The following is a 285,491-nucleotide window of genomic DNA, read 5'->3' as shown; positions in this document are numbered from 1 at the left end:
TACAATTTCAAGCATTTTCAAGTACTTTGGCCTAAATTCCAGCACTTTTCAAACCTTTATTACTTTATTCATTTAATGTACAGGACATGTTTTCTTTGAAGGAAGTTTGTTTTTATCTGTTTGCTTGTTGAAAATTTTTTTCACTTGAAATTACTGACAGATCCATAAGAAAGTATTGCTTTATTCATTTAAGCATTAAATAATAAACACTGTGTTAGGTCTTGGTTCAATAGGCTATGTGCAATCATTTCAATGTTTTAATAAACATTGAACCAGTCCGGCCCTCGGCTTGTAGCAAATTTGGTTTTTTGGCCCTCGGTGCATTTGACTTTGACATCCCTGCCCTACACCCACAATCCTCTCCCTTTAAACCCTACAACCACAACCCTCTCCATTTATACCCTACACCCACAACCCTCTTCCTTTATACCCTACACCCACAATCCTCTCCCTTTATACCCTACACCCACAACCCTCTCCATTTATACCCTACACCCACAACCCTCTTCCTTTATACCCTACACCCACAATCCTCTCCCTTTATACCCTACACCCTCAATCCTCTCCCTTTATACCCTACACCCACAACCCTCTCCCTTTATACCCTGCACTCACAATCCTCTCCCTTTATACCCTACACCCACAATCCTCTCCCTTTATACCCTACACCCACAACCCTCTCCCTTTATACCCTGCACTCACAATCCTCTCCCTTTATACCCTACACCCACAATCCTCTCCCTTTATACCCTACACCCACAATCCTCTCCCTTTATACCCTACACCCACAACCCTCTCCCTTTATACCCTGCACTCACAATCCTCTCCCTTTATACCCTACACCCACAATCCTCTCCCTTTATACCCTACACCCACAATCCTCTCCCTTTATACCCTACACCCACAACCCTCTCCCTTTATACCCTGCACCCACAACCCTCTCCCTTTATACCCTGCACTTACAATCCTCTCCCTTTATACCCTACACCCACAATCCTCTCCCTTTATACCCTACACCCACAACCCTCTCCATTTATACCCTACACCCAGAACCCTCTTCCTTTATACCCTACACCCACAATCCTCTCCCTTTATACCCTACACCCTCAATCCTCTCCCTTTATACCCTACACCCACAACCCTCTCCCTTTATACCCTGCACTCACAATCCTCTCCCTTTATACCCTACACCCACAACCCTCTCCCTTTATACCCTACACCCACAATCCTCTCCCTTTATACCCTACACCCACAACCCTCTCCCTTTATACCCTGCACTCACAACCCTCTCCATTTATACCCTGCACTCACAACCCTCTCCCTTTATACTCTACACCCACAATCCTCTCCCTTTGAAACCACTGGCATATCAAAAGGACAGGAGTTACAAAAACCAGGTTAACAAATGGGAATCAGGTTGATGGGATAAACAACAGAGCACAGTTTGCATAGAGTGCATTTCCACAAAGGACTCTTACCCTGTTAGCATAACCTTTCCCACTACACCACATGCTGCAAAATGAGACTAAACAAACTCACATAACCAAAATACACATGGTCAGTTTCATCCCAATGCTATTGGAACTTCTTGGGGAATAAAAAAAAATGCTGTAATTTACAACATGACCTTTGATACCTCAGCTTCCACTGACCTTTGGTCCGCCTCTGTGCCAGCGTCAGGTCGAAGGAGGTTTTTGGGTGGAGTGCCACAAGACTCATTCTCTTCCTTGTCTGTGCCCTTTGGGTCTGTACTAGCTGAGCCCTGCGGTGCCTCGGGGCCAGCAGAGACGGAAAGGCCAGGAACGTCAGGCAGAGCCAGTGGGGCAAAGCTCAATTCAATAATCTGCGTGGTACTCTCACGGATCTGGCTCTGGATCTCAGGGGTCAAGGTGGGAAGGTCAAAGGTGAAGACCGCTGGGCCAGAGGGTGTCATGTCCTCACTGTCCAGGCTACTGTAAGAGGTGCCCTTTGCCCGGTGCGACTCCATAATGTTCTCAAAGTGCCGGCTGAAGGAGTCCAGGCCATCCATGGAGGTCCTGGAAGGGCTTCCCATAGAAACAGGGGACTTAAGAGCTGTGGAGCTACTTGGGGAACTGGAGGAAGAGTAAAAAAAGAGTGGATACAGGAAACAAAAAGACAATAGAGCAAATAGAGCAAACAGAGCAGACATGATTTGAGATCATGCATTGGTTTGACAGAGTAAATAAATCAAAAGGTACTTTTTCCAGACAGGCCCGGCTCCAGGGACACAGGACACAAGGGAACTTTCAGGGTTGTTTAACTACAGCTGTTCTGAAGTTAATGGTAGCGGTCTACACACATGACCATTCATGATTCTGCACAAAAGAATTTCAGATTTAAATAAAGTTGATTTTCTAAATTGCTGTAACAGTGCAGTGTTTGCTTGTATTTGAGTACTTCAGTACATGTCCAGATTTTGTTTATAGGTCATAAACAAAGGAGCTTGTCGTTAAAGGAGCTGAGACAATACATGACACTTTGAGACAGTACATGACAAAAACAGCATCACCGTTGTCAAATCTTGTGTCAGCACTGAAAAATCCCATGTTCGTGGTACACAAAGCTATTAGCATTCAAACAGCATATCATCTTACAGTCACAAATTGCTAGGGAATGAAGTAGAGGACCCAAAGTGCAGTCTGGTAAGAACATAACGCACGGTGCATATTTTAAGCCCTTAAATGAAAGCAGGCTACATGTTCCATGCTGATGCTGTTGCAGTGAGGTAGCGGTTCATTCAGTCAGAACCATTAAGGTGGAGGAGAAAGTAAAAGATTATAGGGTAATATTTTTAAAATGCATCGATAATCTAATTACTGCCCTTTCTCTCCGACTATGACAGAATACAGGTGCTTCTTTGATTATGTAAGGCTGTTGCATGTACTCCATTACTACCCAACCCTGATGTCACACAAGGAAATGCAATGTGGTTTGTGCTCATCTTGTCTAGAACATAATAGAACATAATTATAATAGAACATACAGTATAAAATAGAACATGATTTGTTAAGTTATCCAAACTTGTCAGATATTAGACATATAGTATTTAGCATGTATTTAGCATAGTATTTAGTATGATATCACTGTATCTGGCTCACAATTTCAGCACCCATATTTAAAACACGCCCCATGTCTCTGCCTTGTTCTCACCGTCTGAGCAACTGGGTGAACACCTCATCTCCGTCATGAAGAGCATGCTGCTTCTTCCTGTCACATTGCATCCTCACACTGGCCCAGCTCGCCACATCTTCATCCTGGAGCAGCTCCTCATCCTCCTCCACCCCATCCCCCTGCGACCACCACGTTGCCTCTGGAGGACTGCTTCCACTGGTGCCGGAGGTCCCTGGCATGCTGTGGTTACTGCTAAATGCCGAGTCTTCCTCTTGCTCGGCCAGCAAGACCTCGTCTATGTCCGTTTCTCTGTAGCATCGCAGGGGCACGGCGTCCAGGTCGGTTTCCGAGTACCTGATGGTGCGTCTGATGATGCCGGTCGTAGGAGATGAACCCAGCACTGAGGGAGGAGCTGGGCCGACCAGTTCTACCTCCACTTCCTGGACGTCATGATTAGATGACTTCTGGGACTCGGATAGCGGCCTGTGGCTGGAGTAAGCTGCAGCTGACCTCGGAGGCAATGAGGATGAAGGAGATGGTGTTGGGAACTCACTGGAGTAGCCACTAGAGGGCGCAGTGGAGGAGCCTGGAACGTCTTTAGGCATTAAGGGAGAAAAGGCAAACGCAGAGTCTTAGTTTGGTGTGTAATGCAGAATTGTTAGCAATTATTTTAGCCATAAAACGTAAAAGCAACAAAGAAGAACTTATATACAATAAGTTAAACAAATACTAGGGAATAAACAGAACCTGAGTAACAAGTATTTGAACAAACTACTAAACAATCCTAGTTCACTATATCTGTCTTCAGTGAGTAATAAATACCTTGATAGAGAATGAATCTGAATGACTGAATGTTAAACATTCTAGACTATGAAACAATGAAAAATGTCTGTACATTACAGATAGATGTTCAAGTAGCCAGAGCAGAAAGAATTGATTTAATTAAAATATGTAAAAGTTACCATAACTCAGTGACAGGGGAAAAAACAATTAAATGACAGGAAGCCAAAAAAAAAGGGTCCAAGTGGAGGGAGGAGGAGAAAGAGTGAGCAAACAATGTTCACCAACGTTTCACACAGTGACAGAAGATCCTGATGTCATCCATGGTGGCTTAGCCACTTCAGATAATTGGATTAGACGAAACCTAAAGCTTGCTTTCAAGAAGAGGCAGATGAAGTGATAAACAAGTGAAGGAGGGGGAGGCTTTTGTGGAATATTTCACTTTTTGCAGACCAGCAGTGAATGTATACGTGAGTTTTCATGGATGTTCATGGGAGGTCTTTGTGGATGTTCTCACCTTTTATGACATGATGGTCTTCTGAAGGCTTCCCAAATAGGAATTCCCATTTGGCACGAGCAATTTTTTGGGAGTGCAAGGAAGCACGTAGCAATGGTGATCCACTGTCCAACTAGAGAGCACAATTAAATTAGCATTGTCAACACAAATGTTAAAATACAAATACCAGCAAAAAGATGTCCTGCCCTATAACCAATTCCAGGCAGACGGATTGTCACCTGTGTTCCTGTGGTCCCTGTGTCACTGCTCCTCTGACTGGTCTGGCTGGATGTCTCGGGGGAAATACAGTCTGTTTCGGGTTGAATGCTCTCCCGTAGGCTGCCTGTAACTCCACTAGAACTCTGGGACAAAACAGCGCTGTGCTCTACATCAGCCACGCCCTCACCTCTCATCTCCCTGTCGTCTGGAACCCTACAATGGTTCCTCTGAGGGCCCAGCACAGCTGCACTACTTCTTCCCTGGTTGCTGAACTCCCAAGGTGACGTGCCTGATGGAGATCCCGCGCTGTACAAGTGCTCCTTATTGACGTCCGTAGCTCTGAAGGAACGCTCCTCATGCCAGGACTGGTGCTGGAAGGATGAGCTCAATGGTGTATCGGTGAGAAGTTCTGGGAAGACCCTTCTGCTGCTTTCTGGACTGTCTCCGAGGACGGTGCTATACTGTGCATCACAGTGTCTGTGCTCAGCCCTTGGTGAATGGTGGTTCCCTGTGTATTGAGGAGTTCGGTGCTGGTACAAAACAGGGCTTTCCTTCCCTGGCAGCTCAGATCTCTCTTGTTGTAGATCCGGAATGGGAGATGTGGACACGTGGTGCAATTTACCAGCATGTGCAGGGGAGAGACTCCCTCTGTGAAATGAAATAGGGGATGCTTGACCTGAAAGGTGGCCTTTCTGGACAGGCTGCTCTTCACTGTGATACACTTCTGCAGGAAAATTACTGTCTGTTTTTGCTGAAGGACCTTGAAAACTGGCATAAAACTGTGACTCTCTGGGCCAGCAGTCTGTCCGCACAGTGTCTGGTAGTGATGGGGTAGGGGAACTAGTCCTTCTAGCCTCCATAAGTCTGGAAAGCTTTGCAGCCTCTTCTGCTAACTTGTGGGCCATTTCAGGTGTAATGTCAGGAAGCCTGCTCTTACAAGAACTCTGTTTACCAACTACACCATCTGATGCACTTGAAGAGTTAGCAAGGTTGAAATTGACCTTGTGAGTTTGGTATGGGCTTTTACTTGTTCTCTGATCAACACTCTGGTCACAGCTGGGCTGTCTTGTATGAGAAGAAAGCTGATCACTTACTTGGCTCCTGGGTATACCATATGAAGTCTTGTACTGATTTTGATCTGTTAACTGCGCATTGATAGGCAATGTTCTAGCACTGTGTGGTACCACAGGAGACCCAGACCATGAGTTACAACAAGGCTGATCTTTGCGTATCGGATCATGGCCTCTACCAGCAATATTGGCTGCCCATCTGCGCTTTAGCTGCGGTGAGCCAAACTCGTCTAAAGCACGATTAGTGGCCTCTCTTGCAATTGACTTTACCGTGGCCCGTTGGAGAATGGGGATATCCCTCTGTGTTCTTACTAAGCCTGGTATGGTATGCTTTATGTTGATGGTATCACTTGACCCCCAGCTGTTGAAACCCACAGGGTCACTGACAATGTTGCTCAGGTGGAGAGGAATGTCTTTATCATTCATAGGCCTTCTGAAGGGGTTCCCTGGCTCACTTTGGCACAAACCACTGTGCTGACCTTGCACAAATTTGATATTAGCTTTCTCAATGTAATGGTAGGTGACTGCTGATCGCTTCCCTTCCTCCTCACATCCATAAGTCCTACGAGAACCGCTTGGTGTAGGTGGGGCGGTAAAATGTCCAGGAATCCTGCAGTCTCTCTTTTGGAATGGCTCACTTTCGGACGACTGTCTTCGCACCAGGGTGCCAACACCTGGCCCTGACTTTAGGGCAGAGAGCAACTGGCTTATCTCATCGTAAGGCAAGCTCTGTCTGCTTTGAGCTGGCAGCTGCACAATTGCCTCCTCTGGATTTGGCTGAAAGCTAACAGAGTGTCTGGGTGGAGATTTACTGGAGGGAAAGGTGTGAGTGTTGCTAGCTTCTTTATGGACATCCCCGGGCAGGTGCACAAGGCCCAGTGGAGCATTAAGTGTGGCACTCTGGGACTGTGAAAGGATGTCTGGCCTTGGTAACATGAGGGAGTTTGTACCTTCTGTATTTTCCAGTGTTTTCCCTTGATCAGCAAGAGATCTCACCTCCACATACAGGTGGAGGACTTTACTTGACTGAGCCATGAGTCTGGGCACACCTACTGTGCTGTCTGTAACTGATCAATACACAATATAATCTCTGCTTGGGAATGAGGTGGGTGCCCACAGTGGGGAAACATCTTCAACTCATCTGTCAGAGACAAACATAATACAGATAAGCATGCTCACATTTAAGTGTTCATTAATACAGAAAAGCATTTTGAATCCACATCTTCTATTTTCATAATAATAATAATAATAATCATCATCATCATCATCATCAACAACAATATTTTGAGGCCACAACAAGCAGCTAATCATTCCAAGATAAGTGCTCTCAAACCTCAACATGTGTGGTAGCAGTTTCCCTCAGATGATGTTCCTACATTAAGGCTAGTTTATGGTGCTCCGAGCTTTTAAGGGAAAATTGGTTCTGCCATCTACTGTAATCCGTAACCATGGAAAGTGACCTATCTCCACCATATGGATTGGAATAACATACTTAAAACAGTAAGGTAAGATAAGTGGATTAGTTTGAAGCTTAAACAAATGTATAAATGTCATTAAGTGAAGAAATAATAGAACATATTTTGAATTAATAAAACACATCTGTCCACACAAGTCTAAAGGATATGATAACAAACCTTAAAAAAACTTTCTCAAATACATGCAATTGCTTAATCCCAGGGGAATCCCTACTTTAATAGTTCCTACAATCAGATAATCCAATGTGTCCCATCACTGTTTCTAGTCATTGATAATGGAACTCTGCATCTAAATTGGCAAGAGATGTTATTTCAGTGCATTTATTTCTATATTACATGAACAACCGAAGGAGGATAAGTATAAGTTTAATCAGCTCTTATAACTAATTAATAACACAGTATAGTTTAAAATAATTTACAAATTCTGCACACATGGTGTAATGCCTGTGTGAGTTTTGGCCAGCAAAGCCTTATGCAGCATTTGCCTTAGCAGCACAAGGGAGGTGAGGGTGATATGGGGTGTGTCCTTTCCACGCATGCACACACACATTCCCTCTCACGTCCTCTCACACTCCCTCTCACGCACACACACACACACACACACACACACACACACACCACGTCCTTTAATATTTCCCTTTCAAAGTGATTGGCGTCTCTGAAATAATAATTTGAAGCACAAATCCGAAACCTCCTACTTTTACTGAAACTGAACTGCTTTGGTCACATCAACTTAATGGAACAGAAAGGTAGGACATGTAATGCCTAAAATAACCGAACTGCATCTTGATTACAATGTCCCACAGCTCTCTGCTTCTGGGTTTGTCTTCTGCCTGTTGACACCCATTGCTCAGAGCATCTGCCCTGTTTTTGTCATACAGCTGAAGACATCAGTTCCCTCCTGGTTACTATAGAGGGTGCAGTACTTTAAAGTCCTAGTTGCAACCCTACCTGCACCAAGGTAACCAATAACAACCTGAAATGGATGCCTGCTTAATTAAAGTCTCTGGATCAGATTTCTAAGGGGAGAGTGTGTCAGAAATGAAACTGCAGCTTTTCTCATGGTTGAATATGAATGCAGCCTCTGAAAATTGCAGTATTTGTCTGGCAGCTACAGTGTTGGGTTTGAAACTGCACACCTGCTAGGGTGGAAGAGCATGATACCATCAGAACTGCATTAGAATTGACATTGACCAACATAACAAAACAATGACTTTTTACCAGAAATGTAACTTAGACTATATTTGAAAATGCTAAGATAACTTTCTTGTATGTTTGCCAAACCTCTGTCTCTAAGACTCTTTTTCCTAAACCATTAAGACAAATGTACCAACAATATTGTGACTGCCATGTATATAAAAATATGCGTAACAATAAAATAAACCATAATGCCACGGATTATCATGAATAAATTGACAATATATTTTATCTGATTGCAGGAGATGGTAAATTTATATTTAAAAGACTTTCTTCTATTTCTTCTTTCTATCTTCTGTATCAAGTAAACAAAGTACAAGTAAACAAAAACAGAAAATTGCCTCCATAATTCAGATGTCATGTAAAGAATAGACAATGGAGAGCTAATTCTGCAACACATACACCTTATTAAGCAAGGCATTTCGGCCTGCCTTTGTAGAGCTCTAATAGGATTGCCCCACCCCCTCACATCCTCTCTGCTGTAAATGTTGTATAGTACTACCTCTTTTGCAACACTTCAAAATAATACTTTTTCCTACCATCCTCTGAAGAACAGTGGACATGAGACTTCAGGAATTCTGCATCTGTGTTCTTGCGTTCTGGTCCTCTCTTCTCAGACAAACAGCTCCTGCCTGTTTTGTTGTATCATCCGAACTGGATTTATGCCTCCCACACGACTTAGTGTGAGTCCTCTTCCTGCTGCCCCCTGCAAACCTTACGTCCAGCACAGCTCTTTCCTTATCTCGCTTGTCACTCAAGCCCTTAAGCCCCACCCCCAGTCAAATAATTAAGTGAATCTGGAGAGGAGCCTATCTGTGTGAGGTGCTAGCCAGCATACTTTGCAGTGTCAAAGTGACGGACAGTGAAGGGCTCAGCTTACTGGGTACAAGGAGAGGTGGGGAGGACCATGTCCCTCATATGGATTAACACAGGGGGTTGAAGAGGAAATAAGGAAACAACAGGCAGTGATCATACATGAATGAATCTGAGCTTCCGCAGAGACACTGTTGTATCCCAGGAGATACAAGCTCAATGTGTAGGCTTTAACACACCAGCCTACACACTTCATCAATAATGCTAAAGTAGAGTATATGTATATATTGCACTCACTCACACAAAGCTTTACAAAGCTCAGGAAAACAATGATAACATATTGCATATGTTAGTGAAGGACAGGACTATTAAAAAGCAGTTAAAGGGTTACAGTGTGGTTCACAGCATCATCAAAAACCTGAGAGATTTATAAATACTGTAAGTAAGCTGAGCTAAAGCCATTTGGAGCTGGGAGGGGTGAAGACATCACAAATTATTTTATGCTAAATATATAATTATATAATATTATTATATAATATAATTATTCATTATACTATATAATTATAATCTTACCATGTTAATTATATCTTAACTACTAATTACCAATGTAGATGCTGGTATTTTATTATTTATTAGTGTATTTCTGCCATACAGTTTTCTGAAGAATTCATTCATTTCACTCCTAATGCTGGAAGGGTGGGGGTTATAAAATACCCATATAACTCATCCACAAAATATGTGGTGATAAAACTGTATGATGCTAAAACTAGACATAGAGTTGGGGAAACAGTTCATAACTTTAGTGTAGCTCAGGGTGGTACAAACAAACATAATGCACGCACTTCTGAGCCTTCCTGCTGAGTCAGTGGTGCATTATGAATCAGCTGCAGTATTAAAATCACACATAAAGTAAAGGCATCATCCTAACTTCACTGCACTCTGCACCTTTAGGACAATAAATCTAAGTGTGCCTCATTTATGGACTTGTCTGCTGCACAGTGCAGCGGATTGTGTGTCTGTATATTTGTGTGAATTTCTTGATACAGGTTAAACTGCAGTATGATAAACAAAGCAGCCACACCAGATCAAACATTTCTTTTTTACTACTGCCTAATTTTATAGATAACAAACACAGTTTAGCCAGATGAAATACTGTTCTCTTAAGCAGTCCCTGGCAGGGTGAAACTTGAGCAATATGATGTAGGCTGTTTGTGAGAGACCTTAGGTGCACGCTTATATTTTATGAAGTCAGCACAGAATGTGCATTTTGAGCTGCTGGCACTGTGCCTGTCACCTCAAAGAAGACTCTCATATTCAAAATGCAGCAACAACATAAATCAACAAAACATTTGAGCAAAAAGGGGCTGTGAAATTAAAAAGGGGCATTCAACACTACTATTCAGGAAAAGAATCCCACGTGAGGCACTTACACTCTGCACTATAACTTCAGGATGCATTTCAAGGCTCAGTATAAGTTATAGGCCTATAACTCTAAGAGCTTGGCATCAGCTGCAGACCTTTGCTGCACTAATCAATACATTAAAAAAGTAATTTTGTTCACAGATCTCAAAATATTTAGGTGGACAGATTATATCTTTATAATTTTTAACTTACATTATGTAGGTACGTTTTGACTTATAAAGCTTTCAAGAAAAATAAGATAAAAAAACTAGGTTCAGAAAACAAAGTATCTAACCATACAGCAGTGGTTGCATCAGTAAGTATGTTATGTACCTACTTCTGTATAGTACCCCTGTAAAGCACGGGGTCAAATTACAGTTTTAATCTTCAATACAACCAAAGGGACAACAACGTCATTACAAGCAGCTTTCATACTAACCTATTAATGTAGCCACTCGGGGTAGACCATGAGTTGGTTTCCAATGCAGGCAGTCGGTAGAGTGTCTGACCGTACAATATTTGTTGGAAAACTTGCAGACACTTAATTTAACAGACTCCATTATCAAGTAAAATCGGTTTCCAATTAAAAAAAAAATACTGCGGATGAGGTGGAAAAAAGAAAACAATGTCGATCGCCGTAAACAACGAAGACGGGTTGAATGCGCAGTACTGAAACGGACAGCTCCGCGATCTTATCGCATATTCACCCCTCCAAACGCCTCAGCGCTGCAACGGTCAACTACGGCATCTGAGCTACAGTATCTTCACGCACGCTTGTATGTTCCGTGTCTTTGCCGTAGGAGACGAAGCCAGTCGCAGCGCTGGCGGGCAGTCCGGCCGAGTTGAGGGTATACCGTCATTGAGCGTGGTGTCGCTTGTCCAAGCATTTCATCAAAATTGAAAAAGATAAAAGGAGATCAGGAAAAGGGCTTCTAAAAGGCAGTGCGATTTTGCCTCGGGTCTATTTCAGCCCCTGCATGACACATGCTTATCCAACCACAAAACCTCCAGTGGCTACAAAGAGAACAGTAATTACAAAACATGCTTCAAGACCTGAGTCATGGATGAAACTAAGTGATGATACTGAATCGACAGCATAAGACCATCGCAGATACAGTTGGATTTTGCCATCTTTATAAAGAGCCAGCTATGAAAAGCAGGCTAAATGTGGACACCTCTTTACATAGATGTGCACTCTATAATCATCTGTAATCCATAACACGTTTACAAACTAATTATTCTGTTTTGACCTTGAGTACTGCAAGGAATTTGGATAAGATCCATAAAGCCACAGACATGAGCAATCAATAAAATACACTGCAGTCTTGAGTGCAGGCAATTTGCCTCAGGATTTTGTGCATTTACCAAAACAGATGCACTTAAGGGTTTCTATCCACATCTGTTGGCGACGAAAGCATGGGTTAGATGTCCAAGTAAAATAAAGTTTATTATGGATCGGTCCAGAGATCTCTTGTTACATACACTAGATTATAGAGATCTAACCCCTCTATAATCACGAACATTTATAATATCTGCTACTGGTTACATAACTGCTCGCAGACATAGACGAACACAAGGTTGAGAGAGAAAACAGCCTTAACATTAATGGAGGCGTTATGTGCGTACAGAATACGTGTATAACTAAGTAACGTACGTTTCCTATTACACAGCCCAGGAATTTACATTAGCGACATGAAATGGCCCAGATTCGGGATCCAGTTCACTCGTTAACAGGATTTGGCAGACACCCCTGAGTACACTTTGTGATCTGATGGGAGAACGCACCTTGTCCCTGCACACGTGTCCCTGCTCGCGTTTACGAGTGTTGTTTGAACTGAACACGAGGTAACTCGATATTTTATTAGTGTTAGTGGTAGATGGACTTTGCCCTGTACTTAGACACGTTTATTCTTGACTCTGTCTCCGTGTCCTCGGGACAGGCGCGTTAGATCTAGAGGTCTTCTTTAAAGTGATGGACAGAGCACAGGGTTTATTTTGTACTGCTTCGAAGTGAAATCTTAACTTCTTAATCCAAACCATTTGTCAGAATAAGACAGGCGGTTGTGTACTACTAAAACACACAAACACAGACACAAACCGTGAATAGACCAGTAAAATACTTTAAGATAAGCTATAATGTAAGTGTTTGACTCCGGATTAAAGTGCCAGCGGTAAATTATCCGTTCACACCTCCCTGCGAGATCCGGCGCAGATCAGTCCGGTGGGGAAGGACGTGATCTGGTCAGTTCGGTTTTGAGGTGAGTTTTAAGGTTGGAGTATTTTGTACGGATCATGATCAAAAGTGTAGATTAACGTCTGTATAGTTTTTAAAATGATGTATAGTGTAGTTAAAATTGACCTTGCTCGATTTAAAATCCATTTTGTGCAGGGAGGTAGTTGGATCTAGCTGCAAAGAAAGACAGATATTTGCTGCACAAAGTAATGGTACATTCCTAATAATGACGAACCGTTTGCTCAGACCATGTGCAGCTGATTTCACTGGCGATGCGTTTTGGTTTCGAAACAATGTCGGTTTTTAAAACTAATCAGTTCAGTTCCGGTGTGATTTTCGCTGTTAAAATACAAGCCGAAACAAATGGTGTACAGTTTGCCACCCGTTTTGTTTTCAACAAGTTCGCTTCACAGATCTTAATTCACTTTATCAGTATGCACAGTTGTTTCGATGATCTAATCCAATTTCAGCGTTGATGGCTTCATCCTGGGACAGGATCGCATCCCTGCACCGGTGGATTGTGCAGAACGGCGGTATGAGACATCGCTGAGCTTTATTCTGATCTTCTGAGATGCTTTCTTCAAATTGTCCGTTCCTGAAACCTGTAAAGAAGTTACAGACCTGGTTGTTGGGTCTTAGAGGAGCTCTGTTCTCCTTGGTTGCAGATAAGAGGACAGATCCATGGCTGCTCGTGCACAGCCCCGTGCCCGTCTCGTGCATTTTCCTCTGCTATCTTGGCATCATCTGGATCGGACCAAAGCTCATGAGAAACAGGCCACCGATGGAGCTCAAACCTGTGCTTACTCTGTATAACTTTGCAATGGTTGGCCTATCTGTTTACATGTTTCATGAGGTAAAGTCAACTATTGTATTTATTGTATTGTATTTAACTGACAGTAGAAATACAGACGATTTGTATCTATATTTCAAGACTCATACAGTATGGCCTAACCTAAAAATGGCCTAACATAAAATGTGCACATGTTGCGGTTACAGATATACATATAGATTTGATGTTTACTGATTCGATATTTACAGATGTGATGTTTTCTGATATGATGTTTACAGATGTGATGTTTACTGATGTCTGTCATCTGTGCATTTCCTCTTGTTTAGTTTTTGATGTCATCCTGGTTAGCAAATTACAGCTACCTGTGTCAACCTGTGGACTACAGTAACAGTCCGCTGGCTATGAGGGTAATTCTGTGTGTGTGTGTGTGTGTGTGTGTGTGTGTGTGTGTGTGTGTGTGAGAGAGAGAGAGAGAGAGAGAGAGAGAGAGAGAGTGCGTGAGTATGTTCTGTTTTTCGTTTGGATCATGTGAAGTATAGTATAGTATATATTGCATTTTCACAGAGCACTTTGGTTAAAGTGTTACTGATCCAAAAACATAATTATGTTATTTTTCATCAATTATTTTAATATTATGCTTTATTGTTATACTCAAGGAATTCCGTTGTGTAAATAAGTGTGGCGGTGTGCACAGATATAGGACTAGATATAGGACTAGCTACTCTTGTTGTGGTTGGTACTTAACTGAAAAGTACAGCTGTAAAATCAATTTGGGAATCAAGAACGTTTCTCAACAAGTGACCAGTATAAAAGACCAAAATGTCTTACTGTTTGTTTTCTAAGCACAAAGCACCGTATCACAGTTGTGTCTGCGGTTCCTCCTGCTCTAGATGGCCAGTGTGTGTTGGTGGTTCTTCTTCTCCAAGGTCATAGAACTTAGTGACACAGTAAGTTCACACCCGTGTGTGTGTGTGTGTGTGTGTGTGTGTGTGTGTGTGTGTGGGGGGGGGGGGGGGGGGTCTGCGCTTTAACACTGTGATAACACAATATCATAACACACACCTGCAAACTGAAATGTACGTTTATAAAATGGCAGACACACTTGAGCATAGGGACTCAGTGGTTTGCAGTCTAAACTGATATATTAGGTATCATCATGTGTCAGGTTACTAGAACACTAAAATTAGAGTAGAACAGGAGAGAGTTGAGGACTAGAGGAGAGAGTTGAGGACTAGAGGAGAGAGTTGAGGACTAGAGGAGAGAGTTGATGACTAGAGGAGAGAGTTGAGGACTAGAGGAGAGAGATGAGGACTAGAGGAGAGAGTTGAGGACTAGAGGAGAGAGTTGAGGACTAGAGGAGAGAGTTGAGGACTAGAGGAGAGAGTTGAGGTCTAGAGGAGAGAGTTGAGGACTAGAGGAGAGAGATGAGGACTAGAGGAGAGAGTTGAGGACTAGAGGAGAGAGTTCTACTAGTAGCTCAGTGTGGAGGCGAGTCTTCACTCGTCATGTGCAGACAGCCAGTGTCTCAGCAGTATGGAAGTTGAGCCCACCACCTGGGGGCAGGACAGAGAGTAGTCTCAAGGCATTGTGGGATTGAGATTCATGTCGAGCAGTACAGGATGCCCAAAGATAGCGTGGGGCACAAGGGGTGTGGAAGTATTGGGTGACGTTTTGGGCCTGTATGTGATTGTTGGGGATTGTGTGCTGTCTGATACTTTCAGACTGAATTGGCTGTTTAATTACCCACACGTTCATACATTCATTGGAGAGTATCGGTGTTTGATGGCCAGTGGTGGTGTTTGATGGACAATAGTGATTATAGAATTTCATTATTCATTGTGTTGATTATTGATACTAATTGTAGAATGGTAGTGTTTGTTGCTGAGAAGCAGATATGGGGACTTGACTTGCATCTTGACAACTTGCATTAAGTTACTTTTAACAGTCGATTTGACACAAAAGACTCCTGAGCGCTGAACACATGTGCTCAACCACTGTACCATCACCATGACTACCTGCTCTGTCCTTGCCACCAGGTGTTTTTCATCCTGCGTAAGAAGACCAGTCAGCTCACCTTCCTGCACGTTTACCACCACAGCACAATGATCTTCAACTGGTGGGCAGGGGTCAAATATGTCGCCGGCGGACAGTGTATGACCTCATTCACCTGCGGCAAATACATTTACTGCACTCTGGTGAATGAGAAATATGCCCATTATGTATGTGTGTATGTGTGTGTGTGTGTGTGTGTGTGTGTGTAGCTTTCTTCATAGGCCTGCTGAACACGTTTGTGCACATTGTGATGTACTCCTACTATGGACTGGCCTCCCTGGGTCCTCACATGCAGCAGTATCTGTGGTGGAAGCGATACCTCACCTCTCTGCAGCTGGTAGGTGCACATCTCCTCCTCCCTGGAGACACCTGGGCATGGGCAAACTTCAGGGGCATGTGCAGTGGGCGTAGTTCTGGGATTAGACCCTGTTCTCCATGAACCCTCTAGGCAAATTTTTGCACTATGCCCATTGCAGTATGTCCTTTGTCATTTTTCAGTCAAATTATCTCAGTAATTTATCATTAATGATCTTTATTACATGGATGATATATAGTGAAAGGCTTGATGAAAGTGCGAGCTAGAATGATCTCCCTCACGCATTGAGATATAGCTCACCTGCAAGAGCAGTTAGAGCAGGTTGGGCGGGGTGCCTATGACACCATGCTCACCTGGAAATCACACAGTCCTACTGATACATGTGTAAGTTATCCTGGAGGAGATCAAATGCTTTAGATGCAAATGATGTGATCAGTCAGGGAGGTTTTATTTCTTTATCTGATTCAGTTCGTCACTTTAAATGTTTCTTTCATCATTTGTTTGTTTTGTTTAAAGCTCCAGTTTGTCCTGTTGACCGTACACACTGGCTACAACTTGTTTGCAGAGTGCGACTTCCCCGACGTCATGAACGCAGTTGTGTTCGCCTACTGCATTAGCCTCATCCTTCTCTTCAGTAACTTCTACTTCCAGTCCTACGTCCGCAAACAGAGCAAACGATCCTGATTCATTCAGACATTACACATGGATGACAGAAACATGAAGCCTGTGATGGATTAACATTTTGAGTATTACTAAGGGGTTATTATATAAACTGGCATACCAAAGATATCTGGACATTAAGTTGTTATAAGAGACTTAAAACACAAAGGTGTGCAAGCTCAGTAACAGTAATGCTTTTCCTCTATTCACTGAGAATATGTTGCCAGTAAAAAAGTAATAATGCTGCATAAAAATAAAATAAGCAAGACCAACAAAAACAATGATTTATTACTGAACAAAACCTGTTGGAAAGGGAAAGTAAGAAATATGATGAAACAACCTAACTTTTATTTATCCAAATGCTTGTTGTAGAGTTTTAGGTGCAACTGACCAACTGGAAAAAACTGATCAAGTTAACTTGCCCTATAAAAACAATAAAAAACAGAAATAAAGTTAAAATTATTCACTGCAATAAAATGAACTTTAATGTATCATCTGGAAGACTAATTAATGGACTGAGACAGAAAATTAGTTAACCGTTTGGTTAGATACTTGAAACGAATACCGCACACACACACACACACACACACACACACACACATACTCACACAATATGGAAAAGTGACCTTGTGGATCAACCTACCAGTGATCCACATCATCCTACCAGTGAAAGACATCATAAGACAATGGGGAAAATAACAGATCCAAAACAGAACAATGTATGAAGCAAAAAAGGAACATCAATAAGACTGTGTATTCCAGTGCCACCAAGAGTGAATTAAAAGAACTGCAGGTATTTGGAAAACACAAAACTCAAACATGCAAAACCTCCATGCAAATGTAGACAAAAATCTATATACATATAGATTTTATATACATTATATAAAATGTAGTTTTATATAATCACACAGCATTTTCACATTTTTGTCTAATATCCACAGACTTTTCAATGAATACTGCCCATTAATTTTATGTCATAAGAACGTACTGAGTCAACAGCTCAGAATCGTTGAGGCTTGCTCGACTAAAAAAAAAATCTGTTTACTTTGGCGTTTGATTAATCTGTTACATATTTACCACATCACGTATCTTTTCTCCGAGGTTCACCTGGGGAGTAACACTGCACTCGAAGCCTACAATACCAGCATCACTGCTCCGACACGGAATGAAAGCCTGGCGTTCATCAACAGGCATTTACAGTGACAATATCAAAACCCAGAACTTTCATTTTTACATTTTACTTAGTCTGATTGTGTGATTTGTGTGTGACTTGTGTATTTGTCTGTATTTTGTGTAATTTGTGTGTTACCGGGCCGCCCAATGGAGGATGGGTTCCCTTTTGAGTCTTGGTTCTCCCAAGGTTTATTCCTGTTTCCTACCATCATAGGGAGTTTTTCCTCGCCACTGTCGCCTTTGGCTTGGTCATTAGGGTTCTGGACCCATAGTATTGTTAGCCTTGTAAATCCTGTAAAGCTGCTTTGTGACAATATGTGTTGTGAAAAGCGGTATACAAATAAACTTTGATTTGATTTGATTTGATTTGCTACATGTTTAAGACAGGTCTGGGTTCTTAGTTCTTCTGTAGCTGGTACGGCATTAACATTTGTTTTTTAGTTTAATTATAAAAGCAATAAAGGAAGAAATTCAGCTGTCAAACAAAGGCTGTCAAACAAAAACAATATCTGTCTACATTATAGCTCACATGAATTTGAAAGAACACACAAAGTTAAACCTGCAGGAAGCAGTGTAATTGTTTTTACTTCCACCCATCTTAACCACCAAAGCTTCATTATCTCCTTTTAATCCCATCCAAATTTTTATCCCATGTCATAGACTTGATAGTCCACACAGAAAACAAGGTTATATGCTTTTTTGTGTGTTGTGATACATATGCAGGGGTGGAAAGTAACTAATTACATTTACTCACATTACTGTAATTGAGTACTTTTTATGAGTAATTTGTAATTTTCTGAGTAGTTTTTGAAATATGTAATTTTTACTTTTACTTGAGTACATTTTGACCCAAGTAGTTTTACTTCACTACATTTGAACGGCCTCAAATTACTGAGTAAAAAAATATTGATGGTGAAAAATTAAATGCGGGCAGAAATTTAAACTTCGAATCCCAGAACTGAAGGCCAATTGCATGGCCTTGCCTTGCGCGCGCCCTTTTCATTGTCTCATAATCAGGTCGTAATCTGGTGCACTTATTTTCCAAAAGGATGAGATTGTTCTATCTTTAAATCTTCTATCTATCAGGTTCTGTGGGATCCTGTGGACATTTTATTGTGAAAAGTGGATTCCTGTGGGCACTGTATTTTGAATAGTTGGATCCTGTGAGCGTTTTAAATAGTGGAATCCTGTGTGTGTATTTTGTTTTATTTTGAGATGTGGGATCTTGTGGTCATTTTATATTTTATGTTGAGTTGTGGCAACCTGTGGGCATTTTATTGTGAATAGTGGGATCCGGTGGGCACTGTATTTTGAATAGTTGGATCCTGTGAGCACTTACTTTTAAATTGTGGGATCCTATGAGCATTTTTAAATTTTTGATGTGGGATCCTGTGGGCATTTTATTGTGAGTAGTGGAATCCTGTTGCATTTTAGTTTGATTTGTGGCATCTTGTGGGCACTTAATTTGGTGTGCATTTTGTTTTTTGAATAATTTGTAATTTAAATTTGTTTATTCTTATCATAGTGTTGTCCATTGGACAATAGGACTGAAAATTGTTTGCACTTTATGGTACAGGTTGTGACTGTCCTTGTGCTGTGAGGAAGTATGTTCCTGAGCCCAGCTGACCTTTTTGCAAGCGTGGATGTGCACTTAAATACACTTTGAAATCGATTAAAACAACTTGTGTTGAATTTGGTTCATGATTCATCCATGCATTAAATAGCTGAAAGTAACTAAGTAACATTTACTCAAATTACATTTTAAATGAAGTAATTTTGTACTTTTACTCGAGTAAATTTTGAGATGGGTAATTTTACTTTTACTCTGAGTAGATTTTAGGTAAAGTAATGATACTTTTACTCAATTACAATTTTTCAGTACTCTTTCCACCTCTGTACATATGTTCAGTCTATACACATAAATACTTACTAGACAGACCTTATGTTATTAAAAAGTGACATATAACCTTAGAGTCAGAATCTTTTGACTTGCAAAAAGATCTTACAGTGAGTAAGAAATTAGCGTATGTATAAAGCATGTAGAACAATAGTTGCTACCAACCATAAAAATAACTTTCAGGAATAACTACAAGATCAAAAGGGGAAGACATTTCAACAAGACATTAACAAAGGGAACTGTGGCACTGAATTCAGCATTCAACCCACAATAGAAAAATGATGGAGAGTGAATAGTCAAGACTAACAAAAGAACAGTTTTCTTTAATCAAACCACTTTTATCTAGGAACTATCTATTTAATTTATGTAGATAATATCTATTTATTTCTCTTCCGGTTTTACAAAACGTGATCATAGAAAGGGTGGCATAAACATTTCCAATAAGCTTCCGTTAACGCGTGACACAACTACTCAGAAAAAGTCACTTTTTCAGGGAATCAGCTCAGCTCTGCGCGATCCAATCAGAAATAAACTGCTGTCCCGTAGCGACGACAGTTGACCCCTCGCGAGATTACAAATTAACAGTGTTGCCATGTTTTCTTGAAAGCCCGTATTTAAGTGACAGCTCAGTTTGTCACCTGTGGGCTGGGAAACACGTCGTGGGGCACATACCCTGCATTTTCATCAAAATGACAACTCGCTGAATTTCTAAGACGCTATACAAAACCAGAAAAAAGTTTAATCAGAATGACAGCGCCTGCGCTACATTTTGGAAATGAGTTGCAAATTCAGAAATCGCATACAACTTCAGAAATGCTGCAAATATAGTTACAAAACAAGTTTCCAGAGGACACTGGGAAGGGACCTCATGCGACACGCGGGAAATGTGTTGGAAGCAGCTACAACCAAGTGAGAAACAAGGTTTGCGATAAACATGGGTAAGAGGGCAAAACCCTGTTAAGAGATTAAAGGCATAATACTGATTGTAGATATTTAGCCAGATATATTTAGGTATATATAGAGTTGTATCTCATTAGTTTGAATGGGACTGTTCATTAGTAACGCAGGAAATATCTAGCTAGGTCTTTGGACAGAAACTGAGCTAAATGGGATTTTATTAGTATTTTGAGGCTGGGTTATGTACAACCTAGCAAAATTAATAAGCAAGAATGCTCAGAACGAATAGTCATTCCATCTGTATCAGATAGCTAACATTCCAAATGGGATTATTTGTGGACCTACTATATTATATGTAATGGGATTATTTATTGACCTACTTCATGATGCATAATGGGATTATAAACATACCCGTGTTATTCTCAAAGATACCCCTATATTGTGTATATATTAGTATGTATGAAATCTTAAGAAATGTGTGAAATCGCTGTTTGTTGATTTATATTTAGTCTTTTTTACTTTAGTGAATGACATTTCGAATTTGGGGAGTTTCTTGGGAGACTCTGGCAACCTTCGTAATAAGCTAGCATCGACGGCTAACTGGCTAGCTAGCCAGCCAGCTAACTACCTGTAGGGAAAAGCCAGGCAGCTGACGGTGAGAAATCTTTCAGGTAAACATAGTGTTGTTAATAGGTGCGCGACGATATTTTAAGGTCCATTTATCAAGTTGTGGAGGGGTCGTAAAATGGCATAAGCGAATTCACCTATGCTTGGTGGTGTGAGTACCTGACATGCAAGATTATTGTTTAGTTTGATATAAAATCTATTTCGCTAGCTAGCTAACTACTACTCGCTACCAAGCTAGCTGGCTAGTTAGCCTTTCAGGTCATTTGCATCAGGCTAACAACTTTAGCTTGCTAGTTTAGCTAGCTGCATGTTTATAAACACTAAGTAATTAGTCGGTTCCTTGAGGATGTATAGCGGGGCAGTCTACATGGAACTTCCAAGCTGGCTAGTTTGTCATCTCACGGTAGCTAGAAGTTTTAATGTGTCAGTGACAGGCCAATATGACAACTGCATATTCAAGTCTAGATCAATAGTGCGAATGACACCAGTGATACTGAACGTACCATTAAAGTTGTATACATGTTTATTTGTAACTGTCCTGAAGTCACAGATAAAGATGTCTCACAACGACGAGGGATATGTGGTACGCATCCGTGGTTTACCTTGGTCGTGCACACAGGAGGAAGTGGCCTCTTTTTTCTCTGGTAAACTCAGATTGAGGCTAAATGCTTTCTTATGTAGTCTGTTATCAAAGTGTGATGCCTTGTAATCTTATTCTAGACAAGAATCTAGCTAGTAAGTAAAGCAAAGGCCAAGTCTGAATGTCTCTTCCCCCATCTTTCAGACTGTGATATTGTAGGGAAACTGAATGGGGTGTGTTTCACCTTCTCCAAGGAGGGAAGGCCCAGTGGAGAGGCATTTGTCGAGCTAAAAACAGCAGAGGACTTTAAAAATGCTCTCGCAAAAGATCGCAAATACATGGGTCATCGTTATATTGAAGGTATTAGAAACACCATTACAAATGTTTTATCTGGTTTTAAGGTTTAAGTTTTTAATACAAATGCCATTGATTTAGTATGCATGAAATATGTTCTGGTAACGAGTTATGACTTGATATGTAGTGTTCAAGTCAAATCGCAGTGAGATGGACTGGGTCCTCAAGCGCTGTGGCCCCACAGACTACGACAGCTGCAGTGGCTGTACACTAAGGCTAAGAGGACTACCATTTGGCTGCAGTAAAGAAGAGATTGTGCAGTTCTTTGCAGGTATATTATGCAACGAATACAATAATTTCAGATTTTTTATTTGTTCCTTTTATGTTGCTGAGATGCACGTTTTTAATTGTGGTTAAGTCTGGAGTTTTTTTATTTGATGTGGTAACTACTCTCCAAGAAAGTCAAAACATTTTCAGATTAAGCTCGTCAAATATGCTTTATTAGCTGAACATGAATACCTTTACATGGACGGTTTTCCAGAAGCTGATGTTTAACTTTTCACTAACCATAGATTCACTCAACCAGTGATTCAGTGCCAAGTACAACTGACTCGTAGTTTAAAAATTGTATCTTTCTTTAAAAAAATAGGAGAAACATGCCCTGATACATTAATTTCATATATGTTTAGTTTATACCTTTTTAATTATTGCCTATTGTCCAGAATTGTCAGTGGAAATATGTGATATAGTGGTATTCTCTAGGGATTTTATTTTATAAAGGGGTGATATAAGCAACTAAATTAGAGGGTCTTTCTTTGCTACATATGAGAATGTTGCTATTTAACATGTCCCCCTCTGTGGGGTTATTTGTCCTTGGGTTAAAGGGTTGAAAATCGTGCCAAATGGGATTACATTGCCGATGGACTACCAGGGGAGGAGCACAGGGGAAGCCTTCGTGCAGTTTGCCTCAAAGGAGATAGCAGAAAAGGCTCTGGGCAAACACAAGGAAAGAATAGGGCACAGGTGGGGCCGGCAAGACTGGGCTGGGTGATAATGCTATCTTTAATGTGGGTTTGGGGGTCATGCATCTTTCTGCTTTAGAAAAAGATGGTATGATCACATTGTTAAACTTGGCATGTATCTCACATCATGTTGTGTCATGGGGGGATAAAGAGTTGCTCATGATATGGAACTGCAGTGAGGCACTGCAGACCCTCCCCCCCCCTCCCTCCCTCCCTCCCTCCCTCCCTCCGGATTCTAAAAATGCAGCCATTAGTGTTTGCTGCGATAATTAAATCATGGGCTTCCAACCTTGACCCTCTAAGCTCTCCCCTTTGCTGTGAAACAAACACAGCAGTTGTTGTTGCTTTTGTAAAATGTATTTGTTGCTAACACAATTCCATTTTGAACAAACTCAGGTACATAGAAATATTTAAAAGCAGCCGAAATGAAATCCGTGCGTACTACGAGGTGCCCCGAAGGATGATGGGACAGCGGCCTAGCCCGTATGACAGGCCGATGATGGGGCGTGGGGGCTTCTTTGGTCCTGGACCTGGAAGGGGAGGAGCTGTTCTGGACCAGATGCGCAGTGGAGGTGGTTACAGTGGTGGTATGTGTGCGCTAGCCTCTTTGAGATGGAAAAGACTGAACAGACACTTGAACTTCTAGCAGACTGTGTACTTGGTGCATTATTCTAAAGGTGTGTCTTCGTTCCACAGGTTATGGGGGATTTGATAACTACAATGGCTTTAACAACTACTGTTTTGGTAACGGAATGTTTGATGAGAGAGCAAGAGGTGACCGAGGTCGAGGTGCTATGGGAGGTCATGGTTACAGCACAGGGGACGTTGGCTCGGGCTTCCATGGAGGACACTATGTACACATGAGAGGTCTTCCCTTTCGTGCCACAGAGGCGGACATAGCCAACGTAAGTCGCACGTCAGGGCTCCGTCTCCTTCGCCGTTTGGTGCCTGAGCAGCTTGATGGTACAAGCGTTTGGCTTATGTGCGGCGTTTGTTCCAGTTCTTCGCTCCGCTAAATCCCATTCGAGTGCACATCGATGTGGGACCTAACGGGAAGTCCACGGGGGAGGCAGATGTGGAGTTTGCGTCTCACGAAGATGCGGTGTCGGCCATGTCGAAAGACAAGAATCACATGCGTATGTAATTATTTCCTGTTTTTTACTTATACCATATAGCAAGTGTTTCAGAGCCCAAACATTTAATTTTAAATGAGAGGGTCTAGTACTGTTTTTGCTTATTTCGTTCTTTCCATATTGCCCCATCAACTCCCTCACTGTGTCCCCCACAGAGCACCGTTATATAGAACTTTTCCTGAACTCAACTGCAAGTGGAGCATCTGAAATGGGTTCGTATCTCTTTATTCAGACACTGCTGACACTTTCTCAGTTCAAATCCATTGTCAAGATTTTACTTCAGACCATCATTTGCATGTAATCACTGTTTTTAATCCAAAAAACCTGTAATGTGTAATTATAAATAGGTCGTGGTGGTGGTTTCTATGGCAACTCTGGAGGCGTGGGCTCTCGAGGAAGTGGAATGAGGGGCATGTTCTGATCTTATTTTACATGAAAAATATCAGCTGGGAGTTGGAACATCCTTTTGTACTGAGATGTTTGCAGATGTTCATATAAAATGTAACCAGAATATTTTCCAGTCTCAAAGAACGGAATCAAAAAGTATAAAGATTATAAATAAGTATATATAGGTTGACCAGCTACTGTACATTTTGCTTATTAAATTTTATATTAAATTCTTCTGTGTTTTAAGTTTTACTAGTGTTGCTTTTTTGTCTGTCATCTATGTATATCTGCAACCTTAAAAGTCACTGTGACTGGCTGCCAACTTTAGTGAGAGGCAGATTTCAAAGTAATGTTTTGGCTGTTAACTTTTTTCGTATCTAATCACTTTAATTAATGACATGATGTTTAAATTGTCTATTTAATTGTTTTATTATTTAATTTTGTTAACCACACCCTCCCAAAATTAATATTATTGCTTACAAAATAAACTTTTTTTGTTTTCAGAAGTCATTACAAAATATGTATTTGAGTATAACATTTGATATAACTACACAGACTGGGATTCCTTCTAGTTTTTTTTCTCATTTATGTTGCAAGATGAAGTTCACAATGTCAGTTCTTGCCACCCGTGTTGGTGGACACAATGTCAGTTCTTGCCACCCGTGTTGGTGGAAATGCCTGAGAAACTTAAAACCAGGGCATGTTTCTTTAGATCATTCAGTGAAATTCTGGTTCTCTCTAAAATGGTACGAGTTGGAGCTGTGCTTCACGCAGGCCTTTCAGAACACGTACCTGTCCCGGACGGAGATGGCTGCACTAGTCTATTATTGTCGCATAATCGCATAGGTGTCTAATTTGGAGCAGGTCTTTCATTCATGAGGGCTATCATTCAACAAATATATTTGCAAAACAGTATAAACATTTAAATTTGTATGTGGTTTAAATGTATTTTAATTGATATTCTAATATTTATGCAGCTAGTATAATGCTCTATAGCTATTTTTTTGTGCGTTTTAAATATAGTGACAGGTGAGATATGTAGCTCTGTTGTATATACAACTGAAGCTTCAAATATACAATTTTGAGAAAAAAACACCTGTTTTATTAACTAATAGCCAAATATCTCAGTACAGTTTAGCTAACATGGAAAAATGCCAGTTCTAAACTGATGAGTGTACCTGAGGTCAACCTACAGATGAGTATATGCCTGCAATAACACAACAAAATGAATACAGAGAGAACATGAAATGGAAGTATGGACTTTAGTGGTTAAAGACATATTTACAATTCCATACAATACTTTTACATTTGAAACTTGATGTGACTTAGCAACCATTTTTATAAGCTTACACTTGAATGCATTGAGATGAAGGTAACCATAAATATTCAAGGCGAGTAGCATTCCAGTTTTGCACTTTACAAACAGCACAAGTCTTGGTTTAGCTTTTTACGGCCTGTAACATAGTGTGAAGTAATACAATTTCAGAATGGAAAAAAACTTCTTCTACTGTATTGATTCTACTGCAATCAGATTTGAGCAGCACTGAAAACTGGATGTTTTTGTGGAATTTTGTGAAAAAGATCCATCCCTTCAGACACACTGGACATCTTTAAAGATCCCGTCTGTATGAGTGACTTTTCACATAGGCACACATTAATTTGTATACAAAATCCCCCCCATATATTTGTTAATTCTTGACACAATAAAATGATATGTTCACCCTACATTCCAGACATGTTCTTATATCAGAGCATGTAATATCCTGATAGAGTAACCTGTTTAGTATGCTGTCTGTAGAGTATGCTTTAGTGCTACTTAGTTGTAGTGCTGAAGACATTTAATGGCTATGTTGTAATTCTTTGTAAGTCTTTATAAAATGCTACAAGCCACTGAACAAGTATGCTCCCCATACTCAATTCCTTCTTTGGGTGCTTCACATAACGAACAGCTGCTTGCGTGCTGTTGTGACACTGTGCTGAGGAGCTCCCAGTAGAAATGTAAACTTCTAACATTGAATAACAGGTGCAGAAAATTTGGTCACTTTTGTTATAGTTTGTCATGATGCAGGAAAACATAGTAGTCAGAGTTAAAGCCAACCCTGGCTAGTTTGGCAGCACATGGTTTGTGTGTGTGTGTGTGTGTGTGTGTGTGTGTGTGTGTGTGTGTTATGTGGCGTTGGAAGAGCAGCGCTGGAGCAGAAGAGCATGGCATGTGTCACATACTCGGACAGGCTTCGGAGAAGCCGGGAGAGGTAACTCGTTATCTGAGCAGGCATTGCAGAAGATCTCGCCACAGTTCCTACAGTGGTGCTGCAAGAAAAGAAACCAGATGCCCAGATGAACATCAGAAATAGTGCTGTCCTCTCACTTAAGAGAATGTCACAGGCTTCTCCATCAGGTACACTATCCCTCATCTACTCAAAAGCATTCAGGAAAGATGCCAATTTTAAAACATGCAAAATGCATAAAACACATTTTTTTGTGAAATATGGGACCCAATTTGTCTTTTCACAATAAAACACCGTTTTGTGTGTGCAAAAACATTATTTAATAAATTTTTACAGTGCTGTTACTTTTTACATTGTCAACAATTGCCAGATGCTCTTATCCAGAGCAACTCTCGTATCTTACACTTCACAACCTTTTATGTGTTCCCCTTTTTAACTGAACCCATCAAGTTTATGTTACTAGCACCTCCCTCTCTCTACTCTACCAGGTGAGCTACTGGAACACACACTATGCCAAGATGTACTGAATTTCAGGCAAGGCACTTTTATTTGTATTGTACGTTTTGTACAATGGCAATTCAAAGTGTTTTGCATAGAAGAATAAAAAATAACGCGTGTTAGATCCCACAACCTAACAGTTTTTTTTCACACAACAAAAAAAGAAAAATGTAACATAAAACAATTTATTTTGTCACATTACAGACCCAGGCCCCTCCCCTTGGGTGTGTGTAGGTGTATTCTATTCTGGTTATGTCCATATGTGGGTGTGGTTCTGTGTGCGTGTTTATCCATCTCACCTGTGGCTCATTTCGTCATCACTTGAGTCTTGTTTAGTTTACTGATATAATGTGTGTTTAGTTTACTGATATAATGTGCGTTCACAGTGTCTTGTGCTCGTCTTTGTCTTGCGTCTGCACAGTTGTATGTTCGCTTTTCATTGTGCGCTATCCACGCTCCTAAACTCATTAAACATTCTACGTATTCAATGCACACTCATCCATACATCCTGCCTCCCTCACGTTACATATTTAAATACACAATTGACAGAAAAGAAAAATAAATAATGGAATAATACAAATTAAGTAAAAGTGGGGGAAAATACAGTGAAAAATAGGGATTCAAAAACTACATTAGGGGCACAGACATTTCATCAGGAGTTGGGTCCTACCTTGGGTAGCATAAGAGCGAAACTTTGAAATGCTTGGTTTGATTTCAAGGCTCTACAAGCAATCTTGTGGTCATGGATCCAAGAATCTAAGCTGGGTTTATACTTTTTGAACCTATCACAAAATAATTCTGGGCCTAATTTGGAATGTATACTGTACTAATGCTGCAAAATCAAATCTGTAACTAACTAGAAACGTGTAGAGATTTTAGAATTAGAGTAATGTACTCAGTTCTCTCTGTCCTGGTTAATACGCAAGTTGTAGCTCTTGAGTGGCCTCTAGGTCTCACTGGTACTTTAAACATTTTATTCCTGCTGTATTCCCAAGAAGATTAAGAAAATTGGTGATTAATTTGATGTGGCAAATAAAGCTGAAATCTCTTTTAGAACATTGACTGTCCTAATTTGTATCCCTAGATGCAAGATGTATATTAATTTTATGACTCATCAATATAAAAAAATTTGTTCTAATGTAATGGACAAGATTTGCATTTAAATGCAAATGATGAAGTGCAAACTGGAGCTCACCTTTCTCCTGGAGATGGAGAACTCTTTCTCACAAAGCTTGCAGTGTGTGGCATCCTTGTCCTTAAGCCACACTTGGCCTCCCTAAAATTAATAATCAACTTACAAGTTAGCTAGCTTACGCTAGTTATAGCCAAATCGTAATAGCCTGAAGCATAAGATCAGATATATCAAAACATCAGACACAGCACATACCTGCAGTGCTTTATTGGCTTCTTTAATGTCCTCAATTTTCAGTTTTGACCTGTTATGAAATACAATATGGATTTGGTCAGAGCTGTGAAGCTCTAAAGACAAATCTTTGAATATGGAACAGCACAAAAGAGGCCCGAAAGAGGCAGGCTGAACTGAACCCAACGGACCAACAAGTCTTGAATAAAGCTGATCGGTAAATGAATAACAGCTGATTGGAGCCAGTGAACAACTCACTCGCTGAGTTTGCAGCCTAGCTCCTCCAGCGCCTGCTCCTGCTCCTCACAAATCCCTTTCAGCTGATTGTTCTCATCCTGCAGCCTGTGAAACTCCTGACGGGCAGCAGCAAGACATCAAACTTCATTATCATCAATTAGAGGACGCGTGCTTCCAGAAGCCAATGTTTACATCACCAAACAATTGACAAATAGTAAGAACTATTCATGGAGGTGCACATAAACAGCCCGTAAAGCTTCTAGGTCAAATCAGAGTTTGATGTGTCCTTCCATCAGCTGAGACTTCCCAGTGTCTACTAGTCATTAGGACATCATGGAAGACAAGAATTCTGGGTTTTACTTTTTTGAGTGCATTGATTTGCTGAGCCTCAGCTGTCAGCTGGATGACCATCTCCCGTTCTCTCTCCAGGTCATTCTGTAATGTCTGACGCCACTCCCTCTCAATTTTCAAGTCTGTTTCCAACTGTAATCTAAAGAAAACAGACAGTTTATGCTCAGCCATGTAATTTAAAGGGTTTTACAACTCCTCATTAATTTACTGAATAATATTTTTGATAATGGAAAAAATTATAATAATCAAATTATTATTATTTCATGTAGTGTATACTTTATTAGGGCCAAGCTCTGCACACTTCACTCAGAAGGAGAAGTAGAATGCATTAACATTAGACTTCAACAGAATGTTGTAAACTTACATTTGCTTCTCTCTCTGGCATATCTGCTTTTGAAGGCTGTCTGCTTTGTTGGTGAAGTCTTGTTTGAAGCGACGCATTCCGTCCTCGGCGCTCAGACGGTCCCTCTCCGTGTCCTGCAATCTGGCGTAATTCAAACCAACCGGGTAAAACCGAGGCTCCGATCACAAGGGTAAGAAGGATGGGGGGGTAATGGAACGGAGAGATGGGCAAAAGAAAACGAGGGCCAAACGTTGACAGGCACGCTACCTCACGATAGACCAGCAGTACACGCATCAACAGCCAGCCGAAAGAAAAGAGCTGAACTGAAAAGTTGGGGGCCTGGGATAGGCTGACGGAAACAGTCAATATCCTTTCTCATTAGAGGATTAATATTCAGAATCTTATTAAGAATAAGCTTATTAAAGCTAATATTAAATGTGTTACTTTAAATGAATTTGAAATAATGAACTAAAAATGTTTAGGAATAGTTTAAAACAATTTATTGATGATCTGGATTAAAGACACACCAAAATCATTGTTTGCTCTTATTGTTACAGTATGGTTTTGTGTACGCCATGTTACAGTTCCACGAGAAAGAACTTCGCTGGACTTACTAAATGATACGTGGAAAAAACAAATTCCACCATATCCAACAAACCACATCTAAAAAGACACTAATATAGAGCATTCAAACCCTTTATTTTCACGATACTACATATTGCCAAACACGTTGTGTCACACATCGTGAAAGTATTTTAAAGTCAGAAGGAAATATCCTTGACAAGTTTGTACTGATGTTCTGTATCTGTACTGGCACATTTTACGAATGACATGGCGAGCGTTCGTGTCTGGCTGAGCAGGTCTTTATCACTACTCCCATTTAATGAGAGATTAAACATAATAGTGAGGGGAGATATAAATATTGATGTAACATGAAGGTGTTAAAACAGGGTAGAGGATGTGGAAAAGAAAAGGGAGGAACAAAAAGGGAAAGAGGATGTAAACATCAGTGAATTCCCACGTCATTCAAAGCTTTGAAGAGTTTGTTAAGCAATGCGTCTGTTAAACTCATCACAAATAAGATGGCTGTAAATCAATGGCAAAGGGGTGGGGGGTGTGGCCTGTGTAGGCAGAGGCATGAGCGAACTCTGAAAGCACCGCGGCACACGACCGAACACCAAACACACGCGAGTGCCCAGGTGCGAGGATTCTGCGTGTTGTTGCAAGAAGCAGCGCATGCAGGATACGGTGTGTGCTAGCTGGCCCGGAGAACGCATGCATGGTACATATCCGGAGATGCATTCAGACCAGCAGGACTACATCTGTGTGCAACCCACATGCCCCTTTTACTGTGTTTCGAATAAAATTCAATATGGGAAATATAAACCTCTAAGCAAACGTATGACTGGAAAATCAATACTGAGAACATGAAATGGGGTGTCAGTAGTTGTGGTTTGTTCAGTAGTTGTGGTTTAGGAATAATCAACTCTCAAGTGCTCACATGAAACTGTACTTATCTGAATGCATCTTAGGAACGTGACTTAGTATTATGCCAAATAGCTCTTAGGAACGTGACTTAGTATTATGCCAAATAGCTCTTAGGAACATGACTTAGTATTATGCCAAATAGCTCTTAGGAAAGTGACTTAGTATTATGCCAAATAGCATCCAACATGATTTCCTCTTCACTCACCTTTGCTCTAGCTGTCTCATAGTAGCCGTTATCTGATTGGTCTTCTCCTCCAACCGTGTAATCATGTCGTTTTTCTGTTTCATGCCCTCATCAGAAGACTGTATAGTTATGAAATTAATCAAAGGCAGTTATTGTACAGTGCGGTCCTTAACCTCACCTGTTTAACCACAACACTGGTAGTCGGACTGGTAGTGAACTTACCTGCATTTTCTGATACATCTCTACATTGATGGCCTTAACCTCGTCCAGCTGCTGTCGAAGTCCAATCAAAGTGTCCTGCTTCTCATGGATGTCCTTCTCCAGCAGCTTCATGGCCAGCTCCATCTCTTGCTTCATGCTGACCTGCACCACCAACTCATTCTCCACGTCCTACCATACAAGCACATTGCCCTGATTAGGTTTCAAATAGAAATCTGTTCCAACTCTGTTGCATTCTTTTGGGGTTTGTTATGGTTACAAATGAAAATAAACCACACTGTGGACATGGGTGAAAAGTTTGCAAGTTTTGTACCTTTTTAATAAAAAAAAAACAAGTGAAATTTAAAAAGGAAAGGGACAAAATACAAAGGCTCTTTCATTTGCCTGTCCCTGCCTGGTGTGGGTGTGTACAGACCTGTCCCTGCATGGTGTGGGTGTGTACAGACCTGTCCCGCGTGGTGTGGGTGTGTACATGCCTGTCCCTTTGTGCTGTGGGTGTGTACAGACCTGTCCCTGCATGGTGTGGGTGTGTACAGACCTGTCCCTGCATGGTGTGGGTGTGTACAGACCTGTCCCTGCATGGTGTGGGTGGGTACAGACCTGCCCCGCGTGGTGTGGGTGTGTACAGACCTGTCCCTGCGTGGTGTGGGTGTGTACAGACCTGTCCCTGCGTGGTGTGGGTGTGTACAGACCTGTCCCTGCGTGGTGTGGGTGGGTACAGACCTGCCCCTGTGCACTGTGGGTGGGTACAGACCTGCCGGAGTTGACACTCCTCTTTCAGCTGCCTCCGTGCCTCGTTGTACATCTCGTCCAGGCCCTGCCGGGACTGCTTATATGTGTCCAGCTCACAGTTCACATCACCTTGTGTAACCTGTGCACAGCACAGTGACATTTTTGCCACAGACTAAATTAAAATAAAACCATAGTAAAATCACAGAAACACATTTACCTGCCCCATTCTTAGTTTACTACATTCCTAGTTTTGTTTACTTAACTATTCTTAAAGAAATTACAAGAATGAAGAGTACTTTTGTTTGTAGTAAATAAAATCAACAAACATGACAACACCTCAAGACGTTGCTGAGCCTTCATGAGAATTAAGGAGTTCTCAGTCCTGAGTTGGTGGTTCTCTTCCTGTAGTTTGATGATGTTGTTTTTGGCTATTGCCAGCTAGAGGGAAAAAGAGACCAGCTGATACCACATTCACCTGCACGTCTGACATGTTCATTCTACGTCCTTCTGGGAGACAACGTTACCTCCTCGATGAGTTTGGAGTTCGATTTCTCTAATGAGTCCACGCGTCCCTGAAGACCCTGAACAGTGGAACTAAGGCAGAGGAATGATGCGTACAGTTTTACTGGCACCGAGACATATTGCGAGGTGCAAAACAGCTTCTAAATTGGAAGCCACTCTACACACCTTGGATGCATGTTAAAGAGAAATAAAATCTGTACTCACTTGAGCTGCCTGTTTAGTTCTTCAACATAGTTCTTCTGATCCAATATTGCTGCAATTTGTCCATTTCTATTTAGTGAACAACGAAATAAAATGTTATTAGGCCTGTGTGTGTTTGTGTGTGTATGTATATAAATAAACATAAAGGAGCAGGAATATACAGATACAGGATACTCCATGTACACAAAAAATACACCATTTTAATATATCAATCAGTAAATACACCTTTAGTTTTTTTCCAACCTCGAGATGTAATATTACCTTTCTTCACTTCTGTAGTCATCAATGTCATTTTTCAAGTACATGGAAAAATCGATCACTCCAACCTGAGTAATAAGAAAAAACATAATTGCAATTCATTTACTGATTAGATTTAATGTTACAGACAAAAGTGCAGTTAAATACACAAGGTTTGCAAAGAAATGAGGACTTTTGAAGTTTTAGGACGTGAAACCAACGTGTGTTCCAAAGAGTAGAGGTTTAAATCATAACGTTAACTCCATGGGGTTCTGAGAGCGTGGACCAGTTCATTTTCCTAACTTCATTGCTGCTATAGCTACAACTGCCAATGCAAATAGATATGCTATTAATGTGACGGCCATTAGCATTAAGATGCTTTGTCACCGCAAACGACAAATGTTTATTTCTGATATTCCACAGGTGTGAACTACAATACACAGCAGTACTTTTCTGGAATCTTCTTGAGATAGTATATACAGAGAGACCAGTATGTTCATGTCCTGTGCTGAAAGCCAGTTCATGCTACACTGCTGCTGAAATATTTCCCTGTGAAACAGTTCCTGCAAAAAGTACTCCACTATTTGATAAGTACATGACAGTTAATTATTCTTTATTAACATCCAAATAGCATAATCAGGAACTCTGTTGTATAAATCAGGTATAGGCACCAGCTTAGTAGATGAAACAGTGTGAAAAAGGGACCAGCTTTAGTTTATCAGCCTGCATTCACAGGACATAACTAGCCAAATGCATAGAGGCCCATTCGTGTTAGATTACTAAACGATGTAGCATCTCAGTGTAAACTCAACTCAAATCAAATCAAATCAATGTTTTTGTACTTGTGTGTCCAGGTCTTCGCCCTTCACACACAGATTGGCATCAATGACGTTGAGTCCCACCAGGAGACCCACGATGACTGCTCCCTCCTCCTCCAGCATAACCGCAGAGCTTTCATAGAAATCACTGCACCACACACACACACACACACACACACACACACACACACACACACACACACACAATTTTGAACACTGAAATTGACATATTGTGTAAGATAGTGAAGAGTATTGCAATACTATGACCTGAAAGATATTATTGGACCAGGATATACAAATCAATATCTGTATTGACACTGCATCTATACATATTCTGCCTAGCAAACCAACTAATAATTCAATGAAGGCAAACTATAATTTAGTTCCTGCAGATTGACAGTAGACGGTCCCTTTAATGCCACCTTATAGCAAAACTAATACTAATACACTTATCAGTATCAGATCCTAGCAGTACCGGTACTGGCCAGCAAAAATCTATAACGGTCGGAAGTGAAATCAAATATGAGGACAGATCAGATTATGCTGCTACCTCTGCCAGTACACTCATTACATCCACTGTGAGGTGAAATATTGAATCCCTGTCTCAGTCCCTAGGGCCCCTGCTCCACACTTCACTGGACTTTCACTGAACCAGCACATCAAGCTCAGCCCTTAAACATCTTGATTACTATAACATTTATTCCTTTGTTTTAATGCAGCAACAAATTTGAACATGTACAGTACAATTATTAGAGTTTAAGGGCACAGGATGGCACGTGTCCCCAGCATGATTAAGGTAAAGGTTAAAAGGTTGCTCACCTCAGTATGTCTTTCCTGGTGATGAGGACACGCAGGTAATCTGCTAATCTCTTCTGCATCAATGCCAATCTCAGCCATGCCCTAGCTCTTCCCAGCGGTGTCCTAACACACACACGAACATATGCATGCACACACAGACACACAAAACACATAGTGTGGGCAAGCCCTGTTCAGTGGTGAAATGAAACATAAAGCCATATCGATTTTCATCTTGCTAATACATGAGTTACATCTCCACTACACAATCTTGGTGCTCACTTTCATATGGGTTCTTGCTGTACATACTTGTATATCAAAAATACATATTCTACTCCCTTTGTGCTATATAAGTAATATTTACTTAATAAAGTAGATATTATTAGCTATATCTACTTAATACATTTACAAGTACATCAGTTGATAGGCATGATATACATATTTTTAACAGTACTATACTTTCAACACAAATATATGCAAATGTCTAAGCTTTTGTTGTCTGACTGGAAATGTATCTGCCTTACACCGAACTGTTTCAGAAAGATTCTGTGGGTTTCTGGTTCTCCACTGCTAACCAGTACTTGCTTTTTAACCTTTTTGGCTCAGTTGCAGGTTTCGTTTGTGTCTGGCAAGTTGAACTGAAATTTCCACTTCCCCCTTCAGTCAAAGTGCCTATAAAGAGCAACCCTGCAAAGCAGACACGGGCTACGGAATGGAGGGTGTTTTCCGCGTTTCACTAACCCATTCGTGAATCAATGTCTCTGCCCTAATGAATTTACACAGAGACATTTGGAGAACAGGAAACCCAGATAAGATCACTGAGGAGTCCATGTGAATTATTTCTGGCTATACTGAGATTATAAAAACCAAAACTAAAGCCATTGCTCGCAACCAATGGTGTTTAGAGCAACAATGTAATCTTAAAGAAAAAACACAACGTATGAGCACAATGGTGAGAACAGGTGTGCATGCTGGTGTCCGTACTTGAGGCCTGGTAAGTCCCGTACACTGGCTGCGATCTCCCCTGCCTCAGGACACAGCTTCTCCACCATCTCCAGAGGTCCCCACAACGACTTGTTGTAGCCAAGAAAGGTCTTCTTCACTAAAGCCAGAGACAAACGCGTTTACTACAGAGCACATAATGAAGTCCTCATTCACAGTTAGTGCATACGAGTCACAAGTAAGCACATTCCAAGGTATCCAGCCATTACACACTCACAATGTGTCAGCGCTCTCTTTCTAAAACAGGGTTTCCACATATCTGTGTATGTGCTTGTATTTAGAGAGCCGACAAACTCTTTCCCACTGTCTACTGTGCATTTCTTACCAGGATCATCTGCCTACTGCCAAAGTAACAGTCATGCACATATTTGTCATTTCTGACAATATTTCACATGATTCAGGGACTGCACATTACAAACAGTGACTACTCATAGGACCTCAGTGATGATGAGGTCCTTTCCAAATATTTCACCTTCTTATCATTGGCCCATTAGGCGTAAACACCAATCCACAATGAGGCTTTTAATCCGTCTCTGGAAAACTGTTACACAAACTATGTTACACAGTGTCAGCTGGCATCAGATGTTTGTACCTTTGAGGCCATGTTTCAGACAGTGCTCCATAACCACAAAGAACTGCTGTAGAGGGGGGTAGTCGGAGTCCAGGGTTCGTCCAAAACTGAGGGCCGACTCGATCAGGCCTTTAATGCTGAGCTTGGCCATGTTCAGTAAGTTGGCCCGTTCCATTGCCATTGGGTCCCGGAACGCTGGAAGACAAGAACAGAATGTGGCGTCATAACCTCGCACAGTTCTGTATCTACCCTGAAGGTCCACAACAACTATAAAAACCCTAAAAAGACACTGCATAAGTTCATTTAGTAACACAGCCTAACACAGGCGAAGCGCTCCGTATCAGGATATCAATCAGTGGCATGGCCCACTGCGTTAGCAACAACGCAAGCTAAACTTTAACCTGCAAGTAACTGCCAGTATTTGTTCACTGATGTAAGCAGCCTTGAAACGTACCAAGGTGCTGTTAGGTGCCACATTTAATGCTTAAACAGCAGGCAGATGTTAGAGATAGTGAAACACAGAACCAACTACCTGAAACGTAAATGTGGTGTGCATGTCTGACCTGAATATAACATGTAAATCTTTCTGCTCTACACAAGCCTTGCTTGCCAGTCATTTAGGATTCTACTCCATTAGACCTTAGGAGCCGTCATGAAAATAGGTTTCATTCTGTATGACCAAATAACTAATAATTACACAACCCAGTACAACTGCTGTTGACATACACAAATCCACTGTGTATTTTTAGCTTCACTCATAAAATAAATGTAAGAGTGACGCTTTGATATGTTATAATACCACAGGTGGAGATAAGGGAGTTCATGGTGCATCTGCATAACGTCATGCGACCAGGTGTCCACAAACGGTTACTAGACACAACTCTGTACGTGTGTGTTATGACACAGTCATGCAGTGTATCATTTTAGGCCGGGATGTTACAGTAAATGTAGTCTTTCTCACACACGACGTGAAGATGCCTTGTTGCACATTCATCGTCGAACGATTTATTGTTCTCCTACAAGCAATGACATCATCCCAACCGTGGGGGGGACAACCATCGGCGCAACGTACACGCCGATCAATACCAACCGCACCTGCGCCTTTGCAAAATCACAAACTTACCCTTGACACTCCATTCCTCTGCAAATGGAGATACTTTAGGCTCGGCGACCTTAGGGAGAACGTGAATGCCGCCTGAGAAGGTTTCCGATGCTTTCCTAGCTAGGGCGAATATGGGCGCCTGCCACCTCCCGTCTCCAGACCTGATGGAAGTGCTGCTCGGTTTATCACCGCCAGATTTATCTTCCTGCAGCCTAAGAATTCCGAAGACTTGCGTTTTCTCTTTATTGCTGTCTGCTTCGGCCAGGGTAAAATCTTGCTCCGCAGGTGTGGCCATGGTGAAAGTAAATCTCCTATGGATTGGTGTAATATTTCACCTCGCAACCACCGTGGACATCTTGAACGACCCTCATGGACAACACAGTCGCAGATTTCCGAAACTGGACAACGCCCCTCAGCAACTACGACGTGCGTTCAGATAATTCCCAGCACCAGAACGTAAACCCGAATAAAGGGCCACATCGTCCATTTGTTTACACCCAAGCTGTCCTGCACGACTCCGCCTGCACTACCACAGAAGGGCTGGCTCACGTCCTTCCACTGAAAGCGCTACGTAATTCCGTGGAAATCAAATGGAGATATACTGCCCCCTGCTGCCTATCTTAAAAATCGCCATACATTCGATGAATACAAGAAGTTGTAATCTCGTATATGCCATCTATCCATTTAATAAAAAGTATTCATGAGCCTGAAATATCCCAGATCTGAATTGACCAGCAAACAAACGCAAAACAAAGTAAAAATATATATTTTTCCATGTTTACCTGTATTTTCTAAGTCCCCAGTGTTTGCTCAATGGTCCAATTCTTACATCATGAAACAAATATGCATTGCTTTGCTGCATATCGGAGAATAAACGCCGATAAGACCACCTAGCCTTAATTCTAACGTACAACCTGCGTATCCAAACTGGGATGCACTCATCAACTTTAATGTTTTGTCTTTCAACATTTGATTAAAACTTAACCAACTAATCCAGTCCGACAGTACTCTTCGTACTTTACCTTGACAGTAGGCTAGGCGCTCCATGCTCTCGCTGTGGGAGATTCCCCATCGGTGCAGACTCTGAGGGGAATACATGAGTGGTCCACACCTGGGTGTCTCCTGCTTCCACAGCTCAGATGATGCTGAATGAGACCTCACCCAGTCCACTCAGACTGCACTGACCTAACACAAAGAACACAGGTTGCTCTCTTCACACTTGTTCTGTTGGAGCCTTCCAAAGTTTTACAAGACCGTCATCAAGTTGAGGTTTATTAATATATTATGGATTATTCAATTTAGGAGTCAAATAGGAACTGGTTGTTCATATATTGAACATGCCCAGTCTGAGGAGTTTTATGGAAACAGCCACACACTGATAATGATACAGCCGTCAACACCGTCTTGTTTTCATGCTGCCCTGCCCTGCCCTTTGTATCAGCCTGTCTCATGATCGTTATTTCCTGCAGTTCTGACTCTGCCTGTATGCCAATCCCATACGTGGATAAAGATTAACACAGATTTGAACTAAGGATAGGGAGTCAGTCTCAGAGGATTCATAACCAAAGCACTATTCATCAACCAATCGCAGAGGTTCACAACATGTATACACTGAGCTGGAAACACTACCTGCTGTGCCACTGACCTCAGCTATAAGAAGAACGTGACTTTATAAGAACCAGAGATGCACACCTTATTTCAGGAAAATAGCACTCACACTTACCCGTGTACAGCTGCCCACTGACCGGACCCAGCTGTCTGGGACTGGGACTATTGCACTGGGCGTGCGGGGCACTGCTGATGAGACGAGGGAGCCTCATTTGCTGCAGCAGATGCTGGGGAGGGGATGTCTCCTGCTGGAACGCAGAGTGCGCTGGGTGCGGGAGAGACGGGCCAGCGCGAGTGGGGAGGAGCCTCGCTCACACGCGAACAGGGCCAGGCAGTCCGAGGGGGTGGGACAACGACGCAATCTTTTCAGCCAATCATCAGCGAGCTTGACCATCGAGGAAGTGGGGTTGAGAGTGACATTGCATTATAGGGTGTTTTTGTTTAGCTAAGCAGAACGAGAAGTAAATCACCAAGCATTAAAATGAAAAGTAAATACACGAACTATTTTTAAACACTATGGTATAAAACAACTGGCTTATTTTATATTACATTAAAATGTTAACAAATATACATTAACATTTTCTACATTTGGCAGACGCTCTTATCCAGATTTTCACAATTAGAATTTTACACAAACAAGGATCTTACTGAGTCAATATAAGCATGATTAGAAAGAAACAGAGCTTTAAAAATGTTCATGAAGGACAATCCAGACTGGTACAGTTTCCTTCCACTTCTGATATTTAATGCAGTCTGCAGAGACTGGAAAGAAACCCACTTTGTGGAGAGGCTGGACCCAACTGGAGAGGTACTGTTCCAGATAATATAGACACAATCACAGGAAGATTAGTTAATCCAGTGTTTTAGCACTGGACAGGCAGACAATATAAAACACAAATGTAAATATATGTGAAGCATAAAGGAATTATTTAAAGTTTAGCAAAAATGTAAATATTTGACATCACTAAATCTTTAATTTGATCTTTGAAGATATTACTAAATTCACACATGCTCATAAAATGTGTCAGGATTGTATTGTTTCTGTCCAAGGCTGAACTCATTCAGTTCTGTAGCATTTTTATCCATAAGATGGCAGTGTTTACTAGCGAGAAAATTTGAAACAAGGCTGGGATATCACCAATTACTGTATTTCAAATCTATAGTATAGTATCTGATTTTTGTCTTTTAAAAACAAAACTCATTTTCTAAAATCTTGTGTGTGACCAGATGAAGGATTAAATGTATGATTGATTAAATATTTCATAATAAGTGAGCTATGGACAGTTATGGTCTGGTGGTAGGGAACTGGTCTTGTGACCGGAGGGTCGTGGGTTCGATTCCCAGGCCTGAGGCCATGACTTGCCCTTGAGCAAGGCACCTAACCCCAACTGCTCTGTCCACTGCTCTGGGCACGTGTGCACCACAGCTCCTTAGTAATCACTAGTGTGTGTGTGTGTGTGTGTGTGTGTGTGTGTGTGTGTGTTCTAACTGCACAGATGGGTAAAAAGCGGAGGACAAATTTCGATTGCGGTGAAAAAATCATAATTGACAAATATGGCACATTTACATAATCTGATGTGCCCATAGGCCTTACAGATGGTGGTCACTCTCAAACTCATTGGTGGGTGCACTTGCTCCATCAGCTTTTGTCCACTTGACCTCTGACCTGAGGCTCTGATTCAACGATGAATAGACATAAACAAGCACTAGCATACGGTAATACAAAACCAACGCTAAAGCAAATCATGTTATTTAAAACATTTGGATCTTGATAAAGCCTGCTTTGGCTGTGGTATTGACAGAACATTGTGTGTGTGTGTGTGTGTGTGTGTGTGTGTGTGTGGTGTTTTGGGATCCTTCTGGTTGTTTGTTTCTTTTACTTTTTCAATAAACAAATCTAAAAGAACTCATTACATTTTTTTTAAATAAATGGCTTGTTTTTTGGCAAGCAATGTGTTAAAAGTTGGCACTGTGCGTCTGGCTTTTACAGAGCCAATCTGGGTGATGTTGCAGATAAACAGAGCTAGCAAACTATGCCTGTGGGTTTGCATCCTCTGTGTCACTCGATACCAACTCAAATCTGTTTTAATTCAGACTCTGGAGCAAGGGATCTGGGTTCCTCATGCCTCATTACTTTTCCTTGCCACTGTCGCCCTTGGCTTGCTCACTGGGGGCTAGGACTTGGCACTTGTAAAGCTGCTTTGTGACAACAACTGTTGTAAAAAGCGCTATATAAATAAAATTTGATTGATTGATTGATTGATGCCTGAAATTAGAGGCCCACCTCTGATTACCTCCTCTATTCTTGCATCCTTCCTCAAACAACTCCCTCCCAATGAGATTTAGGATGAATCATATAAAAAATCATATTAAAAAAGAATTCATAAAAAAATAGTATGAATATAATAAGTGATTTTTGTCCTTAACAAATTGCATTACTTGGCATTACCAATGGTCTTGGAGCTAAATTGTGTTGCTGTGCACACAGTCACTAAGAAGAGCTAAGGTGCAGTGTTCAGAAGTAGTGTTCAGAGGTGCAGTGTTCAGATGTAGTGTTCAGAAACAGTGTTCAGAGGTGCAGTGTTCAGAAGTAGTGTTCAGAGGTGCAGTGTTCAGAAGTAGTGTTCAGAGATGCAGTGTTCAGAGGTGCAGTGTTCAGAGATGCAGTGATCAGAGGTGCAGTGTTCAGAAGTAGTGTTCATTTCAACACTTTAACATATCCATGGCTTGGTGAGTGTGGATGGGAAGGGGTCAGTGACTGCCACCGTGAAGCTCCTTGTGAATACTCTGAAGCCTTTTGTAGCACACTCCCAAGGGTTCACTTATGAGCCTCCTATTGTGTTTTGTCTATGGCCAGACTCCATCTTTGATGAGCGTACCCTTCTGGAGGTTTGTCAGTTTACTGGCTTCCTTCCGTATTGTCTTGGTTTCCAGCCTTTGTTCCCAATGAGGACTTTGGGGTTGCCTGGGACTTGTATATTGTTGTCTAGGGTCTCAGGTGGGACACTGCACATACCAGTGCGTTGGTTTCAGTTATACTGGTTGTTGTGATTGTGCTTATTGCTGTGCTGATATCCACTAGCATGCTGTCTCACGATAGGGAACTGGTTGGTCATGTGTCCACCACTGGGGGAGTGTACACCTCAGGCTGCAAGAACGAGAGAGGATCTACAACTGATTCAACAAGGCTGAGCATCCAACTATCTTCTTCTTTATTATCTATGTTATGGCATCAGGGATGGATTCCAATCACTTTTTACACTCCCTAATTAAGTTACATCAAATAAATTAAAATAAACTGAACAGTTTTGTAAGTAATTGCTACTAGCAAGTGTTTGCTGTAATAATCACTTTATATATATGAGTCTTAGGTTAAAGAAACTATTGCAACTACAGAAGTGAACTGCATCTGACAGACAGACATATAATTTGTGATTAAGTAGTAGTGAAATACTGAATTCCTGAATCCAAGTATATATGTTTTTTTTAGCATTTCACAACTTTTTCCATTCTATCAGTGAAATAATGTTGCTCAAATGGTGCAAGAGGAACAAGAATCATTGGACATCTGCTGCAAAATGGCCCTTGGACAAGTTTGATTCCACCGAGCTTCTGTGACATACATTGGCAAAATCTCGGTCTACTTTTTAGCTCCAAGTATTTTCCACTGAATCTACTCAGCTTATCTATGCTAAACATATTTGGCTTCCATCCCATAACATCCCAAAATACTACAAATAGCCAGACTGCAGTGCCATCATTCTTTGAAACTTTAAAATATCTCTGAAACTGGCACTTAGACATTGTTTGTGAATTTAAAATATGGATTTTCTATGTGTCCTCTTCCTTAAGTGGTCAAATCCCCAAATCCTTGTCACACTCACTCTGCACACAAATCTTTGTCATCACCAGCCACGCCCCTGCACCTGTTCTCCATTTCCCCAAATCCCATAATCCCCATCACCCATTGTGAAGCATGCTACGCCACTGCGAGTCCGAGCCTTCATGCCCATTGTGGTTGTCCTTTCTGCGTATTGATCTGTGTCTTATATGATCCACTACCGCCTTTGGATTGCCCTTCGGATATTGTTTGCCAATCGCCTGACTGCCTGCCTGTTCTCAACTACAAATTTGCCTCATTGGGCTATTTGATTAAAAACATTAGTCTGTAATTGATCCTGTCTCCCTGGTTGGTCCTGACAACCAGTTGTCTTCGGGCCATATGTAAAAGCACCAGCACTGCTCAGATAGCACTATGTATTTTGTCCTATGACAAACCTCCATGTTAAAGATGAGAGTAAAGTAGGAATTTGCATTTGTATTAATTTGTTTTCAATTTCACAGCATTTGAACAAACAAAACAGTAAATCCTAAAAATATGGTAGATATAGTGGAAGCATTGCAGTGTGACTTGGATAAACCCAAGTGTTACATGTTCCTGCCATTCATACCTGCTGGATAGAACCCAACACACAATAACTCAAGTAATGAACTAATCCAGACCTACACACGCTTTCCTAAAACTGTCAATTTTTCTGATTTTTCTGTCCTTTAGTGCACCAATTGCCAAATACGTGACAGGAGAGTCTTTTTAGAACTGATTGTCTTACACACAATACCTCAGTACCTATGTCTTCACTTTATGAGGACCCATGTTTCATGCTTGTCCAAAATGAATGCATGTCCAAAACATTTGTCATAGAACTCAAGAAACAAACTGATTACTGGTTATTTTCTTTCAATAACAAATCCTTGTGTTTAGTTAGGAATGCACTGAGCAGAAAAACATCAGATTGCAAGGAGGGGTATGATTATTCTGTGCTCCTGTTGGTTTGGTATAATGCAACCTGTCTACGGTGCAATGTTCATTCTTTAATTCTAAAACGTAGTTATCACCTAAGTAGTACAAACCTTATCACAAAGAACTAGAGGACCCATTTCTTTTCAAAGTCAGTAGCACACGTGATCACATGATTTCATTTGATAAGGTTTGTCCTATGTTTTAATCTAAATGCTCAAACACCCTGGCATTTGTGCGTCAGACAGAAAGCAAATATGCGACGCTTGCCTGCTGCTTGACCGCGTGGAGCTGCACATGAGGAGGAGAGCCCGTTTCTCTGGTTTCCTGAAAACCGCGAAACGGCTGGAGCGGCGCCGATGCCCGCTGGGCTTAGGCTGTTTCCTGCAGGGCTGAGCCCTTTCAGGCACAACACTGTCAAGGGCCCTTGAGGCCCGCAAGCCCCCAGGGTGCCGCAGGTGTGTCATTTTCCTGGGCTCCTCGGGACTGACTGGGAGAAGCCCGGTTGATGAGCAACCGCACAGGGAGCACCATTAAAGTCAGAGGGGGTTGATTCCCGTTTCCTGACACCTGGAGATGCAGATTTGTTATGTGCTGTTTGACAACGGGGGTGAAGTGCGAAAAGAAGGTTGGGTTAATAGGCAGCAGAGGAACAGCTATAAAGGAATGTGAGTGTTGGGTCAGGATTTATCACTGACTATTGTTTATGGTGCCAAACACCAAGCATCAAATGTAAATGTGCCATATTTGTCAATTGTGATTTTCACCTCAATCAAAATTAGTCCTTTTTTTTACCCAACTGTGCAGGTAATACACACACACACACACACACACACACTAAAGGGCTGTGGTGCACATGTGCCCAGGGCAGTGGGCAGCCCTAGCCCAGGGAGCAGTTGGGTTTAGGTGCCTTGCTCAAGGGCACCTCAGTCATGGCCTCAGGCCTGGGAATCGAAGCCACGACTCTCCGGTCACAAGACCGGTTCCCTAACCACCAGACCGTGACCACCAGACTATGCCACCAAAGCACATCACATAAGTCAATGGTCGAACAAGAACATTTATGGCATTTGGCTGACGCCCTTATCCAGAGCGACTTACATTTTTATCTAATTTTTTATACAAGTGAGCAATTGAGGGTTAAGGGCCTTGCTCAGGGGCACCTCAGTCATGGCCTCAGGTCTGGGAATCGAACCCGCGACCCTCCGGTCACAAGACCAGTTCCCTACCACCAGGCCAAGACTGCCCCCACAAGAACTACATTTTGTTCTCTCAAAATATCATCCTTTCATAGATGTACATATCTCCACTGTATGGACAAATCCACAGTACAGCACAATGTTGTTCATGTTATTTATAATAATCAGAATTTTAATTTAGCAGGTTTGAAGGCACACAAGGGTGTAATAAAACACTTCATTACAGCCTGGTAGTGTGATTATCTCTTGCTGAGCTTCTAAAAGATTAGAGCTGTGTTGTTTGGCCGATAGACTCTTGTAGGCTGGAGATGATTTGCTGCTTACTTAATCAGCAAATCCTGTGTCACTTATCTGGTTAACACTGCATTTAAATTAATAAAATCATGGAAAAATGGTATCTAGAATAATCATCACCCCTTAATTAGCTTGAAATAGCCTCTGATTGGCTCTGGAGAGTTCTTCGTGCATTAACCTGGTACCCACCTATGATTTTGGGCAGGGTCTTTGTTGTCTCCTTCAAACATCTCTCACAGTAGATGGTTCTGATTCACTTCCATGTGCTGACCATAGGCATGGTTTGTGTTATATTTACTAGGATTTGCCATTGCTCCATTATAACAATAAAGAATAGACACCTTCATATTGCTGTTCACGCCTCTTTATCCCACCCCACATACTCCTGTCACGTACAATGTATTGCGATTATTATTACAGCGAGAAATCCTCCCATAAGCATGGCCCCTGCAGACACACACCCTCAGCTTTCCACGTTCGTCATGTGCACAGACGATTCTGTATTTATGTGTTGGAGAACGGTGCACTGCTGTTTGAAATGAAGGTAAAAAGAGATGATTTAGACACAAACCATTCCATTAAATCTGGCCGCTGAAGACATTTCACAGGACACGGAAAAGTATTTTTCTTTTTATGGGTGAAATTGTTCTGTAAGAATATTGATCACCGTATGAAGACAATTGTGAGCCGTGCACAAAAACCGCATATTGCTGAAAGAGCCCCAGCAGTGGTGTCTGAAAGTCACATAAGCCACAGAGCAAACTAGCAGGTATTATTAGCCTTATTAAAATAATAGTGCTCCCAAGTGCTTCTCTTGCTGGTCCATAAAAATGTCATTTAAATACAATACACTCTCATGCTTTCTTATCGCTCAATCAATAAACATGTTTACTTTGCACTAAATGGTAAACTTCCTAATCTACTTGTTTTCATTTTATAGCATTTACATCATTTAGGGATAATTGTGCTCTTATTGTTTTTTCTGTTCTTATTTGTAATGCTTTCATAATTTCAATGGAAAAATGTTTAGAGTTTTTGTTATTACTGCTTAATGTACTATGCAGTACCACAAAGTTCTCCTTGTGGGATAATAACAATGTGAACTGAAGTGCAAATCAATTAAAGGTAAAGTCAGTGCATGCACCAGCGTGTGCAGCCTTCATCCAGGACTAGAACTGCTCAGTGCCTGTGTCACCGCTCCTCAAACCTGCTGTCCCTGGGGGTCATGTCACAGGAAGAACAAAATGACAAACCATTCCTACCAGTGACCACAGCAGTGTCTCAGATCCCTGCAGAATATATATATATACACAATATATACACAAACTTTGAGGACGTGTTATTCTATTAAAACATCCTCCACTGGAAACAGGGACAGATGGTCCATCAGGCATATCTCGATGGAACATCACACACTGCAATAGACAGTTGAATGATTGCTCCTTCAGTACATTGTACAATTGCTAAGTGTGGGCTGTATTAAGTTGTATGGTCTTAGAGCATAGGCTGTGCAAATTCTTAGAATACATTTTTTTTCAACTTGACCTTGAGAAAATGTGTAGAAAATGACTGCTTTTCCACTGCTTGCATCTGGAGTCAGTATAGCTGTAAAACAAACACTATACTGTGTATTCACTCACCTTCCTATGAGCTTAAGTAACATCCCATTTCTAATCCATAGGGTTCAACATGACATTGGTCCACCCTTTGCAGCTAGAACAGCTTCAACTCTTCTGGGAAGGCTGTTCACAAGGTTTAGAAGTGTGTTTATTTTGACCATTCATCCAGAAGTGCATTTGTGAGGTTAGACGAGAAGGCCTGGCTCTCAGTCTCCGCTCTAATTAATCCTAAAGGTGTTCTATTGGGTTGAGGTCAGGCCAGTCAAGTTCATCCACACCAGACTCTGCCATCCATGTCTTTATGGACCTTGCTTTGTGCACTGGTGTTGTGCACTTTGTGCACTGGTCATGTTGGAAGAGGAAGGGGCCAGCGCCAAATCGTTCCCACAAAATTGGGAGCATGGAATTGTCCAAAATGTCTTGGTATGCTGAAGCATTCAGAGTTCCTTTCACTGGAACTAAGGGGCCAGTTCCTGGAATCAACCCCACACCATAATCCTCCCTCCACCAAACTTTACACTTGGCACAATAAAGTCAGACAAGTACCATTCTCCTGGCAACCGTCAAACCCAGACTCGTCAGCTTGCCAGATGGAGAAGTGTGATTCATCACTCCAGAGAACGCGCCTCCACTGCTCTAGAGTCCAGTGGCAGTGTGCTTTACCCCACAGCATCTGATACTTTGCATTGCACTTTGTGATGTATGGCTTGGATGCAGCTGCTCGACCATGGAGACCCATTCCATGAAGCTTTCTGCGCACTGTCCTTGAGCTAATCTGAAGGCCACATGAAGTTTGGATGTCTGTAGTGATCAACTCTGCTGATAGTTGGCGACCTCTTCACACTATGCGCACCAGCATCCCCTGACCCTCCTCTGTCATTTTGTGTAGCCTACCACTTTGTGGCGGAGTTGCTGTCATTTCCAAACACTTCGATTTTCTTATAATACAGCTGACAGTTGACTGTGGAATATTTAGGAAAGAGGAAATTTCATGACTGGATTTGTTGCACAGGTTGTTGGCATCCTATCACACGTCCACGGTGGAATTCACTGATCTCCTGAGAGTGACCCATTCTTTCAAAAATGTTTGTAAAAACAAACTGCATGTCTAGGTGCTTCATTTTATACACCTGTGGCCATACCTGTTTCTGATCATCTGGATGGGTGAGTGAATACTTTTGGCAATATAGTGTGGCTCCATGCAGAACAGCACCCAGACAGCAAACAGAGCTGCAGAATAAGCTTTTATTCACTCATTCTGTACAGGGCTTTTCATACTGAGGACATTATGCACCATGTAGTCCTCTCAGCTATACATACACCACAGATTAAAAGGTCCAAAAAAATTATAATCACCCAAAAGAGAGAGGGAGTCCACAATTCATTACAACTCTACACACACACAGTAGGATAATTAAACGCTTAAAAAAAACTTAAAACTCAGCATACCGCTTTACATATTTCCATTAGAAAGTATTACACTTGATAAACCTTACTGAATTACATTTACAAGTATTCAACAAATCAAAAAAGTTCACTTGTGCATCCTTTATAAAAGTCCCTGCCACAGATGTGAAACACTATGGTTGATGGTAAGGTAAGCAGTGAAATACAGGCACTATCTCAGGGGAATACATGGCCATTCATTTTGGCATATTTTCATATTGACCCTACATTTTGCCTGATGTGAAGCACTGAAGCATTACTGTGTACAGTACATGAGTAGATGTAATAGGATTTAATAGTGCAGGCACCTAAAGTGTGAAAAACAACCTTCTTCCTGAGTGGGGGGTTTAATGTGAGTGCGAGTCAAACTGTTGCAAACAAGTCACTAAACATGCCACATCCACTAGTTTTTTTCATAAAAACATCTTTTATAATAAATCTTCAAAATTCCTACCCAGTGTAGCTCTTCAGTGAAATTAATCTAAATGCACGCACTACAGTGTCTGGTACTCCATCCTAACGGCAGACGTCATGCATGTTCAAAGATTTGCTGGCATGATGTCTACAGCATCATGAATGCAGATTCTGAAAAATGAGTGTGAAAATATTGCATTGTTCAGTATAATTCCAATGTAACGGTTGTCGCTATACTGTGATATTACATTTTGGAAATAAACCTCACTTAGATTTGAATTAATTCCTCTTCCACACTGAACAATGCATGGCACCTAAACACAACAAAGCTGAACACAGAGATGTAGCATGTACAGCGCAGTGGATTGGGCTGCTGGGTCCTCTAGTCCTTCAGAAGCCGGGGCAGCTTTATCAGACTAAATGGGTTATGGATAAAGGACCCAAAGCCATTACTTCTGGCACAATACCGATGGGATGTCAGTGCATCAGTGCAACAGATTTCTTGGAAATGCAACCCGTAAAATATATATTTTTTAAATAAATGGCACAACTGCATCTGTACTGAAATTTACTAAATAAATATTTACTGGTACAAACAGCATTAGCAATAGTAGTAAACTATTAAACAGTGAATGTGTTCTTTCAACCAGCACCTATGATGGCATTAAAATAAGTAAAACCCCACCCATCATAATATTGGCAGATGTAGATCATTTACATGTATTTTTCATGATTTTACCACACCGCAGGCCTCAGGAAGGAGATCGTGAGACACTTTCTTGTGGTGTCAAGTGCAGTCTTCCATGGCCTAAAGAACCCTGAGCATCGGTGATCAATACAAAACTACAAAAGCACATGTGAAGAATAGAGCACGTGGGGCTCGTGTGGTGGAGCGGCCTTGGGTGTGTTGTGGCCCCTGGGATCTCTGGGGTCTTTGGAGTCTTTGGAGTCTCTGGGGCCGGGCCGGATCAGTCGTACAGAGGCATGCACTTGCAGCACTTTGCGATCTTGCTCTGGTGTTTGGGGTCACGCTGCTCTCCGCTGTCCAGTAGGCTGGCCTCGTAGTTCCCGTACTCCGTGATGGCATCCTCTACACGCGTGATGTACAGCCATGTCACGAGCACTCCAAAGAACTGCAGAAGGAACGCGCGGTTAGACACAGCGTCTAGACGTGGTCTGCAGAATGTCTGCGGTAAAAGGCAGTTCATTAATTGTCTGTCAATTGAACTAAACCGGATTCTAAAAATCTGCTAAAATACCACATTTGTGTTCTTGTTCCCTTAAAAAGACAAAAAAAGATAACAGAAGAGAAACAGAAAGATAAAAGTTGCAGGTAATCTTACCTGCCCAAGTAGTATGCTTACAAAACCTTTTGAAGCGGAAATTTTTTTTAGATGACTACGCTTAAAAATAACATTACGCAAGTAAATGAAAACTGATGTGGTAGCCATTTCAGTTTTTGCATTTCAAGCAAACTACAGTTGCAGGGTAACTGACCCTGTTCAGAGTGACCATAAGGCACCAGGGCCTTAGTCAGCGTCCTGCGCTGAAACATGGATTCATGTTTGATTTCAGACAGCAGTCCCCCACGACAAAGTGCTTGTTGACTAAAAGGAAATGTTTCACCACTGGTATATATTTATCGAATATACTTAAAAATCTGAAATGCTGCAGGGTTGCCAACTCTCACGCAATGAGCGTGAGACACACGCATTTGACTGTCTTCACACGCTTTCACGCCACACTTCTGATTTCTCACACCAACATTTTTTTTTTGTTTATTTATCTCTGATCCACATCTATGATTCAATGAGTTACTAGTTCGCTGTGGCGCCAACCACTGGCGATCGATCGATCACGATATAATACTTAATTTGTGTCCAATTTATGCTCACCCCCCCCCCCCCCCCCCCTCGGTTCAAATCTCACTCCAAGTGATCTTGAAAAGTTGGCAACCCTGAATGCTGTAAGAGCTGTAAATATACCTTAGTTGCATTTGCCCAAGATGCTCAACAGCATGGGGACAGTATGGACAGAAAACTCATTTCTAGATCAATACTGTGACTTCTGTGGGCTGTGTACGTGACAGTACGTCAGCAGCAATACATCAACCAGTCTGCACATCAGCTCCACCAACAAGCAAAACACGTAGCAGACACTGTATATAACATATACCTCCACTCAGGCTGGATTTTGCTTTTTATTGATCAAAAAAAAAAATATCTTAAAATTAAACCTTCTCAAACATATTCGATCATGTAATGCTCAGTGTAATTCTACAATTTACTACATGCCCTAAACCAACACATCTGGTGGGGGTTGGATATGGATATATTATTTGAACTATTTGTCAACATTATTAAATAAAAAAAATAAAACAACAAAAGTACCATAAATATCCTACTGGAATGTTATGCTGGAAAAACATCAAAAGCAAATCGTTGGTTATTATTAAGTTCGCTTTTATGGTGGTGTACTTCTCTTTGTTTAACTGCATCCCAGACCAGAAGTACTTACTCCACTCCAGCCACAGACAGAAAAAACCCTACTTGAAATGTTGGAGGTGTTCCATGCGCTACCCCATGCTTATCGCTAATCTCCCTCCGTGTGCTCATTTCCTGTGGACCGACTGCCTAGCGGACGGAGAGTGGCTACACTCATGCAAACTCTGCTGTGTGTGTGCGCTGCAGAGTTTGCCGCTTTGAAATCCCATTAACGGAGACGGGAAACAGAGAGGGCGGCGTGCACACAGTCACCACGCAGCTCAGCAGGCAGACTGGTGAGCGTATGATAATACACATCTGTGGCAGGATTCAGCAGGGCGATCAGCAGTTCATCAGGTCTCTTTGGAAATCAGTGCTACACCGATGCGCAACAGACAGCTGCGTTTCACAACAGGTCCAGGTCTCGGAGAGGTGCTTTTACAAAACGCTAATCTGACGGTAGCCGGTTCACAAATTGCACCATTTTAAGCAAAAGCACTACCTCGTTCAAATCGGTGCTCTCACTAAACTGGGGTTTGCTTAGTGAGCCTGTACTTTCAAACACAGTTTGCAGTGCAAGCAGGATTAAAGCACACGGAAATGCACAAGGCTTAAACTTTTCAACAATTAAACTGCCTTCGAGAAGCTACACCCAGCTGAGAGACACTGAGGTTTCACAGCCATATACTGTGGTAATCATTATGTAAGAGTATACAGGCACATAACCAAGCAATGCTTGAGCACCAGGCCCAAGCTATTTGATATCAGTCTTTAGCTTACAGGTAAGGGGCTGGGTCTAAAGTTATAGTCACATCTGAAGCCTGCACAACACACGTACTCACCACCCACATTATCATAGCCAGCCCTGTAGCTAGTAATCTTACAGTGATCCATTTGAGGTCATCATCTACACACAGCTTATCCAACTGCAGAATGGTTCATCATCCAGAAATGTCCATCCAACAACAGCTGACCACTGATGGTAAGTAATGGAAAGCTAACAAATCATGAATACTAACAGAAGGCCTTTAGATTCCAAGCGTACACCATGACGACTTCTCTAATGAAGTGACTAGCGAGTTTGCATATCTGCCCGGGTTCACTTTAATGCTGTTGCAGTAGAGCTTATAACTATGCATTTTTTTGGATGATGCAAGCACAAAGAGTCAAAACAAACAACAATCTCTTCTAAGCTCCCTCTTTTCATGAATAAACAGCCTCTGGCTGTCTTTTAAAGCCCTCTGGGTTGTTTTCATGAAGTATTTTCACAGCAGGTAAAACAATGAACCATGAAGACACTAGGTCTAGGAGAGTCTGGGGAAATTTTTTAGTGTGAGCGTTTTTTATCAGACAGTCCTACTGTGCGGGAGCCAAAGTGACTGAACAAAGACAACACTGCTGTGAACCGACAGAGCAGGGCTGCATTCAGCCCAACTCAGGACTGAAAGGGCTGGCAGAAAAACTCAGAGTTGGCAGGTCAATTTAGTCAATTATGTTAAATATTTCTTTGTGCATGTGACTGTATATACACAAGGTTCTTACAAAGCACACATCTTTGCAGTTAATCAAGGTCTGGAGGGGGTTCATCATTCAAAGCAAGATGATATTCAAGAGATTAAATGCTGCTGGTGCCTCATATGCAAAATAACAGTTTGTTTTCCACATTACAGTGATCATTGCTGAATGAAGCTCATGGGAGTGACTGCATACAAAACAGCAGCGCTCCAGTTTACAAAGCCTTAGTTCTGTCCCTGTGCATTGGATTCATCTCTAAAACGTTAAAGAACGGAATCATGATGTTCCTAACTTATAATACAGTATCTATATTCACACACATCTTTGTTCCTATATATACGGTAGGAACAAAGACTAGCTGTCTTAAAAAAAAAAAACCTAATGATACTTAAGTTTTTAGACAAAACATTTCTATGTTGCAGAAATGAGCAAGGGTAAGAAGCCAATGGGTAAGAAGGCATATCAAAATCAAGATAAGACAGCAGCACATGTATAAAGGAGCACCTTTAGAAAACACAGGTGTGGGTTATCTACAGCAGGGATCTCCAGTGTTCTCTCCTGCAGAGCACAACTCACATCCAACACACCGGATTAAAGATCTATGAAGCCATTAATGAGCAGGACCAGGTGTGTCGAGCAAGGCTCCTCTACAGGGGACAGGCCTGGATCTCAGCATCAACATCAGCAGCAGACAGGTGTGAATGACTGATGGTCTTGCCACGGGCAACACGGTTAGACGCAATAAAGGGAGCTGTGGCGAAGTTGCAAGGAGGAGTCCAAGAGCTGCTACAAATGGTGGGTTAGGTGGCTGGAACAATTTCCTGCCTGCCATTTCTGAGAGGATGTGTTTGGTGAAAAATGAAACCCGAAGAATTAGATGGGAGCAAGAAAATAGAACCGCTACATTATTTTTCAGGGTTTGGATCCCGCATGCAGTGTCATGTATATCACTACACTGGGGTTTAGGCAACAGTGCGGGAACGGTGGTGAAATACGATGTGCTAGCAGCCCTCCATTAGCAGTGGTGCAGGTGCAGGGAGAGACAGGACACGTGTGTTCTGAGCTAGGAGGCTTCAGAGTGGAAGACAAACCTGTGAGAGCCCAAGGATGAGCAGAGGCACACAGGCCCGGTCCTAAACCACGCTGGGAGCGGACATCACACATTCACACACTTTCCCTCACCCAAAAAGAGCATGACTAGTTTTGGAAACACTATCTGCTCAAAATGGTGCTACTGATAGCGGTCCCTTTATTTTAAAGCATCAGGTGCCAAGTAAGAAGAATGTGGTGGACACAGAAGCACCTCCTGCGCTCCTCAGTGCAAAGCACAACATTTTACATTCAGATATTTAGCAAATGCTTTTATTCAAAGCAACTTACACTTGTGAGTAGAGTTCAAGCACTTGCTCAGGGGCTCAACACGGGTAACTTGGCAATGGTGTGGCTGACGAGCTTCCACTAGTCCTCTACCCTTACCGCTGAACGACTTGGCTCTGTAGCCCAAGGACATCATTTCATCATTTGAACATGTATACTGTAGAACTGTAAAAGGATCTTAGTCTTGATTTACTGAAGGGGTGGACAGCAGTTTATTCTGTCACTCCTACTGCTGGCAACCACATAAATAAATAAATAAATGTAAATGTGCGATATTTTGTCAATTGTGACTTTTCACCGCAATCGAAATTTGTCCTCCGCTTTTTACCCATCTGTGCAGTTAGAACACACACACACACACACACACACACACACACACACGTGATTACTAGGGGGCTGTGGTGCACACGTGCCCAGGGCGGTGGGCAGCCCTAGCCCGGCGCCCAGGGAGCATTTGGGGTAAGGTGCCTTGCTCAAGGGCACCTCAGTAATGGCCTCAGGTCTGGGAATCGAACCCACGACCCTCCTGTCACAAGACCAGTTCCCTAACACCAGGCCATGACTGCCCCTATTTGTATGCAAGTAGAAAGGAAAATATTAAAATTGTAATTTCCTTGCTGTTGTAAACCTGGGTTTCAGAGCTGTTCATGGACTAAATGATTCTCAAAGCCAAGGATTTTATATTTTCAAGTTAGATTTTGATTGCTCAACAATATTTGACTAAAGATTTTGTCGCAACTACAGTGCCTTTGTTGAGAACACAGAAATTTTAAATAATATATATCACATGACAAAATGCATTCAAAAAAGATATAACAACATTTATACAATTTATCAACAATCAATAATCCATTTTTTAGTGCCTTTCAAAATTTTTTGGGATTGTAACATGTTTTCACTTTGAATGTCCTGAACTTGCAATAACTCCTACCTGAGGAAGCAAGATGCCCAGAAGTAGCCCCGCCATGGTTTTGTAGTTATCCAGAAACCAGATGAACACGGCGTCTGTGCAGCCACGCACATGGATGGTGTCCAAGAGCTCAAGTCTCTAAAGACAATTACAGAGGAACACAAACAGAAGTCATATTCACTGTGTCATTCATACATGACGCATTGGTGAATGACTAGTTTTCACTAGATCACTAGTTGTTACATAGTAAGGCAACAAAAAAAACACAATAAAAGTCTTGGTGGTCTGATATTTTCAGGATATGCACTTATCTAGTGGTTGGGATAAATGTTTTTCCAGACTGACTCATTATAGTCTGGAACCTTCCTCAACGTTTCCACCAGGAATTAAACTTTTTGTAAAATTTCACAGTACAAATTAATTATCCTATATATTTTCATATATATAGGATAATTAATAAAAAAAACTAATACTCTAAACATAAGAAGACTTAAATTTCATCACTATACAGATACTACTAAAACATGTCTTTCATTGTTACATCAGCATAAGTAATCGAACTTGATGTCTGTTTTCTATTATCAGTGTATGGCAAAAATATTCATCATTGGTAATAAATTCCAATATTGTCTGAAAAGAAGTTTGACCCCGTTACCTTACATACACAAAAAAGACAAATACTTATCACGAATTCAAGCACCAGATTGTGTCAAAAGACAAAATTGGAAAACTGTCAAACCAAATCTTGTGGCTTTATCTGCATGGTGGTTAGAAATAAGATGGAGAGGGTGTGTCCTGTTGAAAGTGAGAGTCACATGGTCTGGCTATGTGTAAAGTGATGTACCATATTCTATATTCTAAAGAGCTGTATTTTAGTAACCAATAACTAATAACAAATACTGTCAAAATCAATGACCTCTGAACTCTTGGAATTTACTTCAGTATTAAAGCCAGGCCTGACTTATTATCAGCAGTGCAGCAGCAAAATCCCCAAGTCCAAACAAACTACATGGACATGAGAAAATCATGAAACAGCAACAATGCAGCGTAAACGATCAAGTATGAAGAAACATGAGGATGAGCAGAGTTTTTATTAGAGCCAAAGAGAACATACTGTTTCTCTACCAGAATAAAAAAAACTTGTTCTCTTAAGCCAATCTTACCTCTTTTTCAAGAACTTTGTATCCACACATTGTGTTGGGAACCCCACTGGGCTGAAAGACAAGGGGGGACATATCATTAACACCAAGACCAGCACTCAAACAACACTCAATTCATGGCAGCACAATGTGATGTGCCAATTTAGCAGCCCAAAACTGTCAGCCCAGTTCACCATGTTCACTGTGTATTGTACTAATGGTGCATGTAATGGGGGGAGCCTCTCTGGTTCCTAGCATGGAGCCTTCCCTGTGACTGCCATACCAGCTAGACAATTATCCCCCCCCCGCTTTAAAGAAAAATTATTGCCTGCTGATCAAGATTAAACCACATATTTAAATAATTTCAAATGACTTTAAAGAATTTCCAGAGAAAGAAAGGGGAAAAAATTCCTCCCACACCGTATCAGCACATCAGTGCTAATCATACAGACTGAGTGCTACAAGGGTAAAATGAGAAAGCCAGATACTGATGTGCGAAGCTCCTTTCATGAATTCAGAATAACAGGCAGCTCAGGACAAGAGGAGCTCAGAGTGTCTGCTTGGAAACCTCACTGTTCCATGTATCTTCAGACTACATACAGACGTCTGTGAGAAGTCGCATTAATAGTAAAACCCTCTGATGCCAGTCTCACACGGCTATAGAAGCTTGGACCATTTCTGGAGATAAATCAAAAGAGGCAACTTCGAGAAATGTCTCCTGGCACAACTCTAAAGAGAAACAACTGAGAGAACTCTCTCACTTAACACTTTTCAGTGAGGTGGCATGTTTTTTAAATGCATTTAAAATAAAGCACATGAATCCTCCTGAGTGATGGTCTCCATGGAAGTATGACCACCGACCTTCCATATAGAAATCTCATGTATTTACAAACTCTACTGATAGCAGCCCTGCTGATACCATTATTTAATTATTTTATATAAAAGTAAGGAATGAATGCTTGATGCATGTGCTAAAGGTACTGTGCAGAATAAAACTACTTGAAATGGACCACACCACAATCACTGCCAGGCCCGTTGACAGTCTTGCTGGGGCCCGGGACAAGAAAGTTTCATGTTTCAGTTTTTAAATAACATCTTTGATATTGTGACGCTAAAGTGGACTTACGTTGATGGGACAGCAGGTGTAGGGCACTCCACAGGCCAGGGGACCCGGCGCCGAGCAGTTATGGTACATGTTGACCTCCCAGTCCTTATACTCCAGGCCTCCACAGCATTGGAACTAGGGTGATATATAGAAAAGGAGGAAAATAAAACACATTAGAGATCTTCTGACAGGGTGTGTCAGGATAAAACCTGTAGTAATATATACGGGTGTGACTGGCTGACTGTCCATAACTTTGAGACCAATCTTGTGCAGAAAATAGCTTCAGTTGATAAGACATGATATATAAATGTGAAACTGAATTTGTGCTACTTTGTATTCTTTTGTTTAGCCAACAGCTTTCAGGGGGAAATGCATGAATTTGCATGAATCAGGTCTCTCCTTTCAGAGAACATTGCAATTCATCTCAGTCTCACTCTCTCAGGTTTTCTAAATATTATTTGTGACAATTACTTAAGGCAAACAGCAGATCTTGTTTAACTAAATGCTACATAAACTCTGCTAAAGCTCAGTAGCATAAAAATGAGTTCAAGATAAACATAAGAAATAAATATGTGTCATTTGGGAAAACACCACTGATTATTGCTAAAAGCAACATATCATATTTTAAAGGATCCTTTGTATGACAGTTTAACAAAACAAGCTCAAAGTGCATTGGTACACCACCAGTACCAAACACTCTGGGTTAGAACACAACTGGCCAGCCACTGTTGCCCACACCTGCCGGTGACGGGCGGAGGCAGTGGTCCCACACGTGCCCTCCAGAGCTACATGAAGCCCAGGATTAGTGTCCTACCTCACTGATGGATGCAGGTCAGTTTGTTCCCACTCAAAAATTGAACACGGGCTATTTCAGAGGTGCAGAGACTGTCTCTGTCTGGGGCACAGTGGTTCCAAAAGTCTAATGTGTAATCCACTCCATTATATGGTCTTTATACACAGCACTCCCTGGAGCCATGAAACCCCAAAAGGTTAGTAACACCCTGGTGAGTGTCTTTACTTTTAGAATTAGAATACAGAACAAAGAGGAAGTATGGAGTGACATTCAGATTATTATTTGAATGAATGAATGAATATGATAATGATAATAAAAATTATGAAAGCCATTATGAAATGTAAAACAATGTAAAGACAAAAACAAGGCAGTGGAAATCTTTAGAAGAATGTAATGAGCTAGGCTAGAAAAGTGGAAGTGATTTCCACATGTTAAAAGCAACAAAACAAAGGGAGGAATCTTCTCTTTTTTCTGTTATTTACACCAGGTATTAGATGGCCAGTGTCTGAGGACATCAGATCACATCCAGGAATTGTCACTGAGGGCTACAACTAAAATTTATCAAATTTAGTTGTTAAGCAACTAAAATCTGTCCTGGAGAATATCACCGGTGTAATGTGAACAGACAGAGTTGGGAGGGTCACTTTTAAAATTAATTGTTAGATTACCTATTAAGATATTTAGCTGTAAGCCAACCCAAAGGGTACCTATATTAAAGTAACAATTATGGTAACTTAATTACTTTCATTACATTGGGATTATTTTTTAACCCATTAACTGTCAAGGATTTCTAGAACACTGGTGCCCTGCAGCTCCAGCAAGTATGGCTACCAGCAAAGTTCCACTATCTCCAGTGTTCTGGTATCGGTATTAATAAAGTTCAAATCAAACCTGTGGTTGTGGAATCTTTTGGTTAAAACCAACCTTAAGTGATAGAAGATTACAGACTTGTCTTAACACTTGGTCGGGGCATTTCTTGAGAAGCGGAATGTAATCCTAGTTTTTCCATTCTCACCAAATTATAACTAGAGTGGAACAGGTTTGTATTAGCTGATAATTGTGGATCATAATGCAAGAACAATTTGATGCCAGTGCCTAGCCCTGAACTTCAGCAATCCATGATTTATTGTAAACTAAACAAAATTTAATTAAACAGAAAGCTTTTACTTAGCACATGGTACAAAGTCATATACAACGAATACTGTATTCAACAAATATTGTAAAAATTCCAAATCTATTAATGCTCAAATTGCAGGACACGAATCGCACCTGAACAATCTCACAGCTGCAAGCTTATTACAAAGAAAGGGCACACAACAAAAATAATTTAACCCTTTAAACTAAAGCAGACTATGTCTGGTGCTGGTTCTGTTGCAGTATCACAACATTCACTGTTGACTCAATTAGCGCCATTAACAAAGGTGGAGGAAAGAAGACGAAAGAGTAAATTATCCTTGTTAAGTTGTAATATAATCCTCCTATAGTAAGCACCATCGTATTTTAATGTATGATGCAATTACTGATTTTTTTCCTGTAACAACAGATTTACATTTTTATTTCATGATTAGGCAATACAGTTGCACATATTCCATTACTGCCCAACCCTTGGATCAGAGGTAATATTTTCCAGAAGTTGAAGGGGGTATATTGTTTTGTTGGAGAGCCAACCGACCATAGTCAGTTCTTCATCCTGCGGTCTTAAATCTTAAACTACTCTCACTTTCTGTACGTTGGATTCATGCAGGAAGCCAAATTACCATAAAGGAATTACCACTACCAAGAATTTGTTTTGAATTAACTGTATAAAATTCCAACCAGAAATGTCTCACACAGCTGATTAACCTGTCAAGAGTCTCAGTTTTCAGGTGGAACGTACAATTTTGTGTCACTGACTTAGTATTAATCATTAGATTGAATTTCCTTTCAACAGCCATCAGAGATTTTATCTCAGACAGCCTCAGCAGAAGCAGATTTATCAAGAGATTTATTAACCTCTCTGACAGATACTTCAGAAGCCATTTGTTGAATTCTCTATATCAGTGGTTCTTAATCCAGTCTCAAGTAAGTCCAGTTGTTGTTCCAAATGACTCTGTTAGTCAGACAATAGTCAAATGTAAGAAAAGTGTAAAGTAACCAGTCCGAAAAACATTTGGGCAAGTTAGGTCTTACCTTTCTTTGAACAAAGTCCATGATGTTTTTGAAATCTAGGTCATCATAGTAATTCACCATTCCCTTACGAACATTTTTGTTAAGAAGATCCACAGTCTGCAAAACGAAGCAAAAATCAAACTGAACTATGATACACACAATAGCTAAGCTAGTATTATTAAGAAAGTTTTAATCATTAAAAGGATACATTTTTGCATTAACATTGTGTGTTGTGGCATGTATATGACTTTATTCATACATTTGCTTATTTTTGTTTTCTCAAAGTTGTGTTGGTATTTAACAATGTTAGTATGTAAACTGTCACTTAAAGGAAATCTATACCTTTTTAATTTTAAGTACTCTGAACAAAATTGTATGTTGTGGAAAAATCCAATAAACAAATTATTGTTCAATTATTTGCTGCATTCAAAGTTTAATGCTACTTTTTGAAGAATTGTGAAACTTAAATCAAAATCCGCTAAACAACAAGAGTAATGCGATGATATCAATGCCATTTGTAAACAGTTTCAGGAGACATATCCACTGTCGCTGTTCATAGGTTGAGGGTTTTCCCTCCCCGACACACTTAGCCCAGTGAGTGGGCTGTCAGCAAAGAGTAATTCACTCAGACATCAGCAACCTCTCACTGAGAACTCATCATTCAGCGAGTTTGTGCGGTCATCAGCTATACAGACATGGCTCGAGAGGATCAATTACACTGGGAATCAGGACTCATCAATATTTTAGTGTTGCAGTCTGTGATGAGGCATTTGACATTATGATGTTTACATATAGTACTGTGATATCAGTGAAACAAATTTTTATTTGATACCATTTGAAAATGAAAGATTATTTGTAAATATTTAGTTTTACCGAACTTACAACAGAAAACATGAAGAAATGTAATTTTTATTTTACGAGATATCCAGGCCAATGAAAATACATGCCTAAAACATAATGCTTTAAAACATATCATCGACTAAGAGCTCTAGGCTGAAATATTTTACATGTTCTAAGTGGTCATGCCAGTGAGCAAAATCTGCACTGGTGCATATGTAATTTCAAACTTGGTATGGCAAGGGATCTTGATAAGGGACAGAGAGACTGAAATGTACCTGGTTCCTGAACCCCAGAGCAAGAAGTCCACCCAGGAGCTCCATGATTAGACAAACAGCCAGCATGTAGAGGAACTGCAATGCCAAACATCAGAATGTGAGGACAAAATCCAGCCATCTACACTGTTTACATCACAAGCTCCTTCAAGGCCCCTTGTGTGGGACGAGGTATGGAGAAGCAGCATAGCACTGGAACACGGGCCCAGATGAGGTAGCCCGAGAAACCCAGAACGACCATGCTGTCCTGCACTGATGCCTTACATTCATTGTGGGGGCAGTAAGGCAGTAAATGTCTACCATGGCACTAAACAGAGAACAATTAAAAAGGATTTTAAACAAAGCAGAGACTTAAGACAAAAGCATGCTGTCTGGGGCCGCCTGGGACGCTGTGATTACCAAGAGATTTTACATTATTGGTAGTTGACAAGTCTAAAGCAAAATGATACATTTTTACTTAATTGCACTTTTAGTAAATAAGCCAAATATTATATTATTAACATAATTTCTAATTAAATGTTTTGGTTTGTTTATTTTTGTTCCTTCTTTGTTATCATTGCTGATTTTCTATTGAGTGTCTATTATTGCATGTTCTCGCTCTATGGAGTGCCCTCATGGAGCTGGAACAAAATTTTTTAGTCCTCCAAAAGGGGGTGTCATAGGGGGAAAAATATTGAATACTCCCACCCTAAATGTCTGGATAGAACTGCGAAACAGCCTTGGTGTGTGTGTGTGTGTGTGTGTGTGTCTGTGTGTGTGGTCCACTTGAAGTCTAGCTCAGCCACGCTTCAAGGTGCTAATGGCAACTCCTGGTATGTAGAAAAAAACAGCCCTTGTGTCACCTCCATCCTGAAGGTCTCTACGCCACTATAAAAGGACTTGAATGGAATGTATGGCTACACTACAGCCTCAAACCGCCCTCAGCGCAGGCAGACTCGGGTCTCTGTGGATGAATGAATCAAGCTAATTGGTGCAAATGGGTGGAGTCGGAGGTGGTCAGGTGGAAGCTCACCACTTTGAGAAGGACCAGGTTGTCTCGGAGAGAAGCCAACACCCCGATGAAGGAAACAAAGAACATGATCAGCCCCAGTACGATGAGGATGATTGCTGGGGCGAGGAAGACGCCCTCGAGGGTCTTGTAATGCTGCCGTTCCACCTCAGCATAGACGCCAATGGCCAAAATAAACCCACCAATAAGCTGAGGCAAGCAAACAAATAGAGTCATTCGTTATTAATTGCACTGGCGCACTATTAATGTAATGTAATGTAATGTAATGTATATTCCATGAGAGTAAAATTAATATTGTGGATTCAGTTATTTACATTCCTTTGCCCCATAATGCAAATCACTGGTAAAACACTCAAGATGGGCAAATTTAGATCTTTAAAGGACAACATGAAAGCCAAGTACTTTGGGTCCTAATAACCATCCTGGAAATAACAGATCATGGCAACAGTATAATAGTACAACACCTTATTATATGCAATTTTGCCCTCATGAATACATCTACTTCAGCCTCAGCAAATGGACCCAGCCTCTCAGCAAATTGACCGAGCCCATAGCTAAACAAGAAACATTTTTTCCAGTCACAATTCTATGCGCTTACCTGGAGCTCATTTATGAGCTCGAAATGAAATATTGATCCAATAAAACTACCAAATGTGCTTGAGCATACTCTGCATCAGAACTTAACATGGTATTTGAAATCAGTCCTTTTCAGTTCAAACTGTTACTCTCATGTCTACGTACAGCCTGTGTCCAAAAAGCAAACGTGAACTCCAGGAAAGCACCAAGTGCTACTAACAATGCTAAATGGTGTAATCAAGCAATTAGCAATGTAATGGCAGGAGGACAATGGCACCAGTTCCCCCATGTAATGGACCCTGGGTGTGTGCGTTTGATTTGATCACTTTGATCATTTGACTAATGTGATTTACCTTTAATCTACCTGTGACCTTCGCTGTCTCACTTAAGTAACCATTGACTAGATAGCCATATGTGTAAATAACATATACAGATACATATAAGTTAGCCACACATACAGTCAGTACATTTGCATTGCTAGCTCATCACTTTTGCAATCAATTTAAAGTTTCCATTATGCAAAACAAAAGGAACCCCAAAATAAAACGATCTATAATAAAAACTTTTCTTTCAATCAAGCTACATGGTCAGTATTATGTTGCTTTTCTAAAATACAATAAAGGCAGTCCACAAATGAGGTAGACACATTAGAGACTGGTCCTTAAATCGCCAAAAAGTCCATTTGAAAACTTGTCAGGAAAGTGTCAAATAGAGTAATGCCCTTGCTGGATGCCTGTGATGTTTCAAAAAGAAACAAATCAGTTATGATTTATTGCTTATTTCTGTTATTTTTCAAACAGTAAATTGGATAAACAGTCCTGAATGACTAGCATCTTCCCTTTCAGTAAGGATGGGAAGAGGTCTACTACTCACCATGGAGTATTCTTCTTTTATCTCGTGTATGTGCGTATGTGAGAGGGAGTGAACAAGTGGGAGAGGCACGAACACATTAGGGTGGGGGCAGTTCCCTTAGCGTGGCATTGCCCCTGGGTGGTAAATGTTGTGATCACATCCAGTAATGTTTAATGAAAACTGAAGTAACAGATTATAAACATTTGCATAACCTGAAAGGCCGATGTTTTCATACAACATACTGATAACCATTTCCAGCTCTGAAGACCGCTCATGACCAGGTCCATTAACACTTGGCATAACAACCAGTGCCCTTGAAAATGCTTTCAGTGCCTTTTGGGCTATCAGATAAGTGACTTCTTCAAAGCCACCTTATATAGGACACAAGGAGCTGGCATGACCATCAGTGATGGCTTTTCACTATATCCCAAAGGAGCATCCATTCATCACCAGCCAGAGTGAAATGTCAGCATTTTGCCTTTATTAGTGGAACAGCAAGATGAAACCACCCAGACCCAATAAATCAGGTCTGCTCTAAGATAAGACATTGTGTGTCTCCACGATAGAGTAAAGCAAAACTGAGCAGTTCCAGGAATTAGGAAGCTTTCTGGATGGCACAAAGAGCAGCAATCTGACTACACACAGCCAATATGGCCACATAGAAAAAGGTATTCACCTTTCGGTAGCTATTAGTGAATATAAACTAGAAGAGATTGTCTTGCAACACATGGGTGCCATATCAACAGATTCAACTGACATATAAATGACATGGGATGCAAAAGTGAAACCATGCTAAAGATATTTTGGTGAGCTTTATTCTGCCAAAATAGTAAATCCATTTGAACAAAACCTGAAAAAGAAATATGTCATACCCACTGAATTGTTAAATAAATGTCTTAATAGCTTCTCAAAGACACTCTGCTAAGGACTGTAATTTTAACAATTTTTTAAGAACATTGCTTTCTATTTTTATTGTTCTATTAATCATTACACCATTACATCATAATTCTAGACCTTTTTGTTTAGAATTTGTTCATTAGTTCATTCAAAAAGCCTGACAGCTCTACACTTTCACATAGTTTGTACATACATATTTTAAAGGACAAATGTTTTTGCCAAATGTATTAAAAATTCCAACTTAAGACTTGATTACAACTTGTATGTGGAGCATTTTTTATGCTGAAGTGGTGATCTAGTTAAACAGGAGGATGTGAAAATGCTCTCCCTAGCATATACTGACCTTAAGATGATGGGAACAGCACTGAGCTGACAAACAAACAAACAAACAAACACATGCTTCTGAAAAGACTCTTAAAATCATACACACTATGCCATCCTGTATAAATTTCATGCAGAGAACAAGCAAACAAGGTATACGTATTGCATGTTTTGGAATAACACCATTTTGCACCTCAGCAATAGAAACGACTCTGGACTTTAGCAAGTGAAATGCACTGCTTGATTGGCAGCCCAAGCTGTCTAACCCACAGCATGTCACACTGCTGGCCATCTGGCCTGCCTGGGTCGCATGATTAGGGCCCTTGTTTTTCTGCACTGTGAAGCGCCGCCCAAGGAGTCGAAAGGCATTTCCTTTTATAGGAAATATCTTTTGTCTAAACCTTGCAACTTGTGTCTTAAGTTACTGTAGCTGTTTAGTTACAAAGTGCCATGCATAGCAAGCCATCATACTACTTTTAAACGTTTCACAGATGAGGCGTTTTAAACTATCTAATGCTGTCACAGTGTGTGAGTGTTTAGCACTCACCAACCTTGTGCAGAGGACAAAATTGAAAAAGCTGCTCTAGGTTTCTTCATATTCTATTCTTTTTGTTTTGTTTACTTTTACATATAAAGTTTGGCCCCGTGACCTTCTTTTCATATTTAAGCCTCATCCAAACGTACAGTGACATAATAATGCTTAACTGACTTTAGAGTAAACAACTGGTGTGAGTTTGAACTGTTCACATTCCTGCTCACTAAACACAAGACTAATCACAAAGTGGAAAAGACCTGGTGCTGTTTAATCAAACCCTTTGCTAACCCCCAGCAGAAGCGCCTTGGCCTGATTCATATTCACAGACAATTCATGCGCATTCAAAACCTCAATTATGCAGCTAAATCCTTAAAGTATCTTTCAGAGCAAAATGTGCACTTTATTGTGGTTACTGTTGTTTTCATTTTCAATTATGCAATTATTTCTCTGTAATCTTATGCTTTAACACAAAACAACACGTAATAGTACAAGGCTCGCTCTAAATCAGGCAACATGTCCCTCGGGACGTGGTAGTTGCACGAGCTCAGCTAGACTATTGAGATTTGACACGCAGCCTGCCAACTGTGGGTTATTATAACCAACGCCAGGACTGTAAACGACCCTGATAAGGTCCGTTCAGCATAAACTAAAGGAAGCATTAGTACCTAAATATCTGCAAGATTCTTTATTTCTCGAATAAATTGTGTCGAGTTGTTATTGCATCCTTCTACAAATATTAAGGCTTTCGTTAAGCGCCAACAGCCTAATCGTTTTAACAATCGCACTTACTCAAACTTACCATCATAAAATAATGTCCGTCTGCCGCACAAGAGCGTGTTATACCGGTGTAGAGTCACACGCTATACATATGCTCCCTCAGCTCGATATTCAACGATAAAACCAATTTTTGGATAAGAATCGGTTATCATTCTAAAATACGTTGGCATATCTAGTATTAATACAGTTTCTAAAGCTTGTGAACTACAGCAAATTTTCTCTTATTCTAGAAGAAGCATCACAGGACTCGCATCTTATTTAATCGAGTCGATGTGATTTGCTTTCCCTCACATTTTCAATTGTAACTGAAAGTGGACAAAATGCGATTCTTAGCATACAGGTGTCACTTTGGCCCACCTGGTAGAATGGAGCAGTAAAAACAGCACCATAAAGGGTGTGGTCAACGACGCCATTGCAGGTAAACACTGACGTTTCAATAAACAGGAAAAATAAATTCACCACAATATCTTAAAAACATCGGTGTACACCACATAGGACCACCTATATTGCATTATTTACACATTTAAATTGTTTATCTAGCCCATACCTACAGCACAACAAGAAGCAACCACAATGTCCCAAAGAAGTTTTCTATAAACGCTTGACGTGATGGCTATTAAAATGAAATTGATAGTACAACTCACCCAGAAAACTGTAGCATATACAATTAAAGTAAACTTGAGAAAGAGGTACGAGCACCTCGCGCAGTATCGAACATCATCCGACATGTTTGGTGCGTTTGTAACTTAGCATAAGCATAGTTCTTCTGGGCTCTTCTGGGTTCTTCCGGGTTCCTGTTGTGTACCTGTAAGTCAATGGAAGAGCCATTATCTCGCAGGATGTCCACCACGTAAAGAGCAGCTGATGATGGGTAACTGATCCAGTGGGCGTGCGGTACTGCGTCCAAGATCTCCAAAACCATTGGGAGTTAGCAAGATTTCGGACTTTGAGTTTGTGTGAAATGGGTAATGTGATGTGGATGTGTGTTCGATAAAATCGACTTTGTCTGCTCAGACTTTGCATATGATTTTTTTTCCTCGATGCAATTACTGTTTACATTGCAGTCCCTGAAATGTTTTGCAATCAAGTGATTTTTAAAATATGCATGTGGTTTCTCATTTACGCACCATCAGCATTTCGTATTTCACGAGACGTCCGTGCAATGAACCCGACACACCCCCAGGTGACTGGTGCATTCCTTCACTATCTCAAGACCCACCAGATGTTAAGCAATCTCGCACAAGTAGCTGTTGACAGGCTTTGGATGTGAGACAAGTCTGCCGTTGTTATGCCCTTTTATTCCCACTCTGTGGTCTGATATATTGTAGTTTGAACTATTCGGTCAGTATGCATGTCAGTTACATTTGGCTTCATGAAACACACTCCAGCGCATAACCACCAACAGTGAGCCGCTCTTCTGCACAGGTTTGCTTCGTATTTGGATTGTGGGGTGAGTGTCGGCTGATATGGATACAACTTTGGACCCGCTATTATCCTCATCTATCCTTTACGACGAAGACGATGTAAACGAAACCTCCATCAATCTTTTTGAACAACCGAACTGGCAAGTGGCGCTATGGGCGATCGCGTACTCTCTGATCGTGATTGTCTCCATCATTGGCAATGTCACAGTGATCTGGATCATCCTGGCGCACAAACGGATGAGGACAGTAACTAACTACTTTATTGTGAATCTAGCCTTCTCTGATGCGTCTATGGCCACATTTAACACTGTCTTCAATTTTGTTTATGCCATACATAACGACTGGTACTTTGGTTTGGGATACTGTAAATTTCAAAACTTTTTCCCCATAACAGCCGTGTTTTCAAGCATATATTCCATGGCAGCTATTGCAGTTGACAGGTAAGAAAACTTATCTCCTCTTAAGTCCTCTCAACTACGGTAAAGTAACGGCTACATCATTTGTGCGTGCATCCCCTGTAAATTCAACATTCGGCGCTTAAAGAATAAATCGCCATATAACACCAAAATGCGTCAAAGTATTGTCTTTCTTTAGGATATGAATGACAACGTAATATGTTATAACTGACTATAGCAGTTATATCGAGCGCGTGTTTCCATGGCGACGAAAGTAGCGATTCTCTCACTTTATTATAGTATTTCATTGAGCTTTATTATAAAAACGTGCGCACGACCCTGAGACTCTTCCACTTGTCCTCAAGTTATTCATGCACACGTTGGTTTCGGTAATTGCGCGCTGTTTACCACGCGCGTATGACGAATTGGTGATTCAATTCTTGACAAACGTCTTGCATGAAATGTTCAGAAGTTGTTATCCGTGCATTAAAGATACTGCAGTTCAGTTGGATCAGCTATGGTGAGGGTGCACTCTCTGTTCTGCACAGATTTACCAAACATATCAAATCTCTTTCATAGGGTTTTCTTTAAATGTCTGTCTGTGTAAGAAGGAGAAAGGGAGGTTGTGTGTGTATATATATTTTCTTTTGATTTATTGTTCATTACTTCTGAAAATGTAATTTGTGACTTTCCATGAGACAGCACAATTATGATATTTTTTAACAGTGAACAATTCCTGTAAGCAATAGACCATAAGGAGTTTTTGTTTGGGATGGTTTGCAGAAATGCAAAATCTGCATTGTAGCATTCACCAACACCCATACATGAATGGAAATGAAGGTAGACATTAATGTTCATGCCAAGGACCTATAAACACAGTTGTTAATGCTTGGCACTTTTGCAAAAAATATATTTCGTTAGGTGTAAATTGTTTGCAGGGATTTGTTGTGCTTTATGGAAGCGTTTTTCCATTCCAGACTATCACAGATGTATTTACTGGCTTGTGTGACATCGAGGCCATTTGACAAAATTCATATTCACCTAATGACACAAAACGATTAGCCGACAATTATCTCCAGTGAGGCTATGCAAAATGCCTAGAATCCTATCTATCCTTGAAATGAGAAGAAGTAATTTCATAGAGCGTCATAGGAAGCGTGCTGTTTAGCAAAATCCACCCAAGAAAAATATCTTTGGCATGGCCTGTTCATTTGTTGATTGAGCAGGGTGTGGTATCTTCATCCCTCAGGTACATGGCTATTCTCCATCCTTTGAAATCAAGGCTGTCCTCAACCACCACTAAGGTAGTGATTGGCGTCATCTGGGCAGTGGCGCTCACTCTGGCCTTCCCCCAGTGTTTCTACTCCAGCACCAGCGTCTACTCCCACCGCACAGTCTGCATGGTGGAGTGGCCAGATGACTACGGTGGAACACATCAGCTCTCGTGAGAAAAGCCCAGAAGCACTCCCTGTGTTATTGACATCCCTGATGGACGATGTGTTTTCAAATCAGATTAAACGCATTTTTATTCTTAAATAGAAAAAGAAAACTGAATTAACATTTGCTTCCAAAAGGTTGAATGAGAACTAGGCCCCATTTCCTCTGCCTCTCCGTTTTGAGAAGCTTTTCTCAGTGTCTAATGCCATGCAGGTGTGCATACGCCAGGATCTAAACACATTCTTAATGTTTAAATTCTCTAGGTATCAGATAGCTGTCATTATCCTGATCTACGTGCTCCCTCTGCTGGTGATGCTGGTGACATACAGTCTGGTGGGCCAGCGTTTATGGGGAAGCAAGATCCCTGGTGAAGCATCAGACTACTACCAGAACCAGATCCAGGCAAAGCGAAAGGTCAGCTTGAGTACCTTTGCTCATTCTACTGTGTAGGCATGGTTATGTTTACACTAATACACATACACAGTCCAGTGGTAGACGAAGTACACAAACCACATACAGGTATAGGTAAAACATTACTCCATAACAAGTAGAAGTCCCCCATTTAGACCTCCCCTTGAGTAAAACTACAAAATTACTGGCCTTCGAATGTACTTAAGTTGGGTGACCATATTTTCATTTAGGAAAACCAGGACACCAATGCTGTCTACATTGTGATTAAGAACAGGGCTAAGGTTAGGTATAGGGTTAGATAAAAGTAAAATATTTGACTTTGAAATGTAGTGGAGTTACAGTACAAAGTTACAAAAATGGAAATAGTGAAGAAACACAAAAAATTACTTAATACAGTAATAAATTACATTTACTTCATTACAGCCCACCACTGACACAGACATACAGCATACCCTAAGCTAATGCTAACATATGTGAGTGAGCTCACGTTGTTACAATGACTTTTTCAACAGCCTTAGCTACTGAAGTTGCATTAAAAGCTAACCATGTAAGGATTATGATGAACGGTACTTTTTTTGTAGTTGTATGTGTTATACATTGGTGTATGTCTTATGCTTTTTCAATGTTCATTTAAGGTGGTGAAGATGATGATAGTTGTGGTGATGACCTTTGCTATATGCTGGCTTCCTTACCATATCTACTTCATACTGGGCAGCTTTAAGAAGGATATATACAATCAGCAGTACATCCAGCAGGTCTACTTGGGCATCTTCTGGTTGGCCATGAGTTCCAACATGTACAACCCCATTATTTACTGCTGTCTGAATCAAAGGTAAAAACTTACTGTTCAAATGGAGAAAAATGAGGATAGCATAAATCTGATTGTTAAGGGGTACATTGTACGCTTACAGAATGAAAGCGCCCTCTCAAGATGTTATGTTTCTGTCAGATTGCTAGATTTATTGAGCTCATGTGGCACAGTTATTACATCATTCATCTCATGGTGATTATTCATTCTTAAGAGAGGTTAGTCTTATCTTTGTCAGGAACGTACTGTTGATTATATCATTTGGGGATCATATGCCAAGAAGAGACTTACAGTCTACAGACACCTGCTATATGTCCTCAGATTCCGGTCAGGTTTCCGCAGAGCGTTCCGCTGGTGTCCGTTCGTCAAGGTCTCTGAGGAGGACTATGTGGAGCTGCAGCACATGAGAACCTTCCGGACAACCCGCAGCTGTCGGACGGAGACTGCCAGTGTGCTGGTCCGCAACCACTCGAACATACCGGAGGTGGCCATGTTTGAGCTGATCAAATCACTGAAGGATTGATGGAGTTTGGAGAGAGAGAGGTGGGGGGGGGGGGGGGGGGGGGGGGGGGGGGGGGGGGGCGTCCATCAAACACTCCATAAAAGAGTCTCCCACTGTTGATTTTACTAGCGCCAGGATTCAGGAGCACTGAACACTGCTAGGGCGTGTAGAAGTCTCTTTTGATGCCATACTACTGATGGCATTTGGTTGGTTATGTTGTGCGTACCACATAATTTGTCAATTTTGTGAAACGATGTACATTGTCCACATGTAAAAAATATGCTGAACCATATGTTGTAAATACAGCCTAAATGTGAAGTGGCAGATCTTATTTATAAAAAGTGAGAGGAGTAGAGTTTGGCCTGCAGTAGATGTTAGTGTTAGCTAGGCACCTCTGCCTCTGGCCTGGGGTTGCTACAATGAAGGATGAGACATTTACTCTTGTGGCATTTAGCAGATGCTCTTATGCAGAGGAGCATATTAAAGTGTTTACGTATCTACTCAGTACAGTATCCTTAGCTAGAATAAATAAAATCCACAAACACCCATAACTCATATCCTTAAACACGGGCACTACTGAAGACACACTTACAGCATTAGCAAACCTCTAAATAAAAGTAAAAGAGAGCTATAAGTGACTCAGTCTTAATGAAGTGTGTTCCTGATGAACTTTTCATTAAAGCTAAAGCTTAGTGTAAATATACAGTACAGCTTGTATGTTTGTAATGAGGCTTATACTGTTTTGGTTCTTTACTTCAGCACTTTGGATTTGAAATGAAACACTGAGTTAAAGTGCAAGTTAAAGTGCAGTCTGAAAGCTTTAATGTGAATACCTGTGTAGGACTTACAGCTGTTTATATCTGGTCTTTGTTTTTTTCTGGTACCAAAAGTAATGTGACATTTGTTGGTTCGGCTGCTTCTTTGCCATTCGTGTCTGTAGTCATGCAGAATTTGCCATTTACATGTGGAGTTCAGTGATGTGATAACATGAGCACCAAAGGGGTGTGAAAACAAAATGTCAGTGAAACAGACCGACATGAGGCTGGAAAATACGACTACATCCACCAGCAGCACAGCCTTAACATTAGGCATGTCAGGGTCAACCGTTTGGTATGTTGCAAAGAAGCAAGATCCCAAAACAGCTTAAACACTTTGTTATTTTGGTTCAGTATTTTGTTTTGTTTTACATAATTGTTCTTTATACATTGATAGCTTCTAAAACAATAAAATATTGATTCTATAAAGGCCAGAAAGCAGTGGAGATCCTATTAGTAAAACAACCTGTTAGGCCAGAGTAATAGGGAAACAAAGAATGCCATAAATTTATGGAGAAAATAGAAAAGCAAAATAGAAAAGATGAACACCAGAACTATGACATCAGAGAGTACAAAGTGGCTCATGAAAGCCCAGAAAGTTCTGGGACAAAGACCTATGTAGAGATGCCGTGAAGATGAACCTGTAGCAAAACGATGAAGAGGAAACTTGGAAGAAAAAGGGGAATTGTTCATGATCCAAAGTTGATTTAAGTTTGTGAAATGTTGGACTGCTGACAAGACCAGCAGGATAAGTTCTGAAGTGTGCAGAAGTATCCTAAACTGCTCAGATCCAACCCAATTCTTCAAAACCTGTTGGACCGAGCGTTGCCCTGTAACAGGACCCTGAAACATACCGCTAAAGCAAGCATGAAGTCCAAACAACTGTCCAAACCCAACAGCAGTTGAACACAACTCCCATTACGCATGCTTGCCTTTAACTTACTGAGGAAAAGACTGGAGAGAGCAGCACCCAGAAGAGTGGGCAGCTTTTAAACGCTTGTGTGACTGGTGGAGCAACATGGGGGCAGATAACCCATCTGTCCAATTGCTTTTGAAGCCCCGGGGACTGAGATTCCTATTTATTACTCATTATAGATATAAATAATGGGAATATAAATATATGATCTATAAAACATGAGATATAAATACCCTCAAACTAAAACAGACATTCTGCAGTTTCATAGTAATTTAATGTTAAAATTGAATGCTGGAATACAATACAGACAAAGCAAAAATAACTAAAGGAGATACGAGAAATTCATTTGAGCTGCACTTAGTTTTACTAGGAGTTTTTGGTTATTGTGCGCATGTGCATCAAATCTTGTGTTGTGAAAGTAAATTGACTAATTGTTAAATTGTATCTCAGAGTATTTACTGGTGAGCTGTTTAACTGAACAATCTTTGTTATTCTATGGGAAAAAGAAAAAAGGTTTTCTCAAGGTGACACAAAGCAAGCTCAAATGAAATATTGGTGCCTACGGTGAATTTACTTTGAATAGATGTACAGGATGATATCAACAATAGATGTTTTCCACTATAAGTTGGATGAACCAATAAACTCCCCAAAACACAATTCCACATTGTTCATACACACAGTTCTAAAAATGTTTTGCAATTAATTTTGTGCTGCACATTAATCTTGTACATCCTGTATTGTGATACAATAAATAACGTTTCATTCTATTGCATGTTTTACTTCATGGTAATACGTGTTAAACCAAATCATAAACATTAAGAAAACCAAATCACAGAAGACATAGTATGGTCATAACTCATCAAAATATTTTAATAATTTTCGTCTATTGAACATCTAAAGACTGTGCACCTAGAGAATTGTACAAAATGAGTGGGTTCTAGACCTGTGTTACCAAATAAAGCATGCAGTCCTCAGACGATCTTGGAGCCACTGCACAGGTTTCAATCACATTAAATATAGGATCACACACAAACAGCCAACCTGAACACACACGAGGACATTTACTTGAGATTTGCACCGTTATCTGTAGGGCCAGTGACATATCTGCGTATATACACAGCACACAGCAAGGCTCACAATTCTCATCTACTTCGACAAAAGCAATATGTATGGTACAGTCTGCTGCAACTGCTCAGAACTCTGGGCACTAAAATAGCCCCATTTTTTTCCAAGGGTTTGGACAACGAAGGCAATAGGTCCCTTTGTTGATCTCTTCTTTGACTTGATAGGTCTTGGGGAGCTGGAGTTTGAGGGGGCCTATAGAGGCTGAGATCACAGGGTGTAAGACAGCAGTGCATGGCGTGGCAGCCTTGAATGGAGCTGAACTCACAGGACTTCCCTCTCTGGACTCACCAGCCTCAGAGAGGAGTGGGCGTGGCTACAGGATCCAGCCCACCCCTCGGTAACCTAACAGTCAGAGAAATGCCAGCACGCAACAGATCTGAAATGAACATGGCATAAACACAACCAAACTCAGAACCTTCTTTTCCTAAAGTATCATTACTCATCAAACACATCTCTTGCAATGCACCCTTCAAATACAAAAATAAAATAAATAATATATTTTTATACGTATATATAATTGGTCTTGCCATTTTGCCTTGAAATTTTAACCTTTTTGCTAATATACATCCAAAAAAATGTTTACAGCAGAGTTATATCTTCTTAGTATAGACTTAGTATTGTGGGATAACCCATCCTTAACACGTACATATAATTTAGACATGGACACTAAATTTAGACGCAGTGAATGGTCAACAATGTTACAATTAATTCAAATGGATTGAAATGCAAAATATGGAGGATGCCATGCCCTGGTTTCTGGAACATGGGCAAGAAGATGTGTTGCACCACGGATGGAGGAGCAGAGTCAGGGTTGCTGGGTGGAGGCTCTCTGGCCCTGGGGGGTCTGGGGCAGAGGGCACCTGGGTGGAGGGTGGTGCCTCAGCTCTTCTGCTCTTGCTCGCGCTGACGGCAGCCTACGGCCGTGATCAGAGCAGCTCCCTTCCCACTGCCATCTTCAGAGAGCAGGAAGTTCACGTTACACTTGGGGGCGAGATCCTTCACAGTCTGGTGCATTATCCGTGAGAAACTAAGAAGAGAGAGAGAGACAGAAAGAGAGAAAGGGAGAGAGAGACAAATAATCATTGTGAGTCCATTGTGGAAGGGGGGGGGGGGGGGGGGGGGGGGGGGCAGCGGTGGGCCCAATTGGAGAACATGGATAATGGAGCCAGATAGATATGTGGATAATGGTGAAACCGACACTAAAACAAAACTCAAACATGCTTGTATGTAATTATGATTTCTCCCTAAGCAGGACTTCAATGGGTGAAACGACATGGTGGCCGGTGTTCTATCACTGTGCTACCAAGAGACACACCCCTACAGGGCAGACAAAACCAAACAGAGGTGAAGCCAAATTAGTGTGCTCAACGGATGGAGGAGAAAAGCAAAATGTGGGATAAATGAAACAAAGGCAAAACCAAAACGGTGTTCTCTAACTGTGCCTAATAAATAGCTAAATAAAATAAGTGAATACAAAATGGCCTCCTCCTTCAAAAGAGTATTGCTCTTTGACTTTTGTTGTGAGATATGTTCTTTTTTCCTTTTTACTTTGAGTTGTTCTTGAATACCACACTTTTGTGACCCGAGATACAGAGCCCAGCAGGTGTGCACAGTTTGCACTGAATCACTGATTAGACCAAAGGATCCTGGGAAGTGGAGTTCCCAAGCCTTTGAGCTCCTCTGCTCTCCTAGCACACAACGAAGGCCCTTCCACTGCCAGTATATAGAAAGGGAATATATGGAATATATATACACAGAATATATACGGGATATATGTATGTATGTGTGTGTGTGTTTGTGTGTAATAGATGCATCTTGAACAGGCTACTCACTGAGGATGGAGCTTGTAGAGTGTGCCGTCCACCCCCACAGTGATGTCCAGATGGTCCAGTCCTCGGTTCTCCCGGATCTTGTCCACAACAGCAGCCATTCCCGCTCCACAGATCTGCGCGGCTCGGCGTGACACGGTCCCACACACTTCCTTAACGATGATACTGTCATCGCATGTGCTGTCCAGACCCAAGTGCTGCAGGATGGACCTCACCTGCAGTAGTGCCAGACGGTCACTAGGGGGAACCAAAAACAAAAGGTTAGAACCAGCCAACTAACAAATGGTAAGTATGCATCCAAAATTTTATGTCAGGGGATGTTTATGTTTTTCCATTTCAGTTATGGAAATATAAAATACCTCTCAATTTGGGAAAGGAATTTGGTTTCAAAGATGCCCCTAGTCTTGAGAGTCTCAGAGATCTGACCTCTGAAGAGGAAACCGCGCTTTGTCAAGTCAATGAGGATGTTTCTCACAATCTCACCAAGGTACATCCCACTACACATCTTTTCATATCTGACAACAAAAGACAGAAGGAAAAGAAATGTTGCAGTGAAGGGTGTGTTACCACTACAAACATGACAGAAAAACAATCCCGTATGGAGCAGAGACGTCATGCATAAAACACATTTGCCATATTCCTAAATCATGATCCCAACCAGTGGAGAGTTCTGCCAAAAGGTCATCACAAAATGGCCATGGATCCAAATCACTTTGGACAATTTGTCTAAAAGTTGGTAAAGTAGAATGGTAAGTGTGATACAGCACTTTTACCAATAAAGAGCCACCTGAAATCTGAGTTACTGGAATACACAAGGCCAAATCTCTTAGCATAGCTACAGGTTACACAGCAGTGCTTAATCAGCATGTAATCTATGAAGGCCTGTGTGTAGCACCTGCTCCATGCAGTCGTGCAACCAGCAGACAATCCACTCCGCACTGCTGCATTATGGGCAAGATCTACGGAGGGCCACGCGTACCTCTGCTTGCCAGGGTTGAGGGATAAATCGTCCACAGCTGTGTCATACTGGGTCCTTATGTCATCCAGGCAACCGTTGTCGCCGAACGCTCCCCACTCCATGTTGACACACATCCTTCCCTCATTCCCCGGTACCGTCTCAATGTTCCTCAACTCCTCCATGTAGCACGCGTTGCTGCCTGTTCCTGTAACCAGAACCACACGCACACACGCTCTGCTGAGTCAACGTGCGCTTTTGATGTGATAGTTACGTGCCTATTAACACCATTCAGGTTGTGAATCTGAATAAATATTTCATTAGACATTCGCTATTGAGACTTCCCGAAGGAGGACTTGGAACCGAGTTACTGCCTTTCTGAACTGTCCAGTACCTGCGATCAGGCCGACCTCACACGTTGGTTCCTCGTACGCACAAGTCATCATGGTGCCCACTGTGTCATTGACCACTGCCACAACATCCAGGTCAAACTCCTGTAGATACCAACACACACACACACACACACACACACACACACACACACACACACACACACACACACACACACACACACACACACACACACAAATTTAGAGTGTCTGTAAACACTCACTGACATGCTCCAATTGAGACATTTGGTGTTTAAGATGCATAACTGGAACATCTTGGAAAATTGTTTTGATTTATGACAGCACCAAAACAATGTTAAAACGGTAAACATTAGTCAGAGTCACAGTACCACATGAATGCATGTAGACAAAGAACAAACATCTGGTGCGGACCATACCTCTCTCCTTTTAATCCCTTCCCTCAGCAGGTTGACTACATCCTCGCCCTCGCAGTCCGTGGCCTTAAACCCCTTTGTCCAGTTTACGAGGATGCCCTGCATTGTAAGCACACCACAAACAACTCAGAGTTGCTGAAATGCACCTTCACAAACACTAAAATTCACTGCGGAGTATAAGAACCAACACTCCTGGAGCTCCTGACAAAAAAGTTCAACGCTGCAAAATAAATGACCAAAGACCACAAAGCAACAAAACTGCTAATAGGCTAGTTTTCCAGGCAACAAATTCTGGGTTGTCTAGGGCCATATCGGTGGCGCATCTCAGCCCGTGTTTGGTGCTGGTTCTGGGCCGTGGCAGTCTGAGGAGCAAACAGGCTGAACTGGGTCACGTGTGGGTCTACTCACGGCATCCAGGCTGGTCTGCCTGCAGGGGAAGGAGAAGGTGAAGCCCAGGGGCAGACGTGCATTCTTCATGCCCATGTAGTCCAGGAAGTCTGATATGCAGGCCACGATGTGATCAAAGAGCTGCCCAGACAGAAATAAACCAGTTAGCTGCTGGTTAATGTGCATTGTATTGGCTGAATGCAAATGTAGCCGGCCGGTGCCGCCCGGTTCCGCCCACCTCTTCTCCCGTCCCCTGCATCACTTCGCCGGGGATGGCGTAGATTTTATTGTGCATCTCCACCGAGCGCTTCTTCCCACTGCGGATCTTCACTAGAAGAACCCTGAAGTTAGTTCCTCCGAGATCCAGAGCCAAGAAGTCACCGTTTTCTATAAAAGACAAGATGCTTTAAGTAAACACCTCCTGTGACACACTGCCATAATTAAGATTGAATGATCACAAATATAGGATTATTTAAGTATTCTTTGCTCTCTGTGTGAAATGGGTACTATGATCTTAGGACTTCTTGTTTGCTTACGTAGCCCACAACCCATCTAGCTGCGGGGTTGCTTTACCACGCCATTAACAACACCAAGCTGGGCTGGTGTTTAAAAAACCTTTGCCTTTAATTAACAGCAAAGTACAGAGCCTTTAACATGTTAGGCCCCTGTACAATAGCATGACCCTGTACTGCGTAAGCCCGGGATTACAGGCCAGAGCAGTGGGTATAAAGTGTGTTCACAGGCACCGCATGGGCCATGGCACTGGACTAGTCTGTGTTTCAGCAGTACCGGGATGAGCCATCACACTTTTGTGTGGAACAGGATGATCCAGTGTAGTGAACAGCTACTGCAGGTACACTGTGAACACCACAGAAGCATGGATCTCCACAAAAACAAAGACACATAACACCACCATCCTGAATAGTCCTGAACTTTATCTGGAATAGTTACCTCTTTCCTCTAGGCCACAGGTGTCAAACTCAAGGCCCGCGGGCGAAATGTGGCCCACCACGTCATTTTATGTGGCCCGCGAGAGCTTCAAAAGCCTAATTATCCTAATTAATAATTTAATGAAAAAGGTCAAATACGTGCAGTGACCAAGAACTACATTTCCCACAATTATATTACCCGCGACATGACGGCATCTCAACACTGCAGTGTTTCCATATCGATGCGATTTTCCCAATAAATGTAATTGAGAAATACAAAAAATGATCCCAAATTGTCCAGGAAAAGAAAAATCAATGCAGATGGAAGGATGTTTCAAGAAGGATAGGAAAGCAAATACATGTTTGTGCTTCAAGGAGAAAAACCGGTATGTCGTTTGTGTTATGAAGTCGGTGGCGGTTGTCAAAAAGTACAATCTACGTTGGCATTTTCAGACCAAACACGGACTAAAAAAGGCCTATGTAATATTTGTAACTTGAATAAGTAATCAATTCAGAGTTATTTAACATTAAGAAGTAGTTACGTTTATGAGTTACACATGGCCCTCTGTGGGCAACGATTACACTGATGTGGCCTGCAGTGAAAATGAGTTTGACACCCCTGCTCTAAGCCATCCTCAGTGGCCTAGCTCCCATGTATATAAACTGAATGTAAGTGCATATTCCTATTACCTGAGACTGACCTCATGTTTTATAAATACCGTGTGTTAAATACAAAAAATGCAAAGATGCCTCTTTTGTTTTAGTGTGTCCAAAATGTCAAACACGGTTCTGCCATGTACAGCCCAGCCCAGCGGAGCTGAGTCCATACCTGTTCCGTCTGGGGTGCTGCGCACGTAGGTGGGCAGCATCTTCACCGTGGCTATGTTCTGGGTGTTCTTGCTCAGGCCGTTTTGAATCTCCGTCAGCATCCTCTTCTTCACCTCCATCAGCTGATCCTGGGTGAGGCGGAACTCCGCCAGCGTCTCGGCAATCTGGCGTGTCTGATCAGCCAATCGGTAGGCCCAGGCCGTCACCAAGGCGGCTCCTTTGCCACTCCCACTTTCTGAGAGCAGGAAGCGCACGTCACATTCAGGCACCAGGCGGCGCACGGTCTTGTGCAGGCGGCGGGAATACCTGAAGAGGTCACAAAGAAAGTCACAGGGAAGAGTGTCAGTGAAAGGCAGATGGCTTATGGATAAGTGCATGTGAATTTCTGGGCAAAACTGCCTGGTGCCACTTCTCTAAGGTTTTCATAATGTATTCTATGCAACATAATTCCTACAATGACTGCAGTTTTATACTTCACAATAGTTAAAGGCTTAACTATTGTGTTAATAGTTTACATTTATTTTACATTTTAACATTTAATTATAGCTTTCCTGTATAATTAAACTTGATTTAGAAAGAATCCCAATTTTGATGGAAATCCACACAGTCCCAAATTCAGCTGATCTTAATAATATTAATCTTTCATTTCATATTTAAAGTCTGCAGTCAGCAGGACTAGAGTCTAATGACAAGTCCACCTTTAACTCATGTCCTATATATAGCCAAACCGAACCACTGAGGGACAACCACTGAGGCAGTCTGGACTAACAGGAAGTGAGGAAGAAGGCTTTGCTCAGCTACACAGTAACACAAGCAGCTTTATACAACTGCTCTTCTCTAAAGTGTTCAAAAAAAGTTGCACCTTCGTGCCTAAATCATAAGAGAGCAAGAGTCACAAAGCTTGCTAGACACACGACCGACGATACATCTGCGCCTGCTCACCTCGCCCAGTCTTTTAATGTAAACCAGTGCTACGGTGAATCGATTCTACAGTCCTATGATTGTATGACAGCTTAGCCGAGGCAAAATAAAGACTGGATTGGCGATAGGGTTAAGTTTTACAGAGCGAGTCATTACTGTGGGTGCATCTTGTAGAGGGATCCGTCGATGCCCACGGTGGTGCGGAGACGCGGGACGTTCTTGTTGTCCTTGAGCCGGTTGAGGATCCCGCCTAGCGTAGCGGCGATGAGGTTGGCCGAGCGGAACGACACGATGGCGCATACGTGCTGCACGGCGATACAGTCGTCCATCGACGGCTCCACGCCCAGACGGGTCAGAATGTCCTTGGCTTTGGTCAAGCCTTCCTTAGTCCTGGCCAACAACAGCAGCATCAGTGTGGGTGAGATAGAAAGCGTGAAATAATAAGCAGTGGCTCAAAACAACACAAATAATATATTGTAGTTTTTCTCCAGAGAACTGGTGATAGAGGAGCGTGTGCTTACTTCTCAATGGCAGAAATATGCTTCGTTTCAATTTTGCCTCTAGTTAGCAGCTCTGGAGTGATACGGCCTTCGAACAGTAATCCTTCTTTGGCCATCTTCACCAGGATCAGTCGTACGAGCTCCCCCATATACATCCCACTCACCATCTTCTCGAACCTGAAAGAGGACGGAAAAGCATTACTCTTACATGTTTTTTTATGTGCAATCATCATATCTCTTGAGTGCCCTAAAATGGCCTCGTCGTTCTGTGGACTTACAGTTGCCTGCCAGGGTTGAGGGACCCACGGTCAATCTCTCTGTCGAATTCAGTTCGGATGTCTTCCAGTGAGCCGTCGTCGCCGAACGCTCCCCACTCAGTGTTGATACACATCCTACCCTCGTCTCCCTCCACCAGGTCGATATGCCTCAGCTCCTCCATGTAGCACGCGTTGGTGCCCGTACCTGACAGAGCACAGCATCATACAGGTTGCAGCACAGAGAACTGGGCCAGTACTAATGAATCTTTCAAGAAATATTTGAGCACTTTGTGAAAGATGCTGTGGAAGACCTTTGAAGTCACAGTATAATGGTCTCTTACCAATGATGATCCCAACTTCACAGCGCTGGTCATCAAAACCACAGGTCATCATGGTTCCCACAGTATCATTGACCACTGCCATAATGTCTGCTTCATAGTCCTGGAGACAGTACATTGACCATTAAATCCACAACATTGCTTCCACATAATGTTCTGATTCGAGTTGAGATTTGTGTTGAGATTTGAGTTGAGTTTTGTGTTGAGATTTCTGTTGAAACTCACCCCTCGCTTTTTGATGGCTTTGTTAAGAAGCTTTACCACATCCATCCCCTCCACTCCACTAGTTTTAAAACGCTTTGTCCAAGTCAACAGAACAGCCTATAAATGAGAACATATGTTATGCTTTGTTGAACTCCATTGATCTGCTGCAGTACATAGATCTGCTGCAGTACATTGAAAAAAATAGACATTCTCAAAAAAATTTGTTTTTATTGTTTTGGTTCTTATTTGAATCGTAACAATGACTATAAGGTTAAAATTCAGCTTTAATTCAGTTACAAGAGGCAATTGTTTTTATGCTTATACAAGTTAAATGCATGCTTAGTGGGATTCTGTTCATGACACTTAATGACATTGCACTTTCTGAAAACTCCATCAGTTGCTTTAGCAAGTTGTTTGGGTCAATGTTCTGCTAAAAGGTTGAGCACTATTCTTTCCAAGTTATTTAGCTGGATCTGATTTGTCAATAACTCATTTTGAAGAATTTCACTCTGTTAGAGGTTAATCTCAATTTCATCTGCTTATCGCTTTTAGCTCCGGCCTCCGCCCCAGTTCTGTGTCGTCTGCCCTAGTCCTGCCTTGTTTCCTGGTTTCCATGGTTTCCCTTCTGTCTGTCACACCCCTGACCTTGTATTCCTGCCCCTCCACATATAAGTACATTTTAAGCAGGCTTTTTCTGTCCTTAAGGCTTGTCAGTATTTTGTATATTAAAGCCACCCAGGACATGCTTATGCATGCTTCTCTGTATGGTCTTTCTATGCCTACATCCTCATTGATACTTCATTATATAATTCGTCATTCATTCAGTAGGCTTCAGTAGTGCCTAGTGTTTTTATTGGTTGATTTTAAAATGGTTGATTTAACAATTATCAATTTTTTTCTATATCAAAATTTTTACAAGGCAAAAAAAAACAAAAACATGATCAAAATCATGTACTAGATTAGTAATAACTGCTCCAACTAGATGAATTATGGATTGATTGAATGAATCAAGAGATGACTTACACCATCATTTTTCAAATGGGTCTTACTAGCCATGGGCAAATGTAGCTGTGCCCTCAAACCAGTTCACTCTGGAGTTTGAACATTGAAAGCAGAAGTGAGACTTCAGGTCCCTCTTACCTCGTCCAGTTTAGTGTGAGCACAGGGGAACGAGAAGGTGAATCCTACAGGCAGCTTCTTGTCTTTGATTTTCTGCTTCTCCATGAAGTCCCCTAGACATTCTGCAACATGGTCAAACAGCTGCAAGAGACACAAAGATCTCCGTTAGAAAAACAGTGACAAATGCAGCTGGAGTTTGAAACAAGTTCCTTAATCTGAAATTTGATGTCATTAAAAAGAGTTTAGGAAAAAATGTGAAGACGCTGTGAGAAGATGGTAGTTTACCCGTGTCCCACTGCCATGAATGATGTCATCAGGGGTTTCGTAGTTCTGACTTTCCATTTGCACTGTCTGCCTCTTCTCGTGAGAGACCTTTACTCTCAGGATACGGAAATTAGAGCCTCCCAGATCCAAGGCGATGAAATCCCCCTTCTCTGTGGCATTAAAGGAAAAAATTATTATTGTCAGCAAGTAAGATCATTTCAATCTTTGTAATATGCTGAATAAGCAGATTTTAACAATGTTATTGGTTAGATAGGCATTCATTTCAGTAGAAAATAATCATTTTTTGGAGATGATGCATAATTAATACAAAGCCACACAAATCACACAAAAATGAAAATAATGTTTATAGATGAAAATCAGATCAGGTGGTCATAATATTACTTTTTAAAACTTTCTGACCTGATCAAATCTGGTAGTCTCCAGGGAGACCTAATTAAAGTATACTTTGTTTCTGTGAGGTGTTTGGCATATGGGTTAAAAGTGACAACACTCTTTGACAATAAGGAGAAAACCTTTATCTTCAGCAAGCATCCCTGGTAAAACTGAATAATTCCTGTCTGAACCCAAAAGAATGGCTAATAGTGGTATTAGCCCAAGAAAATTAATATTCTCATTATAGCTGTCCCCACTCACAGCCCGTACGTTCTTGGTCAGTGTGATGTGTCCAGATTGTCAATAGCATCTGTGCTAGTACTTGTTGCCAGGCAACAACAAAAATCCAGTGTACAAAAATCCAAATGACCAAGCTTCTTTGGAACTAGCATTTTTTAGAAAATAAAGGCAAGGCTGTGTTTGATCTGTTTGATGTGTTTGAATATCTCAGATATCAGAATAGCAGCTTTGGAACACCAATTTAATAAAGGCCATGCTCTTCCTAGTTCAGCAGTGTAGCGTTACATGGCCCTGGGGAATTAGGAGGCAGGCTTTGCTAACATGCCTGGATGCTTCCGTGGACTTTTATGTATGTCCAAAGAATGAACAAGCTCATTTTCAAACTGAGACTGAGTCGTCGACACACAGGCCGTTTCAGAAAGGTGCTAAATGCATTATCCTGCATTAAAAGTCCTAAACTTGTAATGTTCAGGCCATGTAATGTTACAGCAGCAGATCCAGGGAACCCTCAGTCCTGGCCAAGCTGTCATCCTGCCTTCGTAGAAAGAAACATTCATGTTCAACAGATAAACAAAGAAATCCAGCAGCCATTAGCACTCTCCTCACGTTCCTGTGGTGAATGCCAGCTCTGTGCGGTGTGAATAACTCTGCACTGGCGTGTCTGGACAAGACCTGCGTGCGGAGGAGGCAGCATAAGGGAGACATGTGCTTAAGGCGCTGGTGGTCTGTGAGAGCTGGACACTGCCCTTCCCTCCCCGACAGGTCTGCACACCTTCCCTCCCCGACAGGTCTGCACACCTACCTTTGATACTAGTTTTCTAACTCTAACTCTTACCTGTGTGTATTCATTTCTATTGTTTTTACTACCTGGGCTTTTCATAATAGCTTTTTGGATGATTTGGAGTCAAATGGGACACCTAGTGCAGAGTAAAAGTGAGAAGGATTTGCTCCGGTCTGTGCTACAGATATAACGCTGTGAAAATTGAGCCTAAGGAACAGCTTGGCCAGATAAACAAGGCCTGTCTCAGACAGGTGTGGCGGCCATGACTTTACAATGCCCTTTCAGGACAGCTCACTGCTATCTGATCTACAAGAGGCCAGCTAGGACTATAAAAAGCAAGGGAATGGCTAACATTCCTACTCTTCCACACTCTGAGGAATATCCTTATAGAGTGTTAGAAGTTGCACTGTAAACCCTCCGGCATTTTATCTGTGCAGCTTCACTAGGTCAAATTCTATATATAGGGCTGTTAGTGGTTTGCTGTCCCTCAGGATTAGGGGCCCTCTTAGCCTCTTCCGTGGGTATTAATAGTTTTCTCTACATACTAACACCTCATATAGCTTTGTAGATCTAAATGCTGTCTAGTTTTATATTGTTATTTTTGTTATATACGTTTATGGAAGGGAATAATTTATGTTTAAAGCATTCACAAATTCATGTGCAGATATTGTAGGTTTTAAAAGGATTGCTAATTTGTATATGTATATTTGTCTACAGACATTTCTTTTGGATGAATTACCACTCGTGAATCTACTCGTGAACAGAAGAGTTTGGAAACTAAACTCTTGTTTAGTGTGTCTGAGTGAGAGAGTGGTGCACACAGCGCTGTGCTGTGGCACGTGTGAGCTCAGGAATGCACGTCAGTCTGCAGGCGGGGCGTGTGGTTAATCAATGATGTAACTTCCCGCAGCTGGATGCGTGCGCTAGGGAATGTGTACAGGCATGACAGGGCGGAGCCAAGAAATCCTAGCAGTTTAGAAACTGAACGTTTGTTTTAATAGGGAACATAGAATAATTTATTACCTGGCATATTCACAGCCATCTGAGCGATTTGCATGTCAAGATCAATTTGGGGTGAAGCCGTTTCTAGGAATTGGAAGCTGACCAAGAATTTGAAAGTCGATACTAAATGGTCAGACATACTCTGTAAGTCACTATTGTGCCACTGTATCATGCTTTTAATATTTCAAGACTTAGATAGCGACTGCCAACCAATAAGCATGCACTGCCAGCAGTACATTACACACTATCTCTTCGTCAGTCTGGCAGCAAGTATGAGGTCAGTATTTTGTCCTCTTTTGCTAGCCTTAGTCAGCTGTCTTGCCTTTCAGCAGTGAAATAAGGTCAGCCACCAGCTCTCTGTGTTTTTGGCAACTTTACGATGGCGGCTACGCTTGCTCAACTGGTTTGCTCAATCCCCCCCCCCCCGGGTTGTAGTCTCACAGAACCATCTCACCAAGTGTAAAGAAAAGCCTGAGTGTCCGTTTGTCTTACCCTGCCCTTGTCCTGTCCTTGTATTAAGGTGTATGTACTGACATCTTATCGCACATGTCTCACATACACCCACTTATAAACTTACACACCCACACATACAAATTCACAGTTGTGTAATATGACACCAATTTTGCTTTCCAACTGAATCTGGATCCTGAGAGGGAATTTGGTTGTAACTGTACTGCCCAGAGTTCTCTGGTCTCACCTGAGCCGTCAGGGATGGACCTGACAAAGGTGGGCAGCATCTTGACGGTGGCGGTGGCGTTGGTGTCCCGGCCCAGTCCCTTCTCCAGCTCCATACGGAAGCGGCTCTTGATATCTCGCAGCGTCTCATCGGAGAAACGCATGGAGTATAGGTACTTATCGATCTGGAACGCAAAGAAGGGAGAGAAAGAGAAACCAGGGCTTTAGTACGACAGTGGAGAGGCACACAGGTGATGGAGGCCTTCTGGTCCGATCACATGTTCAAGTGCCTCTTGTAGTATTTCACCCTCACAGTTTTACATAATGGCATATAACACAAGGCTTTGTGTCACTGAAAAGAACCCTTGACATGTGAATGAACTATCTGGGCTTGGCGGTATTAAATGAAAGCCTAATGCTCCTGCCCTTGCTGTGTGATAGACTGACGTCCAGGGTCCTGTGCTGCCCTGATAGGCTCCGCCCCTGTCACCTTGAATTGGATTAATTGGTTTAGAAGATGAATGAATGAATGAATGCTCCATTGGGCAGTATACCATAGCCCATGCCCAATCCCGTTTAGGGTGGTGAGCTGGCAAAAGCTTTGTTCCAGGTAAGTGGGCTCACATTTCACAGACAGATGGCACGTAGACACAGATATAAGGGGATACACCCTCAGCCTGCCCAGGGACACTAATGAAGCTCAAATTACATTTTAGAATAATAAATACAAACCCATTCCACGTTCTGTACTAAAACAGTTAGAAATGAATTTTTGGCCATATTTTAGAAGATGATTTATGTCTAGAAAGAAAGGCAATGTGTGCTGTTTCATGTTGTCTTAGCCTAGCATAGAAATGGGAATTTCTCAGATCTAGTTGCTATGGGAGATTCAGACTAGAGTCAGCATGTAATGTTGTTCCTGAGGAGAATTTGATTGGCTGTCTGACACACTTGAAGGCTTCACACTACTGACTTACTAATTTGTCAGTATGTTTTTTTCCTGCATCTTGATTTTACTATGATGACATAAACCATACAGTTTTAAACTGCTGATTTCTAAAGTTGTGAAATGTGTCCTTGCCTAAGTTAGGAGGAGAGTGCACATGGTATAACTGGAGGCAGTCAGATTGGGTTGCCTTCTTAGTATGATGAAGCATGAGTAAATGACAATGCAGTGATAAGGAATTGTAATCGAGGTAAGGTCAGTATGTTTTCAGGCTGGAATGTTAGATGCAGTCTCTGTTTAGTTCTGCATGGAGAGTGTTTCAGGAAATCTGCTTCAAGTTTGACCTGTTCTAAAGTAATGAGGAAAATACAAATCTGCATGTCAGATGTGAAGTGGGTTGGGATGTTTAGCTCTCGTTCCCCTTTAGGACGTGGCCGGCCTGTTTCGAGCCCTCTGTGCTGATCGGCTCTGTGATTTTCAGTTTGTTCAAAACATTTCCACTGGGTGTGGTAAAAGCTATTGTGCAATCAGCCTCAGTACAGCACTCTTGCTCAGGAGGAAATTAACCAGCTGAATGAAGAATTGATTGATCGGTTGTAAACCACTAGCCAGGACAGTTGCACACTAGCAAACTCAGTCTGCTCAGTTCTGTGTGCGAAAATTAGAAATGTAAAATAAGTAGGTTTTAAAATAATGAAGGTTTTTCTGATTAAAAAACTGATCTGATAAGCACTCAAGACGAAGACAACTACTTGCTCAGTCAGCCATTGTGTATTGTTCTACATGCACAATTAACTAGGAGAAGAGAACAAACATGGCAGCCTCCTGGTGGTCAGAAACTAAGGGTAGACTTCTCCGCAGTGAGTCACATCTAGCCTGCGCGTTGTCATGGTAACTACAGAGCCTTTCAACTGTTACCTCTGACATCTGTAAGCAGCGATATGCTACCTGCTATATAGTATCGAGTCTCATAAAATATGTAAGATTGCTGAGTTTACAACACTTACTCATAATGAGTCAAGTACAGCGCTGATGAACATTACTCATTGGAGGAAATGATGATGTTGTCGCAAAAATACAAGATAAAGACTCACTAGTCTCTTTGGGTCCTTATTTCTTTTCAGCCAATATATAAAATAATTTATTTGTTTGCCCAAAAATGACCATGTAGTAGAAAATGACTTGAAATAAAAATGAAGATTTTGGGTACCAAAGGGAGTATCTGTTGAATTGAAGACAGTTAGCTGTTAGCATTTTAAAATGTTACTGTATCACCTAGCAACTGACTGTTACCAGGCTGGTATATTTGCATCAACAATTTCCCAATGAAGCTCCAGACATTTGGCTTGTCCCATCTGATCACAGGGGATAACAGAACGGAAATATTCACTGAAAGACCAAAGAGGTTTTCACACTACATCACACCTGCTGTAACCACACGAAAGCCCCATTTCCACATCTGAATTCTTTCTCTTGCTACATGACCTGGGCTGAGCGGCCACGGCACGTTTCTGACATTTTCGGGGGAGGGAGCACTGCTACAGAAACTCAACACTGCTTGGCGGGGGAGGGGACAGGCACGACGACCTCCCCCGACGCCTATACTCGGCTACGCACTCTCACGTACAGAGGCGGAACCCCCCCCCCCCCCCCCCCCCCCCACCAGCCCTCTCCACACAGCCATTCCCTGACATCTACATCCTGCTTTCAAGGACATTGCAGCAGTAGTGATGCCCTCCGCCCGTCGTCAGCGGCGTAACCGCTAGGTCGTGTCTGCCGGGCCCGGCGTCACACACCGCGTGACGCATCACCGGTGAGGTAGAGGCTGCGAGGCCGGGAGGAAAGGATGAGGCATGTATGTCACGACTCCATGGCTACCGATGAGCCCCAAAATGCATTCGGGTGTCACCTGTTGTGCCGTGGGCCTCAGGGGGCACAACGATGGCGCAGCTGACCAGTCTGAGTCTGGGGGGGGCATGCCGGCTCGCTCGGCGGGGAAGACTCACCTTTTTGACCTGGTCATCCTTCAGCTCGGTGAAGTAGTAGGCCAAAAGCTGTGCGGCTATCATCCTGCTCCGCCACTGTAGGGTAACTGAAATGGAGAAGGAGGAGGCTTATCCAGCAAAAGGCAGAGGAGATGTCTCGCAGCTCACAGGAGATGAATGTGTGAATGAATAATGAAAGCAGACGCCGGCATGTAGGGTGTTCCCGCCTTAGCACGACAGCCACACGTTCAGTTTCTCTCGACCTGGCCTAGGAAGTCAGCCCGCATGTAATGCGCTTGCCTGAGATGCAGCAGCAGCCTGGATGGCGACTGGCTTAAGCCCTGCCCACTCCCTGCTTCGCGATTGGCTGAGCTTGAAGAGCAGTCTGGAGTGGTACAGCCCAGCTGACACCACAACCCCCTACAGACTCCCCCCCCTTCTTCCTCTTTCTGTTTCATGGTTTGCTCCTCCCTCTGTCCCTCACCCTCCTTCTCCCTCCCCAGGTTTCTCTCCTTCCTCCTTCTCGCCTTCTCTTTCTCTCTGTCACTGAGGGGAGGGCTGAAAGGAAAGGCAAGGGCTTCCGTGTTTTCTTATGTGGAGGGGAGAGGCACGTATGGCACGTCCCCCTGCCGCGTCACGGCTCTGGGAAGGGGGGAGTGACAGGCCCTCCCTTCCCCCACCACTCCTGCTGTCTCCTCTACACACTGAAGGGCAATCCTGATAAACACGCCTCTAAAGGCTACAGAGGAGGCACCTCATGAGCAAATTCTGCCAAAGTAATGCTATTCACATGGCAACACAAGCCACATGAGTAAGCACTGTCCAGTTCACGGCGAGTGTGGTACTGAGCATGTCATAGTGCAAAGCAAGAGGCAGCCAAGAGAACCCATAGAGACAAACCCACAGAGCCAAGAGAAGCAATAGAGGCAAACCCATAGAGACATCTTCTCAAAGAGCCAAATAGGGGGATCAAAAGGTTAAGCTGAGAGTAAATAACAGCTGTGGTCCAAAGAGAAGCAAATGATGTTTGCTTGAGATTCAAACACACAACGTTCCTTAGGAAGGTGCAAGGAAACTGAAGCAAGAACACACACTGCTAGATGTTGCATCAAACACCTTTAAATAGCAAAAGGAAATTAACCCTTTAAATGAATTTTCATTCCATCCAGAAACAAGAGATCTGTAGAAAACTTTATGAATCAAAGAGACATCTGCACCAAATCAATTAGATTATGCAGCGATCCACTTAATATCTGACTGAATTGGCCAGGAGCAAAAGCAAGGATTGAAATGTTTTCAAAACACACTAGTACTGGTACTGGTACTTTCTCAGTACGAAAGACTAATTCAGCAAGTCAATATATCTTGCACTGAAACCTGCAAATAAAAAAACACAACTTACACAAGTCCCAACTTGACCATAATAATCAAGTTGACAAGAGCAATAGTAGAAGTAGACACAAACAGAAAGCAGCTGACAAGCCTACCCATATTTGTGTGTGTGTGTGTGTGTGTGTGTGTGTGTGTGTGTGTGTGTGTGTGCTCACTCCTAGGTCTGTAACCATCCCAATCTCTCTTGCCAACACATAAATGTGAAAAGATTGTTACATCATTCATACAATTGTACTTTTATTTAAGACACATTAATTCGATTTTTATCATTATTTTGTTGTGGCTTGTTTCAATTCAGTGAACCAAAAGCTAAAGCAAATTGGAAACCAAGGAGGCTAAAAGCATGCACCTATGAATGTACAGGCCCTATGTTTTATATAGGTAATCGTATTTCATTCCCCTTAAGAAGGTGTCCACAGGATACTTGTGGTTGTAATTCCTGAGAGCAGTGCTGGGATACTGTCCTGTGATACCTCTCATTGTTTCACTGACCTACCCTGCTGCTCTCTGATCTGGGTCCTAGTGCCCCAAACGCTGTTATATAATGCAGAGAGAGTGTTTGATCTGATACTTGTTCATTTACAAACTCCCACAGTGTTAAACTTTACCATAACTCATCTACCCCAACACGTGAAACATTCTTGTAAATACGAGTCATTGTGATTTCTCAAGAATTCCTCCTACTCATTTCCTCCATGCCTACTGGACTCTAACCAGAAAACCCCAACCTGAATGGTGACATGGTTTCCTGTTACTATGTAATATTCAGACCCCAGAGAGCTTTTGGAGGCTTACAGGTCTCTAAATAAGTGGAGTTAGACTCACAGTCACATCTCACAGTTCCAGTGTCATTTGGATTAAAATGTGACTTGCATGGTATGAAGGCTACTTGTTTGGGGTAAAATGCTCATTCAAGCTTACTGAAAGGCTTGACTTGGTATGGAAAGCACTTAAAGTACCTAAAGAAACAACTTAAAAGTATTCACAACGGGTGATGGTTAATTTAATTTTGTCTGCTAATTATCTGCATCTTATGTGATATAGGCTAGAGTGTTTCACAACATTCGGGCAAAATCGCAGCTCAGGGGATCATTAGAGGTAACAGTGCAGAAAAAAAACTACTTCTAAAAGTGCCTTTTTACGACTAGAATTTGTATTTAATGATGAAAGGTCAAAATGTCACTCAAACCATACAGTCACCTTACATTTACAAACATACATGCACACGCTTCATTGTGTATTAGCTCTCTTGACATTCCTTTTACAGACAGTGATATGTAAATAAATATATTACAGTCAAACTTGTCTGTATATCCTTTGCACACAGTAACTACATTCAGCGTATGACTGCATGATATCAAATGATCATTCATAACCAGACATTAGAGTCATTTATGAAAGAAACTAATTCCAATAAGGCTCATAAAACTAAGTGTGGGTATAGAATAATCATTATAAGTTGTGTTGTTATAATAATAATAATTAGTAGTAGTTGTAGTAGTAGTAGTAGTGTAGTAGTAATATAGTATTAGTAACTAGGAACCCTGCAACCCAGGCAGGAAGCTTGTTAATTATTCAGAGAGTAAGGAACATGCCCAGAAATGTCCTGTGATAACTTTCTCTGTTTTTCTCTCTTTTCTTTATGTTTGCATCTAAACTTTAAATCACAGGTAATTCAGCTCTCAGCAAAACAAGTTTAATGTCTCTCAGGCCTCTTGGTTGGCGCTATATTTATTAATTATGATTTTGTTTTAAAAGCAGCACTTACCTTAACTGTAATGTACTGAAATGTAGAATGAAAATGGGAAAGGAAAAAAACATATTTGTAATGATTACATGACCTTAACTTCATTGATGACCCCAACTAATATTTATCAGTACCTTTATCAGATGATAAAAATATCATGAATTCAATTAATCTTTATTTATAATAAAAATATAACGAAAATTCAGAGTAGCACAAATCTCCAGAGCACTGTCAACTGTCTTAAAATTAACAAATGATGCAATGGAAAAAAAGATGATTTCTGTCTGCCTCACATTTCTGCACACACAGAAGCTCACAGTTCTGCTGTAGCGTCTAGACTGACCTGCTGACTGACATGGACGTGTTCTACTCCGAATGCTCTATTCTGTATGTGCATTGTGCTGTCCAAATGTACACAAGTAAGCAAATATTAGGCGTAAACCAATTCACTAAACAAGGTGTAAATACCAACAGACACACAGAGCAGTTATGTACCTACATATGGTAAAATGTCTGTCTCTTCATCGCTCTCCATAGCTGATGGCTGGTAGTCCGACAAGTAGATTAGGTAATCACAAAGACAGATGAACCCACTGACCCCTTAGGATGGATCTCAGGCAGGTTTAGGCAGGCACACTTACATAATAAACCATAACCGTGTCACTGCTCACAGAGCTGCTGTCTAGCATCTACAGAGTTACAACCTCACAGTGAGATTTCTGAATGAAAGCTGTTATTGTTGATCAAATCAATAACACAGCTTGCACAATGCTAAGTATTCTTTCTCAGCAGCAGCCTAGAACAGTGAAAATGCTGATATGCAAAAGGCTTGAAATCATGCAGGCAGTATTTACCTGCTGATGAATACAAAAACTGATTACAAATGTGTAATAAGGTAGGGATTATAAAGGGCCCCTCTCCTCTGATAAATGAAAATGCTAATGAATTTCCAGTGAAGACTATGGAATCTATAAAATGCAAAAAAATATTTTAAAACAGATAAGCTTTTTTTTTAACATAACAGACATTCAATGAATAGTCTAGACTGTCAATAATAAAATTTAACAACATCGATATGATAAGTCAAAATCTCTTTTTTTTAATAATTAATTTAGTTGGATGTGTGTGCGGCATATTGAGGTAAAGTTCATGAAAAAACCTGGAGAAAGAAGCTAACTAGCGTTAGCAGAACAGAAGAGAACCTGAGAGAGAAGCTAGCTAGTATTAGCAGGACAGAAGAGAACCTGAGAGAAGCTAGCTAGCATTAGCAGGACAAAAGAGAACCTGAGAGAAGCTAGCTAGCATTAGCAAGACAGAAGAGAACTTGAGAGAGAAGCTAGCAAGCATTAGCAGGACAGAATTAGCATGAGCACTTTTTTCCCCCTGCACTATTTTGTTTTTATCTTGAAGATGGGCTGATTTTGTATGTATGTATGTATGCATGTATGCATGTATGTGCGTATGTAAAGAAATTATGAAAACTAATAATAAAAAAAGTTTATGCATGATTAATAGAGCAATAAACAAACAGAGTTGTTAACATCTGATTGCATTACCAGCTCATAGCTGTGATTTGCTGCTGTCAACATAGTGGTCTCCTTGGTGTTCAGATATAGCCTGGTGTGTGGCCCGTGCGAACACACTCGTGACATTCCAGGGCACAAGGCCACCTCTCCCTCAGGCTCGGCCTGGCCACGCCATTCTTTCTGCCTACCCAGGCAGACCTGTGTGCTCAATGGAGACAAAGGAGAGGGGGAGGAGACCTGTAAAGATGGCCAATCACGTGCCAAGCCACTGAGTGACCTTCGACAGTGGAATTAGCTCGGCCGATGACCTGACCCGAAATGGGGTAAAGTCAGGCAGCCTCAAGCAGATAATTACAGTCTTATGGAGCTTGAATGGGGAATGGACAAAAAGACTCTTTGTCCAAATACTCATTAATAATCAAAAACTCCCAAGAAAAAGTTACGGAAACCTTTTTACTTTTGTAGCAACCTCTAAAAATGATGACAAATAAGAAAAAGGTCCTTATGTACAAAGATTTTTTTTCTTCTTAGGCTGGACCAAGTGAATCAGTCTGACGACTTCATTATAAACTTCTGGGAAGCTTCCAAGTAGATCAGCCATGAATTTCCAACCACAGAAAAAACGTTTTCTCAATATTCCAACCGCAGTGCTGCTGGAAAGGAACAGGATGACGTCCTTTGCTGTTACGTATTCTTAAAATACTGTCGGGCCACGGCTGTGATAAGGGCTGCCCCCTTCCCACTGCCGTCCTCGGACAGCATGAAATCAACATCACACTTAGGGGAGAGCTCCTTCACTGTCTCCTTAAGAATTCTGGAGAAGCTGGGGTGATGAGGGAGAGAGAGAGAGAGGGGGGGGGGGGGGGAGAGGGAGGGAGGATCTTACTGACTTGATGGAAGAAATTTGAAGACAGTAGTAGAACTGAGGGCCCATTTGCATTCCGTCTTGGGAACCTCTTACACTGGGGTGCAGACTTTCAAGACTACAGTCATAGACTCTACTCACTGAGGATGGAGCTTGTAGAGTGTGCCGTCCACCCCCACAGTGATGTCCAGATGGTCCAGTCCTCGGTTCTCCCGGATCTTGTCCACAATAGCAGCCATTCCCGCTCCACAAAGCTGTGCGGCTCGGCGTGACACGGTCCCACACACTTCCTTAACGATTATACTGTCATCACATGTGCTGTCCAGACCTAAGTGCTGCAGGATGGACCTCACCTGCAGTAGTGCCAGACGGTCACTAGGCAAAAATGAATTAACAGAAATTCATCATAACCTGTACAACAACTTCAAGGTACTTAAAGGTAAGCAGGTACTTGCAACTGCAGCACCAGTAGAAACTACATTGTAAAACAAATAAGTACTTTAAGGTTCAGCACATGGAAAGAAAGACATTAAAATGCTTCACTGTTTATATGGCCTGATAAATAGTATAATTTCACAGAAGTGTCATTTTACAAGTGAAACTGTTTTATCTCTCTATCTTAACTGTAGACACAGATAACATCGGCCATAAGAGATCATATAATCTAGCAGTTATTGCAGGAGGGTTTACCTTTCAATCTGTGACAGGAACTTGGTCTCAAAAATGCCCCTGGTTTTCAGAGGTTCTGTAATGCGGCCACGAAACAAAAGACCCCGTCTGGTGAGATCTGTGAGGATCTGCCTGACGATCTCGCCCAGGTACATTCCACTGGTCATCTTCTCGAACCTGCAAGTGAGTGAGACACAACAGCAACTGAGGAACAATGTGTAGTCTTCTTTGGGGCCCTTCTGCTGTGTGCCATGTTAGCATGGATGGTGTTCATTCCAAACATTTAGATTTATATGGCAACAACAAATATCAGTGCTTCTAAATTAGCACTTACATATTTTTAGCTTCTCATTAGCACCTCACCCTGTAAGAACAGGTGGTTAATGCCACCACTCTCGATGTTAATTGTACCACAGTGCCCCCTTGTGGACATTTTAGTCTCACCAAAAATAAAGCTGACTGTTTTGTTTGTTGGCATAGCCACTCTCACCTTTGTTTTCCCACATTTAGGGAGCCTTCATCCACCTCCCGGTCAAACCTAGTCCGAATGTCCTCAATGTTGTCATTGTCCCCAAAGCCGCCCCACTCTGTGTTCACACACATCCTGCCCTCGTCACCCTCTACGGTACCGATGTTCTTCATCTCCTCCATGTAGCACACGTTGCTGCCCGTTCCTGTTCGGTCCAGGCACATAGTGAGGAAACCAGAAACCCACCTCAGGGAGGTTCAGGGAGAATAATTTCTTAAAGGATAAATGTAGGCTTACTCTGTCATGCAGAGGGAACATAAATAAATAAAGAGCATACCAGCAATAAGTCCAATTTCACATTTAGGATCTTCATACGCACATGTCATCATTGTGCCAACGGTGTCATTTACCACAGCAACAATATCCAGGTCAAATTCCTAAGGGGAATGTAACATGTAACACACAACCAGGATCAATAACTGTAGGGTCAAACGCTGGACAGATGAAGTTTCTACAGTCTTAAGGTTTTGTTGGAGAATCTCTTTGGTAAAGCAGTGCGGGAACTGTCCTCTTACGTTCCGCCTCTTAATGGCCTCCCTCAGCATGTCCACCACATCGTTTCCCTCACAGTCTGTAGCTTTGAAGCCTTTTGTCCAGTTCACCAAAATTCCCTGGGCACAGAAATAACACAGTGGCCCCCCGGAAGGTGAAATGGACAGTGAGTGTCTTTGGTCTAGTTCGGTTGAGCTGGCTAAGACGTCTTATGATTAACAGCTTCACAAACATTTGTAACATTATACCATTTTAAACACATCTAAAATGGCGGCGTAGTCATTCAATATCTCTCAGTAATCATCTGTCTCCATGGGTCAAGCCAAGCCATTCAATGTACATGAAACCCATTTCCTGGAGAGGTCCAGCAAACAGGCTTGGCAACCGGCACAGATGTTCATTACCTTATCGATGCCAGTCTGGCTGCATGGGAAGGAGAAGGTGAAGCCCAGAGGCAGACAGGTGTTCCTCATGCCCATGTAGTCCAGGAAGTCTGAGATACACTGCACTATGTGGTCAAAGAGCTGCAGACCCAAAGTGTCACGTTCAAATGCTCCACAGCATTAGAATTTGAACATTTACATTAAACATAGTAATGCTTCTCTATAATATGATCTTCATAAATACTCCCAGCTAAAAGTGGTTTTTAAAGAGACACACCTCTTCTCCTGTGCCTTGCATGATCTCCAGCGGGATGGCGTATATTTTGTTGTACATGCGGACATACTTGCGGATTCCACTACGGATCTTAACAACCAACACTCGGAAATTCGTTCCTCCCAGATCCAAGGCAAGGAATTTTCCTCTTTCTGGAGCAGAGCAGTACAAAAAAAATGCGAACACACATCAGTATTCAACTGGCCTAACGTTCACCACAAGCTGATTCTCATAGCAAACATTTCACTCTCTTCCAAAAACCCTCGGGAACCTTAAGTACATACTCGTTCCGCTGACTTTCCGTACCTGTCCCGTCCGGGGTGCGGTGCACGTAGGTGGGCAGCATTTTGACCGAGGCCGAGCTGTGGGACTCCTTCTGCAGGCCGCGCTCCAGCTCTCTGCCCATCTTCTCCTTCACCTGCTGGAGCTGCGCGGTGCTGAGGGTGAAGCCCGCGAGCGTGTCGTCCACCTCCCCGCGACGGGACGCCAGCCTCTGGGCCACAGCGGTCACCATCGCCGCCCCTATCCCGCTGCCGCTCTCCGACAACACGAAGCGGACATGGCATTCGGGGACCAGACGTCGCACCACCTTGTGAAGCCTCCTGGCGTACCTGCCACGTCGGGGAGGGAGATGGACACGCTGATGAAGATGTGGGGTGTTCATCACTGGTTAGTTTCTCATCACAGAAATATCTTCTGAAAAGATATTATTTGACCACCAGACCATTCCTCATAGAGCTCAGACATCGGCATGGTAGGAAGTGGTCAGGGTTTTGAATGTCGCTAGTGTTGAGAATCCAGCCAACAACACCTCTGTGGTCAGAAACTGCCAATTATGGATTTGCCAAAAGACAGTCAACATATACCATCCATACCAACACAACCAACACATGGGCCATAGCCCTTAACTTTTAACAAAGACGCTGGTAAATCGATCTGCTTGGCTATTAACCCTATCTGTGTGTGTTGTTGTTTCGGAGTTTAGATTGCAGTGATGGATTTAGAATGTGGTGCCAGAGACAGGATGGGCTGAGGGTGTGTCCTGTAGACGCACTGAGGGTGTGTCCTGTAAACGGTCCCGTCCATTCCCACGGTGGTGCGCAACGTCTTCAGCTTCCTGTTCTCCCGGAGGCGTGTCAGGATGGCCGCCAGGGCCGCGGCGCACAGGTTGGCCGACCTGAAGGACACGATGGTGCATACGTGCTGCACGGCGATGCAGTCCTCCTCACTGGGACTCAGGCCCAGCTCGGTCAGGACACTCCTGGTGTTCTTCAGCCCGTCTTTGTACCTGCAAACAAAAACCACTTTGACTGAAGTACAGGCTACGCATTCTTGTATTGACCAACCAGAAGAACTGACTAGACGTTAAGAGAATCATCAATACAAGATTACGAGCTCAATTACGAGCTCCTAATGGGCTAATTATGGAAAAGACTAACTTAATTTCTAGCCTATAACATTTCAAAAGATGATCGTCTAGAATTCAAGGCTAAGTGAAGTGGAAGTGGAAGCAGTCAATAAGTCTCGGAGAAGAACTCACTCTTCTATCAGGCAGACATGCTTGGTGTGAAACTTCCCCTTGGTACGGAGGGCGTCGGACACTCTGCCCTCAAAGAGAAGGCCGCGCTTGGCCATCTTCAGCAGAATGAGACGCACGATCTCGCCCATGTACATCCCACTCACCAGCTTCTCGAACCTTGAGGAGATACGAGTGACGCAGTTAGCACACGAAACATTGCTCGGCTCTGATCTGACTGAGTGAAGATCAGCTCTGCCTTTAATGCCATGGCCTACACAGACATGTGGTGGACCGCACAGATATTCTTCTGGATTAAAATGTTTTGTTTAGCTTATAAAAAAAATAAAATAAAAAATTACAGCTGCTTTCCAGGGTTGATGGAGGCAGCATCGATTTCACTGTCAAAACTCGTGATGAAGTCGTTGAGCGCCCCGTCATCGCCGAACGCTCCCCACTCGGTGTTGATACACATCCTACCCTCGTCTCCCTCCACCAGGTCGATATGTCTCAGCTCCTCCATGTAGCACGCGTTGGTGCCCGTACCTGAGGCAGGGCACATGTTAGCATCACTCCTGTGTCTACAGCATGTTTGAAATGACTCTCTGGTCAGTAAAATACACAAAATGAGTCTGAACATTTCACCAATGGCTTTAGCAGAGACATAGCAATGACTTTAAAAGGGGCAGAGGATTTGATTGTATTTTATCTGGCCATGATGAAGATCCATTCTTTTGAAGAGACGTTTGCCATTATAATCCAATTACTTCATTTACAGCGTCTTATCCAGAGTGACTTTCCTGGTATTCATGACCTTGTAAGTATGAGTATCCCTGATCTTGTAAGCATGAGTATGACCTTGGAATCACCTTGCCCTCCCTCCTCTGCTAGTGAGCTAAGGGATCAGGTCATAGGTGTGACTGTGTTCAGGCTTGTCTCACCTACGATGACTCCCACCTCACAGTGTTGGTCATCATATCCACAGGTCATCATAGTCCCCACAGTGTCGTTGACCAGGGCCAAGACATCCACATCAACGCCCTGTTTTCACACATAACACTGGCTTTACAACGTATTTAGCTCCTTCTGACCTAAGGTGTGTGTGTGTGTGTGTGTATTCATATACATACTCACACACACAGATATTCAAAATTGTATTAAAGAGAAATGGGATTTTTTGGACAGAGATCCTTCTCAGCTGTGTAAGCAAAGTGCTTTTCTCTGGAAACTTTGTGTACTTTACTACCATTTTTGTGTGCTTTACTACAATCTCTATGTAGAGAGAGAGATAGAGAGATTTTTCCTACCCCAACATTGTTGATAGCTTGCTTCAGTGACTGTACCACATCGGTGCCTTGAACACCTCTGGCCTTGTAATTTTTTGACCATGAAAGTAAGACTCCCTATAACAATTCAGAGAAAACAGTATTACCAAACAGAAAGTGATATGATTTTGTTTTGATCAGTTTTCCATTTCACTAACATAATTAAATGAAAAGACCTCCATGAGTCCTCTGCAAAAGAAAATTTTAGTCTTTAGTTTCCGGCTGTGTTGTACCTCATTTAGTTTGGACTGGAGACAGGGGAATGAGAAGGTGAAACCCAGGGGTCTTCTCTTGTGATTGACATTATTCTTCTGCATAAAAGTTTTTAAAGACCCTGCCACATGACCGAAAAGCTGTAAAATACATGAAATGACAGGCGTCAAACAAGTAAAGGCAATATATAAAATCAGTGTTACAATATAACAACCAAATATGCCTCATGATGAGATCAATATTCTGTCTGATAACGATTTCTTTATCTTGCGATGGCAGCAGGGTGGGAGCAACAGAGAAGCCAGGAACAAGTGGAAAGCACTGCAGAACAGTACTGCAAAACAATACTGCAGAACAGTACTGCAAAACAATACTGCAGAACAGTACTGCAAAACAATACTGCAGAACAGTACTGCAAAACAATACTGCAAAACAGTACTGCAAAACAATACTGCAGAACAGTACTCCAAAACAATACTGCAAAACAGCCGCAATGCACAGAGTGCTGAAGCAATTCAAGCTTTTAGTGCTCTGAGCAGGGAGCAACACACAGCACTGCTGGAGAGAATTTGTGGGCTTAAATAGAGAGGACAGCAAACAGGGACAGGTGCACAGGATTAATAATCACGTGATTGGGAGCAGGGCAGGTGCGTGTGTGATTGTGTGTGTGTGATTAGTTGTGTTACATCCTCTGGGTGCAGAGGGACATACCTATAGTACATCATAAATCATAACGTAGGAAGTTGCATCAAAGCAGAGTATAGTTCAAAGGTCATTCAGTGCTTTGAACAATATTCATTTCTTAACAGCATGATTTGTTGTTCAAGACCTTTGAAAGTGTCTCAATAAGTGCTCTGCTAATTCCCAGCAAACATCGGTTAACATTTTAAATTAAAAACTGATCTGTTTAGCGTTTTTCATAACAGGTCTCGTCACAAAGCAGAAAAGTCAAACGTGACAATGGCAAGACAGAAACTCTCTGAAAACTAGAGGAAGAAAGCTAAGAAAGAGATCAAACCCTTATCTGGGCCACAGTGAGTGGCAAATTAACAACAGAGACTGAATAGCTGCTTTTTGTGATAAACGTATAAGAGTAGTGACTTAAGAGATCACTAACAATCATTTGGCAGAGGTAGGAACCATCTAACCACAGTCAAGCAAGAGGGATTTCATTATGGGCTGTTCATCTCCACGACACCAAACCCCAGTTTTAAATTTCATCAGGATGGCAAGTCAGCATAGGCACATGAACCTATCAGGCAGAACTGGAGGTTCAGTGGCACACACAGATCAGCCTATCAGGTACAGTTGGAGGATAAGTGACATACACAGATCAGCCTATCAGGTACAGTTGGAGGGTCAGTGACACACAGATCAGCCTATCAGGTACAGTTGGAGGGTCAGTGACACACAGATCAGCCTATCAGGTACAGTAGGAGGGTCAGTGACACACACAGATCAGCCTATCAGGTACAGTTGGAGGATCAGTGGCACACACAGATCAGCCTATCAGGTACAGTTGGAGGGTCAGTGGCACACACAGATCAGCCTATCAGGTACAGTTGGAGGGTCAGTGGCACACACAGATCAGCCTATCAGGTACAGTTGGAGGGTCAGTGACACACACAGATCAGCCTATCAGGTACAGTTGGAGGGTCAGTGACACACACAGATCAGCCTATCAGGTACAGTTGGAGGGTCAGTGACACACACAGATCAGCCTATCAGGTACAGTTGGAGGGTCAGTGACACACAGATCAGCCTATCAGGTACAGTTGGAGGGTCAGTGGCACACACAGATCAGCCTATCAGGTACAGTTGAAGGGTCAGTGACACACAGATCAGCCTATCAGGTACAGTTGGAGGGTCAGTGACACACACAGATCAGCCTATCAGGTACAGTTGGAGGGTCAGTGACACACACAGATCAGCCTATCAGGTACAGTTGGAGGGTCAGTGACACCTGTTCTTGGCTTGTAGAGCTGAACCACTAACGTCTGCAGTGCAGCACTCACATCTGTTCCTCTCTCATTAAGAACCTCCTCAGGAATAGGGAACGTCTCGCTCTTCATTTGAACTTTTCTTTTCCCGTCCTCAGATACCGTCACCTCAAGCACCTTGAACCTGGAACCCCCGAGATCCAGCGCCAGGAACTCACCTTTTTCTACATGGGTTACAATAAAAATTAGTTTGTAGATATAGTCCATATATCTAATCTATAAAGATTTCATTTTAAACAAATTAATTCAAATTTTGCAAAAATTTCCATTTTGGTCAAATAAAGGTGAGATGTTCACCTGAGCCATCAGGAGTAGAGCACACATGGGTGGGCAGCATCTTCACCGTGGCCGTAGCATTTCTCTCTCCAGACAGGCCGTTCTCCATCTCCATACGGAAGCGAGAGGAAATGTCAGAGAGCTGCTCGTCAGAGAGACGCATCGCGTACAGAAACCGGTCCACCTGTTGAGCACACAACATGAATACAACAGACAGTTGCTACAGGTTCAAACTGATTGGCAATATGATTTATGTACTTTGAATAACTGGGTTTAACATTTAACATGCCATCCAAACATTTAACATAATAAATAGTATAAAAAACCAGACCTGGAAATTCAGGGGACAAAAGTCAATATAATATACACTCCTCACTTCCTGTATTAGAAACAAGAACCCTTTAACTGTAGTTAGAGTCTATAAAAGCCATTTGCTGAGTGATTTAATCACCTCATATAGTATTGACCAGTATCTGACCACACAGCTGTAGCTGCCTGGATTCTTGGGTGAAACTTTTCTCAACCCAGCAATGACATGGATAAGTGTAAAAACATCAGATACATTCATATCTGTACACCACCACTACGGTATTGGTGTCATTGCTGCGTTGAGAACAGTAATGCCTTGACCACTGTTCCCATGACGACCACAGCACAGAAACTGGCCATGGCAACAGATGCGACCTTTCTAAACCTAAAGAGAGTGGCCAAAATTAATGTAAGTGTTTTGGGCCAAAAAACTAATTCTGGAATTATTCTCGTATTTCAGCTCTGAATTCTGTTTAGTATTCTATGCTTGCGGCCCCCTTGAAGTACAAATGTCCTGCCTGTGAGGGTCTGGGGTTTATTATTAGGTAGGGGCCAGCAGCCTGGTGAAGTACATGCTGATTTTTTACAACTGTGGGGTGAGGCAAAGGGGGGGGGGGGGGGGGGGGGGGGGGGGGGGGTCATAATACTAATGATCTAGACATTGATTGCAATTATATGACATCGTTTGAAATGATAACAAGGGTGTGTATCTACTATAAAACAAGCTAATATTACAATGGAAATGTGAAATGTTAGCAGGCAGTTAACCTGCACTTAGTAATAATCATAAAAAAAACCCACACAAAACAACAAAAAAAGACATTTTCATGTTTGAATACTATACAAATAAGTGACTGTTCAGTGAATTCCTTCAAAATAATTATTCTTCCCCAAAGACAGAGCCGGTGACCTTGATGGAGACTAATCCAGTCCAATAAAAGCTAACCGAGAGGTCAAGGTCCTTCGTCTCCTCTTTGTTGGCTGTCTTTCCACATCAGATGTGACACAAGAGAGTTAATGATTCGCCGGCCTACTCTGTAACCATTCATCACCAGCATCAGATGAGGTCTTTTGAGAAAGCTGCCTAACATTTCCACAGGACTGCAACTCAAACTGCCATTTCAACTGCTTCTTCATTCATGCTAAAGAGAACACAACTGGAACTCTGTCTTCTGGAACAATCAAAATGAATCAAACATCTTTCTAAGAAAGTTTGTACCATCTTAATGTGTGCATTTAAGGAACAAATTTCTACATAATTAGAAATTCTGAATGTAGGTCCGTAATTATTTACGACGTAAATGCCCAATAAATATACAAATAAATACGCATGCAGAATTCGACACTCAGTGTTAAAAGCGAATTACCTTTTTGATTTGATCCTCCTGCAACTTGGTGAAGTAGAAGGACAGCAAATGAACAGCAAACATCTCGCTTTCTAACTCCGTCTCAGACCCACAGGAAACTTGGTAGCTTAAATTAAATCACAAAGCAAACCTCTAACACATTAGATTCCACAAAATGTTCCCCTGGCACCAAAAGCCTTCAGCAGTGTCTAGCTCCTGTGAGTGAGGCGAAAGTCTTCTTCTGCTGGAGCTGATTTTCCTGTGAGAGCATTAAGCCCTCGCATCAACACCCCCCCTCCACGGCTAAATCATTAATGGCCCAGACTCCGTCCCAGGCCCATGGTCTCAGTAATGCTCTAGCAAAGCTTCTGGCTCCCCTCTATTCAGAGCTTTTCCCTTGGGGGTCACGCAGTGGAGAGTTTGTGCAAACAATCGCAGCAAAACAATAGTTTAAAGGGAACTGCTTCCAACCTGTCTGACCTTAAACCTGTAAAAACATCCTAATGTGCAAAAGGAAAAAGACAGGAACAAACCCTTTCAAGGCAAAAATGGAGAGCTTAGATCAAGTGACTATGGGAGGTTTAGATCCAATATGTATGGGAGGTAAAGTGATCGAAAACAGGAGAGCATGTTAGAACCCTGTTTCGTCCTCTGTTCATTGTTTGCAAACTTCCCCATTGATAACTAAAACCGACTAGTTTGTACAGCAGCAGGTTACACTTCTAGGACCATTTGAAAACCATACTGTAATCGCAGTGTATATACCACTGCTTTTATCACATGGCATGTAACGCAGTCTCTATGGTAACTGTCACGGATTAAGTGGTGGGTTCAACAAACACAAAGCGAGTGCCCAAAGCAGGGGACTTTCACCGAGTACCTTCAGCTTTCCAGGCTCACTACAGCCAGCCAATTTCCAAAGACAAAACCCCTTTTAAAGCATCATTGTACTCACTTCAATGCATATGCATCATGGAATATCTAATAGACCTGGAAGAATTTAAATAACAAAATCAGCCAGACCAAAAGGAGTCTTATGCGTTTTCAGCAGTCTGTTTGGTTTTCTGCAGCTACCTTTGACTGCAGAATTGAACCACCACCACCAAAAATACCCAGCATTACTACAGGCTTTTAACATATCACTAAGTTTTTATTAATTGTTCAAATTAGAAGTGCCTTCTAACCCCTTCCTAAATCCAATCTGCTAAGTTTAAACGTCATTCCCAGACCAAGATTAGAGCAGGACTTTTAATGATAAATCACCATCAGTTTAGTTTTTGATCAAGAATATTCAAAATGTAGATCTAAGAGTTAAGCAAAATGAAAGACTCCAGTAATGAAACTGACTGGAATCCTCGCATACATCAGGCTCCTGGACTGTGAATCAAAAACGTCATGTTTTGACTCGACATCAATTGAATACATTTCCATAGAAGCGCATGAAAATGATTAGTGTGTTTTATTTCCAACACATGCATGACTGACGTGACTCACTTTCACAGTGCCACAGTCTGCTGACACTTCTGCCGTACGCCTGTTTCAACCACCGCATGACAGCCATCAAAATCGAAAAAAGCACATACATGATCACACACTAGTCACATGTTAAATAAGATCCGCTACAAATGTAGAAAAGTCAGCCTTCTAAAATCAGTGGGTCACTTCTTTTTCTTCTTATTGTTCTTGCTAGCCGACCCGGCGGACACTTTGGCTCCGGACTGCTTCTGTGCTACGGCCCACTCCCTCTGTAGCTGCTGCAGGAGCTCTGACGTGAGAAGCCCCTCCTGCACTAGGCGGGAACTCAGCGAGCTGTCCATGGTCCTGATGTCTCCGTCGGGTCCGGGCTGGGCTTTGGAGCCACGAGCCCTTCTCTGGGCCAGGGACCTCAGGCCAGGGCCTCCCTCCTGGCGAGCGGGCCCTCCGGTGGTGGGGGCTTGCGCCTCTGCGTTGCGGATGAGCCGCGTGATGTTCCGCACGCCAACCTGAATGATGCCGTCCAGTTCCTGCTGTATATCTCGCACGAGGTTGGCGTCGGGGAACATGTCCATGAAGCGATAACTGGATGGGGCAAAGCAGAAGGGAAGTGTGACTAACCATATGGAAGTTCTGACCCACAGCCCTGTATGAAAAACACCTGGGTATTCAAAACTGGACTCCAAAACATGAGTCGAAACCAGGTTGATGATTTTGTGTTATTCTTGACCATGAGAACAACTATTTGTAAGCTAAAATACTAAAATATGTTAAAACGTGCACTTTGTCATTAAGAAATCAGTCTTATGCCAAAACTTGCCCGGCATCCACGTCCAAGTCTCAGGTGTGTGTGGAGTGTGTGAGGAGAGTGAACCTGAGCCAGAGGTAGAGATCCAGCACATCATGGACGGCCTCCAGGTGGACCAGGTCCTTGATGTTTTTGGGCGGGACCAAGGGCCAGTTGATGTGCCTGCACATCCAGCTGAACGTGAGTGGCTCGTCTCTGCTGAACTGCCTGGCAAACTGCGGAAACGCAAGCAACACAAGATCCTCAGAGACGCCATACAGTGCATCATACCCGAAAAGACGCACAAGCTGATCACGTTTAAGTCCGCAATAAAGCCCCAGTGGTCCTGCAAGCGAGAGGAGAGCAGGTCCACACGTCGCCTGATCGCCCAACGCAAGCGTCAAACTTCAAACTGCAAAACTGCGAGTGTTGTTGAACGCTGCACAGCCTGGGCTGTCGGGGCTCTTCCCCAATACCTTCAGGAAGGAGGTGCACACAAAAGGCTGCTTCTTGTTGATGGGGGCCGTGCAGAAGACGTAGCGTGAGCGCAGGTTGAGAGGAATGTGCTGAATCATGTCGGCCAGGAACTTGAAGTCGTCGACGTTGCACACGAAGTAAAGGCCATCAACCCGCGAGAGGCTCACAAATATGTCCTGTTGTACAGGGGGAGATCAGTCCATGTAATGTGTGCAAACACCTTTTACTGACAGGAAAAGGATGAGCCAAACACCTACAATGAGGTTGGAGAGCGTTGCTTGTGGAAGGTGATATGCAAACATCTCAACCTGCTCGGCCGTGGGGTGTAAACCCGCCGTCTGTTCAGATAAGGGAGACAATTAAGGGAATTAGTTTTTGAGTCTGACATTTCTGTCACAAGAAGTTAGACATTTCTGAACAGCAACAGTAACGACTGAGTGATTCTATAAAACTTTTACAAACACCACAAGCTTTGAAAATGTAATTCTTCTTCAATTTCATCCTGAAACCCAAACTGGTGAACGTAAAGGACAGTAGCAGGTGCATTCGGTGCAGTGAGCGCCGTGTTCAGGTTTCATGCCCCACACCCAGGTCCTGGTTTTGGCCAGAGCGAGGGGCCCTCACCTCCACAGGATCCACGGGTTTGTTCAGGATCTCCTTAAGCACGGGCAGGTCCTCTCTGTGCATGGTAGTCACCTCACCCTCCTTAAACACGGAGCTGAACCTCCCCGCACGCCCCGCAATCTGGAGGGCCTGTGAGGTGGAGATGGTGTCCATCTCCTTCTCTCCTTTCTCATTCACGCTGGGCTTCAGCAAGGAGTTGAAGATTATTCTCCTGATGCTCCTGGTTAGGGCAGACAAAGAACGAGTGTCTGTGAGCTAGTAAAAGATTTTCTTTTTGTTTCTAGAAGCCAAGCACATCAGGTTGAAGTTCCAACAAGGCAACAGTATTTGCTGAAATACCATATTCTCTTTAGAAATATCAAAAGTATGAAGATGCACAAGGTAATAAATCATACTAACAAGTTCAAACCCATTCCAATTGCATCCGTGGCAACAAGGATTTTACAGGGGTCGTCTGGGTCATTGAACTTTTTCGCTTGAGCCAGCTTGGTGCCTGTAGACCAGAAGGTTTTAATAGTTTAGTAGTTAGTCTCAGAAAAGATCCAGAGTCATGCTGTCCGATTACAAGGTTAAACAAATGAAAAGGAATTCACAAATGCAATGCCCCAATGCAAACGTATGTAGATTTATTTTGGGCTATATTGCTTTTGGATTGCAAAGAGTAATGGAGTCTCACCAGGGGGCAGGCTGCCATAAATGACCGCACATTCCAAGCCTCGGATCTCGATCTGCCTACTCACAGAGTAGATGTCATTCTTGCTAAAACACACGATGCAGTCACCGGGCTTAAGGTTGTCCAGGTTCTCCAGGGCATGGTCCGAGATGGAGAACGGAGTCAACCTTGTATAGTTACGGACCTTAAGGGGTTAAAAGAAAGCTGTTTGTGTCTAGATCCAGACATAATGAAACACAAAAAATGTTTAGCCATAAAATACTGGAATGGCTATGAGGGGTCTGATATTGATTCAACTCTACTTTGCAGACTCACCTCAATCTCCTCACCAGTAGTGAGCATGAGTTCAGTGACAAAGTGAATTGCTGCTGCCTCCCCACACACATGGATCTCTTCAGCGCATAACCCTATCTCCGCCAGGGTGAGAAAGAACAATAGGCCAAATCAGAAATCACAGAAAACCTGAGACTTATGAACTAATGCACTCTTGCACAGCATAGCACATTTGGAGGGTCTCTGAAGGGGCATTTGCCATCACTGCCTCGAGATGTACAAGGCCCATATCGTGCATACCTACAGACTAGCAAATAGGTTGTGTGAAACACTCACCAAGAAGAGCTCTCGTCCACGCCCATCCTCTGGATGGATCTTTGATCATCTGGATCTCATCTATGACAGCTACTTCATCTGTCAAGAACATTCAGCAGTGCCAGGTCAGCTTCAGGCAACAGCGAACTTTAAGCAAAGGTCCAGCTCTCATTACTCACATGGAGTTGTGACGCTGCACATCTCGATAGTACATGCTACATGACTAGACTGTCTCCCCTCTGGATCCACAAAGGTTCTCTCCTCTCCAGTCACCAGATCACATGGAACATTCTACAGAAAAGTCAAAAATAAAAACAGCCAGTTAGTATTCACTCAGACTGCGTCAAAGGCTAGCAGGCACCATCTGAATTGAAACTTCAGTGCAACTAAACCAGCTATTCTGTAAAATGATACAAGATAAAATTCATTGTCAATTACACAATGTACATTTAAAATCATGGAACTCTGTGAATGCGACTTACTGCTGTATTACTCTTCTCAAAGATCTCATGGGCCAGCAGCTTCAGAGGACCACAGTAAACGGCCGACTTGGCTTCCAGGTACCTCTGGATGGCGTGGTACGTTTTGCCACTGTTCGTGGGGCCGGCATGGAATATAATCCTCCGCTGAATAGCTCTGGCATCAGGGTACCTTCAAAACGTATTCATGACATTAACCATGTGGGAAAACAGACCCGAGATATTTTGCAATATAAACAGCCTCCCCTACCAGTTGGCCGGCACACGCAAATCGCTAATTTTGCGCAAATCATCCATACATTCCAACATGGGAAAGATTAGTCTGGCATGCCTCATGAAGTACGGGAAAATGTCATCTATGTGCCCTGGAAAAAGAGTGAAAAGAATTGGCAGGCTTGGCTACAAACAACCAGAGCCTCTTAAGCAAATCTCTAAACTTCTCGTGGTGTTGCACTACCCACCTGCGCCACAGCAGATGTCGTTGAGAATGATGTGAAGATCAGCACTAAGGGTGGTCATCTCCAGAACATACTTCCTAAAGCTGATGAAAGCTTGGTGGAAGAGGCGAGCTAGAAGACGACAAAATAACTACCTGTTTTCTGCATGTGCCAAAAGTACAAAAAAATTTACTTTGCAGTTGAAACTTATAAGGATCATGTTTTTTTTTTTTTCATTTTCTCCAGCTATGTGCGCAGTCAGATGCTGTACACCTTCAAATTGTTCCAGTATTTGGAACTGTTTGGCTAGGAGCTGCCGATTTCAGCACGTCCAACTACATGAGAATGCAAAAACCCTATGCTTATTATGATAATGTTCAAGAATCATGCAAACTGTGCCAAGCATATAGATAAAGATTTATCAATTAGGAGGTAGAACAACATGTCAAACCATGAGCAATCCTACATTTAACCACAAACTGAAAGATGCTTCACAAGTTTCTTGTCAGGACTCTTGGCCAGTAGTAGCTCACAGTTTTCATATACAAGAAGATGTCAGTCAGTAAAATGTCAACATCTTTGTGATCGAGGGCTAAAGAATATACTCTCTGTACAATATACATGCACAAAATTGGCATCACTATAACATCAACAAGGCTAAACCAAACAGAGACATAGATTACATTTACAAGACAGTAGAAACAGAATATAAGTCATAGGCCTGTTCAGTTTACCAAAGTGAAAAACTTACCATCAAGACCCTGCTCAGAAGCAAGGTTCTGCATCTCTTTCCTTTTGTAAAATTTATTTAGTATCTTGAGAAGTTCACCTGTAATGTTCAAATAAATATACCAGGAATTATAATCTGAAAGGTTTACGTGTACCACAAAATACACTGTAGCTGACAACATTGGTAAAAAAATACTGTTAAATGAAGAGTTATGTTACAGATTGACAATTGATCATTCCGTTTTGTTTTTACAGGCTTTCATATCTATTTAGATTTGATCTTAGAAAATGAACCTTGCTTTCAAAACAAAGGCAACAAAAGTTACTTTTGTCAAGCGGTTGAGTTAATTCTGCTCCAATTGCACCATCCCCTGTTTCATCGCTCTTGATGGCCAGAGGTACAAAGAGGGAGGTGTCCGGTGGTCTGGACGTGTTGTCCGAAGATGCCAGTCTCCGTGATGGGCATCTGATCCCAGTTGCTCTCGGGGTGCCCAGCTGCCCTGAGTGCTCGTTCATCATCGCAACACTGGAGCTGGACGTTAACGCACATGCTCTGCGCTGTATGTGAGCGCGGCACACAAGGTAAATACAACGATTAACCGACATTTTTAGACAGTGCTTGTAATCGCCACCAGCCCGATGAGCAATGCTGAGAAGCACCGTAACTACGAAATGTTTTCTGTAGTATACATTATACGTTTAGGGAACTTTCGCAAAAAAATCCTAAGGTCAGTCATCACCACTTTCAGCAGGGAGGAAACGTGTGGAAGGCCCCCGGCGCGTTTGGTGTCTAAAATTGTGCCTGTTGATAAAAAATGTCATTGACTGTAGAAATTAACAGGCACTACTTCGAATGAAACCTAAAATATGTAAATAGGTATAAGTATGCTTTAAAGACATTAATGACGTTATATTCCAGATAGATAATAGATAGATAAGAAATATTTGTAGATAAAAGCTTACAAATAAATGTTTATTTAGACGGCAGTTCAGCGTCCTTAGTTGAGGACCCTAATGTGGTACGTTCAATATTTTTTGGGTCACCCGTTTTAAATCATTTTATAGAGTTGCTGCTGGACACTGTTCAGAATATAGCCAAATGTCTGTTTAAAATAAAAAGGATGATATAAATATGATCACATTCATAGCTCAGCAACAATGCAGATTGTTAACAAGACTATAATTCGACATCTAGCACTTATATAATGTGCTTTGTAACTTAAATTAACTACCGAGACTTAATAATTCTTCTTGAAAGAAACACTACCCAATCTGATTATGCACACGAGCTAAAGTTCACAAAGCTTCGAGGGAGTTTCTTGTTAACTACATCTCGGCTTTTCTCGCGAACTAACGTGACTTTAAATCTAATACATGGCTGACGATTGTCACACTTTTTGCCCAAATCGTTAATTTGCGTCTGTCATGGCATGTTTTACAGCATACATTGTAAAGACACTCACGCTATTACCACAACTCAACTACTTTATTCTCTTTCTCCGCAGTTCTTCCGTAAACACTGACGGATCAGTTCAGCTGGCCTCTTGATTGGTTGACGGTCCTTCGGCCATGACGTCAATACAGTAGTTCCGCGGCCTCTGAATTCATAAACCGGCACTCCCGTCCATCCCACACTGCAGAATACTGACCGCTAAATATCTATGAATATCTATAAATAGTATCTATGAATGATTATTCTTACATGTTTTTTTTTTCTATACAGTGCAGCTCACTGTATAGAAAACTAACCAGTTTTTGCTCCACAGGGTAGGTCCCCCACACAGCCATATATCTCTGAGTCATGTAGGCCACTGGCTTTCAGTAATAAAGGTTGTTTCATAACATGAAGAACCATCACTGGTGAAATTACGTATCGCTCTTTTAAGATGCTATTCTGCTGTTGGGAGACCTTTTACAATCATCAGGAAGAATAAGTGGGTGCTAGAATCAGCCTGACTACCCAGCACAACTCTAAGCATTATAATAGAGTAGCATGTCAATTTTTTACAAACACATCTACATTCTTTTAACAGTATAAACATTTTCATTTTATTTAACAGTTTGACAGATAAACAGAATAAGTCTATATATATGTACATTTTCAGGGTCATAACTCAGTTACATAACAGACCTGAATAGTCCCATTTGAAATATTGCCAATGCAATTAACCACAGATATTAAGCATGGCTGGAAAATAGGCATTCCTGTAGTAGTGTTTCAAATTACAAAGGTAATTCATATCATAACCGTATTGGGCTATATGCTGGTAAATCAACATCCAAAGGAATGCATTTTCTCAACATTCTAAAGAGAATTTTATGCATATTAGCAAAATTATGACGAAAAAAAAAAGACATTTTGAAAATTGCTTTTTAAACCAGAACCTTTAGATACGCTACCATGCAAGGGATATAATTTTGCCAAATTTCATCATATCCTTATGGGCACATTTACATTTAAACATGACAAATGCCTCCATAAGATAGTTAGAAACCTGATTAACTAAACGTGAAAACAGTGGAGCTAACGTGTAACCATAAGGTTGAGCATTATCAAGAAAATAAGAATGTTTTAATGAGCCATTCCATGTGGCATACTTAGCATAATCAGATAAACCAATCAGGTGAAAGCTTTAAGCAGCACACATACACACAAGCATTCTAAACAAAACTCATGTAATTTAATAAAGCTTCAAATTCAACGGCTGATGGAAAAACAGCTGAGTGTAATATATATATATATATATTTCTTTTTGCCCTCCCTCTAAAAGACTTACATGAGGCAAACATATCTATTGCAATAAAGACAAACATTAGGAGCTAAATAAGTTAAAGATATAAAGTGACTGCAAAACAGTATGGCACTCTGGCCTCAGAACACGCGGAACACCTTTCTTTTCTTGCCCTTTAGGATGGGCCCCACAGCCAACCTTAGTTGATACTAACAAGGTTTTCAATCCAGACAGCCTGCATGCACAAGAATGCTTTCAGAAGTGTTTCATTTTTTCCCTCTGGGTGCCATTTATGTATGTGGAGCTTCAGGAAAATTAGCAAGTGCATCATCTAGGAAAGGGTGCAAGCCCCCAAACTATAGATTTACATAGTAGCTTATGGTCCAGTGCTTTCTATAGTGTGTAAGAAGTCCTTGTATGATTAACTGCTTGCTGAGGACGGCAGAGTGGACACAGCGAAGGCAGGCAAAGCCCTTCACCACGAGCTGTGAGGAGTGGTGACAGGTATGTTGGGTGGGAGCTGCTCTCCTCTCCTGTGATTGGCCGCTGAAGGACCATGTCCCTGGTTGGCTGCTGTCTGCGTCTGCTCCTCACATTTCGGGCTGCTCGGCAGAGAGGCTTGGCCGTGACTCAGGTGACTCGTAGCGCTGGTGGTAGTTGCGTTTTCGCAGTTTTTCAGGGGCCTTTCGCCACAAAACAATCTCCTAATTAAAAGAAAATGGACAAACTTACATTATGTTTTGAATCATAAAGTCTAAGTGATTAACATTCATGACATTGCTAATTACATTGTTCCATTCCATACGAAAGTGTTACAGCAGTTATAATGTACCTGCTGTTTGAAGTACCGCCTATCCTCTTCATCCACCAGAACCAGATTTAGGAAGTACCTCACAGAGAATTTCTTGTTTACGTCTCTCATGGTAGCCGTGAGGTCATAGCCAGCAAGGAAAAGCCGTATAGGGATGGATTCACCTAGTAAAAAGAGATTCACTTATTGGTCAAAATTCCACATAGACCACATAGTGCAAATACGAGTTCCAGCGCTTATAGGACTTCATGATGTGAACAAGACACATTTATGGTGGATGTACATAATGTGCTGTGTTGCAGATCATCCACTTACATTTTATACAAATTAAAGTATTTAAAGTATTATTTTCGAGTATTTACTGGACATCTAGACAGGGACTCAGAAAAGTCAAGTGAGCAGTATAGCAAATGTGAAGTCAGTGGAAAAATAAAATTGATATTTTCACCCATGTCAGCTTTACTAATCTAATTATGTGATGTTTACAGACTGTATTTTCATAAATGAAAAGAATTTGTGAAATGCACCTCTTGGAAATGGCACACATTTGTTCACTCATTATATAGCAACAGGATGAATACTGCCTGTCCAGCTAGAGTTTTGTTCTGATACAGTCAAATTTGTTAAGGCATTGGTTCATTTTGCAGAACTCCAATAAACCACAAGACATGACCTTAACCAATGAGTGTTGGTATGGTCAAGAAGTGGGAAATTCTTTGCTCATCAAAATGTGGTTGGGGTGTGTGATATATGACTGGAGATATTCCTTCTGGAATTAATCCTGCCTTTCATCAACACAAATGATGCAAATTGAGGGTTGAACAGCTGTTTGACAGAACATGGGATTTATTTATTACAAAGAGTGTTTTTCAATTAACAAGGTTTGTTTTTCACAGATGCACTGCTTGCTTCATATGACATTAATACACATTAAGTTACCATGATTCAATTACCGTATTTTCTGGACTATAAAGCGCACCTCAATATAATTCGCACCTACAAAGTTTTTTTTTAATGGAAAATGTTGTATAAGCCGCACCGGGCTGAAAGCAGCATATATCTACTAAACTAAATACATTTAACTGAACTGATCAGTTTCCAAATGGTGCCTGTAGCATTTCAGTGTGACAGATCTGGCTTTCAGCCCGTGTTGTGCCCAATTCCGACTCCCCTCGTTTATCCGCACATTAAGACGCTACAGATTATATTGTCAATTTATGTTTCTATGCATAAATAAGAGCTAGGCTTTAATTATCCATCACAGCAAACGACATTATCTATGTCCAAAGCCACGCTGGCTCAAGGGTGTTAATTATTTTAAATAAATTAAAACCTCTGACCACAACTACGCAGTATTACAGCAGGATGTCTAAATATCTAGTTAGGCCAAAACTAGAGTGCACAATGAACTAAGTTATAATCACTGTAACTCCCGAATATCATCTTTACGCGTGTGCAAACGAGGGGAGTCGGATTCTGCCGGGGAGTCGGAATTTGACACACCATGTTGGTTTGAAAAAATTTCTTCGTCGTGCCTGCTGCTTGCATGTGCTAAATGAAATTGAGCACTTTCTTTTTTGATTTTTGGGTGAAGAAAAGTCTACAGAAAAGCCACACCTCATTAAGCCGCATGGTTCAAATCGTGGGGGAAAAAAGTCTCGGCTTATAGTCCAGAAAACAAGGTAGTTTTCTTTTGCATTCAACTGATGATAAATCGCAGATTAGGCTAGAGCAAAGGCAAAGAGCCTTCTTACTAACGCTCGACACCTTTATATGGCCGTCATTTACACATCTGCGGAGTTCTTCACTAAGAGGTTACTGGAAACTACCTGGCACTGTGGGGCACTATTGTTCTCCAGTGTGACATTCAGGATTTATACATGGGATAACAAGGACACAATAAGGGGAAACCACCACCCAATTATGTATAGGTTTTAAAAAAAAACAAACAAAAAAAAAATAACAAAATCATGGTAAAAACAGGAATGAATTAAGGGCATATAATGATTTCTCTGTACTGGCTTGATATTTGTATATCTTCTATGATTTGGTTATAATATGTACAGCGCTACTCTAATTATTTAAACCAACCTTAAGAAGCAATTGTGGACTTATATATCTCTCGAGAACAGAAAATGTTCAGTGGATCAACAGAACTCCTAGTTGCTGCTACATGGATGAGGAATAGAGCTGTAGTCTATTCTATCTATAGTCTGTAGTCTTGTTTTTTACATGGAAGCAAAAACAATTATTACACACCTGCATCCAAACATAACAGTTATGCAAAAGACACACCCAAGGCTGTGCTAGATCGTGAGACTGAGCTAACAAGTCTACAAGATTTTAACATTTGGTGTGTCTTTCACAGAACATTTCTCGGCCAATAACATTATAAAGTTTTAACTGTTATAATTCTTGCTAGGCCAATCAAAAGAACAGCAACCCAATATGAATGAACATTATTTTAAAATGCACACACATGCGCACTGATGTTTTGGTCTCTGGTCGTTAATGGGTTAAGATAGCAAACATTACTTTCATATAGTAATTCTTGAATTATATTACAGATAATTTTTAAATAGGTACTCAGCAATGGAAAACATTTTTTTTTATAAACCTCTCCACCCTTTTAATGTATTTACAAGAGCATGAAGCTTATCTTACCTTTTACTGGCGCTCCATCCATAATCTCATACTTGGCTACAGTTTCTGTCTCTGTAGTGGTACTCGGCCCTGTCAAATAAAATCATACCATAAAATTTTAGTGCATGATACTTTCCATTGTTCAATTGTATTACAGGAAAAATTATGCTAAGATTTCAGAGAACACAAAACTAAGATTAACTAAGATTAAGTTTAGAATATCAGCCTTATATACCACTATCCCAAGAGATGATGCAAACAGATTCAGAGTACTGCACTGTTCTGTAATGAGTGCATTTATCCTATTTTGGCCTCACTGTTAAGGCCTGTCTAGGCGTGAGGACCGTAACAGTGGTGTAGGTGAACAGCAGTGCGAATGTTAGTGATGATGGGACTACAGTAGTGGGTGGTTAAAGGTGTACATAACACTCACCAATTCCTGTCATTTCTTTTTTGATCAACTGAAGCTCCATGTGTTGGATTTTGATTCGCACCAGCAAAAAGTAGATTTTACCCACAATTACATCTTTTAGGTGGTATCTGCAGGGACATGAGCAAGCATACATCATGAATTAATTCATAGTGCTTTGTGGTCATCAGCAAACTGATCCTTAAACCTTAGTCCTGCACATATTACGTCATTAATTAATTCTTAGTGCTTTGTGGTCATTAAATACATCAGCAAACTGATCCTTAAACCTTAGTCCTGCACATATGAGATCATTAATTAATTCTTAGTGCTTTGTGGTCATTAAAGACATCAGCAAACTGATCCTTAAACCTTAGTCCTGCACATATGACATCATGAATTAATTCATAGTGCTTTGTGGTCATGAAAGCCATCAGCGCAAACCGATCCTTAAACCTTAGTCCTGCACATATGACATCATGAAGGTCTTTAATGGAGACATCTTACTTGGACTTGTTGTACTCAAATTCTATATGTAGGCAGTCTTCAATTCCCACTTCCATCTTGATGGAATTGTTGACATCAGGGTAAGTGGCAAGCTGATGGACTATGAGATCATACTCTTTTACCAAATCAGAGAGCCTCCTTACTATTGTCACTTTGAGGAAATACCTGCCAAATATAGAACCAATCATATGTAAACAAAGAATCCACAAAGAATTACCAATATTTTATAATTGGATTCAGCACTTCCTAAATAAGTTTACTAGAACTATCACAGTAGTTTTTTAAGTATACTGACCTCAGTCGCACATTCGTTCCAACATAAGACTCGTAGGGTTTCTCTACTTGCATGAACTCAAAGTCATAACTCCGATTCTGGGTCAGCTCTCCAGGAAGAGCAAGCTCCTTCACAAGGTTCACAAATTCATGTGTGTTGCTTTTATCACTAAAAAGTTCTGGGTCACAGAAAGGTTCTCTTTGAGCACAAACATTTCCACATATATCTGGCACAGTATCATCTGAACATCCTACATCTTTTTGGGAACTCTATATTATGGAAAAACTGAATGAGCAAAGTTTTTTTTTTTTTTTTTACATGCTGGTTGCTCAGTTTGTGCTTATTGGGCATGTGACAACCACATGCTTTCCTAAGCCTTCTGCTTTTCAAGGCTAAAATGTGAAACACAACAGAGTCACTCCTTTTTTATTTTATTGCAACATTCAATGTCCATGACATTGTGTATTCAAAAGACTCACCAATCTGTCCAACAAATTCTATGCGAATTCCCTGATGCTCAAGCCGTTTGCCAGTTTGCTTTACATTGATATTTACCTTGGGGAAACACAAATGTTAAGGTATCCATTATGAAACAGTTTTATTAAGAAACAATATTTTACATAGCTTTAAAAAATCTAAAATCTATATTTTGGAAGGTGTTTTTAAAAACTAGATCTATAGCTCCAATTGGCCTAATGCACTTTCAATCATGCTCCTTTTCTAAAGATATAGGAGTCACCGTAATAAGGTAGAGGTACATACAAACAACAATTATGTTTTCAAAATACAGACCAAGTAAGTGTACACCTTATTCTTCGTGTAAGTGTACACCTTATTCTTTGGGTAAATGAGAATTGATCTCTCACCTTTCCGGAAACAGACTCCCCATCATAAAATAAGTAGTGCTTCTCCACTTTCCCATCTTCTGTCTTTAGCTCTGCTGTCTTTCTGCTCTCGGCATCATTGAGTAGGACATCAATCTCACATACAGGACCAAACAGACCACCAAGGAAACTCTGCAACAATCAAATCTGAGGTTACTTTAAGTATGTGTCATAACGCACAAACCTGCAGGATCAAGAGGAAAAACTTGAATTTACAATCAGAAATTCTAAAGACATACGTTTCCTTTATTTTAATTTCACATTGTATTCAATATAATGGTTTAACCAGTCTGAAGAGGCAAGGTAATACTTAAAAATATAAAGTATCCATTCATTCGTATTCATAGTCATTCCACATAAACACATGGTGTCTGCAAGACCAATAAGCATTTTAGCTACAAATCAAATGTCACTCAAAACCTTCAGGCAAAGTTGTTCTGGTCATCTAATTTATACGAGAACACTGAAACTCAGACGTACGTCCCGACACTTTAGTACCGTTAGCTACATTGCTTGTACCGGCTAACTAGCTAGCAAGCTGGCTAGCTCTACCAACTAAGACACCCTATCGTTGGGGACACATATACTAGATGGGAATATATATATTATATATATATATATATAGGTTAACCACCCAGATTGAAAGGATGAGAGGTTTGCCTGTGGTCAAGTAAGCAGCGTTATCACACCCTCCCCTGAAACAGCAGGTCAAACCCAACTCCACTTCCTCACCCGGCCTTGTAGCTAGCCAGCTACTTTCTCATCCAGGGCGAGCGCAATGCAAAGAACTAGCTAGCTGAGCAGTATTTTCAGCAAAGCATTTTTAATTTCATACATGCGCAAATTCCTGAAATGAAACTAGAATTCTACTGTTAACTAGTTACACTTAAAAAAAAACTCACCATTTCAGCAGGTTGATGTTTGGTAGCTACAGTCCCAACAAGACCTTCGTACTTGGAGTAACTGTTCTACGCCTTGCATGAACTTGGACTTCTATTGTGCGGAACATCAAAATAAAAGTCTCTTTGCTACAGTCCCCGTTATTATTTTGCTTTTTATTTGTTTATTTGATTTTTTTTGGCGTTTGTTGGGTTTGTATGGTATACAAATACGGTATATAAATCTTCAAAATACTTGGTAAATCAGCAACTTAACTTGGGGACAATATTATAAAACACTAAAGCATATGACATATAATAAATCAAAAATGTTTTTATTAAGAACATTTTTATTAATAAAATTGTTTCATAGTTATTTAAAATTTGTGTTGCCCTAAGGTAAATATAAATGTATAGCAAATAGCAAAGTACCTTGAGCATCATTTTGTTGGCCAGATTGGTGAATCATTTGAATACACAATGTCATGAACGAATGTTGCAATAAAATCAAAAAGGAACATCTCTTTCTGTTAAATTATAACTGGCAGATATTTCCAGATAAGTGACAATAAAAAAGTATAATCTCATAGTCCATCTGCTTGCAACTTACATTGATATCCACAATTCCATCAAAATGGAAGAGGGAATGAACTACCTACATACAGAATTTGCATACAACAAATCCAGGTAAGTTGTATTTTCCATTAAAGACCTTCACTGTGTTATATGTGCAGGATCCACTAGAATGCAGTGACTGTAATTCCAGCTTCTAAACTGACTTTGTCTCCAAGACTAAGCTGGCATACAAAATTATTTTCTTTACTTTTTTCTTTACACTGCAAAATGGTTGTGAAAACATGGAAATTATGTTTCTGAGAGACTGCAGTGACCATAGTTTGAACACCCACTCATTCTTGAACTCTGTTTGTGCCAATAAAAAATTATCAATGAAAAAAGATGAATAACAACAACAACTTTTTCACTTTAAAATGTTTTAAATAATGGTGGTTAAAACCCCAGCTAATTTGCTGGAGTTGGCTTTTGACTTCAGTCATAGACAAATCTGATAACATAATCTGATAACACAATAAGCATAATCTTATAACATAATAAGTTCACAAAGTCTAAATATCTAAGAGACACTCACTTATATCTCTTTACAGTGTAATGTTTAGTAATAAAAATTGGAACCTGCTTAAATTGAGTAAAAATGCAGCCTATTACTAATAACTAGTAATACTGATATAATATTTTACTATCACATGGCAGCCAAAGGCAAAAAATACACTTTAAGATAATCCTGTGTAATTTATTTATCAGTCCATAACTTTTCATTCTTAATTTTAGGGAATGTTGTTTACATTTTAGAATTTCTTCCCAGCACAATAAATGGAAATTAACAAATAACCATGACAATCCAATCTAAATAGCAGAGGAGGATGAAATTCTAGAACATATGATCTGCATCTCTGAGAAGAAAACACCACTAGACAGACTTCTGGCATCCATAGCACTAGCTACATAGGGTAATCAGTTTTGAAACCCCTCAGCATGTGTGGGTATCAACAGTTCTTTGAGGTCATTATAAAGGCATGCTAACATGGAGTATTTGCTGAAAAACTATGACAGTAAAAATGTTGCAAAACCTTGAAGAGAACTTGAAGGACCTGATCTGAGAACCTGAATTTGAACGTGATCTGAGAGCTACAGTTAGCTAGCTAATTGGTTATCTTTGCCAGCTGGATAGCTACCATTCACATTTATACAGGCCAACTGTATTATGTGTTTGGGAAATCTTATTGTTACTAGCAAGCTAGCTAGCTAAGATAACATGACATTACAACTCAAGTTTTCATCAAGTGGCTTTCTCCATCATATTTTAATATGGATGACAAAGTAAAGTAAAGTAAATTTTATTTATAGAGCACATTTAAAACCAAAGTGCTTTACAATGTCAAAGAAACACCATACACTCTGCTCACTACATAAAACATATAACTTACATAAAACAGAATAACAATCCTCCATATGCAGTTCAAAAAACAAAAAAAGTTTAACAACTTTAGAAAAAAAAAAGTTTAACAACTGCAGAAAGCTAGCTTGTAAAAATGTGTTTTTAGTTTTGATTTAAAAACAGTCACAGATTTAGTGTGTCTAATGTCATGTGGAAGACTATTCCAGAGTTTTGGTGCAGCAACAGAAAAGGCACGATCCCCCTCTTAGTACTGTTTGCCATGTTTGCAGTAATAGTAATAGTACACAGTGCAGATAAAATAAATGTACCGTCGTTTGGTGTGCTTTCACTGAAGATTTCTTAATAAGCACTTTTGATGAGTCACAATTTATGGCCCATTCCCCACTGCCCCACACCTTCTGATCCCATACATGTGCACAAGTCAGTTTTGCAACAAGTCCATTGAGATATGTGTAGCAAAAGTCAAAGCACGCAGATTTGAAGTTGTGCTGTCAACTTGAAAGGAGGTGAGCTTGAAATTGTGGTTGTATATGTGTGGTTGTATTTTCTGTGAGTGAATTTTTAATATTCACATTCATATTTTTATTCTACAAGTTCTCAGACCAGGTCCTCAGACCAAGTTCTCAGGTTTTGCAACATTTTTGCCACCATACAACTAGGCCCAATTGATAGTAATACATAACCTAGTCAAATGTTTAACCAACCTATTTGTGTTTCTGATTAAATGACAGTTTAACTAAATGTCCATATTATACTGCTCCCTGGAAATGGAGCTAAATCACTCTGAAAGTCAAACAATATTATGTTGTGAGGAAAGTTTGTTTTGAAAGTGTGGCTGTAATCTGTGTATATTGAAAATGATTTGTCATCACATTAGGAAATATTTTCCGGGTCATTTTCCATAAGTCATGCAAACAAAATGCTAAAACTGAAAAGACAGCACAATTTTAAACGGTGTTGTGAAACTGGTCATAGAAAACTGGTCATAGAAAATTTATGTTAGAGGAAACTTGCTGTACAGCTTGAAAGTGTGATTACACCCTTAGTAAGAACAGGAAGCCTGGGAGGCTGAGAAATGATTGCATTAGAGCAAGTTGAATTTCAACTTAACATACAATGCATTTCTTCTATTGCACTCTGAGTGGGTTTCCTGTGTTCATACTATGGTTCTTGCAGCCAGCCAAATATGTAACTTCCACATTCTCACAACCATTTTGCAATGTAAAGAGAAAAGTAAACAAAACAACTCTCAGTCTTGGACACGTAGTCACCGCATTCTAATAGACGTTTAACAAGGTGAATAAGAGTTTTGTATGTCTTTAAAATTTTGATTCATGTGATCACAAACTACTCAACTAAGTTTTTATGCACCATGTATCGTAAAAAAAATTATTAAGAGGAAGAGGTTTTTAAAGAAGATGTTTTAATTGAAAAATGAAATGCACTCAAATACAACCTCATTAAAGGTAGACAATTGAATGATGGTACATAATCTAATTAATCCCATTTTCTGGCATTAGGCTTATGATGATGATGCATAAATATAACAGGTTACAGTATTATCATGCAATGTTTAGAAAAAGCTATGAGGAATTGCATGGCATCTGTTGGTTCTAAAACATCAACTACAAAAGAGCATTTATAAAAATACAACACTTATATGTTTCCAAAACATATTTATGTCCATTTTATTTAAGCACTTCAATCTGATTAGCAGTATTTATCAAATTGTAACAATTCCATTCCGAAATATTCTTTAAATAAGTATTTAAATATTGCATATATATGTTATGTTGGGAGAAACTGTAAAAGGTTCTCATACTATGTAAGTGTAAAGTGTATAAAGTTTAATGGCAAATAAAAATAATAATAATAGTCTTCATGGGTATAAAATAATTACCTAGGTGAATTGTGATCTTGATTTCAATTTAAACTGTAATTTTCAGTATACAATATATAAATATCAGAATACAATGTAATGGGGAGTCATCTCCTCTCCATTTCCAGATAAAACTGATTTATATATAGCAGTAAGAGGGGACTTTATGACCTCTTATCCTGAGAGTCCTTGCAAGAAAAAAAGCTGAAAGCATATAGTACACTCCACCCTTCTACTGAAGCATGCTCTCCTGCTGCAAGTCATCTTCTGACAGCTGTGGCTTCACACGCTCAGGAAATTCATAGTTGGCATCAATTTCACCACTGCCATCCACCTCCAGACTTTGCTGCTCTGTTTGAGGTAACCCCTCTATCAGACCGTCATTCATCCACCTCTCACTTGAGGCAGGTGAGAGGGCGATGAGCCCCAGGTCACCAGAGCCCTCACCAGACTGCTCCTCTGCCTCCGCTGTTTCTTTGCTGCTCTTGACTTGAACACTGGAGGAAACACAGAAGCACAGGGCCTGTGTGAGCTGACATCCTTTAGCCCTTCCTGTAATTTTTTTCCTGTTTTTAGCAGGCCAGGAATGCTCTTTAACCAGTCCTCCATTTTGTGTGCTTTGTTAAAAAAAGACAAAGTGCTTGAAGCCAACAGACGAATGTGCTTAAGCAGAAACAGTCCTTATGAGAGTAAAATGATCAAAATTAAATCACAATTCAGATAGGAAAAATACAGTATACATTTATGACATATACTGAAATTGCACTCTAGGGCAGTTTTTTCTTCTTCTCAGCATTCTCCATAGACAGCACTTTCACATCACCAGAGTGAACACTGGGTCAAAGAGCCAGGTTATCCCTCAGTAAGAATCAAGATAGCCTTTAATGATGGTGCCTGTTTTGCATGGGTTATTCTTTGCATCAGCAGCTGTGACTTGCTTGGCTTCGTATAGTCTAATGTTCGTTAATTGAGTTTGTGATACATGTTTCAGACCGGCAAGCCAGAAGATAGGACTTACAAATCCATGCACAAACCAAGAATTTTTAATTACAGTATAATGTGAGACACATCTTGATGAAAATATGTATCATGCATTTACAAATAAAGATTTATTTATATGTGATCACAGAGATCAAGTGACTCGGTGATCTGGAAAATACGTATTCTCTTTGCTTGGACAACAATTAAATGTATTATTTTTTTACCATTTAAATCTGATTGCTTTTATAGAAATGCACATTAAAGATGCTTTAACCTGAAATAATCTGAAGCTGATTATACATACAGCTCCAACATCTAATTAAAGACATCAGTAATTTTTGAATGCCATAAAAGGTGTTGTGGTTGTGAGCTGATGTAGGATATAGAAAGAAGACGATGAAACAGATATGAATCATTGTGATGAAATCCACATTCCTAAAAGTCACAGCAACAAAAACTGCAATACAGTAAGAGATGTCAGAATATAGGAAGCCCCTGACATGATAAGTTGGCATGGTAATTAAGTAAATACTTAACAGAAATAATGGAAAGAATAAAGTGTACTGGAAAAAATAACCCCTTTGAATCATCATTGAATGACTGAAGTTGTGTGTGTGGTAGGCGTGGAAAGGTACAGGTTTCTGAGTTTCATGTTGTCATCATATCTCAAAAAATATCGCCAGCGAACGAAAGCCTCGCTTCCTTTTTTTACTGCTCAGTTTCTTCATAAAAGTGATGAAGGAAACCCAAAGGTACTCTCATAAATCAAAATTTGTCACAGAGGGAAAATTGGTCATTAACCCAGAGACAAAAATAATATATAAATCTTACACAAATGTCCAAAATGGTGGTTTGGTCAATATATTGGTAAATATATAAATATTGGATAAGATCATGTGTTTTCGTGTCATAATATATTGCCACTACCTGCCTGTTATATGATTTGATTATTTAACCATCAAATTAAACCATGTTTTTCAAATGTTTTGCCAATACCTATACAATAATGTTTTTGACACTGAATTTGTTACTGTGTCCATAACTTTACACTTTGCAGTAAAAATAATTTATATGAAGAAATAAATGACTCACATGTCTTTTATGGCACTGCGGGGAAGTCGAGGGCTGAGGCCTGTTATGTCCACCAAGGGGCCCCGCTCTTCGACACAATTAGCATTTTGGCCATCAGGTGTACACCTCACCCACTGATATCTCCCTCTGTCTGGGGCTCCTGTGGTCATTAATACAAAAGAATTATAGATTACAAAGTTTCGTTTCATAATTTAAGATTACGGGGAAATGTTACACATCATTATCATTACACATATTGATGAAACATTTTACAATACCAGGTTAGCTATACAATTAAGATTATATTAATAGTTTTGTATAGTTATCATTTACCGAGACAAAATAACGTTACAACGGTTTACGTCCGACTTTTCTTACGTCTTAAATAGGTAACGCATCGCATACAACTACCTAGAGACTTTCTCTAACGTACTCCATCATTTACAATTCAACAAAAAGAATAGCTCTATAAACTAATACCACGTACTTTGTGCTTTTTGAAATGTGTGCTTTCATTCTCATTTACTATACGCCCAAGTCCTACGTCTGCTTTTATTCTCTCTACCATCTTTTGGGTGTCATTAGAGGAGAAAAACTGAGTAGAAAACTAAACAAGTAAAAGAAAAGAAACTCACCAAGTACGTTGTCCCCGAACTGATATATGAGGAGCAGTGCCAACGCTATTCTACTGTAAAGTCCCATCGTAATTTTCTTTCCAAACAGAAGAACGGATGATGAGAGCACGTAAAGTGGCGAGGCGGTCTCTTCGCTCTGTTCTATAGTGTCAGAGACCCTGCCCACGCCTGCGTCATTTCTTACTGAAATAAACGTTTTAGTTTGGCAACAGTTTCAGTATCCGCTGCGGAAAAGCTTGTGGGGTATAAGACGTTTCACATGTGGGCTACCTCAGGTAGCCTACAGCTAGATAAGTGCTAAATAACGTCACTTAACTTAAAACTATCTGGGGGAAAAGTAAAATTAATGTAAAAAACAAAGATATACAGATAGCGTTCCTGTACTTCATTGGCCTACTTCTGAAACCTTAGAATATATATATTTATGAAACCATTACTTTTAAATTTTTGATTACAGACATTAAGCCATCAAAATAAGTGTCTTATTTTATAACTTGGTCATAACCCTTTGACAGTTACTTGCCAAATATTTGTAGGTGGGCCTCAGAAAAGGTCTGCTTACACTGTTATGAGAGGTTAAGACTTGAGTAAAAAACGATGTTGCAAATCATCTGCTGTAATGTCCTGGAGGCCAGTGTCCCCATCACTTTGTGTTGAAGTCTCTCTCTCCCTCAGACCCTCCCCACTGCCCCGTTGACATGGACACAGACACTGGCTGCCTTTCCACGCCAAGTACAACAAATCATGACACTTGGCTTTGAGGACAGTGCACTGGAACTTTTTGGAAATCTTGCATCTTCTCTAAGCAGAGAGACTTTAGGTTCTATGTTCAGTATATTTCAGCAGTTGTAACAAAATGTTTTGCCATGAAATTGCCTCAGTGACAGGACAATAACCGGGAATAGGTCTGCTGTGTAACATTGCTGGTTTACAGTGCATATTGTTGGTCCTTGGCTTGGTCAAGTATGCAATTTAGTGATTTGGAGAAGCCTGCGTCAAAGAGAAAAACATTCTAAGTTGTTCTATGCATGCAGCTGTAATATATCTTTGATTTGTTTGTTTTTTGTAATGCTTTGACATTGTAACATATCAATCAATCAATCAAAATTTATTTATATAGTGCTTTTTACAACAGTTGTTGTCACAAAACAGCTTTACAATTGTCCGAGTCCAAGCTCCCAGTGAGTAAGACAAGGGCGACAGTGGCAAGGAAAAACTCCCTAAGAGCATGAGGCAGAAACCTTGAGAGGAACCAAGACTCAGGGGGGAACCCATCCTCCTCTGGCCGACCCCAATCACCATAACAACAATTAAGAGATAGAACAAACAAAAGATGGGAAGGATAAATAAATAAATTCCTATTCAGCCCTAAACTTCTCTTGATGGTTGGCCATAGCAGGGGAGAATTCAGGTGGTGAGAGGGTCCAGGGCAGTGGGTTTATCCTTCATCCACAACTGGTTAGTCAGGGAAGTAAGATGATCCTTCATCATAGCTGGTTAGGCAGGAGGTGGCTGGCCCAGGGTGGATCTCAGGTGGATTTCTCGGGTAGGCGGGCAGCCATATGGAAAAAGAAAACTTAGCTCTGTATGGGATCATATGTGGGACGAATTAATGAAATTTAAACATTTCTGGAGTCTGGTAGCAACTCCGGCATTAAATTATTACAGCCTAGCTAAGACTTACAGACAAACCATACTGTAGGTCCCAGACAGCAAAGCATCAAATCAAAAACAGGTTTGTTTGAGTATGACTCATTGTCCTCTTACAGACTCTGTTAATGTTGTTTCTCATCACACAGGCCATTTTGTTGCCATTTACTATTATGGGGAGTTGAGGAACTATCTAGACTGCACTGTAGGTGTAAACAGTCACATTCATACTGTCTGTTTTACAGTGAGTTCCCATTGAGGTTTGCGGATCTAAGCTGTAAGATGTTGCCTTCATGTAGTCCGGGATAAAAGTTACAATTTGAGTTACAGGCACAATGAACAATGCACTAAATTCCCCACACTGAGATTGGTATAACATGGACTTCTGAGTACATGCTGTCATGGAACAATATTCACAAAGGTGAACATGATTTAAAATGTATTTCTAAGGTCCAGAACTTGTCATAACAGCAGGGCAACAACAACAAGCGTAAGAAGAATGCAGGATAACCTCCTCCCTCAACCTGCCTGTTCTTTCCAGGGTTGTGTCACTGTCCCTTATTGGAGAAGGGATCAAAGCTCATCAAATCATCTGGTGAATGATGAAACTCCATCACCAACACATCAAAGCTCTTTTTTAAAATCCAAGCAAGCCCTATGTACAATGTTTCAGCTGATATGATATTTAACCAGGAAGTGGTTTGTTCATTATCTCCACAGGAAATGACAAATGCATTTTAAAAGAGACAAAAGAAGTCACAAGTTTTCCATTGAGTCCAGTACTGCAATTTAAATAACAATGCATTTTATGTGTTTGTTAAAACCAATATATAGAATACATAGTAGATTCTTAAAAGAACAAATGTTTTCCCTATTGATATTTTAAAGCCTGTTTACTACAGCCAGGCAGTAATTATATACTGCATCTACTTTTACCGATCTTCTCATTTGATGCAGGAGGCATGTGTACTGCCTTTTTTTTGAAGGAACTTTACATCAAGAATTCAACACCACCATCTCTTTAAAAACTGGGAAGTTTCAACATACACCGCAGAATCTCAACAGAAAATTCAGTTCGCTCCATAATTACAAAAATGGTACAAACGCTATAGAACAAATAACATCTTGTTCTTAATTGTCTTTGTCTGTCTGCTGCGAACTGATGTAAACAAACAGGCCCTTTTGCGTTCGTATAGACTTCATCTCTCTTAACAGCAGGGCCTGTGATGCTGATGTGACAGCTGACATCAGCAGCTTTTGGTGAGAAATAACAGAACATGCAGGACTTCATTATATGACCTTTCCCCTACAATGGAAACTGCTTCAAACATGAATACAAGAAAACACTTACAGCCAATTATTATATTCCTCACATTCATGGAGGGACAGTGAACGGTGAATTAATCTGAACTGTGATGATGGTTTGTTTTACATTGTAACTTGAGAGCTTATGCACCATGTCAAACGTTATAGTGGCCTATAAATGCAGGCTAGAATACGTTTTCAAATAACACCCTATTGGAAATGTGTCACAGTTGGTTGCAAGCTGAGGCTATGATGGTGGTTATCGTGGTGAAGTGCAACCTCTGGAGCTTGTTTTGCTCTGAGACTGAAGATAACAGTGTTCCTGTCAAGCAGAGACCTCGGCATGCTGCCACAGGCTTCAAATATAATAGTGACGAACAAAATAAAAGCAAAAGTTCAGCATAATTTGCTTGTTCGAGTGCTGTTCCAGTCGGAGATTAGACCATGCCAGTTAGTAAAAACAAGCCCACTAAATGCATTCCCTTTGTAAGGTTTAAACTACTAAAATAGTCTACAGACAACAGTAGTGTGATCAAGGTAGAGAATTTTGTAAAAAGTTAAATATTTGAATTGTCCTATTTTAAAAAGTTTTTCTCTTTGACACACTTATCCACAGTTGAAATATATGCCTATTTTTAAAATGTGTTTATCAAGCCTATAGACACAGGAAGTTAATTTCAATGGTTTCCTGTGCCTCACACTGCACCGCTCTAAGCTGCCTGAAACACCTTTTGACAGGCTTATGAACTGGTATAGGGGGGCTGGTTTCAACTCTATTAGTTAGTAAACTATTAGCTTAAAATATGTGCAGTTAAAACGTCACATTATCAAAGCAATACATGAATTACATGTATTCAATTTTCAAGTTCTGTGAAAATAGCACCCCCCCCCAAAAAAAACCCCAAAAACAAAACAAACACAGACAATAATAATAATAAAAATATTAAACAAGACCAATACACGACCTTCAAATAAGGAAGAGTGAGGAAATGTGTGAGTTAACCTTTCAATAAACATTTCAGTTTTCTGACAATGAGCGTTACAGATTAGGCAATATCAAGAACAAGCAATAACAATAATGAGCAATTGTGATAAGATTCCATAGTAGTAATTTCATAAAACTGAGTCAGCCATTCTGCTGACATTCTGTATTACTCTTTCAGCATCCCTAGACATCAGTCACTTCCTCAGCACGACAGACCTTATGCTGAGACGGATTACAAAGTGACCAGACATTAATAATCTGAAAGCCTAAAGATTTTAATATACTCACAGAAAGGAAGCAACTACAGCAATTTAGCCAAAATATATGCGAAGCGCTCACTTACCAGGTACATCTACTCGGGTACAATCTACTTATATATTAGTCAATTGATAAGTTGTAATCCACCACATCTATACACTGAAGACAGCTGACACTTGTAAATAGTATATATGCAAATACTTATGAAAGCAGAATGTACCAATATGAATTTACCTATAAAAGATTCAAAATCTTTGCATTATTCTGAATTGCATTTTTCTGAAACACATCATTCATGGAAACGGCCAACAGACGTTTTTTTTCATTATTCTATACATTTCTAAGAACATAGAATTAACCCAATAGATTAGCTGTTTTTTAGAGTGTGACAAAAAAAAAGATTGATAAAAAGAGAAAGGTATGGAGGCTTTTCTTAATGGCCTTCATTTACTCTCAAATAGTGATCCCTGGATCCTTTGGGGCTTTCCACATATCACCTGCTTAAAGAACAGCTGCTAGGGAAATGGCTGAGAATAAAGTTTCTGCGTGATACTCATCAAAAGTCCCAAAGTTTAATGACAAAGCACTTTCCTAATGGTCACCTTGTATGGGGATTCCCATGCTAGAGAAGCTTATGACTCCTTTGCAGATAACAGAAACAGGCAATTAGAAATAAACTATAGAAGAACAGTGCCCCCTATAGTCAGAGGCTTAAAACTATTTTATGAACATGATGCACTCGCTTTGATTCCAAGCTTCCTGAATTTTTATTTTTTGTCAGGCTGGAGATAGGCGAGTTGCTTAATCAAGAGTTGCAATTTCATGTTTAATCAAAGCACTAAAATAAATGTAAACCCAGTGTTCTGAGTCCACACACAAAAATTCCTCATGCTAATTATATAGTGAAATGAACCAATGAAGGTGTCTTACAAAGGTGAAGTCTTTGCTGACATGATTGCAGTAACTGAACAAACATTTTCTATCCAACAGGTTCTGATCTGTACATTTAATGAATTAGAACAAACAAGAGAAGAATTTTTTGTTTTTATTGTGAGTACATTTAAATAAAGTTACATTGTATTTAACGCTACACATGATAATACACTGTACATTAAATTAGTCATAGATGAGTCATGCAAAATGGAAATGAGGCAGAGAAAAAGCCTAGCTAAGCTGTTCTAGTCCCATATTTGCACATGCGTAGTAGCATTCAGCTGGGACGTTAGAGTATTTAGTCAGGTTTCAGATAGAGTCATAGATGGAACGTAGGGTTATATTTCTTTTTCAGCTGTCAATAACATACATCGTGGCCACCTTTATGATAAGATCATCGTCACTCTATGTTAGATGAGGCCATTTTGGATCTTATTCTGTTGATCTTAATGGGAAGAAGGGACGCCATTTCTTCACTCAGCTCTAGTTCAGTTTCCACCACGTTCTTGGCTTCTGGATGCTCTTCGCAATATTGCACAACAAAATTGTAGGACTCCAGCGACTGGCTGAGGTTCTCCACCTGAGTAGTGGGGTTGACCGAGATGATCTTGGACTGTAACCGAGCAACGCGAAACTTGGCCACCAGTGCTGGCCGTAGCAGATCATCCTCCAGCTTCTCAGGAAACTTGCCCTCTGGAGATCGAATGGAGTCGATGAACATCTGGTAGTATTTGATGGACGCAGTGCAGAGGTGGTTAAACTTTTTTATGGTGTGCGAGTCTGGCTGGTCCTGCTTGTCGGCCACTGCCAGCTTGAGGTCCATCATTTCGTAGAAGGTCTCGGCTAGTTCGAACTGCAGCTGTCGGCAGATTAGAAGGTAGAACTGGGCATTCAGGTCCTTGCAGATGGGCTCCAGCATGTCGACGCGTCGTTTGTGCATCTTACAACGGCGCTCCAGGTCCTGCTCAAAAAAGGCCAGCACCTTGAAGAGGGCGCTGTGATCCTGAAGGATCTCAATGTGGTCCGTCACATGGCCATCCATCTCGAAATACTCCTTGGCCTGCGTCACATGGCCTTGTCCCACCAAGAAGATGGCACGTGCTTCTTCAAAGCTCAATGGGAATGTACAGCTCACCTTCTCTTCCAGGCCACAAATGGAGTCAAATGTATCACCAGAATCAAAGAGGATGGCAGTCTTTCTTCCTCTCTCTTTTTCTTCCTCTTCATTCCGTCGAGCTCTCTGTAGTTCTTCTTGTCGATCTAGGTCCAGTTCTCCAATGTTGTCCTGAGCAGTCAGTAAACAACTTTCAGCTTAATCTAGGCTACATAACATCTACAAATTAACACATTCAGGTATTAAGATGTGAACATGGGCATGAACTCAAAAAGTATGTATGGGCAGAAAATCGGTTAAAAAAATATATGCAACTCCAAAAACAGCTGCAAAATTACCTCCAACAGTTTCTTGGCATCTTGTAAGAGATTAAGGCAATATTTGATCCAACACCTGGAAATTTCAGCACTTTTCTGTCGCAGTTGCTCCCGTTTTTCACACTCCGTCTCACCTGTGAATGGAAAACTCGTGGCACTTCAATGTATTCAAAATCAGAAAAATCAGGGAAAACATTGGAGATAAATTCAGCGTGCAAAATTCAGACAAAACAACAAGAACATGCTTACTCTCTTTGGCAGCGGCCTCTGAAGGGACTTCCCCAGCAAGGCCAGCAATGACACTGGCAGCAGCCAAACAGTGTCGAGCCTCCATATATCGAGACTGAAAGACAGAGGAAAAGTGGAGAAACAACTTATATAGTTGTATAAGTAATACGTGAACAGACAACGCTATATGAACTGACAGGTGATGAAGTGTGAGACAGCTCAGGAATAGTATGGCTGAACAGAAACCACACCAGGTTTGAGGAAGTGCCAGAATGTGATTGTGTCCATGCATTTTTAAGGACCACCATACCTTGGTTATATAGTACTGTGACAGTGTGGCAGCATTGATAGCCCACTCAAGTGGGACAAACTGGTTGAACTTCAGCTGCCTCTGCAGAGTGCAGTGACAGTACTGTCCAGCTCTCTCAAACTGCTCCAGATTTTTATACACCTGAGCCAGGTAGTAAAGGGTGTGGGTGTATGCCATTCCAAATCTGTCAGGACAGAAAAATGTGTATTATTACCAACTGACATCACATACTGCAAAAAAACGTTCATTAGGGTAAGCATATCACCTCCTTATTCTCTCTTGCTGGGATGGTGCATCTTCCTCCGTCACAAAAAAGTCTACCAAATCCAATGGTGGTTCACCATCCTAGAATATGAAGGCAGTAATCTATTATACATGTGTTCAACATAAGATCCATAACGTCCTTATCCATATTTATCAATGACATTATGTGTGCTCCCTGGGAATCAAACCAATGGTTGGTGTTGCTAGGACCCTACTGCTATATACCTGATTCACCAGGTATCTGCTACGTGTAGTCTTAGCTTTGTGGTTGATGTAGGTGAATGTACTGTATAGCCATAACAACATACAACCTTATTTTGTCAGTTTGCCTGTCAAAGCAGGGATGAAGATGGATACAGGGAAAACCTTTAAAGGCTACGCATTCACCTGTAAAACTGCCATTTAGTACATTTAGTTCATTTTTCCGCACTTCCTCGAGGTGTCATTCGCCATCAGCGCTGGAAATGTCTTTCATACGCAGAATTACTAGCTAGTGTATCTATAACGGCGCGGTGCATGGTGGGCTGTCACCTCTTTCATGTAGCAAACATAAACTGATTCGGCTGTTTCCAAAAATCCTTGAGCTTTTTCGGTTTCGTCTCGTCCGGCCCACAATATTCCAAGCTGGTTCTGTAAAATCAAAATCCAACGTAAACAACAGCAGTAGGCTAGCTAGCTAGCAACACAGTCAACTAAGATAATTTATATAATAAACAGATAGACAGATTAGATAATAAACCCAGTATTGTAGCTACTGGGTTAACTATTTAATACATGTCACTAAGATAAATGTTGAACTTTTAAGAAAAACGCCAAACAATAAATTTACCCTGGCCTGTATGAACAGCGAAACATTCTCCCTTGTAACTGTACACTTATCCAGAAACTTCATACAGTTCATTAAATGTTCCTCGCCAGCAGACAGCTCCTCGGTTTCGATATGGTTGACGCCTAAATAATAGTCAATAACCCCGAGTTTGGCGATCCTAAGGCCGGCCCGAGAGTCTCCTGTGTACGCCTTCAGCGCGGCGGTCCCCGCACTCGCCTCCGCCGACTGGTCTAACTGACAGTCCGAGTCCTCATTCTCACTCTCGTCAGCATCGATATTCTTCAGAGAACTGTAAATTTCTTTCAGCAGCTCCCTGGCCTTATATTTAGAACGGAAAGGGTCGTTTTCTGGATCTTTTCTCGATTCTATTTCAGAAAGGTCTTGTGCACGGCGAAATTTCTCGCACACCGCCCTCCATTCTCGACTGTTGGTGGAAGCCATGTTGTCACAGGGAACTGCAATGAGGAGACAGGGGTCAGTATTGAGTCCGCTGTTTCATTCGTGGTGAGATGTACACTGGAGAATTAGCGATCTTCAAGAAGATACACCTCCTGGCCACAAGGGGCGCACAATGATCATTTTATATCCTAAGCTCATCAGATTTTCGAGTATAAATACACTATATTGCCAACAATATTGGCTAACCTTCCTTGACTGGCATATGAGCTTAAGTGACATCCTATTGCTAATCTATAGGGTTCAATATGACGTTGGGCCACCCTTTGCAGCTAGAACAGCTTCAACTCTTCTGGAAAGGCTGTCCACAAGGTTTAGAAATGTGTTTATGGGGATTTTTGACCATTCTTCCAGAAGTGCATTTCTGAGGTCACATACAGCTGTTAGACGAGAAGGCCTGGCTCTCAGTCTCCACTCTAATTCAAGGTGTTCTAACGGGTTGAGGTCAGGACTCTGTGCAGGCCAGTCAAGTTCATCCACACCAGACTCTGCCATCCATGTCTTTATGGACCTTGCTTTGTCCACTGGTGCACAGTCATGTTGGAAGAGGAAGGGGCCAGCTCCAAACTGTTCCCACAAAGTTGGGAGCATGGAATTGTCCAAAATATCTTGGTATGCTTAAGCATTCAGAGTTCCTTTCACTGGAACTAAGGGGCCAGCTCCTGAAAAACAACCCCACACCATAATTCTCCCTCCAACAAACTTTACACTTGGCAAAATGCAGTCAGACAAGTACCATTCTCCTGGCAACCGTCAAACCCAGACTCGTCAGATTGCCAGATGGAGAAGTATGTTTCATCACTCCACAGAACGTGCCTTCACTTCTCTAGAGTCCAGTGGCAGTGTGCTTTACCCCACAGCATCTGATACTTTGCATTGCACTTGGTGATGTATGGCTTGGATGCAGCTGCTCGACCATGGAAACCCATTCCATGAAGCTCTCTGCGCACTGTTCTTGAGCTAATCTGAAGGCCACATGAAGTTTGGATGTCTTTAGTGATTGACTCTGCAGAAAGTTGGTGACCACTTTGCACTATGTTTACTCTGCTCCATCAGTTTACATAGCCTACCACTTCGTGGTTGCTGTCGTTCCCAAATACTCCCATTTTCCTATAATACAGCTGACAGTTGACTGTGGAATATTTAGGAGCAAGGAAATTTCTGTGTAAGCCAATAATAAAAACATAGGGGTGATACTGTAAGGAAATGAATCTACAGGGTTTGGAATATTAGAATGAATAAATAAAATGTGTAGCTTGTATTATTTACAATATTTGGGGCAGCTCAGAGACAACTCTAGCTCGCACTCATGTATATATACAAAAGAAAAAAAAATTCACTGTTCTGGACTAAACACCAGATCCGTACGGAATGGTCTTGTGGTGACGGTGTTTGATGGAGCTCTCGTGGGAAGAAAAAAAAACAGAAAACTGCAGTCCAGTATCTCTCTTGATCCAGAAGACGAAGCCATTCCAAAATTTGATCACTCTCAACAGTCCACTGATGAAGAAAAATGTGTTAATTCAGACATAATATGTGGGTGTGTATGTGATATAACCAGCAAATATAATAATTGCAGTGGATGCAAGTTCCTTTTTGCAGCCACCAGACCTTTCCCTTCTCACACCTGTGTCCATGGAAGTGATCGGAACTCCTGATTCTGATCATTTGGATGGATGAACGAATACTTTTGGCAATATAGTGTATATATAATTTTAATGTTGATGTAATTGTTCAATTTATTGTAAATCACTGGAAAGTATTGATAAATAATTGACTCAATTCCTAATAAAGAATATGTGAAAAGTTTAAGTGTTTATTTACTAATGTTTATAATTTTCAGCCATGTTAAAAAAATTTTTTGCCAGGATTTTTTCAGGAATTTTTTTGTTCTTCTTTAAGAAGAATAAAAGCATTCAACTTTAAAACTTCTTACGTTTTTTACCTTTTTAAAAACCATTTAAAAACTAATAAATTCAAGTCCACAAAGATATAGGCTAATGTGTTAGCGGCCTTTTGAGTGGACCAGTAGCCTAATTTCAAAACTAAGTCTTTTTGCCCAGCTCCTTGGTTTTTAAATGTCCTGTGTTGCGAGAATTAAGACCAACTGAAAGGAAGTAGAGGAAGTCACAAGTTCACACTGATCTTCTCTCCTATTATGCTCTTGTAGCAAAGATCTTTTCTGGTGTGACACATGATGCTGCTAAGACATCACTGATTCTAGTTGGATTGCCCAAGCGAGGATGGGTACCCTCTTTGAGTCTTGGTCCTCCCTAGGTTTCTTCCTAAATGTTGCTTAGGGAGTTTTTCCTTGCCACTGTCACCTTTTGCTTGCTGATTGGGGATCTGGACCCATACATTTGTGAAACTGTACTGTAAAGCTGTATGACAAGGTGTGTTATACAAATTGCTATATAAACACACTTTGAATTGACTTTTGACATTGTACAAAGAAAAGCTGGTGACATTTGCATCTGACTCATGGAAGCTCCTGTCTGTCTTTATAACACCTTCCCATCTTCTTGGCAATGATTTGACCACCTTCATTTATGAGAAGATTAACAAAACTTGTCAATGCCTAAAGAAAAGAAAAGAAAAAAAAATTATATTGCCATCAAGTCTAATAACCTATGATCAGAGGTATATGCAAATTGTTATAAAGCACCTTAGGCTTTGTTTCCTTCTTAATGAACAAATTAAGCCATTAAAAAACGAGTGCAATTACTCATAAATTATGTATATTGTCCTTCGTTGGTGAATGGAGGCACTTCCATATTAACAAAACTGTGTGGTCTGGGTGAGCTTCCGAATTTTAACTTTCACCTGCGCTGTTCCATGATGTCAGGGGAGTAGTGTGGGTGTTATGCGTTTATAGTGATTTGGTCACCGCCCACAGGCTACATGCTTCAGCTGGTGTCCTACTTCCTCTGCCTCTGTAAGCTCCTGATGTAACTCTCGCACATGGTAATGTTTAAAACGGTCCAAACAGGCCTCCAGGATGAACTGAACAGGCATCATGTCTGCGTTTTCTCAGGAATGCAGTGGTAAATGAGTAATGTGTTAATTAGTGGTGTCATCCATAAAGAGGTGGCACTACTGCCATCTATACATCAGGAGGGTAGTTAAAGTCTAGAACTCGAATCAGAGGAACCTGTGTATGATTCTTCTAGACCGTGTCACACATTGCAGATTCTCAGCACCCACACCGTGACCCACCGTGCTGGTTTCACATCATGAATTCAAAGAGGAACCTCAGGACAGTTTTCTTGTGAGTAGCAAACCTGGGATAGAAGACCCATCGAAGAGCCTCACAAGAGCCTTCTTGTAAAGAGCTCTTTCATGTCATTGATATGCATGTCTTCTGGAAGGTCGGTCATGTTAAGGCCGTTGTGAACACAGAGCTGCTGCGGTGGAGATACCTGCTCCACGTGTGGTCGTGCGGAGGAAAACCATTTGCATTTGACGCTTCACAGTCAACCAAAAAGGCAACAGGGGCATTTATTATAGCACAGGAAGTATATGAAGGCATGTTTGTCACCAACAGACTACAAGGTTATAGTGCTGTTATGATGCAAAATAAGCCAGCAGAATATATTTGTGTGGTTAAGTGCAGTACCCAAGAGGCCAGCAGCTGACCCCTCATATGACCATATGACCACTCGTATGTCAGTTCCTGGTCTTGGCCCTCCCAGCCCACCAATCAGCAGCATTCCAATTAATGCCTTGTTTATGTTATCACTAGGCAACCTGTCATCCAAACTAGGCACAATAAGAGGTCAGCATTATAATAATCTTGTTTACAAATCACAATAATGTGGCAGAAACAACAGCTCCGAATAGTTAAATAACACTGGGCTGACATAGATATAGATCTGGTGCAAATACACTAAAGTGCAGGTCTGCAGTTTTCCCCAGGGAGTAGATGAAGTGTCTGTTCATCCTTCTGGTTGACATTATTCAGTCATGGACAAAGCGTAGTTGTGAATAGTATTGAGGTACATATAACACGCGATGCTGGACCTAAGGATTTTGTTAAAGCTTTTTTCATATTCTTTACTTTCACCCAACATTCAAAGTAAAACACCTTATATTTGTGTAAGATATTTGGATCATTTTGAACATCCAGAAGCATGTGATGCACGTTTAAATTGAAGTGCAGCACTTACTTGTTGGACCTGCTAAATTCATAGATTCTTTTATTGGGTCTGACTTTACATTTTCTTGTTGAGGTTGTGACACTACAATGTGTGTGGCCTTGTCTCAAAGACATGTTTGCAGTACATGGGTCTGAAGTGCACAGGTCATTTATTAAAAAGTGTTTAAAATCACAGCATTTTTTTTTTTTTAAGTATGTAAAAGCAAGCACTTATGAACTTTAACTCAAGTAGAAATACAAACAGAGGACTTCTGCTTTTACTCAAGCAATATCCCCAAGGGAATCTCTAAATTCACATGTACTTTGCCCACCACTAAAAAGTATGCAGCTCTGCTCTTTAATGCTTGTCAAAGCCCTTCAGATTGTAGCTTTTTAATTGAGTTTAATCTCAGCTCTGGTAGGGGCACATGTATGTAATATAGACACTTTCATACCAAACCACAAACTGTGGTTCTAAAAAAGGAATGAGCTGCTGTTGACTTGCTAAAAAAAACATTTACCATTCATCATCCAGAAAACTGTATATTGAGTGCAGAGGAGGAAAACATGCACATCAAAGTGATTAAAAAACACTCCAAATTGTGTACTTGAAGATTAAGCATATACCAATTCTTAAGAACTTACCAACAACTTAACATAATTTTTTTCATTCATTCGTTTTCAATACTGAATAACTATTTGAATAATTAAATGTAAACCACACTTAATTTTGTCAAATGTCTAATCCAATAGACTTGTGGTAATTAATTAACTGTTTTCTGTTTAACTGTACTGCAGTGCTGCTTAAGTGTGGTTTTTGTCGTGTGGTGAGGGAAGGGAGCAGACAGTTCAACTCTGGTGGGTTGATACACACCATCTCTGCTTCTCTAACATTCTAAGTAATCCATTGCAAAGAGTTTAAGGAAGTGACGTTGTCACACTCTATCAGGAAACTGTTTCTTTAAATAAGAGTACGTTGTGGGGTGCAGTTTATATACCACAGAGAATTTAGAAAAATATTAAGATTCCAAGGCTAGTTTAAGGATAAAAGTGCAGACTTGTGGAACTACACCGTTTTTGCTACATCTGAATGTCTTTTGTTAGAAAGTAAGGTGAGTAACTTACAATGAAGGTTTTGTTTCCTTTGGTGGTGGTCCAAATAAATACCTCAGTAACAATGTTATCTTTTCACTGTGAACTTAGAGAATTTTAATTGCTCAGAGCTAGATACCGAGAGACCTTGGGTTAACATGAAATAGCTTCTAGTAATGTATGATTTAACATAGTTTGGATCTGTCTTGTCCACTGACGAGCCACCATTTAAGTATTTTGCTGCTGTTAAATATTCTCTTTTTTAAATCCCTATGCTCACATATTCTTACATGTAAACTGCAATGCCCAACTACTCTACAGTAATTAACTCTTCCACTAAAAGCTATGTAAACCCCCAAATTTAATCATAGCAGCAGAAAACAAATCCTGGCACTGATCAAATGTAACATTTGTGAGGCTGTTGACTCCAGTTTTGCTGTTTGCTTAGATAAGCATTAGTTGTGTGCTTTGGTACCATGACATGACAAGGTTACTTGGGAACAATGGCTGCGTTCATGCTTCAAGTGAAAATCCATCTATCTGGCTGCATCAGTACAGTTTCATTTCGACATAGGCAAGCTAAGTTCTCCATCTTAAATTAGAATCTCTTTATAGTTAGAGGTGTGGCCTATGAAGGCATGTAAATATGACTGACTGAAGATCTAGTAGTCAAAGATTATTTCATTGTTTTTGCAAGCTAGGTAACTACACAAGTGCTATCCTGATTGTTTAATTGCAGCAAAAGTCTGGATGCTTTGCCATGTGTGATGTGCTAATCGTGCACACTGATGAGACCCATGACTGGGCTACGTACCTCCAGGTCATCTTGGAGGCTTCGGACCACTTCCCTCAAGGTTCCATCAAGTTGTATCTTGCCGATGGGGAAAAATCTATTCAAGATTATGACTGTTCAGTGTTCAGCACCAGCAAGTGCATACTGCTTTTGCTATCGCTGGCATTCCTGGACATACAGAGGGAACCAGATGTGTGGGACACTTATGAACAAGTTCTATACCCTCCCTGTAAAGTTATAGCGTTTCTGTGTGGGGTGTCTGAAGACGATGATTTAGTGGACTGTTTTGAATACTGGACCAGCTGGAGGAAGCTTGATTCAGAAGATGATCCATCAGTATATGTCTCCACAGTCCTGGAGGTTATTGCAGGGGGTATGTGATCTTTACCTTCTTTAGCAACAGTACTTCAGAAACTGTATCAACTGTTTAAAACTATATTTCGGGGGGCTAAAGTAGGATAAGGCAAATATTCAAACCATGATGAGAGTTTCTTTTGGAACTTTAAGGCAACCTATAGAAGCTCCTGTATCTGACCCTGTATTTGGTGTTGGTAATTAACAATACACGAGGTGTACTGTTATTTATTGGGAAGCTGTAAAGAGTCACACACAGCACTACAGGTCTTTGAACATGTTTTGGAATTGTTTTTGTGAAAGAAAATGTTACTCATCCTGAAGACCAGTGGGGGACTGAGGAAGAAATGCCACCACTAAATGACCTGGATCTGGATGCTTTAGACCCACCTGAGGAGTTAGTTCTTCCTGACCAGTCCCACATACCAGATGAACATCCAGATGTCCAAGACAGTACCCATGAGACCATTGGAATCGTGTCGCAAGCCTTAAGTCCAGAGCCATCATCGGCAGATGTACTCTGCCTTACTGTCCAACCTCAAAGAATACTCTGTGGGGTAAGTATTCGGGGCTTCAGTGAATATGCAGGGACATTCAGTTTTCTTTTCAGTGTATTTTTATATACTTAAAAGCTATGTGCAAATTCCCCAAATGATTATATATATAGATGCATTGAATAAAACTACTTGTTTCCCAAACTGTCAAAGATCATGTAGCAGTGAGATCACATTTAGACACTGCGATCACAATTTTTTTTATTACGTGGTGGATGTTAAAGGAAGCAGCTAGCTACTTACAGTTCTGAGAAACCATGTTTTTGTTTGGCCATGCATCGTGAATAAAGCATTTGTTTATATTGATGTATCAATAATTCTTTCTGAGCTGTTTTGTTTTTGCTTTTCCAGACTATGGTGGACATTTATGTCATTATGCTGAATAAGTTGGACAGTCAGGCCAGTATGGAAGTGGAGTTTCATTGTGAGCACTCAACAAAACGTGTGCCAGGAACCCTTGTAAATGAATACATTGTTAGAGCTCAGTCACCAGGTAGGTTTTAAACGGGTCGATTCAATTCAGAAAGAGGAATCCGTTTTAGTTCCTCTCTGCTGTTTTGTGCTTTTAATTGAATTTGCATCTTGGCCCTGGGAAAAAATTGCTTCGTGCTAACACTTTGAACTTTGTGAAAGTCTTGCAAATTTTGCAGTGTTGCAACATCTTATTTTATTCTAATTCATTTATTTTTCTGCTATCAGATATGCCATCTGGGGCTGTTTCTTTGCATGTTTATAGTAATGGATCAAACATATGTTCAAGGACTGTGATATACTACACAGAAATGGAGGAAATAAACTGTTATCTTAAGAAAGTTATGGATCCTCTGCAATTTATGTGCCAGGTTTGTTATGATTCTTCTTTTTGTCTTTCCTACAGTTAATTGATATTGGTTGGTGTCCAGTGCATTGTCATACATACATGGTAGTGGCGTCAAAAATGCACTCTACGTTTTGACTTTGGTGAGCCACGTGCTTATGCTCACAGATATTATATGTTGTTTTTTTCAGGCATTTAACATTACATCAAATACATCAGAAGCATTGGATGATTTGCTTACCAATTCACTTAAAAAACACATACCTGAACATGGATTACAAGTATTTGGAATCGATCAGCTTGAACAGGAGAATACATTCACAAGTAATCATTTTTTTTGTGTTTTAGGAACAGTTGCATTCAGTTTGGTTCTTAACACTGTGTAGAATGTAATACGTGTGGTGTGGTGACGAGTAGAATGAGACGAGGTGAGGTATTCACTGAACAGAAACCGAATAACCCGTGTGTAAAAAAAATGGACCTCTTTGGATTCTCAGATAGGCCGAATGTGGAACTCCCAACTTTGCTTCACTTCTCTGCAAAGTTCGGGCTAAAGAAACTGACCAGCACGTTGCTGCGGTGCCCGGGAGCAATGCAGGCCTACAGTGTAATGAACAAGGACGGGGATTACCCAAACACGCTGGCTGAAAAAAGTGGCTTCTCGGATTTAAGACGGTTCATGGATGACTATGTGGTAAGATACTGACTGGTTTGGATGCACACTTTGCCCTGTGCTAGTTCACCAAAGCTATCCTGGGGATATGTTTCTTTAATCTGTAAAGTGACACTGGTGACACATTATGCGAGTTTCTTAAATGAATCTGTAGTTTTATTTTTAGGACTTCTTGTATGTGAGCATCACCAAATGGTGACCTTTACTAGCTAATCAGGTGTATTCATCAAATGTAAATACTAAATCTCTCACCATCTTAAAAAGGACTGATGCTGATGTCAGTTGTACTGATGTTTTGCATGTTGTGAAAACATTTAGGAGACAGTAGACTTGGAAAAGTCTCACATAGAGGAATCCCCGGCAACGCCAGAAGATGAAGACATCTACGAGCCTATGGCAAACCCAGCCCAGGCTTTAGAGGCCAACTTCTCTCTTCAGGAGGATATATACGAGTCTATGATGGAACTGAACCCTGACATGCAATTGTGTAATTCACTCTTACAACAGCTGAATATGTGTAAAAGTCTTCAAAACTAATTTAAAGAGGAATGTATAATTGTGTTAAATTGCAGGACTGTGGTACTAGCATTAAGAAATGCAGCTAACTAATAACTAATGTCATGGCAATAACTTGTTTGTCTAGTAAGGACTGATCCAATGACTGCTCAAAGACATAAAGGAAATCTAAAGGAATAATATGAAAGGAACCTGGATCTGTGGCAGATTTATTTCATGCATGTTTTCTTTGAGATACAGATTAATGTGAAATGCAGTATGTTATTCTTGAACTCTTTCTCTGCAGACGAGGACTTGAACAACTCTTTCAGTGAGTCTGAACACCCAGAAGAGGTCATATTGAGAAAGTTTTTCCAAGGTAATTATGAAAAATTAAAATGTGTGAAAAATTCTGCATTAATATAATTAATTAATATATTACTAAACCATAGAAAAGATTTTCTTTGCAGTCAGTGGTGTTAAAATATGTAGAGCATCTCTAAAAAGCTATCATTTCAAATTAGAGCGAATATGTAAAAATCATTTTCTTTATGTTTATGATTTTGTAGTGATGTATGAAGTAGTATCACTGTCACTGATGATATGACTTATAAGGAAACATTTAAGAACTTACTTATTTAAGAAACATTTAAGAAACATTTATTGGATATCTTTAAACTGAGGCATTTATTAAGTGACATAATGTATTTGTAACATAATTACTTAATTTTTAGTATTTATACTTAATAGTTCACTTAATAGCTCATAACAAAAAGAAAACTACATTTCGCATTAACCGTTAAATGCCGATTAATACTAAATTTCCATTTAAATAAAGTTGTAATTTTTTTAATTAACCTATAAAAGAAGAAAAACCCCAGGAGAATTCAGAGACCATGGAGGAAGAACTAGCAAATGATGATGATTACCCTTTTATGAAAGCCAATGAGACAGCAGAGGACAATTCAGAAGGCTACTCAGAAGAGGAGGATCCCTATAAGATCTGCTCTCCAGACGAAATCTATGACACTGTAGATGAACAAGACACTTGCTCTGCTTCTGCCATTCTGAATCGCCCACCAGCCCCAGTTCCTCGGCCAGCCACGCTGTCCGAGCCAGAGGAATGCAAGACCTATATTTCAACAGGTAGGACGTAAAAACGCACAAGCATTTTCCTGATTCCTACTCTATTTACTTATGATGCGGGTAAATATGTTTCAGTTTAAACATAACTTAAATAAAGTTAAGCAGGTGACGTGGTTTGTGTTCTGTGATATGAATCTAGTAATCAGAAAAAAAACCCTCTCTCTTTGAGGTTTATGATGCACTTTTTTCAGATTTCCGTAACATATCTTTTGCAGTGTTCTCCTCCAAACGCTCGTTATGTTCTACAGGCAGTAGTAGTAGTCAAAGACAGAATCAAACCTCTGAAGGTATGACACTCATATACAATCTTCTAAGAGTGACCTTTGCACATGATGAAAGTACATAAGAGTTTGATGGATATTACATTTCACAGAGTTGAAGCGATCTGTTCCCCTCAGATTCACTGTGGCCAGAGAGAGACACTGAAGTTACTACCCATGACCCCTATGCAGGCATGAAGACCCCAGGCCAGAAACAGCTCATCTCCCTGCAGGAGAGGGTGAAAGTGGGGGCACTCACTGTAGAGGAGGCAGTGCAGGAGTTCAAGGCCTGGCAGTTTGACCAGGAAAAAAGGTCTCAGTCCATCCGCTTCCAGCAGGTATGAGGAGGTCATGGGCTCTGAGATGAAGCCCTTTGGTTGGAGAGCAATAATAACTGTACTTTGTAAACTGTAAACTTGCAAATTGTAATCTGTAAACTGTAAATTGTAAACTGTATATGACTTGGAGTTTGTAGTACATCAGACATTGTTTTGTGTGTGTGTGTGTGCACACGTCTGTATGTGTGTGTGCGTGTGCATGCCTGTATCTAGGAAAACTTGCAGAGGTTACGAGATAGCATCACTCGACGTCACAAAGAGAAGGGAAGGAGTGGAAGAGGGGAAGGTAAGAATTCACAAAGGTTTACACAAACAGCAGCTGCTGCACTGTATACATTACACAACATAAAATACAGTTTATGAACTTGTACAGTGAAAGCATAGAAGATAGTCGGCCTGGCAATTGATTTTCGCATGCATACAGCATACAGAAGGGTACCTACACACCCCAGTCCAGCATATCTGTGGAGGAAGGGTGAATGATTTGGAGAATGGTTTGAATAGTGGGTATGGGACTGAAGGGAGGGACAAACCCTTTCTGTGGCTCTCAGAGTTTAGCACAACTATTAAATCAATTACAGCGACTTTAAGCACAATAACTGAGATTGTTAAATTCCACCCTTGTAATAGTTCATCTCTAATATTACGGAACTGCAATTACAGAACTCTGTTTGCTATAATACAGCACTGTTTTTATATTTAGATTCAGTCATTTATTAGCTTACTTTATGTAGAAACAACATTACAAGATAAATGGCAAGATGTATTTGTTTATTTGTATTTATTTATATTTGTATTTATTTGTAATCTAATTAAATTTAATGGACTAACATTTAACTTTCTCTAGGAAAATTTGCTTTGTTCTTCAGTAATATTGTTCTTATGTCTCAATCGCATACTAAAACACTACACAAACACAATATGCATGGTTTCTAAAAATTATTCCCACCGACATTGAAACAAAATAATACATTCCAGGAATCATACTATATTTAACTGTATTTACCCATTTGTTCTGTGATTTAGAGCTGGAGATAACTGCTCCAATGCAGAGGAACCTGCGTTGGGGCTCTCATATAAACATAGAGTGTTCGGTGTATGAGCCAAGCCCGCGGGCCACAACCCAGACACCTCCTGTGAGCCAGCCACCACAGAGAGGAACTTGGCAGACGGGAAGTACCTCCAGCACCTCTAGTGAGTAGTCTCATCCCTATTCTCTCCCTTTTTCGACCAGTTAATGACCATGTCCGGCTCCCTCTGGTGGTAAGTCTCAGCCTGTCACGTGACCAGACCAACATATCTCTGGTAGGCAGCACATTGGATGACCCTCTCACACGTCCATAGCAATGTTTCCTTTTTATGCAAGACATAACTGACATCAGCTTCTTAAGAAAGAAAGGCTTGTACTTTCACTATCAGTGATCTGTGAATAGCTGACTTCCACGCCAACTGTAAACTGTATTTGTCTGTGGTGTAACAAGGCCATTTTCACATCAAGATTTCCAGAGTTTTCACTTCATTAAAGCCTCAACTTGGTTTATATAGTAAAAATAGTCACATTCCCAGGATTGCTTTGTATCTGCACTTGTTAGTAAGTAATGCCTACAAACCACACTCAGACATTATAACGTTTTTATTTTGCAAAACTCATTTTGCAGAAGTCATTCAGTTTATTAGAAGAATGAGTAACTTATGAACACAGAATATCTGAAACTGTGTAGCATCAGTTATCTATTCATTACTTTATTAAATTTTTTCTGCCTTACTTTTTGAGAAGAAGAGAAATAGTTGTCATGTCCTCCTGCTAGTGTTTACTGACATTAATATGTGGGTGTTTGGGTGTATCTGTGTGTGTGGTGTGAGCAGGCAGTGGGAGTAACAGACTCAGTACTCTGAGCACCATCAGTTACAGCAGTGGAGCAGATGGGGAACTGGAGGTGAGATTTGTCATTTCTTAAATAACAATTGCATTTTTTCCTAATGCCTCTTATGGTTACAATGGAGAATAATACATATTATGACGTTACAAAGTGTAGCGCTGTTACGTGAGTTGTTGTTTGAATCCAGAACTTTTAAAATCTCTTATCATGTCACTCTTGTCCCTTGTGGATATTTTAAGTATTAATTTGAAAGACAAACTGCAGGTTATGTGAGGTGATTTCTTCTGTTGTTCCCATCTGAACCCTCTTTCCGTCTCCTTGAAGGAGCCTCAGGAAAGTGTTCCTCCTCGACCTCTCCGACCAGCACCACCTGTTCTCCCTCCACCCAGAGTGCCGCCCCGCACGTCCGAATGGTGAGATCTTTCTGCTCCTTGCAGTTTTACATGTCTGTGCTTTGGTGCACAGATTACAGCATTAGCGCTAGGGACTCAGATCCAACCTTCATAGATCTGATTACCTGGATTAAATTCTGTGAGATAAATATCATGCACCTGTCAGAGGAGGTGCAAACACTTCGTCATAGTGGTTGATATAAACTTTAAAATAAATGTGCTTTTATGAGTCACATGACTGGAAACATGAAGAGAGGAAGTGTTAAAAAAAACCCTCAAAACAGAATATGTTAAAAACAGAAATTTATATGTCAGTAGCAAATGCAAGAGAGTGAGGGAAAGTGAAACACTGAGAACAAGGTGAAAAATAAATTGATGGTATTATTATTAAGGTAATGTGAGTTTGCTTAAAATGTTTTAAGAAACTTGATGGTTCTTTTGCATTCTTTGGTCTAGAAAAATGAGCCTTGCTGCTATATTTGGTGAGATGAAGTGCAGTGTTTAACTTTCCTCTGTGTTATAAACCAGCCGCCAGCCACAAACACTAAGCAACTGCCTACAAAGTGAAACTGTACACAACGTCTTCATTGCTTCTCTCACTGTTTGCATGCATTATATTTTAGTCTGTAGCTTCAGTTGTTAATGTACATTTTAAGTTTAATAAACACAACGACTCTATTAGCAGTGTTGTGAGCAAAAGGAGAAACTGTATGTGTTGTGGGAAGTGGGTAAAGTGGTTTAGAAGTCAACTTATGTAGATAAGCCCATCTTAATGCATCTTTATGCATGTCATTCAGATATTTCAACACTCTTTCACCTCCTTGTTCCATCTACCATCTACTAAGGCAACTTATACTACTACGACTACAACTACTATTACTACTATTACTACTAATGATGATATATGATGATGATGATGATGATGATAGTAATAATACTAAGCCTTCCAAGCAAACTGCAATATAATGAAAACTAGACATATATGTGTTCTCACATCTCAGCTGCCACATTCATAATTTCCCCTGATAGTTTCACACTGTTCCTTATGTATTTACTGTATACAGTAATTGTATACAGTACACATATGGTAATTGTACATGAGCTGTCCAAACGTTCTGTCAGTGTTGGATTACAGAAGAGAGTGCAAAGCTTTAGACACCAGATGAGTTAGTTTTGTGGTATTAAGACTCTGTAATTGTATATCCACATATCCACATGTAAATTGATCTATGAAAATAGATATAACACTTCACCTCACAACACTAAATACCTATGACACTTCTGCATTAATACTGCAGAAGCTCTTTCCAAAGTCTTGCAACCTTCATTTAAAAATGCCTGACTCCCCGAAACATTAAATTTGGACTTTTAAAGTTTTTCTTTTATCCTGGATGGTAGGTTTTGTCTCCAGTCTTTCTATGTTGCAAGCTATTGAACCTAATTTACATCAAAAGTTCATTTATCCCATTGCATTCCCCCCCTCAGGTTTCCAGAGAGTTTGCTACATGAGCGTTATGTGCCCAGCCCGTCTCGTGCTCTGCCTCAGTTGCCCCCGCAGAGAGCCATCCCATCCATCCCAGCCCCTCCCATCCCTCCACGGCCCGTCCAGCCTCGGCCATGGTGACCCTTTCCCACATGTGTCTCACACTTCCTTTTACTCTTGTTACGGTTACATCAAGCTTGTGTAATAATGTGGATCTGTGAAAAAATGTGAACTTTTTTCACGTCTGCCCTCTATTGGCCGTGAGTTTGAATGAACAATTGAGAGACGCAACCAAAACACAGTGTTATACGTTATAGGTTAGTGTTGTTAATGATCTTCGGATTCACAAAGATTATTTGAACATATTCAAATAAGTTAACAATTTGATCAAATAATAATTCCACATTTAACAGTTGATTAACAGATCACTTGTCATTGGTGATATAACTTTGCACACAATAGCAATTTTAGAAATTCTTTAAATGTGAAAAGTCCCATTACCTATACATATTGGGCAATATAATCTGATCAATGTACATTATTTTCATTTGAACATTTTTCATTTCTGTTGTTTTCTACTGTGTGTTTGTATTTATTCGATGCCTACATTAAAGTTGCAGATCTGACCGAATGCGATTCTGTCTCTGTGTGATGTGTATTCATATTACCTGAACATAAATTAAAATGTAAAACCAGTTTGGGGAATAGAGGGAATAGAAAAAAGTTGAAGAAGAAATTTGAACACCTGGCCTTCTCACTGCAAATCTAAAAAAATGTTTTTATAGTTTTTCCAAACATTTTCGTATATGATGCCGAGGAAGATGAAGCATGATGGAGGTGCTGAATTGAGCAGTATTTATTAGGGGCATTGTCATAGTTAAAGGGTGGATATGTCATGCTTACCAGCAGAAAAAGCAAACGATAATTGTGGAAGTGATTACTTTATTATTTTGGTTCCTCACAATGACCATGATTAAACACCCAGACCTCTACTATAATGGCTGTTTCACACTGTGAAGAAAAATTGCTGGAAAAATAACGTATTGCTCCTATGGAGAGGTCCAAAGTCCAAGATCCAGATCAAATTAGCAACTGACAAACTAAGGCAAGAAGACACCGGTTGCAAATGCATGGCCTGTTATCATGAGGTGGACACAAGGAAGGGTGGAGATGCACAGATGATGTGCATACAACACGTGATGCCAAGGGGTGGGGGTGGGGGGGTGTTTGGTGGACACTTTAACTGATCTTTGCAAGTTCAGGTGCCTGAAATCTCTGCATGCAGACCTCCAGTGCTGCACCCGTGTGGGAGCAGAAGGTGGAGACGTTGCCCTGTGGGGAAGGCGGAGCGGAGACGGTGGCCTCAGCAGTGGAGACAGGAGGCATCACAGCATCTTCTATACCGCTACAGGAAGTGGTGGCAGTTTCCACCCCAGAGAAAGGAAACATATGAATGGAAACAGGCAGAGTGATCTCTGGGAACCTTCTAAGAGCAGGAAACAGTAACCCCTACCAAACCCCCACTCACACAACACCTCACCTCCACCCAACACCCCCAACCTAACACACCCCCCACCTACCCAACAACCACCCCCCCACACACACACACAAACACACACAGTGTGACCAGGGCTGCTTCATTTTTAGTGCACTTCACTTTTCATGCACAACTGGCACTTATAGGCCAATATTGCATACTTCCATTTTATCACTTTTATATTGTACTGTAAAACACTTTTTATGCACTATTGTTAAAAGTGAATATGTCAAAATAGAAGTAGGAACAGAAAAAAAAAACTAATTATACCAAAATAGAAGTAGAAAACGGCGAAAATGTGAAGAAAATAATAATAATAAAAAATTATGTTGTTTTTGTATTTTGTATTTTCCTCTTATTGTTGTTAGATGGTGGTCTGAACTGGAATTTTTTTTCCTGAACCACGTCATTGATCATAGGAGTACATTATGACAAATCTGCTCTGAAGAAAGATTTTTAAACCACAATAACTTTAGTGCCCATAATATATCACCAACAATAAAGGTGGTCGTCTAGACCAATAACAACTAATTTGGTTAGAAGTATGGATGATTAAGGCAATTATAATGAAATAATATTAATCCATGAACTATGTCATGACTAACTCATTCTTCAAGGTTAGTGCTGATTATGCCATCAATATCAGCAAACTGCTAATTAATTTAACGTTGTGTACAACCGCCCAATTTGAAGTTACAGTTTAACAGAAAACATTAGCTTTGGCTCGAGTTAAATATACAAATACGTGTGGTCATACCTGGTCATTAAAAAAAACCTCAGTCGGATTAGCTGGGTCTTATGCACGTGTGTGACTTTGCGCACTACGCCCGTGTCCGCCCAGCCCAGGCAGGACACAGGGGGGCAGCTCTAATTCTAATGAGAATGGACGAGCGCTCTTAGTGAGTGGTGCGCGCCTTGCGCCCTGTGGTGACGGACACTACAAACCCTGCAGCGTGCGGCAGCGTTATCACTACGAAAACCTGGACTGCTTCCGTGGAAAGGTAAGCACACGTTGCAGATATCGTTCCAGCATGTTTTCAAGCATCGATACTAAACACTACACATTTGCACATATCATTTATTGCATCAATGTCAAGGTGAACGTTTGAGTGTACTGGACTGACAGATTTGAGTCCGCTCCGTGCTGCTGCTGACCGCTGCGGTGAATTTGCGGTGCTGGCAAAGTGCGGTAGGGTAGGGGAGTCCTTGACTTGGGCTGGTTTGCTGTCTTGTGGCGTTCTTTTCACTACCAGCACAACTGATCGGAAGTTGAGATCGAGATGTGACACTACTTGTCATTTTAATTGCGCGTCTTAAGTCAAAGTAATTCTCCCAGTATGGGTGAATCGTCTAGGTCGGTGGACTGAAGCTCATTTGTATTCCGCAGAAAACAGCCGAGCGCTGCTCATCCTCACCAGGCCAAATAAGGAATAGGACAGGGAATAATCACTTACAGCCAAGTGACTTTACATACAACAGAAAAGGATCCCAAATAAGACACAATTTTACCCGAGGCTATTATTTATATACTGTAGTATAGTAGAGGAATACGTACATTTCCATTAGGTTTGTTTACAGTCTTGTTTTTTAAAAAGACAAAAAGCTTTTGAGCTTAATGCTGAATTAGAGGCGAATGATATAGATTTAGATATTTGGCCTAATGGAATTCAGATAATGCGGTACAGGCTCAGTGCAGCAAGGTAAACTTGCCTCTAAACTCAAGATCACGTCGGGCAGGATTTTACCGTTTTGGCTGCCGTAAACTGGCAAACCTTTAGCACAAAAGCACAACCGAGTGAATGTAAACCCTAAGAAAGTTACAGTAAGGTAAAATATTAATGCATATACCAGTGGCTACACGTGCTTCCGTTAGTCACCAACAACGTGGTCCCCTCGACCACACTTAAATAAATGATGTGTGGTCTGTACAGTGGACTGCAGGTAAACTCCGCATGAACGTACAGGACATTATTAGGTAAGTACATATTAGCTGAAGCACAAATAATGTGAGTCAGGGGTTATGACATATTTGTCCGCTAAGTTATGAGAGAAGCACTTGACCGGTATTTCTGGAGTTTTTGCATACCTGCTGTGGGAGGATTTGTTTAGGAAATATTTCTGGGGAAATGTTATGACTTTATAGGGAGATTTTATTTGTTTTAAAAAAGTGAAATATCAGTACATAAGGGATAAAATCGTAAAGTCCACAATGTAAACACAATGATTTAATCTTCAATTAGGTGAACCATTGCGAAATAATTAAACTTAAGACATTCTAAATGTAGTGGAAAAATCACACGAATCTTAATAGTTTTTTATGTTTACACGTCTTCAAGTAAACTAGGTGAGGGTTTCTGGAATATGGGTGAAATTCCAATGTCAGGCTGTCTGGATACAATCCCTTTAGTTTTATAATGAATAATTTGTGTTGGTTGCTAAATTTTTTATAACCGTTGTGCAGAATCATGTTACTTGTGCCCAGTACAGAGTATACAGGCAGAAGTGTGAAGGAATACTCTCTCCAACGATGTACCATGAACTAAATGCATTTTGTGTTTTGTTGTTTGTCAGTTGTTTCTTTCTCAGCAACATCAGCTCTTTCAGTCAGAAAGTTGTTTACATGTATTGATGATGAGAGTGTCCATCGTGTGAGTGTGATGGTACAATTATAGCCATTAGGATTTTAAATAATGCAAAATTGCAATATCAATGAACTGTTATAACCATTAACATTTTCCTACTGGTGTATCACTGTTTGAGGGGCACATATGCCTGTATACCTCTAGTGCTACAGTAAATCATGGAGGACTCTTTTTCATTCACCTTAGCCTGTTTAGAAATGTCTGGGAATGGGTTTAAGTTTTTACGTTTTCAATGGAAAGTAAAGATTCATGTCTTTCCATTGATATTTTTATGCATGTAATATATAATCATTATTAAAAGTGATGTCATATATAATAAGCACCATCATTTGGATCTGTATCTAGGTCCAGGATATTCAGGGTTGTTAAAGAGTTCTGAATGGGTAATACTATTCTAAATGTAATAGTATCGTATGACTAAGGGGAACAAACATTTTTCATGTAACTGAACCGTAATACCCAGCAATTTCCATTATAAATCCATACGTCATGGTGTATTTTCTTCATATGTGATTTGTTATATGCTGGTTTCTTATTATTCCACGTTTCAAGGTACAACTCCATTTGCTATGCTTTTAGAAATGCTATGCAAATGATGTTGATACTTATTTAAAGCAACTGGTTGCCCTGCCTGTATGCGATGAGTGGCACGTATATTCACGATAAGCACACATCAGAAGCCCAATGATTGAGGAGCCTTCACTGGGTGCTTCTGGCCCAGACACCTGACGCTCTCTGTTCCCATTGTGGTAATGTTTCTCCACATTGCTTAGCAACCCATCGTCTTCCCCCTCACTGTCATTCACCCCTATTGGCTGAATCATACGTGAGAGTGGTTCTCAGAGTGTCCGCACCTGTGTGTGTGTGTGTGTGTGTACACGTATACCTATCAAAGTTTATATGCCCACAGCAAGCAGCATACTAATACATTAAGGTAAACAAGGCAGCAAGCAGGAAACGTATGGTTCGGTACGGATGACGTTGACAGATGTCTCACTTTGTTTCTTGCTAGCGTGGCACTTTGCGTAGCAGCTGGTGTGGACACAGGGCTGTTTGGCTGGGGAGACCCCTCCCTGAAGATGTTGTGGACAAACATAGATACACTGACCAATGTGAATTTCTGTGCTAATACACAATTTTTTACATTGTGTATTAAAAATAAAAATATTTTTAGCCCCCAAAATCATTATGAGGTATTTCAGGAGTTTAGTAAGTAGTCTCATACTGCTGTTGTCAGGACTCTGGTAGCTGTGATGGCCCTAATGTGTGTGTGTGTGTGTGTGTGTGTGTGTGTGTGTTTAATGTGTGTATACCTTTCTCACATAGTTGCATAAGTATGTTATCATTCTTTAAAAAGGCTATGAGCTAAAAGTCTTTCTCTATACTGAGCTCTGGAGCCTTCTGTCATGCTGCTATGTACACCCTCATTATGGAAGCACTTGAAAAGGCTGGATTATCTGAGAGCTGTTTTTAGGTGTGGTGGAACAGTCTGCATCCTGCGACCAGATTAACGAGCCTAAGTCACATAGCTGAGGGCTCTAAACCAGTTGTCACATTCTGCGTTCCCAATGCAGGCTCACAAATTTCGCCTGAAGTCAACTTTGCTGTGGCAAGTAAGCTTCATGCGTAACTGTTAAATAAGTATAACACGGTGATCTCATTATCATATCAGAATAGATATCGTGAGGACCTTTATTTTGGAATAAGTTGAAATGCAGTATTTTTGTTACCTTTATTTTTGCCCTTTTTATGAGAATAAAAGAGGGTTTATGAGAATGTGAAGTAAATTAATAGCAAATACTTTATGCTCTAAATGTTAAGCAGGGGGACATGGCCCGTCCAGTTCTGTCACACATGCCTCAGTGATGCGTGAATAGGTGTCATCTTCCTTCTCCTGGCATGCAGTGACATGGTTAACGGTGTCATCTGATTCCAGTGTGGAGGATGTAACATTCATGTAAACAATTCTCATCAAAGCGTAGTAATCAGAGATCTAGTCATCAATCCAGATGCCCAAATATTTATAACCTGTGACATTCTCATTGGATTATCCCTTCACAACACTATTTTCTACCAAATCACATCTACGGCGCTCTGGGTGGAGGTTAGCACGGCCTGCACTGAGCTTTGTCCTCCTTTCAGATCAGTTTGATTTATATGGAACATGCTGCTTTAGAGGCAACATTCTTCCCCATCTGCTCTATAACACTCAAACGAGTCAAATACACAAAGTAATTTCAGCTGAGAACAAATAATCATTATGTAATATAGATTATACAGGCGGTGTTAGTAGTAATTGATAATCATTATGTCATATAGATTATATAGGTGGTATTAGTAGTGATTGATAATCATTATGTAATGTAGATTATACAGGTGGTGTTAGTAGTGATTCATAATCATTATGTAATGTAGATTATACAGGTGGTGTTAGTAGTGATTCATAATCATTATATCAATCTTAACCAGACATCTACCTACATTATAACCCCGTAATTTGTATATATACTTTCTGAAAGCTATTTACTACATTACAATGTCATCTGCAGTTGTGGAAGGAGTAGTCAAATATAGTCTTGGTAAGACTGTAAGTGGAGGTGTTGTCCCTCGGCGGCTGACCCGTGAAAAGTTGAAGCCTAAATTCCAAAATCTGTTGGTGACATTCGATGTCCCAGGCTGGCTTTGTGGGAAGTTGCGTGTAGATAAAGGCTGTTTGTCAGGCCAGAGGCTATGAGAGTCGTGCGCATGCTCGCCGTCGCCTCAGCTCTCAAGAGGGCCTCTTGTCCTCTGCCCTGTGTGGAGAGCCATGCCAGGAACGTTTGACTCATCCTCATACTGGTCTTTGTGCTGAACAGAGGCCTCCGTGCTTCAGATACGAGATGGCTGTGAGGGGGTTCACTTTTACAGAGATTGAGAAGAAATAAAAATCCTGCTTTTTTGCCTCATGTGTCCATATAGGAGCTGAGAGGTTTTTTTTGGTAGCCTTTAATCACAGGTTTGTGGTTTGCTTTGGCCACAAGGGCTTAACAGTGATCTGGCAACCAGCCCTGCCGTGTAGGTAATTAAATTAGAGACTGATTACATTACATAAGCCTCTTTGAACTGGTTAACATGAATTGTAAAATGTTTAATGTCAGTGATATCACAATAAATTTAATTATGGGTTATGATTGTGCCTGACACCGTAGCGAACATCTTATACATCACCTGACTTCCTGTCTGATCCGTGTGACTAGGTGAGGTCTGCACTCAAGTGATAAACATTGTAAGGTTGAAATAGAGTTGAAGACAAATGTTGTCACCTTAGGATGGTCAAACGGGTGTTTGGTCTGTGGTCAGGGCACACGTTTATCACAAGGCTTGTGCGTGGCCGCTGCTCTCGTTTGCTAGATGTAGCTGCCCGTCTTGTCTCAAGATTTAAATCTGACTGAGTCACACACCTTTCAAGATCATATCTAAAACAGCCTAGTTTCACTTCTTATTATGCATTTTAGTGATAGGCTGGGTCATGGGGCTAATGCTCACTAAAACAGAATTTCATCATCTTGTACCGTAGCATCCATTAATCTACGCTGTACTCCATGCAGAAGTGAGCAGGTCTGCCGCAGCATCCCCTGGGCTGTTCGCTGCCACGTCCCCTGGGCTGTTTGCCGCCACGTTCCCTAGGGCTGTTCGCCGCCATGTCCCCTAGGGCTGATCGCCGCCATGTCCCCTGGGCTGTTCGCCACCACGTTCCCTAGGGCTGTTCGCCGCCACATCCCCTGGGCTGTTCGCCGCCACATCCCCTGGGCTGTTCGGCGCCACGTCCCCTAGGGCTGTTCGGCGCCACGTCCCCTGGGCTGTTCGCCGCCACGTCCCCTGGGCTGTTCGCCGCCACATCCCCTGGGCTGTTCGTCCGCCACGTCCCCTGGGCTGTTTGCCGCCACGTCCCCTGGGCTGTTTGCCGCCACGTCCCCTGGGCTGTTCGCCGCCACGTCCCCTAGGCTGTTCGCCGCCACATCCCCTGGGCTGTTCGCCGCCATGTCCCCTGGGCTGTTCGCCGCTGCCCTATGTCCTTGCATTGAAGAGCTAAACGAGTCATCTTCAGATCCAGCGTGGCTAAGGGAAACACAGTGCCTGCATACATTTCCTTATACGCTGTGGGCAGCCCAGAGACAGTGCGGGAGGGGGGGCAGAAAGCTCACCGAACACATTTACGGTAACGAGGGGGTCTTGTGCTTTAACGAGGGCCGGCTGCTGCTCTCCACTGGGCTGCCACAGCCTTGTTTGGAGTGGTTCGCCATGGGCTGGGTCAGCCCGGGTCAGCCCTGCTTTATCTCTGCCCCCACTTGTCATTTGTTGACAAAGAAAAAGTCAAAGTCCGTTACGCAACCAGACTGTCTCCCCGTCTCCCTCCCACTCTCTCTTTGGGTATAACGTCTCTCGTGCCGATCTTTTGTGTATAAATGCTGAACTCCTTTCTCAGTGAGGTAATGCCTAGTGACTCCTGGGTGGAATTTCACATTACTGCATTGTGTCCCTTTCCTGAATAGCAAGATGCATGGCAATGAAGCAAAAATATGCTAAAGCCCCAGCCAGATGTCCTCTTCTTCTTTAAATGCGATCACAGATATAAAACGAAATCTTTAAAAAAAGGTGCCTAAGATGTACAAGTTATATGTGCACAAGTTATATGTTTTAATAGGGACTTAATTATTATTCAGCGCTTTGAAGTCTTGTAAAAGGAACTGAAGCTATATTATCCACAGTGAACCTTTACCAACCCTTAATTCTGTATGATTCTACAGCACCAAACTAATTCGTGTTATCATGTGGTTAACGTGTTGGTATCTGTGTATTGTTAAATTGGCTAACCCTTATACGTCTTCCTGTTGACATTGTTGGGTGTCTATCTATGGCGTACTCCTCAGACCTATGTTTATGTGTGTGCTGGTTAGGAATGTGCTGGGGACTCAAGAAGTGCCTCTGATGAGTGGGTGGCAAATGTGACAAGCTCCTGGGAGCTTTTGATTGGGCGTCAGTGATCCTAACAAGATCACCCAGGCTGGTGTTGACTGGTATCACTGTGATCAGCTCCTGCTCTGCTCTGTGCTCCATTCCTAGACTTCCAACTGTTCGTCAACCACCTGCATAGTCTGCATAGCAAGCTGAGTAGTTATGACATATTTGGTCATCTCTCCATTATCTTGCTGGGGTTTATGCCCACCCAGAGACGTCTGGCGATGCCAGAGGGGGCCGTGGCTGCCATTTGGTCTGCACATGTCAAGTAGGTGCCACATTCCCGCACGTGAAGTGGTGACAGGCCTGTCTCGGTGACCATGACACTGAAAACGTCATGGTGCATGTGCCAGGGGTTCAGGGCTCTCCACTCACACCCCTCCCTCCCACAGAGCTGTGACAACCAGGGGCCGCTGTGTGGCCCAGCTCCTTGTTATTGTAGGAAGGGGGGGGGGGGGGGGGGGGGGAGCCACACAGGTGAGCAAACATTTGGCTGAGTGTAAATGCCCACACAGGGTAAAAAAGTGCTAGATCTCCATCACAGGTGGCATGACACTTGTGGTTAGTAAATGCATGTTCAGTAAGGCAATAATTCCTTTCTCTATCTTCCTCGCTGTCTCTGCATATACAGGTTTTGAGATAAACAGGATGTTTTGGACAGAGGTCCTTTATCAGCCGGTCAAGCAAAATACACAGCAGATGAGGGGCCTCTTTCTGAGGTCCCGTTTCAGTGAAAACCTTGTGTAGTTCACCTCAATTTCGCATATCTCTACATCGTTTCCTATAGTACACTGCAATTACTCACCTGGAATATTATACTGTAGACTTATACTGTATATCTCGTATCATATCCTATTATATATGAGAGAGTGTATATGAAACAGGGTGTTTGTAGCACCTTATTATGACCACGACATTTCAGTGAAGACTACCTTAAAAACTCAGCTTCACTGGCATGTTGTCGTGGTAATCAGGATTTTTTGTGAATTATGTTGATGTCATACTGAGCTACTCTCTTATAATTACAAGATGTTTTTGATTGCATTATCTTAACACGGTTGTTTGCCTTGTCCGCCTTTTTAAGACACAGAAGGATAACTTTATTTTCCTTTTGTAAATCACCGTACCTGTCATATATTCATTTGAATTAATGATTTCAAACAGCTGTGTACAACTGTTGTGGTTTGGCTGAAAAGTGGAATCTTAGTAGGAACATCTCCATATGGTTTAGCAGTTGGTTGTGCAGTTGAGCTCTAATTAACGATGTTTGAGAAAAATGAAAGGTTTACCCTTATTCAGCATAGCACTGATTCAAAAGATACAAGCCATGTGATTTGATGTATGATTAAAGCTTATGCATATCAGATGTTTATCCTAGACTAAGCTTCTGTGGACCTGTCTGCTACGTATTCAGGAACACCCCCACCCCCTTTCAAAAATTAATCAGTAAACACTTTAAACTTCCCTCAGTGTTACTATAACGATTCTATTTCTCTTTTGTCTTGTTATGATAACTGTGTAACTGCTATCATAACAAGATATCATAATATTTTCAAACAGCTCATTTAGTTCTCAGTGAGAAGTTGGCAGGTCTCTCGTTTCAGTGTGAAACTCAAGCATGGTCACAGCTGTCAGTGGAACGGCTCGTCACTGTACCTCAACACCTGCACCGGCGCTGTGTGAGTGCAGTCAGGAGGTCATTAAAGGGGATTGGCTGTTGGTATCTCACACGCAAGGCTCACTGCTTCTGCCTGAAAAATAAAAAAATTATATTTAAAATGACTATACATTAACCCCACAACCTAACCTGAAAATAATGCCTGTAAAGCAGTCCTGGCACACACGTCGTCTACATTGTACAGTGTAATGTCTGTAAAGAAAAGCACAACTGCTTCGCTGCTTTGATCTCTGTGCTCTTCCATTCTAGGGCTCTCCAGCAGAGGGCGCAGTGAGATTTGATGCAGGCCCTGGTAAGTCTCTCAAGGTTTCTTGCTGTCCAGTCATTGTTGTGGTATAGTTGTGGGATTCTGATTAAACCGACAGCCTTCTCTGATCTCCCAAATGTGTGCTAGTATAGCACTGACACAGTGCAGCCAGTGCTCAGAAAACTTGACGTGTAGTTGGGGAGAAGTAGTCTCTTGTCTCATGCCTGTCCCTGACCTTTCCTGCTGGACACGCATAGCAGAAAGATGCTTCACTGGCAGAAACATCCCTGCTGTTTAAGGCCCTGGAACAACCAGTAAACACCTCTGCCTAGCTGTCGATTATTCTTGTAGTATATTGTAGTATAATATGATAAACAAATGTCTTTTATGTTTAATATCTTTTCTATATTTCTCATAGCTAATATTTCCATTTAACATAACTGATGAGTCATGTATAATTGTTGATAACACCACAGTTTGGGAATAAATACTGATCCTAAAATAGCAAAGCACTAGCCTGATGTAACCCACAGCATATGTGACATTAAATGTGTACAGTGTGCTTGAATCACAGCGTTGCAGTATGGTAAGGTTTGTCGGAAGAGCAGTGATTTCTTGCTGTGGGCAGGCTCATGAGTAAACAAACAAACAAACACAGACTCTCTCTGTGTGCTCCCCTCCGGAGCGCTGAGTCCGTGTTCCTCCCTGCCAGGGCCCCGTTTCCTTCCAGTCATCCTTCTCTCCTTCCTCACCCCCACCGCGCTAATCCCCGTCCCAGCTCACAGTTAGAGTGGGAAGGACAAAGTCATTTGTTTAGTGATTTATATGACTGAAATAACCATGCTGTGCACACGCAACAGAGAAACCAAGAAAACCATTTAGAAAACCAAGAAACAATTAATCATCACTTTTTGAAATTCAACAAATGTAGTTCAGTATAAATTTCTGTATAAAATTCAGTATAAAAGTTATAGGAACATATATGTAGAGATAAAGACGCAAACTTTAACTACAAAATCAAAGTGTAAAGTAGCTACACTACTTTAGAAAGTGTAGGTACGTTTTCTACCAAAATATATACACAGCAAAACACAACACGCAAGCTAAAGCTTTCATTTGTGATTTGGATCATAATAAGCCAGCAATGCACTTCAAAACAGTATGACAGCCTGATCACATGTACATCTCACACAAGTCTTGAGATGATCAAGTATGTTGTTGACTAACATATGCACCTGCCCCGTGTTGCCTTCAACTCAAGCATGCTCACCAGAGGTTTGTTTGTTTTTTTTGCGACTGGCAGTGCGTCCGATAATCACCGGTCCACGCGCCGTCTCTGCTGTGCGGGTCACTCCTCTGAGGACCATGAAGACCTCCCCCGACCTCATGCCCACTGGTGAGGGCAGTTCCTTTTATTATAAACCAGACAAGTACAAGCCAAACTCCATAAACAGTCTGGCTAACACTGAACGCCAAAACCTGCGCTCTATCAAACATGTTAAAGGGAGTGTGTGTATGTGTGTGTGTGTGTGTGTGTGTGTGTGTGTGTGTGTGTGTGTGTGTGTGTGTGCGCACAGAGGTGGACCCTGCCCGTGTGTGTAAGGGGAAGGGCGCAGTGACCCTTAGGGCCACGCTCGTGCACATTGATGACGAGGACTGTGTCACCCAGGAGCCAGCCATGACCCCAGCCCAGAGTGAGTTATTAATGACCTTTCACATCCCTGTGTAGTTCACATTTCACAAGAGCGTGCTTTCTGCACACTATTACATTCCTGCACTTCTCTAACTATAGTATGATGACATCACAAGTATTCACATCCATGTCATCACAAACATGACTGCTGACTACATGCAGCGGTCAATAATTTGGTCAGATGAATTAATTTCTCAACATGGCGTTACAAATGTGCAAGTGTTGTGACATGGAGCGCACAAAACAACATCTAGCAGCAGCCGACTCAGTTGCTCGGCGGCTCAAATAACTTTCATTGCGTCCTCATATTTGCCAGGCCCCGTGAAAGGACGCTTTTGTCCCCGAACTCCCACACGGGCTGCTGGGAGTGGAACATGGACTGATTGGTGATCACAGTATTAGAACTCGGCTGGCTCGCTGCCAGGATGAGGGGGACATGCTTTAATTGTTGTGTCGGAATAAAAAGGCCAGTGAAACAAACACTTCTTACAGTGGACTCAATGGCCTCCTTGTGCGAATGACAGAGTTCACAGATTGTGAAGAAATCGTTGGTTCCAACCAGGGGAAATTAGCATCTCTGTGGATGAAGACCTTTTCAGGGGTTTGCTCAGTACTGCTGGACAGGGATTGATTTAATTCAGGATTAACAGTTCTGTCTTGGGGCAGTTTTGTGCTTAGCTTCGAAAGCAAAACAGATCCACTGCCAAGGGGAGGCAGTAGTTTTTCATGTTTATGTCTTATTAGGTATAATAGGGCCCCAGGAAATTTACAGCCTCCTTTAGACCGCAAGCTGTTTGGATTGGTTACAGGTGGATGGTTTGGGACAGTCAATGGAGATGCCACAGAAACCAGTTTGGCAGAGGAAGGGGTAAACAACTCTGGAGCTAATTTAAATTCAGTACAGGCCAACAAGCCTCCAACACAGGTAAGTCATCAGAACGTCATTTGTTTTTAGCCAGACTGTCTTAGTCAAATATCACTTGAGTATAAAAGCTAAACAAGAAACTCCTGTGGTGTACTGACTACAAAAACTATAAATATATTCACCAGATGCTTTATGGCATTTACAACTACTTTAGAATCATTGTGTTTTGCAGTTGTGAATCCCAGTTGTGAACCCGAGTGTAGCTGGGAGTATTCTACTCTGCATATGACCTTGTACTAGAGTATTAAACGTATTACCTCTGTTAAATCCTCATGTGGAAATGTAAAATGTTAGAGTATAATTCTACTTGGTGGTAGTGATTTCTTTGTTTTTTTCCTCAACAAAACGTTTAAATTTTTGTAGACTGTATTAAGTGTTCAGTAAGGGGCAAATTGATTGGACAATTAATGATTGTACACTGAGATAATTTTTAAAGAACAAAGACATGGTGTTGTGATGTTCTGCTCAGGTTGTGTGTCTTGTAAGCTCTGCTCGGTCGCAGCCTGTGCCCACCTCGTACTCTCTGAGTGACCTCTCACCCTCAAGGGGCGTGTCCTTGCCCAGCCTGCCTATCAGCAGTGCCGGCTCCGCCTCCACGCTGTTGCAGCACGGCCCAGGTTCACGTCAGTCTCTCCAACACCTCTACCACACCACATGCATCTGCTAAAACAATGCATAGCAATCTCTTCTTTACAGCAACATATTAAGATATCTGATGTTCCAGTCACATAAATAGCAATTAAGTGCTTATACTACTAAATGAATACAGAACTAGAATGTAACGGCTGCATTCAGTATTCAGAAGCTTCAGGTAAACTGTATGGTGCGTATTAGTGTGAAAGACTCTTAAGACCCAGACACACAATCAGCTAGGAGCAGTGGTTGTGGTTTTCAATGTCAGGCCCTGTGCGTGCGATGGTGCTTTGCAGTGTTGGAGGAGAAAGGTGGAGGTCCTGATCAGAGTTCCAGTCAGAGACAGCTGAGGTTTGCACCCGACAGCCCCCACGCCCCCACCACCCAGATGGAGGCCAGTAGAATGAGGATGACCGTGCCTTCACCGCCCCCAGCTCCAGGGGAGAAACCCAGAGTCCCTGTGCGGGTAAGAGCGCAGACAGTTACTGCAATATTTTTAGAGCAGGGACAGTTCTTAAGACAGTTTGATCATTTTTGCAGTGTGTTGGCATTCTGAATTTGTCATGTGAAAGCAGCTGTAAAACCTTGCCTGTCTCGTTTTTGTTTGCATTAGCTCTGTTATAGCAGTGCTATGGTACTGATCCATAAACTTGTTGATATATTGTAATACAGCTTCAAAAGCTTATTTGGACCCTTAAACATATCCTATGTTTTGAGATATTTGGGGGCACTGTTTCCACACATTTAGCTAGTCCCCAGTCCAGGATTTAACCTTGACAAAATCACAGTGTGTACGTGTCACTCCTATTGCATAATATCTTACAGAACACAGAGAAGTCCAAGGACTGGTACAAAAACATGTTCAAACAGATCCACAGAGTCCCAGGTAAATGGCTCTCTCTACCGCCACCCTTGGCACCGTGTCTGTTATGGTGTATCTCAGTGTGTATTGACCAAGTCTTGGCTGGCATGGCATCTGTGTTTCCCTCTGCGTGTTCATGAGCGAATGTGTGGGTGTTCTGTCTGTCGTCCACCTTGTTCAGAGCCTGTTGAGGAAAACCCATACCGTCCCACCTACATTTTCCCTGAGAGCAATGGCAAGCCCCTGAGAACCCGAGGTACCGTTAGTTAAAGCCGACCTCGCCTGCTTACTCCACCGCTGCCCCGCCCACTTCTGCCCACAGTCCCGCCCACAATTCCGCTCCGTGCTCACAGCTGTTGCAGCTCCAGGCACCTGCGAGACGCCGCTCATCTGTCATTTTCTGTCTGATGATCTTCTGCTCAGCTGATGAGACATGGTAGACAGAAGGAACAAGCCCAGCATACGCTAATCCTGCTTGATTTGCTTAGCTGATGTCAGTTTTGACAGCGTTGCTAATAACTCATGGCTCTAGGCTTAACTCCTCCTGATGGTTTGATCTGTACTGCAGTAATACATTCTCACAGACAGTGATTCTTACAGACAATCCTACCAGGTTGTGAGTATCAGTGACATTTCTAAGCAATTATAATCAGAAGTGATGAGCACAAGTTATTTGATTATTTCATGTTTATGTTGCTATACAGAGATGCATAACATTGTCCGCATGGGGTCCTGAGATCTCTGGACACTATAACATCAGCTGGATTAATAGGATCCGCAGGGAAACAGGAAAGAATAAGTTCTGAACACAAGTGACCTTTCAAACAAGTGCTAAGGCCACGTGTACATGCTGTTTGGTGTCAGTAGAGGGCGCTGTTGAGTAGCTGTATAGTTCACCTTGTCTGCACCCAGCCTCTCAGCCACATATAGAGTCGTTAAACGTTTACGCCAGAACTTAAATGAACACGCAGTAATTCAGCACTGTGAATAAAGCCCTCTGTGTCAATAACACAATATTCTAAGCGTCAATAAACCCATTAGTGTGTCAAGGTGAGCTATAATTACATAAGGGCACTCATGTTGCCAAGGATACGATGATGTATTTAAAATGCACTGAATGATCGTCGTGACTGTTATTAGTACAGTAATGCATCTGGAACGCTGTGGATGGCAGTGCTTTTAGAGAGGTGTGCTGTTGAATTATTGAGTTGGTCAGTGCAGCCCTAATGGATTTAAAGTAAGCGTTGCACGCTAAACAAAGCAGAGTGCGCGAGCCGCATGCGCTTGCCTGAGCCGCCACCTGTGCTGAACTCCGCACCGCTCCACAATCTCCCGGTACAGATTTATGACGTGCATAAACTGTAATGGCTGCAACTTTACCGACGCTTTCTCCACATCTCCACAGCTTGTAAACCACGTTAGTGGGAAATTTACACAAGTTTCTGCTGTTGTTTAATCCGTAAGACGGAGGAAAGCGCCACGTTTGCACTTGAGCACCCTCTGCTGGCGGGACTGGGCTACAACTGTAAGATCTGTGCCCTGTAGGTGCTGAACAGCTGATAACGGCTGCACCATGCCACGCTAATCCATGTAGTTTCCACCTACTGTAGATTAGATGCATAGAATTCTTTCCCATGATTTAGGTATAAGAGGTTTCTCTTCCAGGTGTGTTAATAATCTCTCTGATTATTATGCATTTCTCTTTTTACCTTCTACACACCTAAATGGTATATAATGGACACTTTTCGCAGTGTTTTCTCTGAAAGTCGACGTAGCTAAACAGCTGTTGAATCTTGGGCCTTAACTCTATAATCTTTCTCTCTTTTTCAGATGACAGTCCTTCTCATAGTAGTACAGACGGTGAGTGTAGTTTTCTCACAGTCACAGCACAGTCAGTCATTGTTTAATCATGTCACTGTCATTGTTTTTTGGCTGTCTAGACGTAATATCTTTTTTAAGACAAACCAAGCAGGCATTATTGATTTGTGATAAATGAAGAATTTGTCTTGTCCCAGGTTTTATCGAGTTTACGTCGCTAACTGTATTGTGGTATATTGAGCTGCTGTGTTTTATATGTTGTCTTGTTGAGCAGGGCGAAATGTCCCCCGGTCTAAAAGTGCAGTCGGCATGGGCAGCTCCCATCCACAGCACAGACTCCCTGTGCCCACACGAACATCGTCCCTGCGGCCAGAGAGGTGAGCCCTCACCCGGCTAGAGCAGCTGACCTGAAAGACTTCCACCTAGCCTTAGGCTAAGCTAGCAGTATGTCGGTGAAGATTGTTGTGAGCCTAACTAAAAAGAAAACCAAACCACAACCACAACTGCATGCAATGTAGTCATGCAGTGATTCTACTAAAAAATACTAAACATGATTTATAATCATTTGCATGACGTACAGAGGAGCATTAAAACGTGATGATCAGAGGAAGAAGAAGCTTTGAAAATGCAAGGCTCAGAGATGAGGATGCTGAGCCCACACCCCCCCCCCCCACTAGTTGCCATGGCAACGATCCTCCTCACACATGATTGGTCCTCTCCTCTGTGCATCCCTTGCAGGAACGAGTGGGAGCCCCCTGACAAGAAAGTGGACACCAGGAAGTATCGGGCCGAGCCCAGGAGTATATTCGACTACGAGCCGGGGAAATCGTCCGCACTGAGGGCGGAGAGGCCGGTACGACGCGTCAGTGTCCGTGCATGTCGTGCGTGTGCTGGGGGGGGGAGCTGGAGGAGGAGGAGGAGGAGGAGTAAGAGGAGGAGGGAGCGTGTGCATGCAGGGTGAGACCGTGAGGATTCTAGGCTGCTTCGCTCACAAGGGCAGCCACACGGGCCTGGGCTGCGGGCCCAGACATCGCTTCCTCTCTGGCTGCAGGATGGTGCTTTTCACTCTGGTGGACATCTCTAAAATCCTTAGCAGAAATTGAGCGAATGGGGTTGACTGCCTTTAAGACGTTTCATATGTGTGTGTGTGTGTGTGTGTGTGTGTGTGTGTGTGTGTGTGTGTGTGTGTGTGACATGCTCATGTTTTAGACTGGCCCATACTGTGGTAGCTTTTTCTACCGTAGCTTATGCTATGTTTAAGAACGGAACTCAAGAGGTTCGAAACAGGACACCTTAATTCAGTTGGGAGGGAAATCGTAAATAAAAGATGAAGGGGAGGCATGTGGGGGGGGGGGGGGGGGGGGGGGGGGGGTGGACACTTTTGGTGAGAATGACCTCCTCCCACCTTCAGCCTTTTGTGCGTGTTTGTAGGCTGGCTTCCTGCCATTCAGGCCCTGGGAAGCATGACGCAAAGGATGAACTCTTATTATGTAATGCCTCTGATGACACAGCTGCACAGATGTAGACGCATCTCAGAGTTTCAGTCTGAAAGTTGGACTGAGCGGTTTCGAGTGTAGCTGGTCACTGGGTGGAGTTCACCGGGATCACGTGACTGAGAAAGGGGCCGTTTGTTTGTTCATTTCCCTGATTATTAGAAAATAATTATAATGGCTTTAAGTTGGCTTCTATTTTGTAAAATTCTGTCTCTCTCTACATAGCAGCACAGTTTATTTAAAGCATATTTGATAAAACAATACAACAGTAAGATTGTAATGGATGATTAGTGATGCATTCTCCTCTTTCTGATTGCTTGAAAAGTGTGAAATGTCATTAGTTGTAGATAGTAAAAGAAGTGTCATTAGACATTTATAGATAGTAAAAGAAATGTCATTTCGTGGGAGGTTTTAAGGGGGTTTCTATCCTCCCCTTCTGCATTGTCTAAACAAGTTTCCTGTTTCCTGTGCTCCTTACTTCTGACATAAGCCAGACATTCAGATGTCATCGGGCCGAGGCCTAATCAGCTTTTGTGTTTGTCTCGTCCTCCTGGAATCCTTCTGCCCACATCCACAGAGATACTTGTAACAGCTCTCACATGTGTTTCATATCGAATGCCTCATCCAGTCTCATCCTTGTGTTCTGAATTGTCGTCTTTCTCTTTTTCTCTCTGTGTCCTCCATTCTTCATGGCCCTGGCTATGTAAACTCAGGACTTAAGCCCCGAAGATGTAGATTTAGAGAATGAACCTTGGTATAGATTCTTTTCAGAGATGGAATTTGGAAAAGCGGTAAGTTGAGTTAAAATGACCCAACTTTGTTTTAAGCGAATGCATGTCGTACCTTCATTTTATTTAGCACCCATTTATTCCCCTAAACTTGTCTGTGTCTGCCAGTCCCCGCCCCCTGCCTAAGCTCCGCCCCATCTGCCAGAGTATGCCCACACCTTCAGCCCTGTCTCATCCGTGTTGCCCATCATTGTGGCTCAGTCCCGTGCCCAAAGGAGGTGTTGTTTTAGCAGGGAATATAATTCAGATGCATGCGGGCTGATTTTGTCAGAGGCAGTATAGTTTGTGTACCGAACAAAGCCCCTTCTTTTAGACGGAGGTGTTTTCAAGCGAGGGAAAAACGAAAGTCACTGTAGATGTGATCATTCCCCCTCTTCTTTGAGGTCTGTTCTCTTCATTCATCGTCTTCATTGACTTGTCTGTTCCTAATTGGCATCACATTACAAACTCTGTCCTTCATGTTAGCCAACTAAATGTGAAACAGTTCTCTGGAGGCTCTTTACAAACTCAACCAAACAGCCCTGCTGTCACGTAACTTTGTGTCAGTATATCAAGATGAGCTCTAAGCTCGAGACAGGTGTGAGACTGACACCTTTACCCTCACAACTGAGGTGACAGATGGATAACTCTTTCGTGTTCTCATATGTTACAACTTGTGCCCCAGAGCAGCGTTCGAACTAGCCATACTCAGTCATTTCAGGTCGGTGAAGCTAATCTCCCTGTATAGAAATGACCTGACAGCATCTGGTAAACCATGTGGTCATTAGGATCTGGGCTTATACTGTGAACCTTTTATCTAGCCCAGATGACAGAGGCAGATCAACACTTGATGCGTTTAGCACTCTAGAGGAAGCTGTATCAGAGCCATCAGCCAACCCTCAAGACCTTTTTTCTGTGAACATCTGGAGCTCTTGTTTATAAAATCTACCGATGGAAACTTTCTGAAAAACCTTCTAAAAAATACACATTTCCTCTTGATCTTTAGGAGTGTTCTTGTAAAAAAAAAAAAAGCCTAAAGGATGAGAATGGCTGGAGTTAACTGGGATCTGAGCCCCCCCCCCCAACCAGCCCAGCCCCTGTGAGGCTACAATCTGAGGTTATGGCCACTGACTCATTGTGTGCCCAGCAACAGAGTGTAGTATTTTCTCCTTATTCCCTCAGATGTTTGGTATTTAACACCAGCCTTCCATCGGTAACCACAGCTGTGAGTGAGTCTCATTGTCCAGGTCTCAGTATGATGTCAGGCTCCCCGTGCTGGCTGGCCACCTCACGGCTGTGTCACTCTTTCCTACGGGTCCACGCCACGAGTTCGGAGCTTCCCCTGCGTGAGCGGGCCTTCCGTGGAGCCTCCGGGCAGCTCACGTGTCTGCACAAGAACGAGCCGATAGGCGTGACTGTGTCCGGTGCCGTCAGCAGGGCGTCTGCGCCTGATAGCTGCTGGAGTCAGTCAGACGTTCCAGCTTTATTAGGGTCCATAGCAAGATGTGTCAAGAGTTTTGAATGCTGTTGCTATAACTGTTTTACACAAAACCTTTAGCCAAGAGTAGTAAAACCAGCCTCTCTTTGCTGAAGACTTTACTGCTAGGGAGTACCTCAGTGTTGTACGTTGTAGTGTGTTCCCTGCTGTGACATATCCATTTTAAACCTGAGGAAAATCGTTTGAGAGCAGAAATACACTCAAATGTGCAATGCAGGGTTACTCCAGGACCAGAATCGGAAACACTGAAGAACACTGAGGAAATTATGTTTTATACGAGCTGACAGATGAGCAGCGATCTCATCTCATGAAATCTCATCTCATGAGTGGAGAACAGCTCACCGAGACAGGAATAAGTGACTACATTTTGGACTACATATGGTCGCTAATGCTCGAAATGCTTGTGCTTGTGCATAGTGTGTGCATGTGTATGTATGTATGTATGTGCGTGCATACTTGTGTGTGTGTGTGTGTGTGTGTGTGTGTGTGTGTGTGTGTGTGTGTGGAGACAGGAATTATCTACCATCAGTATGGACTGACCCTTGCCACGGATTCAGGGCACTGTAACAAACCCGTATCCCTGTCGTGTGCCAGTTCAGGCTCTAGCTGTCAGGTTTACTGTCATTCCTCATGCCACCTGTGTTACGACGGTGACCTCTTTTTCCTTACAAGTTTACATCTATTTTAGATCATGCTGGCTGACAGAGTGAAATACCTTTCTGGGAGTAGAAGTAAGATAAAAAAGAGAAATGTACAATCTTAAGTGTCATTCTGTATTTGGGATTGTACCTCCTTTTTGTGTGTGCGTCTGGAACACATGTCCTGCATTGTATGCTATTTATACAGCAGAAAAGTAGTAAATTTTGTTGAGTCATCTCCACCACCTGTTAGGAGGGAGCCAAGCACATGAAAATACAGAAACATTGTTAACACAAGTGTTCCAGCTAGTCAGAGAAAAGGAATTTACGTCTCAGTCAATGTTGAGACTAATGTGATTAATCGTTCATGTGGTCCCTATTACGAAGAAAAGCCTTCTCCTAAGTTAGTTACTACTGAGTTTCTGTACTTCACGTTACCAAACCGTAATGGTCAGTTTTGTGAAGTTAGGTCATGTGGAGTAACAGCTCCCATGAGGGATGGAGGAAGGAGGACTTTCACGCTGACAGGAACGGAGCAGAAAGCAAGTCCCTGCACGCCCGCGCACGATGGCCTCAGCCACGATGAGGTGTGGCAGGACACCCACTTCAGAGTGTTCACGCTGGACACCCACTTCATAGTATTCACGCTGGACACCCACTTCAGAGTGTTCACGCTGGACACCCACTTCATAGTATTCACGCTGGACACCCACTTCAGAGTGTTCACGCTGGACACCCACTTCATAGTATTCACGCTGGACACCCACTTCAGAGTGTTCACGCTGGACACCCACTTCATAGTATTCACGCTGGACACCCACTTCAGAGTGTTCACGCTGGACACCCACTTCAGAGTGTTCACGCTGGACACCCACTTCAGAGTGTTCACGCTGGACACCCACTTCAGAGTGTTCACGCTGGACACCCACTTCAGTGTTCAACATGATTGACCTGAGTTGATCTTCACATTTTGGATGAACCGGTGAGCAGCTCGAGCCCGTGTTCAGTTTCGGGGGTGGCGTGGTCAGGAGCGAGTCCTGCCCAGGGCTGCCTGCTCCTCCTCCAGTGAGCTGTGGTTGACCCTCCAGGCAAAGGCAGCGTACCATTAGTACCAGTGCTCCCATTAGCCTGCCTTAGCTCACTGGCTGGCGGATGCATTGAAGGAGATAGCAGGCACAGCAGGCATTTGCCAGGCGGCACAGTCCTGGTGTTTACCCATGCAAATACCAACTCCTTAGATGCAGTGTGGGACTTTACGATTGAAACTATACTTTGCTGACCATTTGCACGTAGAACGTGGGCCCTTCCATGTGCGTTCTGTACTGCAGGTTCCAGAAGGTCGTATCTGGCCGTGGAAGTTGCGCTTATGGTCGAGTGAAAGTGGCTTTCTATCTGCCACTGTGGCAGTAACTACCGGAATTACATGATTCATCTGGTTTTCGTTTTGTGTCATTTCCTCTTGTTTGGCCGTCGCTAACAACGTGCTTTGTGTTATCTAGGTATCTAGACCAAGATGAGCGCCAGTTCAGATAACTCACTCAAGCATGCTTCCTGTTTTGCGTGCCTGCTGCATCAGGGTCAGGCTCAATTAGCCACGCGGGTCCGTCCTCGCGGCCTCCCGGTCATAAATAACGAACCGGACGGGCAGGAAAAGAACAAAAGTCCCATCTTCACAGATAACGGTGACTCCATATGTCAGCTGCCCTTGAAGGATGAAGTTTCTAGAACATGAGCATTTATAAATAGAAGAGTCTTTAGACCTGGCAGAATGAAATTCTACCACAAAGCTTGACATTCACGTCCAAAGGTTATTCGTGATCTTTTTCCCCGGCAACCAGCAAGGGGAAAAAGCAGGGGGTCCATTGCCTCGTTTTGTGGTTGGAGGAGAGCCGCGTCAGGGTGGGAGCGTAGGGGAGCGCACGTAGCCTGAGCCGTTATCCCCGCAAGGCGCGCGGGCCGAGCTGGGATTGCGCAATCGTATTTGCAAACAACACTTGTGCTTTTACTCAGAGGCGTGCTGTCACGACCGGTATTTTGGTCGGCTGTGACGTCCACTCGGAGGGAAAGCAACAGAAACAGTGGCCTAAAATTAGTCGCCTGTAAACCATTCAAAGCCCAGAGGCCGGCGCTGAGTGGCTGCCGGTTCTCTTCCGTTTGGACTCGCTGCCTGGTAATAACACCCACCCTCCTCACAGGATCAGCACATGTGCCAGAGAGCGTGGCGAATGAAAACTTCCTCTCACATACTATTAATGTCACCCCTGCGTGAATGCGCAGGGCGTCAGATGTGAGTGTACGCCATGCTCGCTATTTTGAAAATGTGAGTGTGTGTGTGTGTGTGTGTGTTTGCCCATGCAATTTGGCTGGTTTCCCACACCAGCTGGTTAATTGTCTGCCAGTCTGGTCGGCTAGAAATGAGAGTGACTCAACAGCAGACAAAAGAGCGGCTACAGGGAGAGACGGGAGCTGATTGGCTGAGCCGCTGACAGCCCCCTCCCAACACGGGCGCCCCTCTAAGCCCACGCTAACCCCGCCCCTTGCTTCCAGCGGCTTGTTTGCCCCTAACTCGCATGCTGGGCCAAAATACTCGCTTACTTCTGCACGCTACACTTCATCCAGAAGAGCCACTGGTGTGAGCTTTGAGCGCAGGAGCCTGGAGTCCGGAGCCCACCGCCAGCTGGATCGACTAATGCACCCTCTCCTCTTCTAACTGCCCGAGAGTTCAGCCTGCGGAGCTATCAATGACTTCTTTGTTTGGTTTGTTGCAGAGTGCCCCCTCTTTCAGCCCCCTGGAACCAGCCGCTGACCTGCAGCCATAGTAAGTCCGTGTTCTTTCTTCCTCTCTGGCGGGCTCTCTCCCCTCGCCTCCATTTGCAGTGCTGGTCTGTTCTCTGTCGCGTGCCTGTGGAGACATCCCCCACTTCCCCGACCGTTTCCCGAGCGCCTGCTACCACTACCAGTACAGCATGTCCTGTGTGTGAGGATGTGTGTGTGTGTGTGTGTGTGTGTGTGTGTGTGTGTGTGTGTGTGTGTGTGTGTGTGTGTGTGAAAGGGAGGGGGTTATTGGAGGAGAGGGAATGGGTAGAATGTGCTGATTTATTCCATGCTGAAACCAGTGACTGAAAATAAAAGCTGGATGTCTTTTGTGGAAAGATAAGAGAGCTCACACCCACCCTGTGGCTGTGCAGAATTCCCCCTTATCCTCCTCTCCCCCGTGGGGCGGTGTGGTAAGAGCTTTTTATTAGATGGATGTTTTCCATCCAAGAGGATATTTAGGTAGCAGTCGCACCACTGGGAACGTCGTCTGGCTTTAGTGGTCTGTGTTGATTTCTGTTGTTGGGGCTGTTGTTGGGATGAAGTTACAGGAATCCCACAGCTTTTATTGTTCTGAGGCCCAATGGTAGAAAGTTCTCCACACATCTCTCATAGGCAACCAGGAAAAACATTCCAATCCTGTGTAAAAAAAAAAAAAAAAAAAACCAAAAGCTTGTTGTGATTTTCTGTTACAGTGTAATTGTACTATAGGTAGCAATTTTGACATTGTCTGTGTTTTTTTTTTTACAATAGAAACTTACATTCTTCATTTGGATTAGTATTACTAATTTCTCATGACAAATCTCTGGCCACAGACACACCTCTTTTTGAGAGTTCTGAAAGCATCACGTCTCCTGGGAATCACTGGCATTTATTTTTCACAGTTCTCGTTCCCTTTCATGTCTGAAGGATGTTCAGCCTTTTAAAGAGTGTGTTGTTTTGCCACATGACTAACACTAGTTGCCCTGTAACAGAGCACGAGGGCAGCTGCTGTCCTTCTGTAAACAGAGTGAAAGACGCCAGTCCCTCCTCAGTGGTGGAACATTCGAGACACAAACCCTCCCTTTGCTTCTTCTGACACGGATGGTGCTTTATTCCTGTCCGGTGGACCGTCCACCAAAAACAGGTGGAGGCCCTACCCTCCGCTGGGAGTGTGTGCGCTCCTCCTGCACGGGGCGTGTGTGTGCTGAACCGTACGGGGGCTCTGATGCTCGGGTGATCCCGCTAACACCATCCCCACCACAGCTCGGGTTGCTGTACAGGGTGCCGATGGCGTCTGGTGTGACACAGATAGTCGCTGCGTGCTGCCTCGCCACTGAGCATCTGGCACGGGCCCCTGGGTCAACACCAGCGCCACGCACCTGCCCGTGGCCCTTTTAGCGCTTTCTGGGTTACACAGAATATGCAGTCAGGCATACATAACAAACTACATGATTAACGATGTGGTTATTTACTTGGAAACTGTTTACTGCTAAATAATTATGCTGAGGTTTGATTTTATTTTCTGATTATGGTTTTTATTTTTGTAGGATCTTGTGTAAAAGATGTGTTTGTAACGGTATATGCAAAAATGTTTTTGAATAATGTATGCCACAGGCTGGAGTGATGTAACTTCTTAATGGCCAGAAATACAGTTCTGAAATGCTTAGAAAATCAAAGTACTTAAAAGTAGGCTAATTACAAGGCTTTTATGGTTTGTGATTATGTAATTCAAACTTTGTGCAACCCGTCCCCACCCAGAACAGTATTTTTGTGGGATATTTTGGAACATTTGTTTGGCACTCACAGGGTGGATCTCAGAGATGGGTCTTGGACACACAGCGATGCTTTTGTTAGCAGTTTGGGAGAATGTGAAGGAGCACAGTGTTTATCCAGCCATGATTGGGTGTGAGACAAGGGTGTGTTTGAGGGCTGCGTCCCAAGTGGCGTTTGGTTACTGCGGCTGGACAAGCACACTTTTGGGGGGGTCCTAAAGTCTAAAGTCGGAAATCATTCGACTGCCCAACTTGTTTGCAGTGCACAGTGTGCTAACTCAACTCCAACATGGCAGATTCTGGGGCGTGTCCATGTAAAGTGCCACTCCCTCTAAGAGTCCGTGTTTCCATCCCAAGCCCCGTGTGGGAGGCTTCAGTTGGGTTGTGGAAGGCCAGTCTCTCCCGCTTCTCTGGAATGTTCCGATGAAGGGTTAAAGCAGCTGTCTCATCACCGCCGAGGTGCAACCACGCAAAGGTTAGCCGGGCACATGAGGCTTCAGTTTTGTAATCAGTCCCAGAAAATGGTTGCACTCCTGAAGGACTGACATAGATTTCCCAAACAGCAGATGGCTGTTGAATGTTTGTGAATGTTTATTTGGTAAAAAATGAAACACTGTTATCTGCTCTTCACTGATTCAGTGTGAGTTCGTATTTGGACCTCTGTGTTTGTCCACAGCCCTGCCTGCAAACCGTACCCCGCAGTACCAGGGAGGGAGGCCAGCTCGGCCGCCCCTGAGAACACGTCTCTGGAATGCGACCGGAACGTTTACAAGAGCGTCCTGGAGGGCGGCGACATTCCACTGCAGGGCCTGCGAGCACTTAACAAACGCCACCCCAGCACATCTTCCAGAGGTAGGGTTCATCCTTCATCCTTCTCACTCGAACCCGTGGCCAGGAATGGCAGTGAGGGGGGGTGGGTGGGTGAGGTGGGGGTCTCTTGCTGGCCAAACTCCCTGCATTGCGTGTGTGTTCCTAGCCTGACTGTAGCCCTTGTTTTAATGATCTGTTCAGATACCTCAGCTCATCTTGTCATCGGCGCATTCTTCCCCTCCACATCAGCAAAACAGTCCTGCTCATTTATCTTCCTGCGTCCCATTAAAGCCGACCGCTTTCTTTCCACATTTGACACCTAACAGATGTCTGGCCTGACCTTCGGTCACTCTGCCTCCACTGGAGGCTGTGTGTTTGCGGCCAGAAGGCCGGTCGGTGGCCGGACCCAGCTGGGGTGGCTCTGGCCCGGGCAGAGGGGTGTTGAGGGTGAGGAGGTGGAGGTGAAGGGGGGGGTCTGGCGCCTGGCTCTGCAGGCCGCCCCACGGTGCGGAGCACGAGATGAGGGCTGTAGCTTAACGCAGGGATCTGCCGATGGAGGACGGACCCACGGTGGCCGGGTCAATATGCGGGGCATGTAGGGGTGAGCAGGCGTGAGGAAGTCAGCTGTTAGGCTGAGGTCACAGGACAGAATGCCAGCCCATATGACCCGGGAAGGCAGCTGGGAGGTGTGTGTTGGTTAGAGGAGGGGATGAGGACTGTTTCCACTAATAGTTATTATTAGTTGTAAGGCAAACCTGTAGTGTACTGATCTGCTTTTTCCGGGGTGCTTAAGTAAAAATACGCTTGTTTAGACTAAAAACATGTGAAGTGAAGGTCTTAATGCACTCAGAGGATGTATTATTCCTCCTGCAGCAGTAAAGCCAAAGGTAAACTCTTCAATAAACTGTAATTCTGTTCTTTCTCTCTTTTTGCATAGTAGATTAAATGTCTTAACTGTAGGCAACAATAAACCTGGTTTCAAAATGTAAAAAATCTAAAGAATTATGGGACTCATAAATGAGCCAATTGCTTAACCACATTTAGCAATTTGACAGTTTTGGCACTGTGCTGGAAATTCTGGATTAGGCCATAGGATGACCCACATTGGTTGCAGCTGGAACAAACTTTAGGATCGGAAACAGCTGCACCTGCTCTGTTTGGGGACCGTTCTGTCACGTCCCCAGTGCACGTGATGTAATCAAATGATTGCACGATCTTAGAAACCCTGACTCTGCTCATCTGGGTTTGGGAACATTGAGGGAGTCTGAGGCTGTAACTGAGACTCGTTGGGAATGACAAAAGCAGGTGTTCCAGTATTCACGAGACCTGGATCCTGAATTTACAGATCTGAATTCAGACTGGTAGCGCTTGGTGTTTGGTGCAGACTCAGCTCAGACGCTGCCCGCCAGTCGATGGGAGGGCAGAGGCCGCCCGGTCCTGCCGTTGGGGTGCCGGTGTGAGCTCTCCGGAGAGACTATGGTATTTTGCAGTGGGCAGGCATTCAGCCTTCAGTCAGACCTGCTAGTTGTATTTTCACAAGAAGATTTACGGCGTGGCATTTTTTTCATTCCATTGCATCGCAGTTTCTTTGATGGTTTTTCCTTCTTTATGTGCACATTTGTTTCAGCTCACTTTTTTTTTCGGCAGTTAGATTTAGGTCCAATTTAAGGTCAAATTTTATGGAAGGTTAAACGATTTCTTATAAAAAAAACACACACATGGGTTTTTAATGGAAATTTCAGTGAAAACACTTTGTTAATCTGATTTGTTTTATTGTCCAGTCTTTACTGTATGTTTTGTAGTCTAATGTCTTAGAGGTAACAGCACTTACTGATGTATGACTAATGAAGTGATGCAATTATTGCACTCTAATAGCGTTTTGTGCGTGTCTGAAGTGTGGGAGTAACCTAACCTGGTGTTTGTTCTGTTGTCCTGCATGCCTGCCAGTGGATTATAAAGGTGGGAATGGCTGTATGTTTGCACCATGCTCCTCTGTAAATAGTCGCTCAGTTCTTGCCAGTAACGCACTAGGTACTCAGAATAAGACTAAGAAGTCCCTGTCCGCTGCCAAAGCCTGCATCCCACAAATCCTTCCCTCCAAGTTCAAGCCCAAGCTCTCCGCCGCGACCCACGAGGCCCGGGAGGGGAAGCCGGAGGCGACGGGCCGTCCGGCAGAGCGCAGCTGTGAGCATCTCCACCAGGAGCCGCCTGCTTCCGCCAGCCACGAAGCGGCCGACGAGGACCGCGACGTGGCTACTGAGAGCGGGGCGGACCGTCTAAACACGTCGCCTCTGAGAAACGGGCCCGCCAATGACGGCGTGAAGAGCACGTCCGAGTTCTCTTCCCTCTACAGGACCATGCACCACATACACAGGCCCGGCTCGCTGGGTTCCAGCCCGCACGCTAGTGTCCGCAGTCTGACCTCTCTCTTCGAGAGGCCGGGCGATGATGCTGCCGTGGACCGGCCTGGGCTCGTGCCCCGCGACGCTGTGACCTTTCGGGTGATGGAGTTTGAACGCATCATTCGGCGTTCCAGCGTGGCCCCCACACGCTCCGCCTCCATGCCCACCCTCTCCAGTGGACCTAGCTCCTCCCAAAGCCCCACCCCTGGAGCTTGCTTCCTCCAATCAGCTCTGTCTGCTGAGTCATTAGCCATTCCAGGGCCGGTACGTGTGGATGACTGCCCCCTAGTGCCTGCAGTGGACCAGGACTCTCAGGAGCCGCAGCTCTCGGGAGCTACAGCAGCAGGATGTTCCCCCTCCCTTAAACAGAACCATACCTCACAAACACACTCAGAACCACTCCCACACCCCAAGGACCAAGCTGAACAGCCCAACAGCTGCGTGCAAAACACCACTACTGACAACACCATATGTAATTCCTCAATACCCTGCACCCCCACATCAGAAGACCACCACCACCACCACCCCCCTGACCACCTCCCCTTCCAGCAGCTTCACCTCAAACCCAGCAAGTGTAAAGGCTCCTGCCCCGCCTCCTACACCCGTTTCACCACCATCCGCAGGCACGAGCGTCAGCAGGGCGTGGCCTCCCTCCCCGAGCGCAGATCCACACCCCCCACCAACCTGTTGCTCATGGGTCCGGCGCCGTTCTCCCTACGGAAGCCGCTGCACGCGCGCCAAGCCAAGCGGACGGCGCCGGCCACCGCGGCCGTGGCGGGAGAGTCTCCCGGGCCCAAGCCCATCATCCCGCAGCGCCTGTCCTCCCTGGAGGTTCTGGAGAGGCTGAGCAACGGCGACGGTTCTCCTGGCGAAAGGCCGAGCGCGGAGGAGGTGGTGGACGGGGAACCCTCCGACGCCAGTAAAAGCCAGTGCGGAGGTGGCTATGCCAAGACCCTTCTGCGTGTCTCTCTCTCTCCACCCACGCTCATCTGTGGCTCCGTGACCACTCACCCCTCCCTCATCCCTCTCTCCTGTCTACCATTTCTCTCACCTCCAAGTGACTTTGCTTTCTCCATCTCAGTGGTGTGCAGTGCGTGGCCGACTATATGATCTTGTGGAAAATGACAAGATATCCATCTTACCGTGTGTGCTGTTTGGCAAAGATCTTCCTGATACCTCAGCTTTATTTGTGCTCTTTTGTCTGAAAGTGTCTGAAAGTCATTGCACATCAATACATCTTTTGTCTGTCTCTGTCTGGCACTCTCTGTCTCCACTCTGTCTTGTTTTAGCAGCATTTAGCTTGTGTTGCTATTGAACTGTTCTGTAAATGCAATGCTCAATTTTAGACTAAACATGAAAACGGTAAAGTGGTATTGGAAATACAGCAAATATTTGGGTAATTTAAATTCCCCATCCCATTCAATCAAATTTATCGACCACAGAGACTATTTCTTTTACTAAAATAACCTTAACTGTGTCTGTGTATATATGTGCGTTGTGTGTGTGTGTGTGTATATATATATATATATATATATATATATATATATATATATATGTATAGTGTGTGTGTGTGTGTGTTTTATCTTAATAGTTTTGCATGCAAGATTAGATACCATGGAGTTATTTTGCCATGTAAAATGATTTCAGCATGACTAAGACATTTGAAAACCACTTTTGTTTTTATTATTAGTTTGCCATGATAAACTAGTGCCAGTCTTGTGGCAGTCTGAATCACTGACTGAAATTACTGTTGCATCATTCTGAACTTTAAACATGGCAACATGGCATATTCTACGTTTGCCGTTGTGTTGTATGATACATGTGCAGACTTTGTTACCACATACTCTGCGTTTTATTGTTTTGGGTGACTCTTTATTTGGACACACCTGTGCTCATACGTTTATGTACATTTCAACACGGTTTAATACAGTACATAGTGTGTTAGCTGTGATGGGATGTTGTCACCCTGAATCACGCATGCAGACCATTGTGTGTCTCACTCGCGGTGATGAGATGGTGATCTGTGAACATTGAGGCTGCGTTTTCCATGTCAAGGTCGTGACATTGTGCGTAACAACTGTGGTGAATTAGAGCATGAGTTCCCTTGTTTACATACATTTAGTTGTTATTTCTGAAAAATTCACTTGATGTTTTAAGCAGAGAATAAAAGGTCATCATGGCGTCTTCTCCAACAGAGTCCGACTCCTCACATCCATTAAGCCAAGGAGAGCACGGGGAAAACACAGAGGACATGGTCCGCCGTCGCTACGGAGACAAGGAGGTACAGTTCCTCTGCTACGTTTTTATGCTAATATTGCGACCTCAGCGCTAATTAAGTGCACTAATTTTGGAGTCTTGAAATAAAATGTCTGAATAGGAAATTGAAAATATGCTAAATCTTTGACCACTTAAATTCACTTAAATTCAGTTCGTGGTTTATAATCAAGCCCCATGTTCCTGCCTCATGTTCCTGCCTCATGTTCCTGCCTCATGTTCCTGCTCCATGTTCCTGCCCCATGTTTTTGCCCCATTCCCAGGGGTGTAAATTTAACAGGGGGGATGCATCCCCCCCAGTGGTGTAGTGGGAGTGTGTGAGCCCCCCCGCTCAACAGCCACCGCGCCCTGAGATCTGATGGAGCCTATAACAACTGCTGTGTTGCACTCTTCCTGTGAGTAAACCGAAAGTCTCACGTTTCTCCAGAAAATCCTGGAGGAGCAGAGACGTATGAAGCGTGAACAGGAGGAGGCCGACATAGCGTCTCGCCGCCACGCCGGCCTCGTGCTCACGCACCAGCAGTTCATCACCAACGAGCGCTTTGGGGACCTGCTCACCATCAACGACACGGAGAAGAGGAAGTCCGGCCCCGAGGTGATTGATGGCCCGTGTCCAGAGTGGGAGGAGTTTGCCCTTTGGGGACGCTTGGCTTGACTAGGCAGTAGGGCATGTAGGATCAGCTGAGTGACTGTAACCTATTGTCGGCCGCCCTGATGTTGTCGGTCACGTTCCAGATTTTAAGAGTCTGTGTGACTTGTGCTCTTTACAGAGGACGCCGGCCCTGGCATTGTTCAACTTCAAAGCAGAGACTCTAAAGTGAGTGTACACTTCTGAAGATGTCTGAACCTGGAATCTAGTTCATCCATGGTCATTTGTTTTAAATGCTAAGTTCAGTTATGTTAGACCAAAACAACTAATATGCAACTTTCATTATTTAATTTTTCTGGCATATAACCTTGTGAGAAAAATAATTTGTTGTTAAAGAAGAAATTGAAAAAGCCAAATATGGCGGTGGTGTAATTGAGGTGTTGGAAGGGGCTTGACCTGGACTCCCCTAACTGGAGCGCATGTCCTCTTACAGGGAGCTGCCTTTTCAGAAGGGAGACATTGTGTACATCCTGCGTCAGGTGGACCAGAACTGGTACGAAGGGGAGCATCACGGCCGAGTGGGGATCTTCCCCCGCAACTACGTCGAGGTACGGGCTGACCCGCTCACCCCCGTGCCGATCCGCTCACGTGCCGATCCGCCCCCGTGCTGATCCACCTGCCTTCCTGCAGCTGCTGCCCCCGACAGAAAAGGCCCAGCCCAAGAAGAGTGGCCCGGTCCAGGTTCTGGAGTACGGGGAGGCCATGGCCCGCTTCAACTTCACCGGCGACACGGTGGTGGAAATGTCATTCAGAAAGGTACAGAAAACAAGCTGAGCTACAAGCGTTTAACAAAGGATTTTGAACTTTAATTAGGGATTAATCCTAAATACCTATTTTTAATATAATTTCTTGGGAGAGTGAAATTACAGTCGTGTATTTTCTGTGACAGTTGCTTCCTGTTTAAGCACCTGAGTCTCTGCCGGCATGTGTGCTGGTGTGTGGGGCTTATTTAACGTCTCCCTCTGTGTGCAGGGAGAGCGTATCACGCTGATACGTAGGGTGGATGAGAACTGGTACGAGGGGAAGATTTCCGGAACCAACCGGCAAGGGATCTTCCCAGTCAGTTACGTAGACGTGCACAAAAGACCCCGTGTTAAAAACGGAGTGGACTACCCCGATCCTCCCATCAGCCAGTCGCCCCACCGCAGCATGAATGCCTCTCCGCAGGTGAGCAGCCTGAAGGCTTTCGCTTCTCTAGTAAACATCTGATTTCTTCAAGGAAGACGAAATTATTTACAAGCTCTACGCTTACGTACTTTCACTGTTTATTGTTTTCATTTAACGCTTCGTTCTTTTTCCTTACTTCCTACTTCCTGTCTGTGTTCGTCTTCCCAACGCCGTGCCGCCCCAAAGCCGGCTCGTAACCGCCTCACCACCTCCCCCCTGCCCCTCCCCCGCTCTCCTTGCCGCTCCGTCTCCCCGGAGGTCCACGCCGTCTCCAACGAGTGGATCTCCCTCACTGTTGGGGGGGTGAGCTGCAGCCCCCCTGCCGCCCCTACTCCTCCTCTCCCCCCCCTGCCCAGCACCTCCTACCGTCTGGGCGAGTACCTGCCCCCCTCCCACTCCTCCAGCCCCGTGCCTCTCGTCACGGGCAGCCCCTACTACGCCTCGCCCACGGCCTCTCCGTCCGCCTCCCCCTCGCCCCCGGCCCACCCCCCCCGGTCCAGTTCGGCCACCCCGTTCCTCACCTTCACCCCGCCGCAGGGGGAGGACTTCCTGCTCTTCCCGCCCTCGCCCCGCCTCTCCCGGAGCTTGAGCCCGTGCGGCGGTGCCGGCCTGGAGGGCTGGCTGGGCGGGAGCTCCAGGCTGCAGCAGGAGCTGCAGGAGGGTGACGGGGCCGCCCCGGTCAGGGCCGGCGGGCCCCGCGGGGCCCCGTGCCGCCGGAGCCATAGCCCAGGCCAGGTATCTCCTGCATGGTGTGCAGTGCTCACCGCAGCAACCGCTGCTGTTGCCGTGACTTGTCGGCCATCTGCCGCGACAGCTTGTGCAGACACGTTTGATGCAGGACTCCATCTCGAGGAAGCGTGTGCAGGACGGCTGCATGGCGGCTTCGGGGTGCTGTGTCTCTAACGTGAACACGGAGAAGACTTTGCTGCATGGGTGTTACGGTTTTCCTGACAACTTCTTGCAAAGTTTTGCATGTCTGGTGTCATCGTTCACCTGCGAAGAGTTTTTTAGGTGTGGTGTGGTGTGGTTTTAGAAGAGTATAATATATGTTTGCTTTGTTTGAGCGATGTTGGGGTCCAGATAACCTTGCACATGTTGAACAAGCCCTTCCCTTTCTCCTGTTTGCACTTGGTGTTGGGTTTGTTTTGTATGACTGCAGAAAATGTAGTGGAATTGTAGTGGCTAATGCTAACTCCTGCTACTGTCGTGAGATTTTAGACAAACGTGCTTGATTGAAAGATTGAAAAGCAATAATCAGCGTTAAGTGCAGTTCTGAACAGACGAAAAACGTACAGACTGTCAGAGTTCTTGGTCAGCGATAAGCTGGAGCTCGATGAAGAGTAAATGGATCAGTCGATTGACGATCTTTCTTCTCCTCAGCCTCTGAAGAACGAAGGAGACTACCATGGACGATCCTCCAGAAGTCCCGTCATGCTATTCGACATCCAGGATAACAACATGAACGCCAACTCATTCACGGTAGTCCACATGAAATCGCTCCCAGCTATTCAACATCAGAGCTTTTACTGATTTAAACACATACACATGTCTCCAGTGTTGTTGAAGAAAATAATGCATATTAAGGAATTCAAGAATGAGTATGAATTATAGTGAATTATTTGGACTCATGTGTGTTTTCAGAAATGTCACTCTCAGGTGTTGTTTATACTTGGTCATTTCAAGCCTCTTTTATCTGGATTGTGTATTTTATTTACCTAGATTGAAATGCGTTAGCAATTTAGTACAACAAAAAAAGGCTAATTTGCTCATGCCCCACCTGACAACCATCCTGTATTGGACAATTTTTCTTGTTGTGTTATACTGTATAAATAACGTATACTGTTTAACTGTATAAATAATGATAGCTTCACAATTCTGTAGTGTTTTTAACAGCGATGTGTAAATGTACTAGTGCATGAGAGACAGTGTATGGTGCAGACGGACATGCGTCTGTCTGATCTGTGCTTGCGCCCCTGTGAACTCACTCTACTGTCTCACTGTTCTTCCCTGCTCATTCTCCTGGACACATCTGGCCTTCCTGGTATTTCCTTGCTACTCACTGGACTTCCATTCCTGTCTTCTCTAACCTGCCCGTCCCTTTCCTAAACCTCAACTCCATCTGACTGACTGACCCTTCTTCCTGCACTGTGGAACCTCCCCACTGCTGACTCTCCTCCAATTAGGAGGCCGTGTGTAATGAGATCATGAATATTGCAGAGACCTCGGTGAGGTACTGCAGCACTTTGTCCCGCCCCTTAGACTCCGCCCACAGACTGATGCCCCACCTCAGTAAACACTCTCTCATCATTTCCCAGCAACCCCAGTCCCAAAGCAGTAGCCCTGAACCTGGACGCCTAAGCTGCGGGATGTGAGTATCTCTCACCTGTGTGTGTGTGTGTGTGTGTGTGTGTGTGTGTGTGTGTGTGTGTGTGTGTGTGTGTGTGTGTGTGTGTGTGTGTGTGTGTGTGTGTGTGTGTGTGTGTGTGTGTGTGTGTGTGTGTGCAGAGAGATCAGTGAACTAAGCAGTTTCACAACCTCTAATCCTACAGAATTCTGTGTACAGATTGTTACAGATATTGTCAGTCTTGAACACGAACATGACAACACCTAATGCTGGATGTGCATGCTACAGTACTATATGTTAGGCTTTATATTTGTGGTAGTTTTAAAAATAGCCTGCTAGCATGGCCTCTCATAAAGTAACTTACCACAATGCCTAGGGCTGTCATAGCTTTGTGTAACAGTTCTGGGTTTTCCGGTAGACTGTTCAAACACTAGCTGAGGCCCTTTCAGTCCTGGGGGTGGTGTAAAGTCCAAACATCTCACTTCCCAACTATTTGTGCTAGCTGGGATTCCACATTGACCCCAGTCTGCACACACAAGGTTGGGGATCATTTTTTATGTTAATTCACGACAGAAAGTGTATCAACTGCACCTACAGAATTGTACAGCTTATTACCTCCATACCAACTCTAAGTTCAGTTAGTTACAGTAATTGCCTAAAATTCAGACACTTCACACTTGTTTAATCCAACAGAATTTGTATGATGGCTTTAAAACCCAAGGCCTCATTCTGTCCTCTGTGTGTGCTGTTTGTGCTGTCCTCTGTGTGTGCTGTGTCCCCTGGGTGTGATGTGTCCCCTGTGTGTGCTGTGTGGGTTGTGTCCTCTGTGTGTGCTGTGTCCCCTGTGTGTCCCGTTGGTGTTGACAGATTCCAGGCACTCTATAGCTACGTGCCACAGAACGAAGACGAGCTGGAGCTGCAGGAGGGGGACCTCGTGAACGTCATGGAGAAATGTGATGACGGCTGGTTTGTCGGTACGTCATTACTCACGGGCCTGGACACTTTAGTGACCGGGCCATCATCCCCTGACCAGCCCCGCTAGGGTTACAGCACCATTAAATCATCCTGTCTGCAGACCCCTTAACACAGCAACCGCAACCTTGCAACAGATTCCTGTGTTGTCATTTCTGTAACTTGGACTCAGCGCTGTTTTTGTGTGTGTGTGTGTGTGTGTGTATAGGCACATCCAAGAGGACTAAGCAGTTTGGCACTTTTCCAGGGAACTATGTGAAAGCCGTTAACCTGTAACATGAAAGCGTGAGATCTGTAGAGAGCCTGTTGTTCTCTGCCCGAGTGAGACCCCATTACAGCCCAGCTCACGCGTCCTTTTCCCTCCTCAGTGTTGTATCAGGCAGGATGAATGTCCAGGTATGTGATCAGAAAGGTGTGTGGCATGTCCGCAAAGATGACACAGTAAAACATGCTATCATAGCTTTTCGATCTTCAGTTATTATTACATTCTTCTACAAAGGATACAGAAATGTACCTTTGTCTCCATGAAAATTAACAATCCTCTGTATTTATATACATATATTTTATTTGTAATTGTCATCACTGAAAGTACTAAGCCATGGTCCACATTATGACTGCATCACATGCCTGACATTAACCCAGCAGTAATCCTGAAGCTGAAGAAACCCAGTCGCATTGAATGTATAGTGGCCTTACGGTGTGTTGTAAGGGTCGGAGTGCGGTTGGAAGGCACCAAAAGGAATTTAGCTGCATTGAAGGTTAAAGGACCGGGCAAAGGTCAGAAATCCCCCACTTGGATCTAGGGAATGGATACGGAAGACATTTTGGACCCTCTGTATTCCCAATGCCTTTGAGAGCAATAGGGACTTTTTAAACTGGGTTGGTTTGAGTTTCTGTTAATAAATGGTCTGAAAGTGTGAGAATAAAGACACTAATGCCTGAGTATTCAGAGCCCCAATCTAACCGAAACAGTTCTGTCACAAACTGGTCATCCCTCAGAGCCGCTTGGCTAAATAATTCATTTTTTTGGCTCAGAATGCTGTTCATTTTCAGTTATGAATGGAGTGTGGGAAGCGTGTAAAAAGGAGACGGCATGTGATGTTTCACACACGCGTGATGCCAAATCCTGCCACCCCTCGTCTATTTTAAAACATTTCTGACACATCAAAATGATGTCAGCCTTCTGCTGATGCCTAAATCATGTTAAATGTTTTTCTTTTTTTGCCGTCTGTAGGTGAGCTGATGGATTAGATGGAGCATAAAGCACTTAGTAGTGAGACTTTAGTTGCATCTTATGCTTGCATTTATACTCGCAAGCGAGTTGTGTTTGTTTCACTGGCATGTCTACTACAGCAGTGTCTCAGGGGCAGGGCAAAGGGGCACTGAGGGGGATCAGGAGCAGAATCCCAGCATTCATGTGTTTCAAGGTCACAGAAGTATTGACAACTAATTTGCATTGTTAGGAGAATTCATTTTTATGTCATAGTTAAAACAACCCCAGCATAAAGTTGAAATAATATTAGAGAATGGAGAATAAAAGTATTATTTTTGAATTTAAAGCAATTTACAGTGATGAGGAAGGTTTCTCCAGTATATTCTTGATATGCCAACTTTGTTCTTGGAATATTTTGACTGATCACAACATATTTTCTTTCTTTGTTCTCATAATCTTGCAAGTAAGACTTTAATATATTGTAACATTAGTGTCCTCTAAACTGGCCTTTCTTTCAGCACTTACAGAATATATATATATTTTTCTTTTGAGAATGTTGCGAGTCTGAGGGAACACATTGACTAGTGTTTCTAGAAGTCTTTTGGAGCTCTTCTAGAACATTTAGATAACCATTGCCAGCTCCATGAAACCGTTGTGAATGAGCGACGGTTATGTTGGGAATTTGTGATCCACATGACACAACGTACCTCCATCTAATCTCAAAGTGCCATTTAACACGAGTAGGCCACATTTGATATTTTCTCCGAATTTGAATTTGAATGCAGGATACTCAAGAAGCTCTTTATCAAGAAGACATCTCTGTGTCATGTTTTGAACATGAATTCAGTTGCCTCTACCTTAGCTGCATTTCAGGTGTAGATTCTATTGAACTGAAGGCAGAATTATTAGCTTGAACTGTTGTGAAGACATATCGTGTGTGGGGTTTGTATGCGGTGTTACGGCTCTGACAACCATGAGGTGTTTAAGCTTATGAAGGTTGGATGCTCCTGCTCCCCACAGTACAACACTGTCCATTCTGTACCATGCCAGAGTGAGTCAGTGATGAGCATGTGCCATGTCTCATGCAGGCGATGGTAATCGTCTCTCCACCGTCCGCACCGTCTGTTTACTCAGTTACATTAATGGTAATGTAGTTATAACATACGCATATGAATATAGTGTCTTGAGAAACAGTTTTCTCCTGTCATAATTGTAAATATGTATAGTATAAATGAATGAAAGTGTTTGAAGCTAAAACAGCCTTTATGAATATAGCAGTTTATATTACATGAGGAATTTTGAAAGCACAGAACGCTGTTTGGCACAGAGGGTCCGATATAAATGAATGACAGATATCTGACACTGTGTTAGGACTGAGATGCCTTTTGTTTCATGGCTTCATTTAACTGTGCCTCATTTTGGTTTTGCCTTGATTTGTTCTGAAGTGAATCCATGCTCCTCAGAAGGATATGCTTGTTTCAGCACAAGTGTGTCATGGGAGACAATTACCCAAGATCCTGAGTGCAATCACCAGTTATTAATAACACGTGTGACATGCTGCCTGTCGTACATAATAATCATCAGAATTATGTGTCCTTCTACACACAGAGGCACACATCACAGTTACTGTTGTTATCCTTTATTTGCGGTGCTGTTAAAGTACAATATTGGATTTAAAACGCACTATTTACTGCTGTGATTTCATTATGCAATATTTAATAAACTATATTACAGCTTTTGAGTGACCCATTGTCTCACTTCTCTAGACTTCGTTATGAATTATGTAGACTTTTCTCTTTTTTGACTGACTACACAAACTGAAGTGCTTATAATTTTGCATTTAAATTTGCATACCATTTACCTTCAAAATACTTCACTGAAAAGCTGTCCTATGATTGGTGGAGTGGCAGTGTTTCTTGTAAGGCTATCTGGTGATTGGTGGACTGGGGATATTTGCATTACTTGTAACTTCAAGTTCTCCTTGAATGCAACTACAGTTGTGCATACTGCACAGTATGAGTTTTTTTTTTTTACCCCTTCTTTGGAATGAATTTATATTCAGGGCAATTTAACAGCTCTGTAGACTTTCACCTTCCACATTCTTGCAAATAAAGCACTTCATCCTGTCATGCACTGGTGTAGTAAACTAAAAGTTGGTCCCAGGGCCCAGTGCATTCCTCAACAAAACAAAAAAAAAATTCAAAGCATTTATGTTGCATATTCTGTCATATAATGTAGCTTGAGTTAACATTCATGTGACTTCATCTGGAATGTGGCTTTAAAAAAGGCTGAAGTGTTTCCCAAGGAGCACACATTTCGCTCTAATATTCATGTGGCTGATTTTTCCAAACACACACATGTTATTCTTAAGGACACAAAGAACACAAACAAACAATAACAAAAAATCCAAACGAGTCAAAAAATTACATGTTGTGTCGCGGTATATCCACAAGAGGGCAGCATAGCTCAAAGAATTGCGTTAATAAGCGCAGCCAGAAGAGTAAAGCAGTCTGCGGGGCATTTGATCTGAAAAACAGCAGCCGGTTTCATGAAGAAAGCTCACATAAGAGTATTCTTATACTGGTATTATTCTAATGCAATACAGCCACAAACCCCATACAATCTTCAGAGATTGCAAGCTTATCTTAATTGTCATAGAGAACTCTAATGAGACCATAAATGAAGTTCCAACTCTTTTTAATACCACTAACCACATCATAAACCACACATGAACCACTAATTAGAAACCCTCTATTGAGTTATGTGATAAAATCTCATTTTTTTAAATAAAGTTGACAGTTTTAGAACTGATATTTCTCCCTTGAGTGGGGTGATTTTTCTAAACCATTTCATATTAAGACCATACAGCTGTTAAAACCTATTACAGATATGATAAAGGACCTCTGAAAGTAAAACAAGAAACTAAAGAAAAAGGAGCACAAATGATCAGTGAAATTCAGTCAGTGTCTAAACTGTGCCCAGGACAGAGTGTCAGCAACCATGACAGCATGGGCACAGTTAGGAGGCAAAGACTCAGAGTGCAAGCTCACTAGCAGATCTACAGTATTATGGTTATAAATCCAGTGGTGCTCACTAGCAGATCTACAGTATTATGGTTATAAATCCAGTGGTGCTCACTAGCAGATCTACAGTATTATGGTTATAAATCCAGTGGTGCTCACTAGCAGATCTACAGTATTATGGTTATAAATCCAGTGGTGCTCACTAGCAGATCTACAGTATTATGGTTATAAATCCAGTGGTGCTCACTAGCAGATCTACAGTATTATGGTTATAAATCCAGTGGTGCTCACTAGCAGATCTACAGTATTATGGTTATAAATCCAGTGGTGCTCACTAGCAGATCTACAGTATTATGGTTATAAATCCAGTGGTAAACAACGCACACACACACACACACACATATGAATTTTTGAAAAAAAAAAGTCAAATAAGGAGTTTATCCAAATGTACGAAGCGTCCCCCCCCCCTACCGTAGTGTTATTAATTTTGCATGTTGTTTACCCCCTTTGACTTGAGAATACACCCTTTAGATGTGTTACTCGACAGATCCTGTTTGTGCCAGAGTGAAATACTTTGCTTTAATCTTCACAGCACTGCTGTGAATGAGCTGATCTAGTCCTCACCCTGTGGATAGTTAAGGACTCTAGATGGCCAAAGCTCGGCATGTGTAGGTTTCCTTGTCTGAGAGGAACAAGGATATGACGGAAGGTTACAGGGGAGACAGAAAATATCCTCCCTATCTTGGACTAGTTTATCACTTTATTTTTATTTCCATTTCAGGAAACTTTAGTCATCCTAGAAACAAGTGATCAAAGTAAAAAATTATTTCACAGTATTGTTTCACAGTTCTTGCCTTATTGATGACTAACATTTTTAGAAAGTAAAAAAAATATATACACAGTTCAAGCTGGGACTTCAGGAAAAACTGTCAGCTCCAAACACTATCAGCACTGAACACAATCTCTGAGCACTCCCTCCTAAACTTCTGGAAAGATGACCTTCTCTGTCCTGTTCTAGGGATGCATACGACTGTCCGCTAAAGTAACATGGATGCTGCTTTACAAAGCCATGGAAGAGGAGACATTAACCACAGCTATGCATGTGCTCTTTTGTGGATTCTGTAACATGTCCTACTATATCTGAGCATCTGAAGAATGTCTGATGTCAGATTTTAGACAGAATAATTTTTTTTGTTACCATTTGCTATACTAACCATATATCATTACTGATGTATTCAGCAGATTTAATTCAATATAAATGACATCCTACTAAAGTGATTTTTATCTCTTAACTTATCAAACGATATAAAATAGCAATTCATGTTCTTAACATCATGTCTAATCCATCCTTAGACTCGTGTCCTTGCTTAAGTTAAGCATAGACAACCAGGAGCTGTAAAGGAAACTGTGTAAAGAGTAAAAGAAGCAAGAACTAATACAATGAGCTTAAAAGCTAAACTATTGGTATTAAATCGCTCCAACAATCAACTAAGAACTACAGTATAACCAAAAGAACGACATGTCGAATCATATTAATGGTTCTTTAAATTCCTCTTGAGGGTTCAGACCGTAGTGCAGGAGGTCTCCATCGATGGCGGCCCAGGCCATACGTTCCGTGGTGAAGCGGGCCGCCCACTCCCTGCTGGGGGACACCGCGATCGCGCCTCCTGCCCCGTGCACGCGCACGGCCATGTACCGCAAAGACTGTTCCACTGCCGCGCTCACTGGCGTTCCTGTCACAGCCAAACGTCAAGTGAATATGACAAAACGGGCTTTTCCATGACAAAACGAACTGAGCATACGTTTCACAAATGTTGTTTTTATCTGGTGTTAAAGGGGACAGACGAGGGCAATGTGGTTGCAGCAACAGCCAATGACTAAGTGCTACAATAAATCAACAGATTTCAGGCAAACATAATTGTGCAAACACAGATTTTTCCTCCCTATTTTTGGTCAAGGCACCTCCGAAGAAAAGAGGAATGAAAGAAACTCCGTGTCTACATACTGAAGACCATGGCACAAATGAACAGAAATGACATTACTCCATCATATATTATTTCAACTCTACTGGCCACCTATGGGAAAGCGCAATGTTAGTTTCCCATTACGTCTGCAGTAATAAAACCGCCCATTTAAAATCCAAAAGGCTCAAATGTTAGACTATGCTTTTGTTACTTTATTGTGCCAGGTCCCTGAAGAACACTGGAACAGAAATAGAGTCTCGGGAGCTCCATTTCCGTGCGCCCGTGTGATGAAGCAGTGGTGCCTCAGTCCTTGGCGTAGGTCAGTCAGCCAAGAGGACGAACCGGGCTGCTCGAACCGGGACGGAGCACGACCATTCAACACTGCTGCGAAAGGCAGCGAAATGCTGTCCGAAAAAGACTAATGGTGCGGCCTCTGTCTTTAATGTTTCTTCCGCTGGAAATTTCGAACATAAATCGGCCCGGTTCCGTCTCACACACGCTGCCGGAAGCCAGAGGGCGCACTTTTCAAGAGGGCAGTTTCCCTCCGACGGAAGATTCGGCGCAAGAAGCGGAGCGTTTCTCTCCGTTTTGTGCAGTCATTACCACGGCGGGAGTCAGGCGCAAACAACCCCCCCCCGCGCGCACGCCGCCTCGTTATCGTCAGTCTGCTGCAGCTGCCCGTGCAATCTCCTTCCCTCTCACACACCAATTAAAGTGATTGGCAACAGCGGTGTCAGATCCTCACGCCACTTAACGTTAATACAGCAGAGCCATACAAAATTGGATGGTGGTGTGTGGGTGGACGTGAGGGTGGGGGTGTTATCACAGCGGTCTCACAGTCTGCCGCATAGAAAAAAATAAAGATGGAAAAGAAAATGGTAGCAGGAGAAGTAAGAAAGCCTCAACAACAACGTCACGCTGCCAGCAGCCGCGATCAGTGGCCTCTTCCTACCTGGAGTGGACTGAGTTATCATATCTAGATTCTCATAATAAAAGGACATGCATGCTGTTTAATGTAACAAGGCAAACAGGTTTTCACTTTGTATAAAAAGTTAGCTCAGTTAAGTGGTTTTGTGTTCTGAAAAACCTGAAATAACTTTATGATGTCTTTATGTTGTCAAAAGGGCTCTTACAAAGAATACTCACAAAGAACATTAAGATTCACAATAAGGTGTGACTTCTTTGATGTGTGAGATTATCTGACCTGAGTGGTCAGATTTTTGGGCCTATTCCCTATGTGTTCATATCTCAATTTTTCCAATTCCCTGACATCAATAAACCCACAGCAAAGCCGTTTATCTGGGATGGCGACACAAGGAGAATAATGTAGAGAGTTATCATTCCCCCTATCTGCACACAGGATTAAGTTCCCGGACATCCACTGTGCGGGATTAGCTCTTGTCTCGTGTCAGGTGTTTCATTTCATCTACCTCGGTGTGTAATCTTTACTGCACGTCCATCAGTCTAATGCCTGAATGCTTTGGCTTGCTAAACGTCGCATTTGCGCGCAAGACAACGGAGCAGAAACAAGGTGTGACGGTTTCATCTCCACTCGGAGGCGAGTGGAGCGCTAAGAGCAGCTGGAGAAGTGTGGTGCCTCCTACCTCGGTCCATGTGAGAGAGGATGAGCCGTGCTAAGGTGACTTTGAGGACAGACTCTCCATGGCCCGTGCAGGACACCGCGCCTTTCTCATTGTCTGCATATCCACCTGATCCTTATCAGCACCACCACAGGAGACAGCACAATAATACCCAAGTTTAATCCACCCTGCCTCAAAAGAAAGCTCTCTGCTACGCACGTGACGATCAATACTCCAACCTCTTCGAAGAGAAGGCCATTTTTTAATGTCACGTTCAGAATTTTAGTTTTAACCTGAACATTTTCATATTGCAAACATAACAGCTGGGGCAGTTTTGTTTTGTTTTTCAAATCAAGGCTGGTTAATCAATAATGCATTTCTCACACAACTCACCTATGATAGGAGAGTCTCCAACTCTTCCCACCATTTTATTCCTGATTCCTCCAGTTGAAGTTGCACAAGCGACATTTCCACAGCAGTCCAGAGCTACAGCTCCAACTGTGTCACTGGGCCTGGAAAAACCAAACCACACAAAACAAACAGCTGGAATAAGCAAATGTCAGATTATTCTTTACATCTAGAATTGTAGCTGTTGCTGCTACCCTCCAACTAAAAAAAAAATACAGAAGGTGAATTATTAATATTTCCATCTTTCAATCGAACCTCTTTGAAACTTCACAGAAATTTTCACCAAGTATACAATTTATAATCTATTTGGAAAACGCATTATCCTCTCAAATCTGTGTACATATTCTTATCCTTATTTTTTAACCTTTTTGTGACATTTGACCTTGTTGTAGACATTTGAGAGATGTGAGATATAGAATGTCACACTATTCTCACACCATTCTCACATATTCTCACACTATTCGCATCCCCATCTTTGTCCCTGACATGGACAGCATAACTGAAAAGAACCCATCATCCTCATCCTCATCATTGCCACCATCATCATCATTAGTCTGTCAACAACGGATGCAGGGTAAGTGCCCACAGTCCTGCTGCATTTATGTCACCCAAACACTACTGAGAACACATATTGCAGTGCTATATAAAAAAAGCCTTTCTGGCTTACCCTAGCAACATAAAACCTGCATGACATGGTTACAAGGTGAATATTCTACACAAAAATCCCAACAAATATGTCAGTTGGGTAACACCTGTGTTCACTTGAAGATTGAGGAAATATTTGTAGGGCAGCAAACATCAAAGAAGCACCTGGACAGGGGACCTGTCCTGAAAAGGTACTGTGATCTAGAAAGAGACACCATTTGTTTTGGCTCTGTACTGAAGCACCCTGGATTCGAATGAAGCAATAACAATGAACCTCAAGCATTAGTTTGAATGTTAGAACAACATTTCCATCTGCGTTACGTGAGCAGTCTTTGAACACAGGCTTTCTTAACACAGGCTTTGTTTCTTGACCAACACCAGTGGAGTCATCGTCCAGCTGCTCAGGGAAGCAGAGCGGTGGGGTTCCCACATGCGTCTGTGCATCAAGCCCATCGTCATGAAGGTCAGCTCAAGGTCATGCAGCAGCACCGGGGGCTTTTCAGACAACCAAATGGAGCCAGCGTCTCCTCGCACGCGGGATTTGTTGGCACCGGCTGGCGAGGAATCACTTGTCAGGCTCATGAAGGGAGACATCAATCACCTCTGACAGGCGCTTGATTGGTCGTCTAAATCACCTATGATGGCTGGCTCTAGCTCAGTGGCTCAGACGAAAACTGCGTTTAAAAGCAGTCTGACGGTGGACTGTATTTCATACCGTAAAGTAATTACAGAATTCTGTAGTAAATCTTAGAATCTCCATAAACAGTTCAATGGGGCAAGCAGACATTAGAATGAGGATGCTGTTTCTCGTCAGTGATGAGCCACAGGTAGCACGATTCTCTCAGAGACTGAGCATCATGTACTAAATTGTCTTCTACTGTGTGGAGAGCAAGGTCAATAATGTTGTAGCACAGTATATCACTAAAACTGACACCTCTGAGGTCTGATATGCAATTATTTAATCTCACACAAACTTGAAAATAATTAAGTTCAATAAAATACTGAACATAGTTCACTGTATTATTATTGAGTATAACTCACTGTATTATTACTGAATATAACTCACGGTATATAATTGAATACAGCTCAATATATTATTGTAGAATAGAACTCACTGCATTTCTTGGCATTTTTTGACTTGAGTACAGCAGCTTTAATTATCATCATATAAATATTTAAATATATGGTGTGTGTGTGTGTGTGTGTGCTACTTAGCACCTTGTCCTCTGCATGTGTTTCCACAGTGTTATATTTGAGCCAGGTCATACGGCCCGGGCTGTAGGATAATGATCCTACATGGAGGTAGAGCGGAACTGTGTCCCAGGCCTCCGCATTAAAGTGTGGGAGGCCAAGTGTGGGGAGGCCCATCAATAATGAAGGCGCAGCGGGGGTAGATGGGTGAAAGGTCCCGCCTTAGTCGCCTGTCACTTAGCACTCGCCGAAGGGGGGTGGGGTTACAGCCTGCAATGGCCCCGCCTCCCCCCTCTCAGCCTGTGGCGGGCCTGAGCCACCGAGTACTTCTTTGCCCGTTCACAGTTGAAGCACGACAGACACACACTGAGCACAGAGTCATGTACAGGGACGAAGTGAAGATAAACAAGGAGTCGCACATGCAGAAATCCAAAAGGCAATGCAAGCAGGACCAAAGCCAAGTAGGACCATGAATACATTTCAAGTCATAAGTAAACTTAAAGTCAATAAAGAAACACGAGCCAGATACAAGAGCAAACATAATGTTCGAGGCAGGTGTATGCGATGCGGCATGATAAATTGAGCTGTCAATTGACTGGCCTAATGTGCTGATATTGCACAGTTTTGCAAAAGGTTATGTTTCCCAGAACCTGGAAGAAATAATGATTTATTATAATGAGTTTATAATCAAATTTTCTTTGTGCATTTCTATGAGCTACTAAAAAAAGGTTTACTTGGAAAAGAATAGATGTAAGATCAAAGGCCAAGTCTCAAAGGCTGATGGAAAGTAAATAAAGAAGAATTATTCCTTTATGGTCTGGGGTCAATTCAATTTAAATTAGTTCATCACAGGAGGTGAGTTCAGAAACTCTGCATTTCAAACGACCAGATAGATGGCAGACTTCTTAACTAATTCATTTACTTCCTCACGTCATGATTTCACTGGACAGAAATGGAATTAAGTCTAATCCTGATACATGCCAGACTCTGGCAGTTACTTACCACCGGGCATTAAAGTATTCTTTGATGGCGACATCATAGTGTTTGTAGTGTTCCCATTGGTTTCTCTCCTGCTCGGACACGAGGGCCTGTGTGGGCAGGGTTGGAACGCCGATGCTCTCTGCAAACAAGTTCGCTCCCCTGCCAGTCAGCATCACGTGGTTAGTCTGAAGAACCACAAATGAAAAAGGGGAAAAAGAAAACAAAGTGTCATTAAAACATGGCAAGCATCCACTAAAATCAACCACACTGACACAGAGCATTTACCATTCTGTCTGCTTGGTTGCTTCATATAAATTTGAATTTGCATTCAAATGTAATTAGAACTGTCCATAATTTTTCAAAATGTAATTAAAATTCGTCATATAAATTAGCATAAAATTTCAATAATGACATCACAGACAATGAGTGACGAAATTACATCACACTTGCGCTGCATGCAGCAGTGGTTTGCGGTGCAGAGCGATGCGTTTGTGTAGAAGTCAGCAGCGGCGCTCGAAAGCACACAAGCAAGGCTGCGTCCCCGCCTTGACCTGCACACTCAGCACACTAACACCACCCATCAGCTCTGTCACGCCCAACTCAAGGGCATTATTCAGAAATAAGGTGGGATACATTTTTTTTCTTTTTCCACTAATGCTGCCTACATCCTCAAAAGAAACAGCACAATAAATGCAAATAAACCATCCCAGTGCTCTATGAACATCACTGTAGCACAAAAATATTTAACTATGCATGAAACGTCTTTTTACTGTTCACAGAATACAGTACAACAGAACAAATTGTATGATTTTCATCATTTCGTTGAGCTGCCTGTTTGAAATAAAAACGAAATGGTATCATAACTCCAGCTTGGGAAACTTTTAAATATTAAAGTGGTTATTAATGTCATTTTTCTCTGTCAGATGTAGTACATTTTAGATCACAGGCAGGAGCATGAGGTCAGTGAAGCTCGATCACTGCATTGATCACAACCTGATGAATTTTTAATACTGCCTATTAAACAGACCTACCAATCCCCAGTTTGGCCAAGGTCTTTTGGGGCAGTCAAGACAGGTGCTGAACCTAATCAATTCTAATGTAATCTGGGCCTTTCTCGTTTCCTCTGTGTCTACTGCCTTGGAAGGTAAAATTGGTGTTTATCAGACTTGTGAAAACCACCTAATAGGGTTTATAGAGTTCTACTTGAATAGCAGAACAGTAAATAGCATAAAATACATTACATGAATCATTTCAATTTCTGCAAGACTTGGTTTAATAAAACAGATTCTTCAAGATTCCCAAAACATGGCCTCAAAAGAGATTACACTAATATGATATTTTTTTATATTTTCTCTGCCACTGCCCTTCATAACCAAGGACCAAACAAATTCTTTTTGTTTCCAAGAGACAGATAAATCTGCTATTTGTAACAAGTAATTATAAACTCTGAAAGATACATTGTGAGTGTTGGTGAGATGAATAAATCAAGGTGAATGCTGCTGCAGTATGACATGCTGTTAGTCTTCTGTAATGAGCTCTCAGCTGGGTTTGCCCAGCTTTTACGATACCATCTCAAGTGAGACATCGGCACGCAGCATTACAAGATGATGAAACAGGCAAGCCAAAACAAAAATGCTCACTTCAACCTTTCTCCCCATAATTCTTTGCTACTCGCACAAGTGACCCACAGGCATTTCCCCCTTGCCTCTGAATGGTAGGAATGAATTAGATAGACCCATTACACATTTTGTTCATAAAGTCTTAGAAAAGGAGAAGAGACCCATGCTCACTTGGTGGTGTGAATCTTTATGCACTTTCTGAAAGGCGCAATCATGGTGCTTTCATTTTCACCATATAAAGTGCTGATTGATATCCATCTAAAAATATGCTAGCATTAATCTCCCTTTGACTCTGTCATCTTAAAGTTGCATATGAATTGTCATGTTAAGGCTTAAAAAGCTAGGGAGTATTGTCCTAACTCAAAGATATCTTTTCAGCTTTGATGTGAATGCCGTGGCTTTTTGAGGAATGCAATCTGCAATAGAAAATAATGTCGGTCACATATTTTAAGTAATATGGGCTAAACTGCTATCACACACCAACGAACTTTGCTCACTATTCTGAACCTTCAAAGACAGCGATTCACATTAAAGGTAACTGGTAAGGGTAGACCGCAAGTGGTAGATTTGATCATTTCTCATTTATATGGTGAAATTCAAATAGCAAATTGGGCTAATGCTGTGAAATATAATATAGCAATGTGCATATCAGTGAGGCTTAGAGTACAGTGGCTAAACTGAGAAACAGGTGCAGAGGTTTCATCAGTGTACCGTGGCACAGGTCAGTGTTAAACAACCCAAGCATGAGATAAGTCATGTAAAAAATCATGAAATTGTAACAGTTCCCATTTGATCAATAGTACAAATTCGTCTTGCAGTAGCCATTTCTCCCAAGGAATGACGGAAAGGGTGGCAGTGTTGGAGGAAAGAGCACCTTTTCCATCACAGCGCGGGCAAGGCTTACGGGGTTGGCAATGTTTCTGACTGAAGACACGGCTCCAGCGGCCAGGGTCCGTCCCTCCATGATCATGGCGTCCAGCTCCACTTCACCATCAGTATTCAGCACAGCACCATGACCTGCAGGGAGAGGGCAGAAGGAGCCCCTTCCAGCATCAATCTGAAGACACCCCCACCACCCCACCCCCACCACTCTATCCCTCACTCAGCTCTGAGACTCCACACACTTGGAGTTCAAGTGGACACAGTCAGTGGAGTCATGCTGGGAGAGATGAGTGTACTACCATACAAGTGGGATCGGACTGGATCGCCTACTTTGAGCTGAGAGCTCCCCTGGTGAGGGCCTGGCCAGCGTTCTGGAGCCCAGAGCATTCACAAGCTTTAAGGGAGAGAGAGAGAGAGAGAGAGAGAGAGAGAGAGAGAGAGAGAGAGAGAGAGAGAGAGAGAGAGAGAGAGAACAGAAATGGAGGGAATTAAATGAGAGAAGAGTGAGGAACAGCATGGTGCAGGAATGCAAGTATGCCACAAACTGGCTGGCAGCTTTAATTAGGAGCACTGTGTTGTTCGCAAGCTAAAATTGAATTGAAGAGTTAGAACAAAAGTAAGAAAAAGTAAGAAAAGTTATAGAATAGGTAAACAAATGAAGTAAAAGAACCTTGCCACAGTACTGTCATATTTTATTTATTTGGAAAAGAGAGTGAGAACCATCTCATTTCCCTAATAGGCGCTCCAAGTCAATCACACCTTGCCCACGCCTTGTCTCCTGACTAAGTAGCACTGCATTAGTCATCTATTGATCACCCTGTGCCCCAGGCTGCTCCAGTGTATAAAATGATCCGCCCTGATTAAGCGCTGATTCTGCTCCTTCCGCGTGAAGAGGATCTGCTGTTTCACCTATGGTGGCAGTTAGCCATCACAAATGAGATAGACCCTGACAGGCGGACTGCGTTAATGAAGTGTCTTGTTCTGTCCCTGCTGGCTCACTGTAATCTGATGAATAGTAGCGCACCTCTCACCTTGCTCTCCGGATAATCATTACCAACAAAGTGTCAGGCCTACAGCGAAATACAGTCCAAGTTCAAGTTCCAGAGGAAGTCCCTGGCGACCTCCGGGCCTAGACACTTTCAAATGGTTACTTCTGCTAGAGGGGAAACCCTGGCGGTTTTATCTGAAACAAACCAGCCTAAACCAACGGCTACGTGAAGTTAATACTGAATTTTGATAAAAAAAACATTAGACGTGTATACGATACCTATTTTAAATAGGTTGAAAACGGGGGCCACGTGTGTTTATTAAGTTTGTACTGGAATGACACTGACCCGCGTCAAAAGTCGGATCGTCCTCCATCATTCTCACGGCCACTTCCACGGCGTCCAGAGCTCCGCCCCCTCTCGTCAGGTTCAACATCCCTGCGCGAGCTGCAGCTTTCACCCCGGCCACAGACGCCTCGGCCAACGAGTCCGGTATGGCCCACGCGCCGCCGTGCACCACCATTACAGGCCTCATCCTCACATTTCAGAGAGAGAAAAAAAAACCGCCTCGCTGTCAGTGGATGAGGAATCACTGTGAGATTACACTTCCCCATGCATTGTCCTTGGATCGTACTGTGCCATGTAATGTGTTATTCAGATGAGCACTGACAGAACAGGTTAATGTAACGCACAGCCCATCGCGTTGGAAAGGATTGTTTACAGGAAGAAGGCTGTCAGCCCCTGTCGTGTTTATGGCCGCTCCATTAAGGTGAGGACTGTTTCATTTGCCCTGCCTGCTGTGTGGATATTCTGCTCCCTCTTTCAGCAACAAAATAAATCCACACTTTTTATTGCCTAATATAAAGGGTACGTTCAGCACATTCAAAAGTTACGCAAACCTGTTCAGTTGTGTTTAATAAAGGAAATAAATCATTTCTTTATTCAGCAATATGACACAGTTATGGAAATATAATAATATTATATAATGTTAATATAATAACATTATATAAGATAATAACATTATATTTTAGCATTATAATGAGTAAAGCAGTCTATGTTAGATATGTATCCAATAATCAAGTCTAAAACGCATTTATTAGAGGAGGTTTATATTAGTTTCTTGCCACCCGTGAGGCATCTCGCGGTGAAGCAGACTTCCTCGGCTACTTGAGAAGCAATGCGCGCCTTTACCAAACAAATCTATTAATTCGCGCAAACGTCGTGTGTTGGGACTAGATACCAGGCAATACTACTCTCTGACCCTCTCGTTTCGCTTGGCTGTTCTTTTACAATTAGACTGTTGAATGTAAGAGCAAGCTTACCTTTCTTTTAGTACCGTTTCCACTATGCACAAGACTATTTCTGCCAACGACATCAGGCGTAACGTTTTTGTGAACTTTGTCAGCTATTCTAGCTGTAATTAAAAGTTTGTTAATAACTTGTAATTACGTTACTTTGCCAACTTTGGCAAAGTAGTGAGCTTCGGGAGTGAGCGAATAGTTAACTAGCCTAAGGGCCTTTGAATTTGGTCATTAGATTACAGGTTTGTTGATTAATCCATGCATAATGTATGTGACTGTCGGGCGCATCAAGTCATGTCCGGTACATTTGGGAAATGTAGAATGATCAATCTAATTTATTTTTTAAAAGTGAAGCTTATTAGCATCCTAATAAACTTCTTTGTTCTATGCAAAGGAATTTTGTTCTATGCAAAGAAGCTTACTTTTCTATGTTTGTAAACAAAGGATTTTGCCCGCCCAGTTCCGCCATCTCCACCAACCACAGTTGTGTCTCAGTTGTCGGATCGATGGGATGTGGAATGTGATTATCTCTTCGTGTGGTCACTTAGATAACGTTATCTAACGAAGAAACAGTTGCAAAGTCAATGTTGTGAACTCTGGACGACCTGATATCTGGTGTTCGAACTTACATTTGGAGCAAAGAACAAGTTATTCCTGTCTGTGTAGATGTGTGGCATAGTATCATCTGCAGTCACAGTTTACAAGAAGCCTTATAGAAATCTGTGGATATAATTTTCTTTACAGCACACAAATTGTATCTTGTCTAACGAAGAATTTATGCATAATCCTCATTACTGCTGCTAAAGGGATAGCAAACAAGCTTACAAAATGTCCTTTATAGTTATTGCATAACTAGGAACATTGAGCAGGCCGTTTGAATGAACTGATAGTCAGCCTCAGTTATACTTTGGCCCCTCTGTAACGGTCTGTGAGCAGTGAACGCACGAGTTCAGGGTTTATTGCTCACAAGCACAAACAAATGTTGGGTTCATGCAAAACTCTCAGCTCCGTCTCGCCATACACACGGCAACAGTGAGCAATCCAAAGAGTGACCGTATAGGCTGGGAAAAAATATGAAATTATATAACTTTGTTATGACTTGATCTAATTCTACTACGTAGTTGACTGATAGTTGACTGATCGTTTCAGCTTCGTTGCTATGGTAACAATAGAAACCGTTGCATTCATAAATACCGTTTACTAAAACAATAAAAATACATGAAAAGAAAACTATTAAAATAAATAAACATGCATATCAAGCACAAACAAATGTTGGGGTCATACAAAGATCTCAGGTCCTGTTTAACAAAGCGTACACCACTGTCAAACAGCCTGTCTACGAAGCATGCTTACCTTGCATCTAATGACAATCAAAATATTATTTAATATTTGTACACCAAACAAATTACAGCTATTGTCCACAAAATATGTTCCATGTATGTTTACAGACTGTTTCAGCAATATAGTAGCTACAGTGCACTTTTCCAAAAATGTTGTTGCTAAGACCGGAGGAAAACTTTTCTAGCTACCTACCGTGTCTCCTTACACACAGTGACCAGAACAGTGATTACATCACTGATAACTCAGTGATTCCATGCACAAAGGAAATACACATCAACCTCAACACAGGGCCCTTCAGCAGAACATTAAATGCTAAATTTTGATGAACTTCACACCAAAATCACCTCTGCTACACTGGCACATTAATCAGTCTACTCTAGGATAATTCACACAAGCATGATGATTTAGAGTGTGACTGTAAAAAATGTCTGTTGAATTTACGGTAATAAACTATAAAATAGCAACAGTAAAAGATCATAAAGTAGAAAACAGTATATTACTGTAACAGATGCAATAGTTTACTTTAAAAAAATAAACAGTATATAAAATTAATTTTTACAGTCATAATATGTAGAAAACACAAATTTTAAATGTTAATTTCAATATTTTAGGTAAAATATATTGGAAAATTCCGTAATGTAGTAAACAAGGAATTACCCTAAAAATATATATATATATTCAGTTTAAATTACAGATTTTGCTGATGAGTAGCCTACATTTCAATTTACAGTGAAAACCATTCATCAATCAGCAAAATCGCACGTTGATTTCTAAGAAAATGCTAAAAATATGGCCAGTGCTGAAAGGTAAAGCATGTTGAAATATAGGACAATGTACTGCCATTTTAGAAATTGTCTTTGTAAATATGGGTCAAATATTTATACATATAAGGAATACCGTATTTTCAGGACCATAAGGTGCACTTAAAAGTTTTCGATATTCAAGTCTTGTGCTATCATTGCTGCCTTCAGTCGAATGGTGACTGTAGAGACGTTTCTCCCGGCTGTTCTTTACTCAATTACGTTTTACGTAATGTTCTCTGGTTAGTTTATCGCTGCCAGCGTACACATGACGTATCTGTGTCAGGGACAGATTTTTGAATTCAGGGCACATACAAGGCGCACTGCTGATTTTTGAGAAAATTTAAGGCTTTTCTGCTTAAAGTCTGGAAAAGTGTGTAGCGTCGGTCCACTGGGGGCAGCGCTACTTCCCATGAGCCCCCGCGGCTCCGTTATTGATACGCGTTATGTGTAAGTGTTATGACATGCTGTTGTTGATTATGTATTTGATTATATGTTTTGTTAATTTAAGTCTCCCTGTATTAGTTTATGTAGTTGTACATTGTCTGAGTCTACCTTGCGTGTTTGTGTAATGTTACAGTGCTAATGACCTGCCCTCATGTTTCACGTACTATGTTTAATACGCGTGATTACGGCTTCATGGGTGATTACGTTGTCAAGGCAAAAATAAAAGTGCCTTGTTGTCTTAAAATGTGGCAACAACTGGGTGGCCCGAGTGATGGCGGCCTGCCAGTAATTTACTGTGAAGTTGGACTTCACAATCAAATACTGTAAAAAAATAATGGTTGTAATGTGTTCATCATAGAGATAAACAGTAAAACTGTTGTTTTTAAAGTTATTCACCGTAAATAGGTTTATTTTTAAAAGTTGTTAATTTTACAGCGTATTATTGTAAGCTGTAAAGTCATTTTCCGTAAAAAGAACAGTTCTAAATGATGAAATTTACGGTTGTCAAAAAAGATACCGTAGTGTTTTTTACATTGTCATAATTTTTTTTACGGTAAAGTTCTGGCAACCACAGCTGCCAGTCTTTTACCGTAAATTTAACGGATTTTTTTACAGTGTACTGTGAAGCCATGTACAAGATCACTGTATTTTTTACAGTGAAAAAATGGCAACCACAGCTGCCAGTTTTTCACCATAAATTTGACAAGATTTTTTTTACAGTGTACAGTAGCCTACCAGTAAACCAAAGTGTCACGTCACTGGTCATTTCAGTGACACAGCACGCATAAAAACTGTGATGTAGCCTACAGGACGTTTGCCTCTCTCTTCTGTAGAAGCCGGAGAGGACGGCTGCAATCTGGAGTGAAAGGAAAGAACAAGCTAAAGCACTCCAAGGAGTCAGGTGTCCTGATGACGCCCAAGAACCATCTCAGTAGACTAATGATGAATTAACGCATCGTGTTTCTCTTAGTGGGCCTAATTCATTGATCTGAATATTCCTTCTGCATTTAAGAGGGCAACTGGGGGATCAAACACTTAAACTATGGATTCTTTATTTAGATGTGGTTTGCAGCTAATGAGCAGGGTAACACAAGACACCGTTTGTCCCTGAGAATGACGGCAAACTCATTTCCTCTGCAGTGCAGCAAAACTAATGCCAGACCCTCACAATGATCGCAGTGATGTATGGAGTGGTATACCCTGTGATGTATGGGGAGGTGTATATGGTGAGATGTATTGCTCTCTTCTCACTAGCTCATTTGCACTTAAGGATCATTTGTTCCTCTGGATCAATGGCAAAAATTCCAACAAACATCTTGTATGTTGTGCATTTGTGGCGATTAAATTTATTGGTCAGCCTCCCTCTCTGCAGCGGAATGAGAAGAATGGCCACGCAAAATGGTGAATAGAGTCCGCTGTTACCATTGATTTAAGCGGAGGGGATTCTCTTATTGCCATGCTATTGATCACAACCATCTATCATTTTTCAGCCTTTCCGCCTATGCATTAATCACAAATGCTGAATGGTTTTGAATAAATGCTCACTGTAGTTTGATATGAAGCCAGCAGGAATGTAGCATACAAAATACTGTATGGATTTATGATATTGGCAGCATTTTTAATAATTAATTTTGAAAATTCTAGGTCCCATGTTAACTTTGGGTTACCTGTGCAGTTTTATATAATAAATCCATTTCTTTTTTCACCTAATTTGATGAGTACTGTTCTCTGTGGAAGTGGAAACCTATGCAGTGTCTGCATTGTTGCATCTTAATCCATTACCATGCGTGCCCACATTTATACACATTTATAAACATTCATTAATGTAGACAGGTCAATCAGGTAAGGTGACAACTGTGGCCATGTGTTTTTTAAAGTAACCATGTTGTGTACTATAAGAAAGTACACTAACAATAGGTTATACAGGTGGAGTTGCATGACTTACTTGTATTATACTGTCAACACAGCTATTTTACAGCTATTTTTTTTAGAAAATAGTGGCATATGAATAGCTTGTCTAGATACATAAATCTTATCACAGGAAGAAACAAAGTAAACCTGATGTGAGCAGTAGAGCCTATATTCTCTAAGGGTAGTTAACAATGACATGGGTCTCCAGTATGTCACAGTCTGACAGTGAGTTTTGATAAACCACTGAGTTTCATTATGCTGCTTTTGTGAGAAACTCCAAGTGGATTATAAATTAGAAAGAAAAAAACAGTTTGATGTGTTTCCCTTCCTGTAGACACAATCACATTTTATTAACATGGAGCAATCTAGCCTGAAGCAATCTGCCTCCGTATATTTAAATAACTTCATGAATAAACGTCTGAATCATGATAATAATTCATTAATAATGCTTTGAAAAGCCATAGTACACACAGACAAATCTCGAAAGGAAACAGAAAATGGTTTATTTTTATTGCATATAGACTGTGTTATACATATAAGTTCTCAATGAATTCGTCCAATTTCATTTGTCTTTTAAATAGATACTTTTTTCATCTTCCTAGTAGTTCAGCAAGAAGAGAATGCTTTGCTGTGTGACTGTGTTTCTTAGATACAGGCTGTGCTATTCCTGGGAACTCTTTATTAACCAGTCCTCTTCGGTCCCACAGAAGGTTTGATCTCTGTCCAGACAAGCAGCTTGCTATGTCCACAATTCTGTCTAACCCCCAGCGGTTAGTAAACCTGAAGTCTGATTATGTTAATGTGAAAAGTAAATGATTCACTTAGGCTTCTGAATAATACAAGTTTGTGCTCTTGTTTCAGATGTGTCTGTGTGGTCCTCAAAAGACAAGACACTACCCACATAAATGCAGCTTGGGTGTCCATAAAACAGAGTTAACCTTCATTTGGAAGAGGGAGGCTCTCTCAGCAGAATGTGTTACACTTTAATAATTGCAGATGTTCAAAGCCCCAATGGTTCCAAAATGAGTCATTTTCAATTTGCAATGTTGGGTCTATTACATTCATATTTTTCTCTCTCACCAGAGGCAGTTATTAAACTTTCTTTTAACAGGGAGCTCACTGTGCAAATTCCTGTCTGTGAGAAATGCTGTAGGCTTGCCAGAACCCTGTGAGTTGAATGGAACACACAGCACGGCTGCTCTGGGATAGTAGCAGAGGTAATAATATTGGTCTACGCAGGACTTCAGCAAGGACACTTCATTTATATGCACTGTCCCAACATCGCCACGGTGTATTTATCATCCCTCACCCTTACAGTAATATCTGATTCCAAAAGCACACCGTGTAAATTACACTAACCACAAGGACTAAGGATTTTGTCAAGAAATGTTGCTTCGGTAATCAAAACTACAGTGTAAATCTTTGACATTTCTGCTCTGAGTGAAATAACCCTAATGGGCAGGATTAAACCTCAGCCACTACTTTTAAACTTATATCCTCCAAACATTTTTAAACACTGCTGTGGGCATACGTGGTACATGAGCAGTGCAGGGACACTTCGCCTGACCTGATGCGTGGTTCTGTTTTCACACGTGCTTTTGCAAATGTGGTGTCTGACGCAGCGAGTTACATGCCAGTGTAATGTGTGACGGAGCCTTTTGCACTCTGGAAAACTCCATACCGACTTTTGACAGCCTTACGTATTCTTTTGTGTTTTACGTATTCAGCTGTATGTTATTCTTATTCAAAACTCTGATGGTCTGGAACTGAGGAATCCCATGATTCTCTTCCTGAGGCAGGCACAGGGCTATCTCTCCCCACCAGTGCTTGTTTGCCGGTAGCAGCACAGTTGTTTATTATTAGGTGCAGAAGTGCTGCAGGATTTGTTGTGCAATACTGACAACAAAATATTGTAGCCAGCACTCTGTGATGTTGACAGAGCTGTTTCAGTAGGACACATCACCTGTTAGTGGGGGAATATACAAGCATTTTCCCTCAAGCAAAGACTGCGCTAAAGGACGAAGCGTGTGGAGTAAAAGCAGAGGACGAGACGCTGGGATCTTGGGCTTTATAAGTGCCATTAGTTCTTGCACGGGGCAAGTGTTATCCTCTTTCCCCCACTCCACCCCTCTCTCTGCCTCACACGCATACTGCTTAATAATTCACGTAGAAGGCTATTGCCTTGCACATCCTCGGCCTCGGCTAAAATAACAAATCCATCTTGTCCATGTTCAGTACATACATACGAGTTTTTGATACACATAAAAATTGCTGCTTTTTGAGAGATCAGAACAGACTTAAGATAGTGGGAAGATTTAAGAGTTCTGTCCTCAAATTACTTACACTTTACAATTAGGAATCTGTCAGTGGTGACAAATGCAGAAGATCAGGGTTTATCTAACCTCTTTTTGCATCCACACACACACACACACACACACACATACACACACACACACACACACACACACACACACACACACACACACACACACACACACACACACACACACACACACACACACACACACACACACAAAGCATAATTTAACAGTGCCTATAATCATGAATTTTGTTAGGGAGCTTGCTCTGAGGCACAAAGTCAATTTACTATGGCCAGCACTAGATCTTTAGACCATTAGATAAAGACTGAGTACATCTAACACGGGTCACAGTCACAGGTATATAATTAATCACTCCTACGAAACCTCAACCAAGAACAGCTATTTGTTTTCAGTTCAATTACCTTCAGTGTTTGATGTGCCTTTAATTGATAATTGAGCTTTGAATCTATTGAAAGCAGCCAACTGAGATATCAGAATGTGGGTCATATGGGGAACTGCAATAATTGATTTGAAAGATTTTTATTTTATTTTGAAATAATTTTATTATTATGCATCAGATGTATGCATGTATCAGATGCATGTATCATTCTGATTTCTTTATTTTCATAAAGAATCAGTGTAAAACAAAACCAAATTATCTTGCATAGTATGTACGCAAAATTTGGATTGTTGAAAATTGATTGGATTCTTTATGTAGCCTGCAGTTTTGTTTATGACCACTAGAGTGCTGTAAAAAGCCATTCAAATACTTCATGAACGCGATCAAATTAATCTAAGCAATCAGTAAATAATGCCAAGGCTTTAATTTCACATGCTAGCGATGCACTATCATGATCCAGAGGCAACGAAACACCGGTGACAGCATTCGGTGGGCATCACCAGTGCAAGCTACACCTGGACATAATAAAATTCAGTGTAAAATAACATGCTGTTCCGGCTAGTATAACCTTGTTTAAATATAGACGTCTTAGAAACTGAATATTTTAAAAGCAAGTTGATTAATGGCCAAGGTCACTGTTTCGATAGCCACCCTCTAACCACCCTCTAACCGGAGCTAACAAAGGGTGAGATCAATATAAACATTCCCAACCTTCCATTTTTTGGACAACTGAATCTTCACCAACATTTACGCATTAGCATCAAAATAAACTAACTGGATAATTTTCCATAAATAAGTCATTAGTGGTGGAGACCAGTTAGATCTGTCCCTCCTTAACCAAAACATGTGCGAGCAAGTATTTTGGATCTTCTAATTAAGAAAAACGCACCACGTCAGAGGTGTTAAAACGTAACGGCAGAACTGGTTGCTAATGTAGACTCTGTTTAAGTCATTCTATCATCTTACAAACCTCCAAGTCAGGGTACTGGGGGGCCGTAGACCACAGCACAGGGCGCAAGGCACTAAAAGCTCTGGAACCCCCCCCCCCCCCACACACACACACACACACACACACACACACATACACGAGCACACACGCGCGCGCACACACGGGCATGCAACTGCATGCACGCATTTGCATGCATTCGCACATCAGGCTCACATGTTAAACAAAAGTATTAATTATTTATTCAACAAAGAGCAATGGCAACGATAAAAAAGTTGCTTTTATGACACAAGCTTGGCATTCTCCGGCATGCCTTCCCCCTTTTCCACCACAACCAGTACTTTTTCATAAATCATCGTAAGAGCCCTAACCTCATTTGATTAGCCCATCTGCCATTTACTCCAACCAGAATCATAATCCTATTAAATTCCATGGACTTGTCAATTACACTGAGCAGCTATTTTATTCAAGAATGAGAAGCACATTTTACTGGTGAGCCAGCCTATCGCTTTGTGGTTATGCGATTTAACATATGAATTAAACTTAATACTGAAATGCATGAGTATGATTTGTGGGAGTTTAAGGCCAGTCTATCGCCTTTTTAGAGCTGTTAAGGACAGTATGCATAATGAAGCCAATGAATCGACGATTAACAGACTAGAATCAATAGTGCATGACTAACAGGGGAGTAAGGACAATACATTCAAAAAGGGCTTGAAATATGCCTGTGCAGTGTTCTAGAAATAGGTCCTCACAGCTCGGCTGTGTTTTCCTGTGCGTTCATGTTTTCACCATATTTACTGATTTGAAACCCGAAATAGATTTTTCTGCAATAACTTAGTATAAGGTAAATAATAGGGTAGGACCATGCAAGTGCATTGTCAAACATATGTTTCCTATGTGGAACTGATAAAGGTTATTAATCACTGCATAAGGCAAATATAATTTTATAATACCTCAATCTGTAGTGATCCAATACTCAAAGACTCTGTCCACAAGGCAGCCACTAAACATGACACCAGGTGTACAGATGTTTGCCACCAGCACAGTAATTCATTCAGTCATTAATTAGGCACGATGGCCTTCTGCTTCCTTCTGTCTCCCCCATATCCCTCTTATCCCTCTCACTGCGTGCATGTGTGTGCATCTGTGCATCTCTGTGCGCGCGCGTGTTCGTGTATGCTGTTTGTGCTTGTTCTCTCTTCCCAGACTGTCTGTCACAAGTGTCTAATCCATCTTGGCAAACTAAAGCATACAGGAAAGCCACTGATTAGTATTCACAGGCACCGCTGACTTTGTAACCTGCTATAAATATGAAATACGTGTCTTCCTTAAGACACTTAAGATTTCACCTTGGTTTGTTTGCTGACCTTTAATTTTCTTAACATTTGGGCTAAAACAATTATTGTAACTCTTTTTGCTCCTTTGAACACATAGTTCTATAGATAATACATGTAATTCAGGTTGCAATTTACTGGTTTGTAGTGAATCCATGTCCAGTACTAATTCAGTACAATTGTACCATTTTTCTCATTGGTAACATTGGTAAATCAAAACATTCAAGTTAATGACAACGCGATTCAGAAATACAGGGATTAGGGATTAGGGATTAGGGTACAGGTCCGTGTACAGTAGACGCTCTTATTTAGGCAGCGTTGAGGCCATTTGACGTTTGTCAGAAATCTATTCTTCGATATAACCAATCAGGACACAGTGGGGCGGGGCGAGATCGCTGGATCTGTGGCTAAGGTGGGAGGTTTCGGAGGAGAGTATTGCGTTTAAACCGAGCGCGAGGACATGGGTCTACAGCATTGAATTATTCTACACTGTGTACTAGCCGCGCACAATTAACGACTTCAGTGGCAGCACTCCTTCAGTTATTTGACATTTTACAATATTCATTCCGTCTCTCAACACTTTTGTCGTCTCACCTGCACGTGCTGTGCTCAGGAGAGGTGTCCAGCAATGGATCAGGATAAGTACTTGCCAGAGCTGATGGCCGAAAAAGAAAGCCTGGATCCGTCGTTTATCCACGCGATGCGTCTTCTTGCTGAAGGTAACAGAATTATTGATCTCACAGATCACTGTTCATCATTCTGCTTGCGACGTACATATGTGCATTGTGCCTTTATTGTTCTTCCTCTGTTATCACCTGCTGTGCATTTGATCAAGAGATGTCCACGAAACCATCGCAGTTGGTTGTATTTTCTCCCAAATGTTCTGGACTTGCGAAAAGGCGTCTGCGTTTTTAAACACGGGATGAGACAGGCGTGTCTCGGTGCAGGTGTCTCCATGCTGTTACGAGGCGAGACGCTTGCCTCAGGTGTGCCGGGCGGCATCTGTGAAGTAGATGAGGATACATTTGTACAGAGGTGGGATGGGCTCTAATCACTTGTGTTTCTCCGATTTCGTCAACACAAATTGTTGTGGTAAACTTCGTATACGAGACATCCGAATTAGATGCCCTGGTTGTAGAGAAACACCCGGTATATCCAGTGTTCTCGTGCTCTCTTTCCTGATGGACAATAAATAGATAAATGTTATCTATCACCAGAAAAGAGGGGAGAGGAAACCATGAAGTCAACGGATACAGAGTTTTCTGTAAGGAAACTTTCTTTTAAAGCTCAGTTGACAGCTGTAATTTATAAGCTATACTATTTTTGTGCCTGTTCCTTCTGTAAAGACTATACGATGTTCCCCTAAGGCATTTACACTTAATCTTAACTCCTAATTACATTAGACGGTAATCAGAATTATCCAAAGGAAGAGTGAATCTGAGGCATTTATCTAATACTTTCATCAGTTTAGTTACATTGATAATGATCCAGAATCAGCCAACAGTGAAACATATAGTAAGCCTTGTGAAGAAAATGTTGCTTTTGTATATATATATACGTTCAAAACTGTAGTAACCTTCTAGTAAAACGTCCACTTTATTCAAGTCTTGACTTAAGACTTGAATATGCACACTCCTGTGCTAGTTATATGACAATAATTTATCAATAAATAATGCATTATGAGTGATTTTCACATAATAAGTCACAATTAACAATTGTATACCTTCACCCTGCCCCACTTCAGAGATTTTGGGCTTACTAAACTCTCCCTTTAAAGAACTCTCCCTTTGAAGAACTGTGGTAGCTAGCAAGAAACAAAGCAGAAGCTCATTAGAGTGTAATCAAATACGGATCCCAGAGTACAGTGGTATCTTACAATGTTGTATATGTCCTGATCAATCATTTGACGGTCAGAAAGAAATTAAGCTGGTTAATTAACACAGGAATTAAAATGTACAGCACAAAGTAATAATTAATACAATAATACAAAAATACCTATATATATATATATATATATATATATATATATATATATATATATATATATATATATATATATATATATGTGTGTGTGTGTGTGTGTGTGTGTGTGTGTAATAGTTATTATTACACTATTACACAATAGTGTAAGACTTTTATCCAAATTTTGTATGTTATTAAATGTAGAGCTTATGTGTGTGTGTGTGTGTGTGTGTGTGTGTGTGTGTGTGGCAATTAAAGTATGTTTTTTACTTTCAGACTTAATATGATGGAAAGTAACATGTTTTTAACATGCTAGTATGTGCTTTCATTAACACAAGCATTATGAATATCATCTCTGCTTGCCAAAACGCTACTAGTAGTGATGCAGTCACAAATGATCTTTGATGCTTACTCTTCCTAAAGGTTAAAAACCTGGCATTCACATTATTCACTAATTCAAGCGTGATTAGATTCAGAGTGCGGTTCCATCCGAGTAGCCTTAACTTCTGTGTTCAGGAAATGTGCGGTAGCGCTTCATTCTCTTCAACAGGCTAGAACAGAGAGAGAGAGAGAGAGAGAGAGAGAGGGAGAGAGAGAGAGAGAGAGAGAGAGAAGAGAGAGAGAGAGAGAGAGAGAGAGAGAGAGAGAGAGAGAGAGAGAGAGAGAGAGAGAGAGAGAGAGAGAGAGAGAGAAAGAGAGAGAGAGCAAGCCCTGGAGTGAAGTGTAACCTCAATGCCATGACATACATGACAGCTGGAGGGTTTTGCCATCTTTGCAGGCAGGGATGATGAATGTGTTTGCTAGTGTGATGCAGCTGAAGTTAAGAGAGGCTAATGCTTGGAAAGACATGCTAAATTGACCATCTTTACTGATGTGTTCCACCGCCTCCCACTGGGCCAGTTCTCAGGAGCAGTGTCAAATTTTGCCATTCTCGTTTGTTTTAATTTTGTTGCAAATGTATTATGGACAATTGCATGACATCAGCTGGATGAGAGATGTTTCATGCAGTGGAAGCATCATCTCCTCTTTTGAGTCCAATGAAATAATTTGAAAGTCATTATAGTTATGGACTGATTAAGATCTAAAATTTCAACAAAGGGGGTAATAAATAATTTGTGTGCTATCAGATGAATTAATGCATTTGGCAACGGATATGGTCATCTGTGCACATCAAAACATTTAGTTTGAATATTATCATTTTGATTTGATCAACAATTCATGCCAGTAAGTGATGGTAAAATATGAATCTATAATATATCTACAAGGTATAGGAGCTGAATGTTAACTGTTTTCTGAAGCTAATGTCTCATTCATATTAAACTCACATAAAAAGAAAACCATCAATATGTGTCACAATTTTTAATTTTCTTTTCTACCATATATCTTTGTTGGCTCAGAATGTGTCTGCATGTCATAGAAACACAATCTGAATTTTGTATTCTGCTTGTACTTATATCAGATCTCATTTTCCAAAGCACTGTTACTGTGAAAAAAAGATCCTACGGCCTGGTTGTTTCTCTAAAAAGCCCACTTGTCTGCTGCATGCCAAGAACAACAGTGTTTGAACATCTAAAGAAGATTCCACCTGTGTTCATTTTCAACATAGGATTTTAAGGAAATACATGGGGGATTATGAGAATGTGAGTCTTTAGTACTAGCTGACCAGTGACCAATTAGGTATGTGAATGTACATTGCTTTTCCCCCATTATTTGTGCATGTGCAATGTTTTTCTCCACTCCCTCTGCTTAATAGGTATAAATACACACAAAGCCCAAATTCTAGACAGAAATGCATATTCAGTAATATGGACACAGCTTGGAAGAGGTGGAAAGTGGTGCTAAATGGTGCTACTTCTGGGGCCCCAGAAGCTGTCTTAGTTGTAGCTAAGGTTTAGTCATGGCCTTAACAGTCTGTTTGAATCTCGTCCTGAGTCACTGGCTCTCTGCCAGTTTTTATTTGCCCAAGCATGTTATCCAGACATGTTCATTCTCTCAGAAGCCCAGCAGAGACAAACCACTGAGCAGTGCACGTTCGGCCACCAGCACTCTGACCCTTGCAAAATCTCCCCAGTCCATACTCGCCACAAGTAAATATCCTCTAATTTCACAATCAGCTCTTTCATGCAATTTGACGCTTTTGTTCCTGATACGGTTGCGATCCGAGATTCTGATAGACCCGGCAGTGAGTGGTCTGCTCTGGGGGAAGGAGAGTGGGAGGCTTCCGGTCCGAACATTTCGAACCTGAGTGGGAACGAGACAATGGCTAATGATTTAAGGAACAGCAGAAAAGAAAGAGTGGCACTGTAAGGCTCCATTTATGTTGTTAACGCTCATAAAAATGGTTTGGGCTTAAAATCTGTTTAGAACAGAGGAGCAGGTGAGCTGAGTTGCTTGGCTACTAATGGCTACAAAGAGAGGGCCATAATTGCTGAGAGGGTCGTCCTAAAAGAGGGCCATGATTTCAGATGTAAAGTTCCATCTGATAAAAGCTATGGCTATGGGTGGCTCTCATAGCCTTAGCTTCTGTTCTGAATTCATATGAATAAAATGCCACAACATTGTGCATGATTGGGCTGGCAGATATTGACAAAACTGACATCGGGAGATTTTTGTTTATGTGATATATTGCGATATTTAAACAATGCAGAAATTTACACCCTAAGTCACCGGAAGTCAATGATCCAACATGTCATGATATTAATAATGCATGTTTCATCCCCTAAATAAGGAGCACATCTGGCAATGAGGAACGTTGGGGACTAGAAAGAAAACAAGAAAATCCAGGAACCTACATCTTTGTACTTAAAACAGCATTAAACTATGGAAGCTATATCACATTAAAGAATGAACATGACTGACCTGTTCTTTGCATTTCTCATACAACTCTGTGACAGCAACTTGAGATAAACACATGCATGATGCTATTATCTACCTTATCACTCGACCATAGCATGGTTCTAAAACCCTCTGTGGTAACAGTTAACTGGAACTATGTCTTTTGCATGGTGAATAGTTATTACATTAGTGCTTTCTCTCTGTCATGGAACCTTTTTCATATAGTAAAACACTGGCAAATGCATCTGAAAGTTTTTTTTGCTTTGGACAGCGTCCAGGTCGTGGTGGTGATTTAAATGGTCAAAGAAATTAATTGTGTTGCCTCGTGTTGTGGCATCAACTGCAAGACACAGTCGACAAATCTCCTGTTTTTGGGTAACATCATCCTTTCTTTATCCAAAACAGTCCCATACAGCTTATGTTGATTTTCTTTTTGCAACCAAATCTCTCATTCTCTCATACTGGGTGACGGGCCGCTATAACTGTTGATCATCAGAAATGATAGGATGGCTCGCTGCGTACGCAGAAACTAGACACAAACTCTGTGTATCCGAGATTGGAGTCAAATGATATTGTGCAGATATAACCTGTCTGGCAGATATGTAATGGAAAATGAGAATCGTGCAAATGTTACTTTTGTATCAAGCAGCAAAAAAAGTTGCAGCCTGACATTTCTGAATTAATTTGCCTTAAGTGACTTTTTACATCTTTGAATAAAATACAGTTGCATCCTGTTATGTGATTATTTGCACATGCGCACATTATGATGACGATGTTGAAATAATATATCGTCCAGCCCTGATTATTAGAATCTCATTAGAAATTATTGCAGATATCTGGTTGGGTATTTGGTAATTGCAGGGGCCGGTAAGAAGGAAGTGACAGACACACTTTTATTATAATGGAATTCAGTTGCTGTGTAATTGACCATATATGCCTTGACCTTTATGCTGAAAATGGCTTCTGTCAATCCCAAGGTTTTTCCCTCTGTCTGTCTGTCTGTCTCTCTGTTTATTTATCTTGTTTTTATTTGCAACTGTTATGTAACATGCATATGAGAGTCCTGAAGCTGATGTGAGAAAATGGTGTTTGTAAGCAGAGGTTCAGTATGGGATCATCATTACAGGTTTATCTCTCAGACACTTGGCAAACGTGTTGTTCTTGTGCTCCTTTGTGGGCGCTGTTGCCCGTGCAGCTCGCGGTGCTTCGTCCTGCTGTATTATTTTTGAAATGGCTTCAGTTGGAGTTGCAGAGCCTCATTACCATATGCCACAACGTTAAAATGCTGGAGCAGTTGGTGTGGTTCTGGCGTACGGGTTGGGACGGACCCGCTAACAGCCTCCGGTGAGCGCTGTGTTTGCGGCACACGACCACGTGTCCTGTTTCTGCTCCAAACACTGAGGTTTGGGCATTTTTTGTTTAGGGTGTCCTAGTCCATACGTCCAGGTGCATGGTGTTGAGTGACTGTTTAAGCTGGCAGAGTCAGGTAACCAGAGCTTTACTGCCCGTTCTTTATTATGTGCCTTGGGACATCTGGGATTTAGATTACCTGAGAATCCTTTGGGGCAGCATATTGAGAATGTATTATGAGAACAGCTAGAACGTCTATGTAACTTGCTTAACCCCCATAATACTAGTTGCTATTAACCCTGGATAGTTACCCAGCCATCATATTTCTAAATAAATATTTTTGTGTTATACTAGTATTAACATTTTTGTGCAATGATAGGAAAACAAAATAAAAGAATGGACTGAAGAATTGTGGAAAACAGCTGTGTGAAAAATAGGTGTGTGTGTGTGTGTGTGTGACTGAAATAACACACAGCCGCCACAAGGGAGAAGTCTTACACCCCTACACACTTTGGTGCAGTAGAGCAGGAACAAAGGCAGCATCTCTCTTGGAAACGGGAGCGTTAAAGAACGTTCCAACACTGCCATTTTATCACTGCATCCACGTTGTCCATATTTATATGCTCAGTGGCTGATCCAAGCCAGCCTCCAGCACTGTTTTACTCCGTAATCCTGAGAAGGTGTTGTAAAAGTAAGGGGATACTCCAGAGACATGGACTAACTTTCGTGCAACTGCTCAAGAAGCTTATTAATGGTCAACAGAGAGAAAACCACGCCAGCACAAATGCTCTTGTACCCAAACACGACATACGATCATTACAGCCATTTGTGTTTATTTACAAGGGCTACTGGAAATGGTGGTGAGAGCCAGGTGTTGAGCGTTATGGTGATGGGGAGCAGAGTGTGTGCAGGTGGGGGGGTCTGCAGGAAGGTGGTGTGTGCTGGGGCTCTTATGAAGAGTGGCAGAAACGCTCTTGGCCAGGGGTGATGTCTCACATCCGTAGCTCACACTTACGAACTCACAGGGTCTTTGGCGTGAGTTCTGCGGAATCCCACAGTGCTGCGCTGATTCTTAACGAAACGTTGGGGGTTCTTTGACGTTTCCTATGACGTTTTAAAATTAATTTACAGTAGGTTGGTGGCAGTGGAGGAGATTTTAAATATTAATTTAAATTTGTACTGGTGTCACAAATCTATACTATAAACAGCTAAGAGAAGAAATTTCAAATGATTTCTGAGAAGAAATAAGTAAATGCCATGAAATGTCAGTGCATTGTAAAGTGAGGTGCCTTGTGTAACACTGGGGATTTCACCCGAAACCATTCAACAAGGAATGTGGCGCAGGACTAGATCTTGCTGCGCTCATCTGAACTTCTTCACGTAGTGTGAATGTGCCACGACGAGCAGGACCTCCCATGGCACCTCGAGCCAAAGAGAAACTCCTTTCAGTTGCTATGAGACTCTGCAGGAGCATAATGTCTGAACTAAAGAATGCTGCAATCTAAAGCAAATGTGGAGCTTCTGTTTCCTGCCTTCAGTTCTTTTGTGCTTCTGAATGGATTTTGAGAGGGAAGCCGGCTTTCTGCTGCTTCTGTCCTGGCCCGTGGTGAGCAGGATTAATCCTGAGTGTCTGTACCTGTGCTTCAGATTTTGCTCTGCTAAAAAAGAGTTGCGCTACTGGGACAAGCATCTGCCCAGAGCTCTTTTCTATAAGGCTGCATTGATTTTATGTGTTGTGAAAGCAAAGCTGGTTCTGTAGAGACCTGGCACCAATGCCATGGAAGCAAGCCAGTGAACCGGATTTCATCGGTGAGTACACATCAACTCCAGACATATGGTCCAGTGTGTGAGGTCTCAAACGACAGCTAATGAGAGAATGGGAAAAAATATCCCAGCGCCCCTCTTTGCTCGTAACAATAAACGAAATTGATATGTGTTTAGGAGACCACATCCTAATGGAAATAAATACACTTTATTGTTGCACTTCAGATATGATCTGATATGCAGCCTGTTAACTTAAATTGTTTTTCTGTCAATTAAACATCAATTGTGTAGATTGAATGGTTAAAAATAAAATCTGATAGAGCACATACCATCTCCATCAACCATACCAGTGACTAACCATCTCTGTTTGTGAAATGAGGGTTATGAGGGAAATGCAATATGATTATGGGATCAGCTGTTGCTGAAAGCACTCTCAAAACCCATTAAGCAGGTTTCCCCATCCACAGAACAATCATGTACAGGCTAATAGGTTAATGCCAGCTATCACAATGTTGTTGTTCCACTGTAGAAATGGACAGATGTCCTGATATCCTTCATAGAAGAGTGAGGGAACTCCTTCATATCTGTCCACCTCTGCTCTTATGGAATCAGTACATTCAGTTTCTTCAGTCTGATGTTTGGGTGGATCTGCAAAGATTTCCCAGTGGGGCCTTTTCTTTTAGATATTGACTTTTTTTATATTAAGTGTCCACTGCTGAACGTGCTTGGGCCATGGCCCCTTCTGAAGCTACTGATCCAGTACTATGTATTTTTGGCTCGCTTTAGCTGAAGTTCTCCAACACTTGTGGATCTAAATGTCCTGTACATGAGACTTGCGGTGTGATGACATGTTAAACCGAAACATGTTAAACTGAAATCTAGTTCTTTCTCTTCCAGATGCTGTTCATGGTTATTAATTTTGTATGTATGTGTGGGAGATGCCAGTCTACACTATATTGTCAGAGGAATGGGAAGCATATGAAACATGGAATTTTATCATTGGTGCTTTCAAACAGCCTATCACAGCTCTCCCTCTGCTGTAGACTCCTCCCCTGGACCATCCACATGGACCAAGACAGGAAGCATCAGGCTGAAATCCTGTCTGTGTCCAGAACATCTTTCTCTCTTTCTCTCTTCTCTCTCTCTCTCTCTCTCTCACACACACACACACACACACACACACACACACACACACACACACACACACACACACACACACACACACCACACACACATAAACACACACTTTCTGCTGCCCAGTACTGGGAGTAAAAAGGCCCCAGGCAAAGGTTCAATTAAGGAACCTTATTACGATCGCAAGAGCTATTACTCTTTTGGAGAAGAAGGAGCTCTAATGAAAAGCATGGGAATGTGATACGTGGGTATTTTGGGTTTATCTCAGAGAGACAGAGAAAGAGTGAGGGGGTAAGAGAAAGATCCGAACATCGCCCTTCTAATTTTTAGCTTGTGAGCAGCAGCGTATTCTCATATAACCAAAATTCAGAGTTTGTTATTTTTTTTTTACTCTCTCGACTTAATTAGCATCACTGGGTGGCGTAACTTCGCCACGGCTTCGTGAAAGCTGCCGGACCCCGCTGGGTTGACATCTGTCCACCAGTAAAGTCTTGAAGCTTCATTGCGCTCTCTCACTCTCCTGGTTTCACGAGCAGAGACAAAAAGCCGTGCTGCCAGAACCGACAGAGATTTATTCTAATTGGGGAGAGAACAATGAGGCGTCCTTTGTAGTCTGGAGGTCAAACAGCAACATGCAATGAGTTTTCCCACCTTAGAAAATCCTGAAATCATCATTACTGTGCAGCCAGGACTTATTAGTGTCTGCTAAAATTCAGCACCAAGGAAATATGAATATTTGAGCTATATTACTGTCAGCCTACATGGACTTTGAAAACTGTTTTTGAAGGTCTTATTTAGCTGATAGAAGTGAGAACTGCACCTGATTTGATAAAATTCTGTGCTAAGCAATCTGGTGGTGACTATGTGAAGTCCAAAATTCCTCAAATACCTCAGGCTCATTTAGGCTAGTGTATGGTCTTCAAGCTAACAGTCCATAACTGAGACTAAGGCTGAGATTAAAAGAACCTCTACTAGGCAAACACATCCAGGAAAGGTGGAACACCTTTTATGTAATAACCAAATAGCACCAATCGGTTGAATACAGTATTAGTTACTATATGCATATTCAATATTTTAAAAAGTGCCTTTTCCTGACATTTCATAGAATACATTCTCCTGCCATCTTATTTGCACATCACACAGTCGTTAGAGTGCGCTGTACCATTAGAGTGTGCACTCTACCATTAGAGTTAGAGTGTGTGCTGTACCATTAGAGTATGCGTTGTACCAGTAGAGTATGCATGTACCAGTAGAGTTAGAGTGTGCACTGTACCATTAGAGTTAAAGTGTGCACTGTACCATCAGAGTTAAAGTGTGTACTGTACCATTAGAGTTAAAGTGTGCACTGTACCAATTTTTGGAAGGTCAGAAAGTTTCTTGGTTTTTCACCTTGAAAGTGGTGCTGACAATAGATGAGAAACGCAGGCCACGCTTACAGCTTAATTTAATGTTTGGGAGGGGAGGAAGCCCGTAAATCCAGTGTGTGTGTGTGTGTGTGTATGTGTGTGTGTGTGTGTGTGTGTGTGTGTGTGTGTGTGTGTGTGTGTGTGTGTGTGTGTAGCTGCTCCTGCAGCAGTAGAGGTCAGCGTGCTAATATAAGGGGTGGGTCAACACCAGGATCCACAACAAATAAGCAGCACAATGACCGATACTAGGGCATCACTTCAGAGTTATTAGGAAACCAAAATCTTCATTTGGCATGAAAAATCTGCTGTAGATTATATCTCAGCATCACATGTTCTACATTTACAAATGTTTTTATGTGCTTTACATCATGTACATTGAATTTAGCTAGGAGACTGGATTTATTCCATGACTTTAAGAATATTTTCTTTACAAAGCTTAGTGAAAGAGTGACACAGAGTGAGCTGGCCCCGGCTATAAGCCACATTTCAAAGGGAAGCAACAGAAGTTGCACACGGTGGCACACGGAAGATGTAAAGAATGTTGTAACATTCTGAAACTGAAATGATATCATACGGGTAGTATTCAAGAGAGACCGGCCTTCATGGCCACTGCGCAGGTCTTTCCTCCGTTTTTGACACCCTGACCAGAAGAGCACTTCTTTAAAGTCTTTCACATCATTCTTTCTAGTCTGTCTGACCGCTTGACTTGAGAATAAATGATGAGATTCCGTTTAGAAGTCTGTTCAGCGCTGTCCGATGATTTCGACCGGTGCCGATGATGCGGACACAGTTGTGGGCCGTGCCACAGTGTCAGGGATGCAATGTTGGACCAGGTGTCCGCAGGTTGGCCAGCTGAAGGCTGCTTCTGTGGTCACTCCTGCCTCTCACTCATCACTAATCCTTTAGGATGTTATGTATGGAATTACAGTGTTCATTTTTTTTACAGTGTTAATTTAAGATGCTGTGAAGTAGCCATTTCCGTGCCAAGGGACATAAAAGCGGGTTTATGAGTGAGGTGTTCTCGGCGCCATTCTGCCCCAGACTCTCGTAAATCGAACGCACGCTGTCCCTCATTGTTAGGTCTCACTCACCAAGCGTCTCTCATTTTCAGCTCGGTTTGACTTCTTTTGTGCCTTCCGTTAGAGCCGAGGGAGAGCGGAGAGGGAGAGAATGAGGAAGACGCACGCCGTGTTCCGATCCGGGCTAGCTCCTCGCCGTGAGTGACAGACTAAAAGAGGCCCCGTCACGTTTCAAAGAGTCATCCAGTGGGGCTCAACAGAGATGGTTGCTGTGCGCTATGAGTGAAGCATTTCTAAGAAGCCTCAATGTTTTCATGCTGGGAAACACGAGACCTGGAAGTCAAAAGATCATGACACCGCATTTCTGGGAGAACTTGGTGTCTTGCGAGGCCCAGTACGTGCCTTTAGGATGTGTGTTTGGCAAGCATGTTGCCTGATGGCTTTGACAGTCTCCGCATCACTGCCGAACAAGCAAGCATGTCTCCTTTTTGTAACCATCATTTTGTTATGACATAAAAATAGGATACCTAGTGTGTGTTTATCACATAGTGATTGGCAAAAGTCAATTTTTCCAAGTAATTTCTTGACTTATAGCTTTCTGATAATATCTGTAAATATCAACAGTTAACGTAATGGAAAACTCTAATAATGTGAAAATAGTTAGGCTTTTTTTCTGTCAATATTTGCCTAGCTTGGTTAAGGTGACTGTCAGAATAACCATCCACTAACAAATGTACACTGCCTAGGGCAAACAGATAATTGTAATAGTGGATCCCTGCTGAGACCGTGTCTTATGGTAACTACATGTGTGGACAAAGAGCAGCCTTTGAGCTTCAGGCAACCTGCATACAGCGCCAATAATCTGTCACCAAAGCAGGCGCGGCAAGAGTCCACCTCTCCTCTGAAGGGTGAGGGAACGTGTCGGGTGGGGTTGACGCCAGCAGGAGGCTCGTTCTGCATATATCCCCATTGCATGCACAAGTGAGAATGGAGGAATGTGATTTGCGGCAGGTAGAGGTTGCTGAGCGAGCTGCAGCAGAGGTGAGAAATAATGAGCTTCTCCTGCTGAGCTCTTCCCTCTATTCTCTCTCTCTCTCTCTCTCTCTCACTCTTCCTCCCTCCCTCTCTCTCCCTCTCTTCCCTTCCTTTCTCTCTACTCTCTTTCTACCTCTCTCTCTACCTCTCTCCCTCTCTCTCCTTCCCTACTCTCCCTCTACTCTCACCCTCTCCCTCTCTCACCCTCCCTCTCTCTCTCCCTCCTCTCTCTCACTCACCCTCACTCCCACTCTATATTCTCTCTCTCTTTGTCTTCTTTCTCTCCCTTGTCTTTCTCCCTCTCTCTCCTTTCTTTTGCTTTCACCCTCACTCACCTACTTCTACTTTTTCTCTTCTCTCTCCTCTTCCTTCCTTTTCTTTCTCTCTCCCTCTCTTCTTTTTCTCCCCTCTCTCATACACTGTCTTCTTTCTCTCCTTCTTCTCTCTCCTCCTCCCTCTTCCCTTCATTCTCCCCATTTTTCTCTTTCCTCTCTTCTTGACTCTTCCTCCCCTCCTTTCTCCTCCTTTCCCTCTCCACCCCTCCCCTCCCTATTTTTTTCCAGGCGTTGGTCTCTGCTGTATTGTTCTACAAGAGTGGCACAGGTTCATAATTCTTAATTCTGCCGAGCATTAATTTACCTGTGACAGTGGGGGAATCCCCCAGGAAGCCCGGTGACAGCTTCATTGCTGGGCTCCTTAATGCTGTGTGTCTGCCCCGTCTTCAGCTCAATCCTCCAAAGCACTGTAAAATCCCCCAACCAAGAGATATTACTGTTTTGCACAGCAGGTTTTCAATTTGTATCTTTCTTGCTAACAAGTGTTTAGTGGACTTAATGTGATGGGTGACATCTACAACATAATTTTAACATTTGGACACCATTAACCTTCTGCACTGGGTAATACACATTTAAAGACTCAAGAAACAAATTGTCTACTTCTCTGGCATCCAGCGTGGGTTTATGCTCACAAAACAGTTTGGAGTAAAGTCTGAGATTGCTTGCCACGCAGATAACTCTGAAAGACAAAACGCTTTCCATCCGCGTGTCAAGCACGTCTCATTATGCTCCGAGACAAATAAAGAGAAAAGGCTAAGCGCCTCTTTGACCCAAACTTGGAATACAGCTCAGAATTTGTTGTTTATTCTGTTGCAGAAATCGAAAAATACGAAGGGGACGAACTTAGAAAAGATGGGGACGTGAAAAAATACTTGGATGTCATCAGCAACAAAAACATCAAGCTGTCAGAGAGAGTGCTCATTCCAGTGCAACAGTATCCAAAGGTAAGATATATGCCCTGCAGTGCTCTGTTATGGAAATGATTATAGTGGGAACTATGGGGTTAATAGTTATCGCAATACTAACTTTCACAATACTGATATTACAAATGAGCCTTCTAAAGAATCACATTTGTATTTTTCCGACATAAAGAAATTCAGCGAAAATTGTGTAGACAGATTTGAATATATTCCAAGGTGCATCACATTTGCAATATGTGTATTGTGATATAATCATTATATAATTGCAGTATGGTCACGGTATAGTGTGATATATAGACCATATCATACATAAATGGGAACATTTGGTATGTGATGACAGATCACCTACATCAGAGTTATGATCTTGCCAACTCTTGAAAGCTACATGTCAACACTGTAAAAAGTCCCTTAAGTTCTGGACTGAAATCTTATGGTTTTGTCTTGTGGCTATGCAGATTTCTTTTGCTGTATTGTTGCTCCTCTCTCTGCAGGTCAATATTCAACCTTGGCTTTATTTACAAATCTTTAAATACTCACTGTTCCTTATCTCCCTGCATGGACATTTGGTATTCATTGTATTATAGTGATGGTTTTTTTTCACGTTTTAGTCCTCCAAATAACACTGGCTGGAAATACGTTTCCCTGCATTGAACGAGTGGTACAGCAAGCTAAAGAGAAATCACTTTATCCAGCAGTGCTAGCAATTTGTGTCCTATTACTGTTTTTAAGTAAGTTCATTTATAACTCTTTATTACTGTTTGCAAGTAAGCGGGTTTGTTTGTAAGTGTGTTTGTAATAGTAAGTTAGTGGATTTGTAAGTGTGTTTGTAATTGTAAGTTATTGGGTTTGTAAGAAAGTGTCTTTGTAACTGTACGTTAGTGCATTTGGAAGTTTGTAATTGTTTCTAAGTTAGTTGGTTGGTAAATACACCAGTTTGTAACTGGTTCTAAGTTAGTGGGTTGGTTGGTACGCAGGTTTGAAACTCAAGAAGCTGTAAGGTGGTGTCTTCTGCACTTTCATTCCTTCAAGCCTGTTGTCAAACACACAATTTGGCTGCTGGATGATTATATATATTGTTATAGACATGTACCAGTATGCTGGTTGAAGTAATCGGAAAGACTCCTTTGTGTGTGAAATTGCACATAAGTATGACCTAATGACTGACACTTACACTTTGGCTGAAATTCTTTAGCAGAATTCAGCTGTGCTGCACACTGCTCAGCTGCAGGGGGTTTAGGCAGGGTTGTGTTTCCAGACGTTTGAGGCGTGTGTGGAAGCTGATTTCCGCAGTGGAGGTGTATGTAGACTTCGCTTTCTAAAGGGGTGATATCATTCTGGAAAAGAGACTGTCCTTCCACACAGCACATTTTTCCTGTCTAAACTGTGAGGTAGAAATGGCCGAATAATAATTTACAACGCGTTGAAAAAACATTGACAGGCAGTATCTTGCATTTATGAGATTGTGCTGCACCGGTGTCCAGGAGCGCTGTGTGTATTGCAGGGTGCACGTTTGAAGTAGGCACTTGCTGCAGCTCCATGTTTCTCCTCATCTTTGCAAGCCGTGGCTGCTCCTGGACACACAGCCGTGAAGAGCAGGGTGTGGATCCTCTGTCTGACTGCAGCGAGAGCTCACATCTGCCCTACTTTCTCACTGCAACTAAATAACGAATCACTGTAGTGTGTAGACTTTTTACTGGGTCTTGTAAACTTGTGTGTGTGTGTGTAGGTGCATACGCACACGCACAGACTTCAACACTTCCACACACACACACACAAAATTTATACCCAGGGATTAAACTGAACAACAAGCAGGGTCCCTTTTTTTTACAGGGTCTGTGGTGCTGTAGTTATGGCAACAAAGTTCCCTGTTTTTTTCCTGGAATGCAGATATCAGCCAGATTGCTTTGTTCTCTAACAGACATCACAGATACATTAAGATGAGCTTGATCTTTTCATTCCGGCAAATCACTATAAACCGTAGACATTAGTGTGATTTACTGTTGTCATTTGTCATTCACTGCCCCCCCCAAATTCTGTGCCCACCTTAATAGCTTTTCCGCTCTCTCTACAGCACAGGAAGGCAGAGTCACGAGTCACATTTTGCCTAGTGACATGTGCATTTCTGTCATCATCCATTGCAAAGAGAATAATCCTTTAAAGCGATCATCAGGGCGGGGGTGCACGCCGGCGCTCTGACACGTGTGAGTGGTTTTCCACAGGGGTCTGCACACATTCCGGGTAGGGGCCACGGGGGGGCCAGCAGGTCCCCACACCAGCTGGGTAGCACCAGGCTGCAGAGGCAGGGGTGAGGCGGACAGTGTGCGGTCACATGAGATACACAGTGATGGGAATCAAATATCCGCTTCAGTGTTGAAAAACCTGCCGTGTCTGTGAGTGTTATTTGACACAGAACGACTGACCATCTCAACATGGCCGCCACGCTGACTGGTGCAGAAGAAAGAGGAAATAATTAGACTAAGCCAACGGTTCAAGTGGTGTGTTAGAAGTTTTACCTAGGTGGTCTCAGGATCAGACTGAAAAGCCAGTTTATGTAGAGAATGATATTCATGGGATAGAGGTACAAGTTCCCAGCTGAAACGGCTCAGTGGCTCGTTGAGAGGCTTATTTGGGAGGATGTAATTAATCCTGGTTGGACGACTCCTCTCTGTCTGTATGTTGGAGCTAAATGGGGCAGTCTCTCAGGAAGAGCATTCCTGCTGTGGCTCAGACTGGGCTCCTGTTGATCGGAGGTTCTTTGATGTTCTTATTAAAGTAGGTTGACTTTAACTCACGCATTTGCATGAAGGAGTCTATCCCACTTCATCCCTCCCTCTCTCCCACTTTGTTGGGTGCCTGTTGGACTGCAGTCAGAACTTGGCCCAGTTTACACCAGTGTGAGAACAGGAAACTGTTACGGTCCCAGTTTGTCAGCTCTATATTCTGATGTACGTGTACTGCTAATCCACATTTAATCTCAACCAATCAGAAAATGGGGTACGTCTTGATACTTATTTATTAGTTATTTATTGAATGCCTCAAATATAAAAAATGTGTAAGGTGTGATGAGATTATCAGTGTTTATCACTGTATATTATTTGTCTGGGATGCTGTGGTGAGGTAGATAATAATGTCTATTTGTAACCACAAACATTTCAGTAGTACATGAATTTCTACATGAATGTACATATATACATGAATATAAATACAGAGGATGTAGCCTCTGACTCTGGTAATGATGCACATGGCAGTCATATCCACAGGCTTATGGCAGCGGCACTGATGGGAGTATTGAAAGTATCTCTTAATGTAGAGATATCTGGCCTGTTTTTCCTGAGTTCACATATTGTGTGTCTGTTTTGTTTTGCTGAGTCTATTATGCAGAGTGATTCTATACTCACAAAAAACGCCTATGGTTGATGCAGTGATTTGGGCCCTTATTGTAGTCCACGGAAATGCTTTGTGTGTGTTTCTGCAAACCTCACTGAAATTAGCATTTGAAATTCTGCTGCTGTTATTTGTGACTGTTTAGGCATATGTTATTTTTGCAGATGCCTCAGTTCACCTAGAAAATAACCTCTGGGTGGTCACGATGTGTCCAGCAAATCAATAAGACCTCACTTCCCCTGTTTCTGCCTAGCCCCGCCCTTCTGTCTCCGCGAGCGCTCCATTGTAACGGCACGCTAGCGCGCGGAGTCCCTCTTGCGCTGTCTGTTATCTGTATGCTAATGAATAGCTTGCCGTATGATGTGTCATAACTGGGCTGGCGAGGCGCAACCAGCGGTCTTGGAGAAATACGGTCCCTGCTGGCAAGGAGTAGGAGGGAGCAGAGGCAGAGGGGAGAGGAGGGGCAGTGGGAGAGGGGAGGGGCAGTGGGAGAGGAGGGGCAGTGTGGAGAGGGGAGGGGCAGTGGGAGAGGAGGGGCAGTGTGGAGAGGGGAGGGGCAGTGGGAGAGGAGGGGCAGTGGGAGAGGGGAGGGGCAGTGGGAGAGGAGGGGCAGTGGGAGAGGGGAGGGGCAGTGGGAGAGGAGAGGGGCAGTGGGAGAGAGGAGGGGCAGTGTGGAGAGGAGGGGCAGTGGGAGAGGAGGGGCAGTGGGAGAGGAGGGGCAGTGGGAGAGGGGAGGGGCAGTGGGAGAGGAGGGGCAGTGTGGAGGCGCGTCTGTGAGCACCGATACATGCCCAGACCATGTCTCTCCAGGGCGGAGTAACGAATGGGAGGGCCCTGGTTGCTATCTAGTAATATGATATATACCGTTGCCATGGAAACCCCCGTGTTAAGATTTAGAAGGGGGATTTGGACTATCCATCAAAGAGGTGTTTTGTTGTTGTTGTTGTTGTTTTTAACACAGCTGAGTATCTCTGCAAAATTGTTTTATGACCGCCTGTGGACTTTTCCCCATAGAGAGTGATGCGACTTTGATCAAAGGCCTTAGGAAGGAGATAACTGGGATATGTGTGGGGGGAAATTGAGATCTACAGTGTAACCTGGTGTGTCACGTGGGTTTGTACATCAGCCAGGCCACCTTGCCAGCTGGTTTGACTAGGGTGAAGGATTGTAACAGGAGCTGAGCTCACCGTGTGTGTTTGCCAACCTCTGGAGCACAGTCCTCACTCAGGTCCACCACACCCACGTCGGCACACGGCTGTCTGGTGAGAGAAGGCAGCCAAGCTGTCGCTCCACTGGGACACAGAGTCGAACCGGCAAACAGATGTAAGGCAGAAAGCACTGGGGAAGGAGAAGATCCACCATCACCAGCATCTGGATCAAGGCATCTACTGCACTGCAGACATTTAAGGCTCCCGCCTAGATGGTCGCAGTTGCATCAAATCTCTATAGATCTCTTTAAAGGCGTCTAGAACCTTGAGCGAGAGATTTAAGACCGTGGGGGACAGATTTAAGACCTTGGGTGGAGAGATTTAAGTTTGAGCAGAACTTTTGTCATAATTGGGGCGACTGTGAAGTTGAACCCCACAGACACTCGCATGGTTTGTGTCTGCACATAATTCACTGCTCAGGAAGAGTGTCAGGTATTCATTGAAAGTTAGAACGAAGAAGTCCGATCATAACGAGAAAATACTTTCCTGCCTAAACTTTCTTTATCGTTACTCGTTTTTCGAGTAAGTCGTAATGGTTATGAACACTTCTAATGTGCAGCTGTATTGCTGTAAACTGCCACACTAATGCACCGACGAATTTTACAGACTTCCCTAAAATAGTACAATAAGTGCTTTTTTATGATAGCTGAGCAGCACTACCTAACCTTTCCAGAGACATTTCAGTGCTCCATTTCAGCACAAACGTGTTTGCCACTTCGGAGTCCAGGGATTCGGCCCCGGTGGCTGCATGCCTGCAGAATCATCAGCTAATCAAACACACAAAGGCATCTTCATGCGCTGCCCCTGCGTGTCGTCCCCTCACACTCGGGGCTTATCAGTTTGCAGTTATTGTGACCTTAACACGGAGGTTTGTGCGAACCCTGTGTACCAGGCTAATCCCATTGTTGTCTTGCCGCAGAAATCCTTGTTCCCATAGGAGCACCAGGCTAGTCAAAGGTGTTTAACCCAGATAAGGCCGTGAGCAGAGCCCAGCAGCACGGCCAAAGAGAAAAGCAGCATTTAAGCTGTTGTGTCTTCTTTAGGAATTAAACAGTATGGCCTGCTGCCGCCCCGTTCTTCGCGAGACTGCTTATTATGAATGGGGACGCGAACTCAGATAAGGACTTACAGTCGCAGGACTCAGAGATGGGCTTCAGGACAGGGCGGTGGAGCAGTGTTCAGGGCCTCTGAGCTTAGGCAAGCGCTGTTCGCAGTTCTAATACACTCAAACTTTAGGGAAAATCAGCCAGCTAGGCTGTTTCCCAAATGACAATAACACAAATGAACCAATCGGCGGCTGACTCTGGGTCCTTCCCTAAGTCACACCGACTGAGGGTAGAACAGTTCTGTGTGCTTCAGGCAGTAATGCCCACTCTCCACAGACACATTGGGAACGTAGGCTGGAAAACATGAGGAGGCTGTTTCTCATCTGTATGGATAAGGGTCCTTTAAGGTGTCAGCCGCCTGACTCGGAGATGCTCTTAATGTGCTGTTTGTTTACCTAGACTGTGTGCGCCTGGTGCTCTGAGCCCCAGAGCTCCGCGTGGGAGCGGTAAGGCAGGGGACCAATCAGCCCTCTCTCTCCTTTGTGGATGACTGCTTCCTGCGTTACGGCTGCACCGATCACTCGAGATGCATAAATTCGGCTTTGTTTTTTTTTTGTTTTTTGGAGTCATGCTTTTAGCCCGTCCTGTTCCATCTTTACGGTCACCTGGTTTATCTGATTGCATTGTTGTGTGTTAAGAAATTTACTCTAGAATGGCGAATCTAAAATAAGATCTCAAGAATATATAGCGTGTGCATAGTTTGTTTAAAAAGACTTGAATGAATTTTGTTAAAATGTGAATTGATAGAAATGTATTATTGAGTCTTAAATCTGCTCATAATTTCATTGCCAACAACACTGCCCATGTCATGTAACAGCTTCACTAATTCGTCTGTTAATCTAGAGTAGTGTGCACTACATAGTGTGCACTACATAGTCATGGTGCATACATTCCATCTTTTAAACCTGAATGTCATTTTGAGTGGAGAAGCTGATAAGTGATGTCAAAGCGTTCCAGTTTTTTTTTTTATAGAGGGCATGAGGGCATTTCCAGCTGAGGAGCATAAATGAGAATTTGTAATTGTCATTCATTTGTAACCATATCTCAGGTATGTAATAGAAATGAGGTTGAGATTGATATTTTAATTTCACTGGTAATCATCTTCCTTAAGCTTATCTGCTTCCTCTCAAGTTCAGTGGAAAATAGAGCCAGTACTGTCAGAGCAACCTCTTCTGTCGCTGGCCCTTCTGTTTCTGTCACTCGCTTTTTAATCTCTCTCTCTCCCTCTCCCTGTCCCTCTCTCTCCCTCTCTCACCATCTCTCCTTCTCCCCCTGTCCCTCTCACATACCTTCTCTCCATCTCTCTCTCCCTCTCTCTCTCACCAGCTCTCTCTCACCATCTCTCCCCTCTCACTTACCCTCTCTCTCTCTCTCCCTCACCCTCACCATCTCTCCCTCACCCCCTCTCCATCTCTCTCACTCACCCTCTCTCTCTCTCTCTCTCTCTCTCTCTCTCTCTCTCACCATCTCTCCCTCACCCCCTCTCCAGCTCTCTCACTCACCCTCTCTCTCTCTCGACCCCAGCTCGTTAGCTCTTCAGGCTCAGCAGGGCTCTCTCCCCTTCAGAATGCTGCCACCGTCCAAGTGGCTCACTGCTAATGCCCGTGTCCACACTTTCACTCCAGCCTGTCAGGAGCCAGTGTCGATCTAGAGCCAGAGCTGGTCTGGAGCCACAGCTGGTCTAGAGCCACGGCCGGTCTGGAGCCAGGGCCAATCTGGAGCCAGGGCCAATATGGAGCCAGGGCTAGTCTGGAGGCACGACCGGTCTGCAGCCAGGGCTAGTCTGGAGCCAGGACTAGTCTGGAACCAAATATGTGTATGGCACACAGGAAAGATCTTGGATTAGATATTTTGACAATGGATTTTGTTATGTCTGAAACAGATTACTCATCTTGCTTTCTTTAAACCTTTTAGGAATTTTTCTCATGGAAATAAAATGAAAAAAAAAAAATCCAACAGGCAACAGGAAGTGAGATTACCTCATTAACCTTTTTTCATTGTTGTTTTAAGGCGTAGGTGAATAGACAAGACTGGTGTGCTCTATAAAAATAGACCACTGTGGTGGTGTGTTTTCTCCTGTCTGCATGAGAAAATGCATTTCCTGTTTCATCTACATTTGTTTTTATGCACAAATATAGAAGTGTTGTTTACATTAGGTCCGTTAGGAGTTGGATTCAAGAAATGAAACAAAATGGAGCAGAGGTCCTTGGAGAATTCCTGTCCAAAATAAAGACCAGCATGCAGTCCTGTGTAAAAGACAGGTGCTTTCCCAGGGGAATGGACCACTGACCGCTCACTTTGGCTGCCCGGATGATCAGTGAGGAAGTTAACAATACGTGTGACAGTCAGGGCCAGCAGAGGTTAATGAACTGGCCTATACCCACTCCTGTCACGGTGTTTTGTAACCTGCCTCTGAATGGTCAGGTGTCATACTCAATTAACTGCATGGAAAAATCCCTATTAGTCAACTCATCACCTTGTCGCAGGGCTGAAGAGCGACCTGCCAGGGCTCTAATGTGGCAAAAATGGAAGGCCGTGTGGTCCTTGTGCCCTTCTGCAAGCACTTTCAAAAAAATCAATGTGGTGAGTATCAGAAAGAAATCAAGCGCAGGTGAAGGTCCCGCTCACAAAGGCTCGTGTGTGAAAACTCATTTCTCCGGGCCCACATGTTCAGAGCTCGGTCCAGGGCTCTATAATAAGCAGAGACATGGCCAGACTGTCTCTTTGTTTATCGATAAATCAGCTCCGCACTGTAGACCATTCGTAGCTTGGCGTATGTCTGTGCACGCTGACATACGCGATCGGCTCGCGGCGGTCTCCACGTGACGAGGCTCTGCGTCGTTTTGGACAGACGGCTCGGGTTCCTCCTCCCGCTCGGGTCGCTGTTGCGTCAGCACCTCTCGCAGAACCGCCTTCCTGCAGGGGCATGCGCGCGTCATTTCAAACCTCATTTAACAGTGAACCTCGCCCGCTAATAAAGCCCAAATTGCCCACCGCGGAGCTGGAGAGCGGCTCCAGACATTCATTAGCCTAATGAAAACAGGCCACTCCACTGCCTCCGCCTGGCGCACGCCTTCACTCCAACGCAGAGGTGGCCATCTGCTCCAGGACTCCCAGCCAGATGCAGAGCCTCTCCGTCACAGCCGCCCCGCAGGATGAGGGGGAGGAGGAGGCGGGGCTCAGCGGTGACCGCCACCCACACCCACAGTCAAGCGTGCCCACTCGATGCAGCACACCCCCCCCCCCCTCACTCACCTGGAACCACATTAGCCCTCACGAGCCGCTAGGCGCAAGGATGTGTGGAGAGAGAGCGATAGTGTTCCAACAGCTGACCGCCCCCGTGTGAAGTTGCTCGGACAGGCCGCAGAGAAGGACGGCGAGCGGTCTTTGAGCGAGTGCGAGGCGGGGTTCATCGACATGTGTTACGGCCAACTGTTTCACTCTGACTGCTGCGTGTCGGCTAACCTTTGAAAATGTGTGAAGGGCAAAGCTCTCTTAGCAAACTCTGCCTCTCATCAGGATCCAGCAGAAAACAAGCCCAGACAGTGCTGTGAAATAATAATGGACTCACTCGTACACAAACTCCACGTTGCTGAAATTGCTTAACCTTGAAGTTGCTGCCTTTCAGAGATGACATTCTAGGATACTGTATATTTTCAATTTAGCACTAGTATTGGCATTTAGTTTATCTTTCACTCTTCCTTCCTAACATGTGCCAAAATATAAACAAATGGTCAAAGGAACTCTAGAAGGAAATGTGTTCAGCGTAGCCCACATATAATGTGTGCAGAAATCCTAAAAGATTAAATCTACTGAGCTGTGGAAGATGTTTAGAAGAGATTTCAGTAAGGAAGAATGAATTGGAGAAAGAACGTGAGATTACATGTTCTTCACTAGAATTGTGCTGAAGAATCGGTGTTCAACAATTTCATTGTCCATTTGATTTTATTAAACGTGTGTAACGTCACTGCATCAGCTGCAGGAAAATCAAGGTGATAACAGTTTGATTTCATATTGTATGGACACAGCAGTGGCCGGTTTGCAGAAGCAGTAGAATGGAAGAGAGGAGGGAAAAAAAGGGTGTGTAGAGTAATTGGTCTCAGTGACTTCTGGTCCACTGCGAGTCTAAAATGTTAGTTGTTGCCCCAAGGTAGTCACTTGATAGCTCATCTTCCAGACAGTATTACTTGAATCCCATTGGAGATAAACTCATTATGTTATGCTGCATTAAGGCATATACCTCTGGACACTCCAAGGTTCTTTATTGGCACATGCACACGTTGTAATGTCTCTGTGAGCGGCAGAGACCCTTTACTGACCCTGAACGTCGATTAGACGGACGACTGCCTACGATCCCTCCAGATAGAGGCGCACATATCCACATGGAGCTCCGCAAGGAGCAGAGTCCTAACTCTGATCAGCACTATGCGTTTGATAGATGGGCACATCACCTATTCAGTTTATTTAAATTATTTATTTAATCCAGTTCTGTGATTCATGTGTGGCAGAATATCTGTGATGACCAAAAATAAATAAATAAATAAAAAGGGTTTTTTTTTATTTATTATTAGCTTTGAAGTAAGAGAATTGTCCGGCAGTGTGAGAGACCAATGGAATTGTCTTTATGCTTCTCCATTACAGTTTAATTTTGTTGGGAAGCTGCTCGGGCCCCGGGGCAATTCCATGAAAAGATTACAAGAAGAAACAGGAGCGAAGATGTCCATCCTTGGGAAGGGCTCTATGAGGGATAAAGGGAAGGTAAGAGTGCCCAGTCCTGCTTAACCCTGCCTATGCTGCCACTGGCTGCCATTTTCACAATGAATGTAGGAATGTTCACAGTGTACTACCCTTAAGACATATACGTGTAAAATAACACTTTGAGATATGTAACTGAGTTGTTCAGTAAAAAAAAAAAAACAAAAAAACATAATATAATCCAAAATCCAATACATGCATTTTTATCAAAATCCACATGATTCTTCATATGAAATTTCTCCTCATGTTCTCAGGGAGAAAAGCCTGTGCGTGATTTCTGTGCCATGTGCTTCTTGATTTGTGGGATCGTTTATCCTTCTGACATTCGCTCCCCTGAAAGCTCGTTGGCGGGAGACTGAACACGGTCTCAGCAGCCTATCTGGACGCCGGCGTTTACGTCGGCTTTAGCGTCAGCTGTGTTTGTTTACATGTGTTAGACGTGCGTGGAGTGTCGCTAACACTTATGACTCACACCTGAGGCCGAGCGACCAAAGCTGAGCTCAGTCGGCTGACTGCCAGGAGACTCATCCAGGATAAAGGATCCAGGATAAAGGATCCAGGATAAAGCCTTATAGTAACCCCACTGGGTGCACCCAAAGAGTGACTCTGCATCTAACACTTAATGAACAAAAATAAATAAATAAAGGAGAAAGGAACCCTTTCTTTGTAGTTAAACACTTCCCAATCCTTTTACCAGTGCAGAGATTTATAAAGCCTGCAAAAAAGATATTACGGACAAAAACCTTTTTTGATACCACTTCACTCCTAACAGTAAGGGTTGATGAAGGTGTGTGACCGAGTCATTCATTTCATGTATGCACTATGTACTGGTTTTACTGAATATTTAAGAAGGAATACATTTGCATCACAGATTAGCTTGGAGATTAAAAACAGGCCAACTGGCTCCTGTTTTAGCCTTCCTACAAATTTCATTTGGTTTCTTCTGATCTATTGTGCCACAATGTTGCAGTCACAGTGGTAACCGCCTGAAGCCAGTGATGGGGAACAGGATCACCCATTTAACTGACCGTAGGTTATCTGAAACCACATGGCTTCATAGATATTGTCAGCATGAGAAGCTAAGGACTGAAGCCATTCAGTATTAAGGAGTGCTTAATTATGAGCTGTTGATGTATCATAATTAGGTTCTTGTTCCTGTACCGCAACACTTCCTCTTGCCCTCTTCACTATTGTTCTGTTGTTTTCTTTTGGTTAAACAAATATTTATTAGTGCTTGGTGATTTTTCAGTCAGTGATAAAAACCCAGTTGGGATTATGAAGCTATTGATGCTTTGTGGGGTTTGGAGTTTGCCGTAGGCCTTATATTTTACATGTTTCTTGTAGCAGCAAACAGCTCTGGTGTGACCCTCATTTAGCCAGCACCTGATCTGCATCTTTGATATTTTTCACTATAGTCTCAGTTCTGAACTGTTCTAGCTTCAGTTCTGAATTGTTCAAGCTTTAGTTCTAAACTGTTCGAGCTTCCCAGCATGCTACGCTGTCTTGCCCCGCACATAGCCACAGGAGCCAGTGTTGGTTCATTTGCTTCTGAGCTTCAGTTTTGCAACAGAAACGGAATTTAGTCAAAACACAATGCATAATTGATGCATAAAGTCAGAGCAGTGCAGACTCCTTGCTGCACTCCTTGAGCTTGACTAAGCAGTGGTGTGAGGGCAGGTCTACCTGTACCCTCCCCTGTGGTGTGAGGGCAGGGCTACCTGCATCCCCCCACCCCTCCCCTGTGGTGTGAGGGCAGGTCTACCTGCACCCCCCCACTCCTCCCCTGTGGTGTGAGGGCAGGTCTACCTGCACCCCCCACCTCTCCCCTGTGGTGTGAGGGCAGGTCTACCTGCATCCCCCAAACCCCTCCCCTGTGGTGTGAGGGCAGGTCTACCTGCACCCCCCACCCCTCCCCTGTGGTGTGAGGGCAGGTCTACCTGTACCCTCCCCTGTGGTGTGAGGGCAGGTCTACCTGCACCCCCCCCACCCCTCCCCTGTGGTGTGAGGGCAGGTCTACCTGCACCCCCCCACTCCTCCCCTGTGGTGTGAGGGCAGGTCTACCTGCATCCCCCACCTCTCCCCTGTGGTGTGAGGGCAGGTCTACCTGCACCCCCCACCTCTCCCCTGTGGTGTGAGGGCAGGTCTACCTGTACCCTCCCCTGTGGTGTGAGGGCAGGTCTACCTGCATCCCCCAAACCCCTCCCCTGTGGTGTGAGGGCAGGTCTACCTGTACCCCCCACCCCTCCCCTGTGGTGTGAGGGCAGGTCTACCTGCATCCCCCCACTCCTCCCCTGTGGTGTGAGGGCTGATCTACCTGCACCCCCCACTCCTCCCCTGTGGTGTGAGGGCAGGTCTACCTGCATCCCCCCCTACCTGCATCCCCCCCACTCAAGTCACTAATTCCAAGATGGCCTACAGCACTGAGCTGAACGAGGACAAAACAGCTCTTTTTGATATCGTTTAGATTCCACTCTAACGAAATGACCCTCTTTGAAATCACTTAGGCCTCATTCCTAAGCTCTTGAGTGCTGCATAAAATGCAGTGAATGTGCACAGAAAAAACCCAAAAAACACATTGCCAGCTTTGTTCCGCACCTGTAGCGAAGGGAGGCAAGCTTTGTATTTTAGTAATTTTTTTGACCAGTCAGCATTTACTGCCAGGCAGAAACTAGGCAACCAAACACTAGAAATTGTGTATGGCACATGTGTACTATGGCAAGATTAGTATTTCATAATAGTCTGGCAGACACTACTTTCTGAGTGTGTCGTCTGGTAACAGAGTCTTCAGTGTTTTGTTTGGTCTTCATTCCGTCATTTGGCAGCTGAGGGATTGTATAGATTTTTACATTCATGGATAGAGAAGATAGAGAAGTTTAACACCAGTGTTTTCACGTGTAAAAAAGTTTTTAATCATGCAAATTCAGGCTTCACTACATGCTTCAGTCCTGAACATGTAAAAAATCTGGTGGTTTGTAATCCAAGCAGCCCTCTAATACTGTACCAGTGCTCTGTAGCCATCAATGCATTGTGTACCACTCTTTCTCACTGAGAGTTAATAGAAAGGAAGGGGTGCTTGTCATTATGTCATATCTGTAGAGCCTTCTGACAGACTTGCTTCAGTGCTTTCTGATACTTATCCTGGAGGACAGACTTGGCTTCTAAAACAGTAGATTGTTTGCTTATGGACTGACATAAAAGGAAATTTTAAGCTGTCAGGCTTGAGACACATAAACGTCATCTGACTGAAAGTTCTCCCGTCGTGGAGAAGACGGAAAATAAAGAGCGTGCTCTTCTTGTGGCTCTGCAGATGATACGTCTTATCTTTTGTTCTGTGAGGTATCACCCCGTGCTGCTAAAACGTGTGACACACACACACACACACACACACACACACAGTATTATACACATTATATACGTTTTCCTTCTTGAACATCTCAAATGTGACAGTCTTCAAGAATTAAAATAGCGCAGCTACCTTCTGACCTTTGCTGAAGCAATGCTCAGTGCTTGGGAAGTGACTAAGTGACTGACGCTTTAGCACCAGACGTGTCACTCAGGGTTAATCAGAAATTTAGAGGCAATGAGGGTCTGCATCCCTTATTAAGCATATATGTATACCCCCTCCATCAAGGCCCTCAGCCTTTAAGCAGACTGTGGTAATCAACATGAGAAGGTAACACAGACTGCAGTAATTACATGCTTTCAGAGGAACAGTTACTGACGACCTTCAGTAATCAGGGAATCGGGAAATGGAATGCCTCTCGGATGTGCTCTCCTCTTTACCGCCTCCCTGGGGGGATTTTAATCGTAGAGGCGGCATCGGCAGTTTGTTTCTGCTCAACGGCTCTCCGCACTGACATTTTTGTTTCTGCACATTGTAGCGTGTGTCATTTTTCAGTATTTCCTCTTCTGGCACCGGATAGCGAAGCTTTGATGTGCAGTGTTTCTGAGAGGTCCACGGTCGGTTCCGGTGCGAGTAATGAGATGTAATGGCGAGCCTGCTTTCTAAGCTGCGATGACTGAAAAGTGGTGATGCTTTTCATCAGCACATGTGCCAAAATTCAGTTGATCACAGTGGGCAAACTGTCCTGAGAGAATGGCTGCTTCAATGGCACGGCAAAGTATTTGAATAAAAAGGTGTTTTCTTGTATGTCTGCGACTGCAGAGAGAACCAATCTGACCAGATTTCTTATTTTCAGGAAGAAGAACTGAGGAAAAGTGGAGAGGCGAAATATGCCCATTTGAGCAATGATCTCCATGTCTTAATTGAAGTCTTTGCACCACCCGGAGAGGCCTATTCCCGCATGAGCCACGCCTTGGAGGAGATTAAGAAATTCCTGGTTCCTGTAAGTTCACTTAGCCTGTTTAATGCACTTCAGACTCCTGCAGGGTAATTTGTGCTGAACATGAGCACAGGTTAGGGTGAGACCTCTGATTACCTCTCCACCTCTGGCTTAGTCATGTCTTCCTCCACGCTAATTGAAAAAGAGAACAATTTTGAAGGTTAAGTATAAAGAGGGACTGACTGAAGGAGGCTGTGCTTGGCTATGTTGAATTTTCTAGAAACATTCTGTGCCTTGTTTTCTTTTACCGTGTTACGATCCTGCTAAAATAGCTCATTGGCCAGGGACGTAACATAAAAAGCAAGGCGGGAGACACTGAAATTGTAGTCTTAGCTTTTGCCATTTATTCACTTATTTGTGTTACATATATTTGAATAGATATATACAAACTGATGATTTTAAATTTGGAGTCACAACTTCAGAGTGGGTCTAAGCCAACACAACAAACAAAATCACAAATGCACCGTCCTCTTAAACCAAGACTCTTAACGAAAGAAAATTAAAACAAAATACAAAATCCTCCTATCTATCTGCAAACACAACAGTAGAAAAGGCAAACAAAAACGGCAACCAACTTCAGCACCAACACAAGAGAAAATACAAAATAAACCAGTTACATGCATCTATATACAATTTACACAAACAATCTGATTTTGTCAAAGCCTGTAAGTATTACTTCTCATAACACTCTATGTAAGCTTGATTAACTACAAAGTCCTAGATACGGAAACTAATCACTGTATCAATACTATCTCATAACACCCTTTTAAGAACCACAATGTGTAACTCATAAGGCCTAATTCGAAAAGCCAAAATCACAAACAGCGTCACCCGTGACCACATGGAGCCTACCAGTCAAACACCATAGTGCACCATTACAATCTCAAGGTGAGCATTTAAACCTGTCATTAGACCTCAGCTCTAATCAACCTTCATCAATTTCAGCCTTGAGGGAGAAGTCACGTGACCCCCAATCCAAGTGTTTGTCCGTCATTACACCATCTTCTGAATCCTGAATAAAACCAGAGTAGCCAACCCACAGACGTCCTAAAAACGGCAATGGCCGTAACAACCGTTATATTGTGATGCTACATAACAATGAAATCATGTAATTTTTTTACTGCATTTTTAGAACTGCAGTTAGCCATTCATAACACACGGAGGTTGCAGTTTTCTTTTGGAATATCTTTCTATACATTACAGGAATTAGGCACAGATTCAAATAGAGTAAAAAAAAAAAGACCTCTCAGCATTTTTTCCATCAACTGCTCTAACAAGCATAATATATTCGAACGTTAATAAGCCCAGCCAAGTATGAGGGGCAAAAAAATACCCCTGGGAGGCACTGCATCTTTTCATGTGCCCGAAGCATTTACTAATAATTAATGTCCCTACTGTATGCGTGCACAGTCTAGACTGTAAATATGAATACTTCTGTGTGCAGGCTCTTGGCCTCAGGGGAGAGAGACATTTGCAGTGAGGCTCTCGCGCTGCTTTCCCCAGCCTGCCCTGGGCTCTACAACATTGCCCTGAGGCTCAGGAGCACACCCCTGCCTCATCAGCACACAGGCCTTAACACACTTACCACGCTGTGTGGTACACTCTCACGCCTCTGCACTGGGCCTGCGTTAGAAAAAGATGGGCCCTCTCTAAAGCACAAGGATTGACACACCTGTGCCTCTGACTATCTTGCCCTAGACCCCTTTTTCAAGTCATTTTTGTTACAAGTTCACTTTCTACTGCTGCCAGTACTACAGGAGCAAGTGGGTGATGGAAAGGGAATATTAAACGCATCTGCATGGTAATGCGGTCTAGCAGCTGGATTTAATTAAGCAGACTGAACTCAGGTTTGGGCTAAATTAGCAAATGCAAACCACTGGTAAGATAAAAAAATATGTAGCCAATGTGTAGTTTGCTGAGATGTACATGAAAAGTCTGCAGTGTTTTGGAACAAGGTGGAGATGAAGATGAACCTGTAGCAGATGTATGAAATGAGGAAAACGTAAAGAGACAAGGAAGTGTTAATGGTCTGAAGCACATCTTATCTGTGCACCAGGCTGATGTATGACTGCATGGGCTACTGGATTTGTCTTTATGGAGAAGCATCTTAATGACTCATATGTCTCATGCCTCGGGGTGTGTATGTGGGCACATACATGTTTATATTAATTTATTACATATATTTTTTAATATATATATATATAATTAAAAATATATTTATTAAATATATAACATATTTTAAAATAAATAAATACATATATATATATATATATATATATATATATATATATACACACATATATATATATATATATATATATATATATATATATATATATATATATATATATATATATATATATATATATATATATATATATATATATTATGGCAAGCCGTTCAGGAAAAAACTATATATATAGAATGACTGCTAAGTCTGAATATATGGAATGAAGTCTGAATATATGGAATGAAGTCTGAATATATGGAATGAAAGTCTGAATATATGGAATGAAACCTGAGAATATGGAATGAAGTCTAAATATATGGAATGAAAGTCTGAATATATGGAATGAAACCTGAGAATATGGAACGAAAGTCTGAATATATGGAATGAAAGTCTGAATATATGGAATGAAAACCTGAATATATGGAAAATGAAAGTCTGAATATATGGAACGAAAATCTGAATATATGGAACGAAAGTCTGAATATATGGAACGAAAGTCTGAATATATGGAACGAAAGTCTGAATATATGGAATGAAAACCTGAATATATGGAATGAAAGTCTGAATATATGGAATGAAACCTGACGTCACTTGCGCCATTTTGTGCTTTCAGTTTGTGGTACCAGGTATGGTGGCAGGCTCGTTTGTTTGGCAGCATTTTGGGTACCCGGCAGAAATGATAAATGGCAAGAGAGTGACTGATAAGACACTGACCATATACAAACATTGTATGAAAATAATGCCGTACACCGCGGCCAATACGAGCACGATACAGAGACATTTACAGCAGCACCACAGCTCAGTACTCAGATCAACATATCTCACTTGGTAGCAGGGACAGAACGGCGCTTTGGCAAGTTGAGACAGCAAAGGATATCGGGAGCAGTGTGGCGATGTTAATATTCTTAAAAATGAACATGGCAGTGTTGCAGCAAATTCAGTGACATACTTGGTCAGGCTCTGTTTGCACTATTTGCACTCTGTAGCCTATTGACAGAGAAAAACTTTTTGTTTTGCACATAATAAAGTGAGTCCCCGCTTAACGACGGGTCTGGTTGACGGACCGGAGTTACGACCAACTTTTTATTTTATTTTGTGCGGTGCGCGGAGGAGCAGTGGCAGCACAGTGGAGTGTTGTGCACGAGAACATTGTTCGTTTTTGTATTTACGATCAAAGCGTATCTAAATCTGGGGTCGCGATTAACGAGACTTTTCGGTCTAACACCGTCGTTAAGCGGGGACTCGCTGTATTGTTTGCGCTTGAAAAAAGGAGAAATATTTTTATTTATTTTATTTTAACTTTTATGAAATTTTATTTTAATTTCAATTTGTAGGACAAGTTTATTAAGTTCATGCTTGCATCATGCATGTTAAGAGTTCTAATAAAACATTTCAAAATGCATGTGTAACTCAGTTAAATAAAAGTATGTTGTCCAGTCATATAATTTGTCATTTTAGTTTCCTTAAAATCTCGTCACGTCTCGTTCTCGTGAACCCAATATAGTGTATCGTCACACCCCTAGCAGTAATCCTCAGTATGGAGGAGATGATAAACACCCTGACCAGTGCACGACCTATGGTGGCGTACTGCTTACAAGCAGAATAAATAGAACATTTCTCCATAGTACTGCTGGCTAGCATACTATCAGCGGTGATTCGCTTGATTCGGAGCTGCGGTGTTTGTGTAAATTTACTCATGTTCAAAGGGCTTCCATATGGGAAGATACAACTCTCACAGTCCTCCTCAAACCGAACCAGTGTGCATGTCCGCGCAGCGCGGACGGTGACTTGTGCAATACGACTGGACCTACAGAACATTCATACAGTGCCATTCATTCAGTAGTATTGTAATAGTGCATATATATCTGTGTGAATGGCTGAAACACAGTCACTGATGTAAACTATGGACCCGCTCTGCGCGGCCCACTGATCAGCTGATGTGCGCCGTGTTGTCAGTCAGTATGTATGTCCAGACACAGTGTACTGCGCAGGTAACCCGTCCGTGCTGCGCGGATCTGCACTCTGTTCAGTTTGAGGAGGACTGAGAGGTTTATCTTCCCGTATGGAAGCCCTTTGTGCCGCATCATGCGATGCGGTTACCGCTTCTGGTGTAATGTTCTGACGATTTCAGTGTGAATCTGAACATGAATTATGATTACACATACAAACTGCACCTCCGAATCAGGCCAGTCACAGCTGATAGCACGCTAGCCAACTACTATGGAGAAATTTTCCCTGAATTACGAGATGCCTCACTCATAACGAGCAGCCTGCCGCCATACCCAGTTCACAAACTGAAAGCACAAAATGGCGCGAGTGCGTCGATGACGTCAGATTTCATTCCATATATTCAGACTTTCACCACTTGAAAGTCTGAATATATGGAATGAAAACCTGAATATATGGAATGAAAGTCTGAATATATGGAATGAAAGCCTGAATATATGGAATGAAAGCCTGAATATATGGAATGAAAGTCTGAATATATGGAATGAAAGTCTGAATATATAGAATGAAAACCTGAATATATGGAATGAAAGTCTGAATATATGGAATGAAAGTCTGAATATATGGAATGAAAACCTGAATATATGGAATGAAAACCTGAATATATGGAATGAAAACTGACGTCTTTGACGCACTCGCGCCGTTTTGTGTTTTCAGTTTGTGGTAATTATAGGAAATTGTAACTACTTCGTTTCACAACATATATCTGTCTGACTGAACAGTTCTCTTGTATTAAATTAACAAATATGAGCCTCTTGTAATTCCAGGACGAAACATGAGAGAACGTGAAGACGTTAAGATTGGGCGTTTTGAAAATAAACAACCATTAAATAATGTGATTAAAAGCGAATTATTTCGAATCATTTTGAGTATATGTATAAATATTTAACTTAATTAAGTTTAACGTGCTGGGAAATATTGAACTGGACCTTGAAAGTGACGTACAAGTGCTTTAATTCCACCTTATAAAGGTGTATGAACTCTGCAAACATGACTTTGTTCATTGCGCTGAGGCGCGGCACGCGCTAAGTTACAAAATTCGAGAGGTGTACGACCTCGCGAATCGACAACGTGCGAGACCCTCGCGCACGGGCGGAGCCACTGCGATTACATCATTTTCGCCGCGGATCCTCGACGCTCGCGACGCGTCAAGAATAAACCAGGCTTAAATCGATCGATCACCAGTGTTGGCGCCAGATCGAACTAGTAACTCATTGAATCATAGATGTAGATCAGAGATAAATAAACTAGATTTTTTTCAGCGTGAGAAATCAGATGTATGGCGTGTGTGGCAACCCTGCAAACCGCAGCTCCGAATCAAGCAAATCACCGCTGATAGCATGCTAGCCAGCAGTACTATGGAGAAATGTTCTATTTATTCTGCTTGTAAGCAGTACGCCACCATAGGTCGTGCACTGGTCAGGGTGTTTATCATCTCCTCCATACTGAGGATTACTGCTAGGGGTGTGACGATACACTATATTGGGTTCACGAGAACGAGACGTGACGAGATTTTAAGGAAACTAAAATGACAAATTATGACTGGACAACATACTTTTATTTAACTGAGTTACACATGCATTTTGAAATGTTTTATTAGAACTCTTAACATGCATGATGCAAGCATGAACCTAATAAACTTGTCCTACAAATTGAAATTAAAATAAAATTTCATAAAAGTTAAAATAAAATAAATAAAAATATTTCTCCTTTTTTCAAGCGCAAACAATACAGCGAGTCCCCGCTTAACGACGGTGTTAGACCGAAAAGTCTCGTTAATCGCGACCCCAGATTTAGATACGCTTTGATCGTAAATACAAAAACGAACAATGTTCTCGTGCACAACACTCCACTGTGCTGCCACTGCTCCTCCGCGCACCGCACAAAATAACATTAAAAGTTGGTCGTAACTCCGGTCCGTCAACCAGACCCGTCGTTAAGCGGGGACTCACTTTATTATGTGCAAAACAAAAAGTTTTTCTCTGTCAATAGGCTACAGAGTGCAAATAGTGCAAACAGAGCCTGACCAAGTATGTCACTGAATTTGCTGCAACACTGCCATGTTCATTTTTAAGAATATTAACATCGCCACACTGCTCCCGATATCCTTTGCTGTCTCAACTTGCCAAAGCGCCGTTCTGTCCCTGCTACCAAGTGAGATATGTTGATCTGAGTACTGAGCTGTGGTGCTGCTGTAAATGTCTCTGTATCGTGCTCGTATTGGCCGCGGTGTACGGCATTATTTTCATACAATGTTTGTATATGGTCAGTGTCTTATCAGTCACTCTCTTGCCATTTATCATTTCTGCCGGGTACCCAAAATGCTGCCAAACAAACGAGCCTGCCACCATACCTGGTACCACAAACTGAAAGCACAAAATGGCGCAAGTGACGTCAGGTTTCATTCCATATATTCACACTTTCATTCCATATATTCAGGTTTTCATTCCATATATTCAGACTTTCATTCCATATATTCAGACTTTCGTTCCATATATTCAGATTTTCGTTCCATATATTCAGACTTTCATTCCATATATTCAGACTTTCATTCCATATATTCAGGTTTTCATTCCATATATTCAGACTTTCATTCCATATATTCAGACTTTCGTTCCATATTCTCAGGTTTCATTCCATATATTCAGACTTTCATTCCATATATTCAGACTTTCGTTCCATATATTCAGATTTTCGTTCCATATATTCAGACTTCCATTCCATATATTCAGACTTTCATTCCATATATTCAGGTTTTCATTCCATATATTCAGACTTTCATTCCATATATTCAGACTTTCGTTCCATATTCTCAGGTTTCATTCCATATATTCAGACTTTCATTCCATATATTCAGACTTAATTCCACATTCTCAGGTTTCATTCCATATATTCAGACTTTCATTCCATATATTCAGACTTCATTCCATATTCTCAGGTTTCATTCCATATATTCAGACTTAGCAGTCATTCTATATATATAGTTTTTTCCTGAACGGCTTGCCATAATATATATATATGTATATATATATATATATAAAATATCTATCCGACTGAATAGTTCACCTGTATTACGTTTACAAATAATACCATGCAGCGACACAAACATAATGTCAGGAGATACATTGTTACTGTTCCATTAAAGCATTTCCAATAAAGTCAGTACTGGCAAAACTGGATACCATTTTGTAGTTGTCGACAGATTCTGAAAGTAACTAATAAAGTAACTTGTAATCTAACTTAGTTACTTTTAATATCAAGTAATCAATATAGTAACTAATTTGCTCTTTAAATGAGTAATCAGTAATTACTTTTTCAATGATACTAAGCCATCATTTTGCATGTATATATATATATATATATATATATATATGTGTGTGTGTGTGTGTGTGTGTGTGTGTGTGTGTGTGTGTGTGTGTGTGTGTGTGACGTCACTTCATAGTCGCACCATAGTAATCAACTTGCACCTGCGTCAGATTTCACATTTCAGGAGAAGCTAGGGTTTTTCAAGGCCTGAAAAAGTCGAACGTCATCCAGGCATTTGTTCACCTGGCCTGAACCCTGTTAAGCGTGCGTTCACTTGAGCGAGAAAAGTCCTGAGGGCATACGGCCCCAAAAACAAGCTGAAGAGCGTGTGCATGCAGACCGGGTCTAGCCAGACCGGGGGACACGTGTGCTGTCGGGCCAGACTCACGGCGCAGTGGTTTGAGGCATTTGTTATCAGAGATTTGCCACTAAACATGACAATTTAGTACTTGTTTATTCTATTTTATAATTTTAATGGTTAATTGATTCCTCAAATTGGTGAGCTAAAAAAAGATAGTTAGAACAAGCCATTTAGCATGTGGTTTAGTATATGTTAATACTGTCAACAATACTCAAAATACAACACATGTAGAATAGTTCTGCACATCAATGACACATTTCAGTACACTTATGGGCTACACCGGCGTCCAGCCCAGTGGAACTCAATGAGTCTCTAGGTCACATGCAAACCATCAGACTCAGAAAGAAGTACTTATAGTGTGAACCACATAGAAATGTTTACACCGCTTTTAAATACAATATATATACATACATACATACATACAACAATTGGGCTATAAATTACCAAAAAAGCACATTCACCAGAAAGGCAGGGGAAGCTCTAAAGGTGTTCAAAACATGGAATTTCAGGAACTGTATAGACAAACAAGCAGTGAAGTGCTAACGAAGGCGCTAAAAACCGAGTGTACTACACAGATTCAGCAGTGTGGACTCTCCCAATGTGGATCCTGCTCGTATCCATGTGAGAAGTGGTGACAGTATTACCAGGAGTTAACGCCTATGCTTCCTGCAGGTTTTAACCAGTGTCTGTGGTTGTGCCATTGCTACATCACACATCTGAACTCTAAACACAGGGTCCCTTTTCTCACACCTGTGTGAGAAGCTCTAAATCTGAATGTTAAAAAAAATCCCCCCTGAGAATCATAATCACCCTGGATTCCAATAAGGCAATCAGTAGGACAATTTTAAATGTGATTTTCAAGGTATCGCAAGCTTTTACAGTCTGAGCAGTCTGTTCTGGTTTTATAGGGAACTCTTCAGTTTCATAGGGAGCTCTGCTGTTCAATGCACAAGCTTTCTCTCCAGGTGGCTCTGTAAGCCTGTATACACTTCTGACTTTCATGGTGGGGTTAACTACCTTCTCAGAAGACTTTAATGTAACCTGCTCCTGTATATTAGAATATTTATGTTGCACATCACTTTCCACAGGCAAGTCCCTGTCTGTGAGATTTATTAGCTATGTATCCACCTAACAAAATAATGAAGCAAATTGGTATCAATATTTTTAATCAGCGCTATCAATATTATCAGTTAGTTTGTGCAACTTGGCATGCAACTGACTAATAGGCACAATTTTAAATGATAATGATATATTTATCTGCAAACACCCACTAACAATAGCTTATGCAATATAAATGTCTTTTTTTCCAAAGCAAACATGACTATCTGCTGTATATAATTATTTCATTTGTGAAGCATGCGGGAAGATAACTATGGTAAATAGCTCATTTTGCTTTCAGAGTAGATGAGCTTACAGCATTGTGCAAGTGATTCTTAGTGATTGTTGCCTGTTTAGAGGAAGACTGTCTAAGGCTGGGATGAGTGCCATGTGCAGGCACATTGCTAGCAGATGTGCACGTCTGTTCATAAGAGCGCCTGTTCCGAGAATGTCAAGGGCTTCTGAGTAGCCTTTGCAGCTACAATGATATGGCAGGCTCTGTGTTTTCACAGAAAACCCCCTAACTGCGCATCCTCTTCTGCAGGCTTTTCTGGTTTATGGCGGCATGCTGTAGAGGTCTACCCAGGCACATGCATCCCTTAGCTTTGGGAATTAGCAGAAGCTTTAGAGCTGGAGGATCAGAGGGGGCTGCTGGGACTGGATATGAGAACAATTTGCTAGAATGTCACTTAGCGATTAGCAAAGGAGAGTACAGACAACTCTAACATCACTAGAGTGCCAGACCAGCCGGGCAGCTGGGAGAGTCTGGGTAGGAGCGGGGGAGGGGCGACCCCAACACTTTCCCCCCTTAATTGGGAGAGCGGAGGTATTACCGAAAAACACGATCGTTCAATCTGTCACAGATCTCACTCCCCACACCCAGCGACCAGCTTGTCATGCCATCCTCCGACTAACCTACCAGCACCAGAAAGGTAAATGAAGGAATAAGGAACAGGTGGAAACCAGCCTATAGCCTGGCCCCTATCTCCATCTGTCCCCTTCTAGTATCAGCAGTGAATTCAATGTTTTTAAATTCGGGTGTCACCTTTGCATTAGAATTTGTCCAATTTTGATTTCACGCACATATTACCGCCACGCGTGCACCAGTCCTTAAGCAGTGGTATGCAGACAGACTGGAAAAATGACAGAATGCCTCCAAGAACAGCAGCAAATACTGGTGCTTTAGTGCCTTATATCAAACATATGGTGAGCATACTTTACTACAGGCAGACAGTGCAGCCAATAGACATCTACAGGTCAAAGGCTTCCTGGCCATCTGTCATAACATCCATGAGCATGTTCCATGGTTTGCTTTCAGCTGGTTCTTGGGGTGTTTACCTAAAATGAGTGTTTACTTGGATTTAATTTGCTAGCAGCTGCACTGACCTGACCCAGGGTTGCAATGGCACGGTGGTTGTCTACTGACTGAATGCAATGCCATTGTCATTCATAGCCACTTCACCACTTAATTAGCTCTGCCATCAGAAGCCCTTCATGATGAATCCATCAGGATATCTATTACATCTACTTTGCATGAAACAGATTTCCATTCCACAACTCATTTGTGCCTTTTGTCTCCAAGATAATAGGAAAATATCAATTATTTTTGCCCAAGACTGCTGTAGGTAAAAAAAAATATAGTTTGTGGAATGTTTACTTGTTTCAAAACCTTTTTTCATTATTGGGTTGTTGCCGGCTGAAATTCACCAGCTTCACCAGTTAGTAGATTAGCATAAGGGAGTGTCTGAAAATATCACATATATATTACCAAACAAAGGTGTCTAACTTGAGGCCTCTGATGGCAGTAAACTGAAATGGTTAGTTTACCTGAATGGCCAGTTTGTTTATGACTGCTAGCCTCAAGGAAGGCTGGAAGCACCTGGACCCTGGGGGATACGATTGGTAACCTATATTCTGTCTCACAAATCACTACCAGTGATTACAGAATTATCCAGGATCAGATTTTGATTTCAGGCTTTGAAGTTGAATCCATCTACTATGAAATATATGCACAAATATAAGCCTCAATCACAATTTGTGCTTTAAATGTTGTAAACAGTTATTTAATCACGTTGATGTGTATAAATACCATCTCATAAGAACCCCATCATAAGTTTTAAATGGCTGGTTTTCACAGAAGAATATCAGCTGACAAAAACAACAAATGAGAAATCCAGCATCGTAGCATCGTGTTAATGATGTGAAGTCACTAAGCAGATGATGCGTTTGCCCTTAATGTTTATAGATGTATATTGATGTAATGTGTTTACAGCATGATTCATGGTCATGATATGGGGCAGCACCAAAAACAGCAGCATGAATAGATGATGGTTTTCCAAAGAATGTAAACAACACAAACACAAACAAATAAGAAAAGTAAATAGGAAAGACAAACGGAGAAAGAGGAGGAAGTTGATTATTCATGAAATGAGCTTTAAATCCCAGTGGCATGGCATGGTGTTTATTAATTGTTGACTGGATTGCCATGAAAAGGCCTTTCTCATCTAACTGCCATTTCTAATATTTGCCTGTGCCCAGCTGTTATGGCAAACAGGAAGGGGAATAAGTGGCTGGTGGAAATGAGGCGCCGTTTATCTGCCTGTGGCACTGACAAGATAATAAAATAAGAGCTATCCGCGCTGTAATCGGCCTGGTGATTCACGGCCCTGTCATGTTCAATCAAACGGGAGAGGGGGGCCTTTATAAATGCAGGAAGTAGCAGTATTCTTTCACAACAATGTGCTGATAGCTGGTGTCAAGCAAAGTTAACAAGCCATCCCTGTTTCTCGCCTTCATATGTTGTCCCCCTCGCCATCTAAATCAATGAAGCATGTGCATTGCCACGCATGATGAATTGTGTGCAGCGTATTAAAGCATGTGTCCCATGGAATGGGTGAAGGACTGTGTCTAGATCCAGCACTGTACTTGATGCTTATTATAGCAGTGCACTGCTATAATCTTTGGGTGAATACTGCTCACTTATGATGTTTGATGTCAAGGGAGCTCATTTTGTGGGTTTACCCACTACTTCCTTTTGACCGATAATTCTGCATATCCAAATTCTTTTTACAGTTGTTGTAGGAAAGAGGATCGTGCTACACTATTACCAAAAGGTCAAAATCACTGCAAAGTTTAGCGTGTTCCCCGAGACCCCGAATGTGGCGTTTGATCATTTGCTGAATCAGGTGTGATGGAGTGAGGAAAATGCTAAACAGTGCAGTGGTGCTCCTTTCATAAAACTGCCATTCATCATGTTGCAGGATCCAGGGAGCGAGTGGCGTAGCGCGGTCCAACGTAATGAGAAGTGCCGGCGCCAGGCTCGCGCCGGGCCGCTGCACAGCCCGCTTATGTTCTTATCCTGCAGCAGGGGAGCGGGAGGGGAAAACACTTCCTAGCAGTACATTTAAAACTCTTGGCCTACATCCGGGTAATCTGACAACACGTTTAAGGTTCAGTCATTTATGACATTGATGCCCATAAGCTGCGTGTTCAAGTGAAATATTTGTTTCTGTTTGCAGTGTTTTCAGAGACAGGGTGCCGGCAGGCCGTGACGCGGGCCATCCGTGGGTCGTGGGTGCTGAACGTTCTGCTTTCTCTTCTCCGTAGGACTACAACGACGAGATCAGACAAGAGCAGCTCCGCGAGCTCTCCTACCTCAACGGTTCCGATGACCCAAGCAGGGCGAGGAGCACCCGGGGGCGGGGCTTGCGGCTGACCTCGGCGGCCGCCGCACGGTATGCCGCGCCGCTGGCTTTCTGGAACATTCTTGTGGGCGATGCCTTTCTAAGCCGTTTTTGGGGGGGGGGGGTTCGCCAGAGATTGAGCTCATCACAAGTGTGAGTCAGAACCGAGAGACTCATGGCTTTGTTGGAACGTGACCTGCTGCTCCCGCTAAAGAAAAAAAAGGCCCATTTTTATACTCAAACAGCTGCACAGTGCTTGGTTATGAAACTGCCACAAACACCTTTAGTTCACAGCTCATTGTATGAGGGTTGGTAGATGAAATTTTAATTGCCACTCATCAAATGCACATCTTAAACTTACCATGTATTATTCATACCTTTCATATCAAACATGCTCCTTACTTTAATTTATATTTCATGTTGTGAACTTGCCCTTGCTTGCAGTACATACAAAAGGGGCAGGATTTCCTTCCCGCTACCTCGAGTTATAATTCAAAATACAGCTCCATTGTTTGTTGCTGCAGACAATTAAACATCTCAAGCTCCTCCTTCTGCTGGTGCTCTCCTGATAGTGTTATAGGGACCACGCCTGCACGTATACGCACACGTGTGTCAGTGTATGTACTTGTGAACCAGTAGTGATGTTTTATGTTTACCTAACCAAACAAATCCTTACCTACCTGGTATCTACAGAATGCATTTAAATGAATAAATAAATCAGATGTTATGCATAGTTCATGATGCATACTTCATAGCTCAGGTGTCCTTTGTGAGAATTGCCCTCACAGATTGCTCAGAGTGCTGAGTGCTCAAAGATAACTGTGTTTTACTGGCTTAGAGTGCAGGGATGAGGTTAGAGGTTATAGTGCATAACCGGAGCAATACTGCAAGACAGTAAATGTTCTAAACCTAATGAGGTTTGGACATATGGCCAGAGAACACATGGCCATGGCCAGAGATATACATATATGAATATTACAATGTTTTAAGCATCTTTCTTGACCGTACCGTTCACAGTGTTTTAATAATGCAACTTTCTACCATAATATAATGAGTAAATGCTAAAATCATTAAATGCAGTACAGCTTTAAGTAGCACAGTTGACTGCAGCACAAAAATTTATTAGGTTCTATTATTAAATTAATAATAAACTATGTTCCATTAGTTGATACAGCAAGACAGTAGAAAATTGTTTTATATTACCAAAATCTTTCAATCTTTTAAGAGAGTGAGGGGTGTTAAAGCTGAATGAACTCAGACTAAGTGTAATGAACTGAAAGAGCGGGCTGGACGCAAGTGTGGACGGTGCAAAGATTAATTAACAAAACTAATAAACTTACACAGAGCACACAGACCAGACACCAAGAACAATCAAACACCAACCATAGGAACCAAATAACATTAACAGAAATAACTGGGGATACATGGCTAAAGAGAAAGAAAGACATGAACAATCAAACAACTAGAGAAACCAAAATCACACAAAGTACTTCGAAAAGAGAATGCTTAATACACAGAACAGGGAACCCACTGACTAAACAAGGAATCAAAAAAGACACACCAGAAAGCAATAACGAGGAGTGGAGAACAAGGCAGGGGTGTGAAGACAGAGACAACTAGGAATTTCAAAATAAAAGACACAAACACAGAGAACAAAACAGAAGACATGACTGACAGGAGGGAGGCGGGACCACGTGACAATAAGAGATAAGCAGTAAGCATTTCTAATAAAGTCTTGTGCTTCTAATTAATGTATCCAGTTATATTTCACTTGTAGATGTACAATATGCAGTAAAATATATAGACATTGTTAAATGCCATTTGACCATGTTGGGCGTGTGAGGCAGTGACAATGACAAGTTATTATGGAGCAGCCCATGAAAGATTTTATCCTTGAAAAGGAGCTGACACATCTGAAAAGCAAGGAGAGTTGTGATTTAAAGGACTCCTTAACTATTGGTGAGGTACACATACTTGCTAAACTGTTGAGCGAGCCCCTTGCTTATTGGAGACTTGATTGGTCTACTAGTTTGGACTCCTTCAAGTGTAACTTTTGAAAATGGCTCATTTCATTTTTATCATTTATATCTCTGGAATTGACAAGCATTAAAGACACAGCACTGTTAACAGCTACAAATACCATAGAAGCCACGGATGGACCACCATTATTCTTTTGTTAGCCATGACCTGCTTGGCTTCATTAAACAATGGTTCAACAAAACACATCTAATTAATAGAATTACCCACTTACCCCAAATGTAGACGATCCAATTGTTGATGAATACTAGAGCAAATCTTCACACACGGACATATTAAGATATACTATGTCCCTTGTAAAAAATTAAGAAAAACAGACTCCTGTAACATTATAGGGGCAGCCATCTTGGATAACTGAAAACTCATTTGTCCTTAAGGCAAAGTTGTACTGGAAATCTTGAGACAGATTATAATATAGTTCCACTTTAAACTATCCATGGTACTTATGAAAACTACTTCACTGAGATGACCTATATTAGTGGTGTTGTATGAAGCAACATATTTTGGAAAAAGATTTTCAAGCCTCAAAGCTCCATTGAAATCTAATACCTAACTAGCTTTGGACACAAGACATATCAAAGTTGACCAACTATATTTCGGGTAATTGGAACACTGTGGTCATTTGATCTTTTCTCCAAACCATTTCTTTGTAGCCTAGTTGCCTCTTGACAGGCAGAGGGTAACCCAGCTGAGCCATTTAAGTGAACACCGGCTTTAGTTTAGCCTGATTTGGCCAAGATCTGAGTTAGGCCCATGTTTCACTTACTATGACAGTCCACTTATATGTCTGTGTTCTTTACATTTAGATACAAAGCTTCCCCATTTAACTTCATTATTGGTCATCCAGACCTTGGAAACACAATCTCTGGCTAGGAACCCAATAACAAGGCTCTAAATACTCCACCACCTTGTTCACCCACAACAGAGTGCTTTTATCCTCCAATGTCTCCAATACTAAATGTACCATCAATAAAACACTGCTGCTGTGTGATCTAATGACGTGGGACTTCATGTCTCCGCACACCCCTCCTCTCTGCATTTGAGTGACTGTGCCGCTACCAAGTAAACTATATTAAACACCATACATCCTGCAGTGGTTTAGGCCCCCACCCTACTGTTGAAAAACAGATTCATTTTCATTATTTTAGTCGTCAGTGCTCATGAACGATCATCTACAAGTTTTGAGGCAGTAGACCATAAAAGCAAAAGAGCAAGAAAAACATATAACTATATTATATTATTTAAAACATTTATGCACACACACACACACACACACACACACACACACACACACACACACACATATATATAATGTGTGTGTGTGTGTGTGTGTGTGTTCCACAACTATTATGCAAGAGTCCCTCTGTTGTGCTGCATGCTGTATTTGTTTTACATGTGGACACATGATTTGTGTTCATTCATTCCTTTCCTTACTTTGCAGGGGTCGAGGGGGTGCAGTGCCACCTCCCCCTCCAGGTCGAGGGGCAGCAGCTCCCAGGGGAACAGTGGGTGCACGCACCTCCCTGCCTACCTCTATGCACGCCAGAGGAGTCTCAGCACCCCGGGCCAGAGGGACCCCGGGCACCACAGGCTACAGACCCCCCCTCTTGCAGGCCACACACAAAACCTATGATGACTATGTAAGTAAAAACCACTTGTCTTTTTTTTTTTTTTTGTTTGGGCGGGGACTATACGGCTTGGTTACATTTGTACACAAACTGCTAAAATTCGATAGCTATTATTATTTGTGACAGAGTCATACAGTGTAGTATCAGCCTATTTATGCATTCACACGAGCTCAAATGTTTTGACTGAAGTAGCACCCGGTAGGATTCAATGACCATTTCATATCATGATCTTTGTGGCCAAACAAAATGCAGCAGCTACATAGCAGGAGCAGCATAAGCTTTGCTGCTCTTGCACATGTACAGAAAAGCCTGATAAAAAGCTTCAGAGGAGCTAAAGTTATGAAACCTCCAGTCCTGCGGTAAATGGAAAAACTCACTGACTTGGCCTTTCTGTTTACCAAAGGTTGAATGTATTGGTGGTGGCGGAGGACATTCAGACAGATTGGAAATGGTGAGACGGAGGCCATTTCACCTCCCACCTCACAGGGGTGCTTTACTTCACTCTCGTCTGCCTGCCACAAGATAGAGTAACACGTAGCTACACAGGAATGTAAACGTGAGGAACAACTCTGCGTATGGGAAAAGCACTATTTACTGTGATCTATCGAGCAGTAACTCCACAGTCCCTGTTTCACGTCAAATGAACAAAGTGCTATGTGGTGTAAATATGGGAAAGGATCTGGGAAACGGTGCTGGGGTCGAACACTCCAAGACCAAATTACATAAATGTTAGTGCTTACAAATGTCAGGGTTTGCTAGCATGCTGAGCTAGTGTCGTGCATAGACAGAAAATCCTAAATATATATAAATATATAGCAAATATATAGATTATTATGGCCTAATAATTCCATGTTTTACCCCATTTATATTAAATGATGGAATGTATATTTTGTACCTCTTTACTCCCATAGACCTGCGATGTTATTTTGAGAAATCGCCACCAAATGACCATCCCTCTCCACCCTAATGAAAAAAGCAATAGTTCTCAGAGTCCATTCCTGCCTAGCCGTGGCCTTATGTAGACGGGCCATGTGTGGCGTTCAGTGGCAGGATGGGCTGTCTGCACAGGGGAAATGTACGAGCAGAGGTTCATTACCAGAGTGAAGGGAGGACTGCAGGAGACGCTTCCTACCGCTGCACACACCCAACGTGTGGACATTTTTCTACTAGTAATTGGGGCTAGGGCAGGCAGATGAAGGGGAGGAGACAGATATCAGGGGATTAAGGAATAAGAAGTTTTCCCAGAACATATTTTTACAGTTCCCACCTCACTGCTCCTTGTACCACAGCTCCGTTCTGTGCCTCACTATGCTCAATTTTCTACTGATAGTGGACTTTCTAGAACGTACCAGCACATTTTGTCTAGCGACACGGGACGTGCCAATATTTCACAGAGATTTCCTTACAGTGAACAAAGAAATTGGTCAGTGCATGTCACACCGAGAATAGAGTAGACTGGGGACTGATATCTAACTGAATCAAATAAGATGCCTTTCATATCCTATTTTAGCAACCCATTTTAGTCAGATTTGTTTTAGCCATCAGGGAGGTTTGAGTCAGACGCTGTGACTATAATTAATTTACTGTGACATCTCCATGCAGAGGCTAATTTCATAAATAAATTCCTGCTAAGGTTTATAATTCATGAGTACAGTAGCACTGAACCTGGTAGTGTTTAAAAGGTCTCCAGGGGATTAAACGATTGATGCTCTCTGTCAAGTTGTCAGTCTCTTTATGTGGTACAGACGCAGTGAAGAGGCTGTCGTTGTACTTCTTAGGGTCTACTGGTTTGCAGGTTCTTGTGCAAAGGCGCAATAGCACAAAGGCACATTAGCACAAAGGCTGACGGCAGCCGTGGCAATGTAAAGCTGAATGTTTACACGTGCGGCGCATTGAAGCAAGTGATGAATTTAGCAATCTCCTCCAAGTCGAGTTGGAACTCATCACATTTCCACTGTGTTAAACTCCACTCCCATTACTCACCCAAAAGAATGAATGCACATCGAATGAAACAAAATTAGGACACAGGGGGTTATGAGACGCCGTTGTGATCTGGTGCTGCTTTGAACTGGCAGGACTCGAGTCTGGCTAATTGCAGTCCTGGTGGAGATTGTGTAGGAGCTACCATAAGACCTCCCCATCTAAGCGTGAGAGACCTGCTCACACGAGCGTGTTAAGAGTGGCCGTCACTGCTTCTCCACCCACAGAGATCCCTTTGAGATCCTGTCACATGCTCTCGTCAGGTTCGCAGCGTAGCCATCATTCTTCCTTCTTTAGGTAAAAGGTCGGTGTGACGGTTTGCAAATTACTTTATTACCACTTGGGACTATAGCCATGCTAATGGACACATTATGGACACATTAGCATAGCTACGGAGTGGATATTTGATTGGTTCTGCCATACTAAGAGAAAATCATCTTTAGTCTTAGTATGGCAGAAGACAAGGATGTGTTCAGAGCCCATTAATACTTCCTGATGCTTTTCCATTGGTCACAGTTAAGTGTACTTTATTCTGCAGTATTCTGTTTTAGATATTTCTACTCTGGTAAACACTTGTATATTTACTGTCTTTATAAATGCATGTCTTGGTAACTTTAATGAAGGACCAGCTCATTCTGAGAATATTGCTATATTGGTTCTGTAGTTATCTGTGGGATTTTTCAAATCAACATTTCTGCCTTGATATTTCAAATGGCCAGGCAGAAATTTCAATCATTGAAGGACACACACACACACACCCATACCTATATATGCATGTATACACACACAATCATTGTTTCACATGGAAAGAGGATGGAGCAGATGGAATGAACATATTAGGAGATGGCCTTTCTTGCAAAGGAAAGCTCTTCTCACTCCAGTAATTGTTTTTTTGTAACAATAGACTCACTTACAGGGCTGAGTTGACATTTTTAAGGTGAACTAATTATGGAAATGGAATTCTCCATGCAGAACTCCCTCCTTTAATAAAACAGATGTACAACATACACCTCCGGAAGAATGGTTAATAATTTCTTACTCTCAGAGACAGACAGAATGCCAAAAGACTCTAGGCACTGTTCTTTGTTTCAAGGCTGTCTGACATTTAGCGGCTGTTATTGTGCAAGCAGATGTGATACAACACAACTTAGCTTTGGTAATTGTCTGTGAGCACGTTTAGCAGACATTAGGAAGACTGGAAAGGGCTGGGATGTAGATACAGCTTCAGTGAGCAGCAGATGCATATGCAAGGAAGTATTTTCCTTTTAGAAACACGATTCTGTATTATTCCTGTTGTTTGTGTAATTCTTCAGTTAAGTTGCTGATGCTGTAGACTGTTAATTACAGAAATGTAAACTGTAAACAGTACATTTGATACATTTATTTAATTGGTTATACTGTGTACAGATTTCTCAAACACAGCAGTAGAATCCAAGCTTCTATAACTACTAGAGTTAAAATAACGGTTTCAAATTCTAATTCATGCTGTATAAAGTATAAGATCAACAGTCTAAAAGGATGATGGGTAATGGATACCCAGGAAACACATTGGAGTCTGAGCAGTGTACCGCTGCCTGAAGCTTGGCTTCTTACACTAGCACTGTTGTAGGACATAGGAATTTCTTTATAAGTGCACATGAACATAATGGCCTATAGCTAGTCCCATGTTAAATGGGTCCAAAGTCTTTTTTCACAGATTTAAATAACATATAGCTCCTCTCACAGGACACTGGTGCCATTGAAGGTTATTCAACAGTTGTTTGAAACTGCCCTCTACATGCTTTGAAAACATGTTATGTGGTCTGCTTACAGTCTTACTGCATTTACTGATCTCTCTTGTACACTACCTGCCCAACAAACCACCGGTCCACCAGAAAAAAGCATTCTCCCAATCACTCCAGTAATGAATTCGGTCAATGGAATTTATTCATTAAATTGAATCAAAGAAATTTGCATTTAAATATGTAAGCTGAAATGAATGTATGCTGATCATGCTGTGATTCTCTTCAACAGTGTGCTGCACAGGGTCACACTGCCCATTGAGCTGACTTTACATCAAACACATTAGTCCTGCATTAAAATTCATTCACGCAATTTAAGAGTTTGTGATGCTAATACTGCCAGGGAAGCATCCTTCATTTTTTAGGTTTAGATCTGGGTGGGGCAACTTGTTGGCAAATTGATGTAATCATTTACCATTTCTTAAATTTTGCAGTTCTTAATTCCATTGCTCTCCTCACACTCTTCTCTAATACAGAGGCCATTAAATACTCCGTGCTAATTCACAAATATGCTAATTCACAAAAATCCTGAACATGCACTCATGAGCATGCACTTACACACAGAGCTGTGTGAATAACGCTGTTAATGTGGGTCATTGACATCAGTGTAGTGAACTTTTCCTGAACCGTATCCTGAGTACGATGAGGCACAGATGTAGGAACTTTGCGGCAAAAGTGCTATATGAAAACATGAATGCAATATTTGAGACTTTGGAATGGAACAGCACATTTCAGCCCGATCAGTTAGCTTGTCTGCAGTATATGTAACCCAAAAACAAAAGCAGCACTTTTTAATATGCCCCAGAATCAAATGTGGTCACAGGAACAGGTGATATTCACCATGAAAGAAGAATAGTCTTTTCCAGAGGCGCGATGGTCCGCCCTCACTCTGGGGTTGCTTGTTTGCATTCTTAACATACCTAGCACAATTTAGGCAATATTTTATAAGCGACACTTTATTTTCTCCACTGAGTAGAGCGATTTGTTCAGGGTTTCATGCCACTGGCTAAGAGGGACAGTTTTGAATTCTGAGTCGTCTCCAGTCACCCACAGGCCAGTGGGTAGGCTGGCGTCCCCTCACAAGCATCTGTAGCTGCGTGTTTGCTATTGTACCATACTGGAGACTCGGAAAGCTATTGGGAATTGGCGGTGAAACATGCTGGAGAGATAATTGGGCATAAAGCCATAAAAAGTATTGTTCATTTCCCCACGGTTTTCAAATTGAGAGCATCATATCAAATACAATATGATGTACTGTTACATCCGCTAATGAATATGCATATGTTTATTCACAAACAGATGAGCAGGAGGTATCCTAAGGGATTCTCAATGAGCTAACATAATATAACTTTTTAATTAAAAACAGGGCAATCTCTTTCAATTATAACAAAAATCAAATTAAAACCCAGCTGCTGGTCACTGAGTATAGTTGACTTGATTCAATTACTTATGTTATTGTTTGCCTGAGGCCCAAACTATTCATTGCCTCTGTCATTTTGTGTCTTTTACACCTTCAGGAATGTTGATCGTGTTTTCACACAGTCCAGCACATCGGAGCTCACACGCTTCCTGATGTTAATCAGCAAAAGCAACATAAATGCTATCGGAAAATACTTCGGCTCTTTACCGGTAATCGAATAACAAGGATACGCGCTTAATGTTTCATTTGCAGTTTATTCAGGGTTTGAGGCAGTAGCTGCATCTCTTGCAGACCCACTTTCACTCCCGTGGAGGTGTGAGATGGAGGAGTCGGTGCACCAGCACTGTGGAGCACCGGTGTGAGCTGAGCCCAGCCCCCTTAATCCCTGCACGGTCGCTGCGTAGCTGCATCAGCACGAGAGCAAAACCCTCTGCACCAGCAGGAAAAGTGGGTTCCCATTATTAAGGGGGGAATAACCACTAAAACGGGCTGCTTCTGCTTCTTATGCACAATGCATGAGGTTTGGTTTCAGTGTATCAGATTAAATGACTGTGTTGTCGTATGAACGTAGTAGGGGAGCAATGAACCATGCTTATAATTCATGCATGTTTATTTTGGTTGCTAAATAGGGACGGGTGTGATGTATGGTTGTATTTCTGCACTGTGTCACTGTGCCCATTCGTGTTCGTTTCATTTTTATCTGAAATGAAAACGCGTTTGAGAGGATAGAGCAGAACCAACCGATGTCAAAAAGCAGCCGGGATTCCTAATAACGGAGCATTATTAGGAGCTACCAGAGACAAAAGATCTTCCAACCCTAAGATTTCATTCCCTTTCTGTGGGGAGGAGTCGTTCAGTTCCACGGGCCTCATGGGAGCATCAGTCACTGTCACGGGAGGTGCTGGTTGTCAATTGATAATGGAGCAGAGTATTGAGGGCCTTTGCCTGTACGCTGTCCTAATTACACCAGCACGGCTCTCCACCCATGTGTTAACACTTGATTTATTTCCCGTTAGCTTGTTCGCTAGGCTCAGAGTTAATTGGTTTTCCAAATGAGTGTTGAACTATAAGGATCTGGCATCATTAACTAGATACTGTTTTTGTAATGCATTGTGCCTTGTAATGCCACACTGAGGTCAAAGAGGTGGAAGGAGAGGTTCTGTAAACAACTGTACATTACAGTGGGTAATTATGGCATCTTGACCCATATTTTGGCTAGGTTTAAACAGGAAACTTTTTTGCTGTTCCAGATGTGTAGGACGTAATAGCAAATCTCTGTCTGAAGGGGAAAATATATAAAGAAATAAAACCAGTGATGTACAGGAGCTTCATGCAGTGGCCACTGGATCGGCTCTACTGGTGAATTTGTTACCTTATTGCGATCTGTGGTCAGGACTGAATGGGTCATTATGTGTGGTTATTCTGAGGATATATATGACCTGGAGCGGCTGGTAAATCACCAGCCCTGCCATCTTGGTAGAATTTCCAGTCACGGTCAGCTCAGTGTACAGTGTTTATTTGAATTTTTGTTTTTATTATTTTGCCTGAAGTAAAACAGCTTAATATCAGCATATTTCTTCAAGTGGGTAAAAAGTACACTCATGTATATCTCTGAAGCTAGTGGTATTGACTTTGCTGGGACCATACTGTTATATTGTCATATTGATCATATTAAAAAAACATAAAAATAACCAGATTAATAATAAACCACCAATGAAACAATCATACCAAACTAGCATGTCAAAACCCTTATGATGTCTGTTCTGCTAGAGAAGATTCCTTTGGAAGGCTGATGGTATTAGTGTGTTTGATGTGTTAAACCTACTCCCAGTTCCCTTGCTTTGGTGTTTGAAATGTTCTGAGTGCTCTATCAAGACACAATGCTAACAGAGTGGTCCATTAGAAAGATAGGGAAGATCCCTGACCATTTCATTATGGGGGCAGACTAATAGAGCAAGGTTTCTGAGTTGGATCCTTTCAACAACTTAATCCCTCACATAATCCTTAACTTTAATTTAGTCTAATCCATGTTCTCTCTCAGTAAACCACAGCAAGAGTGCAGAGCAGAATTTAAATGTTGTTAAGGAAAGTGACAGGGCCCCAGGGCTATTTTTGTCAGCCAATGTCTTTGAACAATTCAAACCTAATCAAAATTTGTTTGTTAATCTGGAAAGTATGAAACCACTGTGTACAGTATAGGTATTGATCTAAGCCTAATATCTTGTGCTTTATTTCTGGATTAATTCTGGGTTTAACCAGTGAAGACATTTTATTCTTATTAGTTTAATCCAATGTTCTGTACTTAAAATGACCTCTTTATGGAAATGGAGATCTTTATTAGCATCCATGCTTTATTAGCATCACCGTTTAATCCCACATACAGATAAGATTACACAGACATGACACCTTTCAGACATGTCAGACACTTGACAAGGAGGATGTGCTTTTGCTTTTTTACTGTAGATGTTTGTCAGTATGAGCTTCTTTTTGCACAAATGTACTGTTTTGTAGCATGGCATGTTTTAGCGCGAGCATAGGGATTAGTCCGGAGTATGATGGCAGACCAAAAAGAAAGTATTGAACCCCAGCTCTTAGCTTTAGAACTAGGGCTGATAAGGCAATAAGAACGTGCAGTCGGGAAAACAGGAAACGGAATCAAAAACAAGGGAAAAGAGGAAATGTGATGAGAAAGATTAAAAAATGAGCACAGTATCAATGGTAAAGGATTAAAAGCCAACCTAGAGTATCGCAGCAGCTGGGTCGAAAGCAGAGGCCCGTGCGCCCAGTGGGAGTGCCGCCCGTGCCTGCTTCACATTATAGCTTGAGCAGTTCTGGGTGTTTGCTTTGCACCTCGTGAATAATTAGATAAAGTTCAAGCCGGTACTAAGGATATGCGAGAAGCTCGACATAAATACCTCTGTCAGGGATGAGACCTTTTTCGGAACGTGCCACATTAATTTCAGTGTCAGTTGCCAGAGCACGACTTGCTAGGAAGTCATTTCATCATGCTAGGATTTACTGAAATTCTGATGGCCCACATAAATGCAATACAGGACAGTGATAGTATCAATTATGGTGACCTCCACAGAGTCTGGACCTCTCTAACCCACAGGATGGGCTGTTTTATGAACTGAGAGCTGTTTTGCCTGAACACGACCACAGCAGGGTCCCCTTCAGCCCTTTTGATCTGCTACAGTTGTAGTCTGTGATAACAGTGAAGACATATTCAGTTCTGAGTCCCCGCGGCCATGGGTAACAGCGTGTACTACGATTCCCTAGTGCCCTTTAGAGTATACTTCTAAAGGTTTATAGAGTTGTGTATGCTTAAAATGCCTATCATCATTTTCTTTAGCTTTTAAATGCAAAAAATACAATATGAAATACAGCTAAATACAAAAAATACAGCTTTAAGTGTTTCCAACACTGCTCCATTTAACAGTTTGTACCCAACTTAACACTCTGCCGACAGGGTAGATAAATGCTGGATTCTTTAACAGCCTGCCTTATTTTCATTTACCATGAATCTTTCAAGCTATTGAACTGTCTTTGAGGTGGAATTTGCTGACATTAAAACCATTTTAATGAAGTCCTGGAACCTTTTAGGCTTTTTTTAAGGGTTTTTAAGAGTTTTCCATTTATTCCACTTCATTTACACTTTTTAAACCACAGCAGAATACCCGGAAAGCTACCGTTGATGTAAAGGATGGTGGTTTAATGCTACTTGGAAGGGATGTGGTAATTTATTTAGCACAAGATTAGTGGCTGTGCAGTAAAAAAAGTTGAACTATAAAAGCTTGTTCAGTTGAACGCTGAAAAATGTTTTGGAAGTCAATAAAGGTATTTGTTAAAGATGTACCAGCTGCAGTAACATCTGATTAAGTAGGATAGATGTCTTATTAAATGATGAGATATTTACTTTTCTGTCTGTTAGTGATGTTGTATTAATCTGGGCTTGAGGTCAAATGTAGATCTTGCTCCCACTGATATGTCAAATGAAACAGTTGTCCCTGCACACAATCGATATTTTTAGTTTGACATGATCCGGCTGTGTTGCTACCCTCACAGTGGGAGTATATTTATTAGGGAAATCCTTTCACAGCGTGATTAAACATTGATTTTGCAACCCTAAACAATTAGAGTGCTGTTTTGAGATGGTGTCCATCCTGTTACCTCACAGGCTTTTTCTCCCACTGAAATTGACCATGCGCGTTTCTGTGCTTTCAGGGTTATGATGATGGATATGACGGGGAATATGATGACCAGAATTATGAGGCCTATGATGATAGCTACAGCAGCCAGTCCAAAAGGTATTCCTTCTCATTTAGAGCCATCTTTTATTCTGTGCCCACCTCATTATTCTCTGTGTTGTTGTTTTTTTTTTATTTTTTTATAAACATGGATTTTCTAAGTGCATTAACGTGATGGAAGGTCTCAGATGTTCATTTTCTATTTTCTAAAGCATAGTTTTATCTCTTTGCAGTGTGTCAGAATATTATGAATATGGACATGGAACCAACGATGATACTTACAACAGTTACGGTAAAGACATCTGTTTTGTAAAGTACTAATCCTCAGACAGTTGTACCACTGTAGAATTCAAGACATCATCACAAAATCAATGTGTGATTATAAGAGCGTCAGTGATGCACATGTATTGCTGCATGTTTCTTTTTTAATCTAGTTTCCTAGTAGCTCCTTCCCTGGCACGTGTCTTCTCTATTTTGTATACTCAGCCACTAAACTGTAGGAACCAAACACCCAGATGGTTATTGTATTAATACCCACGGACTGTTTGGGAAACATCTCTAAATGCTACACATGTAAAACCCAGCTTCCTGCAACGTGCGGCGCAGTGGGTTATCCGAGGCAGCATGTGTCATCTCAGCATCCTGAGCTGTAGCTTATCTCCCTAGGTGCTATGTCAGCCATGGGGAATGGCACACCGCAGAGAGAGCGATCCTCTTTTGACGCCACTGGCGTCCATACCTAGCAGGCATAAACTCTGGGCAGGAGGCGGGTTCCTTCCCAAGGGATGCTGGGTCCTTACTTTCTCAGTCCTCGCGGTGCTGGTAAATCGCTCTTGGCGGAGAGATAAGAGAAAACACCTCCTGTTTTTGCCAGTGGCCAAATCGCCAAGGTGCTGCTCTCTTTGGTGGTCATATTTCTTCTGCTGGCTCCTGGGGCGACTGTAAGACACACTCGGAGTAGGGGACCAGAGCAAACAGGCCTGTAGGCAGGGACAGAGTGGGACCGGTGGTCTTTGAGATGGTGCTTTGCCTTCTAAACAGCTTTCCTCACAAACATCTTCGAAACCAGGGATCCCACAAGTCTTGGCAGGGGAGGCTTCCTCTGCCGAAGCCCCTTCACGCCGGGCGTCTGTCCCGGTCATTCGCTGCCGCATGGCGAATCGCGTCTCGGCGAGGCAGCACAGAGAAACCGAGAGAGCAATGATTTGATTTCATGCGCCATAAACATTCTGTGACACGGAACTGAAATGTGAGCGTGCCGTGAGACCTGGGCTTGTAATGACATTTGAATGGTAATGAAGTGCAGAAGCCAGAGCCACACAGCTGTGAGGGGATACACCAGCCTGTTTCATGCACCAGACCGGCCAGCGTAGGCTCCCTCTGATTTAGTATACCGAATACCACGGTTCTGATTTCACGAAGAAGGGCTCGGCTCCAGGGTTGGTCTGGCGTCCCAACACTGTGCGGTTGATGGAAACATCGGGTTAGCTGCCATGAACATTGGGTTTGCTTGCCCCGAAGGTGGGACGATTGTGCTGTGAATGGGCCACTGACCATGCACACGGAGCCTAATGGTGCATCGATTCCCAGCACACGCTGCATTCCCAGCACACACTGCAGTTCTGTGACAGCTGGGTCATAGGGCAAGCTCAGCTAGGAATTCATGTCTCATCTGTCCGGTGCCGCTGCCTGATAATTAGGCCAGAGTGACATTGCCTCTCTTTCACATATGGGAAAATGGACAAAAGGAGAAGTGGACAGAGGTCAGTGAGTGAGCTTCCTCCCGCCTAACACCGCTGCCATTTGTTGGGTTGTTTTGTGGTGTTCTGCATCAGCAAACAACTTGGAGAACTTTGTGGCACTCATGTTGTTAGAAGATTAATGACAGGTTCAACCTGAAATGGATCAAACAGCTACCTCTCTGTGGAGCCAAGAGGTTATTGCACAGTTCTTAAAGGCATGCGCTGAGATGACGCGATCCTGGTTCTTTGTCATGTTAAAATATGTTATACCTGGGAATGCGAGCTGATTGACTGTCTGATTGATAGCTTTAAAGCTATCTGTTTTTCTGAATCTCATAATATCTTGTGGTCGCTTCACCTGTAGCTGAAGAGGAGTGGACTCAGGCCCCGCCTAGTCTCAAAGCTCCAACATCACGGCTTGCCCGAGGGCTCTACAGAGAACACCCCTATGGTAGATACTAAAGGTGCTCTACAGCAGTGGGCTTCCTTTACTGGCAACCTTATTTAACAACCTCAAAAAAACAAAACAAAACATGTATTTACTTCCAAATTTAATCTCCCCTAACCAAGGAACAAGAAACTGCTTATATCACATGGGTCCTTCTCATGTTTTGATAACATGATTTATTTATAGGATATATCTAAGAAACACAGTTGAAATCGAGGTCTGACAAGAATCTTGCTTAAACAAAACACTTTCCCTGGAATGCTACGTCTATTAGTTGTTTATTGTTTGCTCCCGTGAATCCAAAGCATGGAGGTTCCTGTAAAAAACGATGCTTCCCAGTTCTTGGCTACCATTTCACCAAGGCACAAACTTCGACCCTTAAGTACTAGACACCCATATTGTACATTAACATCTTTCTTAATACTTTTTGATTTGGTGACAGTAAATAATGAGTTTGTATATTTGATTTTGATATCAGTTTTTGGATTGAAAGCAATCGGCTATGTATGTAGCTACCTACAAGTGCTCTGCTTTGTGTGTAGCCTGTATTTGTACATAAATATGTAATAAAAAGAACATAAAACACCTTGTGTAAGCTTCTCTAAATAGGTGACCATAATTGTTAAATTTTTGTTTCCATAATTTGTTAATAGATCTGACCATTTTTGTAAAATTAGATAAGTACATAGTTGTTTTTAGTAATAAATGCCTGTTTTAGTTCAGGAAATTGCTAATATGTTTTTTTTATACACTTAACAAAGAAAAGCAACAAAAAAGGAACTTTAGACAGGCTGTCGAGACGTTTTGTGTAACAATAGATAAGATAATACAATTCCAACTTTGTTAAATAATTTTAACACTAGCACTAAATTGTTCATTGAATCTTGAATCGTCATTTAAATGTCTAAGGTGTTAATGGAAACAAACTGTTTAGATCAATAAATTGACTTTTTTTAACATATTCTTTAAGCTTGGCCTTATTAAACCAAAACTCTGACTTGTTTGCACTAGCATGACTCTGTGAATGATATGGAGATTGAGGAGGTAAGAACGTACCCACATTACTGTAAGACTGTCTAAATGGCTTCGGTCAATGGTGTTAGCCAGTACAGCCAACGTATGTGAATATGACTGATATTCACAATGTTTCTTCACTCATTAGAGTGAATGGGATATACTTAGATGGATATGTTTCTGCTACCGTTATTCTTATTCCACTGAACATCAGAAAGCTGCATTTGTGTTGTAATACCAATGCTTTTAAATATCAGCCATTGAAGGTCACAACCATTTAGAGACGTGAACGTCCTTCTGTGACTGTTAGAGCTGAATGCCTGACTGAAAGGATGACTAAACATTAAGCAGGTAACCCAAATAATAACTCTAATGTTACGAATGCCTAACTCATAAATTAAGTTACTCACACTTAAAAAAGTAAACCTACCCTGTCTAACCCCAAATAAATGCAGCGCGGCCCCCTAAAGCCGTCTAATTAAAGTTAACTAGTGACTTCAAAAATGACACCCTAACACACATAAGACAAAAATTAACATTGCTTTCATTAAAATAACTAAAACTGAAGATAATACACAAGCAGTTAAACTAAGAATTTTAACCAGAAACAGGAAGGAGATAGTTGCTCTGAAATCAGCTTCTTCTCCATGACAGCTTTTGTCCTGCCCCTCTGATTGGTTTACTTTTTTGACAGTGGCACAGGCTTTGGCATCTTGCTTAAGCTGTTACATCCATCTTGCATGTGATTGGAAATTCGTTTAGACTTTTTGTCCATTGTATTGTCTGTCGTATGTGTAATATACCATTTGTGATACATGGTCTACTTCTTAAATAAGATCTCTTTTTCAACAGGTTTAACTACTTGAGCAAATGCGCACAGGAAGGATCAGTCATTGGTGAGTAAGCAGAGCTTCTCCTGGATTTGTACAAACACAAAGGAAAACATCACTTTTATGCCTGTCATAGGTCTCATCTATTCAATATATATGCCATCAGTTGAGCTTGTGAAAAACAGATGAGTCTGTCAGTGAATAATTAGTTCTTCCAACAAGATGTGGAATGTAGAGAATTATAGTGGCAAAAACCACGAAATTCAACTCTCTCAGACATGCTGTGTTTTATATCCGAGAATGGAGACAAATTTACACTTACATTTTGGCAAGTACTTGTAGACTACATGAAGAATGTTTTAAACACTTTAAGTGGCCCTAGATGTGCATTTGATATTGTGCAAATTTTGTGCCATTTTCATGAGAGTTTTGGAAAAGTTGTAACACAAAACCTAAACTGGTGTTTTAATAGTGCCAACCATTCATCTCCTAATCAACCATTTGGAATCTCTCAAGCTAAAAGGTTAGGTTTGAATACTGCAGTACATAATGTTTAAAACAACATTAACACTAAAATACAACAGGCATGTTTAGGCTCTATTAGTAAACACAGCATCACCTCCGATGTTCCATGGTTACAGCAGGTCATACATATAGCGTAAACAGGGTTTCACCATTTCAGCATTTTTGCCACTGCAAAATAGATCATTGAATCTTTTCTGGGTCTTTGGTGATCTCAAGCGAAATTCAAACCTACACTCACACACAAAGCCTTTGATAATATTCCAGCATGTGAATGCTCGTGTTATCAGTTAGCTGTGGCTGTGTTTATGTTCTTCCCTTTATAAGCCTATTGTGTTGTTGTGACCAGTCATTTATATCGTCACGCTGGCTTCCTTTAGTTTTGGTAGTACACTTTTTATGTTTGGTTCGGTTTTGCTACTTTCTTTCAGTTCTTCAGTTAGAGTCGTGTTTGCTTCTTTCTCTCTTCATGTTCTATACCCATGACATTGGCATTTCTTTAATTGTGAAATATACAAAAGCTGCATTCATCTATAGCTACGAACGAGAAACAATTATAAGATACATGAAAAGAACAGTCATGATGAAATTTTAGAAAGGTTGACCAATTACAGAATGACCTGTGCATATCTCAGATAGACTAAATGCCAGAATTGTTCTAGTACATTTTAAGACTAGGCTATGGATGAATTCAAATTCTGTGTGTTCCTTGATACCCATAAATACATGGGTATTAATAAACCGTGTCTAGATAGTGATAGAGATGGAGAGATAGGGAGACAGATGAACTGACAGATAGAAAGACAGATTATGCTTTTCCGTGGGGGAAACATTCTGGAGGAGTTACTCTCCTTTAGGAGACTTTCAGAAGATTTAAAAATATATGGTTTACTGATCGTGCAGCTGATACCATCAAACAACTGAACATCAAGACCGTAAGCCTTCTTTAAAACCGTTTTATTCATGACCCAAAACATATTTATATATGTAATATATCCAGCCATTGGAAATAGTATTTTTGTATCAGACATACAACTCTACAATTTTTTCTATACTCTATACTCTATAGCCCATTTGTGGACCATGACTACATTAACCATCATTCTTAAGTGTTACTAGGGGCTTTGAATTTTGTCTTGTCTTAGCTGAAATATTCTACAAATACAAAGATGAATTTCATACATAGATACGTGTTTGTTTGGTATATAAAATATTCTTGTAAAAATAACTAGAAGACATTAAATGTCAATGCATTGTTTGGATGAGCAGCGAATCTGTGGTGTCATTTTGTGTAGGGAAGAATATTTTCAATAAAAGTCAGATTTCCTCTAAAGCATCAAACATTTTACTACCTGTTCCCTTCATATGAGGTGCACAGTTCCACTCTCGCTGTTATTTTAAACCAATTGTCTTTTTTATGTGTAAAGCACCTTGCCTCATGTAAGAAATAGGCTACAGGAATATCCCTCCCATGTCTCATTGTGCCATGAAATCTGGACCAAAGTGTAAATAAACACAAGAACTGTTGTTTGATAGATAGATAAATAAGATGCTGCAAACATTTCCGAAGAGATGTTATTGTATCTGCAGTACCCAGGTCATTATCACAAAGTCAGTAATATTTAAAATCGGTTAGATCAGTTCAAGTCAAAGTAGAAATTGTGAGTGAAGGGTTATGTTAATGCTTTGTTGTGACAACACAATTAACAAGCCATTTAACAAAGACATAAAAGACTTTCCACACAGGGCTTTGCTTGAAGGTAAAAAACTGTATTCAAAGTGCTGCTGACTTGCAGGGTAGGCCCGAGACATTAATTACACACTTGACTGAAAGCCTAAAAGTCTTGTGTGCGATCTCAAGTGAAAAGATGGCCTTTGGAAACATTGCTTTGAACAGTTTAGGTAATTATCACTTCTTTTAATTATCACAAGAATTCTTCTCAAGTGACACAACAATGAAAATACTAGCACATGGATACAAGCAAGGGCCACATTCACCTCTTTGTTCCTCGTTTTCACTTGACATTGGTCATTTTCCTAGAAAACAGAACTAAAAACATACTATATGGTAATGTGCCAGATTATTTTCACAGGTAAGAGATACATGGTCCCAAAGGTAAGAGATGCATGATCATTTGTTTATCAGAAATGACTTTGTCAGATTTAGGCAAAGGAAAAAGAAGGAAAAAGAAAGACAAATGAAAATAAAATGCATAATAAAGGAATAATAATTTTCTTCCATTTTTATACACATTTTCTATTGCCATATATAATCTACAGTTCTTTAGTGCAGAACACCACTGAGAAATATGGATTCCTCTGGAGAGGGGAGTAAGTTATCATCACATACTGTATGTATTATTTAAAGATAGGCCAATAGAATAGATCAGATCAACCTGTAGGGGTTTTGTCCCTTTTTGAATAAGTGGTAGTGACATTGAGCCAAGGCTGATTTATGCTAACTTATGTATATCAAAGCCTCAGAGGGCAAGACATGACTTGCATGAACAGGTGCGTGTTCTTCATTGATATGCATGCATTATGAGTGACTGCAAGATCACTCATGCTTATCAGATTAGATGCCTAAAAATTGACATAACCACTTACAGCAGAGTTTAGGTGTTAGCAGTTTAGCTATTGTCTGTACTGCTATAGCACCAGAAGATAATACCATTACACCAACCGTGTGAAGACCAGACCTCGGTCTATCATCACTAGGTTATGGTTCAGCAAAGGCAGACATATGCTGTAGAGAAACATTTGAGACCTGACAAGAAAATAAATGCAGGTCCTTTGTGCTTCGACTAATAGATTTTCAACCACTTCTCAAAGTCAGAGCACCATATCCTTTGAATCAATCAAGTATTATTTACATTTGAATACAAATTCAGTCCGTAGCTTGATAAGGTTTATGTGATCAGACACATTTGAATGACTTTGGGTTCCTTAATTCTAGCATACATACTCTTCTAATCAGTGACATACAGGTGGAAAGTTTTCTATCTTGCTGTTATGGTTTTTTTTTTTGCAAAGCTGCAAGTCGGTTCTTACTTCTGTAATTCCACAAGTTGAGACCAAACTTCCTCAAGGATATAAACCTGCTCTATCCGGTCCAATGATTTGCCCATCATGCAAGAATGTATGTTGCTCTGATCAGGAGCAGATGCATTTATAATGACAAGAACATATTAATTCTTGATGTATCCATCTAAACAGAGACTCTAAAATTCACAAACAGAAAATCCAATTTACTGTCACATAATAGTGACCGTTCCATCACGTTGAGAAAAACAACCCGATGTTTACAATGACAATGCTGACCACCATTTAGAAAGGGAGAGAGCAATTTAGAAAAAAAAATATTTTTATAAGAAGAGTCATCCAGTCTTCCTAGACAGTATAAAGGCAGGAGGTGATCACCTGTCTCACAGTCTCCTCATTCATGACCTCCTCATGCACTTTTGACTGAAAGCGCCATAACAGGCAATATTGTTTGGACAACTTTTTCAATCATTCAGAATTCTGCTGCCTGTGAGAATAGCAAATTACATAAAACACAATATTAAGTGCTGAAGCTGTTTTTTTTTTTTTTTCATTTTTATTTTGGGAGAATTATGATCCACCGTAGAATTATGATCCACTGTAAATGTGTAAAACCAGCACCTTTTTCTATTCCTATTTAAGCTCATTTGAGCTCAGAAGAGGAACACTTCCAGAACGTTCCACACCTCTGAGAGCCCAGCCATGCGGGTCGGTAGGCACTGCTTGCTGATTTGATCATTGAATTCAGATGGTTTGATTCATGGCTGGAAAACAACACACAATTAAATCCTAAGGACTTAAAGCACTTAACTTTGGGGGGGGACCAAGCTGTCAGTGTTTACCATCTCCTGGCTGTGTTCACATGTTTATGGCTGTGAAGTGTAATTGATGTGGAGTCTGTTGTACCGGTCCCCCTTTGAAATAGTCTTATTTTAGCTCATTAGTTTGAGATAATTGTCCCCCAGTGTGGTGTGGGAGCTTGGGTAGTGTGGTCAGAAGGAGCTGCAAGGCCGATCTCTGTAACACCTGGTGTCCAGCAGAATCATGCTTCGTGAAGCTTCTCCCTCTCAGTGCAGTGCTGATATCAAACAGGAAGCAGTCAGACAAGTCTTTGGCATCGTTTAGTCCTGAACACAGATTAATGTTGCTGTAGTGACTGGGAAATAAAGACACAAAAGTCCATTTAATTTATCTAGTGGGCCATTTCAAACAAGAAACAGAATTGACTACTTCATTCTTTATCATTTAGACAAGTTGTTAGCATGTGTGGGAAAGAGAGTAGTTACATTCAATTCTCTGCTGAGAGAGTCCAAAATAATTAACTGAAATTGTACTAAAATCCTAAATCTAATCAACGAAAGCAATTGTAAAAATCCCTATATTGCAGTTTGGAGCCAAAACGCATGTAGAAACCTGATATTATGCTTGTTGGCTTATTCAGCTAATGAGGAACTGTAGGCCTATCCCGAAAAACACACGTAGAGTGTAAACATTTAAAAGCATTTAAAATAAACAAGGTTTCCAGATGTTTCATATGTGTAATTAATATCAGTGCAAGAGTTGAAGGCAAAATGTATTTTGACAAACAGTTTCATTTTCATTATGAATGATAATACCTTGTTATTTCATGCTCGGCTGCAGTCACATTATCACACATGACACCGCGGTTGGCAGTCCCCCAGGACGCTTTCTTCTCCCACCTCTTGTGTTATGTCATCTGTGTCTTGTGAGCCAAAAAACTGTGTGCCTAATGAGTGAACCATCTCTTTGTTGCAGATCCGTCTCGGTGAGGCCGTGAAGGGGACTGCTAAAGCCATGTGGAGCAGAGGAGCTTTTCTCCTGACAGAGGTCACCAGGGGCTGAGCAGTAGCCTACTGGTACCTGCACGGCAGGTGAATGTGTGACCGCACCAGGGCCGTTTCACTATAGACTTCAATACCACAGAGTTGAATACCTCAGAAAACTTCAAAACCACAGAGTTAAATACCACAGAAGACTTCAGTACCACAGAATGCCCAAGGGGCCCAAGGGTCATGAATTACACTCATATCACATCTCATGTTCTTGTACAAATATGATTCTATCTTAACATTTCAGTTTTTTTCTCTATATTTATTCAAAATGATCATTAAATTGTGATTAGCCTCACTGCTTCAGTACAATGGAGCATAATCTTCTTTACAGCTACAGAACACGGACCTTTCATTCAAGAGTTTGAACAAGAGTTTTCCACACATTTTTTCCCCTAATTTTTCAAAATGAGGCTTATCTTGCTCTAGACTCTGTGATCGTGGGCGGTGGAGCACAGTCCTGCCGGTTTTGTTTACAGAGAGTCTTGTTTATTTGCAGCTGTGGATTCTAGTGATTTGCATTGCGGATTAAAGCAGATGTTGCCGTCTATCACGCGGTGTTCACCTGAAGCTTCTCACAGCATCATTCTCACACCACATGCCTGGCTTTAAGAGCCAGGTGACACACACTCAGTGACAGTGGTGGGGGTGGAGGAGGGAGGTGTGCTGCTATTTACACACGCCTGTAAAACACAGACCAGCAGGGGTTCTGGGCTCAGATGTGATCACAGTCCAGTTTGTGGAGATTCATGGTCAGAGGATCCTGATAGTACCAGATGACTCTCTCTGTCTCACACTAGCATGTAATCTAGAGGTTCGTGGACCTTGCTCAGTAATGCGATTTGTTAACCTGTGTGCAACCTGTTGACTGTTAAACATATTTATTTCTGCCCTCCTCCAAAGGCTGAGTGGTAAGGGTGATAGCCTCCATTTCCGAAGCCGTCGTTCTTATTTGGAGGAGTTGACGCTGTTCAATAAACCAAGTGCAAATGCGAGTGTGTTATGATTGAAGAGTCAATTAATGCAACCTGGCTGAGAATTCAAATGCTTGACAGTGATTCAATGACACCATCTGCTTGCACAGGAGTTCTGGCCTGGGGCATCTTCTTTATTGACTCACCGGTAACACAACACACTTGGCCGAGGTCAGCTGAGGGATTTGTGCTGGAAACCAAAGATGTTTACTGCTCTGGAGTCACTGAGTGAGGCTTGTCAAAGAAACGGCACTTTCCTGAAGGTTAATGTCAGTGTTATCTGAAACATGCACCCACCCATAAAGTACAAGTGGCTTCTGTATTGTAAATAAAGAGTTTTGCTTTTGAAAAACCCAATACAGTTTCAGGCAGTTAAGAAGAACTGTAATGAGACTGTAATGAGAAGGCTCAGTGATGCCTTCATAGATGAGACATTTATCCATGAAATCACTTTGTTTCCCTCATTTTTGTTTCTCATTTTTCCCATCAGTGTGAACTCTGAAAACACTCATTTGCTCTCACATTACTTATCCTGCCATGTAAGGTTGAGCTGGGCAAAACATGAGAACCTCCATGCCTCCCTGTTGGACTGGCAGAGAGAGCGAGAGAGAGAGAGGCAGAAAGAATGATAGAGAGATTGGTAGAGAGAGAGAGAAAGAGAGAGTTCATGAAGTGTCTGAACACATGCTTCTCACTTTTTAGAAATCAGTCAGTTTGTAAAAGCATCAGATTCCATCATGTCGTCTATAACCAAGGCACATTTGACCTCTACTTACATTTCAGCCAGTTAAAAAGAGGTGTTTCACATCAGTGGTCACAATTAAAAGACCATAATAATACAGCTATAAAAGACTTATGAATAGATGTAATATTTTTGGCTCTAATGAACAATTCATTTTATTTATGGCGCAGTTATCAGCAAATGGTTTGATGGAAATGTGTTGGCTGTGTGTCACTATGCTCCCATGGCAGAAGCCAGAGGAGAGTGTTGCTGCTGCCCAGCAGACGAGGGTGTCTGGCGGCCCTGGAGACCGGCTGCATCCCTGACCCAGCTCTCCCCGTGACTCAGCAGGTCAGCTGAGCCGCCCGGTCGCACGCCATTTACCACTTTAGGTCCGATAACTCATCTCTTCTCTCATCTCCAAAGTCATTACGCAGCCACATTTGTGTCACTTTCTTTCTCCTCCGACCTCTTTTGGCTACTTCATTTTCACAGAAGAGCTGAGCGTTTCCAGCTGAAAGAACTGTGGATGCAGAACGGCAGAATGCTCTCAGTGTTCATGTCATTCACAGTGTGAGTCAGCTATGTAAAACAGGTGCATAACATCTCTGCTGTCCAACATGATCACAATTAATAGTCTTACTGGACCTGTTGTCTTTTAGTGCAGATTTTGTGGTCTTCAGTGCTGAATTTTTCAACTCAGATAAAGTAGTTTTAATTATTTTTATTATTTGATTGAAGGCTATCCCTGAACTGAAACCTATTATCTTTATATATATCAGTTTAAATGAAGATGATGACTACAGTGAGGGATGTCATATCATTTGCCTTTCTGTGTTCCAGCCAACCGTCTGAGCTATAGACGAGTTGAATGTGGAGACAGGCGTCAGCTCCACCTTCGCTGCTTGTTTATCCGGCCAAGAATGCTGAGGACAGAAATGTTTCCCACATGTGATTTCACCAGATGCTAATAAAATCATTTATTAAATTTAATGTCAATTGTTGTGCTTTTGCCTGACCTGTGTATATAAACCATTTTTCTTAAACCCAGCACATTGGTTTTGTAGTTATTACAGACGTTTAGGAAAATATCTCATCCCTGCTTCACTGTGTCCTAAAGTCCTAGCTGGAGCGATGTCCATTCCTCGGACACGCGGTGAGTCAGAGATGCACGAGTGCGATGAAACGTGTATGCCGACGGCACGGTGCCGTCGTTAAAGTGCTCGGCCTGTGTGAGTCTCACCGCTGCTATGGAACGGCGTGGAACACGGTGCCAAATGAGCCAGCCGCAGCCTTCATTAGGCACCAGGGCCCAGAGCAGATGTCACCCATGCTTCTGTCCTGCGCTGCGCCGTGACCGACAGCAGCAAGACAGAGCCGTCCTGCGCCGTGTGCCCCGCCCCCAGCCGCGTGAGAACACGTCCACGTGCCTCACATCTGCTGAGCGGGAGAGGGGGCGTGGCTTGAACTGCACACCGCCATCAAAGGTGCTATGCCAACAGTGAATTCATGCTACCGCCATTATTAGGAGCAGAAAGTTTAGGTCATGTAAGTTATGTTTTGAGAACATGGGTATTTTGACCAAAAATGAATTATTATATAAAAAAAAATCTAAAAATTTTGAGAATATTTTTGTTTGAACTGTCGCATCTCCTGGTGAATACTCATAATTTGGGTTGGGTCATCAGACAGTCCATGAATACTAAACCCAGTATATTTCTCCTGGGCTTTTTTGTCTGTTTTGTCAGATTTTTTTGTCTGTTTAACTGATTAAAGAAAAATAGAAGAAGAATCTTTTCCCTCACATAATGGATCTAAATATTGACCGTTCAGAAAAGATATGTTGCAAGCAGTGCAGGTTGTTGGTGTTCACGCCTGCTGTCACGGGGACGACAACTGTGCAAACGTGCCTTTGTTTAAGCAGCTGCCGGCGTTTGATGAGCTGCGGTCTTATCATACGACTGGAGTTTTAAAGGGGTTCTAACCTACAGAGCCCGAGCAGTTAAGATGACGTGTCTCGTCGCAAACGTTGGCATGTGTAGATATTTTTCTAGCCTTCCTTTTTTTAGTCTAAAGTGGGTTCAAAGGTGGGAGGGGAGATGGGAGGACGTGTTGGCAGGACACCGCGCGCCACTCCATCTCCCCCAGATTCACATCTGCTTTTTCCCCATCTGCTCATGCCCTGCGTCATTCACTGGCTGAGGACAGGATAGAGCTGCATTCTTTTTGGGCCATGCACTTCATTTTGGAGATTGCAGCAGCCTGCACTACAAACCTTATTGCTTATCTCACAGTGCCCTTACCGGACTTCTTATGCACTGAATGGTAAATGTCTTGAGTTAGCAGCAGAAAATATGACTGAAATAAATATCTTAGCATGCTCCGTTCATGTGCATTGCTGTTGTAGAAAATGCTCTCATAAGCTACAGAAAAATGAAAAAATGCGACTGAAAAATTGAGACTTCCAGCATTTACAAACTCATATATGAATATATAACCTTACACGCACTGGCCACTTTATTAGGTACACCTGTCCTACTGCTCATTAACGCAAATATGAAATCAGCCAATCACATGGCAGCAACTCAATGCATCTAGGCATGTAGTCATGGCCAAGATGATCTGCTGCAGTTCAAACTGAGCATCAGAGTGCAGAAAGGTGATTAAGTGACTTTGAACGTGGCATGGTTGTGCCAGATGGACTGGTCTGAGTATTTCAGAAACTGCTGACCTACTGGGATTTTTGTGCACAACCATCTCTAAGATTTACAGAGAACAGTCTGAAAAAGAGAAAATATCCAGTGAGTGGCAGTTCTGTGGCCTTGTTGATGCCAGAGGTCAGAGGAGAATGGCCAGACTGATTTGAGATAATAGAATGGCAACAGTAACTCAAATAACCAGTCGTTACAACCGAGGCATGCAGAAGAGCATCTCTGAACACACAACACGTTGAACCTTGAGGCAGACGGGCTACAGCAGCAGACCACACCAGGTGCCACTCCTGTCAGTTAAGAACAGGAAATTGAGGCTACAATTCACACAGGCTCACCAAAATTGGACGATAGAAAATTGGAAAAATGTTGCCTGGTCTGATGAGTCTCGATTTATGCTGCAACATTCGGATGGTAGGGTCAAAATTTGGTGTCAACAAAATGTAAGCATGGATCCATCCTGCCTTATATAAACGGTCCAGGCTGGTGGTAGTGGTGCAATGGTGTGGGGAATCATTTCCTGGCACACTTTGGACCCATTAGTACCAGTTGAGCAACATGTCAGGGCCACAGCCTACCTGAGTATAGTTGCTGACCATGTCTATCCCTTTATGACCACAGTGTACCCATCTTCTGATGGCTACTTCCAGCAGTCATAAAGCGCAAATCATCTCAGACTGGTTTCTTGACCACGGCAATGAGTTCACTGTACTCAAATTGCCTCCACAGTCATCAGATCTCATCCAATAGAGCACCTTTGGGATGTGGTGAAATGGGAGATTCGCATCATGGATGTGTAGCCAACAAATCTGCCTGATGCCATCATGTCAATATGGACCAGACTCTCTGAGGAATATTTCCAGTATCTTTTTTAATCTATGCCATGGATTAAGGCAGTTCTGAAGGCAAAAGGGGGTACAACCCGGTGCTAGCTAGGTGTACCTAATACACTACAGTGTATCATTCAAGGCAGATACACTATATTGTCAAAAGTATTCGCTCACCTTCCTTGAATCACATGAGCTTAAGTGACATCCCATTCCTAATCCATAGAGTTCAATATGACGTTGGTCCACCCTTTGCAGCTAGAACAGCTCAACTATTCTGGGAAGGCTGGATACAGCTGCTCAACCATGGAAACCCATTCCATGAAGCTCTCTGCGCACTGTTCTTGAGCTAATCTGAAGGCCACATGAAGTTTGGATGTCTGTAGTGATCGACTCTGATTGACCTCTTCACACTATGTGCTTCAGCATCCGCTGACCCCACTCAGTCAGTTTACTTTGTGGCCGAGTTGCTGTCATTTCCAAACACTTCCATTTTCTTATAATACAGCTGACGGTTGACTGTGGAATATTTAGGAGCAAGGAAATTTCACGACTGTATTTGTTACACAGGTGGCATCCTACCACAATTCCACGCTGGAATTCACTAATCTCCTGAGAGTGACCCATTCTTTCACAAATGTTTGTAAAAACAGACTGCATGCTTAGTGCTTCATTTTATACACCTGTGGCCATGGAAGTGAGTGGAACATCTGATTCTGATCATTGAGATGGGTGAGTGAATACTTTTGGCAATATAATGTATTTGTCATACAGAAAAGATACATTACTTCTCATAAGACATTACTCCTTATAAGACATTACCTCTCATAAGACTTCTCATATGACAATACTTCTCAATTGACATTAATTCTCATTTGACATTACTTCTTAGAAAGCATAAATCGGCTTCCCATGCATCATCATGGGCCATCAACCAGCATAATATCTAACGAAGAGCTTTCCAGTTGCAACCTCTAACCAGATCCCTTTTCTTTAACATCTTTAACTACAGAAGAAAATCATATTCATATTTCAGTAAAGTGCTTAGTGCATGAGCATTAATAATGCAGTATTCAATATTCACTATAAATCAACTCCAACTACATAATAATGTTGATCTTTTATGTAATAAGCACCAAAGCGGTCATCGAATAAAATTAAATATTTCAGGTATGAATAGGTTTGTATAACTAAAGCAATACATGGTTCAAGTACCACATTACCTGCAAATGGATCATCTGGAGAGCACTTAAATGTGTATGTGGCTGACGGTCTCGCCTTGAGTTCGTGATGACAGCTCCCAAAAATAGACACGGAAAAAGCTACTACAATATCACTGGAGTCAAGGACGCACATTTCTGATTTGCATAAAACCAGAATTTAAAACAAGCCACAGAGACAATTATTTAATGAATCTCATAAAAATGTACCATATAACCTGCTATGTTTGTCATAGCTTCACTAATGTTTTACATAGGGATCATGCAAACTTTTTTTTGTTTTGTTCAGTTATTTTTCTCTTTAGCTAAACTGCGTGTGACAATGTGCCATTTCTGGAGCCCCGTCGCGGCTCTCTGCACTAGCGGAGTCTCTCCACGAGACTGTCAGGTTCTTGCCAACTGCTCATCATTTTGGATTTTGTCTTGTACGCTGCGTTCGCACCGCACGTGAGACCCACCAACACTCAGTGCAGCTCCACTTGTCAGCGCAAATCTTTTAGGGAGCACTTTTTATGTAACTAAAGACGCGTTTCTGACCAGCAATGTATTTAAACAGTGCCTTAAAACTCTTGAGATACAAGAGCTGAAAATTTACCTGGATTAGGAAGACGTTAAAGACGTTAGAAACACACACACACACCCCGCCCCCTCTCAAATAAACAAACCAAACGCATCATGAAAAGACGAGAGCATGTTTGTCCTTCACCGGGCCTTGGCTTCGCGGAAGCTACTGTTTCAGTGACAGAGGCAGACGTAGCTTGGCTCCATTTCAGACCTGTCACAGCTGAAGGAAAGCTTTACCGTAGCTAGATTTGATCCTAATGGCTACTGTGTCAAGACTTAGGAAGCACATCAATTCCTGAGAGAAGAGAGAGAACCACATGAAGATTTTCACACGTATTGATGCTATGTGTCCTTCCCACAGAATCCCCGTGCGGCGTATCGTCCCAGACTGTGTTATTGCTAGTAGGTCATGACACGGAGCTGAACGCGGCGAGCTCCCTGTGTCGGACTTAAAGTCCACAACCCAACAGCGACGCGTTTCGCAGGTCCCCGCTACTGCTTCTTCCCCACATTTGCACTGAACGTGATAGCTACTCCTCATTAAAAAAGAGCAGATTTTATATATAAATCAATATATCTCCAATATGCTGTATACCTTTTGAATTCAAATTATATATTTATTTATTTATTAAAGACAAAAGAATTTTCAAATTTTGTTGACACTTCTTCAGGCTCAAGTAGGGTTTTAAAGTAAACACTTCTGATTTCTATCACTTTGCAAAAGGAATATTTCAAAGCACAAGTGGAAATCCTGGGCCATGGTAGCAAAGATAAATATAAACTGGTACACCTGTCACTAATGTAATTATGACAGAAAAGTAGCTTTCAGCTTTATGTACACAAAAGTGATTAATGATTCAGCAGTAACAAGACAATGTTTTGAACCTAAGGATTTCTTTATTGCATCAATTTTCTACAATTCTGACATGGGAATATGAATTGGACTTGCAACCTTCTCTTTTGGAAATTTTGATACAAAGTGACATTACAGTGAAACTGGATAAAACTAATGTTAAAGATGTAGTGTGGAAGGTTCAGCTGTTTTGGACATAAAGATTTCAGTGTACAACATACTGTACAAACAAAAAAATAACAATGAACACCCAAGAATATATTCAGTTGGTCTGAAAAGTGCAAACTGCATTGATGACTGAAGATGTTCATTCTTATCTACAGTTCTCTTTTTAAGCAAACTGAGTCAGTGACATTATTAAATTGGCAAGGCAGCCATTTCTGATCAGTCCCTCTATGCGGTAAGTACCATCAAACAGAAGCAAGGCTCCTGACAATGCTGAGAATCTCAGCCGCAAATCTTTCAACTGCAGAAGCGGTATATCTACACTGACGTTTTAGAAAGAATGAAAGGATTCCATTTGACTTCATGATGGGCAGTAATGTGGGCAAATACATTTTGTGCCTCATGTCTAAGGGGGATTAAAGTGAATTAAGTTAAAGCTTCACTCAGTATTGATAAATCAAATACTCTGCTCCTCTCATCAAAGGGGAATTGTTCAGGAACCATTTTCTGTTAGAAGCCATTGGCATTGGCGGTCCCATGCCACAACCCAGATATCACTGGATTATTACTTCCTCAATTCAGCTGCTTTTGTTGGTGTGCGGAGATTCCCAGTGGGCGAGTGCTCTAAGCTGCTGAAGTCGATTACGAGCTTGCATTGACCTCACCTTATCAATGTGGCAAGCCCTCCAGCACTGTTTGCCTGCTTTATTCTCCTGAGAAATCACTGCACCTCAATTTCAGAGGGGACAGAAAGGAAAATCTCTGGGAATGCAAACAGAGACACTTTGACATTTCCAATGTTTTCTCTCTCCATTTGCCTATGGACTTTGCGAGCTCTATGTGTGTGCATTCCCTCAGCTATTTTCACCTTCATCAGAATTTTGATAGTCACTGAATGTGTGACCCTGTGACATCTGTGCCACATATGAATCAGTTTGGTTATACAAAAAATGACATCTGCTAGACTTCTGTATCTCGGGTCAAGTCAACTTGATACCGAACAGTAAACAGCTTTTGGTAAATGGATTGTAAATAAGAGAAGAGTGCCACAGTGATGAAGTAAACAGTCATACACATCGCTGGATTGCTGTGGTTTGTCCTTGACCATAGGGGATAGGTTAAAACCAATCGAACAAATAACTAAAACTGCTTTTCTTCATCTTCTGCTTTCACATTTTCAAATTTCAGGTTTTTAGTTGACTGAGATGTGAGTATGTCCCCCTTTGAAAATCTTTAAGCAAAAAGAACCACTAAATCTTTAGACCATATGGTCACAAAAAGTCTTGACAAGTCGCTCATTTCCACTGTGAAAAATGGAGGGAAACGTCACATGCTGCTACTCAAGCAACCAAAGCCATAATACTAATTCTAGATTATTGGTAGTTTTTGTTTGAATTTGCCTTAAAGGAGGTGCAATTTTCCACTCTGCCCCTTTGTTCAAGTAATAGGACTGTCCAGAAAGAAATGTGTGCCTTCACTTTAATGGTATCTCTCACACTGTGCCGCAAATCTCTCAAAGTCTCTATTGTCTTAGATAAGCTATTGAATATATGACATAGAGATATTAAGAAAGGGCACAGGACAAGCAATTTTCTCCTTTTGGAGCAGTGGGTTTCGGTCTCAGGAAATAACAGGGCCAGAGGAATTCAAGGCAGCACCTGCCCGTCTCCTACCAGTTCACATTTGTTCTGTTCCTTGTTCTAGAATGCCTGAGCATGGTAATCAAGGTCTGGAGAACCTCAAATTATCAGTTTAGATGTGTCACAGGCATGGAGGACTCATTCACTTCTAATATATTCATGTTTAGTACTCATAGAAATGTCTTAAATTAAACCAGAAGCGTCTTCTGAGTACACAGTGTGCAGTACATACACAAAGTGTGTCCTAGAAGCACTGTTCCGAAGTCCAGAAAACCACTCATTAATTTTGTAGTGTGTTGTGTCTAGCTCTCAACAGTCAGAAAGCTCATATGTATCCCACACACCCTGCATTCCTCATAATAACTGGATCTTTTGTATTGTTCTCCTAAAACATAATGGATAGCTGTGATTGTAATGTTTATATATCTGGATTGACTGTAGTGATAATCTGGAAGTATTAGATTATATGCAGACCTAAATTTGATTTTATTGATCACGTGATCTGACACAAAGTGCACCAGTGCATCGTGGTGACACTAAAATTGCATCTTGTAGAATCACAAGTTAATTTTAAACACATCAGAACAGATGTTAGCTCAGGTTATACTTATATTTGCTGCAG

General features: G+C 42.0%; 16 protein-coding genes and 2 long non-coding RNA genes across 62 annotated transcripts in view; 7 read left to right on the top strand and 11 right to left on the bottom strand.

Moving 5' to 3' along the window:
- psda (pleckstrin and Sec7 domain containing a) overlaps nucleotides 1-11,577 on the bottom strand; it is a 32,502-nt gene extending 20,925 nt beyond the window's left edge. The window contains exons 1-5 of one of the 4 annotated variants that reach the window (XM_076974035.1): nucleotides 11,023-11,577; nucleotides 4,648-6,838; nucleotides 4,430-4,541; nucleotides 3,172-3,727; nucleotides 1,653-2,093 (exon numbers count right to left, since the gene is read on the bottom strand). In XM_076974035.1, the coding sequence (XP_076830150.1) occupies nucleotides 1,653-2,093; nucleotides 3,172-3,727; nucleotides 4,430-4,541; nucleotides 4,648-6,732 (3,194 nt within the window). In that variant the 5' untranslated portion in view covers nucleotides 6,733-6,838; nucleotides 11,023-11,577. Of the gene's footprint in view, nucleotides 1-1,652; nucleotides 2,094-2,219; nucleotides 3,101-3,171; nucleotides 3,728-4,429; nucleotides 4,542-4,647; nucleotides 6,839-8,908; nucleotides 9,338-11,022 lie in introns of those variants that run through there. The other 3 variants (XM_076974037.1, XM_076974036.1, XM_076974038.1) reach the window with 3 other exon arrangements.
- A 989-nt stretch (nucleotides 11,578-12,566) lies between these two features.
- LOC143476028 (very long chain fatty acid elongase 4-like) lies at nucleotides 12,567-18,340 on the top strand. Of its 2 annotated transcripts, none has more exons than XM_076973959.1 (8): nucleotides 12,567-12,841; nucleotides 13,287-13,349; nucleotides 13,482-13,669; nucleotides 13,933-14,013; nucleotides 14,497-14,553; nucleotides 15,643-15,722; nucleotides 15,868-15,995; nucleotides 16,491-18,340. In XM_076973959.1, the coding sequence occupies exons 2-8, from the start codon at nucleotides 13,292-13,294 to the stop codon at nucleotides 16,589-16,591; spliced, it is 693 nt and encodes a 230-aa protein (XP_076830074.1). In that variant the 5' UTR covers nucleotides 12,567-12,841; nucleotides 13,287-13,291; the 3' UTR covers nucleotides 16,592-18,340. The 2 variants fall into 2 exon arrangements, with proteins under 2 accessions (XP_076830074.1, XP_076830073.1); XM_076973958.1 differs by having other exon boundaries at nucleotides 15,643-15,757; nucleotides 16,491-18,336.
- Nucleotides 18,341-20,353: 2,013 nt separating this feature from the next.
- hnrnph3 (heterogeneous nuclear ribonucleoprotein H3 (2H9)) lies at nucleotides 20,354-26,212 on the top strand. Of its 8 annotated transcripts, none has more exons than XM_076973952.1 (11): nucleotides 20,354-20,642; nucleotides 21,126-21,256; nucleotides 21,773-21,872; nucleotides 22,013-22,168; nucleotides 22,290-22,433; nucleotides 22,987-23,125; nucleotides 23,521-23,711; nucleotides 23,821-24,029; nucleotides 24,125-24,260; nucleotides 24,413-24,469; nucleotides 24,605-26,212. In XM_076973952.1, the coding sequence occupies exons 3-11, from the start codon at nucleotides 21,785-21,787 to the stop codon at nucleotides 24,676-24,678; spliced, it is 1,194 nt and encodes a 397-aa protein (XP_076830067.1). In that variant the 5' UTR covers nucleotides 20,354-20,642; nucleotides 21,126-21,256; nucleotides 21,773-21,784; the 3' UTR covers nucleotides 24,679-26,212. The 8 variants fall into 8 exon arrangements, with proteins under 8 accessions (XP_076830067.1, XP_076830065.1, XP_076830068.1 ...); XM_076973950.1 differs by having other exon boundaries at nucleotides 21,126-21,379; XM_076973956.1 differs by having other exon boundaries at nucleotides 20,355-20,642; nucleotides 22,063-22,168.
- Nucleotides 25,893-39,456, bottom strand: rufy2 (RUN and FYVE domain containing 2). Of its 3 annotated transcripts, XM_076973948.1 has the most exons (19): nucleotides 39,259-39,456; nucleotides 38,558-38,720; nucleotides 36,455-36,628; nucleotides 35,845-35,962; nucleotides 34,885-34,986; nucleotides 34,090-34,213; nucleotides 33,272-33,336; nucleotides 33,014-33,079; nucleotides 32,812-32,881; nucleotides 32,624-32,725; nucleotides 32,310-32,426; nucleotides 31,559-31,726; nucleotides 31,358-31,455; nucleotides 29,686-29,805; nucleotides 29,331-29,460; nucleotides 28,992-29,086; nucleotides 28,758-28,806; nucleotides 28,566-28,646; nucleotides 25,893-26,954 (listed from the first exon to the last, which is right to left on the bottom strand). In XM_076973948.1, exons 2-19 carry the CDS (start codon nucleotides 38,631-38,633, stop codon nucleotides 26,811-26,813), a joined length of 1,899 nt encoding a protein of 632 aa, XP_076830063.1. In that variant the 5' UTR covers nucleotides 38,634-38,720; nucleotides 39,259-39,456; the 3' UTR covers nucleotides 25,893-26,810. The 3 variants fall into 3 exon arrangements, with proteins under 3 accessions (XP_076830063.1, XP_076830062.1, XP_076830064.1); XM_076973947.1 differs by lacking the exons at nucleotides 38,558-38,720; nucleotides 39,259-39,456 and adding an exon at nucleotides 37,557-38,098; XM_076973949.1 differs by lacking the exons at nucleotides 25,893-26,954; nucleotides 28,566-28,646; nucleotides 28,758-28,806; ... (3 more) ...; nucleotides 38,558-38,720; nucleotides 39,259-39,456 and adding exons at nucleotides 30,150-30,534; nucleotides 37,557-38,097.
- Nucleotides 39,457-48,284: 8,828 nt separating this feature from the next.
- Nucleotides 48,285-67,334, bottom strand: tspan15 (tetraspanin 15). Of its 2 annotated transcripts, none has more exons than XM_076974763.1 (8): nucleotides 67,107-67,334; nucleotides 62,508-62,693; nucleotides 61,499-61,573; nucleotides 60,405-60,500; nucleotides 57,464-57,577; nucleotides 56,362-56,412; nucleotides 55,220-55,336; nucleotides 48,285-50,046 (listed from the first exon to the last, which is right to left on the bottom strand). In XM_076974763.1, the coding sequence occupies exons 1-8, from the start codon at nucleotides 67,188-67,190 to the stop codon at nucleotides 49,882-49,884; spliced, it is 888 nt and encodes a 295-aa protein (XP_076830878.1). In that variant the 5' UTR covers nucleotides 67,191-67,334; the 3' UTR covers nucleotides 48,285-49,881. The 2 variants fall into 2 exon arrangements, with proteins under 2 accessions (XP_076830878.1, XP_076830879.1); XM_076974764.1 differs by lacking the exon at nucleotides 67,107-67,334 and adding an exon at nucleotides 66,485-66,808.
- A 78-nt stretch (nucleotides 67,335-67,412) lies between these two features.
- On the top strand, nucleotides 67,413-71,486 carry tacr2 (tachykinin receptor 2). 4 transcript variants are annotated; one of them, XM_076974759.1, is made up of 6 exons: nucleotides 67,413-67,645; nucleotides 67,888-68,326; nucleotides 69,531-69,725; nucleotides 69,982-70,132; nucleotides 70,765-70,961; nucleotides 71,238-71,486. In XM_076974759.1, exons 2-6 carry the CDS (start codon nucleotides 67,929-67,931, stop codon nucleotides 71,458-71,460), a joined length of 1,164 nt encoding a protein of 387 aa, XP_076830874.1. In that variant the 5' UTR covers nucleotides 67,413-67,645; nucleotides 67,888-67,928; the 3' UTR covers nucleotides 71,461-71,486. The 4 variants fall into 4 exon arrangements, with proteins under 4 accessions (XP_076830874.1, XP_076830875.1, XP_076830877.1 ...); XM_076974760.1 differs by lacking the exon at nucleotides 67,413-67,645 and adding an exon at nucleotides 67,656-67,803; XM_076974762.1 differs by lacking the exon at nucleotides 67,413-67,645 and adding an exon at nucleotides 71,079-71,155 and having other exon boundaries at nucleotides 67,656-68,326; nucleotides 71,259-71,379.
- A 2,528-nt stretch (nucleotides 71,487-74,014) lies between these two features.
- On the bottom strand, nucleotides 74,015-90,017 carry hk1 (hexokinase 1). The gene is made up of 18 exons (XM_076974756.1): nucleotides 89,654-90,017; nucleotides 86,724-86,886; nucleotides 83,632-83,780; nucleotides 83,368-83,487; nucleotides 82,249-82,344; nucleotides 82,027-82,126; nucleotides 81,707-81,890; nucleotides 81,450-81,605; nucleotides 81,085-81,318; nucleotides 80,009-80,313; nucleotides 78,489-78,637; nucleotides 78,272-78,391; nucleotides 77,867-77,962; nucleotides 77,474-77,573; nucleotides 77,104-77,287; nucleotides 76,484-76,639; nucleotides 76,128-76,361; nucleotides 74,015-75,322 (listed from the first exon to the last, which is right to left on the bottom strand). The coding sequence occupies exons 1-18, from the start codon at nucleotides 89,714-89,716 to the stop codon at nucleotides 75,175-75,177; spliced, it is 2,757 nt and encodes a 918-aa protein (XP_076830871.1). The 5' UTR covers nucleotides 89,717-90,017; the 3' UTR covers nucleotides 74,015-75,174.
- Nucleotides 90,018-91,281: 1,264 nt separating this feature from the next.
- hkdc1 (hexokinase domain containing 1) lies at nucleotides 91,282-106,075 on the bottom strand. Its single transcript, XM_076974757.1, has 19 exons — nucleotides 105,989-106,075; nucleotides 104,516-104,621; nucleotides 102,861-103,023; nucleotides 102,579-102,727; nucleotides 100,584-100,703; nucleotides 100,333-100,428; nucleotides 99,967-100,066; nucleotides 99,388-99,571; nucleotides 99,050-99,205; nucleotides 98,564-98,797; nucleotides 97,816-98,120; nucleotides 97,513-97,661; nucleotides 97,257-97,376; nucleotides 96,876-96,971; nucleotides 96,638-96,737; nucleotides 96,322-96,505; nucleotides 95,853-96,008; nucleotides 95,304-95,537; nucleotides 91,282-95,120 (listed from the first exon to the last, which is right to left on the bottom strand). The coding sequence occupies exons 2-19, from the start codon at nucleotides 104,576-104,578 to the stop codon at nucleotides 94,982-94,984; spliced, it is 2,748 nt and encodes a 915-aa protein (XP_076830872.1). The 5' UTR covers nucleotides 104,579-104,621; nucleotides 105,989-106,075; the 3' UTR covers nucleotides 91,282-94,981.
- Nucleotides 95,462-103,744, top strand: LOC143476533 (uncharacterized). Its single transcript, XR_013121316.1, has 3 exons — nucleotides 95,462-95,601; nucleotides 95,903-96,014; nucleotides 102,662-103,744. It is a non-coding gene; the product is annotated as an uncharacterized LOC143476533 (long non-coding RNA).
- On the bottom strand, nucleotides 105,939-112,287 carry supv3l1 (SUV3-like helicase). Its single transcript, XM_076974758.1, has 15 exons — nucleotides 111,088-112,287; nucleotides 110,784-110,861; nucleotides 110,057-110,164; nucleotides 109,846-109,960; nucleotides 109,599-109,767; nucleotides 109,296-109,407; nucleotides 109,138-109,215; nucleotides 108,844-108,935; nucleotides 108,532-108,712; nucleotides 108,255-108,348; nucleotides 107,856-108,075; nucleotides 107,489-107,569; nucleotides 107,231-107,407; nucleotides 106,842-106,990; nucleotides 105,939-106,552 (listed from the first exon to the last, which is right to left on the bottom strand). Exons 1-15 carry the CDS (start codon nucleotides 111,365-111,367, stop codon nucleotides 106,153-106,155), a joined length of 2,334 nt encoding a protein of 777 aa, XP_076830873.1. The 5' UTR covers nucleotides 111,368-112,287; the 3' UTR covers nucleotides 105,939-106,152.
- Nucleotides 112,288-112,795: 508 nt separating this feature from the next.
- Nucleotides 112,796-120,058, bottom strand: vps26a (VPS26, retromer complex component A). Its single transcript, XM_076974258.1, has 9 exons — nucleotides 119,924-120,058; nucleotides 119,004-119,153; nucleotides 118,617-118,692; nucleotides 118,159-118,315; nucleotides 117,864-118,028; nucleotides 117,381-117,487; nucleotides 116,969-117,037; nucleotides 114,326-114,468; nucleotides 112,796-114,197 (listed from the first exon to the last, which is right to left on the bottom strand). The coding sequence occupies exons 1-9, from the start codon at nucleotides 119,924-119,926 to the stop codon at nucleotides 114,084-114,086; spliced, it is 984 nt and encodes a 327-aa protein (XP_076830373.1). The 5' UTR covers nucleotides 119,927-120,058; the 3' UTR covers nucleotides 112,796-114,083.
- A 3,220-nt stretch (nucleotides 120,059-123,278) lies between these two features.
- Nucleotides 123,279-126,595, bottom strand: srgn (serglycin). The gene is made up of 3 exons (XM_076974259.1): nucleotides 126,441-126,595; nucleotides 125,827-125,965; nucleotides 123,279-124,250 (listed from the first exon to the last, which is right to left on the bottom strand). The coding sequence occupies exons 1-3, from the start codon at nucleotides 126,505-126,507 to the stop codon at nucleotides 123,986-123,988; spliced, it is 471 nt and encodes a 156-aa protein (XP_076830374.1). The 5' UTR covers nucleotides 126,508-126,595; the 3' UTR covers nucleotides 123,279-123,985.
- Nucleotides 126,596-131,670: 5,075 nt separating this feature from the next.
- kifbp (kinesin family binding protein) lies at nucleotides 131,671-135,140 on the bottom strand. Its single transcript, XM_076974983.1, has 7 exons — nucleotides 134,634-135,140; nucleotides 134,336-134,434; nucleotides 133,806-133,885; nucleotides 133,541-133,724; nucleotides 133,252-133,345; nucleotides 133,024-133,136; nucleotides 131,671-132,856 (listed from the first exon to the last, which is right to left on the bottom strand). Exons 1-7 carry the CDS (start codon nucleotides 135,072-135,074, stop codon nucleotides 131,972-131,974), a joined length of 1,896 nt encoding a protein of 631 aa, XP_076831098.1. The 5' UTR covers nucleotides 135,075-135,140; the 3' UTR covers nucleotides 131,671-131,971.
- A 4,952-nt stretch (nucleotides 135,141-140,092) lies between these two features.
- Nucleotides 140,093-150,137, top strand: pik3ap1 (phosphoinositide-3-kinase adaptor protein 1). Of its 8 annotated transcripts, XM_076974322.1 has the most exons (18): nucleotides 140,093-140,336; nucleotides 140,765-140,890; nucleotides 141,056-141,482; nucleotides 141,767-142,020; nucleotides 142,369-142,510; nucleotides 142,717-142,859; nucleotides 143,026-143,158; nucleotides 143,332-143,528; nucleotides 143,826-144,024; nucleotides 144,310-144,381; nucleotides 144,870-145,148; nucleotides 145,364-145,435; nucleotides 145,547-145,746; nucleotides 145,960-146,032; nucleotides 146,773-146,940; nucleotides 147,613-147,683; nucleotides 147,951-148,039; nucleotides 149,504-150,137. In XM_076974322.1, exons 3-18 carry the CDS (start codon nucleotides 141,077-141,079, stop codon nucleotides 149,640-149,642), a joined length of 2,637 nt encoding a protein of 878 aa, XP_076830437.1. In that variant the 5' UTR covers nucleotides 140,093-140,336; nucleotides 140,765-140,890; nucleotides 141,056-141,076; the 3' UTR covers nucleotides 149,643-150,137. The 8 variants fall into 8 exon arrangements, with proteins under 8 accessions (XP_076830437.1, XP_076830442.1, XP_076830438.1 ...); XM_076974327.1 differs by lacking the exon at nucleotides 140,765-140,890 and having other exon boundaries at nucleotides 144,945-145,148; XM_076974323.1 differs by lacking the exon at nucleotides 140,765-140,890 and having other exon boundaries at nucleotides 144,873-145,148.
- On the bottom strand, nucleotides 149,750-162,123 carry LOC143476240 (uncharacterized). The gene is made up of 3 exons (XR_013121251.1): nucleotides 161,874-162,123; nucleotides 160,335-160,429; nucleotides 149,750-150,906 (listed from the first exon to the last, which is right to left on the bottom strand). It is a non-coding gene; the product is annotated as an uncharacterized LOC143476240 (long non-coding RNA).
- Nucleotides 151,883-189,067, top strand: sorbs1 (sorbin and SH3 domain containing 1). Of its 5 annotated transcripts, XM_076974320.1 has the most exons (27): nucleotides 151,922-152,039; nucleotides 160,606-160,648; nucleotides 161,907-161,999; nucleotides 162,181-162,297; nucleotides 163,106-163,221; nucleotides 163,691-163,844; nucleotides 164,151-164,320; nucleotides 164,680-164,740; nucleotides 164,898-164,972; nucleotides 166,547-166,576; nucleotides 166,809-166,911; nucleotides 167,273-167,387; nucleotides 168,741-168,818; nucleotides 173,699-173,748; nucleotides 176,175-176,350; nucleotides 178,268-179,647; nucleotides 180,906-180,991; nucleotides 181,412-181,579; nucleotides 181,755-181,801; nucleotides 182,067-182,181; nucleotides 182,264-182,389; nucleotides 182,606-182,800; nucleotides 182,987-183,535; nucleotides 184,181-184,279; nucleotides 184,984-185,168; nucleotides 186,012-186,118; nucleotides 186,325-189,067. In XM_076974320.1, the coding sequence occupies exons 3-27, from the start codon at nucleotides 161,969-161,971 to the stop codon at nucleotides 186,390-186,392; spliced, it is 4,401 nt and encodes a 1,466-aa protein (XP_076830435.1). In that variant the 5' UTR covers nucleotides 151,922-152,039; nucleotides 160,606-160,648; nucleotides 161,907-161,968; the 3' UTR covers nucleotides 186,393-189,067. The 5 variants fall into 5 exon arrangements, with proteins under 5 accessions (XP_076830434.1, XP_076830435.1, XP_076830431.1 ...); XM_076974319.1 differs by lacking the exon at nucleotides 178,268-179,647 and having other exon boundaries at nucleotides 151,883-152,039; XM_076974316.1 differs by lacking the exon at nucleotides 178,268-179,647 and having other exon boundaries at nucleotides 163,691-163,838.
- Nucleotides 189,068-189,303: 236 nt separating this feature from the next.
- Nucleotides 189,304-203,620, bottom strand: LOC143476238 (isoaspartyl peptidase/L-asparaginase). Of its 8 annotated transcripts, none has more exons than XM_076974333.1 (8): nucleotides 203,443-203,620; nucleotides 202,332-202,467; nucleotides 200,957-201,144; nucleotides 199,615-199,757; nucleotides 197,143-197,306; nucleotides 194,290-194,408; nucleotides 193,921-194,031; nucleotides 189,304-192,085 (listed from the first exon to the last, which is right to left on the bottom strand). In XM_076974333.1, exons 2-8 carry the CDS (start codon nucleotides 202,376-202,378, stop codon nucleotides 191,880-191,882), a joined length of 978 nt encoding a protein of 325 aa, XP_076830448.1. In that variant the 5' UTR covers nucleotides 202,379-202,467; nucleotides 203,443-203,620; the 3' UTR covers nucleotides 189,304-191,879. The 8 variants fall into 8 exon arrangements, with proteins under 8 accessions (XP_076830448.1, XP_076830447.1, XP_076830449.1 ...); XM_076974332.1 differs by lacking the exon at nucleotides 203,443-203,620 and adding an exon at nucleotides 202,539-203,048; XM_076974334.1 differs by lacking the exon at nucleotides 203,443-203,620 and adding an exon at nucleotides 202,877-203,048.
- An 8,197-nt stretch (nucleotides 203,621-211,817) lies between these two features.
- On the top strand, nucleotides 211,818-277,967 carry khdrbs2 (KH domain containing, RNA binding, signal transduction associated 2). Of its 10 annotated transcripts, none has more exons than XR_013121247.1 (14): nucleotides 211,818-212,131; nucleotides 225,069-225,196; nucleotides 235,512-235,628; nucleotides 239,825-239,971; nucleotides 252,577-252,704; nucleotides 256,132-256,330; nucleotides 265,724-265,806; nucleotides 265,980-266,038; nucleotides 267,853-267,939; nucleotides 269,803-269,846; nucleotides 275,121-275,236; nucleotides 277,141-277,240; nucleotides 277,385-277,484; nucleotides 277,733-277,967. XR_013121247.1 is itself a non-coding variant. In XM_076974329.1 (11 exons), the coding sequence occupies exons 1-10, from the start codon at nucleotides 212,041-212,043 to the stop codon at nucleotides 269,814-269,816; spliced, it is 1,053 nt and encodes a 350-aa protein (XP_076830444.1). In that variant the 5' UTR covers nucleotides 211,818-212,040; the 3' UTR covers nucleotides 269,817-269,846; nucleotides 275,121-277,967. The 10 variants fall into 10 exon arrangements, 2 of the variants coding, with proteins under 2 accessions (XP_076830444.1, XP_076830445.1); XR_013121245.1 differs by having other exon boundaries at nucleotides 276,279-277,240; XR_013121244.1 differs by having other exon boundaries at nucleotides 275,121-276,431.
- Nucleotides 277,968-285,491: the final 7,524 nt, after the last annotated feature.

Source organism: Brachyhypopomus gauderio, chromosome 15 (assembly GCF_052324685.1).
Source record: "Brachyhypopomus gauderio isolate BG-103 chromosome 15, BGAUD_0.2, whole genome shotgun sequence".
In the NCBI taxonomy this organism is placed as follows: Eukaryota; Metazoa; Chordata; class Actinopteri; order Gymnotiformes; family Hypopomidae; genus Brachyhypopomus; species Brachyhypopomus gauderio.
This window is presented reverse-complemented; position numbering and strand designations above follow the sequence as displayed.

Coding starts and splice junctions, on each gene's coding strand:
- kifbp (XM_076974983.1), bottom strand. CDS start 135,074: ATGGCTTCCACCAACAGTCGAGAATGGAGGGCGGTGTGCGAGAAATTT. Junction 133,346..133,540: donor CACAGTACTATATAACCAAG/GTATGGTGGTCC, acceptor TCTGTCTTTCAG/TCTCGATATATGGAGGCTCG. Junction 132,857..133,023: donor ATGCCAAGAAACTGTTGGAG/GTAATTTTGCAG, acceptor CTGACTGCTCAG/GACAACATTGGAGAACTGGA.
- LOC143476238 (XM_076974331.1), bottom strand. CDS start 201,983: ATGTCGTTGGCAGAAATAGTCTTGTGCATAGTGGAAACGGTACTAAAA. Junction 201,145..201,930: donor GAAACGGTACTAAAAGAAAG/GTAAGCTTGCTC, acceptor CTGAAATGTGAG/GATGAGGCCTGTAATGGTGG. Junction 199,758..200,956: donor CGATCCGACTTTTGACGCGG/GTCAGTGTCATT, acceptor CTCTCCCTGCAG/GTCATGGTGCTGTGCTGAAT.
- LOC143476028 (XM_076973958.1), top strand. CDS start 13,292: ATGGCTTCATCCTGGGACAGGATCGCATCCCTGCACCGGTGGATTGTG. Junction 13,670..13,932: donor CTGTTTACATGTTTCATGAG/GTAAAGTCAACT, acceptor CCTCTTGTTTAG/TTTTTGATGTCATCCTGGTT. Junction 14,014..14,496: donor ACAGTCCGCTGGCTATGAGG/GTAATTCTGTGT, acceptor CTCCTGCTCTAG/ATGGCCAGTGTGTGTTGGTG.
- srgn (XM_076974259.1), bottom strand. CDS start 126,507: ATGGGACTTTACAGTAGAATAGCGTTGGCACTGCTCCTCATATATCAG. Junction 125,966..126,440: donor GTTCGGGGACAACGTACTTG/GTGAGTTTCTTT, acceptor TAATGACCACAG/GAGCCCCAGACAGAGGGAGA. Junction 124,251..125,826: donor CGCAGTGCCATAAAAGACAT/GTGAGTCATTTA, acceptor TGTTTCCTCCAG/TGTTCAAGTCAAGAGCAGCA.
- supv3l1 (XM_076974758.1), bottom strand. CDS start 111,367: ATGTCGGTTAATCGTTGTATTTACCTTGTGTGCCGCGCTCACATACAG. Junction 108,936..109,137: donor GTGGACGAGAGCTCTTCTTG/GTGAGTGTTTCA, acceptor TGGCGGAGATAG/GGTTATGCGCTGAAGAGATC. Junction 108,076..108,254: donor ATTGGAATGGGTTTGAACTT/GTTAGTATGATT, acceptor TGCCCTAACCAG/GAGCATCAGGAGAATAATCT.
- khdrbs2 (XM_076974329.1), top strand. CDS start 212,041: ATGGATCAGGATAAGTACTTGCCAGAGCTGATGGCCGAAAAAGAAAGC. Junction 235,629..239,824: donor CTATGAGGGATAAAGGGAAG/GTAAGAGTGCCC, acceptor TCTTATTTTCAG/GAAGAAGAACTGAGGAAAAG. Junction 265,807..265,979: donor TACAGCAGCCAGTCCAAAAG/GTATTCCTTCTC, acceptor ATCTCTTTGCAG/TGTGTCAGAATATTATGAAT.
- hk1 (XM_076974756.1), bottom strand. CDS start 89,716: ATGATAGCCGCACAGCTTTTGGCCTACTACTTCACCGAGCTGAAGGAT. Junction 83,488..83,631: donor TTCATGGCAGTGGGACACGG/GTAAACTACCAT, acceptor TGTCTCTTGCAG/CTGTTTGACCATGTTGCAGA. Junction 80,314..81,084: donor CTCTACAAGATGCACCCACA/GTAATGACTCGC, acceptor TGACCTCTTCAG/GTATTCCCGCCGCCTGCACA.
- rufy2 (XM_076973947.1), bottom strand. CDS start 37,830: ATGGCCACACCTGCGGAGCAAGATTTTACCCTGGCCGAAGCAGACAGC. Junction 33,337..34,089: donor GCGAAGACCTGGACACACAA/GTACAAAAACAT, acceptor CTTATTACTCAG/GTTGGAGTGATCGATTTTTC. Junction 28,807..28,991: donor CTAGGCTGCAAACTCAGCGA/GTGAGTTGTTCA, acceptor ATTTCATAACAG/GTCAAAACTGAAAATTGAGG.
- sorbs1 (XM_076974320.1), top strand. CDS start 161,969: ATGAAGACCTCCCCCGACCTCATGCCCACTG. Junction 163,222..163,690: donor CCAACAAGCCTCCAACACAG/GTAAGTCATCAG, acceptor TGTTCTGCTCAG/GTTGTGTGTCTTGTAAGCTC. Junction 181,802..182,066: donor TTCAAAGCAGAGACTCTAAA/GTGAGTGTACAC, acceptor GTCCTCTTACAG/GGAGCTGCCTTTTCAGAAGG.
- pik3ap1 (XM_076974322.1), top strand. CDS start 141,077: ATGTGTGATGTGCTAATCGTGCACACTGATGAGACCCATGACTGGGCT. Junction 145,149..145,363: donor CAAGACCTATATTTCAACAG/GTAGGACGTAAA, acceptor TATCTTTTGCAG/TGTTCTCCTCCAAACGCTCG. Junction 146,941..147,612: donor AAGTACCTCCAGCACCTCTA/GTGAGTAGTCTC, acceptor TGGTGTGAGCAG/GCAGTGGGAGTAACAGACTC.
- vps26a (XM_076974258.1), bottom strand. Junction 118,693..119,003: donor GGGAGTCTGTTTCCGGAAAG/GTGAGAGATCAA, acceptor TGTTTCCCCAAG/GTAAATATCAATGTAAAGCA. Junction 118,029..118,158: donor GGAACGAATGTGCGACTGAG/GTCAGTATACTT, acceptor TATATTTGGCAG/GTATTTCCTCAAAGTGACAA.
- hnrnph3 (XM_076973950.1), top strand. Junction 23,712..23,820: donor TGGAGGTGGTTACAGTGGTG/GTATGTGTGCGC, acceptor TTCGTTCCACAG/GTTATGGGGGATTTGATAAC. Junction 24,261..24,412: donor GAAAGACAAGAATCACATGC/GTATGTAATTAT, acceptor TGTCCCCCACAG/AGCACCGTTATATAGAACTT.
- tspan15 (XM_076974763.1), bottom strand. CDS start 67,190: ATGTCGGATGATGTTCGATACTGCGCGAGGTGCTCGTACCTCTTTCTC. Junction 61,574..62,507: donor ACCTGGTCCTTCTCAAAGTG/GTGAGCTTCCAC, acceptor TTGGCATTGCAG/TTCCTCTACATGCTGGCTGT. Junction 56,413..57,463: donor ACACCTGCTGTCCCATCAAC/GTAAGTCCACTT, acceptor CTTGTCTTTCAG/CCCAGTGGGGTTCCCAACAC.
- tacr2 (XM_076974759.1), top strand. CDS start 67,929: ATGGATACAACTTTGGACCCGCTATTATCCTCATCTATCCTTTACGAC. Junction 69,726..69,981: donor GGTGGAACACATCAGCTCTC/GTGAGAAAAGCC, acceptor TAAATTCTCTAG/GTATCAGATAGCTGTCATTA. Junction 70,133..70,764: donor AGATCCAGGCAAAGCGAAAG/GTCAGCTTGAGT, acceptor TGTTCATTTAAG/GTGGTGAAGATGATGATAGT.
- hkdc1 (XM_076974757.1), bottom strand. CDS start 104,578: ATGTTTGCTGTTCATTTGCTGTCCTTCTACTTCACCAAGTTGCAGGAG. Junction 100,067..100,332: donor AAGCTATCAACAATGTTGGG/GTAGGAAAAATC, acceptor GTGTGAAAACAG/GGCGTTGATGTGGATGTCTT. Junction 96,972..97,256: donor GCCAGACTGGCATCGATAAG/GTAATGAACATC, acceptor TTCTGTGCCCAG/GGAATTTTGGTGAACTGGAC.